A 288358-nucleotide genomic window follows, 5' to 3' on the forward strand; every position below is an offset into this window, starting at 1 on the left:
AACTTGCGGCGCCTCGCCCCCTGCAAGCCCAGAAAAAGTCTCTGCCAAGTAAGACAGAACTAGCTGAGGCCCACTTAAGCCTAATTGGTGGAGGCAAGACACTGAAATTGCTAATATGTTAGAGAGGGAAGGGAACATCACCGAGGGGAACGCGAAAGTTAGACGATATAGACTCAGTGGGGCTGGTAAAATTCCTCGGCCCAAACTCACGGCCTTATGTTACATTTGGAATTCGAATTTGCCAACGCGTTTGTTTACCCTGTATAGAAACATAAATAACTATTGAGACTGAAAGCTTTTTCCTCTCTTTGGGATTTTAATGTCTTTCCAAAAAGCCTCCAAATTAGATTTTAAAATTATTCAAACAAGTTATTTCCCTCTCCTCCTTTCATTAGCTGAAGGTGGGGGGGATTTCTGGATTTTTCTCAAGTGCTACATGCCACCCCTTCTCTCATCTGGGGAGGCAATTACGCGATAATTAAGGGACTCACACAGCTCTTTTTATCTTGTCCGCAGTGTGGAGTGGGGCGATCAAAGTAAAGGCTGGCCAAGTTCAAGCCCCGGCGAGGATGGAGTTCATACACAAGGGCTCAGGCAGGCTAGCCTCTGCTTGGACTGGTGTTGTTATTGTTGATGTCAATCCGAACAAGACTTACAAAGAAATAGGTGGACTGGAAAGTGAGCCTACTATCAAAGGAGATTAATGATTTTGTGATCTCAAGCAACTGTAGGGGTGTGAAGTTGCATTTAAAAGCTTCTTAGAAGGCAAACAAATCATCAGCTTTAAGTTCTCAGGAATGGTATTTTTAGAAACAATATTTTTAAAAGTATCTTCACAAGATACAAAATAGCAGCTACCCTGAAATGTCCTGGTGGCACAAAGCTTCCCCTGCAGGAGTAATTTAACTAGATTCCTTGGCCCCTTCCAAAGCTACCAGGATGGTTAAGTTTTGTTTCTTTTTTAATGGGGGGGGGGGGGGTTCAGGATTCTCTGTTGTAGACAACTTAATTTTATCAGCCACATCTGATATTTTATTCTCACTAGAATACTTCTCAGATAAAGGAAAATTAGGCATTAGGGAAGGGGAAATGTAGTTATATTAATGAATTTGATTTCATTGTGGACAGACTCAAAGGAAACAGAGAAGACTTAAGCTCATGTTAAAAAATTAAACACTACTGGGAGGGAATAATTAGTCTTAAAAATCTCAATTCTTAGTATATTAGATCAATTTATCTACCCACTTTTATTGGATTTCTTTGGCTTCTTTTTACTAGCTTCCTGGTCGTTTAATAAACAAAACAATTTTGTTATAGATCATTTTCCTTTCCGTCATTTATATTCGGTGCTGGACTTTGGAAAATATCATTTTCAGAATACTTACTTTGGATTTAATTGAGGAAAGTAACAAATATTTTTGTGTTAACATTTGATTTATTTAAAGTCCTTAACTGCAAATGATCAAGAACATATTCCACGGCTTAAAATTTTCATTTTCGTTATTTAAATCAAAATATTTTAATTACAATCACATTGATAAAATTAACATTTTTAATTTGTAATTTTAACCATCATTTAAAGCAATTTCAACTATAAAGAAAAAAAAAGGAATAAACCATGCAATAAATTAACATTGAGAAAGCAAAGAAGAATAATGAAACCCGTCTGGCTATACTAACACCATGTCCAACTGTGAAAAGTGCATTAACACTGAATGAAACAAGCACACAATGGCAATAATTAAAATGGCCACAATCATTTAGATTTTGGAATTTCGGACCAAATTTTGAAATACCACTCCCTATAACTTATCTCTCCTCCAACATTGTAATATTCCTTTTTTCCTGGAAAAATATTATTTAAATGGTACGGATACATAAAAGCTAATTTTATACATGTTATGTGACCTCAGAATGACATGACAATGGCACTCTGCAAAGCAAGGAGCAGAGTTACTGAAGATGGCAATTCTTCTCAGGGTTGGCTATATGTGGGTGGAGAAGACAAGGGAGGAGGGTGTCTTTGTAACTTCTTGGTCAGGCAACTCTTGAAAATGTCCCATGTATATCACTAACCTATTATTTCTACGTGTTATGCAAATATATGGAGGATGTCTACATAGTTGAGCATGTGCATAAATAAGTTCGTACATAATATATATGTATTTCATTTTAAGACATCTGCTATCTGAATGTATCAGAAATGGAAGCTGAATAACAAATGGCTCTGATGTTTATAATCAGTTTATGTTTTGCTGCATAACAGCAGTGTTGTCCTTCAAATACTTTTAATAGCCCCTAGTGTCAACTTGTTTCTTCACCCTTTCAGTTCTTATGGTTAAGAGTATTGCCATAGACCTGTAAACTTGTGGAGGGTCAGGTGATGGGGGGGAGCACAAACAAATATTTTACAAGTCTGACCATCTTTCTTTCTTTTTCTTTCTTTAAATAAACCCTGCACAGACTAGAACGTGTCTGGAGGGAAAGAGGGAAGACAGGGAAAGGAATAAGGAAGTAGGAGGATTTTATATATACATTTGTAGATTGTTAAACTTTGCAGGAAAAAAATTTTGTTGGTTTGGGATTGGTTTTCTCTGTAATAATATACACAAGGCATTTCAAATACAATAACAAAGTAACAGTCCTTTGCACTGGGGAAAAGATTGTGCACACACACAAAAAATGAAATAAAAATAGCTGGGATTTTATTATGCTGTTGTCGGCTTGGTATGTGTGGTTTTGTTTGCTGTTGATTTTTCTCTTTCCCTCTGTCTGTCTGTCTGTCTCTCTCTATCTCTCTCTCTTGCTACCAGCATGGCCATGCCAGACAAACCCCCAGTCCCAGGGAGCTAGGAAGTGTTTAGGACGGGTCTGGAATACACACCTTGGTAGTAGGCCGGCTCCAGGGCTGAGGGCTCGATGGGGCTCCTGGTGGCCACCGACGCGCTGCCGAGGGGCAGGCTGGCGGGCAATGCAGCACCATAGGGCGAGTACTGTAGTGCTTGCTCATATGCCTTGAAGTCCAGCTTGTGCTGCTGCTCCGAGGAGGACATGAGGTTGTTGATGGAGAAAGGGTGGTTGAAAGAGTAATGGGGGTCCCCTTTCAGGTGCAGCTGGGACTCGTGGGGAGCCAGGCCGTGCGCCGGGTGGGAGGGGGGCACAGATACCAGCGCCCCGGGCCCCGAGCTGATCGGGGGCGCAGCCGAGGAGGATGGCGTCTTCAACTCCGAGGCGCCCCCTGTCGCCGTCGCCCCGCTGTGGTCCAGAGTCTGGGGGCTGGCAGCCGGCCCGGGGGCCGGCGCGCCCTCTAGCTGGCCTGCCTTCCCGTGCACGCCCCGATGAAGGGGCGAGTTGGCACTGGGGTTGGCGGCGCTCGAGGGGTCCTTGCGGCTCTCAGGACCGCCCTTGGCGCCGCCGCCGCCACCCCCGCTCCCGCTGCCGCCCCCGGCCCCCGGCTGCTTCTCACACTTGAAGCGCTTCTGGCGGCGCAAGTAACAACCGTTCTCAAACATGTTGCCGGAGTCCGGGTGCAGCGTCCAGTAGGAGCCCTTGCCCGGCTTGTCCGGGGAGCGCGCCACTTTGACGAAGCAGTCGTTGAAGGAGAGCGAGTGCCGGATGGAGTTCTGCCAGCGCTGCTGATTCTGCCGGTAATAGGGGAAGAGGTCCATGATCCACTGGTAGATCTCGCTTAGCGTGAGCATCTTGCTGGGCGCCTGCTGGATGGCCATGGTGATGAGCGAGATGTAGGAATAGGGCGGCTTAGCGTGCGGGTAGCTGCGCTTGAAAGTCTTGGCGTCGCCGCCGCCCCCCGCGCGGCTGCGGCCTAGGTTGGACGGCGCGTACGCCATGGGGCTCATGCACGGGTTCATGGCAGCCGCGTAGGGTCCCAGGCCGTTCATGGAGGCCGCAGGCTGCGCGCCCATGGCGCCCATGCCTCCCGGGCTCAGCGTCGTTCCCATGGCCGTCACGCCCGCCGCCGTCATGCTGTTCATGGCGCCCGCGGAGCCGCCCGGCATGCCAGCCACGGCGCCCGGACTCAGGCCGGCGCCCAGGCCCGGGTTTGCGTAGGACATGTTGAACGAAGCTGGGGTCATGTTGCCGCTCGTGGTCATGGTGTTCATGGTCATGTAGGTGTTCATGGAGTTCATAGAGCCCAGGCCCGAGTTCATGTTGCTGACGGGGACGGAGGAGTAGGCCTGGAGCGGAGACAGCGAGGAAAGAGGCCCCGGAGGGCGGGGTTAGTAGTGGGAGCGGGCGGCCTACCGCCGGGGGCAAAGCCGGAGACGTGCGGGGAGCATTTCTGCAAAGCGCAGGACCCCCCACCCCGGGCAAACCGTCAGGCGCCCTCCCCAGAAAGAGTAAAGAAATGTCTTGCACAGCAGGGAAAAACTCTTATCGCGGCAGGCCTGAAAGACAAGCGCTCACAGAAAATATGTCCCCAGGAAGATGTGTAATCGCCTTACATGCCAGGCTCAGGGGCCGACTTCTAGGGCCCCTCCATCGCCTTCTGCCTCCACGCCAGTTGGTATTCCAGTCTCCACCCCAGACTACCCTCAGCAAAGTCATTTTAGTTAAAGGAGTTAAACTCCGAAAATAGAATTATTCTCTGACTTTGCTTATTCACCCCACCTTACGGGGTGCGGTGGTGTAGTCCCCCGGGGCGGGCAACAGAACACTAGCTCTGTGCCTAGCTCACCTAAGCCTGCCAGGCCGGGCTGACCACATAGTAGCCTCGGCTATGCAGGGTGGCTGTTAATTAAACTTTTCCTGATAGAACTAATCATTCGTGGCCACATGACCATCCGTTTCTCAACAACTGGCTTTACCGCCTTAGTTTTCCCCCAAATGGTGACTTTTCGTTATTATGTTTGGAACGAGTGTTTTCCATCTACTTGTAGTAACTGTAATATTAAAAGCAACAGAAACTCAGAAGTTTAGTAAGTCTTGGAAAAAAACCCTAAAAATAGATCTACAAGAGGGGGAGTAGGAGGGAGTGCATAATAATATCAATGCACTACACTTAACTTTAACTTGACTTTACATGTACATCTCTTTAAACCATTCAGGAAGTTGCACTTAATTTCGTTATTATTTCCAGCCCCATAACATTTGAAAATTTTGGTGACCCAATTTGTCAAAATGATCTATTTTGTTTTCCCATACTGATATGTTGCCATGATTATTTCAAAGCTTTGCTTTAAAATCCCCCTTTAAATTTTCAAAATCAAAGTCTACTTATTTTCTCCCAATGCTATTTGTTTCCCAATTCTCAGCTTCAACCTGTAAGAAAGTTCTTTCTATAGGGGACTTCATTAACTAGTGGGTTGAGATGTCTGCATCCGAATTAAGCCTGAGGAAGAGTTCTGAGCTCACTTTTAAATTATCAGAAGAAAACCCTTATCAATAGCAATTTGGGAATGCCATATGCATGTTAAAAACATAGAGTCTGGAAAAATAAAAACGTTTCTGATAGTTTAACAAAAATAATGTCTGATTATTTTCAGCAGTAGGTACAATTTCATTTGAAAAATTAAAAGGTGTACAAATTTAACTAGGCACACTCTGCTATGGTATGCAAATAAATTCAAGCTAAGTTTGTGAATATATAAATACATAAATCTAAAGAAATTAATTACCATCCAAATATTTCCAGATTCTATATTTTTCTGTTCATGTCTTAAAGTATTTCTTTCTTTCTCTCTCCCCCCGCTTTTTTTTGTCGTCCTCTCTCCAAGAATATAGATAATTGTTTTTAGTAATGGTGAACTTTTGGAGGCTAATTGCCAGCTGTTTCAAGAGAAATACTTTTAGTAGGTGGTGGTCCCGCCTGTACCTGGTTTTCCTCACAATCCCTTTGTGCACATTGTAAAATAAACCACACGAACGTGCCACCAAGGGGACAATGAAGAGAAACAGGTTCTCTGTTCGGGGTGCTGGAGGAAAAGTCAGTTCGCACCAGCGCCACCCAGCGGTTTTAGAGTAAAATGAGCCGACTTCTCCCCAAACAGGGCTTTTAAAGAAGTTTTCTAAAATTTCGGAATCGATTCATTATTAAGACGCTCAACTCAACGGCAGCGCGCTTTCATCTGAAGACATCTGCGAATTCATCCGTGGGAGGAAGAGGCCGCCCTGCTGGAGAACTCTGCCTTTACCCTAGAGTTACCTCCAACTCTTGCCGGCGCCCGCCCGCCAACCCGCGGCACCCCGGGCCTGGTTCCGTCTCCCGCTCTCCGCAGAGAAGAGGCAAGCGCTTTCCAGAGCGGGTGCCTTCAAAGGCCAGAGTTTCCTAAAACCCTCTGGCCCTCTCCAAGCGCCGAACGCCGGGACCCAGCCTCCCCCGCGGGGCAGCGGATCCGTCTCCAAGGCCCGGCCAAGGCCTGTCCGGGAAAACCTCGGGTGGACCCGCAGCGATGGCACCGAGGAGGCGCCCCCAGCCCGCCAGCCGCCCACCCGGCCGGGCGCCCGCCTCTCCAGGCCTTCCCCGGCAGGGGCTCCGGGAGGGTCCCGCCTGCTGCCCACTTCTCACCTCCTGTGTGTCCGCGTAGTAGCTGTTCCAGTCGCTGCTCTCATGCCCTTCCATCTTCACAGTCCCTAACATCCTGGAGCAACCCTGCCCGATGCAACCATCCAGCCCTGTGCTAAGCGACGGGCGGCCGCGCGGCGCAGGGCTGGGGGGCGGGGAGCCGAGCAGCTGCAGTCACCCGAGCGCCCGCGCCAGCCCAACACCACCCTAGCGAGGAGGAAGCCAGGCGCTGCGGGGCGCGGCGTGCGCGGCGGAGGCGGCGCGGCGGGCGGGGGCAGGCGGCGGCCGCGGAGCGCGGCGCCCGGGAGCGCCTCCGCGGGAAGTGAGCTGGCGGCCTCTGCGAGACGAGTGCAGTTGAGCTGATGTGGATCTTACGTCGCTCGAGTGCCCACCTCCTCGTCCTCTCCCCATTTGTCGGCCGCACAAAGACGCTCGCACCTACAAAGCCCGAGGTGCACCTGCGAGGCGGCCGCCCGCCAGTCCAGCCGCCGCGCCTCCCGCCCAGCCGCGCTGCCGCCGCGCGCCCCCTGCGCCCCCTCCCGCCGAGCCCCCTCCCTCAAACCCGGCCCTCACTTTGTTTGCAAAGCAGCGTAATTGGTTTAAGCCCGGAGCCTGGGGGAAGAGGGAAATGGGATGGGGGGGGGGTAACCCCTTTGGAAGAGGAAAAAAAGAAAAATAGGCGGGGCCGGGCAAGCTAACGAGAGTTCTGGATAGGAACGGCTCAGCCGGAGAAGGGCTGGGGGCGGTGGCGTTGGATGCCGGCTCGCGGGGCCGTGCCAGCTAAATAACTCCAGAGTCCCTTCCCAGGGGGACCCACCGTCTTCCGGGGGCCGCCGGCCGCAGTCCCATCCCCTGCCTCTCCTGCTCTTCTGCCCGCTTCCAGCTCCCACAGTACTATTACTGACCCAAAGTTCAACCCCGGGAGACTGAAGAATACAGATGATCCCCCTCCCCCGACTTAAGACTTGAAAAAAGGAGAAAGCCCCAATTTTGCCCCTTCACTAGAAACTCGGCCATCTGAGTCAACCTAGCCGAGTGACGTTAGGCCTATCTGGGCTCCTGGCTAGCAGACTGGAGACGCTGCCACGAAACCCGTACCTGCGGCTAAGAGCAGGTGAGTCACAGCACCGTTTTATATCTTTATGACATAACTTTTTCTTTTTTTTTTTTCCGCCTCGGTCCGCTCTACTTCCCTTGTCATCTGTAGCGATCATAAAGAGGAAGAGGCTGAGAACAGATGTCTGTGTGATAGGGCAGGCGCACCCGAGTCGGGCCGTCCTCCTCTATCCAGCTCCTCCTCCTGCCCCCCTTCCGCAGCCCCGGGGACTGAGCTGGAGGCGACCGTCTGGTTTCTGATAGGGAAAGGTCAGGGGGAGGGGACATCTCCCTAAATGCGCGCGTTAACTGGGAGAGCATGAACACAGGCGCGGGAATGCGTCTGCTCGGCTAGAGAGGTGCCAGGCTGAAGCCAGGGATGGTCTGTGGCGGGGCTTGATCCCATCTCTCACCTGGAGGGGCCAAGCTAGCACCGCAGGCGCTTTCTTGGTTCCTAATGGATCCTGGGCATTGGTGGGAAGTTCTCCCCAAAGCAAAGCCTCTTGGCTTCTGTGAGGTCCTGGGTAGTGAGTGCCCAAAATCACTTTTGTTGGAGAAGGACCAACTAAAGTGATTGATAAGCGCTGAGCTGGTGATAGGTTGTGGGGTGGTGTGAGTTTTCTAAGTATATTTCTGAGTGTATGAATGTGTGTGAGCTTCTAAATGAGTGTGGCCATGTCTGTTTCTAAGTGTGTGGGTGACCATGTGTGTGTCCTACCCTAGGTAGAATCCACTAGTTTTCCTGAAGCAATAACAAAATAAAATCTTTCTAAAATGACTAAAAATCTGCCAAATATTCTTGTTTGGCAAAGTTTTAAGCATGTTATTAATCTCATATTAAGCAATGTGTTTTAACTTGTCTTTAAGATACCTTTTTCCCTCTGTACTTTGTTCTTTTAAATCTTTCTTCCTTGAAATCTGGCAACAGAATCACGTAAAATCCTCGAACCAAACAAATCTCTTAAATCAGGAGAGCCCAAAAGGGTGAAGATGTGCAGTTAAGGAAATAAAAAAGATAAAAGCGTTGGATTACAATTCCTTTTTTTTTTTTAACAAAAGGAGGGGAGAGAAATGTCATATTGTAAGGAATGGAATGAGAGTGAAATTAAATCCACCTGGAACTCAGCAGGCGCCCTCCCCAACTGCAGCCTGCCCCTAGGACTGCAAGTCCCATCAATTTGTGTAAATGTATCTGTAAATGTGTGGATCTGCACAGATTTCTCAGAGCATCCGTCAGAAACTCATTCTTTTGTGCAAAGTTCCCAGCAGCAGCAGGACCCTGGTTCCATTCGTAAAGAACACGGATGCTTAGTTTCCTTGGCCTGTTCAGGGGGACTTTCAGTGCTAATGAGCTTCCTTGTTCCTTCCCGCAGTGATTCTCCAACGCCCTCTTGGCTCTTCAGAAACATGGAGCATGACTAGGGTATTATCCATGGGTAGTGACAACTTAGTAAAAGCTTTTATGGTACACAAAAAGCCGGCGCCTAAAGGGGGGGCGCTGTCATTTTATAGGGGGGTCAATTAAAACATCAAATATTCTTTCACTTTTAGCCCACTTCCTAAATCTACTAGAGCTCATCTTTAAAAAAAAAAAAAAAAAAAAAAGTCAGCTGAAGAAGAAGGGGGAAAAAAAAAACCTACAGAGGGATGTCCAAAGTAAAGTTTTTCCAGGGCTTCTTCAAAGCCCAAGACTGGTGGTGAAGAGTGGACTCTGCCAACTTTAGAACCTTGATCCAGCATGGGATTTCGCCGCCCCGCCCGGAATGACTGGGTTCACAGCACCTCCCGTGATGTGTGTGGGGAGGAAGGGAGGGCGCCGAATCCTCCCGCAAGCGCCCCCCGGCGAGCACCGTCGGGGGAGTCTGGAACTCCGCACGCCGCCCTTTCCTGAGACTTTAGTTCCCGGAGCTGACTGCCTGAGGGGGAGGAAAGGGGGCAGCTGGTTTAGCTCCCAGCCTTTCTTCATCTCAGTGGCGATGTTCCAAGACCCCCAACACATTTAGGAAGGCAAGCTCTAGGGTACTCAGATGTCAGCCAGTCATTTCGCAGAGCTTTAAAAGCGAATCATCAGGGTCGTGCCGGGTCTTTGATTTGGAAAATAAACAAGCAAATGAATGACACAAAGCTGCTGTCTCCGGGCTGCTGGCCAGTAGGTAGCCAGGTGACAGGCCTGGCTGTAGCAGTCGACTCGTTGGTTACAAACCTCTTCTCCCAAATAGGCCCTGTCTACGCCTCTCAGAGGGCTGTGCCCTGCCTTCCGGGGAACTGGACCTGTCTCCGGGAGGTTGGGTGGACTCGAGGCTATAGGGGCCACGAGGGCAGCCACGTGGCGTCTCCGGGGGCGTCCCGGGCCAAACTCTCCTGGCTAGGACCGGTCTGCGCGAGCCTAGGGCGGCCCAGGTAGAGGGGAGGGCAGGCTCCCCAGGCGGAGGAAGCCGGAGCGGTCAGGGAGGTGATGCGCGCGGGTCGTCCAGGTGGCCTTGGGCGGAGGAAGCGGCTCCGCCCTTCCCGGAAGCTGCGCCTTCTCCGCCTTTGGAGACTTTCGCTCCAGGCGCAGTCTGGCTGTGGCGGCCGCCGGTACAACCTTCGCCGGCCAAACGAGGCCACCTCCTCTTCCCTTTTCCAGTATTACCTGGCTGGGACCCCTTCCGCAGATCTTCGCCGGCGCAAGGGAGAAGCAGAGGGGGACGATGGCTAGAGACAGGTCGCTCCTCAGGCCTCGGGCCCAGCCAGCTGTCTGTGGCGGCGCCGGGGCCTTTGCCGTTTAGCAGGACCGCGGGGTGTGCAGAGAGCAGGACCCGGGGCGTCGGGCCTCTGTGGTGCCCTCTGGAGCCTCCCGAGGACTTCCCTCTGTGGTTCTCCCTAGTCCATCCCCTGTCTCCGCCGGCCTCCCTCCTTCCAGGGGGCTGTGACCAGGTCTCGACTGTCGCGGGCCCAGCCACTCGGGACAGGGTGGTCCGCGCTCTCCGGTCCCCACCTGCCACCCAGATGAGAAGCTTAAATCCGTCCGCGGGCGAGAATCAGATGCTAGGAAACTAAGACCTGTTGTCTTCCACGGGGCTCAAAGCGGACCGGGACTGGGACCCAGGTCGGTTTAGGACTGAGGAAGGCCTGGGACGCTGAAAGCAGCTGTTTGCAATTCCGAGCGACTGGCCTCCGCTGCCCGAGGTGTGTCCGAGCCCGGGAAGAGGCCCAGGCGCCGCGAGAGGGCGGACCCCGGCGCCCGCCTTCAGCCTCCCAACCGCTACGCGGGAGGCGCGGCAGCCCAAGACTCGGGGGCGCACCGCTGCCTGTCGAGGGCCAAGAGAGCAGAAACACCGAGCTCCTGTTCCTTCACGGCCTCTCTTTCTTTCCTTTCCTTTTTTTGTTTTCTCATACCTTCCTTTCTCTACCCTTCCTTTTATCATTATGTTACTCATCAAGAAATTAATTCAAAACTCACAAGGCATCCGACCCGCAGTAGGTAGGGGCCCTGGCCCTGGGACCACCTAATCGGCCTCGTCCAGCAGTTTCGTGCGGAGAAATCTCAGGATCCCGGCCGAAGCCTGGTCGGGTGTTTGTACTGCGGGGGGGGGGGGGGGGGGGGGGATCTATTGAAACATTTTAATCCCAATTCTTTATCTCTGGGTTTGTCCTTTCCCTCACTGCTCCCGGAGCCGCCGCGGGGCTTCTGAGCGGCCTGGGGCGCAGGCCTGACTGGCCCGCAGCCGGATGTCGGAGCCGGAGCTGCTCCCTACCCAGCCTTGCCCGTGGGCGACAAAACCGTCTCCCTGGCCCTGAGCTAGCATTGCCCTGCCAAAATCAGCTCGCATTTTCATGTATTCAAATGAGAAAGATTGGGAAGGGCGACCTGCCCTCTTGGGCAATCACCAGCCTTGAAGAGAATAAGGGTCCCATGGGTACCCGCAAAGAATGGGAACCTCCCTTCCTCAAGGCCTGGGTGGCAGACGTGGCGCCCCTGCCCAGGCCTGGGTTCCCAGGCCGTCGCGCATCTCTAGGCAGCCTGTTCTCCGATTTACGGACTGCTTTATTATTCACTGCTATCACTGCCAGCTCGAAGAAAGTGCCTAGTCCGAGCTAGTCTCTCCTCACCCCTGTGCATCGCTTCAGCGCTGTATCTGCTCAGTGTTGCCCACACTTTCCTCTAGCCGCTTAAGAAGTGCTAGGGTTGGTGTCCTAGAAGACAGACTGGAAATGATGTTCCAAATAAAGAGTTGGAAAATTAGGGAGGAGCATAACAAATTTTCGTTCTGAGAGTGGAGAGGGACTAGAGTGACTGAGGCCCCACTGTTTGCTACAGACTAGATAGGTGCTTTGAGATCCCAGCATTTTCTCCACCCGTTGTTCCAGGATGCAAGAGCTGGGAGCCTGAAAGCCTGGGAATTTGACTCTACCCCACTGGCAGAAGCTGGGGCTAATAGGGAGCCAGTGATGGAAACCCAGAGCCTCAGAGAACTCTATAGATATCATCTCTCTTCTGGAGGCTGCCATCTTAAACCTAAAAATCCTTCCCCAATGGTGAATGAGTATTTAGTTTCTTAGTCCCTGAACTCCAGCTCCCCAATCCACCCATCTCTCCCTCCCTACACACACACACACACACACACACACACACACACACACGACCAGGAGCTTTCCCACGGCCCCGCACTTGGCCCTGGTGGTTTAACTTTAGCTATTCAAATGTGATTACCCTCAAATTTACATAGTTTTATTTAACGGATGCATTTGTAACAACAATATAAATCATATTCTACATATGGGGGGGGGCAAGGATGCATTCTAGCTAAGCTTTTTTCATTGTATTGTCTTCCTGATTTTCCCCCTGAAATTTAAAACTGTTCATTGGACTGACAAAAAGACCGATTTATTGGCATGGCTAGAGAGAGGTTACATTCATTATTTAAAATTAAAATTCGATTGGAAAACACTGGTGAGTGGCTGCTTCTGGACGTCCAGCAGCTATTACAGAGCTAGCATCAGATGAAAGTTTTGTTTTAAAAATAGTGCATTTGTTTGGAGTTGTTTGATTTTCTTGGTCCTATAGGCCACAGAGTAAAACTCACATTGTAGTGAGTTTGCTTCTAAACAGAAACACTAAGAAGAGGTCTCCTTTTTGCATTCCTTTTTGCTGGGATACCAGCAAAATTTGCAGGAGCCTTAACAACTTTCTGAATGCAGTAATCGTGGACGCCTACTGTAAATGTATCAAAGTAAGGAAATTCAGCTGCCAACATTAGGCTTTACCTGTGGTGTCCAGCGCAGCTTCCCTAGGTCTTGGTGAGAACATCGCAGGCATCCACCATCAACTGAGCTCTGCTCTTTCCTTAGGTCCATGTCTTAAATTTACATTCCTACCAGGGTTGTGTTGTTCTGAACAGCATATTCTATTTGTGTCATTTTCTTTTTCTTTCTTTGTTTGTCTCCCCCACTGGACTAGAAGATCTTTGAGGGTGGGGCCCACAGTCCCCACTGCGAGAGCAGAGCACAGTAGACTTTCAATAAAGATTTGTTGACTCAATCAATAAACTAACTGCCCCAATCCAGATGCTGGCCAAGCTGGTATCAGGTGGAAAAAGATGCTGGAGCCTAGAAACCTTATCCACTTGACTCCAAAGTCTCCAAGTGAGAGGACCCTAGGGACCGGTCTTAGGCCAGGGAGCTGTTTAATGAATGGACCAACAGAGGAAAGCGTGAATGGATGGACAGATTCTTCTGTCAGAAAGGCCAGGGTCTCGAAGCCCTATAATCCCTAAGCTTCCAGGCCCACTGGGCATGACTCTTATCCTAACAGTGACGCTTGATTTTAACCAAAATCATCCAGGCGACGTGACTAAGTCAGAGTGCACTCACCTCATGGATTTCTGGACTTAGGCAGAATCAGCAGCAAACCCCCGCCCCCAGCCCCACCACCATTTGCCTATCTAGGGCGGTCAACGTGTGACCAAAGGCAAATATTTCACTTTTGCTGCCTTGTGAAAAGGCAGCAGCAGAGTCTTTCAATAGCAGATATTGATTAAAAAGTTAAAGAACCCCATCAACTTTCCATCAAGCAGAATGTTTCACTAGGAGCTGTAAAGGAAACGTCCGTGTTTGAATAATATGTTTAAATTGGCAAGCAAATGAAGCCGAGCCCACGCAGTGAGAAAGAAAAGCCTTGCAGCCGAGCTGTTAGTCCGGGGTTGTGTGCCTGGGCTAACAAGCACGTGGCGCGCGGCGTTCCCACCCCAGCGCTGGAGGGCGCCTAGGAAGCGGGCTACCGGTCTGTCCGGGTTTGCGAAGTGAGAGTCCGTCCCATGGGATCCTCCCAGGTGCCAGGCACTCAGCGCGCCTGAGTGGGGGCAGTGCGCTCGAAATTATTAGCCATTTACCTTAATTGCCTCCCTGTCTTTAGGATCTAAACCATTTTATTCCACAGGCTTTCCCTGTGTGATGTATGATTTCCTTAAAGGTCCACTCAACCTCTCAAAACCTGCCGTGTTGTTGCAAGGTATTAACTGGAGACCTCTCGTGTCAACTTCTCCTCCCGAAGTTTTTATTTGCCATGAAAGCATGCGTGGCAGTCCTTGAGAGAGGGAGCCGGTCTGCCGCCTTTTCTGGGCTGCTGTCACTGGGGAAACTACCTGGCAGCTCAAACCGCAGCTGCATCTGGGACTTTGATGTCGGGTCCCCCTCCCCCCAACCCGCCCTGGGTGGTGTGGGGCTCAGCCGCGGCTGGGAGGCTGCCCTCGGGGGCTGTGCCACAGACTCCTTTCAGACCATGCTCTCTGCCCTTGGCCGCTCCCCACCTGCACCTGGGTCACCGCCTGCAGGGGAGAGGGCCTCAGAAGTCAGGTCGAGCCCCACTCGCCTTGGAGACTTAGGGTACTAGCAGATCCAATGTAGGTTTTTCTTTCAATGCTTTCCATGATGAAGTTGGTGGCATGGATCCCACTCTCCTCACCCCACTGGCCTCCTCCCCGCCAAAATACCTTCTATTGTGAATCTCTAGACTCCTCTGACCTCTTCGTGACCCTCCTCTCACACCCCACCAAGAGAAGTGGTTTCAATAAATAAAGCACAGTGCTCGGGTTGAAGGTCAGTTTACACTGGGCAGAAGCTTCTAAAACTGCTGCAGGTGCTGGAATGGGAATAAACCAGACCATCATCCGAAGAGACGAGAGGCTACGAGGAGATGGGAACCGGGGCTTGCAGTGGGCAGCGGTAGGGGGTCAGGAGCCTGGTGGCGATCCAGTCACAAACTCGTGGTCCAAACATTCGACCTCAAATTCCCTGGGAAACCCAGGCAGATCCTTCGTGCCTCAGTTTCCTCCTTTTCCAAAAGAGCTTGAACTCAATCTGGTTCCAGCAGCGGTCGACTGTAGGAAGGAAGCCTGGAGGGGCTGGAGTCACAGTCAGGCCTGATCACCCCCAACCCCGTCCCTCCCTCCCCCATCAGCTCCTCCACCCCCCCTGCCGTGGGGGGTGGAATCCAGAAGGGGTGTGAACTTAGGAAGGTAACTGCTAGGGTGATGGGCGTGAGGGGGTGGCTCTGCTCTGGGAGCGGCAAAGCGACTTTTCCTGAGGGGCCCAGGGCGCTGAGAGAACAAGCCCCAGGAAGAGTTCCCTCCCTTTTGCTCTGGTTTTGTGTTCTAGGTGTTTCAGGGTAACTTTTGGGCAAAAACCTTACCGTTTTTCACTTTGCAGCGTCTCCAAAAACAGCAATCCATAGGAGAGAGCAGAGAGCAATTCCTAAGCCCAGGCAAAGCCACCTAGGCTAGGAGGCTGTACAGTGTTCTGCTCACACCTCTGGGCAGGGCTGCTGCCTCAGAGGCTAAGGGTCTCTGAGATTGTCTCTCTTTTTACCCAAATAAGCTCGCTCCAGCCTGGCTTGTTTGTTGACAGGGACTGTAGTGTTTGTGCTTAGGAGCAAGGGATTTGGAATGAGATCTGGATTTCATTCTGTTCTCTGCGGGAGACTTGTTCTTTCTGAGCCTCCATTGTCTCAACTGTAAAATGGGCTTATTAGTACCTATCTCATACTATTTGAGTACAGAGTAAGTGTACTGACTTGTAACAAATACAAAGAGCCTTCGCAGAGCTCTGGGAGCCCAGGCGGTGCTGGGTGCTGAACACTTAGTGGCAAGTAATGCGACCCTTAGATCTAGGCGCCCTCGCCCCTTCCCCTTAGAGGTCTTTTGCTGGTGATCACCTGCCTAGCTCCCTAGACCTTGTAGTCCCTCCCGCTACAGTTGAGAGAAGAGGGGGGAGCTTCTTTGGAGAGACTGAATGCCTGGCAGTTCTCAAGGGCTGCTTCTCATCTTCCATGGGGACCCTGCCTAGAATCCCCTCCTAATCTCCTCGACCTGGAGGGCCGCTTTCTAGGGAGTGGCTGATGGTAGAGGCCGGGCCTCAGAAGCTAGTGTGTGATTCTCAAGGGTCCCCGAGATGGTAGACTTGCACACTGCCCTGGCTATGGCAACCTCAGTCAAGACCCAAGACCCGGGCCTGGATCCAGCAGGCAGCTCAGTTGGAAGATGAAGGGAGTGAGTCTGGCCTTCTGGGAGGCCATTCTGTCCTCAGCATCTGAACTTGGGGGGCATGGAGAGAAGACAGGACACTTGATTCACTTAGATATTTTCTTCCTTCTCCCTTGGACCTCCTTTGCCACTTCCTCTCTCATGGACAGAGTTAGAAGAAGAAACCACTTAGGGTCAGTTGGAGGATTATCACTTAGGACATTTCCTAAAATACTCAAAACCCAAGATAACATTACAGCAAGGAAAGTTCCATCCATTTTTTAAAGAACTATTTGACATAGATGCCCTTAAAAAAGGGGGAATTCCTGGGAATCCAACTAAAATCAACCAAACATGCTGGGCTTACCATGGGTCCTTCAAATATTAAAGACTCTGAATATTACCTTGCATGTGCAAGAAAACTTGGCGGGGTGCCAAGTCTTCATTAAGAAAAAAAAGAACAGTATTGTATATGAAAAGACCAAATCACAAAAGACTTTTGCCAGATACAGGCCCATTTGCTGAAGTGAAGATTCATGAATTGCTTAATTTCTTCTGCTAAGGGGGCTTAGAAGAACTGGAGTTTCAGGGTGGATCCCTGGGACTCACATGAACAACAACCCACATTTCAGACAGGGCTTGGATGGGTTAAGAAGGTCCTGAGGACAAGGCTCTAATAAATTTATTTTTTTTTAAGATTTATTTATTTGACAGACAGAGATTACAAGTAGGCAGAGAGGCAGGCAGAGAGAGAGGAGGAAGCAAGCTCCCTGCTGAGCAGAGAGCCCGATGTGGGGCTCGATCCCAGGACCCTGAAATCATGACCTGAGCTGAAGGCAGCGGCTTTAACCCACTGAGCCACCCAGGCGCCCCAAGGCTCTAATAAATTTTTGAATTCCGTTTCATTTAGTAATCAGAACCGGGTGGATAGAATAAAATATTTCCTTTACGGGAGAACAGAAAAATCACACATCTTCAAAGCTGATTAATTTTTTTTTGGATTGGTCCGGGGGAGATGCATTCAGGGGAAGTGGGCTGGTACACAGAAATCTCAGGCTGCGAGCAGTTTCTGGCTAAATGCAGCTTCTGTTTTTACAGCTTACTCAGGGAGAGCTGTTAGTTTTTCTAAGCTTAAACCAGGCATTGGTTCTCTAAGCTCAATGTTTAGGCTACAAAGCACATCCAGCAGTCTTACATACCTACCTTTAGAAAAGGAATGGTTTTGACCTCAAACTCAGCAAAGTCTCTAGTGCATTACCATACTTGGAGAACACCTAAGCAAAGCCCTTTGGAAGTGTAAAGGGTAACTGGAATGCTAAATACCAGCCACCGTGTCCTAGAAAAATAAATCCTTAATTCTCAGCCAGGTCCACCTGCTTTGGACTAGGCTTATTAGTGTTATTTGTATCTTCTTTTCAAATGGATAGTTTTACTCACAGAGTTTTCTTTCTGCTCAGTGCTTGCTATTTTTATCTTACCTTAAAAACCCTGAGATCAGGTCTGGCTTTTTGAGGCACCCCAGGGAAGGGTGATGGGTGGCTTCCCACAGGTCCCTTTCTGAACTCCATAAGCTCAGATGTTAGAATCAAGTCAGAGTTTAGGGTCAGGAGGGAGGCCCTGAGGTATGTTAAGTAGATCACCTAGGGGTAAGATGGGTGAGCAGGGTGTTAGGAGAAGGCTGAGGGTAAGCAATGCTGGGGGGGGGGGGGACCTTAAGGCAGGAGAAGCTGTTTTAGGACGTTAGTGTCTATGGATTCAAGCAGTACAGGCAACTTTGGTAATAGACTTTTCTGGTTATTCTCTGTTTTTCTCTCTAGCCCCTTCTTCTTTCTACTCAATTCTCTGCCTCTGTTCTCTGCACATATCGTCCAGCTTTCCTTGCCTTTGGGCTTCCAGTTGGGTTTGGGCAATGTCCGTGCAATGGTGCTGCAGGAATGAAGGATATCCAGCAAATGACATCTAGCAAAATGGCAGCAGAAATCTATGAGTGGGGGTGCCTGCGTGGTTCGTCATTAAGCATCTGCCTTCAGCTCAGGTCATGATCCCAGGGTCCTGGGTTCGAGCCCTGCATCAGGCTGCCTGCTAGGCCTCCTCTCTCGCTGTGTTTCTCTCTGTCAAATAAATAATATCTTTAAAAATAAACAAATAAACAAAGACATCTATGAGTGATCTTATTTCTTCAGTACCATGCAGGAACTCTATTACTAACCTTGTAATTTGATTGGCAAAAAATATATAGCATTATTTTAATTTGCATTTCTGAGATTACTACTGAAGTTGAATGTTTTTATATTTCTACTGGCCATAAATATTTCTTCTTCTGGGAACTAACTAAACTAAACTAAAACTAACTAACAAACTAAAAATTTTGAGTGTTTCTCTGTTTTTCATCTAAAGAATATTAATCCCATGTTTGTCATAAATATTGCGAGTTTTCCACCAGGTTTTCATTTGCATTATAATTCTGCTTATTTTTCAACACATAGACACTTTTAAAAAACCATCAATATTTTAACCAGAGTTTCTGCCTTTTATGGTTTAATGTTTATAAGTCTTATCTATAACTGCTACTCTTATGTATAACAAAATCTTACATCCAGTTGGAATTTATTTTGGTGCATAATATAAAGTCAAGTTATACATTTAATTATTATTTTCCAAAAAGACCTTTGGAAGGGTCCTAATTATGAAGAGGCTTGCGTTCTCTTTGGAGAACTTTGGAATTTGTTCTATGAGGGTATTTTGACGGTGTGGAAGTTGAATTTTTGGGTCTTCCTTTACTTGCTATGCAGTGAACCCAATAGAAGGCTCCAAAATTAGAGGACAAGAGGACTAGTAGGTGGTGGTTTAAGAGTGACAAAAACATAAGAGAAATCTTACGTTTCAATGATTGAGTAATTTTATGCTGTTCTTTGAGTCTAATGCCCTTTTCTATAAAACAGAACCTAGAGTATTAACATTTTCATACAGAAGGATTACAATATCAACAATGAATTTTAAAATGTCTTTAGATCACTAAGTATTCTTTCTCTTCTTCCTTTTTCTTTCTCTCTTTCCTTCTCCCCCTCTCCTCCCCCTCCTCCCTTTCCCTCTTCCCTCCTCCACCCTCCCTCTTTCTCTTCTTCTCCCCCTTCCTCCCTTCTTCCTTCTCTTTCTCTGTTTTTCTCTCTCTTTCTTTCATTTAGACCTACAGTTCCTAATGTTTATAAGTGTTATCTATACCTGCTACTGGCCATAAATATTACCTCAGAACTGATTATTAGCTAGGAGATCAAAGGTAAATCCTTGATCTCTTTGAACATCAGTAAGTTACCTATAAAATGAAGCTAATAGTATCTGTCTCATGGATGGTATTATCCTATGGTATCAATATCTAAATACTTGTTACCATTTTGTATTATAAAAGCATTAATGAACAATGTTTATTTACCATATAAATTGCTTCCTGACCATAACATGTTTCAGGGCTACGTTAGTTTAAAAATTTTTCTATTTTAGGAATATGGCCTATATATTATTTTTATGCAGCATCCAGGATGGTCCAAGAACAATTCACACTAAGCATTTTAGTTATTTGCTCATTATTTTAATTAGCAAAGGAAAGGGATGCACTTATTGTCTGGAGGGGTTACTTCCACACTTAGGGCAAAGCTGCCCTCAAGGAGTAGCCACAAGGCCTTGGTACATGATGTGGGTGTAGTGAAACCTCAGGGACAGCAGATCTTTCTCTGTCAAATGCTGCTCGTCTTGTGGACACTCAGCAACCATTTAAAACTCATTATGTTGGGGAGTAAAGCAACAAACCTTTGAGGTAAGATTATTATCTCCATTTTACAGAAGAGGTTGCAGAATCCCAGGGAGCAAAGCGACTGGCACAGTTGGCAAAACTCGGTATCCTTACTGGGCTCTGTGTCTGGAGAGTGGGAGCTGCCTGAGGGAGGCCTGAGAATTTCTGAGTGCATCCTTCTGCACAACTGGGCTGCTTTGAGGCCCAGCACCAGGGAATTGTGTTGCAGAGCATGCTTCTATTTTGAATTTCTGGGAAGCATCAGTCTCAGGGATGACTTCCAGAAGATTTAACCTGCCACTTCCGTGATCTCATCTATTAGTTGCCTGAGTATTTGGAAAGGGAGAGATTGGTAGAAAGTAGAGCAATATAAAATCAACACTTGGGGGCCATTGAATGCCAGGCACTGAGCAAAACACCTTCATTTACATGATGGCATTTAATTGGATTTTCTTTTGGTTTTTAAAATAATAGTGAAATATAACACAGAAAAATAAACAAAATAGAAAACAGGGGTTTATCACAAAAAGAAAAGTCAAACAACCATCACCAAGGTTAAAATGCAGAATAGTGCTACTATCCCAGGATTCCTCCTTGCTGTGTCCACCAATCACCGTCACCTTTTCCACTCCCAAAATGACCACTATTTTGACTCTTACTGTTATTACTTTTTTTTTTTTTTTTTTTTTTTTTTTGTAATACAGCAGCTGAGCATGCATCCACAAGTGCCATAGTTTTTGCTGTCTTGGTTTTTAAACCTTATATGATGATTTCATTCATATGTGGAATTTAAGAAACAAAACAGATGAACATAGGGGAAGGGAAGGAAAAAATAAAATAAGATAAAAACAGAGAGGGAGGGTGCCTGGGTGGCTCAGTGGGTTAAGCTTCTGCATGCTGCTCAGGTCATGATCTCCTGGTCCTGGGATCAAGTCCTATATAGGGCTCTCTGCTCAGCCGGGAGCCTGCTTCCCCAGCCCACCGCCTGCCTTTCTGCCTATTTGTGATTTCTCTCTGTGTGTCAGATAAATAAATAAAATCTCAAAAAAAAAAAAAAAAGAACTGAGAGGGAGGAAAAGCTTATCAATAGGAGACTCTTAAGGGACTCTTAACTATAGGAAAGGAACTGAAAGTTGTTGGGAGGAGTGGGGGGATGGGGTAACTGGGTGATGGACATTAAGAAGGACAGTTGATATAATTAGCACTGGGTGTTATATGCAACTGATAAGTCACTAAATTCTACCCCTGAAACTAATAATGCATTAGATGTTAACTAGATTGAATTTAAATAAAAAATTAATAAAATAAACCTTACATGAATGGACTCATATAGTGTATACTCCTTATGTTTGGCATATTAGCTCATAGAGATTCATTTATGTTGTTTTACACAGATGAAGGTTGTTCACATCCTTTATTGCATTTTATGAATATACCACAATTAATTTATGCACCCTACTTTTGATGGGCATTTGGTTATTTACCAGTTTTTAGCTATCATGAATGAAACTGCTATGAATATTGATGCACATGTTTCTTAGTGCATGTTTACATGCATTCCTATTGGGAGTGGAATTGCTGGGTCATAGAGTATGTGTGTATTCAACTTTAACAGAGAATGCCAGTTATTGCTTCTTATAACATCAGAAACTCTGGACATCAGAAACTCTGACGATGCTGAACCTAGGAGTATAATAGGAACTCTCCAGAAGTCTGAATCTCATGCCTCTAGCACAATTCGTTTAAATGCATAAAGAACGTGAGTGCCAAGTAAGCAGTTGGTTTAAAGGAGGCATAAACGGCCGATCTAGGAGACTCCAGGCCAGGAAGCTCTTTGCGACTAGCAAGAGTCCCAGCAAAAGCCCAGAAAGCAGAGGTCAGCTTAAGTTTTGGCTTGTGGTCTCCAAAGGCGCCCCTTGGAGCGGCTTCCGCCGGCTTGGGACCCACAGCGCGGAGGGATCCACAAGAGTCAGAGCGCGGGCGCGAGGCGGCGGAGGACGCGCTGCTTGTTGCCGAGCAACGGAGCGCGTTCTTCCTTCCAGTAGAGCCTGTCCGAGCCCACCCGGCTGCTCGGCCCCCCGGAAGGCGGGCGGGATATAACGCCGGGCCGAGGCACTGTCAACCTTCTCGCCGTCTGAATGGGAGCAGAGGCGTCCCGGCAGGCGGGTGAGAGACCGGCTGGGGACGCTGGGGACTTCGTCTGGGAGGCTGTGGGAAGAGGCTGCGGTATTGGCGCGGAGCAATCGTCGTCTCCCGTTCTGCCTCTTTCATCCACACTAATCGCCGAGAAAATCAGCGTAGAAAACAGGGCTGGGGTTGGAGAGGGTCTCGGGTCTAGAGCAGGCTGCGATGCCCTCGGAAAGAGGGAAAACCTGGTGGAACGGAAAGATAGGGTGACGACCAGGCTGTGGGGAAAGGAAAAGGAGTCAGGAAGGCGAAAGACAGGAAGGGATCAGAGGGAGTGTGGCAAGGGCGGAAGGTCGCAGTGGAGGGAATTCAGTTTCCAACTGCCTGACCTTTCCTGGTGTCCCTCGACAGGGGCTGATTGTTTGGGGGGCAAGCCTTACACACCATTAGGTGAGTTCCCCCACTAAGGTCAGTGTGTCTAATTTTGGACTAGGAAGCTGTTTTCTGAGTGTGGCCCCCAAACCCTTTGGTGGGCAGTGGGTTACTGCAGGCAACCTGAAAGGATTCTCTAGCATCCCAGACCGCAGATCCACGGTGAAACTATCGCGAACTACCACTGCAAGAGTTTAAAGTTCGATAGTTCTTTTTATTATTCAACGTTCAAATATAAAATTTCAACAATTTTTTTTCTCCTGTTTACAGCTTTATAAAGGTATAATTTATATTCCATAAACGGCAGAGAACATACAGATTAGTAGTTAGTATAATGTATTACAATATAATGTACAGGTGTACAATTTGATAAGTTTTGACGGATGTACACATCTTTGAAACAATTACTACAATCAAGATAACTGACTCATCTTTTCCCTGTTTTTATTTAAAAATTTTTTAAGGTTTTATTTATTTATTTGACAGAGATCACAAGTAGGCAGAGAGGCAGACAGAGAGACAGGGGGAAGCAGGCTCCCCGCTGAGCAGAGAGCCCGATGTGGGGCTGGATCCCAGGACCCTAGGATCATGACCTGAGCCAAAGGCAGAGGCTTCAACCCACTGAGCCACCCAGGAGCCCCTATTTAAATTTCTGATAACTGAACCTTTCCATTCCTCTGTTCCCTTTGGTATCCATCCCTGTTCTCACCTGCTCTAACTGCCCAGTACCAGCTACTGATCTGCTATGTGACACCATAGAATCGGTTGCATATTCTACAATTTCATACAAATGGAAGCATACAATATATACGGTTTTGTATCTGGCTTCCTTTACCCAGCATAATGATTTGCCAGGACCTTTGCCTCCATTACTGTAGCTTTATATTCAGTTTTGAAGTTGGATCGTGTAAGCCCTCTAATTTTTAAAAAAATAATTTTAATGATTTAAAGTTATTTAAACTTGTATATGCATTTTAGAATCAGCTTGTAATTTCTGTTTAAAAAAAAAAAAAAGCCTGGCGGAATTTTGATTGGAATTGCATGGGATCTATAAATCTATATGGGGGTAATTGCTGTTTTAAACAATGTTGAGTCTTCTAGTTAACAAACATGGTTTGGAATTTTATATAGGTCTTTAATTTCTCTTACCAATGTTCTGTAATTTTCAGTGTAGAGATTTTGGGCATCTTTTGTTGGACTTATTCTCAAGAATTTAATGTCTTTTGGGGCATTACTTTCCAGTGGTTTGATGCTAACATATTAAAATATGGTTGATTTTGTATGTTAACTTGTTTCATACAACATTGATAAGTCACTTATAGACAACTAGGGATTGTTTTGTAGATTCCTTGGAACTGTTGACCTAAAAATCATGTTACCACAAATAAGAACACTTTTACTTTTTCCTTTCCAATTTATTCCTTTTATTTCTTTTCCTCACCATATTGCATTGGCTAGGACCTCCAGTACAATGATGAATAGATATGGTAAGAGTTGAGGCACTTTTTAATATTTTGTTAATGGATATAAAGGTCCACCTACTTGCTTTCATTAACAATGTTATAATGAACAATTTAAAAAAAAGAGTTGTTACACTTTTGTCTAGTTTTCAGTTTTAGTGGGAGAGCAAAAATATAATGTTAGCTGTATTTTTTTTGTAAATTCTCTTAATCAGATTGATGTAACCTATAAAACATATTTGCACAATTATTTCTTTATTATTATCATGAGTGGGTATTGGATTTTGTCATATGGTTTTCTACTATCCATTGAAATGATCATATATTTTCTTCTATTTTCTACTCATACAGTGAACTATGTTGATTTTCAAATGTTAAATCGAATTTTCAGCCCTGAAATAAACTCTTTATGATCAGTATATATTATACCTTTAAAAATTTACTTCTGGATTTGATATACTAATATTTTACTTAAGATTTATGGATCTAGGGGCACCTGGTTGGCTCAGTGGGTTAAAGCCTCTGCCTTCAGCTCAGGTCATGATCCCAGGGTCCTGGGATCAAGCCCCGCATTGGGCTCTCTGCTTAGCAGGGAGCCTGTTTCCTTCTCTCTCTCTGCCTGCCTCTCTGCCTACTTGTAATCTCTGTCTGTCAAATAAATAAAATCTTAAAAAAAAAAGATTTCTGGATCTATATTCATGAGGGATCATGAATATAGGGAAAAAGCATTTCCCTTTTAAAAAATGATTTTGTGAGGTTTAGTATTATAGTTATGTACATCTCAAAATGTTACCATATTTTCTGAAAACACTTGTGTAAGTTTGGTGTTCTTTCTTGACTACTTGAGAGAACCACCTGTACCTGGAAGTGTCTTTGTGGTAAGATTTTTGGTAATGAATAAGCTTATTTAATATAGGACTATGAGGATTTTCTGTTTCTTATGTTAATTTTGCTAAATTGAAAATTTCAGAGATTTGACCATTTTATCTAAATTGTTAGATTTGTTGCTATAAAGTTGTTTGTTATATCTTCTTCTCCTTTCATATCTTTAGGACCTGTAGTGAAAAGCACTTTTTTATTCTTGATATTAGTGATTTTTTTCTCTTGTTTATTCTTAAACAGTCTAGGTAGCAGTTTTCTCAAAGAATTTTGTTGATGTTATTGAAAAAACAGTTCTTGGCTTCTTATTTTCTCAATTTTTTTTTCTATTTTCTGTTTGATTGATTTATGTCCTTATATCCTTATATTTATCTTGGGTACACTTTACTCCTCTTTTTTTTAGATTCTTAAAGTAGAACCTTAGGTTATTGATTTTAGACCTTTTTGATTTAAGAATTTAATCTGTACTGTTCCTTTTAGGCACTACTTTAGCTCCATCTCACACATTTGATATGTTGTATTTTCATTATTATTTAGTCTAAAATATTTCCTAAGATTTAATATTTTTGTATTCTATTTTATTGTCTATTGATTTTTTTGTCACACTTCTTTGTATGGCTTTAAAAAACTGTTTCTCTAGGAATTACAATATACATTCTTAACATTTCACAATCTGGAGTTAATGTCAAACTAGTTCACATAAAATGTAGCACTCTTACAACTATAGTGACCTTACTGACCCTATCCTGGTCTTTTTGGTTCTTGTCATATGTGTTGCATCTATTTATACAAACACCCCACAAGACAATTTGGTTTTCATACAACTGAAAAAAAAAAAAAAGACTAAGAAATGGTATTTTAAACTCATTCAGATATTTTCCATCTCTAATCTTCATTCCTTCCTGAAGATTCAGATTTTCCTCTTATATAATCTCTCATCAGTCTGAAGTAAAACCTTTATTATTTCTTATAGTTTTCTAGTCTGCTGGTGAGCAATTCTTTTAGCTTCCTTGTGTCTGAATATGTCTTCATATTGCTTTCATTTTTTAAAAGAATATGCTTGTTAGATACATAATTCTTTGTCAATAGTTATTTGCTTTTTAAGCCTATTACAAATCTTGTTTCACTATCTTTTGGTTTCAGTGGTTTTTAATGGGAAGTTTTTGTCATTTGAATTGCTTCTCTATAAAAAATGTATTGTTTATCTCTCTCTGCTCTCAGTATTTTATCTTTAACTTTGATTTCCAGTAGCTGACATGTGGTTTTCATTGGTTTTATCCTGCTTGGAATGTACTGGGTTTCATTAGGTAATTTATTCAGGCCTGAGAGGTTTTCTCACACTTATTTGTTTACGTATTTTTTCACCCCATCTTCCTCTCCTTTCAGGATACTGCTTACCCATATATTAGAACTTATGATACTGCTTCACTGGGTTCTGATGGTGTTCCCTGTACTGCCCTCCCCCCAGATCTCTTCTTTCTCTTTTAAATATTGAATAATTCCTGTTGATTTATCTTCCAATTCACTGACTCTTTTCTTTGACTTCTCCATTCTGTTAGTCCAATTTTTATTGAAAGTATTATATTTTTCAGATATAAAATTTCTATTTTTTCACTTTTATGTCTATCCTAAGACTTTCTTTTTATTCCTCATTAGCCTATCTCCCTTTACTTCATTAAACATAGTTATAATAGTTTCCTTAAAGGCCTTGTTTAATAATTTCAACTTTTGTGTCGTCTCTGGACTGGTGTCTGTTCATTATGTTTGTCCTTGAGAATGAATCACATTTTCCTGGATCTTTTTATGCTGAGTAATTATTTTTCTTATTATATCCTGGATGTTGTTAATGTTTTGTTGTGTAGACTGTGGATTCTGCTATATGCCTCTGAAGAATGTTGATGTTTTTCATTTGGCAGGCAATTCACCAGGTTACACTCACTGTAAACTCCATCTGACTCTCTATATTTGGAAGTTAAGTTCAACTAAATCTCGCTTTAGCTTTTTAAGCCATTATTGTGCTGCTTTGAGTTTGTCCTACATATGCACAGTTCAGAGGTCAGTCTAAACTTGTATGGGGTTTAGATACAGAATTGGGGGATTACCTTCTCTGGCTCTCTCTCCTTTGGGACTTTTTTCTCACTCCTCAGTAGTGGTTGTTGCCAGAGGTCTTTTCTCTGATTTGTCTGGCCAGAATGATGAAGGGCTTTCTATCAAAGTTTTTGCCACGTGCACTATGCCATTCTACAGTATGGATGGTATTTAGGGAAAGGCCACGATAGATCTGGAAACTCACTTCCAGAAGGTGTTTCCACAAGTGTCTATTCTCTTCCACAGTCTGCCTGCTTTTGTTTACTTTGAAGAATCCTGAGGTATTTGTTTTTTATATTTTTCCCAGAGTTTATCAACTGTTATTAGTAGGGGATTTTCTATGGATGTAGAAGTGGAACTCCAACAAATTACTTTTGAAATTGAGAGCATGCAACATTTAACATGTCACAACCATGGTGATAATAATAATAAAATTCTTTTATTTAACTGTTTTGGCTATCTGAACAAATTAGATGAAGGAAGTTCAAGAAGGAAAGACAGAACATGGGGAGAAGAAAAAGGCAGGGAGATATTTCATTGTTCCATTACCTGTTATGTATTTATGTTTGTATGTATATATATCACAAAGGCTATGGGCATATTCTGGGTACTGGTTTTAACAGGAGAATGTTTTTAGAGTCTTGAAATTTCTATCGGCTTCTGAATAATTTTTAACCAACACAATGTAAGTGTGAGTTACTATTATTGATATGCTTAAGATTAAAGACAGCAAAACAAATATTATAGAAAGTATCAAAAAATAGAAAAAAATACAATTATCTTATTCTTTTAGCAAAGTTGTTAAAATGATCATAATTATTTATTAAGCTTTTTCATAAATTACAATCAGTGCAAAAACAGGTCTCACTTCTACCACTGCTATTGCAAAAATAAGTAGTTGTTTTCAGAATATTTTTATTTTCCTTGCAATGTGAAGATTTTACTAGATGTGATAGACTTTCTTTGGACTTAGATATTTCTTTTGGAACTTATGTGTGTATTGGAAGTTGATGTTGATGTGAAATTTAGGAAGCAAATTGAGTTGATATTTGGCCCTGGACCCAAGAGAACCTAAATCTTGTTCTTAATGTGTCATCCTTCCCTCTCAGGCACCCATTACTATACATAGACAAAGTCAAGGCCTCCATCTAACCAGATGGTACTTTGGCTCTATTCTCAATATAATAATCTGAGGAAACAGGCCCAACATATAAAGGATTTCTTTCCCTAGGTGAGGTGGTTCCATGTTGCTTAGAACCAAGTTTTCTGGTGGTCTGCTCTGTTCATGTCTACCTTAGTTGAAGTCTAGAGCAGAGTATGGGTATTCTCTTCCAGTAGGAGGAATGGCCACATCTGCAAGAACCAGAGAGCAACCTGCTCCAGAATCTAGAGAATCCACTAGTCTGCTCTCTTTGGGTTCTAGCCATTTATGGTTGGAGAGCTTGATTCTCATGTCTGATCACACCGTGGAGGAGAGGAAAGAATGCTGGTTCTTGGCTTTTCTGACTACCTCACTGTTCAGGCACTGAACCTCCTGGGAGAGGAAAAAGGAAAAGGTTCGGAGTTCCAATAATTGGGGAAGAAGCAGAAAGTGAAATTACTGAAATTACTATTCAGGTTGTAAAGATTTCAAGCACATCTGTCCCATTTTAAGGTATAAAGTAAACTTAGCCTGAATTGTGAGCAGCAGGCTTGACACCTTAATACTTTTGGTGATAGTTACATTATTTTTCCTTAAGAATCTCCAAATCAGGGTTGCCTGGGTGGCTCAGGGGTTAAAGCCTCTGCCTCCGGCTCAGGTCATAATCTCAGAGTCCTGAGATCCAGCCCCCCATCGGGTTCTCTGCTCAGCAGGGAGTCTGCTCCCCCCCCCCATCCCCTGCCTGCCTCTCTGCCTACTTGTGATCTCTGTCTGTCAAATGAATAAATGAACTCTTAAAAAAAAAAAAAAGACTCTCCAAACCAGAACTGGTCTCTTTCTTTTAATAAATTACTACCCAAAAAAGGGAACATGTTATTTTCCCATGAGACTGGATGTTTAAAAGTCGTTTTACATATTTTGTAGTGTTGAGGGTTGGGTGGGGGAAGGAAAGTCACTAAGCTTTGTGGACTGCCCCATTTAGCATTGAGATATCACCTACCTTGAAAACACAATAGAAGTTCTTGTCAAAGGTAGAAGTTCTTATATCTCACATCTCATATGGATGTGAAGAGCAACTTTCCTATGAAGAGCTCAAGGGCGTGTACTGAGAAATGTTAGACAATGAACACTTGATAAACTTCAATAGCAAACCAAAAGCCTGAGAGAAGTTGGGATGGGAATACAAAGCAGGAACTAAGAAACAAAAGGGAAGTGCAGTTGGGAGAGTCAAGTCAGATTCTCATCAAGGATTAATGTGCCTCTGTTCCGTGCTCTCTTCCAGTTACAGCCTTTTGTAGGAAGAAATGCAGATGGTGTCAGTGTGAGCATATTACCACCTGTGCAAACAGTAATAGCCAAAACACTATGAGGAGGATTATACAGCATGTTTTATAAAAAGGGAAACTTCCTTAAGGGTTTTGGAAGTAATTTCTAGGGGTGCCTGGGTGCCCAGGTGGCTCAGTGGGTTAAGCCTCTGCCTTCAGCTCGGGTCATGAACTCAGGGTCCTGGGATCGAGCCCCGCATCGGGCTCTCTGCTCAGCAGGGACCCTGCTTCCCTCTCTCTCTCTGCCTGCCTCTTTGTCCACTTGTGATCTCTCTCTCTGTTAAATAAATAAATAATATCTTTAAAAAAGAAAATCATTTCTAATATTCATATACTATTGTGTAAAAAAAGAGCAAACAGTATATTATTTTCACTTTTTAAAATGAAATCTGGTTATGGATAGAACTGAACTCTTCAAGGTCTGGGCATTGGTGGAGATGGGTACAGAAAGAGCACCTCTTGATTCCCAGATGAGAGCTCTGCCATGTAGCAGGGTCTTCTGTTTGAGAATTGCCAGCAAATAGTAGATATTAAAAGCAATATGACTATATTTAGAGGCTAAATAAGATGTTTTGTTCATATTGCCCATAATGTATGATAAATGAATAAATCTAATTGTAAAGAAATTTTTTTATGAATTAATGTACGTCCAATCAAGAATGTGGGTAAGAGGGGTGCCTGGGTGGCTCAGTGGGTTAAGCCTCTGCCTTCGGCTCAGGTCAGGATCTCAGGGTCCTGGGATTGAGCCCCACATCGGGCTCTCTGCTCAGCAGTGAGCCTGCTTCCCCCTCTCTCTGCCTGCCTCTCTGCCTGCTTGTGGTCTCTCTCTCTCTGTGTCAAATAAATAAATAAAATCTTTAAAAAAAAAAGAATGTGGATAAGATGATAAGCAAAGAAATGCAAAGCAAAATAAATTTTTTTCCACATTTAAGTGTTAAATCTGTCTTTTTTGGTATATGGCATAAAATGAAGTCTAATTTTCCCCTCCCCTGTCCTATAATCTACCAATTGCCTCAGCACAACTTATTGAATAATTCTTATTGACAGTTTAACACTGTTTTTACAATATAACTCATAGTGTTCTTAATTCTTTTGCTCAGTCTATGTGATGATTCTAACAATAGTATATCCAGTTTAATTCTTAGATCTGTGTAAGTTTTAATTATCTTGTTAGATTACTGCTCCCTCATTTCCCTTTTACAAATTTTGCCTAATCTATCCTGTTTTTTATTTCAAATGAATCCAGAATTACTTTTGAGAGTCTAAAAATAGAATTTGTAGATTTTGATTATGATGGCATTAAACCAACACAGTATTTTGGAAAGCCCTTATGTAATTACAATATTTGATTTTTTTTCACCAAGGGACATTAACTATTTAGTCACATCTTTTATGTCTTTTGGTAAAATTATAAACATTTATTTAGTTTAAATATGTTTCTCATTGTGTTTATTGCTAGATACTTTTAAAAAATTATAATAGAATTTTATCACTGTGTTTTTGAATGGGTCATTTTGGTCAAATGGAAGTTATTGATTTTGGTATAAAATTTTAAAAAATTTAAGTGTCTTGCAGAAATCTATTATAATTCTAAGTAGTTCTTTGGTTTAGAGCTTCTAGGTAGATAATAATATTTGCAAATAATGGTGATATTCCATAGATGCTTCTGCTTTATTTTTTTTAAAGATTTTATTTATTTATTTGATAGAAAGAGAGATCACAAGTAGGCAGAGCAGCAGGCAGAGAGAGAGACAGGGAAGCAGGCTCCCTGCTGAGCAGAGAGCCCGATGCGGGGCTCGATCCCAGGACCCTGGGATCATGACCTGAGCTGAAGGCAGAGGCTTTAACCCACTGAGCCACCCAGGCGCCCCTGTTTCTGCTTTATAATTTTTTTTCAAAGAACCTTGGCGTTGGGTTTCCTAAAAATACACAAATTAGTTTTTCTAATTCATTATTTTCTGGTTTTATTTTCATCGTTTTACCCTTATTTCTCAAAATTCCCCTCTTCTTGGCTTCTGTGGAACTCTTCCCGTTTTCCTCTCTTTTGCTCCTACTCATCCCACTTCCCAGAGATGAATCCCAACTACCAAAGAATCTGTAATTGGGCCCTTCTCTATTTATATTTCCTGTTAGCCTGGCTTTTGTTAATGACCTCAGATCTCTCAGGATCTAAAAATCTACTTCAGGATCATAGATGAACTGGCCCTGCTGAATACCAGGTTAATAAATACACATAACATAAAAATTTACCATTTTAACCATTTTTAAGTGTACAAGTCACTGAATAGCAGAGGTTTTATTGTGCACTTGGCTATGAAGAAGACTTCATCAAGATGATTTGAAGTTCCTATTTTATGAAGGATCTTTAATCACTTTCATTTACTCCTTCTCTGTGGCCAGATCCTGTCAGTTCTACCTGTTAATGTCTCAGTTTTCACTCTGCTCCATTACCAATGCCAGCCAGGCCTTATGCTCAAGCTGTGGAGATTCTTCTTTGCCTCTCTCCCTTTATTCTTTGTCCCCCTCAATATCCTCCAAGCTCCAGATCCTATCAAGCCATATTCTGTTAAAAGTTTTTGAATGGTTTTCAGTAGCCAAGAGAAAAAGTACGAATATTTGGCATGCGAGGCCTCATGATCTGGCTGCAGCCTACCTTGTTGCTGATCACCTTGCCCCTGTCATACAGTCTGCTCTAGCTCTGGAGGCATATTGAGGGAAGTGGGCTGGGTGAGAGATGGAGGAACCCACCACCAGTTGGAGAAGGAAGAGGAAACTGCCATCTTGGCCCAAGAGTAGGGATTTGGCCCTTACGTTGCCAGAGCCTTCATTTTTTTTTTTCCCCTCCCCAGAGAACCTGTTTATCTGGAATTTTATGTGAAAATGTCTCATTTTAAAATTGTTGGTACAAATTTGTATCTTTGAAAATTTTGGAGCAATTGTAAAATCTGTTCATGGGCTAGCTTCCCATCAGTTGATTGTCTCTATTCTCTCTTAGGGTTTCTTTAGATTCTCTCTGCCTGTCTCTCTTGTCTGGAATTGGGACATTGCATTATAGTCAAAAGAAATGTTAAAACCAATCGGAGTTTCAGGAATTCCTACTGTAAAAAAGATTACTGCTTTGAAGGTTTTCCATGGTTCCTGTGAAAAGGCCAATGGCTGGATTTAAAATGACATAAACTACTACTACCCACTTGGGCCTCTGGGAGCACACCGAGCATTGTACCTTAAGAGGTTTTTTTCAGTTCGACTTGTATTTATCGACATGAGTTTTGTTATAGATATGTAATATATTGTCCTTATTTCACAGGACAAATTAGCCAAGATGTCCGCAGTTTCGAAGCATTTTGGACTGAAATACAAAGAAGAATCCTACATCTTTAAAGAGCTTGAGAGGATTCGACAGGAAACTAAAAAGGATCTTCTCCAATTCCAGCAGAAGTTGGCCCCCAAGCCGGCTGTGGATGAAGCTTCAGTGTGCGGCCTCCAGGCCCCGGGCCCTGCCCCTCCTGGGGAGAAGGGCAGCGCCGCCTACGAAGGACCCCAAAAGCCATCAGGGTCCCCTCGAGCTAAAGGCCCTACGACCCTCACTGCGGCCCTCCTGCAGCAGGCGCCCCGAGGCGCAGCGCGGCCTCCGGCCCCGAGCGAGGAGGCCGCTCCTGGAAAGACCCGGCGGTTTCGCCCCCAGGACTTCTACGTGCGGAGCTCTGCGTTCCTCCGGCACCCGCTCCCGAAAAAGCCGCCGGTCATTGCCTCCAGGGCTGGCACGTCCAGACCGTTAGTCCCGATGCCGCCCCCAGCGGCAAGGGAGAGCCCCGGGGCGCGCCTGGGCGGGAGGAGCCCGCGGCCCACGGGCCTCAAGCCGGTCCCGCGTCCCGACCGGGAGCGCGGCGTGAAAGAGGGCACGGCTACGCCCGCAGCGGACCGCCAGGCCAAACCGAGGACGCGCAGCTCCATTTCCAGCCGGGAGGGCGACGTGGAGGCGGGCGGCCAGCGGAGGAGAGCCAGGGCTCACACCCCCTCCTTGAGCCGGGCCTTAGCCAGCCGACCGCTCGGGTCAGTTTCCGAAAGCCAGCGGGGGAGCATCCGGCTGGGCCGCTCGCGGGAGGCCGCTCAGCCGGTGCGAGTGATCCCGACTTCCATAGAGGAGATCATCGCCTCCTTGCAGTCGGAGGCCCAGCTGGCCTCCGACCAGACCATCAAAGAGCTCATCCAGAGTGTCCTCGGCGAGAACTACGACCTTAAAATGGAAGTAGGTGAACCAGAAGGAGAATTAATATTTTTCCTGGATAAATACAACTTAAGGAAACATTCATAGCATATTTAAGTGCATCGGGTGTGTTACAAGCTAGATAAGCTAGACAAACCACCGGGGGCTTATTCAAGGGCTTAGAATTTGGAATTCGAATTTTAAAATATTCCATCCAGGGGAGCGTATACTCTTTCAGTGAAAGAAATTGAGAGATTATCTCAAAAATTAACTCAAAGTACATTGGTTGTAGACTCGAGTTATAAATACATCACTGGTAACTTTTCGTTTCAAAGTCGTTGTGACTATTGAGTTTCAAAATAACAGATGTTTTCTATAGAAAACTCAGTCATTTTCTGTTACAGCTTGGGATTGGCAGTAAATTTTTACACTAAGCACATCACTATATTACTGTTAAGAAGTTGAATTTGTAGTTCTTTGATATTTTTAGGGAAAAATCACTCTTAATATGTACGTTTTTAAAGATTTTATTTATTTATTTGACAGAGAGAGAAGTGAGAGAGAGCAGGAGGCAGGGAGGAGGGGGCAGAGGAAAAAGGAGAGATAGAAGGAGAGAGGGGGTAGAGGGAGAGGAAGGGGTCGAGGAAGAGGTCGAGGAAGAGGGAGAAGCAGGCTCCCGGCTGAGCGAGGAGCCCCTTGAAGTGGGGCTCCATCCCAGGACCCCAGGATCATGACCTGAGCCTAAGGCAGATGCTTAACCAACTGAGCCACTCAGGCACCTCTCTCTTAAAATTTTTTTTTTTAATTTACTTCCTAGGCCTTCCCCGTTATAGAGATGCTAAGTGATTCTTTTGTGCCAAGCAAAATGAGATATTGTATGCATTTGTCCCAAAAACCTCATCAGGTGGATACCTATAAAAGCCCCATTTTATACAGGATGTTTCCTAGCTTTAGTGTTGTTAAAGGATTGGCTCAATGTCCCGAACTAAGAAATGGCAGAGCTGATTCTACCCCAGGTGGTCACACCCCAGAGACTGTACCGGAAACATTCCAAAACTGTCCATTCCTTGATTGTGATATGTACCCAGCAGGGAGCAAAGCTAGATAGGCTAAGTTAAGATATATATTTTTAAAGATTTTATTTACTTATTTATTTGACAGACAGAGATCACAAGTAGGCAGAGAGGCATGCAGAGAGAGAGAGGAGGAAGCAGGTTCCCGCAAGAGCAGAGAGCCCAATGTGGGGCTCAATCCCAGCACCTGGGGATCATGACCTGAGCCAAAGGCAGAAGCTTTGTTGTTGTTGTTGTTTTAAAATTTAATTTATTTCTTAATTAATTAATTAATTAACTTTTAAATATTTTATTTATTTATTTGACAGACAAATTATAAGTAGGCAGAGAGGCAGGCAGAGAGAGAGGAGGAAGCAGGCTCCTTGCTGAGCAGAGAGCCCGATGTGGGGCTCAATCCCAGGACCCTGGAATCATGACCTGAGCCGAAGGCAGAGGCTTTAACCCACTTAGCCACCCAGGCGCCCCATAATTCTTTATTTTTTATTAACACATAATATATTATTAGCCCCAGGGGTACAGGTCTGTGAATCACCAGGTTTACACACTTCACAGCACTGACTATGGGGAGCGCTCACCTTGGAGAGGGGCACATACCCTCCCCAATGTCCATAACCCAACCATCCTCTCCCTCCTCCACTCCCCCCCCAGGAACCCTCAGTTGGTTTTGTGAGACAGTGTTTTTCATTTTTTTCTTTCCCTACTCCCCAAGCCCCCCATTACTTATTTATTTGACAGAATCACAAGTAGGCAGAGAGGCAGGCAGAGAGAGAGGAGGAAGCAGGCTCCCCACTGAGCATAGAGCCTGATGTGGGAATTGATTCCAGGACCCTGGGATCATAACCTGAGCTTAAGGCAGAGGCTTTAACCCATTGAGGCACCCAGGCACCCCTGACAAATTCTTCATATCAGGGAGATATATGATAATTGTCTTTCTCTGATTGACTTACTTTGCTCAGCATAATATCCTCTAGTTCCATCTACATTGTTGCAAGTGGCAAGATTGCATTTCTTTTGATGGCTGCATAGTATTCCATTGTATATATATACCACTTCTTCTTTATCCATTTATCTGTTGATGGACATCTAAGTTCTTTCCATAGTTTGGCTATTGTGGACATTGCTGCTATAAACATTCGGGTGCACGTGCCCCTTTGGATCAATACATTTGTATCTTTAGGATAAATGGCCAGTAGTGCAATTGCTGGGTCGTAGGGTAGCTCTATTTTCAACTTTTTGAGGAACCTCCATGCTGCTTTCCAGAGTGGCTGCACCAGCTTGCATTCCCACCAACAGTGTAGGAGGGTTCCCCTTTCTCCACATCCTCGCCAGCATCTGTCATTTCTTGACTTGTTAATTTTAGCCATTCTGACAGGTGTGAGGTGGTATCTCATTGTGGTTTTGATTTGTATTTCCCTGATGCCGAGTGATGTGGAGCACTTTTTCATGTGTTTGTTGGCCATCTGGAAGTCTTCTTTGCAGAAATATTTGTTCATGTCCTCTGCCCCTTTCTTTATTGGATTATTTGTTCTTTGGGTGTTGAGTTTGATAAGTTCTTTATAGATTTTGGATACTAGCCCTTTATCTGATATGTCATTTGCAAATATCTTCTTTCATTCTGTCAGTTGTCTTTTGGTTTTGTTAACTGTTTCCTTTGCTGTGCAAAAGCTTTTGATCTTGATGAAGTCCCACTAATCCATTTTTCCCTTGCTTCCCTTGCCTTTGGCGATGTATGTAGGAAGAAGTTGTTGCGGCTGAGGTGGAAGAGGTTGCTGCCTGTGTTCTCTTCAAGGATTTTGATGGATTTCTTTCTCATATTGAGGTTTTTCAACCATTTTGAGTCTGTTTTCATGTGTGGTGTAAGGAAATGGTCCAATTTCATTTTTCTGCATGTTGCTGTCCAACACCAATTATTGAAGAGGCTGTCTTTTTTCCATTGGACATTCTTTCCTGCTTTGCTGAAGATTAGTTGACCATAGAGTGGAGGATCTATGTCTGGGCTCTCTATTCTGTTCCATTGATCTATGTGTCTGTTTTTGTGCCAGTACCATACTATCTTGATGATGACAGCTTTGTAATAGAGCTTGAAGTCTGGAATTGTGATGCCACCAACTTTGGCTTTCTTTTTCAACATTCCTTTGGCTATTTGAGGTCTTTTCTTGTTCCATATAAATTTTAGGATTATTTGTTCCATTTCTTTGAAAAAAATTAATAATATTTTGGGGCACCTGGGTGGCTCAGTGGGTTAAAGCCACTGCTTTTGGCTCAGGTCATGATTTCAGGGTCCTGGGATCGAGCCCCGCATCGGGCTCTCTGCTCAGCAGGAGGCCTGCTTCTCTTCCTCTCTCTCTCTGCCTGCCTCTCTGCCTACTTGTGATCCCTGTCTGTCAAATGAATAAATAAAATCTTTTAAAAAATTAATTGTATTTTGATAGGGATTGTATTAAATGTGTAGATAGCTTTAGGTAGCATAGACATTTTCACAGTATTTTTTCTTCCAATCCATGAGCCATGTTTTTCCATTTCTTTATGTCTTCCTCAATTTCTTTCATGAGTACTTTATAGTTTTCTGAGTACAGTTTCTTTGTTTCTTTGATAAGGTTTATTCCTAGGTATCTTATGGTTTTGGGTGCAATTGTAAAGTATCATATCATCTGTAAAGAGTGATATTTGACTTCTTCTTTGCCAATTTGGATGCCTTTAATTTCTTTTTTGTTGTCTGATTGCTGAGGCTAGGACTCTAGTATTATGTTGAATAGCAGTGGTGATAATGGATATCCCTGACATGTTCCTGACCTTAGTGAAATAGCTCTCAGTTTTTCCTCATTGAGAATGATATTTGCTGTGGGTTTTTCATAGATGGCTTTGATGATATTGAGGTATGTACCCTCTATACCTACACTTTGAAGGTTTTGATCAAGAAAGGATGCTGTACTTTGTCAAATGCTTTTTTTTTAGCATCTATTGAGAGTATCATGTGGTTCTTATTCTTTCTTTTATTAATGAATTATATCACATTGATTGATTGTGGATGTTGAACCAACCTTCAGCCCAGGAATAAATCCCATTTGGTTGTGGCGAATAATTCTTTTAATGTACTGTTGGATCCTATTGGCTAGTATTTTGGTGAGAATTTTCACATCTGTGTTGATCAAGGATATTGGTCTGTAATTCTCTTTTTTGATGGGGTCTTTGTCTGTTTTGGGGATCAAGGTGATGCTGGCCTCATAAAATGAGTTTGGAAGTTTTCCTTCCATTTCTATTTTTTGGAACAGTTCCAGGAGAATAGGTATTAATTCTTCATTAAATGCTTATTAGAATTCCCCTGGGAAGCCATTTGGCTCTGGGCTCTTGTTTGTTTGGAGATTTTTGATGACTGCTTCAATCTCCTTACTGGTTGTGGGTCTGTTCAGGTTTTCTATTTCTTTCTGGTTCAGTTTTGTTAGTTTATTCAACTCTAGGAATGTATCCATTTCTTCCAGATTGTCAAATTTGCTGGCATATAGTTGCTCATAGTATGTTCTTATAATTGTTTGTATTTCTTTGGTGTTGGTTGTGATCTCTCCTCTTTAATTCATGGTCTTATTTATTTGGGTCCCTTTCTTTTTTCCTTTTTGATAAGTCTGGCCAGGGGTTTATCAGTCTTATTAATTCTTTCAAGGAACCAGCTCCTAGTTTCATTGATCTGTTCTACTGTTCTTTGGTTTCTATTTCATTGATTTCTGCTCTGATCTTTATGATTTCTCTTCTCCTGCTGGGTTTAGGCTTTCTTTGTTGTTTTTTCTCCAGCTCCTTTAGGTGTAGGGTTATGTTGTGTATTTAAGACCTTTCTTGTTTCTTGAGAAAGGCTTCTATTGCTATATATTTTCCTCTCAGGGTTGCCTTTGCTGTGTCCCATAGATTTGGAACAGTTGCGTTTCATTATCATTAGTTTCCATGAATTTTTTCAATTTTTCTTAATTTCGTGGTTGGCCCATTCATTCTTTAGTAGGATGCTTTTTAGCCTCCATATATTTGGGTTCTTTCCAAATTTCCTCTTGTGATTGAGTTCTAGCTTCAGAGCATTGTGGTCTGAAAATATGCAGGAAATGATCCCAATCTTTTGGTACCAGTTGAGCTAGCACCTTGACAGTCATCATTCAATACTCTAGATCTATTATATTACCCATGTCGGTATTGATTAGGTCCCCATCCATTGGTACTGCCTATTTTTTCTTTTTTTTTTGTGGTGGGTTTTTCCACCTTGTCATTTTATCCAGATAAGAGTATATGGATGAGAGAATAAAATATTAAAAGAATGGCAAAGACCCCATAAAAATGTGTGTTTTATAATCAGAAGAGACCCCAAATCTTGGGGAGAGGAAAGGGGGTAAAAAGAAGTTAAAAAAAATTTAAAAAAATATATTAGACTGGTGAATAGAACAGAGCCACCCACTTGATTTTGGGTGTATTTTGGTCTCTTAGAAGAAACTACCTTCCAAAATTTTAAAGAAAGAAATATACACACACGCGCACGCTCGTGCACACACACACACACACACACACACACAGTTAAACACGATGAAGGGATGGAATATGAGTAAAGATGAAAATTTAAAAAAAATTCTGAAAAAGGAGTTAATAAGATAAGTTGTTTGGGAAAAGAGAGAAAAAGAAAGTGGAGAGAATTTGCTCAGGCTGGAGACGAGAACAAAGCCCTGTGCTAGATTGCTAAATTTAGGGTATATTTTGATCTATTATAAGAAGTTGTATCCCAATGTTTTTTTAGAAGAAAAAACCCTATTTGTACACAAAAAACAAAGTTAGATACAATAAAGGATAAAATATGACTATAATAATGAAGGTTCAAAAAGATTTTTTTAAAAAATAAAGGTATTTTTAAGATAAACTAGTTAAAAAACGTTAAAAGAGGAAAGGGCATAAGTTAATAAAATTGAAATAAGAACAAAAATAAAATTTAAAAAATTTAATTAACTTTGTAAGATTAAACAGTCATGGAGAGAAAGCCATGAATTCCATGCTTTGCTTTCCTTCCTCTGGAATTCCGCTGTTCTCCTTGATCAGTGAGCTTGGTCCTGGCTGGATTTCTTGCTGTTCTTCTGGGGGAGGGGCTTGTTGCAGTGATTCTCAAGTGTCTTTGCCTGAGGTGGAATTGCACTGCCCTTGCCAGCGGCCCATCTAAGTAATCTGCTTGGGTTCGCTCTCGGGAGTTTTTGTTCCCTGAACGCTTTCCATAGAGCTCTGGAGGATGGGAATGAAAATAGTGGCCTCCCAATCTCTGGCCCACAGGAGCCGAGAGCTCAGGCCCCACTCCTTAGTATACCTTTGGAGAAAAGTGCTCAATCATTCCCATCTCCCATTCTCTGGCCACACTCTGAGCTCACCTGGCCTATGATGGAGTGTTTCTATTTCTGGCGCACAGCCCCGTTTGGAGTCTCCAAACCCAGCAGATTCCTGCTGCTCCCCGAATCTGCCACTTGTGTGTTCCCTGCTCAAAGAGCAGTGGCCTGATGGTGCCACGGATCACAATTTAAGGTAACCCCCATCTGAGAGCTCACTCCTTGTCTTTGTCTCTGTAGCCGGCTTAATACCTGTGAGCTTTGCTACACTCAGACACCCCTGATCCTTCTGTGACCCCATAGGACCTGAAACCATTCTGTCCCTGTGAGGGCTCCATCCCCTCTTATCTTCTGGAGCAATGTCCCTCAGTGGAGCAGACTTTTAAAAGTTCTGATTTTGTGCTCTCTTGCTCTCCTGCTTGCTGGGAGCTGGTCCCTCCCCCAGCAGTATATCTCCCTGTTGCTTCAGATTCACTTCTCCGCAGGTCCTACCTTTCAGAAAGTGGTCAATTTTCTGTTCCTAGAATTGCTGCTCTTCTCTTTGACCTCCTGTTGGATTTTTAGGTGTTCAGAATGGGTTGATAATTACCTAACTGAACTCCTGTGACCTGATGTTATCTCAGCCTGCTACTTCTCTGCCATCTTGACTCCTCCTTCTCCTGTTAAGTTTTAAAAACCTTAAAGGCAGGGACGCCTGGGTGGCTCACTTGGTTATGCTGCTGTCTTCTGCTCAGGTCGTGATGCCAGCGTCCTGGGATTGAGTCCCACATTGGGCTCCTTGCTTGGCAGGATGCCTGCTTGGCAGAAGCCCTGCTTCTCCATCTGCCTCTGCCTGCCACTCTGTCTGCCTGTGCTCACTCTGACAAATAAATAAATAAAAACTTAAAAAAAAATAAATAAAAAAACTTAAAGGCAGAGGCTTTAACCCACTGAGCCACCCAGGCACCCCAGAAGTTAAGATAGTTTGTCCATTTATCTAGACTTTGTTTTGACAGGGACATTCAAAGAAAAAATAGTAACAAGGGAATCTGGGTCTTACAGAAAGACAGAGGGAGGAGGGGAGAAGAAGGGAAGGGGGGAGAGTGGAGCGAAAGGCAGAAAAGAAGAAAAAAGAGACCTAGTTTTTTGAGAATGGCATTGAGGATGACTGTAAGAGGGAAGAAGATTCTGTTACTGTTCTTAGCTGTGGCACCAAACCTCTTGTTAGTATACAGAATACTGCTGCCACATTATGTCTTTTAAAAAGTTTCAGCCCCAAAATACACTCTAGGCTGTAAGGAATGTGATCATAAAGCCCATTAGGGAACAAAAACATGTAAGGACAAGAGTCCCCAGTGTTGTCTTTGACCTAATGTTTGTCAGCAGAATAGGACAAATGTTTTTACTTAAAACCCACACCTCCTCATACTTACTCAACAGATGAGTGTGGCTGTTTTAGGGCCCTTTCAAAATGGGGATTTCTTTTCTTTTTCTTTCTTTTTTTTTTTAAGATTTTATTTATTTCTATGATAGAGAGAAATCACAGGTAGGCAGAGAGGCAGGCAGAGAGAGAGAGAGAGAGGAGGAGGAAGGCTCCCTGCTGAGCAGAGAGCCCGATGTGGGACTCGATCCCAGGACCCTGAGATCATAACCTGAGCTGAAGGCAGTGGCTTAACCCACTGAGCCACCCAGGCGCCCTCTTTTTTCTTTTTTTATTATGTTAATTTAGCCACTGTATGGTACATCATTAGTTTTTGATGTATTGTTCAATGACTCATTAGTTGTACATAACACCCAGTGCTGTGCCTGGGTGGCTCAGTTGGTTAAGAATCATTCTCTGGCTCATGTCATGATCCCGGGGTCCTGGGATTAAGCCCTATGTCAGACTCCCTGCTCAGCAGGGGAGTCTGCTTCTCCCTCTCTCTCAGTCCTTCCCCCTGCTTATACTCTCTCTTCCTCTCACTCTTAAATAAATAAATAAAATCTTAAAAAAAAAAAAAACCAACCCAAAACACTCAGTGCTCATCACAACACGTGCCCTCTTCAATTCCCACTTCCCTCCCCTCTAAAACCCTCAGTTTGTTTCTCAAAGTCCATAGTCTTTCATGGTTTGTCTCCCTCTCTGATTTTTGCCCCTTCAGTTTTTCTCCCCTTCCCCTATGGTCCTCTGTGCTATTCCTTATGTTCCATGTATGAGTGAAAGCATACAATAATTGTCTTTCTCTGCTTGACTTATTTTATTTAACATAATCCCCTCCATTTCCATTCATGTCAATGCAAGTGGTGGGTAGTTATCCTTTCTGCTGGCTGAGTAGTATTACATTCTGTATATGGACCACATCTTCTTTAACCATTTGTCTGTTGAAGGGCATCTCATCTCCTTCTGCAGTTTGGCTATTGTGGACATTGAGATGCATGTGCCTTTTCTTGTCACTACATCTGTATCTTTGGGATAACTACCTGGTAGTCCATTGCTGGGTCATAGGGTAGTTCTATTTTTAACTTCTTGAGGAACCTCCATACTGTTTTCCAGAGTGGCTGCACCCGCTTACATTCCCATCAACAGTTTAAGAGGGTTCCTTTTCTCCACATCCTCACCAACATTTGTGGTTTGCTGTCTTATTAATTTTTGCCATAATAACTGATGTTAAAGGTGGTATCTCTTTGTGGTTTTGATTTGTATTTCCCTGATAGCTAGTGATAATGAGCATTTTTTCTTGTGTCTGTTAGTCATCTGTGTGTCTTCTTTGGAGAAGTGTCTGTTCATGTCTTCTCATTTTTTGACTGGATTATTTGTTTTTGAGTGTTGAGCTTGAGAAATTCTTTATAGATCCTGGATACCAATCTTTTATCTTTAATGTCATTAGCAAGTATCTTCTCCCATTCTGTGGGTTGCCTCTTAGTTTTATTGACTGTTTCCTTTGCTGTGCAAAACATTTTTTTATTTTGATGAAGGTTCAGTATGGGGATTTCTAGTTAGGTTTTGTGTGGGTCTCACAGAAAAAATAATCAAGAATGTGCACTGACAAGCTTTAATAGAGAGAACGAAGGTCTCAGTGCCTGCTCCTGTAGGAAGTAACTCTGTGACATAGTCAAGGTACTTGAAAAAAAAGAGGGGCCCATATTAGAAACTGGCTCAGAGTCCTGCACAGTTGGGAAAAGTTACATTTTCAGAGCAAGGGCCAGAAGAGGAATGCCTTTGCTCTGAAACCCATTTTGAGGAGCTCAAATAGAATAAAATATAAGAAGAAAAAGTGTCAAATGAGGAATGGATAGCAGGACAGTGAATTTTGTTCTTTCTGACATTTTATTTGTCTGTGTTTCCTTTCGTGGTGCTTCAGCTACCTGAATTATTGAATGTAGAAGAGGGGTCAGGAGCCAGGGACAGTAATGCTGTGTTATAGGACTTAGCCTGTATCAAATGCCTTAGTCCATCCCTGCTTTCCATTATACTGATTTTGTGCTTTCATGATTTTTAGTGCTTTAGTGATTTCGTTTTTCCTTTTTAAATTTTGCTTTCTCCACCCCAAGGATTTCAGAAGACAAACCTCTGTATTATTTTGAATAAAAGTGCTTTCAGAAGTTTTATTAGGGTAAGAAATGACTGTGGCTGGCTAGGTAGGTGATAGATTGTAATAAAAAATGCAGTTGTTAAAGTAGTATCTAAATTATGGTTTTAAGAATTCCTAAGATGATGATGATTAGATTTTATTTATTTGACAGAGAGACAGTGAGAGAGGGAACACAAGCAGAGGGAGTGGGAGAGGGCGGAAACAGGCTGAGCAGGTAGTCTGATATGGGACTTGATCCCCAAACTCTGGGATCATGACCTGAGCCAAAGGCAGATGCTTAACAAATGGGCCACCCAGGCACCCCAGAAATTCCCAAGATAGAATAAGTCATTTGTTTGAAACATTTATAATTTTTATAAGCAACATCCTTTCCAAGATAAGGAATATGGTTCTTCACTTTAGGTATTTTACCTTACAGTCACACAGCAAATCTCAGAGGGAAAGCTGGAGGAAAAGACAATCTTGGCAGGATGTGTTGTCTCTGTTTAGAGCTTGAGCAAGGCCATTCTCGACCTAGCATTCAGAGTTTCACAAACAATAGGCCAAAAGTTGCTTAGAATGCCTGAGGATTAAATTTAGCTGTCAAATGTAGGTCAAACATACGAACCAAGTTTTCTCATCCATAACACTACTGACATTTTGGGTTAAAAAATTCTTTGTCATTGGTGGCTGATCTGTGAATTGTAGGTTGTGAATGACAGTAGCACAGTCCTCTTACTTCCTTACCCCTGCCCAAGTCATGACAATCAGAATATATGTATGTTGCCAAATGAGATCCTGGAGAGTAGGGCACCCTCCCTCCACACATTAAAAGAATCACTGGCCTAAACAATATGAATAAACCATGGCAGGAAGAATAGAAATGTTATATGGTCCTATGTTTGCTTTACTGAGGAATCAATTATTCTCAAAATACATTCTAATTATATGAGACTAAAATTCAGAGACTACCTTCCAGATATTAATTGAGGATGAAGGAACCAGCCCAATCTTGCTCCTTTCATGTGTAGTTGCTTTTTGCCACAGACCTCAAAAGAAAAATGGCTTAACATGACCTAGGTAAGAAAGAATTTATGTTCTAAGACCTCCCATGAACAAATAATGTATAGCTCACAAATGTTGTAACATAAAATTTATACCTACTTAAACTTCAGGGAAAATGAAATAGATGTACTTTCCCCTACTTCTTCCCCACAGCTAAGTTCATTGTATATAAGACAAATATGAGAATACTCCAAAAGGTGGAGAGAAGAAGACAGACTGTTTAGGGACTTTGGGTTCCAAGGAATCACATACTGATGCTTCCTTGGGCTTTCTTTTTTCCTCCTATCCTTTAGACTTGGAGATAAAGAAGCTGGCAAGCTAGGAATGCCAATGGATACAGAAAAAGCTCCAGTGAAGGGCAGCTCTCTTTAGCCAAGTGATCAAGAAAGGGACAGACTATAAAGACAAAACTTTTAGTCAATAACTGCTATTCAAGCCAGAAAAAGCAGGAAAAAAAAAATCTATGGCCCCATCTCCACCCCACCAGCCAAGGCTGAATGGGGATCCTGGACTGTTAGTCTCACCAGACTGTAACAGGTTACCCCAGACTTCTCCCCACTGAGGTGATGTCAGTGGAAAGTTAAGACTTTCAACACTGCTAAACAGTAAAGAGGCTACCCTCTTCACTCTCCCTGTGTCACTGGAGCCTGTGTGGGGAACAGTAGGAGATAACCCTATCCCTTACAACTAGGATGGTGGCAGTAGAGGCCTAGTGGGAGCCAAGAACTCCTACTCCCACTCAGTAATAACAAGGAAGCCCCGACTCCTGGTGTCAAGAGAGACCAAGTTAGAACCTGTACTGCTACCTCTACCTGGTAGTAATCTCCTCTCCCAACTACCCCTATTAGAATAATGCCATAGGAAGCCACCTAAAATAGGAAGTTTAAAAGAGATCCAGACTCTCATGATACCCAAATGTCTAGGTTTCAGTAGAAAATCACTTGTCAATGCTAAGAACCAGGAATATCTTGACTTGAAAGAAAAAAAGATACTTAATAGATGCCAACATTGAAATGAGAGAGATGTTAGAATTATCTGACAAAGATTTTAAAATGACCTTCAAAGAGAATGCTTCATTAAGCAATATGAGCACATTTGAAACAGGGAAAAAATAGAAAAGAGTTAACAGGGAAATGGAAAGTCTCAGTAAAGAAATCAAAGATACAAAGAGGAACCAAAGAAATTTTTAAAGATTTTCTCTATCTATCTATCTATCTATCTATCTATCTATCTATCTATTTGAGAGAGAGAGAGTGTGAGCATGTTCATGTGAGCAGGAGAAGGGGCAAAAGGGGAGGGAGAAGAAGAAGAAAAGAATCCCAAACAGACTCTGCTCTGAGCATGGATCCCAACACAGGGCTTAATCCCACAACGTGGAGATCATGACCTAAGCTGAAACCAAGAGTCAGACTGAGTTACCCAGGTGCCCAATTAAAGGAAATTATTAGAACTGAAAATACAATAAATGAAATAAAATCCCAGTTGATGGCTAAACAGCTGAATGGAGAGGCCAGAGGAAAGAAACAGTGAATTTGAAGATGGAACAATATAACCCAGTCAATCTGAACAACAAAGACAGTAGACTAAGTAAAAAAAAAATGTATAAAACCTGAGAGACTTATGGGGCTATCACAAAAGATTTAACTTTATGTCATCAAGGGCCTGGAAACTGAGTCCCCAAACCAAAGAAACCCAAAAGAATCCACACCAAAATAGAAAAGTCAAACTTCTGAAAATTAAAGAAAACAATAAAGCCTTTAAAGCAGTGAGATACAGTGTGTTACCTATGGAGGAAAACAACTTGAGTGAAAATGGATTTCTCATTAGAAACTCTGGAGGCCGGAAGGAATAAGCACAATATCTTTTAAGTGCTGAAAGAAAAGCACTGTATATCCAGAATTCTGTATCCAGTGAAATTATTTTTCAAGAATTGAAGGGGTAAATCAAGACATTCTCAGAGAATTTGCCAATAGCAGTTATACCTTAATGGCTAAAATTAATTATCTAAAAAGAAAGGAAATTATTAGAAAAAAGGACACCAGGAAGGAATAACACAATAAACAAAAACTATGGCTAAATGCAACAGATTTTCCGTCTCCTCTTGAGCTTTCTAATTTGTGTTTGATGGTTGATGCTAAAATTATAACACTGTCTGATGTGGTTCTAAATGTACGTAGAGGAAATTTAAGACAATTATAAACAGGGGAGGGTAAACAGAAATAAAGGAAGATAGCATTTCTATGCTTCACTCTAACTAGAAAATGACAATACCAGTAGACTGTGATTAAGTTATGAATACATATAATATAATGCCTAGAGCAGTGACTTAAAAAAAACTATACAGCTTCACTAAAAAACCACTATAGATAAGTCAAAATAGAATCATAAAAACCGTTAACTCATAGGAAGGCAGGTAAAAACCAGAGAAATGAAAAACAGAAAAAAGAAAACAAAAAATAAAGTGACCACTTTAAATTCTAGCATATTGATAATTACAGTAAATATAAGTTGTTTAAATATACCAATTGAAAGACAAAAATTGACAAGCAATTAAATACATAACCCAACTATATATTGTCTACAAGAAACTTACTTCCAATATAATGATATAGGCAGGTTGAAAAGAAAAGATGAAAAGAAATATATCATGCACACATTAGTTGAAAGTAAGCAGCATTGGCTATATTAAGTTCAGATAAAGTGGACTTCAGAACAAAGAAAATTACCAGAGACAAAGAGGGGATTATAATACAGTAAAAGTGTCAATACATCAAGAAAACAAAGCAATCCTAACTATGTATGCACCAAATAATAAAGCTGAGGCATATATGAAATAAAAACTGAAAGGAGAAATAGGAAAATCTATGATTGTGGTTGAAGACTTCAACATCCTTCTTTTAACGATTGGTAGAAAAACTAGATAGAAATTCCCCCAAGAGGGCGCCTGGGTGGCTCAATGGGTTAAGCCGCTGCCTTCGGCTCAGGTCATGATCTCAGGGTCCTGGGATCGAGGCCTGCATTGGGCTCTCTGCTCAGCAGGGAGCCTGCTTTCCTCTCTCTCTCTCTCTGCCTGCCTCTCTCTCTACTTGTGATCTCTCTCTGTCAAATAAATAAATAAAATCTTTAAAAAAAAAAAAAGAAATTCCCCCAAGAATATAGAAGAATTCAACAATACTAGTACCATCAGGATCTACTCAATATTTATAGAACACTGCACCCAACAAAAATAGATTACACATTCTTGTCAACTGTCCATGGAACATATAATAAGACTGTATGTATCTGGAGCATAGAAATGAGCTTAAATACACTTAAAAGAACTGAAATCATACAGAGTGTCTTCTTTGACCATAATGGAACAAAACTGGAAATTAATACCAGAATAATAATGGGAAAATCTCCACACACTTGGAAACTAAACAATACAGTTTTAAATGACCCATAGATCAACAAGGAAGTCTTAGCAAAAAAAAAAAAAAAAGACATTGAACCAAGTGAAAATAAAAATGCAACATGTCAGAATTTGTGGGACACAAAGCAGTGCATTTATCTACTGAAATGAAAACTTATATTCAAATAAAAATCCAAGATGAGTGTTCATAGCAGATTTTATTATTTAATAACCAAAACCAAGGAACAAACCAGATGTCTTTCATGGAGTAAATGGATATATTAATTAGCCATAAAAAGAAATGAAGTATTGATACCTGCTACAACTTGGATGAATCTCCAGCAAATTATGCTGAGGCAACAAACCAACAAAAAATTAACAAGAACAACAAAACTACCACCACCACCACAACAACGAAAAATCTCTAAACATTAGATACTGTAAAATTCCATTTATATAACATTCTTAGAAGGACAAAATTATGGGAATGGAGAACAGATTTGTGGTTGCCAGGGGATAAGAAAAGGCTTGGGGTAGGGGAAGGTAGGAAGTAAGTGTTTGTGGTTTGAGAAAATTAAGATGAGAAATTCTTGTGGTAATGGAAATGTGTGTGTCGTGACTGTATCATTGTCAGTGTTCTGATTGTGATATTGTATTATAGTTTTGCAACATATTACCATGTAGGCAAGGCAGGCGAAGAGTACTTAGGGTATTTCTATATTATTTGCAACAGTGAATATGAGCCTAAAGTTATCTCAAAATAAAAACTTTAAAATGTTATCAGATTCTTTATAAAAATGTGTTTCTTTTTATAAGGTATAAGAAGAAACACCAGGAAGCAATATATTCCCTTCTAAGCCCTCTTTAGCTCCCCATAGTAACCAATGCTTATTGTTGTTTATCCTTCTACACTTATCTTAATAGTTTAGTACAAATGTATACATACATGCACACTGATTTTTTCTTTTCTTTTCTTTTTGTTAAAAGATTTTATTCATTTTATTTGACAGAGATCACAAGTAGGCAGAGAGGCAGGCAGAGAGAGAGAGAGAGGAGGAAGCAGGTTCCCCACCGAGCAGAGTGCCCAATGTGGGGCTTGATCCCAGGACCCTGGGATCATGACTCGAGCCAAAGGCAGAGGCTTTAACCCACTGAGCCACCCAGGCGCCCCCTGAGTTTTTTCTTTACGAAGATAAGGACATATGGTATACATTATTCTGCCACATACTCTGTGACACATATTAATATGTATAGCTTCTAAGTTGTTCCTATAAAGAGCTGCTTATTATTTCCTAATATTTAAACATTTTCTTGGCTCTTTGCTTTTCAAATTCGATTTTTCTTTATCCTAGGAATAAATTTTTGTTCATTGGAGGTATAAATTAAGGAACCTACCAGGATCTGGGCCAAGAAAAGCAATTTATATTGTTTGAATGACATAATACAATTGGGAGGGACTAGTTTGGACAAATCTTTTCTATTCAAAATGACAGACACATTTATTACATTTTTCTCTTACACATGCCCTTTGTGCAGTACTTTCTGTCCTCATAGACATAACAGCTTAAGCTAGTACAAATGAAATAATGATCAAGAGGTTTCTTGATTTACACCTTTTTTTCTGTAAAGTTTTAAAATCTCAGATAACACTTGGGTAGTTTTAATAAATACCAAATGCTTAGGTATTTAATTTACATTCAGTTTTAGAAGATGGAAAATACTAAATTAGTTTTTGAAGGAAAATTCCTATTCCTTTAGTCAGTTTGATTATGGTAATAATTTTGAACCAACTTAGAAGTTATTCTTTTGAAATAAACTTATTCTTTCTGGATATAAGTGAAGTTTATTTTCCATGAGGATTTTCTTTCAAGATTGAAATATGAAGTTTTTTGAAAATGAAATGCTAATTTATTGTAGAATTCAGATGTTATTTTCTGATTCTTAGCACAGATGCCTCTCAGCAATATTTTTTTCTTTTGACTGTTTATATAATAATGTCCCTTACTTTAGACCGTACAGGACAAATGCATTTGAGTCTTGAAAGTGATCCATTTTCACATATACCAGGGTTTAAGGACGTGTGAGGAAAATTGAAGAAATAGTAAATAAGTTGGCAAAATAATTGCCTTTTCTTGCTATTTCATGTATAATTATTTGGATATTTAGGATAAAAGTATTTCCCCTCTGTAGATTGTTATTTCAATACAAAACTCGATTTAAAATTTTGATTTCCTAATGTAGGCCTTTTTAATGTTTTAAAATTTTAAGGACTGGTTCAAGGGCTTAGACTCTCTTTCAGAAGGAAGTGAGGTGGACACTCTCTGATAAATTGCACATTTAAAATCAAGCACTAATTGCCCCCTTAATATTGTAGAATTCTAGTTCACTTTAAGGGTAATTCTTGTGATATCTTCAAGTCATGATTTTCATGTATTTTGTGTAAAATGAGAGGAAAGAGTTTATATAATTTTAAATAGTTTTTTTGAAATTTAATGTTGATATCAGGGCTTAGCATAATATGGCTGCCTTGACAGAAAACTGAGCCAACTGAATAGCTCAGTTAAGATATATTGACTTATCACACATGGAAGCCATTTATTTTTTATTACTGAGAAGTATAGTATTTTGTTGTGATTTAAGCCCATTATTCTGTATTTATAAACAGCCTCAACCTAGGCAGCTATATTCTTTACAATCCTTGTTTTAAAGCACAAACATTTGGGTTTTAAGGATGGGTAGATAATAGTTTTGACAGTAAAATCGAAACCTTGAGAACTGGCAAACCACAATCATGTCTGAACATCTCTCATCCCAAATCAAGGCAGCCTAATAGACTGTGTAGCACATTATCCAGTTGTACTGAATATATATATATATATATGTATATATATACATATATATATATAGTACTGAATAAATAAATATATATTTAATTTCAGAGGGATATTATTTTATAAGCACCTGGTTTTAAATATATTTATATATTCAAATATATATATTTCATTTCAGAGAGATATTATCCTCTAAGTACCTGGTTTCCCTAGTCCCCTGCAAAATGCACTGAATCTTGGTCCCACCATAGTGGAAAAGGATGGCTTGACAAAATCTGTCATATTTATTATCTTTATTTATTAGTTCTTATGAGCACAACAGAAAAAGGTTAAATTTTAGTTTATTGCATTGCAACTGAAAATAATATATTCTCATTTAATAGATTTTCTCTGACATGTTTTACTTTGTGTTTTTATTTTATGGAAAAGAACTTTTTTTTTAAAGATTTTATTTATTTATTTATCAGAGAGAGAGAGAGAGAGCGTGCAAGAGCGAGCACAGGCAGACAGAGTGGCAGGCAGAGACAGAGAGAGAAGCAGGCTCCCTGACGAGCAAGGAGCCCAATGTGGGACTGGATGCCAGGATGTTGGGATTATGACCTGAGCCAAAGGCAGCTGCTTAACCAACTGAGCCACCCAGGCATCCCTGGAAAAGAACTTTTAGAGTCTTGGTGATAAACTTTTCCATAGTGTTTCCTTACTCTCATTTTTCAGTAAAATAGTGTTTGGAGCTCGAAGACAACCTAATTAACTATGTATTTTAGATAGCAAAACTGAGACCCAATGAGAGCAAGTGACTGTTGCAAGGCCATATAGCTAATTAGCATAGTTGAAACTGGATTCCTTAGTTCTGCCAGGCGGACAAGAATTGTTTTTATTCTTACTATGTCATGTTGATAGCACTTCCTTTCTCTCTTTCCCCCATTGGTCCCTTCTTTTTTTCCTTCACTATTATAAGACCTAGACCCCAGGTATCCAGAATCTTTTTTCACCACGACTTCTCCCTTCTCAGATTTCTGTGATGAATACATCAGTGGGAGGACCATCACACTCTCATTTTCAGGAATGGTCACCCTCATCACCTCTGAGCATAGCACATTTAGATCAAGAAGCAAGGATTTGCTGCTCACAGAACCCTGTGGTGATGGTAGAGATGGTGACTGTGGGATGGGGCTCAGAATGTACACCCATGATTCATACTGAGTCATAACATTAAAGGATAGAGGGGGGATAAATTACAGGACACACACACACACACACACACACACACACACACACACACGTTGAACCACTTCTCCTTCATCTTATTAGCTGTATTTTATTTTTAACTCTGAGCTATTCTCAAAGTGAAAAATACCTTCAGATACTTTCTCTTCTTAGCCCGGTGGGCATAGGTGGAGTCCCATCCTTTTGGGGAACGTTTTACATATTTGATATTTTATTATCGGTGGTGGTTTGGCATTCTTGTTGAGAACCCTTGACTTGAGAGAATGAAGTGTGTCAGTTGCCTTACCAGGAATTCCCTTGAAAGCCAGGACAGAGAGCCGATGTTTTGGATATTATCTACGTAAGGATGTAGGATTGCCATGATCACTTGATTAAGTATTAATTGGCATACTGGTCATCAAATTTGACTAGTCTTGATAATAAGTAAAATACCCTTGCACCCTCCACCCGTTCTGCATCTTTTAAATTTGTAGTCTGTCTTTTCTGTAGATCTCATAGATAATGCAGTAAATAAAATTCCTATTCTTTGCTTGACTTACTGCAAATTTATTAGGCATACAAGAGAAGATTATAATAAAGCTAGACCTCATCATTTCAGCCGGATTTCCCCTCAAGAACATCTCCAGTTTCAAGCTCTTCATCTCTTAATCATTTGAAATAAGGTTCTGAAGAAATGAAAGATTGAGACAGCTGAGACAATTTTCATCATTCTGATTTCGTTATGCTGTTGAGACCTGCCTAGATGTACAGTCTTTGACAATCAATTATTACTTTGGAAAGTGATTATTAAACAGTTCACTAAATTATGGCTTTTTATGCATGACTATTATGTTGCTCTTTAGGGTTAAGTGAAAAAGCTTATTAAATATCCATTTACAATGGAATCTTTGAAAGTGCTAAATGGAATGCATAATTCATATAGGCTGTCACCAGTACAATGCCGAATTAGTTTAGCCAAATATCAAGTAACAAGGAAATGGGAATAAGTAGCAGTCCTAATAGAACTTATTCTGGGAAACTAATGGGTAAAGATAATCAGAAAACCCCAAATAATAGTGACGTAGATAAGATGGAAGTTTATTTCTCCCTTATAAAATGTCATGTAAAAGGTAACATAGGACTGATATGGTGTTCTGCACAGTCAGGAATCCTACTGCCATCTTATAGCTTCACTGACTGTAACCCTCATTACCAAGGTCATCTCAGGGTCCAATGTGGCATCTGTGGCCATCACATCTACATTCCAGTCAGCAGAAAGGTGTAAATAAAATAAGAACATAGCCACAGAACCACAACTAGCTACCAAAAAAAAAAAATAATAAAAAAAGAGAAATGAAGTCACTATTCTGGGCAGCTGTGTACCAAGATTCACATACTACTACTAGGGAAGAGAGTAAGGGAGGTATTGGGGCAGTTTCTGCCATAGTCTGCATGTGTGATGTGACTTTTATGGAGACTTTATCTTTCAAACAAAGTTCTATTGAGCACCTGCAGTGTTTAGCATTGTAGTAGGCACTAAGAATTTGAAGTTTTTATTTGTGACCCAATTTTTAGCTTTAAGCAGTTAGGTAACATAACAAGAGAACTAGCTGACAATGAAAAATGGTGGAGAAAGCCTTAGGATTGCAGTTTGATGACCTTGATAGGGATTCTTGGTTTGTAATTTATTTGTTTCTTAAAATTATTGGCATGTGAGTTTTCTCATCCCTGAACTTAGAGTTTATGCTTGCCTTATAATACTGTGGAAGTAAAATTACCTTAAATAAGACAACACATGTTAAATATGCTGCATTTTTAAAAAAGATTTTATTTATTTATTTGACAGAGATCACAAGTAGGCAGAGAGGCAGGCAGAAAGAGAGAGGAGGAAGCAGGCTCCCTGCTGAGGAGAGAGCCCGATGCGGGGCTTTATCCCAGGACCCTGGAATCATGACCTGAGCTGAAGGAAGAGGCTTTAACCCAATGAGCTGAAGGAAGAGGCTTTAACCCAATGAGCCACCTAGGCACCCCAATATGCTGCATTTTAAAAAGGCTTTTAATGTATACTTTCACATTGCCTTTCAGTAAGGTTGAACCACCTAAATCCCCACCTGTTTCCCTACAGCCCACAGCCGCCTATGTTTTTGAGTCTATATTAATTTGAAAGACCAGTGCCTTCCCAATACTTTTCAGTTGTGGGACACTTTCTTTAAATGAAATATTCAATGAATGTTAAATATCCCAAGCATTTAATATCGTGGCAGCAGCATCTCCGTGGAGAATGAGGGACCTGGAACCTACCTGCTTGATCCCGGCTCACATCAGCTCACTCTTTGTCCATGAAGACATCTGTCTTTCCATTATTCCTGGATTTAAAGCAAAGGCTTGGTGGGGCGCCTGCGTGGCTCAGTGGGTTAAAACATCTGCCTTCGGCTCAGGTCATGATCCCAGGGTCCTGGGATCGAGCCTTGCATCGGGCTCTCTGCTCAGTGGGGAGCCTGCTTCCCCCACTCTCTCTGCCTACTTGTGATCTCTGTCTGTCAAATAAATAAATAAAATCTTTGAAAAAATAAAAAAAAACAACAAAGGCTTGATTCTTAATTTCACCACTAAGTATGATGTTTATTATAGCTTTTTGATAGATTTCTTTACTGGGTTCACTTCCTTTCTCAGTTTGCTAAGAATTTTTAAGTCATGAATGAGTGTTGAATTTCACTGAATTCTTCTGCTTCTTAAATCTATTGTCATAATTTTGATCTGTCTGAACTGTCCCTGCAATCTGAGAGAAGTATTTTTGGTTATGTTAACCTATGTTTTTATATATTGAGGATTTCTAGTTGGGTTTTGTGTTTGTGTCTATACATGAGATCATGAGATTGGTGTATACTATTTTTTTCTTCAAATGTGCTTGTCCATTTTTTTTTTTTTTTGGTGGTTGTTCATTTTTGGTATCAAGGTTGTGCCAGCCACTAAAACTGGATTATTTCTTTTTCTGTTCCCTAAAAACAGTTTGTATAAACTTGTTTTGCGCCTTGAAAGTTTGGTAATTTTCATCTGTTATGTTGGTAGGCTGGTTACTTGGATAAAGAGAGATTTTAAAAAATTATCTCAGTTTCTTTAATGATTATTAATTTTTTCAGGCTTTTGATCCCCTCTTACCCCAGGTCAATTTTGTGACATGTATTTCCAGACAATAACTCTTTTTATTCAAGTTTTCCCACATTTATTGGCATGATGTTATTCATAGATTATTTCTTCTTATTCTTTGCTTAATTTTTTGATTTCATAGCTGTGGAGTCTGTCTCAGTGGGTAATAGGCATGAATCTCAGTCTCCAAACACTGATGTGCAAGAAATATGTTTATTTCTCTAGAACTCAATTTAGTCTTTATTTGGAGTTTCCATTCCATCAGGACCACAGAAATTTGGTCTTAGGCAATTTGGGGATTCCCCTCTCTATCCCTGGGATATTTAAAGAGTTCCTTAAGGTCATGTGCCATGCTGACCTCTGTTGAATTATCCATACTTCCATCTGGAAGTCCACTTAGGTCTTGTTGGGAAAGGAAGTCTCGTGCATACAGTCTTTTGATCCTCACTTGGCCCATAAAAATGGGCCTTAGGCATGGAACACTTTTAAAAAAAAAATTCATTTAATTTTTTCAGTGTTCCAAGATTCATTGTTTATGTACCACACCCAGTGCTCCACTGGAACACTTCTTTACCAAGAGATAAAGAGTACCTATAGCTAGTGCTGGGCTGGTAGCCTTTTGTGGAAATATGCTTTCCTGTTTCAGATTCAATGTGTGCTTCTTTGTTTTGCTTAGTATGAGTGTCATATGGCATCTGGCCAGTCCCTTTACTATATCTGTCTCCTAAAGGGAGAGGATGAGGCCCTTAGTTCTGGATTACAGGAGGGGAGTGTGAAGGCCAGTGGGTTGGAAGTCTTGCATTGGCTGTTGGGAGGGACCTGCTGGCCAGGATGGACTGATGGCTACTTCTAAAGCTGATCTTGCTCTGTGTCTTCTTTATATAACATTGTTCCATCCTGAGCTGGACTGTGTTGTTTTCCAGTGTCTTTAATACCAAGACACAGCATTAAATTTACTTAGACTTCTATTCCTGGTGACAGGCAACAGATGCCAGTTGCTCCATAGGTATCCACTCCATTGTCAGTCCACACAGGTCCCTGCTAAGTTGCTTCTTGTTCCCATCTCTAGGGTTCCTTCAGTTCCCCCAGCTGTCCCACATGCATTTGCCACTCTTGGACATACAGAAATCATTTTGCTAGTCTCAAGATTTGCTGGGGCCTGGTAAACTCTGCAAGGTTATGCAATGCTCCATCTGCCTCAGCACTCCCACAGGGCCACTTCTTCTCTGGGATCTTGCTGCTTCTTGGAATCTCCATGGTAAATGGTCCCCCATTTTTTTTTTTTCTCTCCATTTCCAAAACACTGCCCTTTTGCTTTCTAGGGGCTTAGCCGTAGAGAGCTGAGTATGAGACATCACATAGCCACCCAGCAGCATCTATGTTTTCATGACCTCCCTACCAGCTTTCTCTGGCCCAGGAATTCAATTCATTTCTAGCTTCAGAGTGAGGCTATATCACTCAAATAAACTCTTCTTATTTTTTACCAGATCAATTGTCATTGCTCAGTGTTCTTTGGTTCCAAAAGATTCTCAGGCTTTTGAAACCTGAAAGCCAGAAAAGGATTCTTGTTTTATCATTTTATGTTCTGGGATGGCACTTTTTACCCAAAACCATGGGCCCAGAATGGCCAAGCTGAGTAAAGGGAGAATATTGGGAGTGCGGGTTGGAAGGAAACATCAGTGAATACTTCAAAACTATCTCTCCAGACCCTTAGTTTGACAGAAGAAGAGACAGTCTCAGAGAAATAACTGATTTGCCAAGGTCCCATACAGTTTGTGGTAGAGCAGAGAGACCAAACTCCAGATACACTAACTACTACTCTACTGTTCTTTTTTCTTTTTTAAAAAAGACTTTATTTACTTATTTGGGAGAGCAGGAGAGAGAGAGAGTGAGCATGAGTAGGGGAGGGGCAGAGGGAGAGGGAGAAGCAGACTCCCAGCTGAGTGAGGATCCCAAAGCAGGGCTTGATTCTACCAACCTGAGATCATGATCTGAGCTGAAACCAAGAGTCCGATGCTTATCACCTGGGCCACAAAGATGCCCCTGAGCCATGCAAGTACCCCATTCTTGTGTTCTTTGATGTTTTAAGTTGTATAACAGTTATTTGAAACACGTATGGAGTTTAAATTCTGCAACCCAATATATATTTCACCTAGATTTTTTTAAAATTTGGGTATGGTTGACACAGAATGTTACATTAATTTTAGATATACAACATAGCAATTTGACAATTTTATATATTATATTATGTTCACAAGTATGGGTATCATGTGCTATACAGTGTGCTATACAATGCTATTACAATACCATTGACTCTAGTTTTTATGCTGTGCCTTTTATTCCATGACTTACTCATTCTGTAACTGGAAACCTGCATCTACTGTTTTGCCCAGTGCCCTTCTCTCCTCCCCTGCAGTACCTGTCAGTTTGTTCTCTATATCTAAAGGTCAAGTTCTGCTTTTTGCTTATTTATTCATGTTTTATTTTGTTTTGATCCCATATATGAGTGAAATCCTGTGGTATTTGCTTTTCTTAGTCTGACTTATTTCACTTAACATAATACCCTCTAGATCATGCTGAATCAAATGGCATGATCTCATCCTTTTTATTGCTGTATAATATTCCATTGTACACACATGTGCACATACATGTGCGTGGACATGCATGTGCGCACACACACACACATAGGCACACACCCCCACATCTTTCTTATCCATTTGCCTATTGATGAATACTTAGGTTGCTTCCATATCTTGGCTTATTGTCAATAATGCTGCAATAAACATAGCATACATGTATCTTTAGAAATTAATGCTTTCATTTTCTTTGGGGAAATACTCAATAGTTATTTCACTTAGATTTTTAAATATGTTATAATTGCCATCATAAGTGTCCCTTAGCAAATGAGTCATTTTCTTAATAACTATGTGTTTGATCCTTTAAGGACAAATATGCCCTTGTTAATTTTTACTCTCTCAGAAGAAACCCTTTTATACTGTTTCCTTTTGTAAAAGCAGGAGTGACTTGTTCCTCCTTTCCTTCCAGTTACCTAGCTCAGGTGCTAAGCTGATTCTTTTTCTTGAGGACAAAGGACCCCATTTTGGATGTCAGTTCCTTTCACTAGCCTATGATACAGTGATGCCCAAGGTCCTACCGGGTGAGTGAAGCGTTTGCCCTACACCTTATTTTCAGCTGTGCTTTGAGTTCTTTTGTTTTCTTTTTGTGATTTTTGTTTCCTCCTTCCCATTAGGCTGACAGCTGTCTCTGTTTTGCAGTCAGTATTTCAGTGTGTTGTGGTAGCCCCTCTCCCACAGCTCTCTTCCTAATATCTTATTTCTATTCTGCCCTAGGCTTTGAAACTAGATAAATAAGCCTGGTAATATTGTTTGTAAAGTGAGAGTAAATAGCCTCCAAGGTAGGGCCTCAAAAGCTTTCCTATGGGAAAGTGTGTGAGCTTCCTCTGTGTGGGCCTTTGCTGACATCCCTTTTGCCTGCTCTAAGGCCTTTTTTGCTTATATCCTGCTTCCTGTCTGCTAGATCCGTGAGGTTGCAGGATGTCTGCAAGGTGAACAGGTGAGGAATAACTGCTTTTTTTTCTTTATTGATTCAGAGATAATGTAAAAATATTTTACATTTGAATGAACCATATTCGTGGAAGAGAGCTATTAACTAGATTCTTTGCAAATCAGAATAAAAAATAACCACCACAGAACCACAGAATTCCTTTGGGCAATTTGATTATTTAAGATGCAAACTATATCCTGACCTTAGGGGCTTTTTGAACCACAGCTGTCAGTTTAAACAAAACTCCAGCCTAATTAAACTTTTGTTGGATGGGCTGCTAGTTTGAGAACTGGTTGGACAGCTTTTAAAACTTAATGATGCAATTCTTTCACCAGAAAACACATAGAAGTGCTAATACTTAGTGTATACGTTCTTTATATCTAACCATAGGGCCCTGGTTATATCACTTTTTGGAAAATGAAGATCAATTTTCTGCATACAGATTAATTGTGATATTTATGAATTTTCTTCTTGTAGTAGTTACATTGTAAAATTGAGGTAACATTTATTTTTTTTCCAGATTCCTGTCTTCCCCTCCCTTTCCTTCCCTTTCTTTCTTTCTTCCTCTTTCCGTCCTTCCTTTCCTCCTTCCTTCCTTTCTTCTATCCTCTCTCTTCCTCAATTTGATACAATTTATAAGTTGTTCTTAGTTTCTTGTCGCTATGCATTTGAATGTTTAGGAAAACATCATCAGCCTTTTATTTTTTTATTAAAATATATTTTCAAAGATTGTATTTATTTATGTGACAGACAGAGATCACAAGTAGTCAGAGAGGCGGGCAGAGAGAGAGGAAGGGAAGCAGGCTCCCTGACAAGCAGAGAGAGAGCCCCGATGTTGGGCTTGATCCCAGGACCCTGGGATCATGACCTGAGCCGAAGGCAGAAGCTTTAACCCACTGAGCCACCCAGGCACCCCAATATTTTTGTTTTAATTCCATATATAGTTAATATACAATGTTATGTTAGTTTCAGGTGTGCAATATATTGATTTAATTATTCTTTACATTACTCAGTGCTCATCACAGTAAGTGTGCTCTTAATCCCCTTCACCTATTTCGCCCATCTGCCTACCTGTCTCCCCTCCCTCTGGTCATCACCAGACTTTTCAGTACTCACTTAGCCCTTAGAAAAAATTGAATGTTTATATATTTTTCACCTATGATTAATTTTTGGATCAATAAGAAGACACTGAATTTTTCTTTCATATTTATCAAATGCTTTTGAAGTGCTAAATATTAGTGATATGTAATCATATATATTTAAAAATATAAAGATCAAAGGAACATTTCTGCATATAAGTTGTATAATGTGACTCACGTAGAGAGTTGGGGTGAATTCTACATTAAGGTGAAGGTCAAGGTTGGGGTCAAGGAATTGTGGATGTAGAAACTAGAAATAGATAAGCTTGGGAGGCAGGTAGTGGTCAGCTTGTGGCCACTGGAAAGAGTTTAGGTTTCATTTTGATGACATTGGGATGGCCCTGAAGAATTGTAAGCAGGAGAGTGACATGATACAATAAATGTTTTAGAAAGACCGTTCTGGCAAAGGTGCCAGTGTAGACTGATGGGAGGTAAGAGTTATGGGGCTGAAGCCTTAACTCAGAAAGAAATGAAGAGTGAATTAAGGCAGGATGGCAGGGGATAAATGAAATAAACAGCAATACATATTGAGGTGACAGACTCAGAATTTGGTGGAGGCGATGACAGTAAACCACTAGGTTGAACCATATTAGATGCTCTTTTCATAGGTTAAAAAAAATGGCTAAATCAGTCTTTCATATGGTTCAATTTAGTCTGTTGCAGCAGATTGAGGAGTGATGGTGAGGACCCGATTAGGAATAATTTGTAGTGCTATTGGCTGTGATGGAAAGAAAAGAAATTGGACTATATTGGAAGAAGTTATATAAAGATTCTCTTTGAAAAGATGTTTATGTGCTGAGGGGAAAGACCTAGGGGAGAGAAGGATCGAAGGTAGAAGAAATGGGTTTAATGTTGTTTTGTTTCATTTTTAACTTAATTTTGGTCAAAGTGAGACATAAATATACTTTAGAAGGTCATATAGCATGACTAGGCTTCTAACAGCATTCCCTTTGCAAACCTTCCCATAACTCCCATTCTGACTCCCCACAGAAAATTACGATCTAACTTTTTCACAGTCTCACTTTCACTGCCTCACTTTATATATATCTCTCTCTCTATAGATATATATCTCTATATATCTTTATATTTCTAGATCATATTTAAATTCTTCTATTTTGGATTTCTCTTCATACTAGATAGCATTTATCGATTTCCTTTATGGAACATGACAGTTAGTGCTTTTGCTACTACTAACGCCCTATACCCCCACCATGGTATATACAGTTAAGTATCTTCTCAATAATTTTTCATATTTACAGTATTATATCTAGGAAGACATCACAAATAATAATTCCTTTATTGAGTAACTGCTTCTGCCTAGAGCTGCTGATTGCAAAGGTTTTCTTTTTTCATTTTTAAAGTTAGTTTTCTATGTATACATTATGAATGAATCCCTAGGCTCCTTTTTTTTTTTTAAGAGAAAGAGAGAGAGAGACAGAGAGAGAGAGAGCACAAATACAGGGGCAGAAGTAGAGGAAGAGAATCTTTTTTTTTTTTAAGATTTTATTTATTGACAGAGAGAGACACAGCAAGAGAGGGAACACAAGCATGGGGCATGGGGGAGGGAGAAGCAGGCTTCCCGACAAGCAGGGAGTCCAATTTGGGGACTGATCCAGGGACCCTGGGATCACGACCTGAGCCAAAGGAAGATGCTTAACCGACTGAGCCACCCTAGAGGGAGAGAATCTTAAGCAGGCTCCATGCCTATTGCAGAGCCAGATGCCCAGCTCAACTGTAAAACTCTGAGATTAGGACCTGAGTTGAAACCAAGAGACTAGCAGTTAACTGACTGAGCCACCCAGGTGCTCCAATCCCTAAACCTTGATACAAGCATAAATGTCCTTTTACTCGTTTACACACATCAAATAATCTCTCTCTCTCTTTTTTTAAAGTAGGCCCCCACACCCAATGTGGGGCTTTGAATTCATGACCCTGAGATCAAGAGTCACATGTTCTACCAATTGAGCCAGCCAGGTGCCCCTCATATTCTTTTACTGAGACATTCCTTTTGGAGCTCTTTGATTTCCTGTTGTAGTCAAGATTAATTGCCCCCTGGGCCACTACTTAACTATGGCCCTTTCATTTCCTTTCATTGTGACTGATGGCATCCTTTATTTTCCTCTTTCTTGATTTACTATCAAGAGAGGATAGATGGGAAGTACTTTTTTTTTTTCTTAAGATCTCACTTCTGAAAATTTTATTATTTTAATTTAACTTAAAATAATAGTTTGGCTGGTCACAGGATGCCAGGTTGGAAATCATTTTACTCAAAACTTTGGAAATACTGTTTCATCTTCTAACATCTAGCTGCAGAAATCCAGTGATGTTCTCATTTCTGTTCCTTTTCAGTCGCCTTCCCCTACCCCGTAAGTTTTTACCTCAAGGTTTCTGGAATTTCACAATGAAGTGGTGTGATTCTTTCATAACTCACTTGTGGTGAGCCCTCAGTAGCCTTTTCAACTCCAGTGATTCATTTCTGTCTGTTCTGGGAAATTTCTTTTTATTATTATTATTATTATTATTATTATTATTATTTAAGATTTTGTTTATTTATTTGACAGACAGAGATCACAAGTAGGCAGAGAGGCAGGCAGAGAGAGAAGGGGAAGCAGGCTCCCTGCTGAGCAGAGAGCCCGTTGCGGGGCTTGATCCCAGGACCCCCAGATCATGACCTGAGTGGAAGGCAGCAGAGGCTCAACCCACTGAGCCACCCAGGCGCCCCTCTTTTTGTTATTTTTTAAAAAATTTCTTCCCTTCTGATTTCTTAATTCTCTCCTTCTGAAACTTCTATTTGAATGTTGGTCCTGTGGAGTAATTCTCTCAATTTTTTTTTTTTAATATTTCTCTCTTATTTTTCTCCTTACTGTCTCCTCTTTCTTCTGGGAGAATTTTTTCAATTTTTACTTCTTTGTGTTTGAAGTAAACATTCCTATTCATATATTTTGCTTTCAGTCCTTTTTGCCTTCTGCTCTGGTGTGGGAGAGAGATTTGGCTGTATGGAGTTGGATCTAAGGAGGCATTTTCAGCCCCATTTGCACCCTCACTTTTGGAGGTTGTTGCCTCCAACTCCTAAATCATTCTGAGATTCTACAGTATGATGTCTTGTTTCACTTCCAGGCTTTTATTTTTGTAAAATGTCGTTGCATTTCATTGAGAGTTTGTGATGAAAAAATAATATATTTATAAGACATTCTTGTGTCAGTTTATCATTGTTACTGTTTTTAATAGCACATTTATATACTAGCAATTAAACTATATGCATTATAATAGTGAGACATAATAATAAATGTCTTATAGAATATATTTTGAGGTTCTTATGGTCTATCAAATCATATCCAAAGTAAACTTCCTCTACTGGATTTGTTCCCAACTAGAAACACTTTATTTAAAAGCAGTGTATTTTTATAGTTAAGCTTGTCTTAGATAACTTTTAACTTTTTCTACATATACTTTTTAGAAATCCTCTTTTGATTAAGAAGATAGTGAAAATAATTTTAAGAAAATGAAGCTGGAACTGAAAGAACTGTCAGGGAATAAAGCAGCTCAGGGATAGTTTTTCTCCTGTTTTATTTAGTCTGGAAGAAGATCTATAACAATTTTCTTTGAAAGGCTGGTTGATACCTAGACAAAAGTTAAATTGGAATAATAGTGCTTCCAGAAATAGGGATAAGTCAGGTACTTGGGTCATTGAAAAATTTTGTTTTCTAATCCACAGAGAATGATGCTAGACATTATATTTGACTGTAATCTGTTAATGTTAATTGGAAATTATACTTTTTCATTAATCAACTAGTTCCTAAATAACTTTTGAATCATATACTGAGTATATGATTCAGCTTCATCTTGTGGGTGGGTTTGTGAACTCTATGAGTGAACTGTTTGGGCTGTTTTTAGGGTCTGCATTACCTTTAATTACCTTTACTGACACTGCCCCCCCTATATTGTGCCCATCCCCCTACCCCCAGCTGTTAAACCACTTCTTGTCTAGTGCAGCAGTCCTAGAGATTTTGACATAAAGGTTGGAAAAGCAAGAACTATGGCCAAACACCACCGATGAATTCTGATACTGTTAAAGGAGAATATTTGTGGTAAAACAAACTGACAAATGTTTATCTAAATAGAAAACCTGAATGATACCCAGAGGAGCAAAGACTAGAAAACAGGAAAAATCTTAGAATGCATAATTTCTCATATTAATTCTATTTTCACTTTAATTTTTGTATTTTTATAATATTTCCAGAAGTTTAAAAAAAAACCTCCAGTTTTAATTTCTATATTGCTACTTTGCGACCATGCTATTTGTATGAGACATGATATCTTGAATTTATAGAACATGAATAAACAACCAGGATTTGTCTTTCCTTCCAGAACCACCTTAGTGTCAATTTCTGAAGTCAGTTTTTTCCCTTGAACTATTTACTATATCTATAATGAAGATATGTGATATGCCTGTCCTAGGTTTTTCTTTTTCTAACAGTTCTTCTCAGGCTTATTCAGTATGACTCAGCATCATGAAGGACCCCAAATACTTTGAAGAGAGACCAACAAGAGATAAGGAAGTAAGACTATGGATTCCCGGGAAATGCAAAGACAGACATTAATCTGAGATAAAACCACCATTCAATATTTTATTTATGGGCATTTATTTTTTATTTTTTTTAAAGATCTTATTTATTTATTTGACAGACAGAGAGCTCACAAGTAGGCAGAGAGGCAGGCAGAGAGAGAGGGAGAAGCAGGCCCCCTGCTGAGCAGAGAGCCTGATGTGGGGCTCGATCCCAGGACCCTGGGATCATGACCTGAGCTGAAGGCAGAGGCTTAAACCTCTGAGCCACCCAGGCGCCCATTTATGGACATTTATAAGGGACTTTAGTATAACATCGTCCTGCTTTGGAGTCCAAAGCTGAAGGCTGCCTGTCTTCAGACTCTGAACCGTCTCTCTGAACTCCAGTTTTTTTTTTTTTTTTTTTTTTTTTTTTAATTGAAGTAGAGTTGACACACAATGTTGCTTTATTTTCAAGTTTACAACATAGTGATTCAACAGGTCTACTGTTATGCTGTCTATGCTCACCTTAGGTGTAGCTACCAACTGCCACCACACAAAACCATTACAATACTATTGACTATATTCCCTATTCTGTGCCTTTTATTCCAATGACTTATTCATTCCATAACTGGAAGTCTGTATCTCCTACTCCCCTTCACCATTTTGTCCATTCACTCTTGCTACCCCACCCCTCTGGCAGCCATCAGTTTGTCCTCTATTTATAGGTCTCTTTCTTTTTTATTGTTTTGTTATTTAGATTCCACACATATGTGAACTCATTTGTCTTTAGTATTAGTATTAGTATACCAATGTCTTAGTATAATATATAATATATAATATAAAATATAATACTACTGTTTTAGTATAACACCCTCTAAGCCCATTTATACTGTTGCAAGTGGCAAGAGCTCATTCTTTTTTTTTTTAATGACTGTGTAATATTCTATTGTATATATATAAACCACATCTTTCTTATCTACTCATCTAATGATGGACACTTAGGTTGCTTCTGTATCTTGGCTATTGTAAATAATGTTGCAAAAAACCTAGGGGTGCATGTATCTATTATATTCCTATGGACAGTGTACAATAGTTCATTTTTCTCTATACCCTCATCAACATTTGTTATTTCTTACCTTTTTTATTCTAGCCATCCTGACAGGTGTAAAATAATAACTCATTGTGGTTTTCATTTGCATTTCCCTAATTATTAGTGATGTTGAGCATATTTTCATGTCTGTTGGCCATCTTTATGTTTTTGGAGAAATGTCTATTCACGTCTTCTCCCATTTTTTGGTTGTTTTTTCTTTTTTCTTTGATGTTGAGCTGTATAAATTGTTTATGTATTTTGAATATTAACTCCTTATCAGATATATCACTTGCAAATATCTTCTCCAATTCAGTTGGTCACTTTGTTTTTTTTAAAGATTTTATTCATTTGACAGAGAGAGATCACAAGTAGGCAGAGAGACAGTCAGAGAGAGAGGGAGAAGCAGGCTCCCCGCTGAGCCGAGAGCCCAATGTGGGAGATTTTTTTTTTTTTTTTTTTTTTTAAAGATTTTATTTATTTATTTGACAGAGAGAGATCCCAAGTAGGCAGAGAGGCAGGCAGAGAGAGAGGAGGAAGCAGGCTCCCCGCTGAGCAGAGAGCCCGATGCGGGACTCGATCCCAGGACCCCGAGATCATGACCTGAGCCGAAGGCAGCGGCTTAACCCACTGAGCCACCCAGGCGCCCCCCAATGTGGGACTTGATTCTAGGACCCCGAGATCATGACCCGAGCCAGAGGCAGAGGCTTAATCCATTGAGCTACCCAGATGCCCTATAGGTCGCTTTTTATTTGTTGTTGATCTCCTTTACTGTGCAAAAGCTTTTTATTTTGATGTAGTCCCAGTAGTTTATTTTTGCTTTAGTTTTCTGTTGCCTTAGAAAACATACTTAGAAAAATGTTGTTATGGCCAATGTCAGAGAGATTATTGCCTGTGCTCTCTTCTGGGATTTTTTTTTTTTTAAAGATTTTATTTATTTATTTGTCAGAGAGAGAGAACGAGCGAGAGCGAGCATAGGCAGACAGAGTGGAAGGCAGAGTCAGAGGGAGAAGCAGGCTCCCCGCAGAGCAAGGAGCCCGATGTGGGACTCGATCCCAGGATGCTGGGATCATGACCTGAGCCGAAGGCAGCTGCTTAACCAACTGAGCCACCCAGGCGTCCCTCTTCCGGGATTTTTATGGTCTCAGGGTTCACACTTAGGTCTTTAATGCATTTTGAGTTGATTATTGTGTATGGTGTTAGGAGGTGTTCCAATTCCCTTCTTTTGCATGTAATTAGCTGTCCAGCTTTCCAGTTTCCCCAGCATCATTTATTAAAGAGACTGTCTTTCCCCCACTATATATTCTTGCCTCATTTGTCATAGAATAATTGACCATAAAAGTGTGGGTGTATTTCTGAGCTCTCTATTCCGCTCCATTGTGTCTATTTCTGTGCCAGTACCATACTGTTTTGATTACTCCAGCTTTGTAGTATATCTCTGCAGTACATCTCTCCAGCTTTGTTCTTCTTTCTCAGAATTGCTTTGGCTATTTGGGGTCTTTTGTGGTTCCATACAAATTTTAGTTTACTTGTTCTAGTTCTGTGAAAAAAAATTTTTTTTGTAGTCCATTTACATTCAAAGTAATTAACAATAGAAATATACTTATTGCATTTTGTCACTTGTTTTGTAGTTTCTTTCTTTTTTAAAATTATGTTATGTTAGTCACCATACAGTAGTTTATTTCTGATCTTTTCTTCTCTTGCTCTTTCATGGTTTTTTGACTTTCTTTGGTGATACACTTGGATTCTTTTCTCTTTATTCTTTGCATAACTGTTGCTGGTTTTTTATTTGTGGTTAACATTGGATTTGTATATCACATCTGCATATAGCGGTCTACATTAAGCTGATGGTCACTTAAGTTTGAACACTTTCTTCACTCTTCTCCCCCACCCCCATGTTTTAGGCATAGAGTGTCATATTTTGCATCCTTTTATTTTATGAATCCCTTGACAGATTTTTACAGAAATACTTATTTTTACTGCTTTTATGTTTACTCTTATACTCTCACTTATGGTCTTTCTTTCCATTCAAAAAACTTAATATTTCTTGTAGAGGTTGTTTAGTGTTCATGAACTCTTTTAGTTTTTGTTTGTCTGTGAAACTCTTTATCTCTCCTATTCTGAATGATAACCTGATATTCTTGGCTACAGATTTTTCCCTTTCAGCACTTTTAGTGTGTCATGCCACTCTCTTCTGGCCTACAAAGTTTCTGCTGAAAAATCCACTGATAACCTTATGGAGTTTTTCTTGTACATAACTATCTTTTCTCTTGTTCCTTTTTAAAATTTGTTCTTTATTAGTACTTTTTGCCATTTTAATTACTATGTGTCTTGGTGTGGACCTCTTTGGGCTGATTTATTTTTTGGATCTCTGTGCCTTCCAGATCAGGATATCTGTTTTTTTTCCCCAGATTAAGGAAGTTTTCAGCTATTATTTCCTCAAATAAATTTTCTGCTGCCCCTTTCCCCTCTTCTGGGATCCCTTTAATGTAAATGTTATTATGCTTGATGGAGTCACTGAATTCCCTAAGACTATTCTCAATTTACGTAATTTTTTCCCTCTCATTTGCTCAAGTTGGTTACTTTCCATTACTTTGTCAAAGACAGAATCATTAATTTGTTCCTCTGTTTCATCTGGCCTACTATTTATTCCATGAAGTTATCTAGTTGTATACTTGGGATGAGATGAATTTAGTGTCCTTCTACTCCATGATCTTCCCAGCACCTGATCTCATAGGGATGTACAAATATTTTAACAATATTAATTCTTCCAATCCATGAGCATGGAATGTCTTTCTGTTTGTTTGTGTTGTTTTCAATTTTGTCATCATTGTTTTCAGAGTACAGGTCTTTTACCTTTTTGGTTAAGTTTATTCCTGGGTATTTTATTATTTTTGGAGCAATTGTAAATGGAGTTGTTTTTATTTGTCTGTTTGTTTTAAAGATTTTATTTGTTTGCACGGGAGAGTGAGCAGAAGCAGGGGGAGTGGGAGAGGGAGAAGCAAGTTCCCCTGTTGAGCAAGGAGCTCAACACAGGATTCGATCCCAGGACCCTGGGATGATGACGTGTGCTGAAGAAAGATGCCCGACCAACTGAGCCACCCAGGTGTCTCTGGAATTGTTTTCTTAACTTCTCGTTCTGCTGCCTCATTATTGGTTATTACTAACCAACCAATTTCTGTGTATTAATTTTATATTTTGCAACTTTATTGAATTTATTTATTACTTCTAATGGTTTTTTTGATGGTGTTTTTAGAGTTTTTTTTATGTTTAGCATCATGTCATCCACAAACAGTGACAGTTTTACATCTTCCTTAACAATATGGATGTCTTTTTTTTTTTTTCCTTCTCTGATTGCTGTAGCTAGAACTTCCAATACTACATTAAATGAAAGTGGCAAGGGTGGACATCTTTGTTCTTGATATTAGAAGAGAAGCTCTCAGTTTTTATCCATTGCATATGATCTTAGTTGTGGGTTTTTCATTAAGATCTCTCTTATGTTGAGGTATGTTCTCTCTAAATCTACTTTGTTGATATTCTTTTTATCATGAATGGATACTGAATTTTGTCAAATGTTTTTCCTGCATCTATTGAGATTATCATATGATTTTCATCCTTCATTTTGTTAATATCTTGTATCATGGTGATTGATTTGAGAATGTTAAATCATCCTTGCATCCCTGGAATAAGTGGTCTTTTTAATGTGTTGTTGAATTCACTTTGCTAATATTTTGTTGAGGGTTTTTGTTTCTATGTTCACCAGAGATATTGGCTTATAGTTTTCTTTTTTTGTAGTATCTTTATCTGGTTTTGGAATCAGGATAATATTGGCCATATAGAGTGTGCTTGAAAGCTTTCCTTGGGGCACCTGGATGGCTCAGTTGTTAAGCACCTGCCTTCAGCTTGTGTCACCATCTCAAGGTTCTGGGATCAAGCCCTGCTTTGGGCTCCCTGCTCGACAGGAAGCCTGCTTTTCCCTCTCCCACTTCCCCTGCTTGTGTTCCCTCTCTTATTATGTCTCTCTCTGTCAAATAAAAAAATCTTAAAGATTTCCTTTCTCTATTTTTTAGAATAATCTAGGAGAATAGCTTTTAACTGTTTATTGAATGTTTGGTACAGCTTATGTTTTTGTTTTTTAATTTGTAAAGTTGGAATGATAGTAACTATTATCATATGGTTTTTTGGGTAAGAACTAAGTGAAATAATGTTTGTAAAATATTTACCAATGCCTGGCATACTGTAAGCATTCAGTGATTATTAGCATTCACTCTCTATAGAACATTAATTTGTTTATCTTTTGTTACCTATCTGGCCTTCAGGGATGGGTTGGATCTTTTGAAACAACCAAATGTCAAGCAGTGTTTTTTGAGTAAATGTGGTGAACACTTTGGAGTAAAACCACTCTTTGTCAAAGATCTAGGTGTAGCAATGAAGAAGAAAGATAGTTTTTCTTTTGTGGATGGTATATTGTCTCTAAAGGCAATTCTAAAAGATATTCCAAAAATCATAGAATTAAGTGGTAGAACTTCCAAAATGGACCCCTGTAAAGTAGCTGGCAACCTGGAGCATACAAAGAATAAAAAGATGTTGTGCAGCATTAATTAAATCATGAAACATCTTTGAGCAGCTACTGTATACACATTATACACTTATGATCCACTTATGGTGGGAGTGCAGGCTTCAAACTCTAATATAATTTTGTAAGCCACATGGGGCTATGATTGCTTGGACCATGATTAAATGAACAAATCAGGGATAACAGGATATGTGTATATCTATGACAGTTGATTTGAGAGGATTTTCTGACTGTTCTGTGGGGAAGAAACAGCTATAGTGGGTGGTGTTTAGATTGGTTGTGGTTTATAATAGTTAAGAGGCTACAGTGGGGGTTCCACAAATATTCGGGTAGCAATTTAAGGATTTGATGATGGGAGGTGAGGGAAGGGAGAAGTGTCAAAGATGCCTCCTCCTATCTGGCATTTGCTCCTTGACAGTGCCATTCCAGAGATGAGGAACACCAGAAGATAACCAGCTTCTTGAAATCTGTAAAAAACTAGATGGTTGATTCAAAAATCACATTCCAGTTGGATAGAATGGCATAAATAATAAATAGAAATATAAATAATGTATTGTGGGGACAATGAATCCTGAGTAAGTATTCAAGGAGGAGAGGTATTTCAGTAAAAAATAATTTTCAAAAGGTTTAGAAAGTTTGGAAGCTATCAAATTAGAAAAAAAAAGACCCCTCGCCTTTCCCCCCACAAACTCCAAAATATCTTGCTCATCTACCTATGCTACCAAGAGAAAGCTACTGCAGGAGAGTATTTGGAAAGAGAATTCCTGATGGAGGAACAAGCATAAGTAAGGATGCTGAGGCAAGAAAGGGCATGGTATATTTGGGAAACTATTCCAGTATGAATGATTTGAACAACTTATAAAGAAAAATACAAAGTTTATTGGTATGCTTTATGAATTGAAAATTATTTGATATATTACCTGCCAGTAAGTAGAGTTTTCACAGATACTAATTTTGCAAAATAGTATTTTCATTAATAAAAATCTTATTAAGTTAAAGTGGAAGGATAAAATAGAGTGGTTACTGAATTCTTAGGCTTAAACTTTCTTTCTTCTTTTTTTTTTTTTAAGATTTATTTATTTATTCATTTATTTGACAGAGAGACAGCCAGAGAGGGAACACAAGCAGGGGTTGGGAGGAAAGGGAGAAACAGGCTTCCTGCTGAGCCGGGAGCCTGATTTGGGGCTTGATCCTTGGACCCTGGGATCATGACCTGATCTGAAGGCAGACACTTAACCACTGAGCCACCTAGGCACCTCCAGGCTTAAATTTTCAATGAACTAATTTTGAGAGGATATCCCACTTTATCTTGCTTTTCAGACAATATGGTATATAATGAGGTGATAAAATCAGTGTAACCCATGTAACTCTACATAAGGAAATAGTTTGATTTCTTTTTGTGATATGTACCAACTCTTAACAGTATTTACTTTGTCTGAAATTCCAGAGTGAAAAATTCATTTTTTTGGTCTTCTTTAGCAATGCATTTTTCCCACAGAATGGTGACTTCTTCTTACTTATCAGTCCTTTACATCAGGGTTTACCAAACTTTTCTGTAAGGACTAGATAGTAAATAGTTAAGCTTTGCAAGCCAAGAGGCAAAAATCAAGGATAGTATGTAGGTACTTATATAATGAGAGAAGACAAATTTCCACAAATATTTATTGATGAAATTCAGAATGATATTAATAAATGCTGAAATTTGAATTTCATATAATTTTCACTTGTTATGAAATATTATTCTTTTGATCTTAAAAAAAAATTGAAAAATCTAAAAACCTTTCTTAGTTCATGGGCCAAACAAAAACAAGTAGCTGGCCAGATATAGTTGGCAAGCCATCGTTTTTTTATATCATGTTGTGAAAGTGTGTCAGTCATTTTATGTGATCATATTTTCCTCTTCGAAATAAAAGAGAGAACATGAAGACCTTGGGCATTGTTATTTGAAAGTGTATGTGAGATGGTGGAGCCTCTGGTGGAGCTAATTTTGGTTTGGTTAGTCTTGGCTTTCTGTTCTTACAAAAGTCCTAGATAAATAAAATGTCCAAAAAGTCCTTACTTTAGCTCTACTTTTGAAATGTAGGTAAAATGAAATGATTGTGGAAACTCATGAAATTTTTGAGAATATATCTCTGTTTCCTCTCTAAAATTTAGATATTAGTCTCATAAAGCTGTAATCATTGTGTTGTGCAGTTTGTTTTTCTTTGAAATATAAATTATATGATGATTTAATTACCAAGATTTACAAGTTGATTTCAAATGTTAATCCAAATTCTTAATTCTCTTACTTGTATCATCAAATCAAAACCATTTTACTTTATTATTTATGTTAATTAGTTCAGGCATGATTACCATGGTATTAACATAGATAAAGGCTTGAGACAACAGTGGCATTTGTACCACTCTTGACCATCTGAAAATCAGAGAATTGCAGGATGAAAGTTAATGTGAAGTTTTATCTTATGAGGTATGATATATATATATATATGTATATATAGATATACATATATATATATATATATGTATACATACATATATATACCACTTCTTTTTTATCCATTAATCTGTTGATAGATATCTAGGTCCTTTCCATAGTTTGGCTGTTGTGGACATTGCTGCTATAAACATTCGGATGCATGTGCTTCTTTGGATAACTACATTTGTGTCTTTAGGGTAAATACCTTGTAGTGTGATTGCTGGGTTGTAGGGTAGCTCTATTTTCAACTTTTTGAGGAACCTCCATGCTGCTTTCCAGAGTGGCTGCACCAGCTTGCATTCCTACCGAGAATATAGGAGGGTTCCCCTTTCTCCGCATCCCCGCCAGCATCTGTAGTTTCCTGACTTGTTCATTTTAGCCATTCTGACTGGTGTGAGGTGGTAACTCATTGTGGTTTTGATTTGTATTTCCGTGATGCTGAGTGATGTTGAATACTTTTTCATGTCTGTTGGCCATCTGGATGTCTTCTTTGCAGAAATGTCTGTTCATGTCTTCTGCCCATTTCTTGATTGGATTATTTGTTCTTTGGGTGTAGAGTTTGATAAGTTCTTTATAGATTTTTGGATACTAGCCCTATGTCATTTGCAAATATCTTTTCCCATTCTGTCAGTTGTCTTTTGGTTTTGTTGGCTGTTTCCTTTGCTATGCAAAAGCTTTTGATCTTAATGAAGTCCCAATAGTTCATTTTTGTCCTTGCTTCCCTTGCCTTTGATGATGTTCCTAGGAAGGAGTTGCTGTGGCTGAGGTCGAAGAGGTTGCTGCCCGTCTTCTCCTCAAGGATTTTCATAGATTCCTTTCCCACATTGAGGTCCTTCATCCATTTTGAGCCTATTTTTGTGTGTGGTATAAGGAAATGGTCCAGTTTCATTCTTCTGCATGTGGACATCCAATGTTCCCAACACACTTGGTTGAAGAGACTGTCTTTTTTTCCATTGGACATTTTTTCCTGCTTTGTCAAAGATTAGTTGACCATAGAGTTGAGGGTCTATTTCTGGGCTCTCTATTCTGTTCCATTGATCTATGTGTCTGTTTTTGTGCCAGTACCATACTATCTTGATGATGACAGCTTTGTAATAGAGCTTGAAGTCTGGAATTGTGATGCCACCAACTTTGGCTTTCTTTTTAACATTTCTCTGGCTATTCGAGATCTTTTCTGGTTCCATATAAATTTTAGGATTATTTGTTCCATTACTTTGAAAAAAATTGATTGTATTTTGATAGGGATTGCATTAAATGTGTAGATTGCTCTGGTAGCATAGACATTTTCACAAAATATTTTCTTCCAATCCATGAGCATGGAATGTTTGTGTCTTCCTCAATTTCTTTCATGAGTACTTAATAGTTTTCTGAGTATAGAGTCTTTGTCTCTTTGGTTAGGTTTATTCCTAGGTATCTTATGGTTTTGGGTGCAATTGTAAATAGGATCGACTCCTTAATTTCTCTTTTTTCTGTCTTGCTGTTGGTGTATAGAAATACAATTGATTTCTGTGCATTGATTTTATATCCTGACACTTTACTGACTTCCTGTATGATTTATAGCAGTTTTGGAGTGGAGTTTTTTGGGTTTTCCACATATAGTATCATATCATCTGCAAAGAGTGAGAATTCGAATTCTTCTTTGCTGATTCAGATGCCTTTAATTTCTTTTTGTTGTCTGATTGCTGAGGCTAGGACTTCTAGTACTGTCTTGAATATCAGTGGTGATAATGGACATTCCTGCTGTGTTCCTGACCTTAGCAGAAAAGCTCTCAGTTTTTCTCCATTGAGAATGATATTCGCTGTGGATTTTTCATAGATGGCTTTGAGGATACTGAGGTATGTATCCTCTATCCCTACACTTTGAAGGTTTTGATCAAGAAAGGATGCTGTACTTTGTCAAATGCTTTTTCAGTATCTATTGAGAGTATCATATGGTTCTTGTTCTTTCTTTTATTAATGTATTGTATCACATTGATTGATTTGTGGATGTTGAATTGACCTTGGAGCGCATCCCACTTGGTCATGGTGAATAATCTTTTTAATGTACTTTTGGGTCCTAATGTTTAATATTTTGGTGAGAATTTTCATATCTGTGTTGATCAAGAATATTGGTCTGTAATTCTCCTTTTTGAGGTGTTTGTCTGGTTTTGGGATCAAGGTAATGCTGGCCTCATAAAATAAGTTTGGCTGTTTTGTTACATTTCTATTTTTTTGGAAGTTTCAGGAGAATAGGTATTAATTATTTTTTAAACATTTGGTGGAATTTCCCTGGGAAGCTGTCTGGCCCTGTGCTCTTGTTTGTTGGGAGATTTTTGATGACTGCTTCAATCTCCTTACTGATTATGGGTCCTTTCAGGTTTTCTATTTCTTCCTGGTTTAGTGTTGGTAGTTTATACATCTCTAGGAATGCATCCATTTCTTTCAGATTGTCAAATTTGCTGGTGTATAGTTACTCATAATATGTTCTTATGAATGTTTTTATTTCTTTGGTGTTAGTTGTGGTCTCTCTTCTTTCATTCATGATTTTATTTATTTGGGTCCTTTCTCATTTATTTTTGATAAATCCGGGCAGGGGTTCATCAATCTTATGAATTCTTTCAAAGAACCAGCTCCTAGTTTTGTTGATCTGTTCTACTGTTCTTTCGGTTTCTATTTCATTGATTTCTGCTCTGATCTTTATTATTTATCTTCTGCTGGTTTTAGGCTTTCTTTGCTGTCCTTTCTCCAACTCCTTTAGGTGTAGAGTTAGGTTGTGTACTTGAGACCTTTCTTGTTTCTTGAGAAAGACTTGTATTGCTGTATACTTTCCTCTCAAGACTGCCTTTGCTATGTCCCACAGATTTTGAACAATTGTGCTTTCATTATCATTTGTTTCCATGAATTTTTTCATTTCTTCTTAATTTCCTGGTTGACCCATTCATTCTTCAGTAGGATGTTCTTTAGCCTCCATGTATTTGAGTTCTTTCCAACTTTCTTCTTGTGATTGAGTTCTAGCTTCAGAGCATTGTGGTCTGAAAATATACAGGGAATGATCCCAATCTTTTGGTACTGGTTGAGACCTGATTTGTGATCCAGGATGTGATCTATTCTGGAGAATGTTCCATGTGTACTAGAGAAGAATGTGTATTCTGTTGCTTTGGGATGGAATGTTCTGAATATATCTGTGATGTCCATCTGGTCCAGTGTGTCATTTAAGGCCTTTCTTTCCTTGTTGATCTTTTGCTGGGATGATCTGTCCACTTCAGTGAGGGGAGTGTTAAATTCCCCTACAATTATTGTATTATTCTTGATGTGTTACTTTGATTTTGTTGTTAATTGGTTTATATAGTTGGCTGCCCCCATGTTAGGGGCATAGATATTTATAATTGTTAGATCTTCTTGTTTGGACAGACCCTTTGAGTATGATATAGTGTCCTTCCTCATCTCTTATTATAGTCTGTGGCTTAAAATCCAATTGATCTGATATAAGGATTGCCACCCCAGCTTTCTTTTGATGTCCATGAGCATGGTAAATGGTTTTCTACCCCTTCACTTTAAATCTGGAGGTGTCTTTGGTTTTAAAGTGAGTTTCTTCTAGAGAGCATATTAATAGGTCTTGTTCTTTTTTTTTTTTTTAATCCATTCTGATATCCTGTGTTTTTTGATTGGGGCATTTATCCCATTTCCATTCAGGGTACCTATTGAAAGATATGAATTTAGTGCCATTGTATTGCCTGTAAGGTGACTGTTATTGGATATTGTCTCTGTTCTTTTCTGGTCTACTAATTTTAGGCTCTCTCTTTGCTTAGAGGACCCCTTTCAATATTTCCTGGTTTGGTGTTTGCAAATTCTTTCAGTTTTTGTTTGTTCTAGAAGCTTTTTATTTCTCCTTCTATTTTCAGTGATAGCCTAGCTGGATACAGTATTCTTGGCTGCATGTTCTTCTCATTTAATGCAGTGAATATATCATGGCAGTTCTTTCTGGCCTGCCAGGTCTCTGTGGATAAGTCCACTGCCAATCTACTATTTCTACCATTGTAGGTTATAGACTTCTCATTGCGAGCTGCTTTCAGGATTTTCTCTTTGTCACTAAGACTTGTAAGTTTTACTATTAGATGATGGTATGTGGACCTATTTTTATTGATTTTGGGGTTCTCTGTGTCCTGAATTTTGATGCTTGTTCCATTTGCCATATTAAGGAAATTTTCTACAATAATTTGCTCCAATATACCTTCTGCACACCCCTCTTTCTTCTTCTTCTGGAATCCCAATTATTCTAATATTCTTCTCATGGTATCACTTATCTCTTGAATTCTCCCCTCATGGTCCAGTAGTGTTTGTGTCTGTTTTGCTCAGCTTCTTTATTCTCCATCATTTGATCTTCTATATGACTAATTCTGTCTTCTTCCTCATTTATCCTAGCATTAAGAGCCTCCATTTTTTTTTGGTATGTATGTATGTATGTATGTATGTATGTATGTATTTATTTTTTATTTCTTTTCAGTGTAGCAGTATTCATTGTTTTTGCACCACACCCAGTGCTCCATGCAATACGTGCCCTACCTAATACACACAGCTTGTTCCCCCAGCCTCCCACCCCTCGCCCCTTCAAGACCCTCAGGTTGTTTTTCAGAGTCCATAGTCTCTCATGGTTCACCTCCCTTTCCAGTTTCCCTCAACTCCCTTCTCCTCTCCATCTCCTCCATGTTATTTGTTATGCTCCACAAAGAGACTTCATTTTTTATTGTACTTCATTAGTACCTTTTTTGATTTCAACTTGGTTAGGTTATTGTTCTTTTATTTCTCCAGAAACGGTTTCTCTAATATCTTCCATGTCTTTTGCAAGCTCAGCTAGCACTTTGAGAATCATCATTCTGAACTCTGGATCTAATATATTACCAATGTCCATATTGAGTAGGTCCTATCCGTTGGTACTGCCTCTTGTTCTTTTTTTTGTGGTGAGTTTTTCCCTCCCTGTCATTTTATCCAGATAAGAATATATGATCGGGCGCCTGGGTGGCTCAGTGGGTTAAGCCGCTGCCTTCGGCTCAGGTCATGATCTCAGGGTCCTGGGATCGAGTCCCACATGGGGCTCTCTGCTCAGCAGGGAGCCTGCTTTTCTCTCTCTCTCTCTCTGTCTCTCTCTCTCTCTGCCTCTCCATCTACTTGTGATCTCTGTCAAAAAAAAAAAAAGAATATATGATCAAGAGAATAAGATACTAAAGGTATGACAAAGACCCCAGGAAAATGTACGCTAACCAAATCAGAAGAGACCCAAAACCAGAGGAAGAACAAAGGGGTAAGAAAGACATAAAAATAAAAACATTTATCTATATCTATATCATCTATATCTATATCTATATCTATATCTATATCTGTATCTATTAGATTGATGAGTAGAACATAGCCACACCCAGGTGATTCTGGATGTATTCTGGTCTTTTAGAAGCAACTACCTCCCAAAATTTTAAAGAAAGAAAAAGTTATATACATACAAAAATAAGGGTGGGCATAATGAAGTGATACAATATGAATGTAAAGATGAAAAATTTAAAAAAAATCTAAAAAGGATTTGATAAGATAAGTTGGTTGTGAAAATAAAAGAAAAAAAAGGAGGGGAGAATTTGTTTAGGCTGGAGACTAGAACAAAGCCATGTGCTAGATTTAGGGTATATTTTGATCTATTAGAAGAAATGATATCCCAAAATTTTAAAGGAAAAAAAAAACCCCTGTATGTATACAAAAAATAAAGTTAAATACAATGAAGGGATAAAATATGACTATAACAATGAAGGTTTAAAATGATTTTTTTCAGAAAGGTATTATTGAGATAATCTACTTAAAAAATGTTAAAAGAGGGAAGTTTAAAAAATAGAATAAGGAAAAAATAAAATAACAAAAAAGTTAACTTTGCAAGACTAAAGGATCATGGAGAAAAAGTTATGAACTCTATGTATGCTTTCACCTAGCTCTGGAGTTCCGCTGTTCTCTTTGATCAGTGAGCTTGGTCTTGGCTGGATGTTCTTGCTGATCTTCTGGGGGAGAGGCCTGTTGCAGTGAGTCTGAAATGTGTTTGCCTGAGTCAGAATTTCACCATCCTTTCCAGGGGCCAGGCTAACTAATCTACTCAGGTTTGCTCTCAGGAGCTTTTGTTCCCTGACCACTTTCTATAGAGCTCTGGAGGACAGGTATGAAAATGTCATCCTCCCAATCTCCGGCTTGGAGAAGCTGAGAACTTGGGGCCACACTCCTCAGTGCACCCTCAGAGAAAAGCCATCAATCACTCCCATCTCACTGGTCTCTGGCCATGCTCTGTGCTCACCTGGCCTATGACGAGTGTTTCTATCTCTGGCACACAGACTTGTTTGGAGTCTCCAAACCCAGCAGATTTCTGCCACTCATTCCTGTGCTATTCCTTCTGAAGGAGGAAGGAGGGGGTCTCTCCAGCTCTGCCACTTGTGGGGTCCCTACTTGAAAAGCAGTGGTCTGATTGTGCCTTGGATCATGATTTAAGGTAACCCTCGTCTGAAAGCTCACTCTGCAGCTTTGTCTCTGTAGTTGGCTTCCCTGTTCCAATACCTCGGCACTCTGACACACTCAGAACCCCCGATCTTTCTGTGACACTGTGGGACCTGAGACCATACTGTCCCTGTGAGGGCTCCACCCCTGCTTAGCCTCTGGAGTGACTGTCCCTCAGTGGAGCAGACTTCTAAAAGTTCTGATTTTGTGCTCCACTGTTCCACTGCTTTCCAAGAGCTGGTCCCTCCCCCTGCAGTCTATCCTCTTGTCGCTTTTGATTCACTTTTCTGCATGTCCTACCTTTCAGAAAGTGGTTGATCTTCTGTTCCTAGAATTGCTGCTCTTCTCCTCTTCTATCTCCTGTTGAGTTTGTTGGTGTTCAGAATGGTTTCATAACTATCCAGTTGAACTCCTGGGACCTGATATTATTTCAGTCTTCTACTCCTCCTCCATCTTGGCCCCCTCCCCCAGAGCCTTGGTTTAAATAGATTATTTATTTTTCTTCCCCTTTTCCCCATGTAACTAGTTGACTTTTGGGGAGCTAAATGAGCATATGATTACAAAGTGATTTACAAATGAAATGAGTTCCAGATGTAAATTTGTTCTTAGATGAGCCTGTCTATATTATTAACTTAGTACAAGCAACAATTTCTGGAGTTCCAGAGAATCTTGAGGTCCTGTGGAGAGGGGTAAAGGTCTGAGTGGGCAGGATACTGGTCCTCTCATCAGCACTTACCCTACTGCAACATTTTCTATTGATCTACTTTATAGGCTGAAGCTTTAAGTATTGAGTTTGTTAAACAAATTGACAAAAGAATTCTGCTTTTAAAAAGTTGAAAACCACTAATTTAAAGATTATTTCTGATAGTCTTAATTCTCTTGTGCCTATCACAACACAGCCTTTTCTTAAGCAGTGCACGTGGAGTGCCTGTTCAAGCTACTTGATTTCTTGCTTCTCTCAGGTGGTGGCTTTCTTTTTCTTTTTTTAAATATTTTATTTATTTATTTGACAGGCAGATCACAAGTAGGTGCGGGGCTTGATTCCAGGACTCTGGGATCATGACCTGAGCCGAAGGCAGAGGCTTTAACCCACTGAGCCACCCAGGCGCCCCAGGTGGTGGCTTTCTTGTCATAACCACTAATGGGATGCCTTCTTGTGGGGCAGGGTCTTCCTTAGGACAGATAGGGAGAGGAATTAAGAAAAGATACCCCAACTTCTTAGTTTTCAATCTGCTAAATTTCCTGTCCAACTCTTGCTTTGTAATTCACTACTCATGTCTCCTGTGAGGGTAGGTGGGGGGAAGGACAATTATCCAACCCCCATCCTGGTAATCTCTACCATAGTTCAGGGCTCTCAGGGTTCCAGAGTTACATAGTGGTGGCACCAGAGCTGCATTATGACTTTTGTATGCCCTATGTCCTTTGGCCTTTGGATACTTATGCTATAGAAAACATTAAAGGCTGAGTTCATTATCACATGTTCACCACTATTATATTTATTTTTTCTTCTGATTTTAGAAGAATTAAAGTGAAAACATCTTTGTAGGTCCTTCAAATATCATGCCTGGCTCCCCCCAGCACTGAGTCTAATGGATAAGTCAGCCCTGATTAGGGCAAGAAGATTTGGTTGGGGGAGGAGTACCCTTCTTTGTCCCTTAGTGGGATGTGTTAAGTTAGTTAATTCTTCTATTGTTTACTTATAGCATCCATCCCCATTTTCTGGTGTGCCTTCCAACCCCCCATCACATAACTACTATGCATCAGAAATGAGTTCCACTGGGTTGGACCAGAAGACAAATTTGAGAGGCAGAATTGTCACCTCTCTCAGAAGACCAAGTCTTTCTTATGGGGTTCTATGTATCATGCCTGGCTCTCCATTTCCTAGGGTTTTTTTTTTCTTCATTCCCCAAGTAACTCTTCATTTATGCAAATGAGATTTTGGGAAGTCTATCCCATTAAACTTTGCCAAACATGTTCAAATATATCCGAATCCCATTTAGATTCAAGATGTGACTACCTATATATCAAACACTTGAGGGTTATTTTTATTACTCTTTTCCTTTGAACTGTAATAATAGCTTTAAGGAATATGCTTTTTTTTTTTAAAGAAAGAGAGAGAGAGAGAGAGAGAGAGAACAAGCACAAACACATGAGCAGGGACAGGGGAAGAGAGAGAATCCCAAGCAGGTTCCATGACTATCATGGAGCGTGATGTGGAGCTCAGTCCCATGACCCTGAGATGATGCCCTGAGCTAAAATCAAGAGTATCAAGAGTCAGATGCTCCACTGACTGAGCCATTTTGGAACCCCAATAAGGAATATTTTTTAAAACCTTCTCCTTGCTTGCATATGTGTCTCTGGGTCGGTTGGCTTGTTTATGTGTCATTGGCTCAGCTGGAGACTTTAGGTAGGGCAGCTTTATTTCATGTGTCTCCCCTCTGGAACCAATATATGGACCAGGTACTTCCATGTGTGTTTTTACCATTGGAGCCATTGGTTTGACAAGGGCATACTTTTTTTTTTTTTAAAGGATTTATTTATTTGAGGGAGAGAGAGTGAGAGCACATGAATGAGGGGAGAAGCTGAGGGAGAGAGTCTCAAGCAGATTCCTGACTGAGCACAGAGCCTGACAAGGTGCTTGATCCCAGGACCCATGAGATCATGACTTGAGCCAAAATAGTCAGTCACTCAACTGACTGAGTCACCAGGTGCCCCCAGGCATACCTTCCTTATAGTGACAACAGAAGCTCAAGAGAACAACATGCAAGAGCTCTTGAGTTCTAAATTCAGAATTGGCATATCGTTACTTCTGCCTCATTTTATTGGCCAAAGTAAATCACACAGATGAATTTAGTCGAGAGATAGGAAAATATGCTTTGCTTCTTTATAAGAAAACTGAAAGTTTACATGGAAAAGAGTGAGAGGTGAAGAATTGAGGCCATTAGTATGATTTGACACACCAGCCATCAAGTACACTTTTAAAACTTCCTGAACATACCATGTCTGCTTGAGAAAGGGATTGTAAAGTTTCATTCTGAGCCCTGTGTCATGAAGAAGGCTGGCAAGTCTATTCTTGCTATAACATTATTATGATGCTTCCTGCTTCTTAATCCTGTGACTCCTTTGGTTTCTCTCCCACTGGCTCTATGAGTCTTGCCAGCCTTTCAAAGCCACCTACATGAGAAGAGTCTTTTTCTGATGCTCCCAACTGAGAACATTGGTCAAATCACTTGAAGACCTGGATAAGCTCTTTGCTTCCACCCAGAGATGAACTTTGTTGCTTTAAAAAGTGAGAGGAGGGAAATTAAGGACATAGGCAATGTGGTACAAGTTATCACAACTTCACAGAAATCAAATGAATAGAATGATTTTCCCCTTTAAATTGGAATCATCAGTACAGCTATTTGAGAGAAGCAAGTATGCACAGATGTAGGGTTCATCACCACCCTTTGGAAGCAGACCTAGGTGTAGAGAGTGAAGGGACAAATAGGAAGATACCTTCCATCCTCACCTTACCTATCTGCAGTAAGGGGCATGTGTGTACTTCCCCTGAGGGAAGAGAAAGGACTTGAAAATATGACCACGGAGTCTTTTTCCACATGAAATGCCTTTTGCATCACTGGGCAATTTTAACTGCTACCTTTCTTTTAAGGCCTATTTTTATGGCAGTACTGCCTTCTATTTTAAATCTATTTAATCTGCCCTCTTCTCCAACTCCATGGGGCAAATTTACTTTTTGTGTCTTTTATGTCATATTATTGTTATTTATGTACACACCAATATATATGTTTGTCCAGGCTGTGAATACCTAAGTGATCAGAATCAAGTCCTACTTGTCTTTCTATTTTTAGTAGGATGGATCAAGTGAATGCTGAATCTGTCCTATCAGATCATAAACAACCTGGAGGCAAGATTATTTATCTTGTGCCTTTTTATTCCTCACATTATCCTGCATAATTCTTTGGACTTAGTAGTCATTCCTTAAATAAATATTTGTTGAATGATACAAATTAAAATAATGCTTATTCTTGGAGACCTGAATATTATTATTGAAGTACTTATTTGTTATTAAATCATGTGTGAGATTAGGAGGGTTCAAGAATATTCTTATGGGTTCTCCTGAAAATTTATCATTTCTATTCCCTGACTATACAAGAAAATTTTGGAGGAGCTGGAATTTAGTGTGGAGAAAGGATAACTGAAGGCTGATAATTAATGCTCCTTTATTGGTGATGTTAGTTATTCTTCATCTTAACCAATGAAAGTGTTTGTGTGTATTGCCTAGAATATAAGCATAGATTAGATATTATTATTCATAGACTTGTGTTAGGGTAATTACAGAATTTCCTTCATTGGCTTTGAACAAAAACCCCTTTTTTGGTGTAGGCTTATGACACCTGCTTCTAGTAAGTTCTTCAGTTCTCTGTGATTCAGTAGTTTTTACAATGACTGTAGCAATGGTTCATGGGATGTGTTTTTTTAAGAAGTTTTTATTTTAATTTCAGTTAGTTAACCTATGGTGTTATATTGGTTTCAGGGGTACAATATAGTGATTCAGCACTCCCATACATCATCTGGTGCTCATCACAAGTGCCCTCCTTAATCCCCATCATCTATTTCACCCATCCCCCACCCATCTCTTCTCTGATAACCATAGATTATTCTCTATAACTGAGGGTCTGTTTCTTGGTTTCTCTCTCTCTCAATTTTTCCCCTTGTTTTGTTTCTTAAATTCATGTATGAGTGAAATCATTATGATATTTGCCTTTTTTTTTTACTTATTTCACATAGTACTATACTCTTGAGCTCAATCTACATTGCAAATGACAAGATTTCATTCTTTTTTATTGCTGGATAATATTCCACGTTATATATACTACATCTTCTTTATCCATTCATCAGTTGATGGATTCATTCATCATTCATCAGTTGATGGCCACTTCTATATCTTGGCTATTATAAAGAATGCAACTATAAACATAGGGGTGTGTGTATCCCTTTGAATTAATGTTTCTGTATTCTTTACCCAGTAGTGAGATTGCTGGATCTTAGGGTAGTTCCCTTTTTAAGTTTCTGAGGAACCTCCATACTGTTTTTCAGAGTGTCTGCACCAGTTTGCATTTCCACCAAGAGTGCACAAGTGTTCCTTTTTCTCCACATCCTTGCCAACACTTGTTTTTTTCTTGTGTTGTTGATTTTAGCTATTTTGACAGGCATGAGGTGAAATGGCATATGTCTTTTAAAGTTGTTGACATATGTAATGAAATATTAGATGATAATATTACATAGTGTATGTGGAATAATTATGTGGGACAAACAAGGGTATATTAAGTATCTCCCAGTATATATTGTTAATGCACATATTTTTGTTTTGATTAAAAATCCAGCACAAAATATTTCACTTTTTAATGGACTTTCTTAAGCAAAATAGCTAACAAAAATTATGTAATAAAGGTAATAATGAAGAAAACACGTACTTGCCTAAATAAATGGTAATTAGTATGTGATTTTAAAATTTTACGTTCTCCAGGAAATGTCATGAAATACCTGAAGAGCTAGAGTTTTACCTTTAGAAAATTTTTCAGTTATTTATTTTTTTGCAACAAATTACCCCAAACCTTAGCAGCTCAAAATAAGGAACATTTGTTATTTTATATAGTTTCTGTGGTTCTGGCATCCAGGAGCCGCTTCACTGTGATTCTGGCTTGAGGTTCCTCATGGGGCTGTCATCAAGATCTTGTTGTGGCTGCCATTATATGAAGACTTGACTTGAGCTGAAGGATCTCAATCACAAGACTGACAGTTTGGTGCTGGTAGTTGGCAGGAGATCTCAATTTCTTATCATGTGGCCTCTTCATTGGCCTGCTTGAGTGTTAACACAACAGTTGGTTTCTCCTAGAGAGAATGATCTACAAGAGAGCAAGGTAGAAGTTGCAGTATCTTTTGTGACATAGCCATAGACTATCATTTCTGCTATATATTACTGATTACACAGGTTAGCCCTATTCACTGAGGAGGGGACTACTCAGGGGCATGAATACAAGGAGGTGGAAACCACCGGGGACCATCTTGGACACTGGCTACCTGAGCTTTTTTGTAATAAGATCTGCAGCTATTACTGCAAATGTTTTTGTTGAATATTAGGATAGGTTAGTTTATGTTAACTTGTTGAGTTTTAAATTTTCTGAATAATTTTATGGTAGAAGATATTTAAGAAAATTAATTGAACTTATTATTTTATTTAGAGATAGTAAAAACTAGTAAGAGTTTCTTAGATTTAGTGTCATTTGAGAAGGCATAAGAAAAATATTTTAATCTTTCTTTAGATTGTGTCTTGGAAGTTTTAGTATTACAAATTCCTGTTGAGGTATAAGAATTTCAAAGTCAACTGACACAGGCACATAATTATTCAGGGAGTCTTATGTTAAGATATGAAATGAGAACCACTGTTCTTCTTTCCCTCTTTCTCTGCCCCTAGCCCAAAAAATCAATTGATCTCTTGCCCAAATTTGTTTTTCAGTGGCATAATCGGAACTGGTGCCTATTCTGGTATTTATGCTTTTATCCTCATCTCTCTTTATAAACTGAATGAATCCCTGTTGAACTTGGATCCTAGACATAATAATTATGCTTGCTTGAATACATTGCTTGGGATTAAAGACATATTATTTCTAGGCTGTTATTTTAATTTCCCTAATTAAATAGTAAACTTCTTGAGGAAAAGAACCTTGCTTCATATTTCTCTTGGATTCCTGGCCCTAAAGCACTGTAGCAAAATGGTGATCACTTAGCTCATCCTAATTCACCAAATAGTCAGTGCTTAATTCGAAGGAATGTCATATCTAATGTGGTAGATACCATAACCTAGAAGCAGGCATAGTCACTAAAGTTTATCTATAGGTTTCTGAAAGAAAAAGCCCAGATTAGTGTTGCCTTCCTTGGTATAAATATCGAGGAGTAAAGGATAGTGCATTGTTTGACTGCAGGCTTGATCATATTCTGGAAATATTTTTGGATTACATTTGACCTGAATTTAACAAGCTTTTCATGAATGATTCAACAACTTTTTTCTAAAAGTTCTATATGGTTTTGTATCATGGGGCACCTATCAGAAAAGTGATATAAAAAGTATACATCTACTTGAAACACAGTGATTCTGGAAATATTTGTAGTTTTTTTTTTTTTTTTAATAGGCTTAAGGATTTTACTATATTCTGTTTGGACATTGTGGAAAAGATACCAACACATTCAGTTATAGATAGTGTCTGTAGCAATTTTGAAATTTAAATTTATATGGCAGCCATTCAGATTCCTGTTTTTTTTAATCATGTTTTTCAGAACTGACAGTTTACTGAATACAGGGACCAGCCATTCAGAGCAATCATATAAAATGTTAAAAAGAAAAAGTCAAGTGTGGTTGAGAATGATTGCAAAGCAGCCTTGACACATTCTTGGGCCTGTAAGCAGGATTCTACAGGCCAATGCCGGCAGGGTTTTGCCTGCAGGAAGCAAGAAAAAGTCAATGCAAATCAGGGCAGTTTCTCAGGAGAATAACCTGTGTGGACAAGTATTTGTTTAGGGCCATAAAAATGTGTTTTCTTTCCTTCTTTCTGAAACTTGAACTTCATAGTAAGTTATTTAAAGGCAGGGCACCTTGAATAAGTGCTGATGAAATCATGAAAGGGTATATGTTAAAAACACTGTTTTGGTCCACATCTTTGCAGCCAGCGTCCTTTGGGAAGAACCTGAATCGCATGAGGGAGAGTTGGGGGTGGGGGTGGGAAGTTGCTGTCCCTACCTCTCTTCTTTTGAAGATGATTGAAAAAATACTGAGCCTGCCTAACTAACAGGCCAGAGAGACACTGCTGCTTCTGTTGCTGGTCCATCTGCTTGAAGCAGTTTAGGGGAAAGACCATGGACTCTGTTTGTTTTGAATACTACACAGTGCACTTTGGGGCTCAGAGCTCTGGTTTCAGTGGCTGAAATTCGGGCTTCCTTCAGACTTCACTGATCTTTCAAGTTCCTTCCAGCTCTAGCATTCTGGGTTCTAAGTGAGACACCAAGGTAGAAACTGCTCTGTGAAACACATGAAAAATGTATCCAGGATCATCAAGTTGTTTCTGGCTTTTAAAAATTTGCTCAACACCATGATAGACGATGTGAGTGATGGAGAAATATGTTACACATTGTCGTTTCTGACCCAGGGAGACAAGATAGAATTAATCGTACATGTTAGGCAAAAGACAATAGTAATTCTTTATCTCTGGGGCTGCTTTCTGCAGTTCCAATTACCCACAGTCAACCACAGTCCAGAAGCAGATCATCCTCCTGACATATTGTCAGAAGGACAGTAGTAGCCTAATGCTGGATCTCAGTGTGTATGTCGTTCACCTCACTTCACCTTATCACATAGATCTTTTATCATCTCATCACAAGAAGGTGAGTGCAGTATAGTAATATTTTTTGACAGAGACAGGGACCATATACACATGACTTTTATTACAGTATATTGTTATAATTGCTCTATTTTATGATTAGTTACTGCTGATAATCTCTTACTGTCCCTACTTTATAAATTAAACTTTATCATAGGTATATCTGTATAAGAAAAACATATATATCTAGGTACTATCCATGGTTTAGGCATCTTGGATCATATCCCCTATGGATAAGTAGGGACTACTATAATTATATTTCTTTTAAAAATTTTCTGTGCTTTTTTCCTTAGTCCCAAATCCAAGATTTCTGATTCAAGTCCACTTTTGTATCTTGGTAAAGTTATTTTTAGTTTTTCTCACATTTCTTTCTTTCTTTTTTTTTTTTAAGATCTTATTTATTTATTTGACAGACAGAGATCACAGGTAGGCAGAGAGGCAGGCAGAGAGAGAGGAGGAAGCAGGGTCCCCGCTGAGCAGAGAGCCCGATGTGGGGCTCGATCCCAGGACCCTGGGATCATGACCAGAGCCAAAGGCAGAGGCTTTAACCCACTGAGCCACCCAGGTGCTCCTTTTCTCACATTTCTTAAGGCACTGTTTTGGTAGTTTATAATTTTTTGCTGCTTTTGTGATTTTGTTCCTTTTCTCATTTTTATTTTTTTAAAGTAGGCTCCATGCCCAATGTGGGACTTAACTCACAGCCCTAAGATTAAGAGTCACGTGCTTTACTGACTCAGCCAGCCAGGCACCTTCCACTGCCTTTCTCAATTCCTAAATTAGGTTTTTTGTAATGGATTTACTGCTAAATAACATTTTTTCTAATACTTTTGCAATAGATTCTTTTGGGGCTAAAGTAACAGAGTCAAGACTTGAATCCAGTCAATTGGACTATAGAGCATGTACACTCAACCACCTTATCATGCTGCCTTCCATGTGATTTTTCACTGGAGACTACCATGGATATGATTATATGTTTCTCTTTTTTTTACTTATAAATTGATAAATTTCCTATGGTTAACTGAAGCAACTATTTTACTATATATTTTTTTCATTTGACTTATGAAATCATGTTTTTCCTAAAGTTAAATGAAGCATTTTTTTTTTTTACTCTTACTTGTTACCCCCACATCCATTTATTATATTTATAAGGAAACTGGTCTATCATTTTCTTTTCTTGCAGTGTCTTTATCTGGCTTTGATATTAGACTTATACAGTCTTCATAGAATTACTTAGGAAGTGTTCCCTCTTCTTTCATATCCTGCATAAGTTTAAGAAGGATTGATATTAAATATTTGGTAGAATTCACCAGGGAAGCCATCTGGTCCTGGACTTTTCTTTGTAAGGAGGTTTTTGATTACTGATTCAATTCTCTACTTGTTACAGGTCTGATCAAATATTCTACTTTTTCATGGATCAGGTTTAATAGTTTACTTGTCTTTTTAAACAGAATTCCTGACATTCACACTCAATTTTGTGACTCATTTTAAAATTATTTAGATTATTACTTATGTTTAAACAGTGTCATTGCATAGCCTCTCTACTTATTTATTTTTTATACTTTAACTTTCCACTTTGGAGCTGTTAATTGCATCATCAAATAATTTTTCCAGAACATAAATATATGTGTGGTATGTTTTCTGTGGGTTATGTATGTGATCCCCACTGCAAAGGAGATATACAGAGTTCTTTGGGAAGTTTTCTGCCGTTATTCCTACTGGCATCTTTTCTGTACTTCCCTCTTCCTCTGGGACTGCCATTTTGTTTGATGATGTTCCACAGGTCTCTAAGGCTCTGTTGAGGTTTCTTCTTTCTTCTTTCTTCTTTTTGTTCTTCAATTTAGATAACATGGTTGATCTGTTTCCAAGCTCACTATTTTTTTCTTCCATATCTGTTACCACTGAGCACCTCTGTGGAATTTTTCATTTCAGTTAATGAACTTTTCAACTCTAGAATTTTTATTTTGTTCATTTCATAACTTCTAATTCTTTATTGATATTATATATTTGATGAGACATTACTGTCATACTTTCCTTCATTTGTTTTGACATGATTTCTTTTAGCTCTCTTAACATATTTAAAAAAGTGATTTAAAGTGTTTGTGTAATAGGGCCAATCTCTGGGCTTTCTAAAAGATGGTTTCTTTTCTTCTTTTTTTTTTAATAATTTTTTTATTTTTTAATAAACATTTAATGTATTTTTAGCCCCAGGGGTACAGGTCTGTGAATCTCCAGGTTTACACACTTCACAGCACTCACCATAGCACATACCCTCCCCAATGTCCATAAGCCCACCACCCTCTCCCGACGCCCCTCTCCCCAGCAACCCTCAGTTTGTTTTGTGAGATTAAGAGTCTCTTATGGTTTGTCTCCCTCCCGATCCCATCTTATTTCATTTATTCTTTTCCTACCCCCCAAACCCCCCACATTGCATCTCCACTTTTTCATATCAGGAAGATCATATGATAGTTGTAAAAGATGGTTTCTATTGATTGTCTTGTTTCCTATGTTGAGCTATGCTTTTTTATTTTTTTGCATGTGTCATATTTTTTTGGTTGTTGTTATAAACTGAACATTAATTTATTTATTAAAAGATTTTGTTGGGGGACACCTGAGAGGCTCCATTGTTATGTGTCTGCCTTCAGCTTGGGTCATGATCCCAGGGTCCTGGGATCGAGGCCTGCATCGGGCTTCCTTTCAGTGGGGACCCAGCTTCTCCCTCTCATTTCCCCTGCTTGTGTTCTCTCTCTTGGTGTCTCTCTGTCAAATAAATAAAATCTTAAAAAAAATTTTTTTTATTTGTGGTGCCTGGGTGGCTCAATCATTTCAGTGGCTGCCTTTAGCTGCCTTTAGCTCAGGTCATGATCCTAGGGTCCTGGGATCAAGCCTCACATTGGGCTCCCTGATCAGCAGAGAGCCTGCTTTTCCCTCTCCCTCTGCCTACTGCTCTGCCTACTTGTGCTCTCTCTCTCTCTCTCTCTAAAATAAATAAATAAATAAATAAAATCTTTAAAGAAAAAGGTTTTATTTATTTATTAATAAATAAATAAATAAAATCTTTAAAGAAAAGGGTTTTATTTATTTATTTGAGAGAGAGCATGAGCCTGGCGGGGAGGGGCAGAAGGAGAGGGAGAGGCAGACTCCTTGCTGATTAGGGAGGCCGGTGTGGGGCTCAATCCCAGGACCGTGGGATCATGACCTGAGCCAAAGGCAGAGACTTAACTGACTGAGCCTCCCAGGTACCCCTAAACTGGACATTTAAAATTATGTAATATGATAATTGGGAAGATAGATCCTTCTTTTCCCCCAGGGTTTGTTATTATTGCTGTTTTCTGTTCTTATTTTTATTGTTGTCATTTAAAGAATTAGTGACTTTCTTGAACTAATTTTGTAAAGTCTCTTCTTTATTGCGTGTGGCTGCTGAAGTCTCTGCTTGGTTAGCTTAATAGTCAGGTAATAATTGAATATAGATTTTCTTGAATGCCTGGAACGAGTGTCTCTCAGATTTTGCTAAGGGATTCTTTTGTGTGTTGGGACATACCCTAGTACTCATGCAGACAATTTACAATACTGCATTAGTCCTAACTTCCAGCTTGCCTGGAACCTCAGTGTTGTCAGAGGTGAAAACTTAAAGCTTCTAGTCTCCTCTGAGAATGTGTACAGCCTGTGGTATTCATATCAGTGTAGAATAGGCACTTGACAATTGGCTTTTTTTGATTGTAATGTAAGTACCTGATGTTAAGTTTTTGATTGCTGAGGAATCCATTTCAAAGACATCCCTTGAATAAACACATTGCCAACCACATAACTAAATAAAGAAGGATACCCTTCTCATGAAGTTCTTTTTTTTTTTTTGGAAAGTTCTGGTTATCTAGTTAATCATTTGATTGCTGCTTGCGTTTTCCTTCCTTTGCTTTAATTGCCACACTTACATTTTAAATTCACTGATGAGGAGTGAACCTGCTAAACCCTGGGCATCCCACCCTCAATTCCAATGAAGTCAGAACCAGGTCCATACACTTACTCTTTATCCCTCTCTCTATCCTTACAAACTCGCTGTGGGGTCATGGGCATGCCATGTACCCTTTAGAACTCATAAGGTAGTAAACCTTATTGTTTCAAAGTTCCCTGATAGTTGTTGCTGAGGTACATTTTATATTCATAATAAGAACTATAGGACTGGTCCAGCCGTAATATTTGCTGTGGCTTGGGAAATTCTGTGGGGACCTACCACAAATAGTGTGGGCCCAGGTGGTTCCCCACAGGCATTTCCAGTTGATAACATCACTATTGATAGGTTGAGACTGACTCTAAACAACCAATACACATTCACATAGCTGAAAGTTACTAAAATATTTATTTTATTGTTATCTTTATTTTTCGAGGTTACTGGTTAGCTGGACAACAGATTATGGGAAGAGGGCAAGTTCTGAGGCATACAAATAAAGGAAGGAAGTATGACCCATAGAAAAGAAAAAAAACTATTCTTGAAAAAGCCTAGGCATTGGACTTTAACTAGACAAATACTTTAAGTTTTCATCTATTTTTATCTTTATATTTACTTTATTGGGTGGTTTGGAGATGCTGTTTTGGCTATTCTGATGCCATTTTAACCTGGCTTTTCCTGCTTAGCATAATGTTCCTGAGATTTGCATTTTGTATATTAGTACCTCATTTTTATTTTAAGAATGCAATCTTAACTGGTTATTCTCAGTATGAAATTTTATTTGTTGAATTGTTAGATATGCTTTGGCCTGCTAGTTTTTTTTCAGTTAACTTTCTTTTTTTCACCAATTATATGGTTACATAATCTATTAATAGTAATATTTTGGTTTTCTCCCTTGTGTTATTTATACATGTACTCTTTCTTTTCATGTTGCATTGGGTCTCATCTGCCTAATGTTTTATTATGAAATATATTTGGTGCAGGAATCTGCAAAAACCTCTTGTGGAGCTTTTTTTCTGTTTCTGTTTACTCTTTACTCAGATATGGGTGTTGAATTTTATTGAAGATTATCCTTAGCAGTTACTGAGTTGATAACATGAATTTCTGTGGTAATCTGTTAATGTTAGAAACTAGTAATGAATTATCCATGAAGTTATGGGAAAAATTTCCTTGGTCAAGTTTTATTGTTTCTAAATATGCTCATTAATTTCCTTTGTAAATATTTTAATTGGGATTTTTGTGTTTATGTTCACAAGTGAGGTAAACTATAGGTTTATTAAGCTATTTTTAGCCTGTCTTTGATATTGGTACATTACCTATATGAAATGTGTTGAGAAATTTCTTTATTATGAAATACTGTGTTCATTGCTCAGATTTTTCAAAATTTAATATTTTTGTCATATTCACTTCAGATTGGGTAGAGATACCCTTTGTACTTCTTTCCAATCAATCTCTCCCTCCTCAGATGTGAACAATATCCTGAATTTTGTGTTCATTATTGTCAGGTTTTTATACTTGAATGGTATATTTATAACCTAAAAGGTTGTAAAGATTTTTTTTTTTTTTTGCAGGATTTCACATTTGCTATTTAGTTAGCTATTTTATTTATTTATTTTTTAAAGAATTATTTATTTATTTGAGTGGGGGCCAGGGAGAGCACAAGTGGAAGGGGCAGAGGGAGAGGAAGAGAGAATCTCAGACAGACTCCATGTGAAGTGTGGAGCTCAGTTGAGGGCCCAGTCCCAGGACCCTGAGATCATGACCTGAGCCAAAACCAAGAGTCAGACACTTAACTGACTGCGCTGCCCAGGCACCCTTAGTTAGTATATTTATGAAGAGCTGAGTTTCAGGAGCCAGTTAGTCTTGGTTTGAAATTCCTAACTATAATAATGAAATTTTCTATTTCTCTTTTCAGTTTTGTTAGTTTTTAAAAAAATGTCCTTTGAAGCATTGACTTTAGTGCCTATTTCTATCTCTTCTGACAAACTTTACTCTTGTATTATTATGAAATGACTTTCTTTTGCTAATATTTCTTGTTTGAAGTGAAGTCTGCCTTTTTTTTTTTTTTAAAGATTTTATTAATTTGACAGAGAGAGATCACAAGTAGGCAGAGAGGCAAGCAGAGAGAGAGAGAGGAGGAAGCAGGCTCCCTGTTGAGCAGAAAGCCCAATGTGGGACTTGATCCCAGGACCCTGGGATCATGACCTGAGCTGAAGGCAGAGGCTTTACCCACTGGCTCACCCAGGCACCCGGAAGTCTGCCTTTTCTGATATTAATATAGCCACTCCAGTTTTCTTATGATTAATGTTTGTATAACTCCCTTCATCCTTTTACTTTTAACCTATTTGTGTCTTTATACTTTAAGCAGGTTTCTTTCCTATAGCAATCACATTGCAGGATCTTGTCTTTTTCTGCAGTGACAGTCTTTGTCTTTTAACTGGAGTGCCATTTACATGTAATTATCGATAAGGTTGAATTTATATTTACTATCTTGGTATTTGGTTTCTATTTGTCACATTTGTTTATGTTTTTTTCTCTTCTTTACCTGCCTTCTTTTAATTATATTTTCTAGCATGTTATTCTGTTTTGGACTAATAGCTTATTTATCTCTTTATTGTTTTAGTAGGAGTTATGGAGTTTACATTGTGCTTATTTAACTTATATCCCTATAAATAATATGCCATTTCACATATGATATAAGAACTTTTACAGAAGTATATTTCCTTTCCTTTCTACCATCATTGTGTCATTATTAATGCATACATCATATCTATGTATAAAACAAAAATTATTAATTTTATTTAAACCATCCATTATATTTTTAAAAAATCTTTAAAAAGAGAAAATGTCTTTTTTATTTATGCACATTTTAAATCATTCTATTACTTATTTCCATTGTGTGCATTCAAGTTTTGATCTGATACCATTTTGCTTCTGCTCAAAGAATTTCCTTTAATATTTCTTGTAGGTTTGATGACAATGAACTTTTACACATTTTGTTTGCTGAAAAAGTAGTTCACTGTCAGTTTTGAAAAATATTTTTGCTGGATATAGAATTTTATGTGGACAGTATTTTTTTTCATTATGGGTACTCTAAATACATTTCTTCCTTGTCTTCTGGACTAATAATTATGATAGGAAGCCTGCAATGTTAGTTTGTGGTAATTAGCTGTTGGTAATTATTAGTTTCTTCATAGTTAATGTTTTTCTGGATGCTTATAAGATTTTTTCCTTTATTATTAGGTTTTATTAATTTTGATTATAATGTGGTTGGCATCATGTTCTTTATGTGTTTCTGTTTGGCATTCATGAAAATTTTTGCATCAGTGGGTTTATAGTTGTCATCAAATTTGGAAAAATTTGGCCATTTTTTGTACAGATATTTTCTGCTCCCTTCATACTACCCTTTCTGGGACTCTAATTAAATATTATGTTAGGCTGAGTATTAATTTTCTTTCAGTTTTTATTTCTCTCTGTGATTCATTTTGTGTTGTTTCTATTGCTGTGTCTTCAAGTTGACAAATATTTTCCTCTATAATTTTACTCTGTTATTAATGCCACTCAGTGAAATATTTATTTCAGATAATGTTTTATCTAGATATTCCATTTGATTCTGTTTTTATATCTTACATTTGTTTCTTATTATATTTACATCTTTGAACATTTTAATATTTAAATTAGAAAATTTAAGATCCTTATCTGCTAATTCCAACATATCTATCATATCTAGGTCTTTTTCTAGTGATTTTTCTCCTGGTTGTGTGCTACATAATTATGCTTCTCCATGTGACTAGTAAAATTTGATTGAGTGCTGAACTTTGTGAATTTTACATTGTGGAATATAAGATTTTGTTGTCTTCCTCTAAAAGTGTTGGAGTTTGTTCAAATAGTCTGTTAAACTACCTGAAGATCAGCTTGATATTTTCAAGTATTATTTTAAAAATGTTGTTAAAGTCCTAAGAAGCATTTGCTCTAGAGCTAATTTAGAACTACTATTAATGTCTGCCTCTTCTGAGGTTTTTAATGAATGTACCACGTATTCAGCATGTCCAGTGGGAGAACTGATGATTCCTAGTCTTGTGTGAGCTTTGGGAATTGTGGTTAGAGCTCTTTGGTAATTGTTCTCCCCGCCCTGGGGAGGGTTAGTTTATCTTTGTCTGCCCTCATGGGTTTCACTACTGTGGTAACAGATTGGTATTCAGTCAATAACCCGAATACCTGATTCAGATTCCTGGAGCTATTTTTCTATGCTGTTCCTTCCTTTCCATACTATGCCTTAGCAAATTCTACCCTCTTTGTCTTCCCCTTACTCCAATTTCTCTTTCTTCAACTTAGTGAGATACCTGGATTCTGTGTTGTTTTCCTCTATTTTGTGTTGTGGTCTGGAAACTGTGAAAGGCAGAAATATGGATTGATTTGCTTCTTAACCTATTTTGGTTTCCATTGTCTTAGTCAGTATAGTTGTGCACTGCTTATTGCCCAGTCCTAAAAGAGTTGCTCTTATATTTTGTCCAATTTTATAGTTATTTGTGATAGAAAGGCTGAAGTAGAAGCCAATGGCCTAAGTTGTATCTTTTTGATGAAGCAAAGAAAAGGTAATGTTTTAAAGCACAGTGAATGTTTTTTTTATTGCTATTGATGTCATTAAAGTCTAGAGGAGAAATGGGCTGTCAAAAGTCATGTAATTGAATTGAATCCCCATTTTAAAGATGATAGAACTGAGGTGAGAAGGAGCATAGTAACTTGCCTGTTGATACCTGGTCTGTGACTTTGCAGTTTGGGCAGGAGCTGGGTTTCTTTATTTCTCTTTGTTGTTAGATGTTGTAGTGTGCTATCTTCTTACCACTTCAGCTGAATGAGAGTTTATCATAGCAATTAGCATTAGTAATGATAAAAATGATGTTAACAGTTATACTCATTAAAATTTAAAGTATACTCATATTCCTTCTTGCTTTGAGTTAGATTAAATTTTAGTTTTTAATATATCTTCCTTGTACAGCCGTTGAATAGCAGTGTTTTACAAAATCTGTACCTATACCTAATTGTCTGATTAAATCTGATGTTATATCTATTGATATCAATAACTTAAAAAGCCATGAAATTGGAATAATAGATAAAATATTTTCATTGTAGCTTTTGTTTTATGTTTCCTATTTACTGCATAATATTTAGCTTAAATTTCTTTTATATATTCTTCTCTGATTAAATGACTGGAATTTTACTGCATTGAATAATATACCTCTATGATGTTAAAAACTGGCATTATTTTTATTGTTTTTTTTTTTTTCTTCTTCAAGGATATATCTTTAATGGGGAAAGTGTACTGGCACAAGCCATCTCAAGAGCAAGCAGAGCAAGGATTACAGATAAATCTTGAGGAACCTCAAATGGTAAAGTTTTTAATAAAAAATCCTCTTTGCCTATACTGAAGTAGTGGTTTGTCTCTTGTTGCTTGAATGCTTGCTTAGACAGTTAAAAAAACAAACAAACAACCTCCCTTCATTCATTTTAGAGGTGTGTTTAACCGTATGAACATCTAATCCAATATCACATTGGAAGTCTTGGCTATTTTGGCTCACCGTTGCTGCCTATCATAGACCTTCTGAGCTAAGGCCCAAAACTCTTTCCAGAAGGGAAATATTTTAACAATTCCTCTGGCCTAGGCATTTATATTCAGAAAGTTGTTGAGAGTTAATTAAAGGTTGTTAGCTTCTAAGAAGCATCATCATATATTTTATTTAGCTAGAAAATTTTTTTTATAGCATTGATGAGGGAAAGGTTTGGTAGAGAAATAATGGATTGTTGGTGACAGAAATTTGTTTCAGAAGTAAAGATTCCTTTTCTTCTATCACTGGCAAAGTATTTATAGGATTCAAAGCAATTTGGAATACATTCCCTATGGATAGGACATGTCTCCCTGTGTATAGAAATCTACAGTTACATAAAAACAAACCATTGCACCATGATCATTTCCTTTATAAAGGATTTGTAAAATATTGTTACATAGCAAGCTCCTTTAGTTCCTGAAAATGAGTCCACATACATAAAAGATTCAGATTACATTTCATTTTTATCATAATATGTTATCATTAGAAAATATATGGAATCTTTCCACAAATGTCATGGATCTTATAATGTTAGAGTTTCTACAACTGATTGAACTTCCAGGGTCTGAAATGCTTCTGGATTGAGACGATGCCTTCTTCTGCTTTGTATTCTTATCTCTTATCCCAGGACCCCACATGTGTAAGGCTAATATGTAGATATATCAATTTTGAAACCTTCCCACATAGTTTTGAACTTAAAACTGATATTTAGGGTAGCTTTCTCTAGGGAACACCATTTATAGGTAGATATCGAAACCACTGATATATAAGCTTCCAGTGGGTATAATAAACTGAAAATACAAGATTAGTCAGGTGTGGAAAAATAGAAATTCTTCATTAATACCATTTGACTTAAAACCATTTGCTGCATTCATGTAAAGTATAACAAAAGATACCATTTTTCAGGAAAATATGAAAAGGGCCCAATATCAGGTACTTGACTTAGACATCATTTTGACTCTTTAAAATAAAGATTTAAACAAAAATATTGATTTCTTTGTAATTCTGTGGGAATCATTCTCTCAGTTTTGACATTTACAAGCAATCACTGGACTTTTTCTGGCCACTGGCTTTTTTTTTTCTCATGAGATTTATTTATTTATTTTAGAGGGAGAAGGAGAAAGAGAGCGCATGTGTGCACGCATGGAGGGATGGGCAGAGGGAGGGAGAGGGTGTCTTAAGCAGACTCCAAACAGAGCATGGAGCCTGATGTGGGACTTGATCTCATGACTCTGACATCATGACCTGAGCGGAGACCAAGAATCAGATGCTTAACTGACTGAATCACCCTGGCACTCCTGGCCACTGACTTTTTAAGTTAGAAAATACCTTTTAACTTGATACCTGGTCATGGTAAAAAGGCTCCTCTGTGATATCTTTCATTTCAGACACTCTGCCAGAGAGCAGAACTCTATCTGTCCATCCTACCTGTCCCTTAGGCTTCTAGAAGTTTACTGGGCTGATATTTATCTGGGGAACATTGGCTAACATGCTGTCATCTGGTCATCCTACACTCAGAGCATGGCGGCCTCACTTGTGAACATCTCAGTGCCACAGGTCAGAGATCTCTTAGTTCTTTGATGCAACTTATTTTCTTTAAGTACCTACCATTTCAAATACAATAGTTTTTGAATCATCATGGAGAATAATTTCCTCACATACTTATTTAAAAAAATCAAAGAGTTTATTTATTCATCCCTTTTCTTACAACATGGTAGGCTTTGTTTTAGACATGGTTAATATAAAGATAGAAAAGACAGTTCTTGACCTTGAGGAACTCATTTTATGGAGTAGACCAATATATAAAGAGACAAAGTACAATACTGCTTAATGAATATTCTAAATAAAGACTACATAGCAGAGGAAAAAATTGATATAATTTTCTTTCATTTACTCATTTACTTGTTCACAAATAATTGGAGATGGTATAAATGCACTAAGTTCTTGAGATATAGAGATAGGTAAGATATGATTTTTTTGTTTTCTTAGATTTTAAGTTTTAAAGTACTTAAACTTTCTGGTCTCAGGATGACTTTAAACTCTTTTTTTTTTACAGTTTAAATATTCTTTTTTAAAAATTTTAAATTTAATTAATTAACATATAATGAATTATTTGTTCTATAGGTACAGCTCTGATACATCAGTCTTTATAATATCCAGTGCTTATTACATCACATGCTCTCCTTAATGTCCATCACCCAGTTGCTGGAGGATGCCTTTAAACTCTTGAAAAATATTTTAAGGATCCAAAGAAGTTTTTGTTTATATGGATTGTATCAATCAATGTTTACCATAATAGAAATTAAAACTGAGAAAAATATATTTATCCATTCATTTAAAATAATAATAAGCCAATTACATATGAACATCGAACATACCATTTTAGAAAAAAAATCTCAAAAAATTTTAGCAAGAGCATTTTTTTGCGTATCTGTATAATACCTAGTTTAATAGAGAGCTAGAGTCTCATATCTGTTTTGTATGTTTTTTGGTTGAAATATATTAGGTAAGCCTAGTCTCATACAGATTAAAAAAGGAATAATATTTTAACAACTTCTTAACAAAATTATGGCCACTATTCTTTATTAATATACCAAAACTCTACAAGTGGTAGTGTCTTAAAGATGAGTTGCAATGAGGCATCTGAAACAAGATAAAGTAACGTATTGTATATCCTTACATTAACATCCATTGGTCTGTCTTGTTCTTTGAATGGCTCTTCAACCCCTGCATGCTTTTGTAAACTCACATGTTAATCATATGAAAAGTATTGGTTCACTGTTTTACCCACTACTGCTTTTCCATCATGAGTGCAAGCATCAACACAGTGAAAAAGGCAAGTAAGACTTGGTATTATTATGAAAATAGCTTTGAAATTGCAGATCCCCTGAAAGGGTCTCAAAGATTGTCAGGAGTCTGTGGACCACACTTTGAGTGCTTGTCTATTGGGAGTAGGAGAAAGAGGGTAAGAGAGTGAAGATTGGATTCAGGTTGTCTAGGTTCAAACAGAGCACTGCTACTTACTCTCACTGTGACCTTGGGTAGATTTCTTAACGTTTGAAAGTCTCAGTTTCTTCATCCACAAAATGGGGTTACAAACAGTTCTTGCTTCGTGGAGTTGTGGTGAAGATTAAGCTTAAATGAGATAATGCTCATGTATGTTGATGATTATGATTATGACAATGATTACTTAGACAACTACAATACAGTGTAATGCAGGCTGAAACAGAAGGAGGGCACAGGATACAGACACGATCTGTAAAGGTTTGGTGGCAAAGGGAAGGCTCGACAGAGTCCTGAAGAGGGTCAGTTGCAGCTACAGGATTGTCACTGCCCTCTCCTCAAGCTTCTCTTTCTTTATTTTCTGTTTTGACGGGTGGTACCTTCATCTGTTCAGTCTCCCAAATCAGAATCGGGAGTATGTGTTGAAGCCAGGAGAAGAGAAATTGAAAAGAAAGGGAGTGATTCACATGCCAAATCTATGGAGGATGGAATGAATGAGCTTATCATAGAAAGCACAAGGCCCATAATACACATCACCTGAGCATATCTGTTCTGCCATTTTATGAAAAAGATTTTATTAAGCCCCCTTTTTACAATGAGGAGAATGAGGCTAAAAAGAATTAAGTAACGACCAAAATCACCCATCTATTAATTGACAGATCCAGGATTTGAATAATGTCCCATCTAGTTATAAAATTTTACTCTTTTCATTGCACCATCCAATAAATAGTTTTATAGAAATATGAACTCCAGATTAAAGTTTCATTTTACAAACAAATTTCTTGGTTTAGCCATCCTTTTTGTATAATAAAGATAAATAGTATTTGATGCTGTATGACATCTTTATCCTTTATTTCACTTATTAGCAAATGAAAATGTATTGAAGAACAAAGTGATGCAATTGCATTTTCAAGTCATTCTCTAGAATTCAGGCTTTTGTATAAATCAGACTGGTTTTATCCATCTGTTAATTTGAGGCAATGAAGCTTTAATTGCCAGTATTCCATAATCCCACATAGTTTTGGTTTAAAATTGGGTAATATCAAAATATGGTTATAAAGATACTTTACCTAAGACTTGGTGAAATATAGATTAAATCAATGAGATATTTTTAAGGAACACAAAATAGTTTTAAGAGTGATATTTTGTGAGGGCTTTTCACTAGGGCTTACAATGGAGTGGGGATGTGTGGGTAGTCTTCTCGAGGCCTCTGGGCCTCTGGGTCAGCTCTTCTTTGAGTACCTGAAGTCAGGCTTCTGGAAGAGCATCTAGTTAGCAGAAATCCCATTTCTCAGGACCGATGAGCCTCAGAGGTGAGATGTTTCAGTGGGCCTTGATTCTGCATGATTTTGCGGTGAAGTCAGGGTCAGATTGGTGTCTCATGGTTTCCTTAGAGTTGGTGCATAGTTACTGTGGGGTAGCTATATTTTTCTGAGACAAGAACCAGAGAAAATAATTTGCTAGGCTTTACATTGTTCTTAAATCAATTTGAATTTCTCTTTTTAAATCTTCAGAAGAAATTTACCACCTTTGGTTAATTTTAATCATGCATTTTTATTATCATTTTGTGGTTAGAAAAAAGCACTGTGTGACTTAAAACTTTGGGAGGACCAATAAGAAGAACATTCTTGTACATTTATGTTTTCCCACAGAATATGCTTGAAGAACTTCCTAAAGCTATCTCAAGTATTTTCCAGCTTGAGCAAGAAGATATGTTAGAGTGGGGAGTCTCAGAAGCAGGAAGCACAGTATGTAAATCTCAGGAAACTCTGGAAGTTCGGCCAGCAGATGAATCGTCTTCGTTGAAAGACGAACAGCCCACAGGTGATTCCAAAGCAGCCAAACAGGCATCTTCAAAGGTAAAATACTATTTGTGTTTGAAACAGTTATGATTTGTGTGGATGTGCAAGTGTGAAGAAATGGATCAGGCAAGGGCCATGGCGTGGAGGTTGATTCGCCCTGAAAAAGGGCCTTCTACTTGTAAATTGCTCATTTGGGAAAAGGAGATATCTGTATATTGAGGGCTTTTTGTCTCAACCCTAATCACAATTCTGGGGAGAGAAGACATTTTTTTTTTTAAAAAGATTTTTAAGTTATTTATGACAGAGGGAGATAGCAAGAGACAGAACACTGCTGAACAGGGAGCCCAATATGGGGCCTCAATCCCAGGACTCCCAGGATGCTGGGATCATGACCTGAGCGGAAGGCACACTCTTAATAACTGAGCCACCCAGGAAGAAGACACATTTTTAAGGAGGGAAGGAAACTCAGGGCTTTCAGAAACTGACCCAAAGTCCTCTCATTACCATCTTGAGGGAGTCAGAAACTGGAACCCAGGGAACAGAACTGGGTGAATTTTGTATGTTTTATAACTTTGCCCTGTTTGGGTTTATCCTAACCCTAAGTCTTTTCCTGTTGTGAGAATGTTTCTCAGATTTATTTTATCTATGTATAATTTAAATAACTTTTTACCATATCTGTATATTACTTTACTACTATTCACTTGGTACTTTTCTTTAATTTGAGTTACTTTTTGACTTTAATGAATATATTTAAAATGGGTACATTTTATTAGGATACGGGGTGCCTGGGTGGCTCAGTGGGTTAAAGCCTCTGCCTTCAGCTTGGGTCATGATCCCAGCGTCCTGGGATCGAGTCCCGCATCGGGCTCTCTGCTCAGCAGGGAGTCTGGTTTCTCCTCTCTCTCTCCCTGCCTCTCTGCCTACTTGTGATCTCTGTCAAATAAATAAATAAAATATTAAAAAAAAAGCCACTTTTCCCTGAACCACAAAATATTATCTTATTATCACCATGGATCCTCTCTCTAGCTGATTGAAATGGGAAGGTAAACAACCTTCCCTCTCCTTTTGGGTACCCTCTCCTATTAAAGACAGTATTCCTGCTATTTTTTCACCCACGTCAACTGGCCATTCTTTAACTTGGATCCAAAATTCCCAACTCTGAAACCTTGGATTTATCTGTGACCTCCCCTCCCCTTGCCTTTAGCCCACAGTGAGCCTCCAAGATCTAGATTATTCCTAACATTGTTGTTTGTAAGGTTTTCTTTCTCTTTTCTAGTTGCGTTCATCCACTTTGTTAAGTGTTTTGCATATATTATCCTACTTCTAAAAATAGATTTCTTAACAAGACTGTATTTGAATAAACTGTCATAAAGAATATAAAGAACTGGGGGGAGGAGTCAAGATGGTGGAGAAGTAGCAGGCTGAGACTACATCAGGTAGCAGGAGATCGCCTAGATAGCTTATCAAACCATTGCAAACACCTACAAATCCAGCAGGAGATCAAAGAGAAGAGGAACAGCAATTCTAGAAATAGAAAATTGACCACTTTCTGAAAGGTAGGACCGGCGGAGAAGTGAATCCAAAGCAACCGGAAGATAGACTGCAGGGGGGAGGGGCCAGTTCCCTGCAAACAGCGGAACAATGGAGCACAAAATAAGGACTTTTTAAAGTCTGCTCCACTGAGGGACATAGCTCTAGAGGCTAAACCAGGGTGAAGCCCATGTGGGGCCAGTGTGGCCCTAGGTCCCGCACCAAGGATCGGGGGTGTCTGAGTGTCGCAGAGCTTGCAGGTATTAGACTGGGAAAGCTGGCTACAGAGACAGAGCTGAGAGTGAGCTCTCAGCTCGGGGTTACCTTGAACTGGTTGCAGGTTGGGTGAGCTTGGAACGCAGGCAGAGGCCAGGGAGATGGGAGTGATTGGGCTCTTTTCTCTGAGGGTGCACTGAGGAGTGGAGCCCCCGAGCTCTTGGCTCCTCTGGGCTGGAGACTGGGAGGCTGCCATTTTCATTCCCATCCTCCGGAACTCTACGGAAAGCATTCAGGGGACAAAAGCTCCTGAAAGCGAACCTGAGCAGATTACTTAGCCCGGCCCTTGGTAAGGGCAGTGCAATTCTGCCTGCGGCAAAGACACTTGAGAATCACTGCAACAGGCCCCTCCCCCAGAAGATCAACAAGAAATCCAGCCAAGACAAAGGAGAGCAGCAGAATTCCAGTGGAGGAGAAAGCAAAGCATGGAACACATGCCTTTCTTCCTATGATTCTTTAGTCTTGCAGTTAATTTAATTTTTTTTTTTGATTTTTTTTCTTCTGCTAAATTTTTTTTAACTTTTACCCTTTTCTTTTTTAACGTTTTTAAACTAGTTTATCTATCTATCTATCTATATTGCTATACATATTTTTCTTTTTTATATTTTTTCTTTATTTTCTTTTTTAAAAAATAATTTATTTTATTTTATTGTATTTTTTTCTGAACATCTTTTTATCCCCTTCTCCCCTCCCACGATTTGGGGTCTCTTCTGATTTGGTTAAAATGATTTTCTTGGGGTCTTTGCCACCCTTTCAGTATTTTATTTGCTTCTTCATATACTCTTATCTGGACAAAATGACAAGGTGGAAAAGCTCACCACAAAAAAAGAACAAGAGGCAGTACCAAAGGCTAGGGACCTAATCCATACAGACATTGGTAATATGTCAGATCTAGAGTTCAGAATGACAATTCTCAAGGTTCTAGCCAGGCTCGAAAAAGGCATGGAAGATACTAGAGAAACCCTCTCTGGAGAGATAAAGGCCCTTTCTGGAGACATAAAAGAACTAAAATCTAACCAAGTTGAAATCAAAAAAGCTATTAATGAGGTGGAATAAAAAATGGACGGTCACTGCTAGGATAAATGAAGCAGAAGAAAGAAATAGCGATATAGAAGACCAAATGACAGAAAATAAAGAAGCTGAGCAAAAGAGGGTCAAACAGCTACTGGACCACAAGGGGAGAATTCGAGAGATAAGTGACACCATAAGACGAAACAACATTAGAATAATTGGGATTCCAGAAGAAGAAGAAAGAGAGAGGGGAGCAGAAAGTATATTGGAGAGAATTATTGTAGAGAATTTCCCTAATATGGCAAAGGGAACAAGCATCAAAATCCAGAAGGTGCAGAGAACCCCCGTCAAAATCAACAAGAATAGGCCCACACCCCGTCACCTGATAGTAAAATTCACAAGTCTTAGCGACAAAGAGAAAATCCTGAAAGCAGCCCAGGAAAAGAAGCCTGTAACATACAATGGTAAAAATATTAGATTGGCAGTGGACTTATCCACAGAGACCTGGCAGGCCAGAAAGAACTGCCATGATATATTCACTGCACTAAATGAGAATAACATGCAACCAAGAACACTATATCCATCTAGGCTATCATTGAAAATAGAAGGAGAGATAAAAAGCTTCCAGGACAAACAAAAACTGAAAGAATTTGCAAACACCAAACCAGCTCTACAGGAAATATTGAAAGGGGTCCTCTAAGCAAAGAGAGAGCCTACAAGTAGTAGATCAGAAAGGAACAGAGACAATACAGTAACAGTCACCTTACAGGCAATACAATGGCACTAAATTCATATCTCTCAATAGTTACCCTGAATGTTAAAGGGCTCAATGCCCCAATCAAGAGACACAGGGTATCAGAATGGATAAAAAACCAAAACCCATCAATATGCTGCCTACAAGAAACTCATTTTAGACCCAAAGACACCTCCAGATTTAAAGTGAGGGGGTGGAAAACAACACATCATGCTAATGGACATTAGAAGAAAGCTGGGGTGGCAATCCTTATATCAGATCAATTGGATTTTAAGCCAAAGACTATAATAAGAGATGAGGAAGGACTCTATATCATACTCAAAGGGTCTGTCCAACAAGAAGATCTAACAGTTTTAAATATCTATGCCTCTAATGTGGGAGCAGCCAGCTATATAAACCAATTATTAACAAAATCAAAGAAACACATCGACAATAATACAATACAATACAATAATATAATAATAGTACACAAAAATACAATAATAATACAATAATACAATAATAGTAACACTCCCCTCACTGAAATGGACAGATCATCCAAACAAAGATCAACAAGGAAATAAAGGACACACTGGACCAGACGGACATCACAGATATATTCAGAACATTTCATCCCAAAGCAGCAGAATACACATTCTTCTCTAATGCACATGGAACATTCTCCAGAATAGGTCACATCCTGGGTCATAAATCAGGTCTCAACTGGTATCGAAAGATTGGGATCATTCCCTGCATATTTTCAGACCACAATGCTCTGAAGCTAGAACTCAATCTCAAGAAGAAATTTGGAAAGAACACAAATATATGGAGACTAAACAGCATCCTTCTAAAGAATTAATGGGTCAATCAGGAAATTAAAGAACTGAAAAGAATCGTGGAAACAAATGATAATGAAAACATAACGGTTCAAAATCTGTGGGACACAGCAAAGGAAGTCCTGAGACGAAAATCTATAGTGGTACAAACCTTTCTCAAGAAACCAGAAAGGTCTCAAATACACAACCTAACCCAACACCTAAAGGAGCTGGAGAAAGAACAAGAAAGAAAGCCTAAACCTAGCAGGAGAAGAGAAATCATAAAGATCAGAGCAGAAATCAATGAAATAGAAACAAACAAACAAACAAAAAAACAATAGAACAAATCAACAAAACTCGGAGCTGGTTCTTTGAAAGAATTCATAAGATTGCTAAACCCCTGGCCAGACTTATCAAAAAGAAAAGAGAAAGGACCCAAATAAATAAAATCATGAATGAAAGAGGAGAGATCACAACCAACACCAAAGAAATACAAACAATTATAAGAACATACTATGAGCAACTTTACGCCAACAAATTTGACAATCTGGAAAAAATGGATGCATTCCTAGAGACATATCAACTACCACAACTGAACCAGGAAGAAATAGAAAACCTGAACAGACCCATAACCAGTAAGGAGATTGAAACAGTCATTAAAAATCTCCAAACAAACAAAAGTCCAGGGCCAGACGGCTTCCCAGGGGAATTCTACCAAACATTTAAAGAGGAACTAATTCCTATTCTCCTGAAACTGTTCCAAAAAATAGAAATGGAAGGAACACTTCCAAACTCATTTTATGAGGCCAGCATCACCTTGATCCCAAAACCAGACAAGGATCCCATCACAAAAGAGAATTACAGACCAATATCCTTGGTGAACACGGATGTGAAAATTCTCACCAATATACTAGCCAATAGGATTCAACAGTACATTAAAGGGATTATTCACCACGACCAAGTGGGATTTATTCCAGGGCTGCAAGTTTGGTCCAACATCCACAAAACAATCAGTGTGATACAATACATTAATAAAAGAAAGAACAAGAACCATATGATACTCTCAATAGATGCTGAAAAAGCATTTGACAAATTACAACATCCCTTCTTGATCAAAACTCTTCAAAGTGTAGGGATAGAGGGCACATACATCAATATTATCCAAGCCATCTATGAAAATCCCACTGCAAATATCATTATCAATGGAGAAAAACTGAAAGCTTTTCCGCTAAGGTCAGGAACACGGCAGGGATGTCCGTTATCACCACTGCTATTCAACACAGTACTAGAAGTCCTAGGCTCAGCAATCAGACAACAAAAAGAAATTAAAGGAATCCAAATCGGCAAAGAAGAAGTCAAACTATCACTCTTTGCAGATGATATGATACTATATGTGGAAAACCCAAAAGGCTCCACTCCAAAACTGCTAGAACTTGTACAGGAATTCAGTAAAGTGTCAGGATATAAAGTCAATGCACAGAAATCAGTTGCATTTCTCTACACCAACAAGACAGAAGAAAGAGAAATTAAGGACTCAATCCCATCTACAATTGCACCCAAAACCATAAGATGCCTAGGAATAAACCTAACCAAAGAGGCAAAGAATCTATACTCAGAAAACTATAAAGTGCTCATGAAAGAAATTGAGGAAGACACAAAGAAATGGAAAAATGTTCCATGCTCCTGGATGGGAAGAACAAATATTGTGAAAATGTCTATGCTACCTAAAGCTATTTACACATTTAATGCAATCCCTATCAAAATCCCACCCATTTTTTTTTCGAAGAAATGGAACAAATAATCCTAAAATTTATATGGAACCAGAAAAGACCTCGAATAGCCAAAGGAATATTGAAAAAGAAAGCCAAAGTTGTTGGCATCACAATTCCAGACTTCAAGCTCTATTACAAAGCTGTCATCATCAAGACAGTATGGTACTGGCACAAAAATAGACACACAGATCAATGGAACAGAATAGAGAGCCCAGAAATAGACCCTCAACTCTATGGTCAACTAATATTTGACAAAGCAGGAAGGAATGTCCAATGGAAAAAAGACAGTGTCTTCAATAAATGGTGCTGGGAAAATTGGACAGCCACATGCAGAAAAATGAAATTGGACCATTTCCTTAAACCACATACAAAAATAGACACAAAATGGATGAAGGACCTCAATGTGAGAAAGGAATCCATCAAAATCCTTGAGGAGAACACAGGCAGCAACCTCTTTGACCTCAGCTGCAGCAACTTCTTCCTACATACATCGCCAAAGGCAAGGGAAGCAAGGGCAAAAATGAGCTATTGGGATTTCATCAAGATCCAAAGCTTTTGCGCAACAGAGGAAACAGTTAACAAAACCAAAAGACTACTGACAGAATGGGAGAAGATATTTGCAAATGACATATCAGATAAAGGGCTAAAATCTATAAAGAGCTTAGCAAACTCAACACCCAAAGAACAAATAATCCAATTAAGAAATGGGCAGAGGACATGAACAGACATTTCTGCAAAGAAGACATCCAGATGGCCAACAGACACATGAAAAAGTGCTCCACATCACTCGGCATCAGGGAAATACAAATCAAAACCACAATGAGATACCACCTCACACCAGTCAGTATGGTTAAAATTAACAAGTCAGGAAATGACAGATGCTGGTGAGGATGCAGAGAAAGGGAACCCTCCAACACTGTTGGTGGGAATGGAAGCTGGTGCAACCACTCTGGAAAACAGCATGGAGGTTCCTCAAAAAGTTGAAAATAGAACTACCCTATGAACCAGCAATCGTGCTACTGGGTATTTACCCTAAAGATATAAATGTAGTGATCCGAAGGGGAATGTGCACCCGAATGTTTATAGCAGCAATGTCCACAATAGCCAAATTATGGAAAGACCCTAGATGTCTATCAACAGATGAATGGATAAAGAAGAGGTGGTATATATATACAATGGAATTGTATATACTATGTATATACTATGCAGCCATCAAAAGTAATGAAATCTTGCCATTTGCGACGACGTGGATGGAACTAGAGGGTATCATACTCTAAAACAGACAACTATCGGAGAAAGACAACTATCATATGATCTCCCTGATATGAGGAAGTGGACATGCAATGTGGGGGGATTGGGGGTAGGAGAAGAATAAATGAAACAAGATGGGATCAGGAGGGAGACAAACCATAAGTGACTCTTAATCTCACAAAACAAACTGAGGGTTGCTGGGGGGAGGGGGGTTGGGAAAGAGGGGTGGGGTTATGGACATTGGGGAGGGAATGTGCTATGGTGAGTGCTGTGAAGTGTGTAAACCTGGCAATTCACAGACCTGTACCCTTGGGGATAAAAATACATTATATGTTTATAAAAAATTTTTTTAAATAAAAAAAAGTTAAAAAAAAAAGAACATAAAGAACTTGTCCAAGTACAAATATCTAGTTAGGTTTTAAAAGCAAGACTTGAACTGAGATGGTCTAATTCTGGAACCTTTACTCTTTACCTCTTTGCAACAGTGCTCTTTCATAACAATAATTAACAGATGTCTGGCTAAGTTCAAATGGAAATTCTCCATTACAATAATGACTCAGGATAGAGTGGTCCTCATGAAACTAGAAGGAATGGTTGGACAAGAAAGACTTGGGAGAATGGATTAAGAGAGCTCTAAACTAGAACCAGAAATGTTTCAAGAGGGCAAGAAGAGAAAACCATCAAAGACTTGATGGTGTATTTTTTTGGCATAGTGTGAGACATGTTAGTAATGCCATAGAAAGGCAGTAGTCCTGTGACTTGTCCCACCAAGTATCTTGTATTTATTTGCGTTGACATGTTGAGATCAGTTATAAACCATGAACTTTACTTTGGATCTCTGAAGGCATAAAATTAGACTCTAGCATCTCTGGTACAAGAATGAGGAATAATATACTCCAGCAAGCCAACCCGACTGGGGGGACAAGAAGACCTGTTTTGACACAGCAAATGGAACTAGCACAGAGGTGTGTTAAAGGAGTAGTGCAGGACTTCCACTGCTCAGATATATGCCAGAAGGTCTCATTCAGCAGAAAAGCAGATAATTTGATTAGTTTTTATGACCATTTCTATTCTAAGAAGCTCATTAGTATAATAATTGTTAGGACTCTCTCCTTAGTCATGAGCAACATGACTTAGATAAATTAAATAAGAAAGAGAAATGAGGTAATGGTGTCCATGAAGAAATGACTGACACTAGGGCCTGCAAGAGGATTGCTGAACATTTTAAGAGGGAAACGGGTAAAAGTCTGTAAAAATATAGATATTACATGTCTTGGGATTCTAAATGGAAGGAAGTTTAAGAGATGCAGGATGCCCTAAATCTCCTCAGATTCTCACAAAAATAGGATGCCTGGGTGGCTCAGTTGGTTAAGCAACTGCCTTTGGCTCAGGTCATGATCTTGGAGTCCCAGGATCATTGGGCTCCCTACTCAGTGGGAAATCTGCTTCTCCTTCTCCTTCTCCCTCTGCTTGCCTCTCCTCCTGCTCTCTCTCTTTCTCTCTCTCTGTCAAGTAAATAAACAAAATCTTAAAAAAAATTCTCACAAAAACAGTTATAAATGATCTACTGCATTCAGAGTTTTAAAGATACATAAAGATGAAAGAAGAAATAGACATTTATAGATAAACATGAAAGTTTCAAGTGGCTATAATAATTATATCAAAATGCCTAAGATCCAGAATGGGTTGAGACCTGTGAATCATGCTAAGAATAAAAAATTATTTTTTTTTCAAATTAGTTTAAGAGCAAAGAGAGAAAAAAGGAAGGATAACCCCATCATTATGGATGAATGGTGTGATGACAACATATGACAAAGCTGCCTTAATTTAATTTTGAAAAAAGGTTGAGGTTTTAAGTAAACAGAAATATGACAAAGAGAAAAGGAAGCTGATAAACTTGTACTTTGCTTCTCATAAACCTGACAAGGAGAATAATCTTTAGTTTAGAAAGAAGGGGAAAAGAAGTGATAAAAGAAACTTGAAGCCCAAGATTGGTAAAAGATTTTAAGAGTAACTTAGGTACCTGAGCCTAAGACAGATGGGTTGAAGCCTGTTGCGCCCCTGTCTGCAGCAGTTTTGAAGACAGGCTGTAGTGGGAGGGGAGCTCAAAGCCTGGGGTCTGGCAACTGCAAATCTGAGATTGATCTTTTTAAGGATAAGGGTTATGGTTTCTGTAATGTATGCATTGATCAGATGACAGAATTCTGGAATGATAAAATGACTCATTAAAAGAGCTGTGAGAGCTTTAGAAGAACCCCTTAGAAACAGCTTATAAGAGGAAGCAGTCTCGCTTGGAGCAGCATGGGTTTCTTAAGGACAAACCACAGAAGACCAACCTTATTTCTTTTTTAGACTTACTGGACTGAGTGTCAGAAAAGTATCAGGCCTGGAGTTCAATGAAAGACTATCAAGGTAAAGAGCTTTGCCTACAAGGAAGCTCATTAAACATTAGTTATTGTTATTAGCTTTTGGATTTCAGCAATCCATTTATACAAGCCTCCCAATGATGGTTTCATAGACTAGACTGAAATCAGGTGAACTGCTAGACAGATTTGTAATTAGTTCTGCAAATGATGCACAGCTAGCCATGAAAGTCCCTGGTGGACTGTGAGAGGGCTGTGTCCATTGTAGCATATTTCCTAATAATTTGAATGAGAATATGGAAGATTACTGATTGTATTGGTAGATAACATCCAAATGTCATTGATAAGGTTTGGTTGTCAAACCTCAGATGAAACTTAATTGGAATAAATATGTCTATGGTTCTGCCCTTGGGTCCACAAGCTAATTACATAGATATGGGATGACATGACTCAGAGCAAATGTGAAAGACTTCAGAGTTTTGTTTAGGCCATGATTTTGTTTTGTGAGAGGAAGACAAGTGTAATTATCGTAGTTTGCGCTGATTGATGAATACTATAAAAGACGATCATCTTTCTCCTGGCTGATCAGATCCCATCACACCTCACATGTCGTGTTCAGATCTGGGTTTACAATCCTAGGAGCAAAAAAGACAAAATGGAGACCATTTGGAAGAGAGTATTCAAGATGACAAAGCACAGTACTTCAGAAACACATCATATAGGGTAGAGTTGAAGGGACTGCATGGTTTATTTGGGGGAAAAGTAGGCCCAGGAGAGTCAGCTGTATTCAAATATTTGATTGCCAGTCAGATGGAAGAAGCTAGACTGTACCTGTATGATCCTGAGGTTTGAATTGAGACTGGTGGATGAAAGTTGTTAGGCTCTATAACAAACAAACAACTGGAGGACTTTCAGAGAGAAAGTGGCTGCCTTTGGATATATCGAAGTCCTCCATTCCCCACCATGTTCAAACCAGGATGAATGACCATTTGGTGGAGAAACTGTAAGGGAAATTCAAACATTAATGGGGTGGTGAGATAGAATGGTCTGGACTCTGAGCTTTCCTTACTCATCATCACTTCTTCACCTAAGAAATCACAATAGCTCTCTCCTTTCTACTGCTGGGAGCCTAAACCCTCTACCTAATTTATGAAAACCTCCCTTTATCTGGCCTTCTCCAATTTCTCAACCATATCTCTGCATTTCCCAAGGAAAGCCTCCCTGCTTTCTTCCTTAAATCTAGTCTTAAAAAAAAACAACCAAAAACCAAAAACCAAACCAAACCAAAACAAAAACCCAGAACATCCCACAGAGAAAATATATTTTGATGACCTCATACCATGAATTCTGCAAATTTTCTAGGAAATCTAGGAAAATGATACTCTTAATACCTGTAATGATTAAAAGACAATTATTTAAGAGACAGAAATGCATTTGATTTTCCCCAAGCAGTAAAAATAGAATAACAGTACAACTGTAAGAAGTACAAATTGGTAAACTTTGCTCAAAACAGTTATATAAAGCATTAAAGTTCATTTTGGCTTCTGCTTGCAACCAGTCATGCCAAACTTTTAAGAGACTAAGGGAAAATTCTATTAAAAATACCATTGAAGGGGAGCCTGGATGGCTCAGTTGGTGGAGTGTGTGACTCTTGATCTAAAGGTTTTATGTTTGAGCCTCATGTTGGGTGTAGAGATTACTTAAAAAAAATCTTAGGAAAAAAAAAGCAATCAAGAAGAGTAGGCCATGGAGGGGAAAATCTTGTATTTCTTCTAATAGTATTAAGGCAATAAATAAAATATGTTTTTAAAAGATTTTATTTATTTGAGAGAGAGAGAGTGTTTGGGGGGTGGGGTAGAGGCGGCAGAGGGAGAGGGAGAAGCAGATGACCCACTGAGCAGAAAGCCAGATGTGTGACTCGATCCTAGGATCCTGAGATCATGACCTGAGCCTAAGGCAGAAACTTAACTGAATGAGCCACGCAGGCGCCCCAGGCAATAAATAAAATATTATAGATAAATATGATACTAATATTTTTATTGCTATGAAGGTGTATATTTAAAAATTTAGAAAAGGATTTAGAGGAAAATATCGATTCACCTTTAGGATTTATATTATGTTATAAAATACACATAGAAATTAGGAATTTAAATATAAGACCATTAAATATGAGAGAAAGATCTAATTCTCATGTTACAACTTTCCTTAATAGCCTCCTTTATATTTTCTTGAAGGTGAAATCATCAGAATTTTTGCAAATTAGAGGAAAAGAAGTTAAGCGAACACAAAAAAGTAAATTAGGAATTCCAGAACAGAGACAAAGAAGGTGTTCAAAACCCTCGTGGGATCAAAAACTACCGAAAAAAAAGTAACTTCCTTAAGTTTACAAATTTTACTGCCTGAAGAGAAGTTATTTAATAGCATTGATACCTGAAAATGAATTTTTAAAGGAAAATTTAATGTTTTAGAAATTCATATATATGAGATCTAAGTTAAACTTTCCCACAGGAAGAACTGGTGTCAGATATTATGGTTAGGATATATGTGCTCTACTTCACACTTCTTTCCATAACTGTTTTGGCCAATGTACTTAGTTTAATGATTTAACAATGATATAATTGATTAAAAATAGCTCTTTGTGAGACTAAGGAAAATTAAATGTTAACCTGTTAGCTCTGATATTTTTGGTCACAAAAATGACTAATTTGGATTAACTGCTAAGTATGTTGGTTTATTTTGTTATGATGAAATAAAATAAAATTCAACCCAACACAAAATATTTATAGGCCAATCAACTTAGTAATTTAGATGACCTTATTTTTCTCTACTTTCATTTCATGTTTTATCCTCCCTCCCCCAAGTTTTAATGGAGGGTCTTATTATGCAAGGGTACCACAATTTTGAATAATATGTGTAAATGCAATTTAGATTTATGGGTTTCTCTTTTGCCAATCACCTTGTTGAAACTGGTTTTCTCCTTATTTTACCACTAGGCTTTTATGAGTTGGTTTATTCTAGATTCTTCTTCATTTGACTCTTTATTGGGGCTTAAAGAAGCTTTAATTATTAGCTTTTGTTGTTGCTTAGGGCACTGAAAGGTGTGCTGGACATGGAAGACAACCTTTTTATGGCCAGCCTAGACTTTGTAAATGGATATTACTCACAATTTAGTAGCCGAGAATAGACTCATGGGAAAAGAATTCCAAAGTTTATGAAAGAGTCGAATTGGTATTTAAGTGACCCTGTACATGCCTTTGCTTATCTGCATTGCTTTTAAGCTCATTTAGTTAGCAAGATTATGTATTAAAACAAATAGTGACAGCAGACAACAAGTATTTTACCTTCAATAAATAGTTACTGTCAGATTATCAATGAAGCAGAAACTTCGTGATTTTTTTTCCCTAAAAAACCTTGCATTTAGTGCATTAAGCAAAGTAGTATGGCCACACACAGAGTCAGAGTCTTTTCTTTTTTATGTCTTAGTGTTTCAAAGAATGACAAATAGTCCCGTTTAAGGAGAGTGTGCTATAAAAACATACAGCCTTTCTCGAGCATGCCAAAAATATTTGTAGATCTTTTTGATATATTTAGTACTGTGTTAATTCATTAAAATTGAAATGAGAAGTTTCCATTAGAGGGAATTAAGAATAAGATGGTGAGGAATGAAAAGCTGATAGTTAAGAAATTTGCATAATGAAAGACAATTTTAGAAAAAATGTTTCTGAAAATCTTTTATTCACGACTCCTTTTTCTTTAAACACTTTTTTTTTTTTTAACCTAACTTTTCTCACCAGTGACTAGCCCCCAAATTAAATCATTTTCTTGGAAATTCAGCCATTTCTTGGAAACATAATGTTAGTTAGCTCAATGACCTAGGGAGATTCACTTGCAAATCTGTTATTAGAGTATAATGGGAGCATAGGAATTCAGATTGGTTGTAGCGCTTTTTCAAGGAAAAGAAATTCGTAATGTAATCTCAAGTACATTCCACTAGCCAGGACCTGTTCTAGACAGAATGATGATGTAGATGAGCTTGACTTCAAGAGCTCACCTTTTTTTCTCCTCTTTTTTAATTTTTCTTTTCCCCTGTCCCAAGTTCTCTCTTTGGATCCCTGGCTTCCTGGACACCCATTTTCACTCCTCTAGTTAGGTTTCTTTGTCTCAGGCATTTTTAAATGCTTTGGTTTTACCACCCCCAACCCCTGCCCTACTCAAACATGTATAGATTTTATGCCCTGTTCTTGTTGAGTCCTATGGTGTTTTGGAAATGATATAAACTGCTCTCTATTAGTGATTCAGTAATGTTCATATTGTGCCTAGTGATGGGTTAAGTGCTGTCCAATACAAATTAATAACAATAGCAAAAAAAAGTAAAACAGGCATTTCTTGAAACTCCCACAGGCCAGGAACTGTTTATTATCATCAATTATACAAATACAGTAGTTAGGGATTTCTTTTAATAGTTAGAGATTTTATTTTCATCTTACGGAAGACCTTCAGAGAACCTAGTGACATAGCTTACAAGTGCTGGAACTAAGATTCTGATCCAGGCCCAGCCAACTCTAAAGTCTAAATTCTTTATAGTTTGCTCCTATCTAGACTACATGGAGCAGTAGGTAGACAGCTCAGCATTAATCCATTAGATAAAGGGTCAGAAGGGTTGGCACAAGAAGAAGGCAATGTATGAAAAGAGGTATTTGTCAAAAAGAAAAAAGAACAGTAAATTTTGCGGAGAAGTTTGTCTTCAGGCATTGTTTGAAGGATATTTAAACATGGACAAAATGATAGGCGCACTTGATTTGTAACTGAAGGAACTGACCGGCGTTTCTGTCCCCCATGAATTGTCGAGACAGATAATAATAGCTTATATCTGCCTCATGAGTGAAACTATTTTAAATGCATTCAATCCTTTCTTTTTTTTGTATTGCGGTAGAGTTGACATGCAATGTTACATTAATTTCAGGTGTACAACCCAATGATTCAACAATTCTGTTATGCTAGGCTCCCCGCAAGTGTAGCTAACACCTGGCACCATACGATGCTATCACAATACTACTGACTATATCCCCTCTCCTGTGCCCTTCATGCCCATGACTTGTTCCTTCCTGAGTTGGAAACTTATATCTACCACTCCTCTTCCCCACTTTGCCCATTCCTCCACTGCCTCCCCTCTGGCAAACACCAGTTTGTTCTCATCTCCTTTCTTTCTTCAAGTAGCTTTATCCAGGAGGTGCTAATGTTGTTATTTCCAATTTTCCAGGGGATAAATAAATGAATTGACTTGCTTATGACCTAGTGATAATTTTAAACAGGATTTGAACAGAGTCAGCCTGACTCTGACCCCTGTGTTAGAAGTGCAGTCAGACTTTAAGAGCCTTGAAACTTAGAGAGAGGAAGGTAGATGAATGCAGCAAGAGACAGAAAACTGTGGTGCTGGGCAAAGGAGTATTTACAGACAGTGTGATAGAATTTTGCAGGAAGAATAGAAGAGAGGAAGAGACAGAGGCTGCGGTGCTCAGTCCAGCTCTCAGGCTGGAGTGATGAGGACCTGTACTGGAGTGTTTTGGAAGTGAGGGGGGAGAAGGAGCAGCTCCGAGCTGCAGAAAGCCCCAATTTTTCATAGGATGTGCAAGTGAAAGAAAGAGGAGTCAAAGATGGCTCAGTGTTTCATATCTTAGAGGCCAGGAATCTAGGTGAGATAGTGATACTGGAGATGAAATTCGGGAGGTCTCAGCACAAGAGCAAATAGAAACACTGACACTTACTTTTCCAACATACAAAGGGGAGTTCAGCTTTGGAAGTCATCCTCCGTTTGGAAGATGGAGAAAGAAAACAGTGACTAAATCAAATCATGATGAATTTGAGAGAGAGATGGAGAGCTGGGACAGCACAGGTTTAAAAAAGCTTGCAGTTTCAGGAAGGTCATCGATATTGTCCACTGTGTCTTAGAGGTCCTAGAGAACATGATCTAAAGTTCATTTCATTTGGTTTGGTGAAAAGGGCATCATGTGATTAATGTAAGAGTATAATTTTATTTATTTTTAAAAACATTTTAGAAGAGATTTATCTATTTATTATGACAGAGAGATAGCAGCACACAAGCAGGGATGTTGGTGGTCAGAGGCAGAGGGAGAGGGAGAAGCAGGCTCCCCATTGAGCAGGGAACCCGATGCGGTGCTTGATCCCAGGACCCTGGGATCATGACCTGAGCTGAAGGCAGATGCTTAACCTACTGGTGTAGTTATAGTAGGGAGGCGGAGATGGAATCATACTGGATAAGATCCACTTCCACCTCAGGGGTCATTAACAGGCAGTACTACGAAAAAAAAAAAAAATTGGATTATAGCCAGCAGCATTGTATGTAGATCCTAGTAGTTACCAATTTTATTGACCTCTCCAAAATAAGCCTGCTCTAAAATGATAATAATATCTCCCATATAATAAGTTCCTTGTGGGAGTTAATGAAAATGTATAAAATAGCCTAGTACAGATCAGTAGTAGTAGTACATGGTAGGTGTTCTACACATATTTGTTGATTGGATGGTGAGTGACAATGGGAATTAAGAAAGATTTTCATGTCTTGTCTACTTTGGAAAGGCAGGAGAGAGGCAAGTTCTAGCAGAGTGGGAAGGAAGATGCTGCATAAACTTTAGAGACCTGGGTTCCATTGATGTTAGTTAATGGATAATATGCTACATTGTTCTATTTCTTCAGGGACATTAACATTTGAGCAGAGTGGCAAAGACATAATGCATGATGGTTGGATATGGTATCCCCAACTGAGTTACAGAAATCAGCAGAAGAGGTTTGGGGTGAGGTAACAATGAGTTTGCTTTTTGACCTGTTGTTTCTGAGCTATCTGTAGGTCACATAGATTGAGATCTTCAGCAGAAAGCTGGATATATAACTTTGAAGATCTGGTCAATGGTGGTATTAAATTTGTTATAAACCAGTATTATAGTTTTAAATCTTATACATTTAGACACCCTCTTTAGAGCCTAAATTGTTAATATCAACGTATTTTATATTGAAAAGACTGCAAATGATCAAAGAAGTCCACTTTCTTTTCTTCGTTGCAGAATTCTGCAAGACTACCACTTTCCAACCCTTCATGATCTGTGCACCACTGTCCCAGCCCAGGAGCTGCCTGTTAACTTGCACTTGGCTTCTCGAGTGTACCATACAGCTGACAAGAAAGGTCACAATACTTTGCTTACGATATTGGGAACCTCTTTCTTAGATAATCACTTAACAGATGAAGAGCGAAGAGACAGGTAAGAGTTCCTCTGGTAATTTTCTTTTAAACCAGATTTAAACTGTCAAAGAAATCCTGTCTTTGAGGTTGAGATTTTGAAGACTCAATTCTGTTTTTAGACACTAGAGAGGAGCAGTTTGTGTCCTTTTCCATTCCTTCCCAGTACATACACAGTCTAGGACAACATCTTCATTTCCTGCTATTAACAGCATGAACCATGGCTTATTTGGTAACTTTAGTTTAGTGGTGTCTAGTGTCACCAAAGAGTGTCACATACATTAGCGTATTTGTTCTTTGTAATAATTCTGTGGAGAAGAGATGTGAAAATTGAGGTTCATAAAAATCAAGCCACATTGTTAGGCTTATACAATTAAGAAAATCACAGATTTGAGATTCCAAGTCAGTCTTGTAGATTTCACACCTCCTTTGGGCACACTGAGTCCAGGGATCATGTATAAAATTCATTTTATACATGCCTCTGGAGTTTCTTCCATTTCTCTTCATGTCTCATTCCCCTTTGGCATCTGAGCATTCTTTACTGGAGAGTCTGTAATTTATAGCATCCTCAAAAGAGAGGAGAAAAGGGAATGGAGGTCACATTTATTTAGCAGAAACTATAATCCTAGCACTGTGTAGTGTGCTTTGCATCTTTTCTTTTTAAATCCTCAACTACAAGAAGTCATAATTTCCATTTTAGTCTTGAAGAAGCTTAGGCTCCATAATATTGGGTTGCTTGCCCAAGTTCTCACCTTGGATAGTGATAAAAATTCAGATGTGTCTGACACAGTTTTTCCTCAAACTTCTTTTCACCATCACCCCTTTAAGGAAGGCTTTTAAAAGGCTTTTCCTCCTAATTGCCCTTCCCCATTAAATTTTAATATCCTGGATATATGTTGTATCTCTTTATGGTGCTGTATCTATTTACACATACATATATACATATACATAAGTGTATGTATACATATACATATATGTGTGTGTGTTCATATATATGCCATATACATAAAGAGTAAGCTCTCATCACCCTCCTCCCCAGGCACCAACTTTCAGCCCTTTGGGGGTGAAATCACCTGCTCATTGAGAATGTATATTCATAAGTCTCCTGTCTTTCAGAAGAGCTGATAGGAATCCTGAAACATTACCTACGACACATTTGAAAATATTAAGAATATTGAATATTTAGTTAGATTTAAATAGAAACATTTTAAGTATTATGTTTCAAGTATTTCATTAAAATATGACAGTATTTTAAAGGACCACTTTTAATTACATGAACTGTCACAGAATTATAAGTAACTTACCCATTCTTTTCATGGTATATGCTGAGCTCATTTTCTCAAACTTGACTTTTAATAAAAACTGTAACACTTCACTGCATTCTTTCAGGATTTGAAATCATCCAATTTCCCTGCATTTAGTAACCACAATGAAATTCAATTTGAATTCCTAAAAGAGGGTCATTCTCATGTTTATTTTCTGTTTAGGCAAAAATATTTTTCAAGGATTTATTTGCTATTCATAATCTTATACACCTAAGTCTCTTAGTTTTGATTTATAAGGTGAATGTTCTGAAATTTTTGAAATAAATTGTATGTGAAGAATTTTGGAAATTTCAAAACTTCCTGCTTCTCTGGTAGAAAGTAACAGTTCTACATGACATTTTAGGCATATCTTTTAAAAGCTAAAGCTGAAAGTGGAAAATAAAGTTATAAACATAATCTAGTAATCATGAAACTACCATTTTGAGTAATTTCCATTAGCACTGTAAGCTAAGCAACATTCTGAAGAGTTATAGCTTCTGTTAGTCATGCAAAGTGTTAAAAATACTGGTTTCCTTCCAATTCTAAAATTCTTTTTCTTCAAGTAGATCATTCTTTTTCCAAGAGAGTCAATAAATGTTCTATTTGATGATGATAATTCTTGGCAATTTGTTCCTAAGTACCAAATAAGAAGTTAATTTAAGTACTGAATATTTAATTCTCTGGCATCCATCTCTTGAGGATTACCTTGCTAAACATAGCTTAACCTTTTCAAAATATATCTGTCTGCTGAGCCTACAAGTTCAGAGAAATGTATGATTTTTTTTCTGCACTAATAAGTGTTCTCAAGAAAGGTAATTGTAAACACAAAATGAATACCCTTTCATTTGGTGGTTTTTGTTTTTTCTGTAAGATGAACAGTTACAATGTTTGTGCTTGTATATTTTAATGCTCTCCTAATTCTGCATATAGTAATTGTTATTTGTAGCAAACACCAAGGATATTTTGGACTAGCGTTGGTACATACTTAAGTTTATTTAAAATAACAATAACAATATATTGTTCAAACTTATATTTAACCTGCTAGATAGCAATTTTGATTAGAACCATAAAAATGTTTCATATTGATTATAATTTTGCTTTTAAATTTTCTGTATTCTAAGGAGAAGTTTATAGTTGTTCAGCATTAGCATGGAATTTGAGATTTGGGGTTTTAAAATAAGGTAAATCATTAAAAGTGTTTAAACACTTAGATTAAGCTCACATTTTGGTGAATATTCTTCTGACATCTCTTGGATGTGTAGGTGTTTAAACCATGTATACATTCTATAGATGGATTTTTCACCCAAGATTATGTGTGAACATTTAAATATTTTCATATTATTCACTAATTTAACCAAGCTGCAGTGTAAGAACACCTCAAATGTGGAATAATTTATTAAACTTTTGCTTTGAAGTTTTTGATGCATATTACCAGACTTCTCTCCAGAAAAATTATATGGACGTACACTGCTTTCAATAATTTATGATGCTCTTCATTTCCTTTCACTCTTATCAGACAACAAATTATCAATCTTCTTGATTTTTTCCTAATCTGATGAGGAAACATATCTCTTTATTATTATATTTTTATTGATTTCTAGTGAGGGTGAGCACATTTTTAGATGTCTTTGGCTATTTTTCTCCTTTTGAGAATTATCAATTCATGTTCTCTTGTGTCATCATTCATTTCTTCCTTATTGATTTATAAATGATCTTGTTTACAAATATTTTATTTATTTGACAGACAGAGATCACAAGTAGGCAGAGAGGCAGGCAGAGAGAGAGAGAGGGGGAAGCAGGCTCTCCACTGAGCAACGAGCCCAATGTGGGGCTCCATCCCAGGACCCTGAAATCATGACCTGAGCCGAAGGCAGAGGCTTAACCCACTGAGCCATCCCGGTGCTCCTAAGTGATCTTTTATATTAAAGATTTTAACCATTTTTCTTAGATAGTAGACTTTTCCTTTTAATTTGTTGTTTGCTTTTTTCTAGTTTTGTTTATGGTGTTTTATGCTATCCAGAGGCCTTAATTTTTATGTAGTAAAAACTAGAGTAATCATTCTCCATGTGTCCTGGTCTTGGTATCGTTCTTAGAAAGGGCTTTTCTACACTTAAATTTAAATGTATTTTCTCATATTTTCTTCTAGTAATTTCATAGCTTTCCTTGATCCATCTGTAATTAATTTGATAGATAAGCATTATTTTTTCCCAAGTGACTAGTCAGTTGCTTATCATTTATTCAATAAATCCTCTTTCCTCACTAATTTGAAATGCCAACTTCTCATACCTTAAATTCCACTGTGTTACTTAGTCTATTTATGGACTTACGTTCTATTTTACTGACTTCTCTATGTAAAATTGCTTGTTTATTTTGTTGATCCACCACCAATAAAGAGAGAGCTGGCAAAAAATGCTGTCTTACAAACATTGGCTGACCTTCTCAAGTCAGGTTCACCTTATAGCCAGCTTCCTCGTGGTAAGCCGTGCTTAGGCTAGAGATCCGAGACCTAACACTCCACTTGGCTTCAAATTACAAGAGAAATTCTTAGTCACATTTTGAAAAAAATGTGGACAGACTGTTAGTTCTAAACATTAAAACAGTGGCAACTGCAGCAATTGGAAAACCAAAGGCTAACTGTCAGAATTTAATGTTTAGTTTCATTTATTATTTTGTTACAAAGTAATAATAAAAACAACACTTTAGCAAATATGCAAGAAAAGGCAAAACCCCTCAATTATTCAAAATATTGCCATCAAGAAATAGTATTGTTTACATTCTTAAATATATGATTCCAGAATTTTCTGTATGCAAATAAATAGCATAGAACAAAACTGGGATAATGCTATGTACCTAATGTTTTATAACCTGATTTCTTAAACTGTGTTGTAATTATCTTTTCATGTCAAGGAAAAAAGATCTGAATAATCACTTAAATCAATCAGTAAATATTTTTTATGTACCTACTGTGTGACAGGCATAGAGTTAGGCACTAGGGAAACATCTGCTAACATAATCCCTGCCCTCAGGGAATGTGGAGATTAGCAGAAAGGAACAGTGGTAATTTACTTATCAGAAATGCAACCATTAATATGCAGATATGCAGAGTGCTGTGGAAACTTGGAAGATTTCCTGATTATCTCCAGAGGTTTGAGGAAATGTTACTTATATTGTGACCTGAAGAGTGAATTAATATCACTAGGGAATTGTTAGAAATGCAGAAGATTTGAATGCATATTGAAGCTTTGTTTTGTTTTTTAAATTTTATTTATTTAACAGAGAGAGAGAGAGATCACAAGTAGGCAGAGAGACAGGCAGAGTGGGGCGGGGGAGCAGGCTCCCTGCTGTGCAGAGAGCCCGATGCGGAACTCGATCCCAGGACCCCGAGATCATTACCTGAGCTGAAGGCAGAGGCTTCACCCACTGAGCCACCCAGGCGTCCCAAATGCATATTGAAGTTTGAGAGTCCTTGCTGTGGACAGTCGGTGCTCTTGTAAGAACTGGAAAGAAGTCTAACATTGGAGAATAGGAGCAGTGGTGCAATGGAGGCTGAGGGGAGGCATGAATAAGACCATGTAAGATTTCACAGATACCCTGTATGTGTGTGTGAGGGTATGTGTATGGAGCCTTGGGAGAGAAATTCTTATTCACAGTGTATGAGAAGGCATTGATAGAGTTTGTTTGAGGAAGAAAGACATCATCAGATTTGCTGTAAGACAGACAGTTCTCAACTTGACTTTTTAGTAGCATTTTGCGCAGTTGCATTAACTTTGCCTTAAAACATTTTAATCTCTTGACTGTTGGAACTGTACTCGTTTATGGTTCTCTTTCTGTCTTCCTGACTATGTCTTCTCAAGTCTTTCTTGCTGATGTCTCCTCATCTCTTGACTTCAAAACACTGGACTACTCAAATATACTGGGATCTCTTTTCTCCCCTACTTCCAAGGTGTGATCATGGCTGTAAATACCATCTATATGCTGATGCTGTCATTTACTAAGGTACATGCAAAAGGATGTTCACTTTTGTTACAGTAATTAAAAACTGGAAACTACTTGGGTGTTTTATCAATGGAAGATTTTTTTATGACACATTCAATGATGGGATGCATTGCAAACTTGATTAAGAATAAGGTAGTGCTCTGTATTCTGAAAGGAGATAGAACTAAATATATAGGAGGTAGAACTAAATATATAAACAGATATATGATTGTATACAAATTTTTGTGTGTGTAGAAGGAAGAAACTGTTAACTGTGGTCCTTTTGTTTTCATTATAGATTGTACACTAATTCCGTTAAAAATAATACATTTGTATTTTTTGTGTGCTTTATATGGTATATGTTTGCCCTTAGATTTTTAACTTTTGTTTAGTTTTGTCCCTTGTAGATTGCTTAGACTAGAATTTTTTTAAGCCAATCAAAATTTTTCTTATAATGGGTTGGATCACCCCTTATTCATTTAATAATTGTTATTTTAGATATATTTGATATTATTCTTGTCATCTTACTTTATATTCTTTTCTTGCTCTTTCTTATAATCTAGCATGTTAGCCAATATTTGTACATGTGTTTTTTTTTGTTTGTATCATTATCTAATATCTACCATTATGAGATAGAAATCTGAAGCCAGCCTGTTTTTATTTTATTTGCAAGTAATCTATTTCCTCACCACTCCTCCTAGATGCTTCTAGGACTTTAAATTTTGCCTTAAATAATGTCACTAGCACATGTTTGGGAGTGGATTGCTTTTTAATTAATTTTTCCTGATACACAAAAACGCTTTAATTTACTACCATCCAGAGATAGTACTGTTTACATTCTTAAATATATGATTCCAGGCTTCTTCAGTTTAGGACTTTTTCTATTTTATTTTCAGTAGTACTTCCATTCTATTTATCTAATGACTTTCTTCAGGTATATCAATTAGCTATATGTTGGACCTTTATTATCTATCCTCTACATTTATCATTATTTTGCTTACATTCATGTCTCAAACCTTTGTTCCAAATCAATTGTTTCATTTTCTATGGTATAAATTTTAAAAATTTCTTCTACCATTTTATTTATTTTTGTATTTATTTAAAGATTTTATCTACTTAGTTGAGACAAAGAGATATAGTGAGTAAGAGAGAGAGAGAGCACGCCTTCACTAGAACGTGCCATGGTCCCAAGCCAGAACTTTCTGATGCCACTTCTAGTGCACTACACCTGTGGTCTGTCATACTACGTTTGGAATATTGTTTTCTATCTTCTGGTCTATATTTCCTTACAACGTGGGTATCTGGACCTGACTTTCCCTCACTATGCCTCATTTCCTGCATTGTCTTCCATTCCACAATGGTTAAGTCTAATCCTGGCCCCACCCCCATCCCTTAATTGGCCTTGTTCCTTGCTGTGTAATCCAGGCAATGACCCAAGATATACAAAGCACATAAGACTTAATTCCTGTCTGAAGTCTAGCTGGGGATATGTCACAGAAGCACATGTTTTAGAGCCGTAAGAGATCTTACCTTTCTCCTAGTCTAACTTTCTCATATTTATAGATGAGGAAACAGGGTAAATTTCACACTCCAAATCACGGCTGGTAGCAGAGTTAGAAGTAGAAACAACAGTAACTTCAATTAGACTTCTATTATATCCATTTTAAATAAATAACCCTTATACCTAAGTAAGGCTTAAGCATATTTAAAAAATACAGATTGAGATTATAGAAGTCATTTTATTATGCACTATCAATGTTTGATGATATATTAGATTAGTGTATTTTTGATTTTATGTGGAAGTATAAAAATGAATTATTTGGACATTTATCTGATCTCATAACTCAGTATGTGAAAGCTGAATTTTTTTTAAAGCAAAGCAATGTCATTCCACCAGATGTCACTGTTTGCATGTAACAATGAAGTTAAACTGATTAAAAATAAAATCCCCCACTTCCCTAATCATATTTTGTAAAAATATGAAAATCTATATAGTTATACTCTTATTCTTCTTTAGATTTATTATTTTATTAAGCTTACATTCCCTGAATTTTTAAAAAGTTTCAGTGTTCATTACCTCTACTACAAATTTTGAAGACTAAAGAAAATTGTCTGTAATCTTCAAGAAGACAAACTCTTAAAGTCTTTTCTAGATCTAGGAGTTTGCTTCTCAAGCAATATTCTTTGTAAGTTATTATTTCCTAAATTGTAGATTGTGACTGAATAAGGGACTGTGAAATCAATTTAGTGGCTTGCTACAAGGACTTGAAAAAACTGTTGTGTTGAATAGAATACTCTATTGCATATAAGTATTATTTTGGCAAAACTTTTATACATGAGCACTCTTAAAATATCCCCATATACATCTTCTTTGAGTTGTATAAAAACAACTGTGAGCTCTATCCTGTGAAGCCTCTTCCAGGTTTTGTCCCCCAGGAAGCAAGATAAATTCACTAAGGAAGGGATAGCAAAGATGTGGTAGGCCTTCTCTGTTAGGGTAGTACCAAGGAGGGGAGAAGGGTGTTGCAGGGAGAACCTTTCTGTATGCTTCATCGGATGGAGCTCATGTTCACTTTTATATAACTCATAGAGTATGTATGCAGAGATTTTAAATGAGTACTCCCAGCTTAGAGCAAATGTTTTCAAAGCTTCTTTGAAACAATCTACAGCAAAAAACACACTTTATATCCCTGGCCCATGAGAGACAAGGAAAGAGGTTTAACTCACTCTGAGAGAGGTGGGCATGTTTTCTTCATTCAATACCCTCAATAAAAGCAATAATAATTGTAATAGCTACCACTTCCTGAGTGTGCACTATGTGCAAACTCTCACGTGTATTATTTCTAAGCATTAGAAGACCTGAAAGACCTGATCACTGTTGCTATAGATAGATGAAGACACAGACCTTGGAAGCAAAAGTGACCTATTCCACATAGAACAGCAAGAGACCAAAGTGGGGCTAAAATCCTGGTTTCTAGCCTCATTCCAAAAGCTAGCTCTTCTCACTGTATCAGTGAATTTTAAGCTTCCCCCTGGAAAAGGACCATCTAGAGTCTATGGTAAGTGTATCAGTTCCTCAGCTCTATTCCCACTGAATTAGAATCTCTAGAGAAGGAATCTGTGAAGCTATAGATTTGACAAAATCCCACAATATTCTTATGATCAGGCAGTTTTAGGAAAGATTGCAGTACATCAGTGCTTTTCAAACTTCAGTGTACATCAGAATCATCTGCAGGGCTGCTTAAAATAGAGATGACCCGGTCTACCCTGAGATTCTGATTCATTAAGTATGATGGGGGTCAAGAATTTGCATTTTCTAGCAAGTTCCTATGTGATGTTGATGAACTGGTTTGGGAACACACTTTGAGAACCATTGCTCTACCTGTGATTCTCAGTTCCCCAGGACAGAGTGTAGGACTGGCTTTGGTTGTGAGACTTTTCTTGATGAGCCGAAATACCATACTTATTCAATATCTACTGCATTTACATCCACAGAAGAAAGAAAATGAGTAAGAATCACTTTTCTCTTCAGACCAGTCTATGTCTACTGTGAAAAAGATACACGGAATCTAAAATAGCATATCGGGGCACCTGGGTGGCTCAGTGGGTTAAAGCCTCTGCCTTCGGCTCAGGTCATGATCCCAGGGCCCTGGGATCGAGCCCTGCATCAGGCTTTCTGCTCAGCAGGGAGCCTGCTTTCCCCTCTCTCTCTGCCTGTTTCTCTGCCTAATTGTGATCTCTGTCTGCCAAGTAAATAAATAAAATCTTTTATAAAAAGAAGTAGCATATCCTACAATGAAAGATCAGATCAAATGCAGCAGGAAAACTAGGGAAGGAAAGGTGAATTTTGACTGGGTAGGGGGGAATTTATAAAGGTGTGATGAGGGAGTTGCAATCTGAAGCCTACATTTTCATGATTTTTATAGCCACACTGTTACTGTCATTTGGTTCTCCTGTCTTCCCTGCAGCTCCTTAGTAATCTTGGCACCTTGAGCACCTTTCACATAGTGAATGTAGGTTCAGTCAGGAGTTAGGGAAGGAAAGTGGGATCGGCAAGTAGATGGTGCTCAGACTGTGGAGGACCCTGAATGTGGTGGGGCTCAGGAGCTTGGGTTTATACAATGTGTATAGTCATTAAAGTATTTGGAAAGGGGGTGACTGATGGCAACTCTGGCAGGGGATAGAGCATGGATTGGAGGAGGGAGAGTCTAAGGTAAGGGGCCAGTAAAGATGATATCATAGGACTCAGATGAGAGAAAATGTGATGGGCAGGATAGACACCAGGGAAGGAGAAGGAGCAGAACGAGTGATTACTGCTGGACTTGAGGGAAAGGTTGGTTATGAAGAGATTTTCAGCCTGAAATGGTGTCTTCCAAAGGGGAGAACTCTAGAAAGAATTAAGTTCTTCTCTCTGGAAATAAAGGAGGAAGTAGGGAAAGTCTGGAGAAAAATTTCTAAGTAAATGATTCATCTTTGTCATACCTAAACAGTGGCTAATCTTGCGTAGGCTTTCAGTAGGGTCCTCCATACATGTCTGCCGGAGCTATGCACTCTAAGATGTCCAATGACTTCTTTCACTTCTCTTCCTGTCAACTACTAGGCCTATTTCTTTAGTGCACATTTGGAATGTGACAAGACAATAAGATGGGAATGACTCTTACTGCCTTGTTTTTGGTATAGAGCTTGATAAAAACACAGCAGTGTCTCAAGATGGCTTCTTAAAGTCGCACCTCTCCTTCCTGATCTTGGAAGTACTTTACTGATCTTGATGTGTGTTTTCTCTTGGCTCACTGTTGCAGCCAATAGTGCAACTTTGCCCTGTTTTTTTCTGTATGTATCAGTCAGGATTCAGTTTCAGAAAACAGAAATACTTTCAGCTATTTTATTTTTTTTAATTATTTTTTTTAAAAGATTTTATTTATTTATTTGACAGAGAGAGATCACAAGCAGGCAGAGAGGCAGGCAGAGAGAGAGGAGGAAGCAGGCTCCCTGCTGAGCAGAGAGCCCGATGCGGGCCTCGATCCCAGGACCCTGAGATCATGACCTGAGCCGAAGGCTTAACCCACTGAGCCACCCAGGCTCCCACTTTCAGCTATTTTAAGCAAAAAAGGAGTTAGTAATGAGAATTTGATGCTTATAAAATCAGGGGAAAGATTGGGAAAATGGACTTTAGGCAGGAGGATTTCCAGAGATGACTCACACAGCACACTTAACTGGCTGTCAAGGGAGCTGCTCTTTCTAGCATAGTCAGGAAGGTAGTAAATCTGGAAGTCAGTACTGGCAACACACCACCTTAGTTGTGATTCAGGGATATAGTAACCTCTATTGTCACAGCTTTTGACTCTGGAACCACAGTATTTCTGTTTGATATGCTCACTGCCACCTCCCTCCTCCACTACCAAAAGAAGAAAAACAACCTAAAAACAAAGTACTATTAACTGAAACGCTGCTACAGTAGAGCTCAATGTTGCCATGACTATTTGCCAATAAAAACATGGGAAACTTCTGCCCTCTAGATTGTTAAGTGAGTGCATTTGGCACCTGGGTGGCTCAGTGGGTTAAGCCGCTGCCTTCGGCTCAGGTCATGATCTCGGGGTCTTGGGATCAAGTCCCGCACTGGGCTCTCTGCTCAGTGGGGAGCCTGCTTCCCTCTATCTCCCTCTCTGCCTGCCTCTCCATCTGCTTGTGATCTCTCTCTGTCAAATAAATAAATAAAATCTTTAAAAAAAAAAAAAAGAGGATCCTAAATCACATCTAAGATACTAGCTGCAGGACAGTTTTACCTCAGTAGCTCAGGAAAGCACATTAAAAGGAGTATAATTTGGGAGTTGAGGGGCAGTCTACTATACTCACCATAATGGCAGTTGAACTTTATCTTCTCTTTGAATTTAAATATTTTGACTAGTTGAGATAGGAGGCTGTTCTCTGTGACTCTACTTTGGCAAACCCTATTTCCACGAGCCTAACTTTGGGTGGGCCTGTTTTTTTAAGAGCTGGTATGACAGGATTTGAGGTTTCAGCATATTATTAAGTTAAGTATAATACTTACTTACTTACTTTGCATACTTTAGTCTTCACATTTGATGGCTCATAAAGTGATTGTCTGTTCATCTAATGGTATATCCAAAAGAAGGAAGGAACATTGGCTCTAAATACTTCCATGTGAAATTGATACAGCCGTAGTCTGTGCAGGCCCATTTTGTACTCATTTTATAGTTCTTTTATAGCAAGTGCAAAAATTAGTATAAATTAATAAAATATTTAATACATAATTAATGTTATTTTAAAGCAGTTTGTAAGTCATAAATAACACATTTTGCCTTCAGATTTTCATTTAGCTTATCTCTTTAGCTTGATTAAGACTTTTATTTATAAGTTTTGTATCTCACAGATATCCTAATATACATATGTAGCCTAGAAGGGAAAACTTAATGCTATAGTGTTTTGCTTCATCCTGGCAAGATATGATTCAAGAAGAGAAAACTTTACCATGAGAAGGCAGTTCTGCTTGGGCTGACACTTCACCTCACTCTAAAACATGACACCATTTCCTGTGGGCTTGGAGTGGGAACAGGTTAGTGATCAGAAAGTAGAGACCTTTTTACTTCTTTTGTAATTAGGCTTTCACAGTGTGAATTTATTATTCCAATATAATAAAACCATCCTAAAGGTTACTACTAAAATATATACAGAACCAGAGATAAATTATTTTGAATCATTTCCTATTTCTGATCATCTGACTTCTGCACAATTTCTGCCTAGTATAGACATCACAGGTTAATGTGTTTGTTTCAGCAGAGATATGGAATGAGACTCATCAGTGATCTAAAAAACAAATTTATTGTTTTTATTATATTATAGAATACTGCAAGGAATTCCTGTTGTGGATCACAATCAAGACTATGTTCCAGTCCTCCCACCACCACCAGTGGTATTACCTCAGCTGACACAAGGAACTAGGCAACTTGCTCCCAAACCATACCTACAACTCTTGGGAGAAGAAGTAAGAACATCCTTTAAATATTACTTCTCTCTACTGTATGGTTCTCAAACTTTTTTGTTTCAGGACCCTTTTTATAATCTTAAGAATCACTGAGGATCTCAACAATGATTTATGTGGGTTGTATCTTTTTTTTTTTTTTCAAGATTTTGTTTGTCTATTTGAAAGAGGGAGAGAGAGCATGTGCGTGAGTTGGGGGGAGGGGCAGAGGGAGAGGGAGAAGCAGACTCCCCACTGAGCAGGGAGCCTGACATGTGGTCTTGATCCCAGGCCCCTGGGACCATGACCCAAGCCAAAGGCAGATGCTCAACCAACAGAGCCACCCAGGTGCCCCCATAGGAGTTATATCTATTGACATTTACAAATATTGGGAATTAAAACTGAGAAGACACTAAGTGTTTATTTACTAAAAATAACAGTAACAAAATAATATGTTAACATAAAATGTGTTTTTGAGAAAATTAGGGTTATTTTACATGTTTTGCAATCACTTTAATATGTGGCTTAGTAGAAGATGGCTGAATTCTCATGTCTGCTTCTGCATTCAATTTTGTGGTAATTTGTTTTGGTTGAAATATATAATAATAATATTTTTAATATAATTATGGATATTTTCTTTTGATAATATGCCAAAACTTAACATGTAATAGTTTCTTGAAAGTTGTACTTTCAAGAAGTACAAGTCTTGTACTTCTAGGGAAGATGGAGAAAAAGTACTTTTATTGCTCCCTCTTCTGCCCGCTAAGTACAACTAAAAATGCTGGATGTTACAAACATAAAAACTCTTGAAAAGTGGAGAACAAAACACTTTGACACCCAAGAAATGACAGGGCAGTGAGTTAGTTCCTTGTGTTTTCTTTTTTTACTATACATATACTAGACTTGGAGCTGAGAAAGCTATTAATCTGGAAACAAATAAGCAAAGGAAGAAAAGCTCCAACAAAAGCCTGTTCTGTTTAGCCAAAGAGCCAGGAAAGGGCAGCCTAGCAAGACAGAAAAATTTTTAGACTGTAACTGCTCCATTCCAGCTAAATACCACAGAAAAAATTGGCCCCACCCCACCATCAAAAGCCTAGTGGGAAATTGAAACTTTACTCTTGCCAGAAGGTAATGAGGTACTCTTATACCCCTGCCAGGGTGGAATCAAAAAAGACTGAATGTGAATTAATCATCTTAACAGAGTATTAATGAGATCCCCCCTCCATATTGTCAGTGCCAACTATATGGGGATCTTGGACTTCTATCCTCAAGTAGTAGTAATGACCACAGCTCCGCTTCCCCACTGTGATAGTATCAGAGGAAGCCTTGTGGAGCATCAGCTAAACAGAAGCATTAAATAAGATGAAGAGTCAATGACATTTTTCACATGAGTAGAACAAACAGTCCTGAAATATGTATGGAGCGACAAAAGATACTGAATAACCAAAGCAGTCTTGAGAAAGAGAACACAGCTAGAGGTATCATGCTCCCTGATTTCAAACTATATTATAAATTTCTAGTAATCAAAACAGTATGTTATTGCCATAAAAACTGCCACATAGATCCATGGAACAGAATAGAGAGCCAAGAAATAAACCCGTGCATACATTGTCAGTTAATTGATGATAGAGGAATGAAGAATATACAGTGGGGAAAGGACATGCTCTTCAATAAATGGTGTTAAGGAAACCGGACAGTGACATGGAAAAAAATGCAACTGTACCATTATCTTACACCATCCCAAAAATTAACTCAAAGTGGATTAAAGATTTGAGTGTAAAATCTGAAACCATAGAACTTCTAGAAGAAAACAGATGCTAAGCTCCTCGACATTGGTCTTGACAATGATTTTTTTGGATTTAACACCAAAAGCAAAGGCAACAGAAGCAAAAGTGAACAAGCAGGAGTATATCGAACCCAAAAGCTTCTGTACAGCAAAGGAAACTATCAACAAAATGACGAGGCAACTGGGGTGCCTGGGTGGCACAGTTGGTTAAGCATCTGCCTTTGACTCAGGTCATGATCCCAGGGTCAGGTCATGATCCCAAGGTCCCACTCATGCTTCTGCCTCTCTATCTGTCTCAAATGAATAAATAAAATCTTTAAAAAAGTGAAAAGGCAACCTACTGATTTGGAGAAAGTATTTACAAATCATATATCTGATAAGGTGTTAATATCCAAAATACATAAAGAACTTATGCAACTCAGTAGCAAAAACAAACAAAAAAACACCAAAAAACATGCAAAAAAAAAAAAAAAAACAATCGAATTAAAAAATGGGAAGATCTAAGTAGAATTTTTCCAGAAAAGATACAGATGGCCAAAGGTTACATGAAAGGATGCTCAACATCAGTAATTGTCAGGGAAATGCAATTGAAACCACAAGGAAATTTCATCTCACACCTGTTAGAATGGCTATCATCAAAAAGATAAGAAATAACAAGTGTTGATGAGGATGTGGAGAATAGGGAATCCTCATGCTCTTTTGATGGGAATGTAAATTGGTAGAGCCACTATGGAAAACAGGTCCCTTAAAAAAGTTAAAAATAGAACTACCACATGATTCAACAATCCCACTTCTGGATATTTGCCCAAAGGAAATGAGAACACTAACTTGAAAGGATATATGCAACCCACTCACGTTCATTGCAACATTATTTACAATAACCAAGATATGGAAACATCTTAAATGTCCATTGATGGATGAATGGATAAAGAAAATGCAACAGCACATACATGCACACACACATGCACACACACACACACAGAAATATTCAGCCACAAGAAAAGGATGAAATCTTGCCATTTGTTACAACATGGGTGGACCTTGAAGACATTATGCTAAGTGAAATAAGCAATACAGAGAAAGACAAGTGATCTCACTTACATGCAGAATCTAAAAACACCCCCAATGGCCCCCCCACAAAAAAAAACCAAGCTCAGAGATACAGAGAACAGAGTGGTGGTTGTCAGAAATGAGGGGCAGGGAGGTGGGAGATATGGTGAAGGGAGTCAAAGGTACAAACTTCTGGTTATAAAAAAGTTGGGGATGTAATGCACAGCATGGAGACTATAGTTAACAATACTACATTGCGTATTTGAAAGTTGCTTAGAGAGTGGATTTTAAAAGTTTCTTTTCACAAGAAAAGAAATTCTGTAACTATATATGGTGATGAATATTTTGTTTGTTTTTTATTTTTTAAATTATTTTTATTAACATTGTATTTTATTAACATGTATTATTTGCCCCAGCAATACAGGAAATGGTGATAAATATTAACTAGTTAATATTAACTAGACTTATTGTGGTGATCATATTGCAACATATAGAAATATTAAATCATTGTATTGAAACCAGTATAATGTTATATATATGTCAGTTATACTTCAATAGCAAAAATAAACAGAAAGGAAATAGAAAATCTTAGGAAAGAAATAAAAAATATTGGGAAGAAACACAAACATTTTAGGATTAAAAATATAATAACTGATATAAAAAACCCAGTAGACCGGCTCAAAAGTAGAATGGAGGAGATAGGAATCAGTGAACTTGAAGATAGAACAATAGAATTTATCCAGTTTGAACAACAAAGAGAAATAGATTGAAATTTACAGACTTGTGGGGGCAGGTACCTTAAGGACTTGTGGGCATATAGTAAAAGATCTAACATTTGTGTTATTGCATTCCTGTAAGGAGAGGAAAAAGAAGAGGTGGTGGTGACTGAAAATGTATAGGAGAAAAAAAAAATTTTTCAAATTTACCAAATTTGGAAAAAGACATATTTAGGAAGCTGAATAAACCCCAAGAAGAAAAAATCTAAATAAATTTGTAGTAAGCCATATAATAGTCAAATTTCTGAGAAATAATGATAGAAAAAACCTTGAAAGCACCAAGAGAGAAACTATATGTTATCTATAGGAGAAAAACATTTGAGTAGCAGTGCATTCTCATCAGACACTAGGGAGGTCAGAAATTAGTCCTATATCTAGAGAAAATATCCTTTGGGAATGAAGGGGAATCAAGACACTTTCAGATGAAAAGGAAACCAGGACAATTTGTTGCTGGCAGATTTTACTTAAAAGAATGACCAGAGGAAGTTCTCTAAATAGGAAGAAAATAATAAAAAAAAGGAATCTTGGAGTATCTAGAGTATCTAGAAGGAACAAAAATAAGTAAAACAAAAATATGATTAAAGCAAAAGTTTCCTTCTCCTTTTGAATGTTCTAAATTATGTTTGTCAGTTGAAGTAAGAAATTAACATGTTATTAACTGTATATAGAGGAAATGTTTAAAATAGTTATAAATGAGGAAAGGTATAAAGGGAAGTGAGGTTTCATATTACTTGAACTGGTAAAATGATGACATTTGTAGGCTTTGATAAATTATCTTTATAGAATATAATTCCTAGATTAAAACTAAAAAGCTATACAAAGAGACACCCTGAAAAACACCATAGATAAACAAAAGTAGAATTTAAAAATATTCCAGATAACAGGAAGGCAAGAAAATGAAAACAAAGAAACAAAAGATACCAGAGAGAACAAACAAAACAAAAAATGAAATGGCAGAGCAAATCCCCAAGATAAATGTAAATTGTCTAGGTACACCAATTAAGCGATGGAGATTGTAGAGTAGATTAAAAAACATGGCCCAAGTAACTGGCTTCAAATATAATGACATAGGAGATTGAAAACAAAAAGGTAGGGGGAGGAGTCAAGATGGCGGAGAAGTAGCAGGCTGAGATGACATCAGGTAGCAGGAGATCAGCTAGATAGCTTATCTAATCATTGCGAACACCTACAAATCCATTGGGAAATTGAAGAGAAGAAGAGCAACAATTCTGGAAACAGAAAATTGATTACTTTCTGAAAGGTAGGACTGGCGGAGAAGTGAATCACTACAACAGGCCCTTCCCCCAGAAGATCAACAAGAAATCCAGCCAAGACCAACTTCACTCACCAAGGAGAACTGTGGAATTCCGGAGGAGGAGAAAGCAAATCTTATCTGGACAAAATGACAAGGTGGAAAAACTCACCACAAAAAAAGAACAAGAGGCAGTACCGAAGGCTGGGGACCTAATCAATATGGACATTAGTAATATGACAGATCTAGAGTTCAGAATGATGATTCTCAAGGTTCTAGCCAGGCTTGAAAAAGGTATGGAAGATACTAGAGAAACCCTCTCCTGAGAGATAAAAGCCCTTTTTGGAGAAATAAAAGAACTGAAATCTAACCAAGTTGAAATAAAAAAAGCTATTAATGAGGTGCAATAAAAAATGGAAGCTCTTACTGCTAGGATAAATGAGACAGAAGAAAGAATTAGTGACATAGAAGACCAAATGACAGAGAATAAAGAAGCTGAGCAAAAGAGGGACAAACAGCTACTGGACCATGAGGGGAGAATTCGAGAGATAAGTGACACCATAAGATGACACATTAGAATATTTGAGATTCCAGAAGAAAAAGACAGAGAGAGGGGAGCAGAAGGTATATTGGAGAGAATTATTGTAGAGAATTTCCCTAATATGTCAAAGGGAACAAACATCAAAATCCAGGAGATGCAAAGAATGCCCCACAAAATCAATAAAAATAGGTCCACACCCTGTCACCTGATAGTGAAATTTACAAGTCTTAGTGACAAAGAGAAAATCCTGAAAGCAGCCCAGGAAAAGAAGTCTGTAACATACAAGGGTAAAAACATTAGATTGGCAGCAGACTTATCCACAGAGACCTGGCAGGCTAGAAAGAACTGGCATGATACATTCAGAGCACTAAACGAGAAAAACATGCAGCCAAGAATACTATATCCAGCAAGGCAATCACTGAAAATAGAAGGAGAGATAAAAAGCTTCCAGGACAAACAAAAACTGAAAGAATTTGCAAACACCAAACGAGCTCTACAGGAAACATTGAAAGGGGTCCTCTAAGTAAAGAGAGAGCCCAAAAGTTGTAATCAGAAAGGAACAGAGACAATATATAGTAACAGTCACCTTATAGGCAAAACAATGGCACTAAATTCATATCTCTCAATAGTTACCCTGAATGTTAAAGGGCTCAATGCCCCAATCAAAAGACACAGGGTATCAGAATGGATAAAAAACCAAAACCCATCAATATGCTGCCTACAAGAAACTCATTTTAGACCCAAAGACACCTCCAGATTTAAAGTGAGGGGGAGGAAAACAGTGTACCATGCTAATGGACATCAGAAGAAAGCTGGGGTGGCAATCCTCACATCAGATCAATTCGATTTTAAGCCAAAGACTATAATAAGAGATGAGGAAGGACTCTATATCACACTCAAAGAGTCTGTCCAACAAGATGATCTAACAATTTTAAATATCTTTGCCCCTAACATGGGAGCAGCCAACTATATAAACCAATTAGTAACAAACATCAAAGAAATACATTGATAATAATACAATAATAGTAGGGGACTTTAACATTCCCCTCACTGAAATGGACAGATCATCTAAACAAAAGGTCAACAAGGAAATAAAGGCCTTAAATGAAACACTGGACCAGATGGACACCACAGATATATTCAGGACATTCCATCCCAAAATAACAGAATACACATTCTTCTCTCATGCACATGGAACATTCTCCAGAATAGACCACATCCTGGTTATAAATCAGGTTTCAACCAGTATCAAAAGATTGGGATCATTCCCTGCATATTTTCAGACCACAATGCTCTGGAGCTAGAACTCAGTCTCAAGAGGAGATTTGGAAAGAACACAAATACATGGAGACTAAACAGCATCCTTCTAAGGAATTAATGGGTCAACCAGGAAATTAAAGAACTGAAAAAATTCGTGGAAACAAATGATAATGAAAACACAACGGTTCAAAATCTGTGAGACACAGCAAAGGAAGTCCTGAGAGGAAAATATATAGTGGTACAAACCTTTCTCAAGGAAGCAGAAAGGTCTCAAATACACAACCTAACCCTATACCTAAAGGAGCTGGAGAAAGAACAAGAAAGAAAGCCTAAACCCAGCAGGAGAAGAGAAATCATAAAGATCAGAGCAGAAATCAATGAAATAGAAACAAACAAACAAACAAAAAAACAATAGAACAAATCAACAAAACTAGGAGCTGGTTCTTTGAAAGAATTCATAAAATTGATAAACCCCTGGCCAGACTTATCAAAAAGAAAAGAGAAAGGACCCAAATAAATAAAATCATGAATGAAAGAGGAGAGATCCCAACCAACACCAAAGAAATACAAACAATTATAAGAACATACTATGAGCAACTTTACGCCAACAAATTTGACAATCTGGAATAAATGGATGCATTCCTAGAGACATATAAACTACTACAACTGAGCCAGGAAGAAATAGAAAACCTGAACAGACCCATAACCAGTAAGGAGGTTGAAACAGTCATCAAAAATCTCCAAACAAAAGTCCAGGGCCAGACGGCTTCCCAGAGGAATTCTACCAAACATTTAAAGAAGAATTAATTCCTATTCTCCTGAAACTGTTCCAAAAAATAGAAATGGAAGGAACACTTCCAAACTCATTTTATGAGGCCAGCATCACCTTGATCCCAAAACCAGACAAGGATCCCATCAAAAAAGAGAATTACAGGCCAATATCCTTGATGAACACAGATGTAAAAATTTTCACCAAAATACTGGCCAGTCGGATCCAACAGTACATTAAAGGGATTATTCACCACGACCAAGTGGGATTTATTCCAGGGCTGCAAGTTTGGTCCAACATCCACAAATCAATCAGTGTGATACAATACATTAATAAAAGAAAGAACAAGAACCATATGATACTCTCAATAGATGCTGAAAAAGCATTTGACAAAGTACAACATCCCTTCTTGATCAAAACTCTTCAAAGTGTAGGGATAGAGGGCACATACATCAATATTATCCAAGCCATCTATGAAAAACCCACTGCAAATATCATTCAGACATAGACATATCAAATTTCTATGCTACCTAAAGCAATCTACATATTTAATGCATATTCAGACATAGACATATCAAATGTCTATGCTACCTAAAGCAATCTACATATTTAATGCAATCCCTATCAAAATCCCTCCCATTTTTTTCAAACAAAGGAGCAAATAATCCTAAAATTTATATGGAACCAGAAGAGACCTTGAATAGCCAAAGGAATATTGAAAAAGAAAGCCAAAGTTGTTGGCATCACAATTCCAGACTTCAAGCTCTATTACAAAGCTGTCATCATCAAGACAGTATGGTACTGGCACAAAAATAGACACATAGATCAATGGAACAGAATAGAGAGCCCAGAAATAGACCCTCAACTCTATAGTCAACTAATATTTGACAAAGCAGGAAGGAATGTCCAATGGAAAAAAGACAGTGTCTTCAATAAATGGTGCTGGGAAAATTGGACAGCCACATGCAGAAAAATGAAATTGGACCATTTCCTTAAACCACATACAAAAATAGACACAAAATGGATGAAGGACCTCAATGTGAGAAAGGAATCCATCAAAATCCTTGAGGAGAACACAGGCAGCAACCTCTTTGACCTCAGCTGCAGCAACTTCTTCCTACATACATCGCCAAAGGCAAGGGAAGCAAGGGCAAAAATGAGCTATTGGGATTTCATCAAGATCCAAAGCTTTTGCGCAACAGAGGAAACAGTTAACAAAACCAAAAGACTACTGACAGAATGGGAGAAGATATTTGCAAATGACATATCAGATAAAGGGCTAGTGTCCAAAATCTATAAAGAGCTTAGCAAACTCAACACCCAAAGAACAAATAATCCAATTAAGAAATGGGCAGAGGACATGAACAGACATTTCTGCAAAGAAGACATCCAGATGGCCAACAGACACATGAAAAAGTGCTCCACATCACTTGGCATTAGGGAAGTACAAATCAAAACCACAATGAGATACCACCTCACACCAGTCAGAATGGCTAAAATTAACAAGTCAAGAAATGACGGATACTGGCGAGGCTGCAGAGAGAGGGGAACACTCCTACACTGTTGGTAGGAATGCAAGCTGGTGCAACCACTCTGGAAAACAGTGTGGAGGTTCCTCAAAAAGTTGAAAATAGAGCTACCTCATGACCCAGTGATTGCACTAATGGGTATATATCCTAAAGATACAAACGTGGTGCTCCAAAGGAGCACGTGCACCCGAATGTTTATAGCAGCAATGTCCACAATAGCCAAACTATGGAAAGAACCTAGATGTCCATCAACAGATGAATGGATAAAGAAGAGGTGGTATATATACACAATGGAATACTATGCAGCCATCAAAAGAAATGAAATCTTGCCATTTGCGATGACGTGGATAGAACTAGAGGGTATTATGCTTAAAGAAATAAATCAATCAGAGAAAGACAACTATCATATGATCTCCCTGATATGAGGAAGTGGAAATGCAATGTGGCGGGCTTGGGGGGTAGGAAAAGAATAAATGAAACAAGATGGGATCGGGAGGGAGACAAACCATAAAAGACTCAATCTCAAAAAACAGACTGAGGGTTGCTGGGGGGAGGGGGGATGGGAGAGGGTGGTGGGGATATGGACATTGGAGATGGTATGTGCTATGATGAGTGCTGTGAAATGTGTAAGCCTGGCGATTCATAGACTTGTACCCCTGGGGATAAAAATACATTATATGTTTATTAAAAAATTTTAAAAATTTTAAAAAAGATAAAATAAGTATATCATGCAAACATAAAGAAACACAGATTATTAGTTAATATTAATATCATTAATACCAGATAAAGCAAACTTTGAAGCAAATAAAATTATCAGAGACAGAGGGGCATTGTATTATGATAAAAAGTGTCAACCAACCAGGAAGGCATAGCAATCTGGAGAAGTTTGTCCACCAAAGAACAGACCTACAAACTATATGAAGCCAAAACTGGAATGAGAAATAAGCAATTCCACAATTGCTTTTGGAGATGTCACCACCTCTCTAAATAATTGATAAAAACACTTAGAAAATCAGCAAAGTTATATGAGAACTCAAAATTCCATTAACCAATCTAGTTGAAACTATAGAGCCTTTTATCCCCAAAAAACAGAATAAATATTCTTTTCAAGTTCCCATAGGACATACACAAAGATAGAACATATTTGTAATGGGCTCAAATTAGAGATCAATAACAAAGATAAAAAAAATCTCCAAATATTTGGAAGCTAAACAATAAAGTTAGAAGTATCTGTGCATTGTCCACAAAGTCTCAAGATTAAAAAATACATATATATATTTATATATTAAATATATAAATACATATATTATATATAATATATATATTTAAGATTTCATTTTTTTTAGAGAAAGCAAGCATGAGCAGTGGGAGGAGTGGAGGGACAAGCATACTCCCCACTGAGTGTAGAGCTGAATGGACACAGGCTCAATCCCGGGACCCCGAGATCATGATCTTAGGCAAAGGCAGACACTTAACTGACTGAGCCACCCAGGTGCTCTCCCCACTTTTCTTTAAACTGAAAATGCAATTGTCACTCAGCAATAAAAAGGAAGGAATTCTTGATATATGCAGCTGTAAGGATGAATCTTCAGAGAATTACACTGAAAAAGCCAGTTTTAAAAGATTACATACTGTATGGTTTCCTTATATAACATTCTTAAAGTAATGAAATTATAGAAATGGAAGACACATTGGTGGTTTCTAGGGTTTTAGGATGGGAGGACATTGGATGAGTGTGCCTATAAAAGGACAACATGAGGGACCCTTGTGGTGATGAAAATGTCTTGTATTTTGACTGTTAATGTTAACATATGCTTGTTATATTGTATTATAGTTTTGAAGGATGTTACCTTTGAGGGAACCTGGGTAAAGGATAGTGGGATCTCTCTTACTATTTCTTAAAACTGCATGTGAATCTACAATTATCTCAAAATAAAAAAATTTATTAAAAATTATGATCATTAGAGCGAAAAAAAAGCAGCTGAACTTAGTTATAAAGGTAATCTTGAGTGATAATTTGTGTAGCTAAAAGAGAATATATTAAGTGATAATTCCCACAGCTAAAACCGCATCAATGACTTTCATGCCTTGATACATTAAAAATCTATTGTTGTTCACCAAAGGCAAGGGAAGCAAGGGCAAAAATGAACTATTGGGAGTTCATCAAGATAAAAAGCTTTTGCACAGCGAAGGAAACAGTCAATAAAACCAAAAGACAACTGACAGAATGGAAGACGGTATTTGCAAATGACATATCAGATAAAGGGCTAGTATCCAAAATCTACAAAAAAGTTATCAAATTCAACACACAAAGAACAAATAATCCAATCAAGAAATGAGCAGAGGACATGAATAGACATTTCTGCAAAGAAGACATCCAAATGGCCAAAGTCACATGAAAAAGCCCACAACATCATCTGGCATCAGGGAAATACAAATCAAAACTGAAATGAGATACTGCCTCAGACCAGTCAGAATGGCTAAAATTAACAAGTCAGAAAATGACAGGTGTTGGTGAGAATGTGTAGAAAGGGGAACCTCCCACACTGCTGGTGGGAATGCAAGCTGGTGCAGCCACACTGGAAAACAGCATGGAGGTTCCTCAAAAAGAAGAAAATAGAGCTGCTCTATGACCGCAGTTGCATGACTAGGTATTTACCCTAAAGATACAAGTGTAGAGATCCGAAGGGGCACGTGCACCCCAATGTTTATAGCAGCAATGTCCACAATAACCAAACTATGGAAGGAGCCTAGATGTGCATCAACAGACAAATGGATAAAGAAGAAGTAGTATATATATACAATGGATTATGCAACCATCAAAAAACCTGAAATCTTGCCATTTGCAATGACGTAGATGGAACTAGAAGGTATTATGCTCAGCGAAGTAAGTCAATCAGAGAAAGACAATTATCATATGATCGTCCTGATATGAGGAATTAGAGAAACAAGACAGAGGATCATAGGAGAAGGGAGGGAAAAATTAAACAAGACGAAACCAGAGAGGGAGACCAGCTATAAGTGACTCTTAATCTCAGGAAACAAACTGACGGTTGTTGGAGGGAAGTGGGAGTGGGATGGATGGGGTGCCTGGGTGATGGATGTTGGGGAGGGTATGTGCTATGGTAAGTGCTGTGAATTGTGTAAGAGTGATGAGTCACAGACCTGAACCCCTGAAGTAAATAATACTTTATATATCAATAGAAAAAAAATTATGGTTTTGTATTTTGAGTGGATTTTTTCAATCCATTTATGATTTGTAACATTGTACATCAGTTTTTTATTCAAGTTACGTAGTTCTTAAGTATTGATACATTTCACTATACAATATCAAAATATCTATTTTTAATATTACTAGAAAAAGGTTTTAGCATTGTGTTAGAAGGTAGAGGAGGGACAGTAAAATATCCTCCAGACTTAGGAGGCACTTTGAGACTGAAAATGAAGCAAACCACCCCATACTATTCACACAGTTTATTGAGGGTAACTTACTGACAAGGGGGGGTTGGGCACACAAATGATTCAGGTATGATGCAGGTAATCTCTGTCCAATCTGGACCTTAATCCTTAACTTTTATAGAGTGAGGCACATGGAGGTGAGTTCAAAGGGTAGTCATCTCAAGTGACGCCATTTGGCACCAGTCATCTCAACCAGTCATTGAAAGTGGAGCCTCTGTGCGCTGAGGTCAGAATAAGCCCTCTCACCTTCCTGTCAGGGTATACATTAACCTCCATGGGTCCTGGAACACGTGGCACTGAGGGAGGTCTTTGCATGGGCATGAACAAGATGGAGAGCCAAAAATGGAGTCAGTCAACACTCCTACACACTGGGAAGTGAGACTCATGGTGAGAGACTCCTTCTATGTGATGAGAGACACACATCTCCCAGAATTTTCATTTTTGCTAAAAACTTAAATTTTTTCATTGGCACACTCACTCTCAATGGTTTTATTTGAAATGACACAATTGCTTCATTCATTTTCAAGAAAATGTTTGCCGAGTACTCAAATCTGAATGAATAGTTCGATGTTTTTCCTTCAGATGAAAATGGTGGCTAGTTCAGTTCACAACTCTAACAATAGCACATGTGTTTTTCCTCACAACCAGTATCCTACTTCACTGTGGCCGTAGGAGCACTCCATGTGTATTTCTCATTCATTTGCATTGATGTGTACTTTAAAAAAAAGATGTGTTTAAAAGTTGAGATATGAACCCCTGGGTGGCTCAGTGGGTTAAGCCCCTGCCTTAGGCTTGGGTCATGATCTCAGGGTCCTGGGATAAAGCCCCACATCAGGCTCTCTGCTCAGCAAGGAGCCTGCTTCTTCCTCTGTCTCTTTCTCTGCCTGACTCTCTGCCTACTTGTGATCTCTGTGAAATAAATAAATAAAAATCTTAAAAAAAAGTTGAGATATAATAAAATTAATATTTTTTCCTCCTTTCTGGTGGACAATTTTAAGGTGCAGCTGCCTTGATTCACGCTGAGCTGCCATCAGTTTTGTCCCCCCCCCTTTTTTTTTGCGTTATCACTGCAAATTTCAATGTAGAGGAGAGGCAAGTAGCCTCTAAATATTATTGAGTGAATAGTTTTCAGGTGTGGAAAGGTATTGAAAAAGTTTGGAAGGACCCTTGAAAAGGTCTTCAGCTCTTTAGAGTCTCAGACCACATTTTGAAAAGTCTTGTTCATCCTTTTGTTTCCTTTATATGAAGCTTAATTTACCCCTAGGAACTAATTTGCACGTCTCTCTCCCTTCGTGAATGGAATTTCCCGACTTTGGAAAAGTCAGGAAAATACAATTTTATTGTATTGGCTTGTAATATACATAGTACCCTTAGGGGTTGTGCAGGTGCTATTATACTAAGTCAAGCTGGTTGCTTAATAGTAATTCAGTTTGCTCTGTAGTATCTATCCTCCTGTTAAGTACTGGCAGCTACCAACCCATCATTTCTAACCATTTTCCTAGTTCTTCTCTTAGAAAGTTCTGAGCATTGCAAAAGAAATCAGTTTACCACTATGAGTGTTTTTTCACTGGTTTAATTTGATAAATTCTCTCCTGAAGGTGCACCTATGCTTTTCCTTGAAAACAAAGTTGCTGTTTACGTAGTGAGACATTTTCCTCTCTTCTCACTTGGAGGGTTGTATATTGCTTACTTTAGGGGAATCATTTTCTTCTGGAGGCTTATGCTGCTGGACGTCTATCTACCACATGGAAGGTGTTACTGTATTGTGTATGTCCTATCATTTGAATGCCTGAAATCTTTTTAATTTCTAGGTGATCTTTGGAAGAAGAGCTGACAGCTGATTTTGGAAGGTTTTATTAATCTTTTTAGCAATGGCTTCGTGGCTCTAGGTCTATACAGCATAAAGTGATGCAGCATGCCTAGCAAAACAGAGGACAAATGAGATACAAACTTAATTTTGAATTCGTATGGTGGACAAATTAACCGGACAACTGCAAAATCTGCTTTTCTCTAAATACTCTGTCAGTAGATAGAAAACGTGATGAAGTGAATGGAATGGTTGACGTATATCTGACTAGAAATAAAAGAGGTCAAGGCTCAATGTCACCTTATAATTGTGGATCTTTATTTACTGTGTTTAGGTCTTTGTATATTACTCTAAAAAGTCTGTAACATCCATACTCTGGGAGATGTCCCTCTTAAGGTTTCATAGTTAATGCTGCAGTGATGCTTACATATTGATGCTTTAAAATTATTTGAGGTCATTTTTCTCTTGAAAAATATTTTTAGGGAAGATGAATAGCCCAATTAAGTGTTAAAGTCAGTGGAAATGTTATTACCAATAATACCATGCATTCAAGCAGCTATTATTTTTAAAATCTTACCACATTTTCTTGAACATTTTGCCATGAACGCCTGATTATTTTTCTGTCTCCATTTAAAATTTTTTAATTTTTATAAATTTTTTATTATGTTGCTAGTCACCATACAGCACACCTTAGATTTTGATGTCAACTATTTTTAAAACAAGATTTATCTATTCATTTGAGAGAGAAAGAGAGTGCATGCATGTGTGTGCAGGGGGAGGAGAAGAGGAAAAGGGAGAGAATCTCCAACAGATTCCCCACCAAGTGCACAGCCCAACATGGGGCTTAAACCCATGACCCTGAGCTCACGACCTGAACCAAAATCAAGAGTTGTACACTCAGCTGACTGAGCCATCCAGGCACCACAATGCCTCTGACCATTTTTAAAAATAATTTTGTCTTTTACTGTTCGCTTTATTATTATTTATTGATAATAAACTTAATTTTGTAGAATTATTTTAGAGTACAGAAAAGTTACAGAGGTATAGAGGTTTCCCATATATTACACATTCTGTTTCCTCTGTTATTAACATGACAATATTGGATTGTATAGTGACCCCAAAGAGCTATATTTAAGTCCTAACCCACAGTACCTGTGCATGTAACCTTATTTGAAAATAGGGATTTTGCACATGAACAGACACTTCTCCAAAGAAGACATACAAATGGCTAACAGACATATGAAAAAATGTTCATCATCATTAGCCATCAGGGAGATTCAAATCAAAACCACATTTAGATTAAAAAAAAAAAAAAGAAAATAGGGTCTCTGCAGATATAATTCAGGATTTTGGGATGAATCCTGGATTTAGAGTGGGCCCTAAATCCAATAGGACAGGGTCCTTATAAGAGGAAAATGCCACTTGACAAGCACAGGGAAGAACATGTGACAGCAGAGGCAGAGATTAGAGTGACGCAGCTGCAAGCTAAGGAATGCCAAGGACAACCACTTCAAGCTCGAAAGAGGGAAGAAAAGATCATTTCCTAGAGCTTTCAGAGGAGCATGGACCTTCCTAAAACATGACTTAGGACTTCTAGTCTCCAGAGCAGTGACAGAGTACATTTCTGTTAGTTTAAACCACCCAGTGGTAATTTGTTATGGCAGCCTTAGGAAACTAATACAATTGACAGTATCATGACCCTGTATTTATACATTATTAATAACTAAGGTCCATACTTCATTCGGATTTCTTTAGTTTTTATATAATGTCCGTTTTCTGTTCCAGGATCACATCCAGTTGTCATGTTTAGTTGCCTTAGGTTTCTCTCGGCTGTGACAGTTTGGGGGAGTAGTGGTCAGATATTTTGTAGAATGTCCTCCAGTTGGGATTTGCCCGATGTGATTTTGAAATTAAGACAACCAAGGTAAAGTGCCATTTTGATCACATGATATGAAAGGTACAAATTATCAACCTGTGTTATTACTTCTGATGTTAATGATCTAAGGTAGTGTTTGCCAAGTTTCTTCTTCATGTAGTCTCCCTTTCTCTCCGTTTCCATATTGCAGTCTTTGGAATATGGAGTTGTGCTCTACCTTCCTGAGGGTAGAGTATAACAAAAAATTTAATCTGTATTTGTACAGATTTGTCTATTCTTATATTCATTCAATTATTTGTATCAGTATGACTCATGGATGGTTATATTGTACTTCAAGTTATATTCTAATAATACTTTATTACTACTATTATTATTATTGTTTTGCTAACATATTTTGAGCTTTGGTTATTAAGAGTTCCTTCAGTTGGCTCCTATGTCTCTTCTTTTTTTTTTTTCTTTGAGATTTTATTTACTTGACAGACAGAGATCATAAGTAGGCAGAGAGGAAGGCAGAGAGAGAGGAGGAAGCAGGCTCCCTGCTGAGCAGAGAGCCCGATGTGGGATCGATCCCAGGACCCTGGGAATATGACCTGAGCCAAAAGCAGAGGCTTTAACCCACTGAGCCACCCAGGCGCCCCCCTATGTCTCTTCTAACATATCCCATTATTGTGGGATTTTAAAATTTATTTTTATTTTTAATACTTTTTAATACTTTTTTTCAAAAACAGGCTCAGAGAAAGTCAATTATTGTATGGTTTCACTTACTTGTGGAACATAAGGAATAGCATGGAGGACGTTAGGAGAAGGGAAAAATGAAGGGGGAGAAATCATGGGAGATGAACCATGAGAGACTATGGACTCTGGGAAACAAACTGAGGGTTTTAGAAGGAAGGGGGTCGGGGATAGGTGAGCCTGGTGATGGGTATTAAAGAGGACACAGATTTCATGGAGCAGTAGGTGTTATATGCAAACATGAATTATACACTACATCAAAAATTAATGATGTACTGAATGGCAACTAACATAACACAATTAAAAAAAAACCCAAAACAAAAATAAACAACAAAAAAAAGCAGGCTCTTCTTATGTATTTCCTGCCCTAGTCCATAGACTCAGCCAGTTATATAAGAAACCCTAGTTGCCTTTACTGGAGAATGTGATTAGAAAGTAAGATCTAGGCATTAGGTGTGCTTGTTGGTACCAGGCCTCCTCAGCTGACACAGCAAGGAAATATGTTTGGTATACTAACTCCTGTAAATATTTCTATATGTAACCATCTGTGTCTAAATTAAGCTAAGTAAGAGTTTGTACTGATGTCTTCAACTCTAATCCATTACCACATGATCATTCCAACCTCCTCCCTTGCTTTTCTCTAACCTCCAATCCAATAGCGATAACCCTGGCTTCTACCGTCTTCCATCTAATTTACTTAACTGTTCCATTCCAGTAGAGAAGTATCAGAATTATTAACCCACATTTCTGCGAGATACAATTTCACAACTAAATTCAGTGTTATGTACAATTTCTTTTGCCTTTACTCTTATAAACTATATTCTTTTCCAAAGCTACTAAGGTCAACAACTCTCCCCCCAACCCCTTCAGTGAGGTTGTTTCATACATTTCTAATACAGTTAGATTGTGTTGTTACATTCTGCATTCTACCCTGGGATTTCTCTTGATTTCCTAAATGATTTTTTAAAATTTACATACATAGGGGCGCCTGGGTGGCTCAGTGGGTTAAAGCCTCTGCCTTCGGCTCAGGTCATGATCCCGGGGTCCTGGGATCAAGCCCCGCATCGGGCTCTCTGCTCATCGGGAAGCCTGCTTCCTCCTTTCTCTCTGCCTGCTTCTCTGCCTACTTGTGATCTCTGTCTCTCAAATAAATAAATAAAATCTTCAAAAAAAAATTTACATACATAAAGTTTCTCTCTTTGAGCTCTAAAGTTCAGTAAGTTTTGATAAATGCATGTTATATAGCCACAATTCCAGTATCAAATAGAATTTTTTAACCTCCCATGGGGTGCCTGGGTGGCTCAGTGGGTTAAGCCGCTGCCTTTGGCTCAGGTCATGATCCCAGGGTCCTGGGATCGAGTCCCGCATCGGGCTCTCTGCTCAGCAGGGAGCCTGCTTCCCCCTCTCTCTCTGCCTGCCTCTCTGTCTACTTGTGAACTCTGTCTGTCAAATAAACAAATAAAATCTTAAAAAAAAAAGAATAACTTCACCTCCCTAAAAATTCACCTATGCCTGACTAAGTTTTATTTTGAAAAAGTTTGAATAAACAAACAATTATAGAAACCAAACTAACGTACACTTGGGGACACTTCATCAAGAACTGATGCTTTTTGTCATACTTGTTTTAGATTTTTAAAGTAAACCTGAAAAATAAGTCCTTTTGTACTTTTTTCTAATTCTTTTTCTCTTCTTCCCTACTTAAGAGCAGTTACTGTTATAATTCCAGTCTTCTTCGTCCATGATTTTATACTTTAATAGATATATTTGTGACACTAAACAATAAATACTGTAGTTCTGTGTGTTCTAGAGATATTTATATAAGGGACACTATTTTGTTTCCATCTTTCTAAAACTTCCTTATTATGCTGTCAATATTAGGCTTCTAAGATCCTTCTATGGTTTGTAATTTTGGGGCTTGAATAGCCCTATAGTATTAGTTATATGACTATGTCATATTTTATTCATCTGTTTTTCTATTAATGGACATTTAGATTGAGCTTTGTTTTTTGCTGTTTCATAGCTATATTAATTTTTTAAAAGATTTTATTTATTCATTTTACAGACAGATATCACAAGTAGGCAGAGAGGCAGGCAGAGAGAGAGGGGGAAGCAGCCTCCCTGCTGAGCAAAGAACCCGATGTGGGGCTTGATCCCAGGACCCTGAGATCACGACCTGAGCCAAAGGCAGAGGCTTAATCCACTGAGCCACCAAGGCGCCCCTATATTAATATTTTTGTACATGTCTCTTCATGAAAATGTATACAAATTTTCTTAGAATATATAACTGGAAGTGAAGTTACTGGTTCATATGGCATGCACATTTTCTATTTTCCTAGGAATGGCCAGCTTGCCTCCCGTGTGGTTCTAGTAGTTTCCCCACATTCTCAGCATAAATTGGAATTGCCAACTTGACATTTCATACCCATCGCTAATCCGATGGGTATGAAAAGTTGTCTTTCCCAGAATTTCAGAGGCTGTGGAACCAATCAATTCACTATCTGGGCCACTAGAAATACTTTTGATAGGAGTTTGGGTTTTTAAACTACAGATCGTTTGTTAGTTTCTAATAGACTTATTTTATTTTCAAAGGTGTCTGCTTATCCAGGATGTACGAAGTTGTTTTGGAGTCTAACTTCACCCAAATTCTCTGCCCCAGTATCTGTTATGAAGGAAACTCTATATCCAGAATACGAGGTAACCTGCAGAATGACTTTTCTTTGTTGTTGTTTAATAATTAAATGGTGTAATTGATCATGACATTAAATTTTACTGGATAGTTTTATGGAAATTGTCAGACAACTATTGGCATAATTAAGAATGACTAGATGGTACTATAGTATTATACTTAATCTGTATTACTTTAGCCAGTCAAGAAAATTGTTCTGTTTTCTTTTTGAAAAAATATTTTACTTGACTGAAGTTCCAAGATATGTAAGATCTTCATGTCATTGGTTTTTAAAGTGAACTTTTAGTTAATTTAATGTTAAAAAAAGCTCAACATCACCCAATATGATTATCACTGTTTTTTTCTTCCTTCCTTAAGCAGTGTTTTCTCTCAGTTTATGTTATAGTGATTATTTTAAAACTTAGAAAAATCAAGAGACGAAAACCAAGTTCACCTATTATTGGTGAAGAATTTCTGCAAGGCGATTATGGCCTACTTTTGGGGCCATTTTCTTTTATGGCTAAAATTTTTTCTTCCTCTTCCTTCTTTTCTCTCCCCTCTTTCTTTTTCCTTTTTATTTTTTTTCCTCTTAAAACAGTTCTGTGATGAACATTATTGTGCATAATCTTTTAATGGTACTTAGGGTTATTTTATATGCATGGGATTTAAGGCAGCTTACTAAAACTCATATTAGAAAACAATAAAACAAGTAGTTGAGGAAGTCATAGGCAGAATATGAGAAAGTTAATAGTGTAATAGAGTCAAAGGCAAAATTAAATTAAAAATTTCTGTCCATATATGCTGTTGCTTGAAATGGAAAATCAATTTACCTCTTGCCTTCCTTGCAACCAAGGCATGGATGGAATCACATTCATATTTGACCTATTCTGAATGTTAATATTGAAGCATCTTTACATTTTTTAGATTACCTGGTCATGGTGTATTATGCTTAAATATTATGTTGAATTCTTTTCGGCAATATTTTATTTTTAATATATATTCATGGTAAAATATGTATGTAATATCATTTATTTCCTTCACTGGATCTTCCTATTAGGCTTATTCTTGCTTCAAAAAGTTAATTGGGTAGCATTTCATTTTTTAAAAATATTCTGAAATTAATATAACATAGAAATAATCTAGAAAATTTGGAACAACTCAGTGGAACATTTGGACCATTTGCGAAGGTAATTGGTTGACAATTAGAATTTTTTCTTTTCTATAATATTACATTGTATGTCAACTAACTAGAATTTAAATAAAAACTTAAAAGAAAAAAAAAAGAATCCTGTGCTTAGCTTATTGAAACTACACTGAGTATAATATGCTTTCAAGTATATCTTCATTATGATGTAAATGTTTGCAAACGTATGTACAGAAGAATATTGGAATAATTTATGCTTAACTCATTGAAAAAAGCATTTTTTCTTTTCTAATTTTTGGGTGGTTCAGTGTTTTTTATTTGTTTTATTTTTTATTCTTATTTTATTTCTTATATTTATTTTATTTCAGTATAGTTAACATACAATGTTATATTGGTTTCAATTGTACAATACAGTGATTTAACAATTCTATACATTACTCAGTGTCATCATAATAAATAATATATATATTATTTAATATATATATTATATATAATTTATATATAGATAGATAGATATAATAAACATACTCTTTAATCCCCATCACCTGTTTCACCCTCCTCCAAAGAGCAGGGACCCGACTGTGCCTTGGATCACAGTTTAAGGTAACCCCAAACTGAAAGCTCATGCCTCGGCTCTGTCTCTTCAGTCAGCTTCCCTGCTCCGATACCTGACAGCTCTGCCACACTCAGACTCCCCCAATCTTTCTGTGACCCTGCGGGATGTGAGACCACAATGTCCCCGCGAGGGCTCCACCCCCATTTAGCCTCTGGAGTAATGTCCTTCACTGGAGCAAATTTCTAAAGTTCTGATTTTGTGCTCCATTGCTCTGCTGCTTGCCGGGAGTCGCTGCCCACTCCCCCACCCAGTTTATCTTCCCATGGCTTCAAATTCACTTCTCTGCATGTCCTACCTTTCAGGAAGTGGTCGATTTTTTATTCCTAGAATTGCTGCTCTTCTTCTCTTCTATCTCCTGTTGCGTTTGTAGGTGTTCAGAATGGTTTGATAACTATCTAGCTGAACTCCTGGGATCTGATGTCATTTCAGTCTGCTACTCCTCCGCCATCTTGCTCTCTTCATCTTTTGTTTGATCTATAAAACACTGTGTATGTAGAGACGCCTGGCTGGCTCAGTTGGAAGAGGATGCAACTCTTGCTCTTGGAGTTATGCATTTAAGCTCCGTTGGATGTAGAGATTACTAAAAAATAAATAAACTTAAAAAAATAAATAAAAAACACTGTTGGGGATTTTTAGCAATTGAGTCTTACCTATTTCTTCACGTGTTACCAGTAGTTCTTCTTTGTGATTAGAAGCTGTTTTATCCTTATTATGAATTTAGTAATGTTTTACCGTTTTTATGAATTCCGTCTCATCAATTTTAAATGACCAACTTTGGCTCTTTTAATGCTGGAATTCTATTGTAATATGGCTAGCCTTGTGTTCTTTTCTGTTTGTATTCAGGAATATTTCCATTATAATCCTTTGCTGTTTTTCTTTGTTTTTATTTGGTTTCAGAGGAGCTGTGTAAGTGGTATATGGTTAATTTGGTCTACTACTACTACTATTTACTACTACTGCTACTACTACTACTAATTATTATTATTATTAATTTGTGGTTTCTATCTTTTAAAAATTTTATTTATTTATTCTCCCTCTTGTTAAACCACTACTAATTTCTTTAACAATATTATTGCTTTTGCTGTTCCGAGTAACAAGGCCAATTAAAATTACTTAAGAACTTGCACAAGTAATATATGAATACTTAAGTGGAGAAAAAATTCAAATGATACAGCTGTACATGACATAGAGAGCACTCCCTACCTTGAATGCTGTCCCTTCCCAGTTCTCTTCTCTCTGAAGTTTACTAATATTAAGTGCAGTGTGTATATCCTTTCAGACATTTTTTTTTCATTTATGTAATGCAAGTGTGGGGAAATTAATGTACATGTGTGGAATAATATAATATATATTATTCTGCATCTTGAGTTTTTTTGCTTAAAACATACTTCGATTCTCATTTATTATTTACTATGAGCCAGCCACTGTGCCAGCCACTTCACGTGTATTATCTCATTTGACTCTCCTACGAACCCAGAGAGGTACTAATTATGTCCCCATTCAGAAAAAGTCCCCTTTTTCCCATTTGTTCTGTTACCCGTTTTCTTTACTTCTTCTTGGTGCTAAAAGCCACTAACCCAGTTTTAAAGGGTATATTAATTATTCATTGCTGCAAATCAAATTATCCCCAAATTTAGCAGTTTAAAACAGCAAACTATTATTATCACAAAACAGTTTCCGAGGATCTGGAATCCACAGTTTCTAGACTAACTGGGAGGTTCTGGCTCAATCTCTCTACGTGGTTTTAGTTAGGATCTCAGCTGAGGCTGCATCATAAAGAACAAACAAAAAACAAAAGAAAGACAACCTTCCCACAAACCATATGTGCACATATATCTTTGTATACATATGTATATTTTTCTATTTAGAATTCTTGGTCAAAGTACATGTGTAATTTAAGTCTTGAACAGTTTTGTGTATATTTGCATTTCCTTTACTTAAGTATAGCTTAAACCTTTTATTTATTTGAGAAGATAATGTTTTTTGGGGAAAAATATGTAGTGGGCTAAAATGAAAAGGTTCATAATGTAAAGTATATAAAAGATTGCCTTAGTGTAAGATTGGTGAATACTAATTTGCAGAAGTAGGTATGGCATCCATGCAAATGTGATGCTCCCATCTCCTTCAAGAATCTGTTGACATAAGCATACTTGACTGCCAGCCTCCAGCTGCTGTCTTGTAGATCTATCAAGGCATTCACTCTAAGGTCATTTTCCCTCTGGGCTTCTCCTAGTCAATGAGTGAGCACAAGGGGTTTGCTAGAGGTGACCCATACCTCCTTGATGTGGGATTGTTTCAACAGGAGGCTTTGGCTCAGGAACTTTTCCATCTGTCTGGCTGAATCTCAGAACTGCTTTGTGATCTGAAGCTCTTCCTTCTCACTCCTTCCTCTATCTTCCCCTTTCACAGGTGTCAGACTACATCATGGTCTGAAGGTTTCCTACAACTTCCTCTCTCTGTAGCCTCCACTGGTTGTATCTTCTTCTAATGGAAATGGCCCAGCTTGGGGGCAATACAAGTAATATGAAATATTATTCATTATACTGTAAATAAAGAGTGCAATATTTTCCAAACCCTATGTTTATAAAGTAGAAGCATGTATTTTTCTCTGTTTGTATTTAGAAAATGTGAGTACAGGGAATTTAGAGTAGACAGAAGTTTCTGAACAGAAATAAGAATCGTAGCAGGACTAAAATTGGTTTATAATTGGGAGTGGTTACAGCTGGTGGTGATGGAGTAACCCATTAGAAAGATGGTCCAAAAGTAAGTCCCTGCTGGTGGTTATTCATACCTAAGGTCTAGAGGAAAAAAGATCCAAAAGGACTTTCTGGCATAAAAAGATGGCCCAGGACACTTTTCATGCATCCCAACTGGAACCAGACTTTTGTTCAAAGAATCCTTTGTTCAAAATTTCCTTTGAATGGGAAATGGTATGTAGATACAAAGGTTTGTGTGCCCTGTGTTCTAAAGGTAAATTTACCATGTTTATATATATTGTGATTACTGGTGTTTTTAATTTTATCTTGACATATTATTCATGTTTTTTATTGACACTGCCTTTGTTTGTTTTATTCTTTTATTATTTTTCTTAATTTAACTTTTGTTGTTCCTTTTTTTAAAAAAATCAGTGGTCTAAATACAATATACTCTGGTTTTATTTTTACTTTTTCAACTATTTTGATAAATTTTGTTTTATTATCCCTATTTTGGAAGTATATATACTATTTCTTATTCTTATGGTGGTTTCCCTAAATAGACATCTTTAACTTACAATCTTATGTTCATCAGTACCTTTGTAGTCTTCCAGGAAAATACAATGACTTTAAAACCTTTCAATTCCATTTACCCCTTCTTGACTTGATATGTTTTTATTTCATTATATTTTTAGATCTTTATCTTTAAAAACACTCAATACATTGTTGTTATAATTTTATACAATATTTCTTGTATTTTTATCCATAAGCTTATCCCTTTCTTTTTTTCTTTTCTTTTTTTCCCCCTAGCATTTCAGAACATTGTCTGAAGTCATTTTATTTTTTGCCTAAAACATATACTTTAGAATTTGTTTTAAGAGAAGTGGGAAGTCTGCAATTAGTGAAAATATTGATTTTTCTGTTTCAAATGTCTTTAATTAACTCATTCTTGAGAGAGATTATACCTCTCTCAAGATGTATGTATGTATGATGTATCTTACATATGGATGTATGATGTGTCTTGAAGATAGTTTATCTTAGCACACTAATGATATTCTAATATTCTTTACCACCCACTGTTGCTGTTGGGAAATAAGTCTTTTTTTTTAATTTTAAAAAAAAGATTTTATTTATTTATTTGACAGAGATCACAAGTAGACGGAAAGGCAGGCGGGGGGGTGGAGTAGGCTCCCCACTGAGCAGAGAGCCTGATGCGGGGCTCAATCTCAGGACTGGGATCATGACCTGAGCTGAAGGCAAAAGCTTTAAACCCACTGAACCACCCAGGTGCCCCTGGGAAGTAAGTCTTAAATATGAATATTTTTCAAGGAGAGTAGATTCCTTTCTTCCTCCCAAACTGGCTACTTTTAAATTTTTCTCTTTTCTTCCCTATTTTCATTATGATGTGGCTAGCTGAAGATTATTTTTTTTTTAATTTATGCTTTGGAATCATTGGGATTTTTGAATATGTGATTGGATGTCTTTCATCAACTATGGAGAATTTTTAATCACTATCTCTTCAAATGTTGCCTCTGCTCATTCTCTCTGTCAATTTTTGGGACTTTAATCTATAAGTATTAGGTACCTTTTTCCTCTTGATGCTGGATACAGGATAATTTTCCTTCTGATCTATCTTATAGTTCAAGTCAATTAGTTCTTTCTTCAGGTGTGTCTAAGCTACTGTTAAACTTGTTTACTCTATTTTTTAATTTACTTTTGTGTTTTTCTTTTTAGAATACTTATTTTTTTTCCAAATATATTTTGTTCTGGCATTTTATTTCTTTATGTACCTGTCTGTCTTTAAATTTTTATTATTATATTTAAAACATTACTTTTAGGAGAGATTTGAGACCAAGAATGACAATTTCTTTCTTCAGAGAAATTTTTTGTTAGAACCTGGGATTCTTAGGATTCAGAAATAGTCTTAGTCAAAGGTTGAAACTTGAGTTTCTTTGGCCACCCTTGTGATGGAACTCAGGTTGAAAGTCTACACAAAGGTTGGTTTACTTCCACTGATTCTTTTTTTTTTAGAGATTTGCTCCACATCCAACATGGATCTTGAGCTCAGGACTTGATCTCTTGAGGTCACAAGTCACATGCTCTACTGACTAAGCCAGCAAGGCATGCCTACTTCTATTCACTCTTAATCTGGGGGTGTAGCATCCCTGTAGCCTTGGATACTTGCATATTTTTTATATGTACAATATTATACAATATATTACATATATGTAAATATATATAAGTAAATCAGTCTCCACACCTTAGGTAGGTTCTGGGCTTCAATTTCTCTCACCTTTGCCCCAAGAAGTCAGTTTGCAGCTCAGACTTGCAGTTGCTTTGGTAAATATGAGAACAAAAGCATCTTGAATATTGGGCTTACTTTTCCAGGTTCTTGAATTTTCTTAGATTTTGGCTTACTATTTCTTCATCATCATGTTAACTTTTTGATGCTTTGAAGATTGTATTTTTTTGTAGTATAAGTAGATTTCTTAGTTTTCTTCAGTAGAATTACTTAGTCTGCCATAATTAGAAGCAGAGTCATAATAGACTTTTAAAGTAGCAAAACTGGTTCCATTTCTACCTGCATCCCAACTTTTATTGAGTGAATACCAGTTTTTGCAATATCTATGGAGTAGAGCAGGAGGATTTTTACATCAGATATCATATAAACAATAGTTTCTCTCTCAAGACACATTAGTTTGGCCAATATCTTGGTAGGTTCCAAGAACCTACCATATGAACCATGTTCTCTTTTAAAAAAGCAACCATTGGGGCACCTGGGTGGCTCAGTCAGTTAAGTATTTGATTCTTTAAATAATTTTTTAAAATATTTTACTTATTTATTTGATAGAGAGAGGGATCACAAGTAGGCGGAGAGGCAGGCAGAGAGAGAAGGGGAAGCAGGTTCCTTGCTGAGCAGAGAGCCTGATGTGGGGCTCAATCCCAGGACATTGAGATCATGACCTGAGCTGAAGGCAGTGGCTTAACCCACTGGGCCACCCAGGTGCCCCTAACCATTTGATTCTTGATTTCAGCTCAGGTTATGATCTCAGGGTTGTGAGATTGAGACTCAACGATGGGCTCTGCCCTGGGCATGAAGTCTGCTTGAGACTCTCTCTCCCTCTCTCTCCGCCACTCTCTATCTCTCCATCTCTCTCTTAAAAAAAAAAAAAAAAAAGAAAGAAAAAAAAAAGAAACTAAAAGAGAAAAAAGTGACCACTGATTATTAGTATGTTTTACTATTTTGATATCTGCAAAATACAGTATTAAGGCTTTTGTCCTTCTTATTGTTAAAAGCATTTCCTTAAATATACAATAGTTGTTATTCTGTCATATTTGAATATTTTGTATAAACATATGACAAAATAGTTCCAAAATCTCATGTGAGTCACGTAGTTTATCTTTGAAGAATAACAGTGACCAAGTATCCTTCTGCTTTAATAGTTGTCTTACCTTACACTGCGCTATAGCTACATTATAAAAATATAATGGAACATGAATAAAAATCAATGCTGGTGATTCCTAAATTACCCACAGACTTTTCCATATCTGTTCCATTCTCAGTGATAATTTCATGGTATTTTTTAAAAGCTAATTTTTCTACTGAATAAATATTTTTTAAATTTGAAATGTTATTTGTTTGAGACCTAAACATTTAAGCAAGTTTGAGACCTAAACATTTAAGCAAGGTAGCAGCATGATTTAATTCATCATAAATACACCAGATGTCAAACTTAGATCTTCTAGTTGTTTCTATGTAGCCAAATCACTGATTATAAGATAGAAGGATAACACATTTAATAATAATTGTAATGATTGCAGCAGTTTACCCTTACAACAATAAATATACATATATAACTTAATTGGTGGAGTTTGAATTATAAACATTTAGTGAGATTTTCACTCCAATAAAAATTTAGAATGATTACCTGTATTTGACAGTAAATAGTTCTATATTGACAATGAATGCAAATAAGTCTTATTCATAATTCTGATATTGATATACTAAATAGATTCAATGCCAAGCTATGAGATCATGGTATAATTGATTGCTTCTAAGATTAGTGATACCAGAAGTAAGGTAGAAGTATCTATTTGGCTAATGGCCAACATGAAAGCCAAATTGTGGGTTTAGGCTAAATACTAAGCCTATTATAGCTGAACTTTTGATGTATCTCTGGTAAGTGTTGTCTATAATTCTACTTTTTCCATACGTTTCTCTTTTGGTAATAAAGGCACTATGAAGTAACAATGATCATAAGCTTTTTAAAGTATAATTTAAAACTGTTATCTTTTTATTACAGAGTATTCAAACAAGCAGAATTTTAACTGAGAGATTTTCAGCTGAAAGCAAGGAAAGTGTCGTTATTTTAAATCAGCATAGCAGAAGTACTAGGGTATGTACAATTTTTATTCTAAATTGTGGGTTGATTGCTTTATCTGCCAATAGCTCAGATATATTATTTCTAGTACTTCTGAAAATTATTTCTTGGTGCTTCCTTAGGGAAATGCCTCAGAACATTCACTACTGGTATCTTTGCTGAGGACATATATCCTCTTTTTCAAGTATGTTTGTTGTCTTTGTGACGCTTAGAAGAAGTTATTTACTAAGTAATAGCAGAATATATGATTTTCTTAAAATTTTGAAAATTTCTGGTCTTGTACTTTGCCTAGGTCTTATATGATTCAAGAAACATGTCTGTGAATGTTTAGACCCAATTGATTGGTTTTGGCCATGAAAAAGTAAAACTGGATTTTCTACGTGGTGATTAGACTCATGCTCATGGCTTTGTTATCTTTGTAGTGTAATCAAGTAAGCTAATTAAGTAATAAACATAATTGGAGAGAAAAGAGATAGTGATTGAGAGAAGAAGTAAAGTATAAAGTATATATAACTGGTTTAATATGTGTCTTGAACTTTATGGGAGACAAATAAGAAACAGTTTTATTTTTCTTTCATTAGTGCCTTCAGACCCCTTCTCCCCTTGGTGATATCTTGGGATGCTGAATGGCACAGTCTCAGTGCCATGGGACAAATCAAATCCTATTCTAGTCAGTTAATTAGGTTATAAAGATGTCTATGCCCCTACTTTATCCCCCATACAGTTAGGTGATACTTTTTTGGGGGAGGAGATAATGTTTCTAATTAATATAGATCACTTTTTTACTTACTAAGTATTCATTCTTAAGTGTGTTTCACTTTTTTTATTCCTCACCAGCCTGGCATCATAGCAGTCTTCATCACTGTTTTATCCATATCACCGAAAGCAGTAACCATTGTATAAAAAAAATTACTGAACCAATGAATGTCCCTTTCTAGTTTGGAATGCCATTTATACTTTCTGGACTATTGTAGTAACACTACTCACACCTACCTGTCACATATTCTCATTTCTAGTAGCTGCTTCTTCCAGTTCTTCCAATCCTATGTCACTCATGTCTCAAACTGAGTAACTCCACCTCCCAAATAAAGTCAGGTGCTTCACTGAGCCTTATAGCCTGGCCTCAACTATGCTTTCTGTCTTACCTCCCATTATTTTCTGCTTTTGTGGCACCTCCACATGCTCTCTACTCTGCCTGCACCCAAGTCTTTGGAGACTAAAATCCCTTGCCTTTTAACGTTTCTCTGGGCTTGTTTAGGCTGTTTCCTTGGCCTGGAATATTCTCAGCTCTTTCTCAGTCTACAGAAATGTTGCTACCATTCACAGGCAAGCCTCGTGCTACCTCTTCCTGCCAGTCTATTGAGGTCCCATCCCATTGAGAATTGATTTCTCCCTCCCCTATGTTCTCTTCACACCGGATCCATTCATGCCATCTTCAGTCAGTGTCACAGCTGCTTTGGATTACAGTTATTTCTATTCTTTCTGTTTCCACCATTATATTGGTTGAGGACATGGGACATGTCAATTTTTTCCCCTGTACTTTCTACACTATCTAGTAAAGTAGTATTTCCTAGCTCTTTCAGCATAATACCTCCCATGACAAGTGATGTTATTTGTATGGTCTGGTGGAGTAAAATGTTGAGGTTGCTCATAATTAGAGCTGACTGTTCAGAGGACAGTAGCTGCTTCATGTCCCACTAGTGTAGCCTCAGTACTAAGGAGATTCATGGGTCAGGATATTCATGGCAGATTTATACATACCTGTGCTACTTGCACCAACCAGAACACTTCGGTGAGTTTTGTTGTATCAAGTTGAATTTTAAAAAATAAAATAATTTCTATTATTATACAGTTTTCTAATTAATAGATGGATTTTCAGTTCTGCTCCTCTCTGTGAAGTCAGTGACTTCAATATCAATTAGAATGTATATTTTAATTAGCATTCTGCATTTCATTAATTTAACTAAGCAGTTATCATTAATCAATTGTCATATTTTACTTTACCAAATAGTATCTATAGTCAATGAATTTTTATCATTTGATTATTTCAGTTTTTTTCCCTAAGAAAATCTGCATCCTTTGAAAATATTCAAAAATGTTTCAGTACACCATTGCCACAGTTAAAGGTATGATAATTCTTAGTTTTTATTATTCAAGAGAAATGTTTATATTTCCAGTAATAGTCACTATTGATGGTTTCTTTGTTTGTTTGTTTGCTTTCCTGAAATAATCTAGTCAGTTGATTCATTGAGAATTGATGAAAAGTTTGGGTTCAAGTGTGTATTTGGTAGCTCCTGTTAAACTGGTTTGGTGGTGCCAACTTGAGATTGTTGGCAGCTTTTGGTATCTTATGTTCATAGTTTGACTTAACCTGGTATAAGTCAAGTCATTATAATATTGACCTACATTTGTATTGGGCTCACAATTTCAAAGCACTTTATGGACACTATTCCAGTCTGGCCTTGAGCTTCACTACATTCTGAGAGAAGGAAGGCAAGACAGATATTATCCTTGTTTTATGTGTGAAAAAACAAAGGTCAGAAAGTGATAAGTGGCAGGACTAGAACTTCAACCCACACCCCCCTTACTAAATGCAATGTACTTTCCTCTGCACCAATAATCCACAGGCTTTTTGAAGAAGCTGGTTCTTACCTTCCATGGCATTGACAACTAGCTTCCGGCTTTTTTTTCTCTCTGAAATCTTATAAATCTTTTAATTCTTTTTTACTTGCTTGTAACTTGCTTTTAACCTGCTTCACGTTAGCCTGCTTCCTATGTCATTTCTGACATTCTATTTTCTTACTGACCTTTTGATTCCTCTGTTTTATATCCCTGTACAATCACACTATCCTTAAGATATTTTTATTGGCCCATAATTGACATATAGCATTTTATTAGTTTCAAGTGTACAACATAATGATTCAGTATTTGTATGTATTGCAATATGACCACTGATGTAAGTTTAGTTAACATCTATCACCACACACAGTTACACATTTTTTTTTCTTTTGATGAGAACCTTCTACTCTCTTAGCAAGTTTCAAATATACAATACAATATTTTAAGTATAGTCACACCTGCAGGACTTATTTATTTTATAATGGAATTTTGTACCTTTTGGCCATTATTACCCATTTAATCCATCATCTACTCCTGGCCTTTGGCAAGCACCAGTCTATTTTCTGTACCTACAAGTTGTTGTTTTTGTTTTTAAGATGCCACATATAAGTGAGATCATGTAGTATTTGTCTTTCACAGTCTGACTTATTTAACTTATTTATTTTACTTAATGTGATATCCTCAGGGTCCATCTATGTTATTGCAAAAGGCAGAATATCATTTTTTTAAATGGCTGAATAATATTCTAGTGTGTGTGTGTGCATATGTATATATATATATATATATACACACACACACATACACATATGTATATATATATATATGTATATATATATATATATATATATATATATATATAACATTTTATTTATCCATTCATTCATTGATGAGCACTTAGGTTGTTTCTTTATCTTAACTATTGTGACTAATGCTATAAGAAATAAGAGCGTGAAGATATCTCTTTAAGATCCTGACTTTGTTTCCTTTGCTATATTCTGGGTATGTACCTAGAAGTGGGATTGGATTTGGGTAGTTCTAGTTTTAAGTCTTTGAGGAACCTCCATACTGTTTTCTGCTGTGGCTATACCAATTTACATTTCCATCAATAGTGTACAATTTTCCCTTTTCCCCATAGCTTTGCCAGCACTTGGTATCCCTTGTCTTTTTTATACTAGCTATTCTACTTCTTTGTTTTTTGTGTATCTGTTACAGGTTTTGGGTTTGTGGTTACCATTAGGTTCATATATAATACCCAAAGTAAGTAGCAATTTGATGGCCATTTAATTTCAAGCACATTCTGGAAAAGTGACAACAACAACAACAACAAAAATCCAAACAAACAAAAAACAGAAAAAGAAAATAACATCTTTCTTTTCCCCTTTTACTCCCTCCTGTACATTTTATGCATAAGTTGCTATATATTTTTTTAAAGATTTTATTTATTTATTTGTCAGAGAGAGAGCGAGCGAGAGCAAGCACAGGCAGAGTGGAAGGCAGAGTCAGAGGGAGAAGCAGGCTCCCTGCGGAGCAAGGAGCCCGATGTGGGACTCGATCCCAGGATGCTGGGATCATGACCTGAACTGAAGGCAGCTGCCCAACCAACTGAGCCACCCAGGCATCCCATAAGTTGCTATATTTTACATCTTTTTATTCGTAATATTCTTATGTCTTTTTTTTTTTTTTTAAAGATTTTACTTATTTATTTGACAGAGAGAGACACAGCAAATGGGAACACAAGCAGGAGGAGTGGGAGAGGGAGAAGCAGGCTTCCCGCTGAGCAGGGAGCCTGATGCAGGGCTCTATCCCAGGATGCTGGGATCATGACCTGAACTGAAGGCAGAGGCATAACAACTGGGACACTCAGGTGCCCCAGGATCATTTCTTTAAATTCTTCATCAGGCATATTGCTTATCTCTGTTTCATTTATTTATTTTTCAGAGGTTTTTTTTTTTTGGTTGTTGTTGTTCTTTCTTTTGGAGCATATTCCTCTGTCTCCCCATTTTGCTTGACTTTCTGCCTTTGTTTCTATGGACTAGGTGGAACAGCTACTTCTAAACTTGAAGGAGTGGTCTTGTGTACAGTGTTCCCTGTGTTGACTCTGTATGGTTGGTGGCTTTTGCTGGCTGCCTGTATCTGTGACTATATATGCCAGTTGTTCTTTTAAACCATGGCTCTTTACAGAAAGAAGAAAATAATAATAAAATAACAAAAGAAAATAACAAAAGAAAAAAGAAGAGAGAAGAAAAAAAGAAGGAAAAAAACCCCAAAAGGACAAAAATAAAGGCAAAACGAGACAAATAAAAAATGATAAAAAGATAAAAATTAATGAAAAAAAAAAACTAAAACAAACAAAAATCCTGGTTTATTTTTTGTTCCCTAGCACCACAGGAGCTGGTGTGGACTTGTGGACCTTGGGCTTACTGAGATAATAAGCTCACTGTAATGACGGGACTCATCAGTTATGGTATCCAGACTCTGCTCCTGGATTGGCTTTTAAGGTGGAGGATGGATGGAAACTGTGTTGTTCTCTAGTTCCTCTGACGTGGAGAACTTGCCAAATCTCCTCCTCCATTTGGTAGAGTTCCAGTGTTGTCTTATATGTTAGTTGCTCTTTTAAACCATGGCTTTTGGGGAGCCTGGATGGCTCAATGGGTTAAAGCCTCTGCCTTCAGCTCAGGTCATGATCTCAGAGTCCTGGGATTGAGCCCCACATCAGGCTGTCTGCTCAGTGGGGAGCCTGCTCCCCGCCCCCCTCTCTCTGCCTGTCTCTCTGCCTACTTGTCATCTCTATCAAATAAATAATTAAAATCTTAAAAAAAAAAAACCATGGCTTTTTTTTTTTTTTTCCCCTGTGTCCAAGGACAGTTGAATCTGTTTCCAGTTCCTCAGTATTATCCCTCTTCACTGCTGTTTGCAGGATCAGGGGTGGAGGGTCCCTCTGTTACCATGTCTCTATCTCTCTTGCTATTCTTTTTTTGTTATTCTGTCTTTGATTACTCAGAAGCTGTTCAGATGACCTTCAGTTCTTCAGGAGAAATTATTCTGTAAAAAGGTATAATTAGGTGTGTTCTGTGGAGAAAATTAGTTCAGGGTTTTGCTGTGTTGTCGTCTTGGATGGGAACCCCTCCCTATAATAGCCATCCTAACAGGTTTGAGGTGATTTCTCACTGTGTGTGTGTGTTATTTTTTTAAATTTTATTTATTTGAGAGAGAGAGAGGGAAAGAGAGAGACAGAGACAGAGATAGCAAGAGAGAGCGAGAGCAGAGAGCAGAGGGAGAAGCTGCTGAGCAGGGAGCCTGATGCAGGGCTCTATCACAGGACCCTGGGATCATGACTTGACACTTAACTGATTGAGACACCCAGGTGCTCCCCCCCCCCCCCTGCCTGTCTCTCTGCCTACTTGTGATCTCTATCAAATAAATAATTAAAATCTTAAAAAAAAAAACCATGGCTTTTTTTTTTTTTTCCCTGTGTCCAAGGACAGTTGAATCTGTTTCCAGTTAAGTGCAGACACTTAACTGATTGAGACACCCAGGTGCCCCCTCATTGTGATTTTGAGTTGCATTTCCCTGATGATTAGTGATGTTGAACATCTTTTTATGAACACCCATTGAACATTTGTATGTCTTTTGAAAACAAATCCCTATTCAGTTTCCCTGACCATTTTTTGGTTGGATTTTTAAATTTTTTTCCTATTGAGTTATAAGAATTCCTTATGTATTTTGGATATTAATCCCTTATCAAATAAATGGTTTGCAAATATTTTTCCCATTTTATAGGTTGCCTTTTCATTTTGCTGATTGTTTATTTTGCTGTGCGGAAGCTTTTTAACTTGATGTAGTCCCACTTGCTTATTTTTGCTTTTGCTGTTTGTACTTTTGGTGTTGTAGCAAAAAAAGCATCACCATGGCCAATATCAAAGAGCTTTTCCCTGTGTCTTCTTATAGTAGTTTTATTGTTTAAGAATTAAAATTTAAATCTTTATTTTGAATTAATTTTTGTGAATATTGTGAAATAGGAAATTTCATTCTTTTGCATTTGAATATCCAGTTTTCTCAACATAATTTATTGGGGACTGTCATTTCCTCATTGAGTGTTTTGGCTTCTTTGTCAAATATTAGTTGACCATATATGCATGGGGTATTTCTAGACTCTTGATTCTGTTCTGCTAGTCTATGTGTTTGTTTTTATGCCAGTATCATACTGTTTTGATTACTATAGTTTTGTAATAAAATTCGAATTTTGGAATTGTGAAACCTCCACCTTTGTTCTTTCTCAGGAATGCTTTGACTATTCAGTGTCTTTTGTGGTTCCATATGAATTTTAGGATTATTTTTGTTATTTCTGTGAAAAGTGACATTGGAATTTTGTTAGGGATTGTATTGAATCTATTAATGGCTTTGGTAGTGTGGACATTTTAAAAGACTAATCTTTCTGATTAATAAGGATGAAATATCTTTCATTTATTTGTGTCTTCCTCACTTTCATCATTGTATTCTAATTTTCAGTATACAAATCCTTCACCTCTTTGAGTAAATTTATTCCTAACTAATTTTATTATTTTAGATGCTATTATAAATGGAGTTTCTTCATTTCTTTTTCAGATAATTCACTGTTAGTGTAGAGAAATGCAACTGACTTGTATGTTGATTTTGTAACCTACAAGTTTACCGAATTCATTGATTAGTTCTAATAGAGTAGAGAGTCTTTGGAGTTCTGTCTATATAAGATTATGTCATTTGTAAGTAAAATTGAGACAGTTTTTACTACTTTCTTTCTAATTTGGGTGCCTGTTTTCCAGATTGCTTTGGCTAAGACTTCCAATACTAAGTAGCAAGAGTGAGTATTTTTGTTCCTGATCTTAGCAGGAAAGTTTTCAGTCTTTTACTGCTGATCCTAATTTTAGCTGTGGGTTTGTCATATACGGACCTTATTATGTTGAGGTATATTCCTTCTATACCAAATCTGTTAAGAGTTTTTATCATGTGAGAATGTTGAATTTTGTCAAATGCTTTATCTATATCTATTAAAACAATCATACATGGTCTCTATCTTTCATTCTGTTGATATGATATGTCACATTTATTCGTTTGTGATGTTTGCATCTGAGGGATAAATCCCATATGACCAATGTTGTATGATCCTTTTAATGTGCTGTTGAATTACATTTGCTAGTATTTTCCAGTTTTACTAATCAGGGATATTGGGCTACAGTTCTCTTTTCTTGTAGTGCCTGTGTGTGTGTGTGTGTGTGTGTGTTAAATACACATATATAAATAATGGAATATAACTATAAAAAAGAAGGAAATTTTACCTTTTGTTAGTACATGGCTGGACCCTAGGACACTATGCAACATGACAGAGAAATACAAATACTTTCTGTTCTCATTTATATGAGAGATCTAAAAAAGCTGAACTTACAGAAACATAGAATGGGCAGTGGGGCTACAGTGGAAAGGAGAGGATTGAGATGTTGGTCAGAGGGTACAAACTTTCAGTTATAGGACACATAAATTATGGGGTTCTAATGTACAGCATGGTGACTATAACAACACTGTATATACTTGAAAGTTGTAAAGAGAATAGATCTTAAGTGTTATCTCCACACAAAAACAATAGTAATTATGTGAGGGGATGGAGGTGTTAACTAACCTTATTGTAGTAACCATTTCATAATATATACATGTATCATATCATCACATTGTATACCTTAAACTTACATATGTTTTTTGTAATATTTTTATTATATAATATTATGTAATATAATATAATATTATGTAATATTTACATAATATTTCCGTAAAGGTGGGAAAGAACCCCAAACCCAAATATTACATAGTATTATGAAATATAACATAACATTATATAATATTTTACATAATATTTTAGTAAAGGTGGGAAAGAACCCCAAACCCACTCTGCTCTGCTTTATAATTATAGATTCTGTCAGTGGTTCCTTCCTGAGTGTTTGACAGAGCTGCATATGGCCTCTCTGTGTAATTCATATATAGTCAGCAAGGGGAAATATGAGTATCTTATGTTCTACTTCTTTTTCAGGCACATGCTTTCCACAGATTGATTATATATAATCACACTTTCATACACATGTGTCTGTATTTCTTGATATATACCTATATTATACATACATATATTCTATAGTCTATGTATAACCCTATTCTCTATTTTAATTACGTAGTGAGTTACATATAGTTTCTTGAGATGGGGGAAGTATGGTAAGTTATAGAGGGTCAATATTTCTATTATACTTTAGGGTATCTTAAAGAATACAACTAGCTTGTGTGAAATTGTTATGTTTGGAATTTGGGCCTAACTTCACAATAAAGAAAAACATTTGTATAGCAAATTATTATTTATTAACAAACTTAAATGCAGTTAAGTTACTGATAGTGGCTCAATAAGCTGGAAATGCTATATCAAAGGATTAGAACTAATCTCTTATTAATAATGAGTTTTTAGAATTTCAAGTACTAATACATAGTTATTGCAAATTATTTATAATTGTTGGTATATTATTATATTGATATTAAAAGTAAAGTTGATTCTTTGATGATTAGATAAAAGAAATATTAGGCTGGAATTCTGTTCTTAAGCTTATAAGTATCGAAAATTATTTTAGAAGATACTTGAATACTGTTGTATAGAAATTCAGTGTTGTTAAAATGCTTTTGAAAATAGGCCCACAAATTGGTTTTATAGGATAAAGCACTTTAATATTTTTTACCCATTCTACCAATTTTTTAGTTAAAAGAGTATGTACTTTATTTGAATATGTAAAGAGCATTCTCTTTTAATTAAGAATATATAAAATAACAGTTTATATAAAAAACAGTTAATGTATATCTACTTTATAGTGTTATTTTTATGTAGCTAACAAAATGGCACATAACCAAACTATTGTACTTTGCTTTAACCAACCTATTATTAACTTTATAAGCTGACTTTGAAAAACATCAAGAATACAATTTAAAATTTTCAGTAAGTGACCAAACTACATGAATAATAATTGTAACTGAATTAGTTTAAAGCATCTAGCAACTAAATTGATTTTAAGTTTTTCTATCTTTGTTTCCTTGCTAATAAGAGAGTAAAATCTGCAGTTGAATTGAAGAAGGAGGAGGAGGCCACAACGCCAATAGAGATTAAGGATGACATGCAAAGCAATATAAAAGACATTGTATTTCAGAAAGCAAAGCAGTTGGAGGATTGGACGGCTCAGCAAAATCAAACTGAAGAACCCTCTGAGAAAGAAAATATAGATACCATCTTAGATAACATTCAAGACAGAAGCAGTTTGAGAGATCTGTCTCTCTCTCTCATTGAAGCATCTAAAAAAGCTGGCATTAGTTACATCGTTTATCCCAAGAAAAAGAAGACGAGACTGAAGAAAAGATTGAAGCACAGTAAACTTACAGCTGTGTATGATGAATTATCCAAGCCTCCAAAAGTGCTTAAAAGGTCTTGTTTAATCAATACTTGTTAAAGTTTATGAAATGTATTCTGGTTTTGGCCTTAATCTTGTAATTTCACTAACTGAAGTTGTTATTTTATTCACCATTGAAAATATGTTAAAGTCTTAGCTAAAGGAGAATTCCCTACATTTTAGTATATGGGTATTCAATAGTGTAAATATATGACTGGTTTAAACTATATATATATATATATATTTTTTTTTTTAAAAGTTGAGGCTGACTTAAGGACATAAGTAAAACTAAGTCAATTTGATAGTTAAATGAAATCTTTCAATGGAAAGAAATAAAATCTGCTAAGTTATTTTTTGGAAGTGATTTAACACCAAAAAACCACCTCTGCTCAAAACAAATATCACTCATTCAAAAGTTCAATTAAATTGCTGAAATTCAACTGTTTTCAAATTTGAACTTAATGAATTGAATAATCTAAATCAACTTTTTTATGCTGTGTGAGCCCTTATTCAGGGATCAACACATAGAAGTAATTAATTTTTCTCCTTATTTAAAAGTGATAGTATCTAGCATGTTTAAAAATGTGCTAGGACATGGGACACCTGGGTGGCTCAGTGGTTGAGCATTCAGCTCCTGATTTCTGCTCAGGTCATGATCTCAGGGGTGCAAGATGGAGCCCAATGCTGGGCTCCCCACTTAGCAGGGAGTCTGCCTAAGATTTTCCCTCACCCCCTGTTTTTGTGCAATCTCTCTCTCTCTATCTAAAGTAAATAAATAACTCTTTAAACCAAGGTGCATGGACCTAAGATGACAGCAATGGAAGTTCCAGGTATGCTCATATTTAAGTGTTCAGAGCGCAACTTTCTTATAACTGAAGGGTTGTGCAAAATAGTTTGCAAAAAGCTCTGGGCTTTATTTCTCTTTAGATATCCTCAGATGACAAAATTCATTAAATTTATTCCCTTTGAAAAGTAAAGACTTTCCTTTCATGAGAGAGTCATAAGTGTTTTGTTTACTTCATTATTATAAAAACTTGCTGGTTCTGAAAAAGGGTTAAATTAATGATGTTTTGGTGTGGTGACTTACTGTCCCTGGAAAGCCTTGGGAACAGCCTATGTAAGCATCAGTGAGAGAGTGGAACAGAGACTAACCCTGGGGGAAGATATGCCATTTAATCCTGAGTTCCTACATGCTACTTATGCTTGAGTTTTCCCTGCAAAAAAATGTGGAGCTGTTTTTGTTAGCTCATCTTTAGAAGACTTCAGATAGGTGTTTCCTAAGTTGACAAATGTTTTGACAAGAACCAGACATTTGCTTATGCATTTTTGAAACATTTGCTGATTTCAAAGCACATGAATCTTCACAACAGAGTATACAACAGAGTATACAGCACTGCACCATTTTGGCCATGACCTAAGTGACTTCTATCTCTAGAAAGGATATAAGCAGGTGAAACACTATTTTGGTATAGTATTTTACTGCATACTGATTATCACTTTAATTATAAAGTTTCACCATTTAAAGAGACTTATTTGCCTTTTAACAACTGGATTTGAAATTTGTATGTATTGCCAACAGAGGTAATAGGATGCGCCTTTTGGTGGAGGCAGTAAAACCAACTATGGGAGTATTTGTCTAGGATAATAGATTAGGATAGCTTGCCTAACTTCTTTTTAGAAAAATCTTAATCTACACTAATTTAGTGCAAAATTGTAGCCATGAAATAATTGTTATTTTAAAACAAGTTTATGGAGAAAACTTTAAAAAATAATCTTATTCCTATAGTTTGAGATCTTTTCCCACTAATCTTAATGTGCTTAACACAGAATTATCCTTACCATTTTATATCTGACCTTTAAGCTTATTTAATTATACTCATTCTTTTTTTTTTTTTTTTTAAAGATTTTATTTATTTATTTGTCAGAGAGAGAGAGAGAGCAAGCGAGCACAGGCAGACAGAATGGTAGGCAGAGGCAGAGAGAGAAGCAGGCTCCCTGCCGAGCAAGGAGCCCGATGTGGGACTCGATCCCAGGATGCCGGGATCATGACCTGAGCTGAAGGCAGCTGCGCAACCAACTGAGCCACCCAGGCGTCCCAATTATACTCATTCTTGCTGGCTCCCTTGAATGGTTAGAAGAAGACTGTGTGTATACACTCATATATCAAGCCAAAGCTTGACTGTGAAAAATAACTCATGCCAAAGTGTATTTGAGCTGATTGAAAACCCAGACCCATGTGTTTTCCATCAGTCCCTTTACTATAGGTTACCCCTATTGCTTTCCCCTTCATCTAGGTCATGGAAGGATGCCATGTGTCCGCAGAAACTTTGCTCCTTCACCATTTCTCTGGAAATTTCCCTCTGCTTTGGTTTCTGAGTCCAATATTGGTGGACCAGCCAGTGAGCAACTGGCTGAGTTTTAGCTCACGGATACAGCAGGAATCTGTGTTTGTTGATGGCTCCTGGCCCACATTGTCTCCCTTGTATTCATTTCTTCTATCTGACCTGGACTTCTGTAAACTGTTAGCTTCTCAGATCTCTGCCAGTGTTCTCTCTTCCAGGACTGAGTAACATACTTGATCTGAGATCCAGGCCAGCCTTTTTCCTATTGGCTCTCTGATTTCTGTGAATGCATTACCTTCTTCACTTTCTAGAATAACTGGCCATGGTCCTGACTTCCACTATCAAAACTTCCAAACTTGAGTAGCTGCTGAAAGTGAATCGGTAGCCTCAGGTCTGATTTTCTTGGCCCATCTTGCTGCTGTTATTGCCACCCCCTCCCCCCAAAGAGGCAGAATTTATTTCCCTCACAAGCAGGAGATGACATATTTTTCTTGTGCTGTTAATCTGTAATTTCCCTTATGGTCTGGTATTGCTTTTGATATACTAGCTTGGTGGATGGTGATATAGGATGGAATTGGGGCAGTTATAGAGATTTCCACTTGATCCTTACTACTATTATCTTCTTCAGTGTATAGTCTATGCAGTTATTAAGTTGATTCATTCCTACTACACATTCTGGAACTAAGGAAATTATCTCAGGATGAGTCCATGTCTCACTAGATTTCATTAGATGGTTTTAGGCCAAGATCTTTTATATCACTTTATCTTCATAATTTCCTAATTTGGCTCTGGACTTCAGTGGCATTTACAATGGGTATCTGGATCAGCATAAGTTTAGGGTATCTAATAATTCCCAGGAGGCTTGGGTGTTTCCTTTTTTCTAGAACTTTTGAAACTTTTGGGAACAAATCATTAAAAACATCAAGACCACATTGCAAGATCCTTCCTCAACAGGACCCGGTCTGGCTTGCCTGTCAGGTGAGAGATTTTAGGTATGAGTTGGCTAGGGTCTGAGAGCTGCATAAGAGGTTGTAAAACCCCATTATGGCTGGTTAGGCTTATTCCCAGAAGACCTAATGGTTTTTCATACATTTAAGTCAAAAAACACCTTAGCTGGGTGCCCATCTACCTTACTTTCTGAGGACCTGCAGTCATTTAGTTATTGCCACAGATCCCTGTAACTTCAAGTTTTGTCTGGGGCACCTGGGTGGCTCAGTTGGTTAGCATGGCACGCTTGGTTGTGGCTCAGGCCCTGTCTCAAGGGTCTTGAGATCAAACCCCACACTGGGCTCTATACTCAGACGGAGCGTGATTGGATATTCTCTCCCTCTGCCTCTTCTCCTCCTCTCTCTCTCTTTTTAAAATAAATAATTCTTGAAAAAAAATGTCTATCTACCAAATCTGGCTAGAAATCTACATCAGAAATCTGTATTTAACAAGTTTTCCAGGTGACTGATGCTAAAGTTTGGGGATCACTCAGAGTATGTTAGGATGTTCTAACAAGGCTGCATTGGCTAGAGCTAACAACTACGGATCCAAGACCACCTATGTGGAGGAGGTATGTAGGAGGCTGATGGGTAGTAGCTGTAGCTCCATGAGAGGGTTCAGGAGGTCCCAGCTGCGTGATTTTGGGGTGTGCCTAAGTATATTTGATAGAGCGTATGAACCAATGTCTCAGTGTAGTCATCGAAATATTTATATGGGAGAGGTTTGAGTTTCTCAGATGAGGGAATCTGACTGTCCCTCAACTAATCTCTTCTATCAAGAGAAGATGAATGGAATTTGGAGATTCAAAACTGTCAGCCTCATTCATGCTTGCTCAAATATTCACATCCTATATTTCAGTTCCCTACTCCTTTCTTTTTTTTTTTTTTTAAATTTTATTTATTTATTTGACAGAGAGAGATGACAAGCAGGCAAAGAGGCAGGCAGAGAGAGAGGGAGAAGCAGACTCCCTGCTGAGCAGAAAGCCCGATGCGGGGCTCGATCCCAGGACCCTGAGATCATGACCTGAGCCGAAGGCAGCGGCTTAACCCACTGAGCCACCCAGGTGCCCCCTTAGAAGTTTCATTACCTTGGTATACAATGTTTAGGGAATTTGAGTATTTAATAGGTACTGCTCTTCTCTTTTGGTCCGAAGTAAAATGATTCCACAGTTTTTGTAATCATTACTGTTGTCCCTGTGAGTATTGGTAGCTACTTGATTTCCTAATTCCTTGCCTTCCACCTGAACACCATCCCTGCTAACACTGGTGATAATTTGAGGAGCTTTGATAGCACCACCTACCATGGATTATTTGTGTCCTATTTTATCCTGGCAGGAAGTTTATCCTAGGATCCTTCTGAGTGTGTATTTCCCGAGTCTACCTCTGGTGCTAATTATTTTATCAGCCAGGTACAAATTATACCATGATATTGTAGTATCCTAGGGTCAAAAACAACAGAGCCATTTTCTATCCCTAAGACTGAGAGGACAAAAAGTAGGAGTGATTACTAGAACCTTCAAGAGGAATTGTGTAGAAAGTGTTTCCCTAAAAAAAGTAGTGATCTTTGGTCAAAGATTACAGCCAGTTTGAGGTGACCCTTCAGGAGGGAGCCAGAGGAATAAATACCTTGACTTCGCTCTCCTCTTTTCCTCTTCAGGATTTCTATTTGGACATACCCAGTTAGAAGACAGAGAACAAAGGATCTCATGGATGTAGTCTTTACAGACTAGTCTCTTGGGCAGAGGGCAAAGTAGAGGAGGGTAGAGATGACTGTAGAGGTGGCAATGTCTATTGAAAGCAAAGTATCATAGTCTACATAACAAAGGTGAAGACTGGGATGTTAATTTGGTAGTTTACTGTCTAGTCAAATCTTTTCTTCTTCCCATTTCCTCAAGTTCCTCTGCTCTCCAACCTCTTGGATGGCATTTCCTATATTACATCAGTTTACCTTCTCAATTCCTCATTGAATTTCTGTTGTGGGGGGGACAGGGGTAAAATTAAATCTGAAAGGAGCATCAACACCTTATTTCAGTACTGTAAGAAGGCCACATCTTTAGATAACAATCTTCTGCTTTCATAAATAAATTCTTCATATGGTGTTACAATTTTGATGAAAGAACAGGAGGACTTGGTTTGCATAAAAATATTGTATAATTTTATTTTAATAATAGAAAAAAGTAATTTCATGTGTGGCTGAATTGATTTATTGATTATAAAAATAATTATATTTGTATGATTTAAAAATCACTCTTTTAATAACTAGATCAACATCTCACGGAATCCTTCCTGGACAGAAGAAATATTTAATCAAAGTTCCATTATATGAACGTAAACTTCCTTGTCCCAGTCTACCTATGTGTTTAAATTTTGATGAATTTGTCCAAAGTAAGGGAGGAATTCCAGAAAATTGTGACCCTCGAATGTGGGCTCTTGATATGTTCTCTCATCATAAAAATCAGAAGACGACCACAAAAAAGAAAGTTGTTAAAATATCTATCCAGAAAGCCTCATCTGAAAGAATAAAAGAACCACCAAAAATAGAATTGAGTGATTCTTTGAAGTCTAGTCTTTCTCCAGAACTTATTAAACATTACGAATCCGAAGTGGAGATCCTGACTAAAGAAATAAATGCTAAGAAAAAATACCCTGCATTTGCATATTGTAGGCGTGGAGCTATTTATAGGAAACTAGGAAAGTTACAGAGTGCCATGAAAGATCTGCAGGAAGTAAGTCTTATTTAATTGAAATAACAATATTAACAATTTACACTTATATTGATCATTATAATGCTCTATGTAATTTATATAACCCTCTATGTAAATTATATGATAATTTCTACTAAATTTTGAAACAAATATTTTAGTATACATGTGGGATTATGAAATTATAAATATTGGCATTTTCAATAATTGATATTAAAACCACTATATTTTGTCAGATTGGGAGGTATCATTTTATACTATATACATAGAAAGACACTGGGAAAAATAAATTTGCAAAATTTATTTGATAGTATGTCTTCCTTTAATAAAACAACTTTAATTGAATTTATACATATATTTTCTAGGCTATATTTTTGGAGCCATTGTTTCTCAATGCCTACTGGCACCGACATTTCATTTATCTTTTTCAAGACAAAATTAATGAAGCTTTGGATGATTTGAATTATATAAATAAATACAATAAAAATAATGGAGGTGGGTTGTCTAGGCAGTTGTATTATTTATATCTTTACCTAAGTTTTGGTCATTTAATGTTATTATAAATATATATGAGTTAACAGATAAAAGTCTCCAAAAATGATTGTAGCTTTTAAAAGTTAAATTTACTCTTGATATTGTATATATTGGACTTATATGATCCTATACTGTTTTCAAAATACATGCTTTGAAATGTTAATGTCCTTGTGTATATTACAATAAATTTGTTCCTTACTGTTCATCCCACAAGAAGGATATGAACTTAAAAATTTTAGTTATAGAAGTGATTCATAAAGCCTTTCTTTTTTTAATTTTTAATTTTAATTTTTTTAAAAGATTTTATTTATTTATTTGACAGAGAGAGAGCACAAGTAGGCAGAGAGGTAGGCAGAGAGAGAGGGGGAAGTAGTCTCTCTGCTGAGCAGGGAAGCCCAATGGGGGCTTGATCCCAGGATCCTGAGATCATGACCTGAGCCAAAGGCAGAGGCTTAACCCATTGAGCCACCCAGGTGCCCCTTCGTAAAGCCTTTCTTGACCACAAATCTCTGAAGCCTTGCAGTATTCCACGACTTCTTAGTTGGATGGAATCTGTACAATTGCCTTTATGTACCATCCTCTAGCCAGCTTGAATGGAATGAGGAAACAGAATTTTTTGGGAATGAGAAAATGTCACATTCATCTTTGTATTCCCAGCATGCATAACATGCCCCTAGAATATAAGTTGAACTTTCTAAATATTGTTTGATCTATGCCTATTTTTGCCAAAGTCCATAAATTTTTGTTTTACTCAAAACATTGAAAGAGTACAGAACACTTTAGATATACAAAAAGGTAAAAGGTAATTTTTGGTACTTAAAATTGAAATTTGAATGAAATGACTTTGACCAATGAAACAATTAAACCTTGATTTTACTAAGTGTAAAAAAAAAAGAGAAAGAAAATGCTTTTAACTATAGTGAGCATTTATCAGCTTTTGAGGGCATGTTCCGCATTGTTGAAATAGAAAAAAAAAAAAACCTTAAATGAAATAGTTAAGGAAGTAATAGAGAAAAATTATTTTGAGACTACATTTTTAGAGGGAGAGGGATTAAAATTTTCATAGGTAATAAAAGGACTGTATCACTAAACTTTATCTTTTTAATTTTCTTTAGAGGCATATTTGTCAAAGGCAGAAATTTTCAGGAGAAGAAACAACATTACTTTAGCAATTCTAAACTATACCCAGGCAATTAAATGCAAGCCCACAGATGCCGATATATATTTCAGGAGGGGTGAGATGCATGAAATAGGAAACAAAGTACTGGCCATTGATGACTTCTCTAGAGTAAGCTCTATTACATAGAATGCTGACATTTATATATTTTAGATCATGATATCCTCATTCTGATATTATAGCAAATCATTGAAATTGTTTCATATATGTTATATAATCCAAACTAATTTTTTATATGTTAGGACCCAGAGTGCTCAGTACTGGAATTGATATTAACACTATGTCAATTAAAATTATTAGTGAATGAATGAATTTATGTCAAAGAGTTGTGTGTGGGAGCATTGAGACAACTCTGGGAGGGAGGGTGCGTGACTTTTCTAGCTCTCTCCTCTTGAAACATGAAACAGTGGTTAGAGAAACTTTTGAAAATTGCTTCCTCCCTTCAAGCAAAAGAGAAAATGATTTTCCCCTTCTTACTCTTGAGACATGGCTGATTCTCTTCTGCAGCAAATCTCTCTGATCTTAAGGAAGCTGTGCTCATTGGCTCATTCATTCATTCACTCAAATATTTATTGACTAAGGTGCTGTACAATGTAGTAGACAAATGTTGGTGAATAAAACAATTATGTTTCTTGCCAACATGGAGCCTATAGTTTAAAGGACAGATATTAAAGACATAAATACATACATAAATGCATAGTTATAATTTATGATGAGTGCCATGAAGGAAATACAGATGATGGGGGGTGGGTAAATGGATATTTAATTATATATTTATATTGGGGAATATCAGGGAATTCCCTTCAAGAAGTAAACTTTCAGTCGAACTATACTTTGAGGCTAGAGTCAGGCAAAATATTCCCCTGATTGCAACAGAATTGTACTCATCTCCTTACCTCACTTTAAATTCTAGTTTGTAGTACAATTGAGAATTTAGAAGTTATTGAAATAATTTAGCTTTCTATTTTCCCAACTGCCCTGTTTCTTAATCCATGATAACCACATACATGATATTCTTTTGCTTCAAGAGAACGTTTTAATTTATTAATATTTAACTTCTACTTTAGAAGTGACCAAAAGTTTAGAAGTGACCAAAAGTCTCTTTTGAAAATATTGAAATTATTAAATACCTACTCCTATTCATTTACTCCTTGCATTGACTAATATAGGTACTTGAGGTCAAGCCAGCTTCAAAATTTTTTGGGTTTTTTTTTTTCCCCTCTGTTTTTAAAATACTTAGTAGTCCTTCTGCTTTACTTCTCCCCCCCTACCTCCATATCACTATATAGGCAATGAGTTTATAATAGAGTATACAATGATTTTGTCTCTTTGCTCTTGCCTTGTATGTCAATGTGAAATAAATAAACCAAGACCAATTTATTTCTTTTCACCATTTTAGGGACTAGATTAATACATATTTGATTTGATTGAGTCAACCTTGATGCGGTCTAATACATAACATCTTTAATTGGGATAAATGCTGTGCTCTATTATCAAAAAGATTTTATTTATTTGAGAGAGAGAAGGAAAGCAAGAGAGCAGGGGGAGGGGCAGAGGGAGAGGGGAGAGAGAGAGTGTTAAGCAGACTCTGTACAGAGTGTGGAGCCTGGTCTAGGGCTTGGTCTCAGACTGAGATCATGACCTGAGCCGAAATCAGAAGTTGGACACTTAACTGACTGAGCCACCCAGGCACCCCAAAGAAGTTTTATCAGTTAAAATTTCAGCAGGCAAAAAATCCTTGGCTTCTTATATATGCTGGTTTTTTTTCCTCCCTCAGAAAACCTCCCGTTTTTAGAATTTGATGATAAATGCTCTTCCTAAAGACATCGTCTTTAAAAATTTATTTATTTGAAAGGGAGAGAGACAGAGAGAGTGCCCCACTTGGAACTGGATCTCACAGCCCTGAGATCATGACCTGAGCAACAACAAGAGTCAGATGCTAAATGGACTGTGTCACCTGGGCACCCCTAAAGACGTTGTCTTTAAATGGAAATTTGAAAGTTTAGGCATCTTAAAGTAGTTCGCTTTTATGTAATCTCAAGTTGAAAAACATGTAGTTGTAGTCCATTTAATTTACTATGAGATTATATACTTGTGTTTTTTGTTTTTTCATTATGTGATATGTTTTGTGCATCCTCTCTATCCACCATGTAGTGTATTTTTTATGATCCCAAAAGAACAGATGCGTTATTAAAACGTGGGATGTTTTACTATGAAAATGAAAACTGGATTTCAGCCATACAAGATTTTACAGCTCTATTAAATATAGATCCCCAAAATTCTCAAGCCAGGTAAGAATTATTTTAGATGTGATTTTTGAAATTATCATTTTTTAGAAATACATTCCTAGAAAAGAAAATTGCTTGAAATACATCAGACAGTTCTTTAGAAATAGTGAAGTCCATTTTCATGGTTACCAGTGAATGAAAATCTTTACCTATATCCTAACCGTAGTGTGTAATTTCATTTAATAGGCATAAAATTTAGAATTGTTTCATTTGTATTTTCTAAATGCTAGTTACATTACCAATTTTTTTAAAGATTTTATTTATTTATTAGACAGACAGAGATCCCAAGTAGGCAGAGAGGCAGGCAGAGAGAGAGGAGGAAGCAGGATCCCCGCTGAGCAGAGAGGCCCGATACGGGGCTCTATCCCAGGACTCTACATTATCAATTTTTAAAATATTGACCCATGTTTTTTCTTTAGATTTCTTTATTATAACTTGAATAATAAACTGTTTTTCCAGACTTGTGGTACATAATACAGTTCTTGTTTTGTTGCTTTTCTTTCAATCTAAGTTTTGTTTTGAAGAGATTTAAAATGTGTAAAAAGTCATACTTTCTCATTTTTTCACTCACAATTTGTTCAATATTGAAATTTTTTAGAGTAGCATGAAACGTGCACCCAGAAAAGTATACAAATATACAGCTTAATGACTTATCACTATGTAAATAGCTGCATAGCTGTTACCTGGTCCAGAAACATTTCCAGCACCTGAGAGACCTCTTTGTGCCTTTCCTCCCCCAGAGGGTAACCACTGTCCTGGATTCCATTTTAATCACTTTCTTGTAGTTCTTTATAGTTTCATCACATAAGTATATGTTCCTAAACACTCTTAGTTTAATTTTGCAATTTAAAAAATTTTTATGTAAGTAGAAGCATGTGGTGATATTCTTTTTGTGTCCAGCACTTGCTGCTTCATCTTGAGCTTTGATGTTATGAAGATGGCTTCTTTCCTTAAACCTCATGAGCTGACCTCTGCTAGCATCAAATTTTTTTCCTGCAGTTTCCCACCTTTCTCAGCCTTCACAGAATTGAAGAGAGTGAGGGCCTTGCCCTGGATTAGTTTTAGCTTAGGGGAATGTTGTGGCTGGTTTTGCTTCCTATCCAGACCACTCAAACTTTCTCCATATCAACAATAGGGAGTTTCACTTTCTTATCATTCCTGTGTTCACTGGAGGAGCACTTTTTTTTTTTTTTTTTTAAGTTGGAGGAGCACTTTTAATTTCCTTCAAGAACTTTGCCTTTGTACTCACAACTTAGCTGTTTGGTGCTAGAACTCTTGTACCAAACAGCATCAAATTAGTTGGAGAAGAACAAGATTAGTTCAAGGCATTGTAAGGTGGTGCTATCTTATGGAAGACCTTATATGTCATTTTGAAGAATTTGGCCTCCTTCCATTGCCAATAGGGGTTTGCTGAAAGTTTTTGAGAAAAGACATTTTTATTACCTGATGATAAATCTTATTACTCTGGAGCTAGGAATGGAGTAAAATCGTAGCATAGGTGTGAGCGGATGAGGAGGATCTGAAGTATGAGGCAATGGAAGCAAAATAAGGAAAGGATGTAAAAGTCATTGTGTTTGAAGAATTGATGTGACTTAATGATATCTTACAAAAATATTACTGAAGGTTTATTCTGTAAATTTTAAGTTCAGAATTATGTATATGATGAAAAATATTAGGATTATTCTTAGGAAACAGGAGTAATTAAAAATAAATATAACATTCTTGTAGTCATTAGAAAATATACAAGACATGTCTTAAAGATGGGACAAAAAATGTTTTACTGCAGGATAAAATATCCTGGGTTTCAGGATGTTTAGTGCCTTTTTTATTTTTAATATATTTTTAGTTTTTTTTAAATTTTTTTTTATTTGAGAGAGAGAGAGAGAGAGCATGAACAGGGGAAGGGGGAGATGAAGGGAGACACACAGACTCCCTGCTGAGCTGAGGCCTCTTGAAGCTCGATGGGAGATCAGGACCTGAGCCAAAGTCAGATTTTTTTTTTTAATTTTTTAAAGATTTTATTTATTTATTTGACAGACAGAGATCACAAGTAGGCAGAGAGGCAGGCAGAGAGAGGGAGGAAGGGAAGCAGGCTCCCCGCTGAGCAAAGAGCCCGATGTGGGGCTCAATCCCAGGACCCTGAGATCATGACCCGAGCCGAAGGCAGCGGCTTAACCCACTGAGCCACCCAGGCGCCCCCAAAGTCGGATGTTTAACTGACTGAGCCATGCGGGTGCCCCTCTGGATGCTTAGTGCTTTTGAAAGACCTTTGTTACCAGTCTGCCGACATACTGGCTGCACTCTTTTCTCCAAATTATCATTGATTTTATAACTCTTAAACATCTCTTTATCCCCCCTATACTGGATTTAACTTCTTCATAGCATAACTTCATTATTCCTATTTTTCCTTATTGTCTATTTTATTTCTAAAAGCTGATTTGCTTTACATTAGTAAATGACTGAAAATGGAATTTTCATGATAATTTCAAAATTGGAGTCATAAATTAAAAGAGATAAAATCCAATCACACAAATGATGAAATTTCATCCATGTAAAACAGACTCCCATTTATTTGGGCGTATCTACAATGCCAGAGAAAAATCTAACAACTCCACTCACTGAGACCCATTTCCTTCAAAATGAATTATTTGTTTTTTCTAGAGAATAATGTTGTATAAATTAGTCAAACATTTTGGGTACTCACATAATTAAAATAAATCTCACATTTATTTTATTGACACATCTCTCTGATAAGTGCAAAAAATATTATAGAGTTACTAAGCATATAATTAGCATATAGCATATTATTTCTAAGCATGTAATTATATATACAATAAAGTACAATTGATTATTTGTAAGAAGTTTTCTTTTTTTTGCTATTAGCATCATCACTAAACTTTTTTGGGAAGCAAGTGGAAATAATCACAAATTATTATTCAAATACAAAATTAGTTGTGTTTACAAAAACAGAAAAATGTGTATTTTACAATACATATTAAAATGATATTTTTATTTTTTTCTAGGACATACAGAGGAAGAGCATATTTTAAACGGCAATATTATAAACAAGCAACTCAAGATTTTTCTGTGGCAATTCACTTAGATCCTAATAACTGGTTAGCTTTGTATTACAGAGCCTGCTTATTTAGAAAGAGTAGCCCCTTTAGAGCACTGCAGGATTATAGTGTTTCAGGTACTACACCTTCAACTACACATATATAGGAATTTGATCTGAAGTTCACCAGTTCACTTTCAGAAAATGTAACACTAATATGGGAGGATTAATGTACTATGTATATTTTTACGTAGTTATAGTTATATATTAATATATATTTATGTAATATGTATTTTTATATATATTTACAAGCTACAATGGTTTAGCTGAAGTGTTCCTAGTATGCCCTGTTAGTGAACGTGAATGTGTTTGTACTTACATGGGTGTGTAACTTTGGCAATGGGAGAATATCATTTCAAAGAAATTTCTTTTTATATATTAAACTCTGAGGTTATTTCTGGAAATCCAGGCCTATTTCTAGTCAGCTTGCTGCGAATTTTCCTGGTGGGCTGTGTCCTACTCCATAGGTCCAGCCCAGCCCATTGATTAGTCAAATTCAGAGTTTTTTAACCCTTACATAAAAATGACCTTTGAGAATCCTTAGTGATAGGATGCCAATAGCTAAAGATAACCATTTCCACTTTCCCCTGTATCACTGTCTTCTTGGTCTATCAATAGGCCCAGCACAATTCTGGGCATAGAGTAAACACTCAGTAAACATCCCCAGCTGAATAAATTAACCCATTTTGTAGGATAATTATAGCCAGAGACCAACATTCCAAACGTGGCTGTGTTCCCCTGGGTGCAAAGTGCTAGAACCCTATCATTTTAGACAAGGCAGTATCTAGTGATTAAGAGACAATTAGACTCATAAAGAGAATTGCACAGCTCTGAGGCCACCCTTCCCATGAATATTCACATAAAACAACACAAAAGTCCATTTTATGTGCTGAAAGGACTCTGGTGTTCTCCCTTCTAAGGACTTTTGGAAAGGAAGACTAAGTTAAGGTCTTATTTAATTCTCTTATAATCTTTGCATATAATTTCTGCTCTCTGATTGATTCTCCATTTTTGTTCATCCACACAATTCTTGTGGTTACTGTTCATGAACATTTTGGGGTTCAAAGGACAAATTTAACAGAAACAATTTAAATTTGAAGGTCAGGCGCACCCCTTTCTATTCAAGTTTATTTCTCTCTGTCAGCCCTGTCCATCTGCCACCTGGCCAGACTCCTTTCTAGCCTCTTTCTCATAATTCTCTCTTTTCCAAGTTGTGGAATCTTCACTCCCTCTTTTCTAGACTATCACAATAATACAAAATCCCTGTCATTTAATTATTCAGAGCAGACCAGCTTAATTTTGGCTTTAATCCTTGTCTGCAGCCTAGCCTAAAGAGTTTTATCTTCTACATTCAAAAAGGACCCTTAAGATTGTTTTCCAAGTAGTAATAACATCTAACATATATTCGGCATTTGACTACTTGACAAATGCTATTCTAAATGCTATATATGGTGTTTCAATCAATATGCAGAATAATGCTATGAGGTAGGTGTTAATTTCATCCATGATGAAGAAGTGGAGGCCCAGAGAAGTGAAGTAATTCTAATGTTTTTTTCCCTTCATAGGGCAACCCTGAAACTGCAGCTGAGTTGCTTTTTGTCAGCCAGTCATACCGTGAATGGAGCAGTCAGACTGCCTTCATGGGATTATTTATTTAATCTGTATGATCGTTGCTTACACTAGATATACTTCCCAAAATCTAGTACTGTGAGATTGTGTTCCAGACTAAGCACTATGCACATTTTTGGCAAAACTTTCCCTTCTTGGCCAGAATGGGCTTGAGAAGCTTAGAAGACATGGATCAAATATTGTGGAAAACCCATATAATTCACCAACCTGAAGGGAAAATTAGTAAGTGAAGAGATGTGAGATGTCCTCTAGACCAGTTACAGATGAGAGACACACACCTGGAGAACTGAGAGAAGATTCTTTTCGCCCCACACTCCTGTTATTTGACACATGCATAGTCAAGTTGCCTGCCTTAACTCCAAGCTCTGCTGGCCTTGGAGTAGCCTCTTTGAGTTGCCCTTCTGTGTTGTTGAGTAGTAACCTGATCTCTACCATTTACTCCAGTCTGGGGTTGTACCAGAGCCTTTTTTTATGGCCAATAGCAATGCCCTCCTGATAATGAACAGGTCATCAAGGGCAAGGGTGCTCTTCTATCTGCCATCCACTAATGTGACTCAGAGGTTCCATCTTTGCCATTGACTTGCAACATGACTGTGGTTAATGAACCTAGCTCCTTTGCACTTAATCTCTTCATCTATGAAGTGAGTGGACTATCCTGGATTACCATCAGGATTTCTTCCAGTTTTAATGAGTTTTTGAACCTTGATAGTCACATTTTTACTTATAAACACATACATTTTTATGTGAATGTTACTTCTTACTCACCAAATATATTCATCACAGACCCGTTTTATAAAATGTTAAAGTGTAAGAATAAGCAATAAGTAGGGTGAAGACTAAAATATAATTCAGATATTTTTGTTCAGAACCTGAATAAGCTATATATTTTTATTTTTAAGCTCTCATAAATGATGGCTATGAGAATCTTGGTTGTTTTCTACATCGGGGCATACTCTATGCAGATCTAAAACTTTGGTTGCTGGCAATCTGTGACTTTGAAACTGTTATTTCTCTAGAAAGGTATGTTTACCTTTTATTCTTATTGATTTCACATTTGTATAAAATTAAGAAAAGAATGAAAGAAAAAAAGCCCTTTGCCCTCATCATTAATAACCTTGTAAAATGCGATATTTATAAAGCCATCTTAGAAACAGAATACTACTTCTGAAAATAAGACGGCTTCTAAAATAAGACCTGTTCCCAACATTGGTTTGCCTCAAATACTTTTGCAAATTTTAGAGATTGCATGCATGTGAGAGGAGTCCAATTCACAGATAACAATACAAAGTTATTAACAGCAGTGTGGGGATACCCATGTTAGGGGTTTTTGAAGTTAACTTCGTGAAAAGCTGTCACCAACTTTTAAAATAACGAGAGGGGCGCCTGGGTGACTCAGTGGTTTAAAGCCTCTGCCTTCGGCTCAGGTCATGATCCCAGGGTCCTGGGATCGAGCCCCGCATTGGGAATCTCTGCTCAGCAGGGAGCCTGCTTCCCGCCTTTCTCTGTCTATCTCTCTGCCTACTTGTGATCTCTGTCTGTCAAATAAATAAATAAAATCTTAAAAAAAATAATGAGAAAATATTCTGCTTGATACTGCTATGCACAACATATGACTCAATCGGAAGAAACTCTCTATTTAGAACTTCTGACTTCATTTTGCGTAGCAAAGCAAAAAGAAAAAACCCAATTCCACTAGAACGTAGGTTCAGGAAGAAACAAAGACTGAGAATTGCACACACTAGTCAGAAGCCTCAGCTCTAAATCACAGAATTAATTACTTTCCTTTCTTTTCAATGAAGCATTCATTAAAATGAAAGGTGTCCAAAAAAAGTAACAGAGCATGCCAACTGCCAACCAGCAGAATGTTTACCTAGCTTATAGAAGGTAAATTTTAAGTTTGACTCAGAAAAGGTAGAAAATGGCTCCATAATGGCCCCGGTAGTTTTCTTTTGGATATTTTTGAGCCAGGAAGGGAAGGAAAAGAGTTTAGGTTGAAAAAAGGCCAAAAAACGGGCAATACAAACTCTGATATCTTTTAGGCAAAAGGTCTAGGCTTCTAATGAAGCTGGGCTATAGAATATGTAGTTTTCCTCATTTTGAAATAAAGGCATTGGATCAAGTAATTTCTAAGACCATTTATATATTAAAAATTTTTGGATTCTAAGAGAGAAAAAAATACATTTAGTTGATATAGAAAAGAAGCTGGGTTATACCTATATGGAGAGGATTTTTAACCCCAGGCTTTGGAAATATTACTGTTTCTGTTACTCAGGGCAAATACAATATAGCCTGAAGTGAAAATTTTAAATTGAGAAAAACTAAACTTGTAATTCAAGATAAGACAAGATTAAGTCAAGAGTAAAGTATTGCCTGAGGACTTCAGGAATTCTGTTCCTAGCATACTCTCTACAAATGTTGATTCTCTACTAAGGATTTTTATAGAAGTGTTTATAATTTTTAATAGAGAATAGTTAATTGATTTACTTTGCTTTAGTAAAACATTAAAAAAAGCCCTGTTATATATTGATGTATGTATTTCACTAGGTTCTTTCAAAACTGAAAAACATTTGTAATAATTAAAATGTCTAACAAGGTTTTGCTTTCTCATTTTTTTTTTAGAACCCTTATTTTGGCTTACATAAATATTGGCCTCATACATCTGCTATACTTGGATAACTACTTTGAAGCCACTTTGCATTTTTCTGAGGCTATTAGACTTGATCCTTTATATATTCAAAGCTATATTTGTCAAGCAGAAACCTATCAGAAGGTATTTAGGTTTTGAAAACCTCGATTTAAATTTTTTTTTTAATTTTCTGGATATCTACCTGTTCAATACAATTTTAGCCATTAATGTACTTGTTCTCAGGTAATTATAGAGACTAATGCATTTTCAAGCAATAAATATTACATAGAAGTAGTTAACTATAATTACCTATGCATAAAGACTCTACTTATGAGGCATGAATTTTAAAAAATAACTTTTTCCTTATTCCAAAAATAATATATATTTATTTCATGTAATATATGTATGTAAATAAGTTAAAAATCATCCATAATTTTATTCTCTAGAGACAACTGCTGTTTTTCAGTCTGTTGTTTGGACTCTGTGTGTATGTGTGTGTGTGTGTGTGTGTGTGTGTGTGTGTGTATGTGTATAGTGAGCAGGTGGGTTTGTAGAATGGGATCCATGCATATAATGAGATCGTACTCGTTCATGCTTACCTTTAATATTGTTTAAATTTTAGAAGTTACTTAAATTAAAAAGTGTAATTTATCTTTAGTGTTATGAAGTCAAACAATGCAATGAATAGTAAAAAGTCCTCTCTGATTCCAATGAAATCGGACTTTCCAGTGATAAACACTACTAACTGCTGTTTCTGCCTTTCAAGATAGATATCCCTGTCTACCACTCCACCACTAACCATCCCGTCCAAAACACTGTCATTCCTCACCAAGATAACTGCAGGGACCTCTTGGTCTTCTAGCTTCTGTTCTTTACTACTTCTTGATGGATTTTTCAACATAGCAGCTATAATGATCCTATTAAAACATAAGTCAGATTATTTCACTTTGCCCAAAACCCTTTAATAGTTTCCCTTGTACTCAGAATAAAAGCCAAATCCTGCAAAAGCCAAAGGCTTGCAAGAGCCACAGGAATTGGCTCCTTATTACATTTCTACCCCTGTCTTCTAGAAGTCCTCTAATCACACGGATTTCAGTCAGGATAGCCTAGTTTGTGCTGTGGTTAAACACATACACACACTAACACATATAAACACACACACCAAAAAAATCTCCAAAACACAAAAAATCACTGTAATAAAATAGCAAATGTTTATTTCTTGCTCATACTGCTTGTCCACTGAGAGTTGGCTAGAGGGTCTTCTCCACTGTCCACATCTCAGGACCCACTGTGACTGGAGTCCCACGCAAAGTCCTTCTCTTCCTGATGATGGAGGTAGAAGAACCAGGGCAGACTTAGTATTGCCTCAGGGAAAGTTTGCTCTTCACTATTGCTAGGGAAGGGATGGACATATTTGCTTAACTCCATGTTAATGGAGCTAAAGGCTTCTGGAGAAGTTGGAATTCCTTCTGGGCACACTTACATACCAAAGCACCAGCAGGATATCAGGGTATAAAGACATATATTCAAAGTGTCATTATTCTTAGGAGGAAAAAGTCTATGTGGTAATGGTTGAATAAATTGTGTTGAGTCATACCATAGAATACTATGTAGTCAATAAAAACAGTAATTAGAATGACACCAGTATTGTCAAATAAGAAAAGCAAGATTCAGAAAAGAGTGTTAAGTGTGCCCAGCATGATCTCATGTAAATAAAACAATTGCAAATCAAACCCTGTGTTTGTACATAGAAGAATGCGTATGTCTACTATGTGTGTTCAGCCTACAAAGAGAATCTAATCTAAGGCTGCCTGGAGAAGTCCTACCCCAGGACAGCTTATAAAGATCAGACCGTGAGCCTCCATCTTTCCCAAACAGGGTTTCTTCAATGCATAGATAATGGAACAGGTGGAACAATGCAGACATGATGAAGCTAGATGGTTTATTAATTATACAAAGTGGAGCAGGATCAGCTTGAGAAGCACGGAAGTTCTATGGAAATTCTCAAATTTATTTAAACACATTTCCTACTCCCTACTTCTGGATTCCTTCTTTTGACTCCACCCACTATTTCTTCCAGACAGTTTGTATATTTCAACAGATGCTGCTTACTTCTGTGCACAAATTAGTTTTGTGCGTTCTCCTCTTTCTATCACTATGTCAGCGTTGTAGGAGGAGTTTTTGATGTCCCAGGTTCATTTTGCTGGGGTCTCTAGAGTCCTCCTACTCCCAGTGATAGTAGGTTTTTTCCCCCCACATTTGTACAAACCTAGATTATGCTCCTGTGACCTGTATTAAGGAAATAATCAATGTTTACATTATATATTGATTTTAAACATATAATTTCCATTGTTCTTGTATTTTGTTTTATTCATTCACTTACTTATTAAGTGCAAACTTGTTATTCCTCCCTTATTTTTTTTTAAAGATTTTATTTATTTATTCAGAGAGAAAGAGAGTGCACATGTGCAAGCAAGGGGAGGAGCAGAGGGAGAGGGAGAGAGAGAATCTCAAGTGGACTCCATGTACTGAGTATGGAGCCTGGTGCTGGGCTTGATCTCATGACCCTGAGATCATAATCTGAACTGAAATAAAGAGTTGCTCACTAACCAACTAAGGCAACCAGGCACTGCTTTCCTCCCCTATTTTTAAGTAGAATTTACTAGTAGTTTTTATTTTACCATCCTTTGCATGCTAGTTTATTAACTAGCGTGGAAAAGGTATTCTGGTTAAAGGAAAAAAACCAAAAAGCTAAGTGAAAAGGGAAAACAAACTATAAATTGTGATATAACCACATTTATGTGGTTTTAAGGAACTAAAGACTTTGTATCATAAACTTTAAAAAAAATTTTCTTGTATCTTATTTGCTTTGATGATTCTTAAAAAATGTGTACTAGGAGATTTTCTTGCAAAATTTCCATACTGATTGGTGGGAGAGAAACATCAGAAGGGAAGCAATCAGTATTATAAGGAAAGTTTCTGTTTATCACTCAACAGTTACATAAACCGAAAGAGGCAGTAAGAGAGTTATCGCGTGCTATCCACCTTCAGCCAGATGGAATCCAATTATATATAATAAGGTATGAACATAGATATGGAGTTCTTCTTTGGATAACTTGGCACATGAGATAGCTGTTGAGATCTTTACTTCCCCCTCGATCCTTCTAGCTCCTCTTTTTGCATTCAATCTCCCAGCAATGGCCTTCTTCTAATTAACAGGTCAGATATAGCTATTGTATTTATTGTATTAATTTTATGATAATTTATATTATGAAATAATCAGATTTCCCCTTTGCTCTATCCTTGCATCAAAATACAACTATTTAAGCTATGCTATGATCCAGTAATCTCACTACTGGGTATTTCTTTATAGAACACAAATCACTAATTTGAAGATATATATACATCTCTATGTTTATTGCAGCAATATTTACAATAACCAAACTATGGAAACAGCCCAAGTGTTCATTGGTAGATAAATAGATAAAGAAGATGTGTATATATACAGTGGAATATACTCAACCACAAAAAGAATGAAATCTTGCCATTTGCAAAAACATGGATGGATCTGGAGGGTATAATGCTAAGCAAAATAAACCAGTCACTCAGAGAAAGACAAATACCATGTGATTTCAGTCATTTGTGGAATTTAAGAAACAAAACAAGATGGGGGACAGCAAAGAGACAAACCAAAAAACAGACTCTTAATAAGAGAACAAACAGAGGGTTACCAGAGGGGAGGCTGGTGGAGGGGATGGGTGAACTTTTTATGGCTGAGCAATATTTTGTTGCATATATATACCATATCTTCTTAAAAACTGAAATGTTGTTGACACACAATGCTACATTAGTTTCAGGTGTGCAACATAGTGATTCAGTAACTCTTTACCTTGTTTTTTATGCTTACCATAAGTATAGTTACCAACTAAATAATACTATTACAATACTATTGACTCTCCTTCCTATGTTGAATCTTTCATTCCCATGATTTATTCATTTCATCACTGGAAGCCTATACCTCCCATTCTCCTGCACTGATTTTACTCCCCCCCGGCCCCGGCAACTATTCTCTTTATTTATGGGTGTTTCTGCTTTTGTAGTCTGTTCATTTGGTTTAGATCATTTAGATCCAAGAACTGCTTTTGTTATTTGTTCATTTGGCTTTCGGATCCTACATGTGAAATCATTCAGTATTTGTCTTTTCAGACAATGATACAGTATTTGTATATGATACAAATCATATAGTATTTGTCTTTTCAGACACTTAGATTTCTTCCATATCTTAGGTGTGGCAAATAATGTTGCAATGAGATAGTGGTGCATATACTGTTTTGAATTAGTGTTTCACTTTCTTTGGATAAATACTCAAAAGTAGAATTGTTGGAGCATATGGTATTTCTATTTTTAGTTTTCTGAGGAACTTCCATACTGTTTTCCATAGTGGCTGTACCAATTTGCATTCTTATCAACAGTGTACAAGGGTTCCCTTTTCTTCACATCAATACTTGTTATTTCTTGTCTTTTTGATAATAGCCATTCTGACAGGTGTAAGGTAATATCTCATTGTGCTTTTGATTTGCATTTCCCTGATGATATTGAACATCTTTTGGCCATCCATGTGTCTTCTTTGGAAAAATATTCAAGTGCTTTGCCCATTTTTAATCAGATTATTTGCTTTTTTCTGGTATTGAGTTGTATGAGTTCTTTATATATTTTGGATACAAGTCCCTTATCAGATATAACATTTGCAAATATCTTCTTCCAGTCAGTAAGTTGACTTTTCATTTTGTTAATGGTTTCCTTTGCTGTGCAAGACTTATTATTTTTTCATTCAGTGTAGTCCCATTGCTTTATTTTTGCTCTTGTTTCCTTTGTCTGAGGAGACAGATCCCCCCCAAAAATATTGCTAAGACCAATAACAGAGTTTTTGGTCTATGTTTTCTCTTAGGAGTTCTATAGTTTCAGGTTTTACATAAAATAAAGTCTTAGATCCATTTTGAGTTTATTTTTGGGTATGGTGTAAGAAAATGATCCAATTCATTCTTTTGCATATAGCTGTCTATTTTCCCCCAGAACCACTTATTAAAGAGACTCTATCTTTTATTTGCATAGTCTTGCTTCCTTTTTCATAGATTGACTGACCATACCAGTGTGTGTTTATTTCTGTGCTTTCTATTCTCTTCCATTGTCTGTTTTCTGTTTTCTGTCAGTTCCATACTGCTTTGATTACTATAATTTTTTAGAATAATTTGAAATCAGGGAGTATGAAACTTCTAGCTTTGTTCTTCTTTTCAAATTGCTTAGGACATTTGGGTTCTTTTGTGGTTTCATACAAATTTTAGGATTATTTGTTCGAGTTTTATGAAAAAAGCCATTGGTATTTTGATATGGATTGCCCTGAATCTCTAGATTGCTTTGGATAGCGTGGACATTTTAATAATAATAGTTTTTCATCTATAAGCACTGAATATCTTTTCACTGACTTGTGTCAACTTCAGTTTCTTCCATCAATGCCTTATAATTTTTAGAGTATATATCTTTCACCTCCTTGTTTAAATTTATTCCTAGGAATTTGTTTCTTTTAGAAGCAATTATAAATGAGATTTTTAAAAAATTTCTCTTTCAGATCTTTCCTTATTTAGTGCATAGAAACAAAAGATTTTTCTATATTCATTTTGTATCCTGCAACTCTACTGAATTCTTTTATTAGTTCTAATAGTTTTTTTTTTTTTTTTTTTTTGGTATTCAGAGTTTTCTCTATATAGTATCATGTCATCTGCAAATAGTGAGAGTTTTACCTCTTCCTTTCTAATTTGGATGCCTTTTATTGTTTTTTCTCGTCTGATTGCTGTGGCTGGGAACTTTATGTTAAACAAAAGTGGCAAGAATGGGCATTCTTGTCTTATTTCTGATCTTAGTGGATAACTTAGTTTTTCACCACTGAGTATGATGTTAGCTGTGGGTTTAGAGTACAAAATTTAAAATATAAATCATTGAAAAAAATTGAGTATTTTTCTTTCAGCTTCACTTTTCCTAAATTGTTTTTCATCACATCTGCATGGTAATTGGTCTATTTAGACTATATAAAATATTTATAATTTTTTCATTGTTTTTATCATACATATGTAAGTATGAATAAAAGTATTATAATAACAAAAATGTAAGTGACTTATTATAAGTCGTTTTGTTTTAGAAAAATTATTTTTTACTGCTTAGAATTAAAAAGGTATTATTTCTTCCAGAGGACAATATCTTCTTATGATGAAATGTTATGATCTTGCAAAGTTTACTATTTATCAAGTAGCAGAAATGAACAAAGGTAAATATAATCAATGCAAAATTAAAATTGTCTTAATTTAAAAATAAATACCTCCTAAAAATGTTTATACTATTTGCAATAGTTATATATAGATAACATGAAAGGTTTATTTCTAATCAAAGATAGATTTTGAAACTTTATATCTTCAGTTTCATATGTACATAGTCAACTATTAAATGCTTCATAATGAAATGAATCTTGTGAGAGATTATTATAGGAGATGCCAGGGTTATACTTTTATTTTTTTGGTTTTGTTGTTGTTTGTAATTGGAATGTCTTATTTTTGTTGGTGGTAAACAGATTTTAGTATTGTTGATGTATTGATTTATTGATTTATTAATCAATATTTCAAATATAAATTATTGAATTGCTTGACTTCTTTAAACTAATTTAATCCTAGATACTTGGTAAAGGTATTGATAAACTTTCTTTTCCTTTTAGGTCTCATTGAGTTGAGTCCTATACAGCAAGCACTCATTTATTCATTTTGTGAAAACCATGACAAGGCCATCCAGGTCTTGGATAGTGTCACTTTGAACAGGCCTGAGCTCACCATGTATATTCTACTAGCAAAAGCCCAAATGAAGGCCAAGAGAAACAAGGTGAAAAGTCTTGGATAACACTTACTAACCTATTAACAGGGATTTTATATTGTGCTTATTAGAATGAAGGCTCACATACTTTTTAAAAATATAACTAAATTATAACATTTATTTATTGATTCTTGTGTTAACATTTCGGTTACTTCTTCTCCTCTTAAGGATAGGGCTGCTATAAATATTCTTTTTCATGTGTTCTGTTAACATGTGGAGTAGTTTTCTAGGATATATTCCTAGAGAGTGGAATTGCTGGTGTGCAGAGAATGTGAATATCTAATTTTCAAGAAAGTGACACATTATTACATAGGGTTGTACCAGTTTATTCTCCTGTCATGTACGTGTGTGACTGTTCATTTCCATCCTCTACTGTAACTAGTTATGACTTTATTTTTGTCAACTTAGTAGATAAAAACTGATGTCTCATTGTGATCTTAATTCCCATTTTTCTGTTTGAGCACAGATTGAATATTTTATATGTTTTGTAACCTCTCATATTTCCTGTCTCATCAATATCCTAAACTTATTTTTTGTTTGTTTATCTTGTTCTTATTGATTTTAGGCATTAAAAAATAAATTCTGTATATTAATCCTTGGTTAGTTATGTGTGCCATGTTTCTTCTTGAATGTGTGCCTGGTCTTATATAGATTAATTTTAATGTAGTAGAATTAATATATTTTTTATTTTATTGTCATGGCTTTAAAAAAAATCTTGTTTTAAGAAATTTTTCCCTACCCCAAGGTCATATGGGTATTCTTCCATATTTTCTCCTAAATGCTTAAAAGTTTTGTATTTTCCATTTAAGACTTTAACTTAAATGATTTCTTTGAGTGTGAGATAAGTGATAAAATATCAGTTTTCCCCATATGGATATTCAGGTGTGCTAGTATCATTTATTGAAATGTTCTCTCAAACCAAAGATCTGAAGAGGTACATCTAGTTTTCATGTATATGCAGATCTGAATTTGGGCTCTTTATTCTGTTCTTTTGGTCAGTTTTTTATTTATCCCTGGCCCAATAGTATAGTCTTTTTTTTTTTTTAAGTTTTATGTGTTTATTTTTAGAGAGGGGGAGAGAGAGAGAGAGCAGGGGGAGGAGAGGCAGAAAGAGAGAGAAAGAATCTCAAGAAGACTCCCTGCTGAGCACAGAGCCCAGTGCAGGCTCATGACCCCGAGATTATGACCTGAGCTGAAATCAAGAGTAGGATGCTCAACTGACTGAGCCACCCAGGTGCCCCTACAATGTCCAAATTATTATGATAGTTAATTATTATAGTTTTATTATAGTTCTTGATATCTGGTAGAGCTAGTCCCTACATCATATTTTTATCTAGGAAACTTCTGGTTATTCTCTTCTATATACATTTTAAATTCAGCTTGTCAAGATCCATTAAAAATTCTGTCAACTCTAGGTTATTGTAAGGAGAATTGACATTTTATGATATCGAATTTCTTTTTGGAATACTCTTCTGTTTACTTTAAATTTCTCTGCCCCTACCCATTGTTCTGTAGAAACTCGGGGTTACCTTTGCCCTCTTCTATCCAATCAATAGTGATGTTCACCTGGTTCTTTCTAAATATCTTTCAATTCTACTTCCTTTCTCTATTTCTGTGGTCATTATCCTAGTCCAAAGCACATATTTGTTTTGCTAGAATGATAGCAACCTTGTTGCTCTCTTCCAAGCTTTTATCCACACAACAGACATAGTATACTCTTTAGAATGTAAATATGCTTTACCTACAAGCCCCACCAGAGCTTCCCTAGGAGACTTTTTTAGAGTCGTGAAGAAGTGACAGGTAGGACATCAATGATGAGAAGAAGCAGGAGGAAGTGAAGATGTGTTCACTTTAATTTTAAATGGGATGGAAGACTCAATGGACTCAAAGAGATAGTGAAGGGGCAGTAATCCAGAAGAGGCAGGAAATAACTTGTGTTCCAGTGGGGCAGAAGGAGTTGGGGTCAAGGATACAGCTTGAGGTATTAGCTCTGGAAAGGAGAAGAAAGGAAACCACTCAAAGACAGGAGAGAAAAAAGATGGAGATGAAGGAAGATAAAGATACACTGAAAACTAAAAAGGAGGGAAGTGGAGAAAGAAAGTGATATCTTTTTTTTCTACAGCAAGGTCACATCTGAGAGTGAGGGTGGAAAGATGGACATTAAGGTGGGCTGTAAATATATGAAGTAAAAGTTAAGTGGGGGGCACAGAGGACACTTAGCATATCCAAGCTAAATCTCATGGTGTCTTTAGTAATCTAATATAATTTAAAAAATGGGCTAAAGAGTCATAAATATTTGTATTTCCATATAGATAAATGTACCTATTAGTTTGTTATAAAAAGTCGTTTCTGTCTGAGAAATTGAATTTTTTTCATTAATGAATTTCAACTATTTTGACTAAATAGTTTAAATGGGTGATTTTTGATGTTAGTTCATTTCCTGGTGCCAGCAGAATCCCATAAGAGGACAGTAGGACAAAATACAGGTTGATTAAAACCACATCAGATATTATCATTGGAAATCCTTTACTATCTAATAGCTGTCTAGTATTTCTTCCAGGAACATTTCTAAAGAATTGGCCATAAACTAGTCTATAAATTTAAGTTGATTTTAGGCTATGAGAAAATAACCTTTAGAACTTAGAAAGTATAGCTTCAAAGTGCACATGTATAAGCCTGCTTAAGTAGTGGATTGTAGGAGAGGCACCTTGGTGGGATTCCCTGCCATCAGATTCCCTGCCTGCGTCCTTGTCTGGCAGTGCACTGACAAGGCCTGTGTCATTACCAGGCCTGTGTGCCTAGGGTGAAATGTGAGTCAGGCTGTGCACTCAGGATTCCCTTTAATGTTTAAGCTGTCTTGTTCATCACGTTAAATAAATACCAGAAAGAAACATTCTCGTCTGTCTGTTTTTTTTTTTTTTTTTTTTTTAATCGCTCTAGGAAGCTGTGAGAATGTTTAAAAAGGCGTTGGATATCTTTTCTCATTCTGATAAAGGACCAAATGCGGTAGCAGCTTCAGCAGACTGTCTGTATAACTTGGGTCTTTGTTACATGGAAGAAGGCAACATACAAATGGTATTTTGTATGTTTAGGAGCATAGATTATTTGTGATTATAGAAAATCATTCTTTGCATTCAATTCCTTTTCTGACCTATACAGTGAGTGACTAGACCAAATTTCTTTCTTTCTTTTTTTTTTTTTTAAGATTTTATTTATTTATTTATTTGACAGACAGAGATCACAAGTAGGCAGAGAGGCAGGCAGAGAGAGAGAGAGAGAGAGAGAGAGAGGCGGGGGGGGGGCGGGAGCAGGCTCCCTGCTGAGCAGAGCCTGATGCAGGGCTCAATCCCAGGACCATGGGATCATGACCTGGGCCGAAGGCAGAGGCTTAACCCACTGAGCCACCCAGGCACCCCTAGACCAAATTTCTTTCTTTCTTTTTTTTTTTTTAAAGATTTTATTTATTTATTTGACATACAGAAATCACAAGTAGGCAGAGAGGCAGGCAGAGAGAGAGGAAGGGAAGCAGGCTCCCCGATGAGCAGAGAGCCCGACGCGGGGCTCGATCCCAGGACCCTGGGATCATGACCTGGGCCGAAGGCAGAGGCTTAACCCACTGAGCCACCCAGGCGCCCCTAGACCAAATTTCTTATAACGGTTGGCTTATTACAATCAGTGTACACTCTGCAATGCCTACTATATTGTTTTACTTATTCAACACATTTTATTTGAGACTTGTTTGTTCACAGTATTCCAAAGACTAATGTCTGACTCCTACCAAAACAGTAAATCTAACTGTAAGAAATTATTATAGCATAATATTTTTATCACAATATGAATTTATTTATTAAATTATAAGTACTTTATTTAAAAAAACATTTTATTTATTTATTTAGAGAGAGAGGGAACGTGAGCAGGGGAGGGGCAGAGGGACAGGAAGAGCGAGAATCTCAAGCAGACTCCATTTTAAAATTGTTAATGATGTGACAAAATAATTGTTATTTTATAATGGCTAACATGGGGTATTTCATAATTTAATTTCTCTACACACAGACATATAGACACAGACACACATAGTCATGCACACACACCCACACACCATTCTGGTCTCTGTATTCATAGGGTCTTGCAACTCCATAAACTTGAAAAAGAGTTGTACTTGATTAGTAGTTCCATTAGGAAATCCCCTAAAATGTAAGATTAATTATAAATCTTTTCTGTGTTTTTATCCATTTTGGACAACCAGAGCAAACCTATCTTTGCTTTACAATGTTGGGAAAAATTTTAGAGTTCCACTATTAAGAAATTTCATAACTATATATCTGCTATGGTTCTTGGAACCTCATGAAAAATAAATGTACAAGTTGTACTTTGAATAAACACAATATGAAGAATAGCAATTAAAATTGTACTTCCAGAAGTACTGTCATCTAACAATATGGGTTATATTGACATTACTCCGGGAGTAAAGGGACCTATAAATTACAGTAATAAACCTGGCCTGTTTATATTAATTTTATTTTCTTAACAAAGTTCACTGGGAAAAATGAATTTAAAGTGACCAAAGATAAGTGAAAACTTTTCTACGATTGTTACACACTATAATTTATTAACATTTTAAATTAATATATTCTACTCATTCATTTATCTTCACTAATATATTCTACTCACTCTGTTCTACTCACTACTTAACAAAATACTCTTCTAGGCTTTTGATTGTTTTACAAAAGCTGTGAAAGCAAATCCTGATTTTGCAGAAGGCTTTTATCAACGTGGGCTTTGTAAAGTAAAACTCCAAAAGGATAGCTCGGTCCTGGATTTTAATCGTGCAATTACCCTCAATCCAAAACATTACCAGGTATTTAAATGAATAATTTCAATGATTTGGAGAATGTGTCAAATTTGTTAAAACTACTAAATCTTCATATGTCATTGTTACTAATTAGCAAGATTTGGTTACTTATACCTACTTTTTGGCTGTGTTTTGATAATTCCTGTATCTGTATTTCCCCCTGAACTAAAAATTTTGTTTACAATAGTAATACTTTACGTAAAAGTGCTTCATGAATTGTGATGTTTATAAATACTGTTAATATTTTATTGTACCTATTATGATTCATATACTGTTATTAATTTTTTTACTTCATCTTTTGCTATCACATTTATTCCTGCCTTTTAAGAGGCTGTACAGACAGCACAAAATTCAATAGGTGAAGCTTGACTATGAAATTTGAATATGCTAAATATTAGATGATTTTAGAGAATACTGTTAATTTTCTCAGATATATAATGATAGTGTGCTTATATAGGAGAATGTTTGCATAATGGAAAGCCTGGAGGTCGCCAGGTATTATGTATTAAGTATAGTGATGTCTACAACTTATTTTCAAATAGTTCAGAAAAATAGATATAATAAATATTGTGAAATAATAATCATTGAATCCACATGGTAGTTATATGGATGTTCATTGTACTATTTTTTAAATTATTCTCTATGTTCAAAATACTTTCTTACTTTAAAAAAAGAGTTATTTAGGGGCACCTGGGTGGCTCAGTGGGTTAAAGCCTCTGCCTTTGGCTCAGGTCATGATCTCAGGGTCCTGGAATCGAGCCCCGCATAAGGCTCTCTGCTCGGCAGGAAGCCTGCTTCCCTTCCTGTCTCTGCCTGCCTCTCTGTCCGCTTGAGATCTCTGTCTGTCAAATAAATAAATAAAAATCTTTAAAAAAAGTTATTTATTTGAGAGTAAGTGTGTGCATGAGTGGGGGAGGGGCAAAGAGACTGGGAGAGAGAATCTCAAGCAAACTCCCCACTGAGCTCGGAATCTACACGGGGCTGGGTCTCACAGCCCTCACCGAGATCATGACCCGAGCTGAAACTGAGAGTCAGATGCTCAAGGACTGAGCCACCCAGGTGCCTGTTTGAAATATTTTCTAATAAAAGAGAGTCGGGGGAAAAAAGACTATATTTTATACCGTTTTTGGATGGCATGGATTTGTTCAAACTCTATCTTTTGGGAGAATTGATGCGTTACTAAAATATTCATTCCTGCTTTCCTCTGCTCTTTTCCTGAAAAGGCATACTTAAGCCGAGTAGCCTTCTATGGTTTGAAAGGTAGATACTCCAAAGCAATCTTGAATTGTAATGAGGCCATTAAAATTTATCCTCAGAGTGTGCGTGCCTATATCTACAGAGGAGTTCTGAAATACTACAACAAGGTAGGGCTGTTTCCTGTCTTGTTAAGTGAGATTTTAGAGTGCGTGGATGCTCAGATTTGTTAAGTTGTGACTAGCTTCCTTTTTCCTTCTGTGGGGGAGAATCCCCATGGTATAAAGGGCACAACTGCATAGAACCCTTTATGCTTTCACAGTACATCAAAGGGATTTCAATTCATAATTTTGCACAAAATAGTGATATTTACTTTTTATATTTATATTTTAAGTAGCACTTACTACTTATTAAGAAAGTAGCTATATTCATTGCAAAGGGTTTGGAAATTACATAGGGGAATAAAGAAGATTAAAATCACCTATTACCCCCATCATCAAGTGAAAATTCCTGAGAGCATTTTGGTTTATTTACATTTAGTCTTTTTATTTTCCTGAAAATATGATATGTATTTTCCAAAACTGGGATTATGTTACTTAAAAATTTGTTGTGCCTTGCTTCTCACAATTTTTGAAGATACCATTCTAAAAGACTGAATAATATTCTACCATAGTTTATTTTTATTGTTGGGCATTTTACTGTTTTACCATTTTGCTGTCTTAAATAATACATACACTGAGAACAAAGCCATTGCTGGAATTTATGATTGACTCCTAAATGGAATTTACTGGATCAAATGGTGTGAGCAGCCCCATTGATATCTGATACTTCATGGAATACTTTGTTTCTCCCTACTTTTCTTTTCTGACCTTTCTTTGTAACTATTTCATATGAAATATTTTGCAAATAATACCTTAAGACAAAGGTAAGACCTTGTATTACATGTTAAGTCCATGAAAATTACTATCTACAGAAATGAATGATCTAAGTTATCAGAGAAGCATCAAAGAGGAAGTGAAAGAGACCATGGGTAGAAAACATGACCATTATGTTACATAACAGTATGAGTGACAGAAGCAAGCAAGGTTTGGTGAATGTTTGCTGGATGAATGTGGCTTCTCTTTTACTAATAAGAAGTATAATCTTTTTGCTTTATAGCAATATTGGCAATAAGATAATAATCTAAATTAAATTATATATTGAATTTTATTTGTGGGTAGGAGAAACATTATTATAAATAATTCCTACCAAGAGATCTTAATTAACTCTGTGAAAGACTAGCTTAATTGTCTTAATTTCACAGATGATGCACAGAATGGGTAAATGAATGTTCCAAAAAATTTTATAGAATCGAGAATTTATTTTGCAATTAAATTTCAGTCCATTATGATTGATCCTTCTTATCTAGTTACTTTTTTCTTTGCAGACTTATAAGCTAGCGATTACAGATTTAACTACAGCTATCAATATGGACAAAAACAGTTATGTAGCATTTTATAACAGAGCATTATGCTACACCAAGATAAACGAACTTCAAATGGTAAGTGACCATTTTTTAACTACACATTTGTAAACACATTTAAAGCAAGTGTAAAGCAATTTCTTCTGTTATAGTTTTGAAAAGTATTTCCTCTGGAAATACGCATACACACACATAAACACACACACAAACTTGAGAAACCAAAGAACAGTTTCAAAGAATATTTAAGGTTTTATTGGTCCTCACCAAATATATTTATACAATCTTTGCAATGTCACATGAGAATTAATTTTACAATGCTCATAAGCATTTAAAGGTATTTACAAATTAAAATATATTTCACAATTCTCATTTGAGTGAATGTTTCTACTGATATACTGCTTGCAGAATTTTTTTTTCCAATATGCTATTTTTTAATTTTTAATTTTTTATAAACATATAATATATTTTTATCCCCAGGGGTACAGGTCTGTGAATCGCCAGGTTTACACACTTCACAGCACTCACCAAAGCACATTGCTTGCAGAATTTTTAAGCAGTGATCATTAACAATATCTTTGCTTCAAAATCTCAACATTAGCTAGAAAAGTTTGTTTAGGGATTTTTTTTTTTTTTTTTTGTACAGTACTCAGACCACAGACACAGCAGGAGTTTTCCACTATGGTTTCCAGGTCTGGGACCAGCGACGAGCATTGCCTGTGTATTTTGAAGCCCCAAATGATGGCTGCAGTAAAACTTTTTCCTCTATTTGTCCTGATCCACCTTCTACCCGGGCAGAATGTCTTTTCTGTTTTCTAATCTTACCCTTCTCTTCCCTACCCCTGCAGGACTGGTCCTTTCCAAGTCAAGATTTCTCGCTGGCCAGCTGGTCTTGGCCTCTCATTGCCCTGCCCGCCCTCTCGCTTCTCTCCTCTGTTGTCTGCTTGTCTTCCCTTCTCATTTCTCTCTACTTCCACAGTTAGTGAAGCTTTCTTCTAAGAGACTACCTCGCATTCCCACTGTTCTCCTCCAACCTCCTTGAAATTTGGACAGTGAAATCTGTTTAAGATGTTCGGAGATTTAGAGAGGTATTTGCTATGGAAAGGAAGAAGTTGAGAACCATTGTTCCTACCTAAGAGACTGTAGAATTCCTGGCAGCCCGTCTGTCAGGTTTCCTCCAGAAATCTTGACTAACGAATAACTAATTTTTAACGAAGGAGTTGTTAAGATTCTAAGGGCTAATTAAAGGATCATTTATCAAGTAACCTGCACAGCAGGCGTCTTTGACCGGCTCCCTCCCCGCCCCATTCCTGCCTTTTCTGGGTAACTCTGAAGCCACAAACAATGGACTGGGTGGGGGCAGGGAACTCCCATTTTTGTTATCTCTGATATCTAGCAGAATCAGTGTTCTAATTCAGTGTTCTAAAATGAGAAACTACCTGGAGATCTAACTAGAATAATGACATATTGGTTATCTTAGAGCTGCTAGCCAGCTCACACATTTCCTCCAACGGAGACACTTTACAGAGGAGGAAATGGAAGCAGGGAGAAGTTAGGAACATATCCAAGTCACACAGAGTAGAAACCTGGATTGGCGTTCACAGGTTTGTTTGCTTCTGGCTAACAGTCTTTAGGTGGCTTTGTAAAACCAGCTGACCTCCAGCGTGTGGACCGGATGTCATTTAACAGTGTCTGCCCCTCCCTGTTTGTCTCTCTCCACCTGTTTCTCAGCATTCTTGCCGTGACTAGAGTGAGAAAACCCAAGTACCTTTCTGCAGAAAATGCACTTAGGCATTCTTCTAAGATATGCTATCATAAAAAATTAAGAAGAGGGGAATTCTGCTTCCTACCACCTCATTTCAATATAAATAACTGTTACCACTTACTTAGGGCTTATTGGGTGACAAGCACTGAGCTATATGCTTTACCAACATACAATCAAAATATTTTTAAGTGAACTTTTACAACAATATGATGTTATTAATATTCCAATTTTATATGTGACTAGAGTGAGGCTTAGTGTTAAGTAATTTCCCCAAGACTGAAGATCTAGTAATAATAGCAGAGGCATGATCCAAATCCTGCTCACTGACCTTCATGACATCTCATTTCCCACCTTTTGTTTCCTCCTGTGTCACCTATTCAGCTGCTTAGTGGATCTCTAAGGCATCTTACAGGTTTTACATTCTGGGATTCCATGACAGGAAAACTGCAAACATTCTAGTTTTGTTTTGTTTTATGCATATTATGAATTATTTTTACAGCTCTGCCAGAGGTTTGCTTATAATTTTGTCACAACACAGATATCAGGATTTTTAATTGTACAGTTCTTTTAGACACTTGAGTGTTTGGTAATGAAATACTGGAGAAGGACCAATGAGCAAATAGTAAAATGCTTATTTGTATTTTCAGTTAGCATGAGCTACAGGCATAGAAAATTTGACCCTTTTCTGATGAAACAGTAGAGGCTACTTTCAGGCAAACAGGTTTGAGCGATGATAGGTAGTAACGGCCCACAGCCACCCCCTGGCTGAATAGAAAGCCCAGTCAGGTGACCCACCTTAAAATATCTGTAGGCCTTAACTAACTAAAGGACTTTTTACAACCTGACACAATTACTAAAAAAGGAGGAGATTCCAAACTTGGCATACCTCTTCACCCTCCCTCTTTAAAAACAGCGTCCACCCACTACCTCCTTGTAGGCTTTCTTCTGCTGGCCTGCCTGCCCACTCACTTGCTGTGTATTTGATTAACTTCTACCTCCTTTGTTTTGCTTCAGGTGAAATCTATCACTGCCCATGCCACCCCATCAGCACCCTATATCTGAGAACCCCCATCCAGTTGAGAGACACCCCATTTAAACATCATAGAAATCCATATGGCACTTTTGGACAAAATGTTCAGTAGGAAAATAAGAGATTAAGTTCCAACCCAGATTTATGCTATTCTTAGTACCTGGTATAGAGTCACTGGAAAAAATAAAAAAAAGATTAAAGTAATGGAGAAAGGTCCTATGCATTAATAATTCTTAGTTTGGATTAGTGTCTTTCAAAATACAAGTATGCTTATCAAAATATTTTGAAGTAATTTTCCAATGAGTGCTTATTTGTTAGTGTATTAAAATCGATTTTCATTGATTCGTGATTTATTCATTCAACAAAAATTTATCTACTGCCATTAGAGGCAGGCACTGAGTTAGTTATTGGCTTTACAATGGTAAACAAAATAGATAAACTCTGCCTCCATAAAGATTAGGTTTCAGTGGGAAAAACAATAAAACACTAAAAAGGAATTAAATTTTAAAAGGTAACAAGCGCTGTGCTTTCATGTCAAAAGTCATTTGGTGAAACTACTGAGAGGGGGAAGGGTATTGTGTCTCCCACCCTCAACCATTCCAAACCATATACAATAAAAATCCTTAGGATGATCCAGAGATTACATGTGAAAGGCGAGCACAGTGTGGATCATTTATTAAAAACATAGCAGTGTCTGTAATATTTAGTTAACAGGACCCTTTAAATCTGAGTGATTATTTTTGGCCATAAAAGTAAGTCACATTAAATGTTAGGTCCTAGTTTGGGCATAAACACATTTGTTCATAGCCAATGTGGCAAGGCCCTAAAGAGTTAAATCTATGTTGTAAGTGATTATTTTATTTTTAGGCATTAATAGATTATGGAATTGTGCTTCTTCTTGATGCTGGAGAAACTGTGACTTTAAATACTTTCATTAATCGTGGACTCATCTACGTAGAGTTACAGCAGTATAGTTTCGCATTGGAGGTAAACCTTCCTTCCTGTTTACTTGTAAAAATGAACCCACTTGATTTTGCACATTCTCTTCTGAAAACTAGTGAACAAATTTTTCTTGGTATCAAATGGCAATATTAACAAGCAATAAAAACTTAGCAAGAACTATATTGAAGTACTTTGAATGAATAATACCATCTTTGCTCAAAAATGTGTATTTTTACTTTGTTTTGATTACAGGTAAACAGTTAATATATAAAAAAGTGTTTCTGATTTGATGAACTATCAATAAACTCACCTTCTCTCACGGAGTATCTTGGCTACAAATAAAACTCAATTATTTGGCAAATAAAATGATTTATGTATCAGTTTATTTTGCAGCTCGGTGCTAATTCTTCCTCATTCAGAATTTTCCTCATTCCCCACTGAAAATATATAAAAATAAATCTGTTTGTTTAGCATAGGGCAGAAAATGGCTGCTCAAAATAGGCTACTGGGAATAGACTTTTAAGTTACTGGAAACAGGCACTCAGAATTGCAATAAAAGAGCATCTGCAGTGTATCAAAAGAGAAATAGGTTGTTTAAAATGTATTTTAGTAATTAATTGTTATTAATTATAATTAAACAAAATTCATCATTTTCATTTTTATCTTATTTGTATTGTCTATTTTAAATTAACTTTGGAATTAAGATTAAGAGATATGAGGCAAAAATCAAATAGTAATTTGAAGTTGGCGGTTAAATAATGGTAGTTTTGCTTTTGTGTTTCTGAGGAATGACAACAGAATAACAATGAGAATAAGAATAACAATAAGAATGTAATGAGTGTTCCCTAATTTTTTCACCTTTAGAGATGGCTTGTATTATTTTTCTGTGTCCTAGAGTTAAATTTAGAGATTCTACTCCCACAGAAATACTTATTATTAAGGAGGTGTCTGAAAAATCTTGTTCTAGGGAATTTATACTATGAAGAAATGTAATTTTAAGAGTTGAACTCCTTTAGGTTTTGGTTTTGAGATATACCATTTAGAATTCCCTCAGGTAGAAGAGGCTAAAGAACTTTTTTGGGATAGGCAAGTGAGCTATGGAACTCTGGGTCACAGTATTTGAGCGGAACAAGTGAGGAAAATGGGGGTTGAGAGGGAAAGACTTCAGCTCTTGGGGAATAAATTCAGGCCCTGTGTTATCTAACAAGTATATACCATTTAGTACTTAATAAAATCTTTCAACTAGGAAGGGCAAGATTTGAACTCAGATCTTTCTTAATTCCAAATCTTATGTTCTTTCTCACAAGGCAAGTAACTGGCATTGGTGGTAAAATCACAGAGATCATTAAGACAGAGTTCCAGTCCTTGAGGAGCTCATGGTCTAGTGGCAATCATTATTAACCCTTTCTTTTCTTTACCCCACATCAACTCATGAGTCAGTCCAGTTAGCTCTCCCATCAAAACACATTTTGAATTCATCACTTCTCATTTTTGCCACTGCTGTCCTCCTAATTCAGGCCACAATCATCTCTCCTTTGTGGACTTTGTAGTAGCTTCTTAACTGGCCTCTCTGATTTTGTTCTTGTTCCCCAGCATGCTGTTTCTTACACAACAGCCAGAGAGACCTCTTAAAAACATAAAGAAGGTCGAATTATTCCTTGGCTCAAAACATTCCATTGCTTCCTATAACATTTAGAATGCAATCTGGATTCTTTTCTTTTCTTTTTCTTTTGCAATCAGAATTCTTGACTATGGCCAGCCAAGACCCTACATGATCTGATTGTTGTTTACTCATCTGACTTCATTGTCATATGTTCCTCCTTTCTTACTACGGCCACTCCACTCTGGCCCTTTGCTATTCCTTGGAAATGCCACGCTCCCTTCCTGCCTCAGAATCATCTTACAAGCTATTCCTTAAACATAGAATGCTCTTCCCACTGATCTGTTTGTGGTTCATACCTTCCTTTCCTTTCAGATTTCTGCCTAAATGTGGCCTCCTTAGTCAAAAAGACCAGAGATTGATTAAAATGGAATTAAAAAAAATTAAAATAAACTCAAAATGAGTCTGGAAAGGGAAAGCAAAGGAACAGAAAACAGAGGAAACCAGAAGAAAACAAAAAATAAAATTTAGACCTAAATGTAACCATATCAGTGTTACATTAAATAGAAACAGTCAAATATACCTACTAAAATAATGAGAATATCAGATTGGAATTTTTAAAAAACCTTAACTATAGGGGCACCTGAGTGGCACAATTAAGTATCTGACTTGGCTTCAGCTCAGGTCTTGATCTCAGGGTTGAGAAATTGAGCCCCAAGTCAGCCTCCATGGTCAGTGTGGAGTCTACTTAAGACTCTCTCTCCCTCTCCTTTTGCTCCTCCCCACCTCTCTATCTCAAATAAATAAATATGTCTTAAAAAAAAAAAAAAAAAGCCCTAGCTATATTTTGACTCTAGGAAACATACTTTAAATATAATGAAAAAGTCTGGAAAAAAAAGCATGCCAGGCAAACACTAATTAAAAGTTTAAAAAAAGATGTTTTTCTCAAAGTAAAGTGAAAAATATTAATTTGAAACTATTAATTTGAAACATTAAATTAAGAAAAAAATGCAGGTTGAGGAAGAACCAGTGAAAGAATATAAGACCTAATATTAAGAGGGCTAGATAAAAAAAAAAAGAGAAAGCAGTCTTAAAACCTGCATACGGAAAAATTTTTAGTGGGAGTGATTGATAAATAGTGTGGTTAAGTAGGACAAACACTGAAAACCTTTTAGTTAATTGAAAGTTGTATGTCCTACCTTCATAGGAACACACTGACCAGGAAGTAGAATGCAGCATTTAGACTGGCATTGTTTAGGAAGTTAATGGTTAAGCTGGTTGGCTTGAGAACATTTGTTTATCTCTTTGTCCTCTTGAAAACCTATCAGGAAAACAGTAAACGAATAAAAGGATATAATTCCACAAAGTTAAAGATAGTGGAGAAGAGCTCTTTGGGGCAACCAAAACTACCACTGAAGATTTTAATACCTCAAACTTAAAAATGAATGGGTAGCCAAGGAGCCTACACTTGAGGGAAGTGAAACAGAGACTAAAACAAACAAATGCATTGCCATAGGTATATGGGATAGTGGCAGAAGGGGAGGTGTATGAAATGATGGTGTAAGATAGCTAAATATTATCCTATGTCAGAAGTTAAACATGATACAATACTCATGTTATTAGAAATTTGAAGGTAAATAGCAGAACAAAACCTAGCAAGTTGTGAGAGCAATTGTCTTTGTGCAGTAGACTTGGGTACAGGGAGGAGGAGCAAGAGGGGGAGTGGGGCTCCTTATAAGCTTTGGACATTTTCGAGTTTTATTAGACCTCATGCATTGTATATAAAGCTTACTTTGATAAGAATAAAAATAAATAAAGAACCAATACCTTTAGAGACAGTTTACCAATTACAAAATAAAGTTGGCCTTATGGAACAAGAACAATCAGTTGAGGGGATATGGGGACATGGCTGCTGTGTGTTGACCATGCCTTCAAGGGGATTGATAGTGACAAGAGTTAGAATGACAAGGCCAAGTGCAGTTTTGGGGGAGGGAGGATTGAAGGAAGGCACATTAGGGCAGGGCAGTGAGCCAATGATTAAAGATAGAGAAAGCCCCAGGACTATGGAGGAGCAAGTTTCTAGAGGAGACAGGGAGGAATAAAGTCAAGAGTCCACCTTCTGACACAGAAAGTGAGACAGTGTGGGTAAAGGTCTTTACAAATAAACTCATCAGTGGAGGGAATAGGAGTTGGGATTTCGCTTTGTATGTGAGTGACTTCATGTGGTTTGTTTTTTATGATCTCCATATTAGAGAAAAGATTCATGCAGACAAGAAAAACCATAAAAATTCTGTTAGCTTTATTCTAAGTAATGCTAACAGTGATCATTTATGTCTATTGCTGATAATTAATGCCTAATTTCCATATAGCATAATAACAGTTATGTATGTAAAGTCAAGTTGCCATTTGTAAATTATATCTGATTACAAAATAAAACTTGGTATTCTCCATCTTTTAAGTTAGTGGTCACTCCACACAGCCCTCAAATTAATAAGAATGTTTGTAACGAATCTCACCCTTGTAAATTTGCCTCCATTTTAGCAAAATCAATCTTTGTAGGGCAGCTAGCCGGCAGGATATCTGATTAGATTATATTTGAGTAGACAATAACTTAATTGTTTTTTTCCCAAATATTTCCATTTAATATCAAAATATACTTGAGGAATCTAAATGGGGAGTCTGCAGTCACAGATTGGTCGATGTGACTCATACCCTCCTAGAGTCCTAGGAAGTGCTCGTAGAGTGTTAATTTGACCCTATTGCTCCCTCTTTCACACCAGTATTTGCAGAAATCTCATTCTACCCGCACCAGACAGCCAGCTTCCTCCCTGTGGCACAGCCTGGGAAGGTTGGTGGATGAAAGAGGAGCAAAGAGAAGGAAAGCGGAAGGGAGAAGGAGAAGGAGAGGGAGACCACCTATTAAGGTTAGCTCCTCTTCAGTGCCTAAGAGAGGACAGTGAGTGTTAGGGCCACAAAGTCAGGACCTTTTGTGGGCTTAGCACTTTCTATTCTCTTAACCTCCTCCTCCCCCAGGGCCATTCAGGTCTATCCTAGCTGACTTCTCTAACTCAAAATCTTGGGGTTAGAGTTTACATTGCTTCCTCTCAAGAGCTTCTAGGATCTCTGGACAAAACAACGTACTTCTTCCCAGAAGTGTGGATTCCAAAGTAGGAGCAGCGTTAGTCAATCCACACAAACCACCCAGTTACACACTTTCCTGGGCCTAGGTGCCTGTTTGTCCTCTAAACATACACTGCCAAAACTTATCTCCAAGTGAATTTCCATTTCTATCTAGAAGGGGAAGTCTCTGGTGAGTGCACTGGGAAAAAACAATAAAAAGAAAGGAGATGAAATAACTCATTACACAGAGCAGGGCAAAGCCACAGGGAAAGTGGAAACCAGTAGCATAAGATTCTGAGTGACTTTTCAGTTATGGGTTTCCTCTGTTCCATCCATTCTCATCAGCTGTGATACTAAAATGAAAAATAAAGTTTGAGGAAGATGTATATTTTAATGTTTGTGTTAAGTATATTCATGGTAGAATCAAAGTTAGAAGGAAGTTTAAGAAAGCACAAAAGATAATGTTACAAAATTAACAGCTTATAAAACTATTTCAGGATTTTAAACAAGCTGCCCTGATAAGCAAGACTAATGTGAGCCTTTGTCAAGCAACTGCCATGTGCTATCACAGGTATGGAGTGCAATTTATGTTGATGTGAAAGCAGGTAGAACCATCATATTTATAATGATAGAAAAATAAAAGAAACAGGAAAATGTTGTGGAACTAAGAGTATAAAAATGGGGAGAGACACAAAGATTCCCTGTAGAGAAGTGGGGAGCCCCCCTGAATGTGTCATTATAATAAATGATTTAGCCAAGTCTTCCAAGAAATACCTGCATCATGGCATTGGGGAACCCATCTGATACAACCCCATTACTGGAAAGGACCTTGGTAATATACAGAATAAAATCATGCATAGCTTGAAATAGCTAAGAACAAAATAAAATTAATTAATTTTGTTCATAAAATGGAACTAACTTTTATAAAGCCTGTTTCCTGGAAGAGAGAATGATTTCAAAACATAGTCTCAAGAAAATTTTGCATTTAGAAAACGTAGTCGTAAATCTAAAACTAATTACAACAATACCAGTAAATGTCCCCAAAATATAAGAAAATCTATAAAAAACTCATTACTTAAAACATTATTACCTGTTTCTGGGGTTATTATAAAAATAAGTAATGAGGCACCTGGGTGGCTCAGTCAGTTAAGCATCCTGACTCTTGATCTCAGCTTAGGTCTTGATCTCAGGTTTATGAGTTTGAGCCCTGTGTTAGGGGCTGTATTGGGGGCTACTTAAAAAAAAAAAAAAAAGTTAGTTAGAGAAGGGGAGAAAAGAATAGGCTCAAATATAGATGACAATCGGTTTAAAAGTTACTCAGATAATATGAGAGTAGGTAGATTTTGTTAACAGTAGTGTTTATGTTTCTACATATACATTTGGCATCTAAAACTTAGTTTCTGGTCATTTTGCTTTAAAAAGCATAGAGATTTAGCCATGAAGATTTTTTGGTAGGATGAGATATATTCGATTAAGTGATAGTTTACAGTACTATTTTTCATGAAACAACAGCAATTAATTGGAGGAGAAACTTGGATATTCACAAATTATGTAAGCTAGGCTGTGTAAATATCCAGTTTAGAGAATAGAACATAGTTTGAATTATTTAGGAAATCAGCATTCTTTTTTTCCCCCCTTTAGGACACAGATAGTACAGCTACATTTTTCTTTGAGAGTCAGACTTTTAATTTTATGAACATAGTAATATAATAATTGCTACTTGTAAAAGGTGTCATTGAGGTAAAAAGCCTAAACGGGTCTCAGACATTTAATTTTATATAGAAAGCAAAACATAGTCACACCATTGTCTATGTTAATCCAGGAACCTTTGTACAATTCATCTCTTTAGGTAATTGTCATTCTTAAAAAGAGTTGGAATAATGATGACTGATGTGTTTGTTTTGGTGGGTGAGTGCAGACCAAAAATGTCTGAGGTCATTGTATTCTCTTAAAATTAAAAAAAAAAAAAAGACTCCAAAATTTCTCTCAGCCTCATTCTTATGTTTAGCAACTATTAGAGACAGTAAAGTTCTCTCTGTGTCAGTTCCTGAGCTCTTTTATGAAATGTAATCACTGGGTCTATATGGCAGAGCCTCCTTAAGCTGATACTGCTTTGCAATTCCAAATAACCCAACTTTCATCAGCCGACTGGAATCTCTATTGTCCTTTAATAAAAGTAGAATTTAAATCAACAGTAAAGCCCTGATAACTCACAGTCCCAATTCCATGTGTTTTAAGTTTTACTGAATTTAGCAATAAGGAATGTTTAGTGATTGGTTATATTTATTCCAGGAAAAGTATTTTTTTTTTTCAAGGTAAGCTATAATATGCTTATACCACAGCAGGTTGGTTTCTAAGTACTGAGATTCATTATTGATGTCTTATAGTGAGGAAAGTAAAAGTTTTCCCATTTGGAAAATTCAAAAAAAGGAATAAATCTTTAAATTTTAGGACTTTGATCTTTGAACTCATGGGGTTGCAGACTTTTGAAGTATGCCTTTGTATATATCTGGCTCTCACTCTTGTGGTTGCTAGGAGACAACATTCCTTAGGCTGAATATCCTACTTGTTGTCCAATTTGGTTACTAAGAGTGTTATGGTAGAGTTAATTTTTAGATCTCTTTGAGAAAGGCACTTTCAGATTTAAAAAAAAAAAAAAATGCCACAGAGGGAAAGCCTGATTTACTCAGTTACACGTCCTAGCCACTTTTTATCCCAGAATGTCTATTTAATGTCTATTTTGTTCTTTTTAATATTTGCATAAAGTAATTTTGAACCTTTGACTCTGCAAGCCACATTCTTTAGTATTGGGAGGTATTTATGATTTATTTGTACAACTCAGTAGGGCACATCTGGTCACGTATGTGATTAATTTGGAAAATGCAGTGGGCTTTTATGTCTGTGGCCTTGCCTGCACACTCAGCACATGGTCCATAGTTATGGACACTCTAATGATAATCATGCACCTTTCTCAGTGATCATATTATTTTATATTTATCAAAACACATTTTATTAAAAAAAGCTAATTTTAAATTTTTTATATTTGTAATTGATGCTTAATAATTTATGTCTTGGCTGAATATATATCCTGTTCTAGATACTTGACCACGTCCTCTGTTCTTTAACTGCCATGTGATTGTTTAACAAAGGCTTCAATCTAGGATTTTGTGTGATATCTACATATTCAAAAAAATGAGACTGCTTTTTCTAAGTTGCCTTTCTGTTTGTCTTTCTTTCTTTCTATTTGTACAGGGGGCTGGGAAGTCTCTGGTTTTGGCAATGTCACCTCCTCTGGACTTGATTTTTGTCATTGTCATCTTTGAAGAGGTTGCTATGTGTCTTTCAAGGTCTCTTTCTAACTTTAGGGTTTAATAATTATTTACTTAGTCTGAATAGATTAGATGCTCATTAAACTTTAGTGCTTATAGAGGAGTTAAGATAGCAGAGTAGTAGAGTGACCCGAAGCTTCTCTCATCCCTTGAACACAGCTAGATAGTTATCAAGTCATTCTGAACACCCAAGAAATCAATCAGACGTCTGTGAAAACAAAAACTGCAAGTCCATAAGTAGCAAAGTGACCACCTTTGGACAGTAAGAGATGTGGAGTTGACTTAGGGGAGATATGGCTGTGGATATATTTGTGGGGAGGGAGACTACTTACAGAGGCTGCCACAAAGTATTAGAAGCCGTGGAGTGCAAAATCTGGATGTTTAGTAGTCCACTGCCATGGAGGACATGCCTGGCTTAAAGGTGTTCAGGTGACAAAGTCAGGTAGAATCCCAGGACTGAAAGCATAGTCCGAAGATTCCCTGGGTTGAAAGAATGGGTGGCTCCAACACGCTGCACTGTTCCCAGGCATAGAAGTGGGGAAGTTTGGACACAGGCAGAATGAATACAGGGTTCTGAGAGAAATTGGGGACATGAGAGGGGTGATTGATTGCTCTTCCATGAGGGTGCACTGAAAAGTAGGGGCACAGACTTTCAGCTTGGAGGCTAAAGATCAGGGCACCACCATACTCATCTTGCCCAACAGCACCATTAGCCTTCAGGAAGCAAACCAATGCCGCCCAGAGGAGGCTGGAGCTCCTTACACCAAGCCCCCCCTTCCTCCCACCCCCATGCCCTGGAGGCACATTTCCACTGAAACAATTCAGCCAGAGAATCAGCACAACAGACCTCTCTCCTAGAGGACCAGCACAAACAACTAGCTGACACCATGTCTACTGATAATGACCAACACCAAGGAAATTCAATTTTAAGGACATATTATGAACAACTATATGCCAATAAATTAGTCAATCTGGAAGAAATGGATGCATTCTTGGAAATTTATGAACTACCAAAACCGAAACAGGAAGAAATAGAAACTCTGAACAAACCCATAACCACCAAAGAAATTGTAGCAGTAATCAAAAGCTCCCAAAAAACAAGAGTCCAGGGAGAGATGGCTTCCCTGGGGAATTCTACCAAATATTTAAAGAAGAGTTAATAGGACTCTTCTGAAGCTGTTTCAAAAATAGAAATGGAAAGAAAACTTCCAAATTCATTCTATGAGGTCAGCATTACCTTGATCCCAAAACCAGACAAAGATCCCAGCAAAAAGGAGAATTACAGACCAATATCCCTGATGAACATGGATACCAAAATTACTCCCCAGAATACTAATCAATAGGATCCAGTAGGACATGAAAAGGATTATTCACCATGACCAAGTGGGATTTATCCCTGGACAGCAAGGGTAGTTCAACATTTGCAAATCAATCGACGTGGTATATCACATTAATAAAGCAAAGGACAAGAGCCATATGATCTTCTCTGGACAAGAGCCATATGATCTTCTCAATTGATGCAGAAAAATCATTTAACAAAATACAGCATCCTCTCAATTAAAACTCTCTCCACAGTGTAGGGATAGAGGGAATATACCTCAGTATCATAAGAGCCATCTACAAAAAAACCACAGCAAATATCATTCTCATTAGGGAAAAACTGACAACTTTCCACCTAAGATCAGGAACATGACAGAGATGCCCACTCTTACCATTATTGCTCAATATAGACTAGAAGTACTAGCCTCAGCAATCAGACAACAAAAGGAAATACAAAGCATTTAAATTGGCAAAGAAGTAGTCAAATTCTCACTCTTCAGTGATGGCATGATACTTTGTGTGGAAACCCAGATGAATCTACCCCCAAATTGCTGGAACTCAAACATGAATTCAGCAGTTACAGGATATAAAATCAATGCACAGAAATCAGTTGCATTTCTATACACCAATAATAAAGCAGCAGAAAAAAGAATCAAGGAATCAGTCCCATTTGCGATTGCACCAAAAAACATTAAAATACCTAGGAATAAGCCTAACTAAAGAGGTAAAAAATCTGTACCCTGAAAACTACAAAGCACATATGAAGGAAATTGAAGAGGACAAAAAGGAATGAACAAGCATTCCATGTTCATGGATCGGAAGAACAGATATTGTTAAAATGCCTATACTACCCAAAACAATCTACACATTCAAAGTAATCTCTATCAAAATGCCACCAGCATTTTTCACAAAGCTGGAACAAACAATCCTAAAATTTGTATGGAACCACAAGATGCTGAATAGCCAAAGCAATTTTGAAAAAGAAAAACAAAACTGGAATCATCACAATTCTTGATTTTAAGTTATATTACAAAGCTGTAATCATCAAGACAGTAAAGTACTGGCACAAAAACAGACACATAGATCAACAGAACAGAATCGATAACCCAGAAATTGTCCCACAACTATATGGTCAACTAATCTTGGACAAAACAGGTAAGACTATCCAATGGAAAAAGGACAGTCTCTTCAACAAATGGTATTGGGAAAACTGGACAGCAACATGCAGAAGAATCAAACTAGACCAGTTAGTTACACCATATACAAAAATTAATTCAAAATGGAGGAAAGACCAAAATATGAGACAAGAATCCATCAAAATCCTAGAGAAGAACATAGGCAGAAATCTTTCTGACCTTGGCTGTAGCAACTTCTTACTAGACATGTTGCTGGTGGCAAGGGAAACAAAAAAGCAAAAATGAACTACTGGGACTTCATCAAGATTAAAATCTTCTGCACAGCAAAGGAAACAATCAACAAAACTAAAAGTCAGCCTATGGAATGGGAGAAGATGTTTTCAAATGACATACCTGATAAAGGATTAGTATCCAAAATCTGTAAAGAACTTACTGAACTCAACACCCAAAAACCAAATAATCCAGTTAAGAATTGGGTGGAAGACATGAATAGACACTTTTCAAAGCAGACATCCAGATAGTTAACAGACACATGAGAAGACACTCAACATTACTCATCATCAGGGAAATACAAATAAAAACCATGATAAGATACCACCTCACATCAGTGAGGCTAAAATTAACGACACAAGAAACAACAGGTTTTTGCAAGGATGTGGAGAAAGGGGAACAATCTTGAACTGTTGGTGGGAATGCAAACTGGTGCAGCCACTCTGGAGAACAGTATGAAGGTTCCTCAAAAAGCTAAAATAGAACTACCCTATGATCCAGTAATTGCACTAATAGATATTACCCAAAGGATACACAAATTCAGACTCAAAGGGGTACATACATCCTGATTTTTAAAGCAGCATTGTCAGCAATAGCTAAACTATGGAGAGTCCATTTGTCCATCAACTGATGAATGGATAAAGAAGAGGTGGTGTACACACACACACACACACACACAGGAGTATTACTCAGTCATAAAAAAGATGGAATCTTGCCACTTGCACAACATGTATGGTTCTAGAGTATATTAAGCTAAGCAAAATAAGTCAGAGAAAGACAAATACCATATGCTTTCATTCATATGTGGAATTTAAGAAACAAAACAGATAAAACAGATGAGCATATGGAAAAAAAGTGAGAGGGAAACAAACGATAAGAGACTCTTAATGATAAAGAACAGGCTTGATGGAGGGGTGTGGGTGGCGGATGGTCTAGATGGGTGATGGGTATTAAAGAGGGCACTCAGTATGATGAGCCCTGGGTGTTGTATGTAAGTGAGGAACTACTGAACTATACTCCAGAAAACAATACTGCCCTGTAGGTTAACTAAAATAAACAACAACAACAACAACAACAACTATAGGCATGATAACTAGATAGGTATAGAAAAATAGCTTCAATTATTGTCTTATTTTTTCTTTTAAAATTGATTAGTTTATACAAAAAGTGATACTGTATTTTATAAACCATATATTGGTATATGTACTCACAAAGATTTTTAATTTCCACCTGGGTATGAGTGGGGAAGTGTGTTTGATGCAGTTGGATGTCAATATACTAGAAGCATTTCAATGATATATAAGAAAACGATGAGAGAACTGAGATTGCTGTGGAAATTTCAGTTTGCTTAATCACCATAGGTATGCATGATAAGTAAATAATTTGCTGCTACACATAGATGGAAATACTGAGCACAACAACCTATCAGCCAAATGCATTTTATACAGAATCACTGCTGTCTAATTATTCTTGATAAAGAATTTGTTATCCAAAGTAATCTTGAGAAAGAGGAACAAAGCTGGAGGTATCACCATCCCAGATTTCAAACTATACTACAAAACTGTAGTAATAAAAATAGTATGGTACTATCACAGAAGTAGACACATAGATCAATGGAACAGGATAGAGAACCCAGAAAGAAATTCATGTTTGTATAATCAATTAATCTACGCAAAAGAGGCAAGAATATACAATGGGGGAAAAGGCAGTCTGTTTTTGAGACAGATTCTCATAAATGCTGTTGGAAAAACTAGACAGCTACATGCAGAAGAATGAAACTGGACTACTTTATTACACATACACAAAAAGGAACTCAAAATAGATTAAAACCTAAATGTGAGACGTGAAACCATGAAAGTCCCAAAAGAAAACATAGCCATAATCTCCTGGACACCAGCCTTGTGACTTCTTTTTTTTTTTTTTTTTGAAATGTCTCCTCAGGCAAGGGAAACAAAGGCAGAAACAAACTATGGAGAATACACCAAAATAAAAAGTTTTGCACAGCAAAAGAAACTATGAACAAAAAGAAAAGGCAACCTATTGAATGGGAGAAGGTATTTGCAAATGATATATTGACAAGGGGTTAATATCTGAAATATGTAAAGACTTTATTCAACTCAACACCAACCCCCCAATAACTGGATTAAAATGGGCAGAGAACTGGTATAGATATTTTTCCAAAGAAAACATACAGATGGCATCAGGTACATGAAAAGATGCTCAACATCACTGATCATCAAGGAAATGTAAATTAAAACCACAAGGAGAAATGACCTCATACCAGTCATCTTAGTTGGTACCCCAAAAACAAGAAGTAACAAGTGTTGGTGAAGATGTGGAGAAAAGGGAACCTTCTAGTGCACTGTTGGAATGTAAACTGGTACAACCAGTGTGGAAAACATTAAGGAGTTTCCTTAAAAAAAGAAATACTGTATGATCCAGTAATTCCATTATTTTACCCAAGGAAAATGAAAGCACTAATTTGAAAAGATCTATGCAACCATGTATTTATTGTGGCATTATTTATAATAGTCAATATATGGAAGTAACACAAGTGCCCTTGGATAGATGAATGGGTAAAGATACAATACACACACCCAGACACACGCAGACACAAACACACAAGCATGAACACAATGGAATTACTCAGCTATTAAAAAAAGAAAAGATCTTGCCATTTGCAACAACATAAATGGACCTAGAGGATATTATGCTACGTCCAATAGATCAGACAGAGAAAGGCAAATAGGGTATGATTTCACTTAAATGTGGAAATTGAAAAAACAAGACAAATGAGCAAACAAAAACAGAAACATCCTCATGTTCTGAGGATACAGAGAACAGATTGGTGGTTACCAGTGAGGACAGGGGTGGATAATGAGAGAAATAGGTGAAGGGGATTGAGAGGTACAGAGGAAAAGATCTCTGTAAACAGAACACAACCTCAGGCATTGTTACTCTTATTTAGTGAACTTTCACCTCTCCACTAGTGCCAGTTATCAGGAGAGAAGCACAATTTCACTCTAAGCTACTGAGGGAAATAAACCTATGTTTTCTTAGTAACAATCCACAGAGAACTTAACAGATACAATTGGCTCATATACATGAGTGTTCACTTTCTGCCTGTCTGAATTATCAGAGGCCAAGTTTTTCTGGTATTTCACTGCTGTTTCTTGTACAGTTTTCTGGCAGAACACTTGATGCCCCACCTTTGGGTAGTGTTTGCCAAAACATGGAATAAATATCGTAAGTACCTCAATTATTCTTCATGGCTTAGACAGGCATTAAAAATATTCAATCACATTGTGAGATATTGGAGTGCTTTTCAATTTCAAAATGAGTTCTTTCTCAAACCTTCTGAATATGTCAAGGAGAAAGTCTCAGCTAAAAGCTAGTCTTTCTGTCTTTCCTACATTTTCTACGAGATGGTCCAGCCCTCAGGTTCAGTTTTCTACAGACTACTGTAGTATCCAACACCAATACTTGTTTATTTTTATGGTTGCTTTCTGTTTATGGTATTAAATAAATAATTTTATAGTTATGGGATTGAAATTGTTTTTTGAAATAAGTAAAATGGTGATTTGACTTAAAGAAAAATATTCAGTAAATGATAGTATAGGTAGAACATAGGGCAACTGTCACCAAGAAGGGGCTGAAGTTTGGGAAACAGTAATTTAAGGAATATTCCTGAATAATATCTAGGAGATGACAGTCTCTAGAACAGTTTCCCTTGGTTCCATGTATTTTATAAAGGAAAAATTTGTAAAGTAGTGATGCATCTTGTTAAATTTTGAAGCCTTTTTGAGAAAGTAATGAAGGGAGTGGGAGAAAGATGATAATCTTTATTGAGCATTTCTTTACTAAATGGTTTTCACACATGCACATTTGTTTCTCATAATAGCTTTGAAGAATTAGGATTAATTTGCACATTCAGGTTTAGCTCTGAGCGTCACACCTTCCTTCTGACTACACTATTGAGATATAAAATCTTGCGCACCAACTGCAGGCATGTCAAAGGTGAAGAATGTGAGGTAGAGATGACTGTGTGGAAAAACGTGAAGTTTGGAGTTGTTGACCCGAGTCTGAATCTTAGATACGTGCACTGCTGAACCTCACTACGCCGTTTACCGTGTTATTTTCTATGTGCGAACTTTCTGAGCCATTGTCTTTCAATATATAAAATGTAGAAAAGTATGACTAGCTTAGGAATTGGTGGAGGGATTGAGTGAAAGAGCATAGTTACCGTATAGCATTTAGCACAGTACCTGGTAAGTTAGCAGTTACTCAGTGTTAGCTCCCTTGTTCTAGTTTTTAAAAAAGATCCTAGATGTTCTCTGTGCCAGTTGAGACTGAATGTAATTATTAGATACACATACAAGATGGAAAAGTGACTCTTTCTGGCCATGAGAAAATGACTGATTTGTTCTCTAGCCCTCACTCCCCAAGAGAATAATAAGGATGAGAGAGAGAGAGTTATCATTTAGTCACATCTATTCGTAACTTAATAAATCAAATGCATTTTCCTTTTTTTCTTTTCTCCTTTCCTGGTGTCCACAAAAAGTGTTTGCCTTTATAAAAGATCTGAAGTAAGGCCTCCTATATGATAAAAATTTGGTTCCTTTCATTGTATGAGAAAATATTAAATACATAAATGCACTTATTTTATTCTGATTTAAATAGTATATTTCATCAATCAAATAAGTTCATGAATGCTATTCAGACATTTATAGTTCTGAAAAAAGAACTCTAAAATATCATCCCAACACATTCTGTTGTAAAAATGACTCTTACCTCCCTCTTTCCTGTCACCAAAATCTTCAAAGACCCTGTCAGACTTTCTTAGGTTATATGAACTTACTTCCTATGATAGATAATAAAAAAAAGTGAAAGTTTTTTTTTATAAGGGTCAAAGCAAATCTTCATGAATAAATTATGCATAGAAAAGTACTTAGAAAATTCACTAGAAAGGATCAATATTTTCATTTATTTTCAGAAATAAAGAGTTTGAAGAAGCTGTTGATTTCTTCACTTGGGCTCTTAAAATTAATCCATGTTTTCTGGATGCTTATGTTGGACGGGGAAATTCTTACATGGAATATGGTCATGAGAAAGCCACCAAACAAGCACAGAAGGACTTTCTGAAAGCATTGCACATTAATCCAACATATATAAACGCCAGAATTAGCCTGGGTTATAATTTGCAGGTAACGTTATATAACAATATATTAGCCCATAAAACACCTTTTGGACAAGAGAAAGACTATATTTAGCCCTTTAGTGGTGATAGGGATATATATTCTTTCTTTGGTTGTGTACATTTTACCTTTCCCTTACTATCAGTATCCAGATCAGAGCTTCCAAAAGGGTTTATTAGTTAGAGGGAGCCTGCCTGGGGACCATATCCAGGAACCTGAACTACTAGTGAAGTGTGGACCCTCTGAACCCGAGTTTTCTTAATGCTTTACCTGGCCCCCACACTTACAGACAACTTTTGAAATTTGCCTGATGAGTTTCACATATGAGAATGTGGCTAACATTTGTTTCACTAACTTATACTTGGGCCCCATCGGTATTGTCCTGTTGAATTAATGAGAAGCTAGAGAGAATAAACACTGTACAAAAGTTCTGAAGTGGATTTTAGCCATGCACTGGGTCAGACAACCACTGTACAGGGATTTAGGTCATCTTCCAGATGGCAGGGAGCCTATTCTGGGAAGGCAAGAGACCAGGTGTTTGTCCTTTCAGCAAGACGGGAGAGCATTACTCTGTTACCAAGTAGGTCTCTGAGTGATTTCTGGAACACTCTGACCTGACACATGCACTCACCAACCTATTTGCATTAATAAAATTTGTAGTGACATTCTTTGAATAAAGTGCTAAGTGTGTTATATTTTCCATGAGGAGGAACTGAGTAATTTTAAATCTTCTTCTTTTTTTAATATTTAAAATTTTAGACAATGGGCAAAAAATGTGCTCAAATTATCATAATCTGCAGAAATTTTTGTTAATAATCTGCAATTAAAGTTGATTTTTTTAAAATTTGAAAATGAGTTTGGCTGATCCAATAATACTGAAGGTGATTTTTAGAATTGGTGGTTATAGTGAGGTATGCCCAAAGACTCATTAATAAGGGAAACAATTTGTTCACCCTCTGAGACTTAAGCATAAAATTAGTCATTATTAGATCACAGTAGAAATTTATAAAGTCAATTGGAAGAGACAGGATGACTCCCAAAGCTGTAAGAGCTAACTGCAATCCAATGAAATGTGTCAACATCATCATTCATTGCATTCAGTAGGCATTTTACTGAGCCCCTAAGATAGGGGCCTAGGGATACAGCAGTGAACCAAATATACTTGGTTCTTAAAGAGTTTACTACTTAGTAGAGAGATGAGTATCAAGCAATCATATGAAGTTATTTAATTATACTCGTGATACAAAGGAAAAGGATGGGTTTTAGAACAACTTGTAACAAGGAAACTCAGATTTGTTTAAGGGGAAGAGAGAACTTTTTGAGAAATTAACATTTAAATTGAGTGTGACAGACTGGTAATCAGTCAGACTTAAGAGTTGGGGCTAAGACCCAGTGAACAACCCATTCGAATGTCTTATGAAAGAGAGGATCCAAATGTTGGAGTGTTATGGACAAGAAGAGAGTGTTGTAGGACAGGATAGAAAGTAGAAAATGACTGGAGGTGAAGGCTTTGCAGGCCAGTTAGAAATGTCAGTATAGGGGCACCTGGGTGGCTCAGTGGGTTAAGCTTCTGCCTTCGGCTCAGGTCATGATCTCAGGGTCCTGGGATCGAGCCCCACATTGGGCTCTCTGCTTGGCAGGGAGCCTGCTTCCTCCCCTCTCTGTCTGCTGCTCTGCCTACTTGTAATCTCTCTCTCTCTCTTTCTCTGTTAAATAAATAAATTAACACTTAAAAAAATAAAAGAAATCCAGTATAATTAACCAAAGCAATGACATCAGATTTTTGTTTTATGAAGATGTCAGTTGGTATGTATCAACCTGAAAGAAGACTGAGAAACACTCAGTAGGAAGAAGGATTGAATCAGGAAAGAAAGGACTGAGAAAAAAGAGAGAGCGTTTCATCCAAGATCTGCCCAAGGGAAAGACTAACCATTTGTTCAACAAATTCTTACAGATTTCCCTACTATGTGCCTCATACTAGCGATATCGAGGTTAGCCAAAAAGGATTTCAGGAACAGATGACAGATATCCCATTGTGAGGCTGTTTGCAGCTTAATATTCTTATATTCCTTGTTTCTCCACTGAATTTCTTATGGCAGTGTTAATTTTCATGTAATTCGCCCAGAGGGAGAAGATTTGCTGGTTAAAGAACAGTGTGTAGTTATCTTACTAGTTTTATGCAAGAGTCACTGGGCTCTGTTTGGTTAATGTGACTCAGCTTCTCAGCTTCTGAGATTCTGGTAAGGTGGATTTTTAGCCTATGCATACAAAGGACAGACTCTGGACTCAGTGCATTTATCAACTCACTACCTTACACTGATGAGGTGTTTAGTTGCTACCTGGTCTTCTCTAGGAAATACTCAGATACCTTTCAGTTAACAGTGCCCCTCTCCTAACTTTTTTCTTGTTTTCCAGTTGGTGCTAAAGTTTGTATATACAGAAACTTGGCAGATTTAAATGCATTTTCCATGGACTATGTATAGGTACCCTAAAATTCCAGATGCCGGTACAGTTTATCAAAATAGGTTTTACACCATTATTTTTTCTCTTATTTATTAAACACATTTATTTTATTATATTCAATATATATATAAACATTATATATGTATATAAAATGTTTAACTGGAGATTCAATGCCAGGCAATAAATACAATCTCTACCTATTGTGCATGGAGTTCAGTGTAAATTTTGTGGTTGTGATTGTCAGAAACATCGGTGTTTCATATAGTGGCCATGACTTTATGGTGGCCATGATTTTATGTTGTCCAAGACTGGCATAAGAGATGACTCTGACAATTAGATTTATTTTGATTAATTAAAATGTTAGCATAAATACTCAGAGGTAATTTAGTCAATTGAATGCACTCAGAGTACAGTCTACTTCCTTGTTTAAAATAGGTTAGATTTAGCACAATGTAAATTTACCCTTACTAAAGGCTTTATTTGATTAGGTTAGAACCATAAACAGTTGTCATGTTATGGACAATTTCCTACTTTATGTAAATGAAAAATTTTCTAGGCCCAAGGAAAATTCCAGAAAGCTTGGAATCACTTTACCATTGCCATAGAAGTTGATCCAAAATGCTATTTAGCCTATGAAGGAAGAGCCGTGGTCTGTCTTCAGATGGGTAATAATTTTGCTGCAATTCAAGACATTAATGCTGCCATAAAGGTAAAAATCCCCTTAGATGATATTATCATTAGCATCAATTAATACCATTAATGAATAGCATCATTCATAAGTTCTCTGTAACTTTTTAAAGTAACTTGTAGGGAAAATAATATTTGTATTTTTTCCAGGAGATTCCCAGAATAAATAATTTTTATGGCTTGCCAATTTTATAACTTAAGTACATTTAAAATCTGAAATACAAACTCATGATAAATGTTGATTCCTCTCAGTAAATGTAATTTATAGTTTCATGGGACATCAATATTATTTTGTCATAAAAATGAATGCAAAACACCAAAGCCTCAGGTTTTGTATACAGTGACAGAAAACATTTTCTTCTAGCTTTTGGATTCTGTTTCTGTATAAATAGGCAGATTTTGTAATTTTTACTTGCCAAAAAAAGAAAAGAATGGAAAGATGATTGCTGCTACCTAGGACAAATAAGCATGTTAACTATTTAATTTATTCTCTAATATCACTGAGTCAAACAGATAAGCTTCCTGCCAACCGCATCTATCCTTTCGAAAGGAACTGAGTATAGCAGTAAGATTATTTGTTTTATTGCAACCAGATCAACAAAGGGTTGACACTGAATCAACTTCACACCAAGCCCTTTCTCAAAATATTTGCTCTAATGGGGTTTCACCAGCACTATAAAATTACTGGTTTCCTACAAGTAGATTTCATAACATTCATTTTTACAGACATGAAATTGGGGATAAATACTGTTCCTAGATGCTAAATACTCATACTATTATATTGCAGATCAATACGACAGCAGAATTCTTAACAAATCGTGGTGTGATTCATGAGTTTATGGGTCAAAAACAGAATGCAATGAGAGACTATCAAGCAGCAATTTCTCTAAACCCCACATATTCACTGGCTTACTTTAATGCAGGAAATATCTATTTTCACCACAGGCAGTTTTCCCAGGTAATGTGTTTTCCTTAACATTTTCTTTTTGACACTAAATGCTTTTTTTGTTATATATAATTTCCAAAGAGCAATCCTTATGTCACAGGCTAATCATTTATTAGCTCTTTTTAACAAAGTTCTTTTTCCTAAGAGTGTTTATAATTATTTATTACATGTTCACATTTCTATGGATTTATTCTCCTCATTATCATCAACCATTCAACACCTGTCCAGTAAACATTGTTCTGGACTTTCCCCAAGTGTGGGCCATTGCCTTGTTGTCCATTATTGTCAGCTTCTGGCCTAAAATTCTTTCTCTCTGTGCCCCCACTTAGACAAATCTCAGACTTCCTTCAAGACTCTTTTTCACTGATGTGATTATCAAACTCATCTTAATTGCTAACATTTCTCAATTTCAGTCACATGAGCGGGAAGCCTGCTTCTCCCTCTCCCACTCCCCCTGCTTGTGTTCCCTCTCTTGCTGTCTCTCTCTGTCTCTCTGGGAGTGAGGAGGTAAGGATATCAGTTCTGATTATATAACATCTTAATCTTTTCAGAATGTCTGAAATGAAACTATTGGGTTATTAGATGATATTTTTTATATTTTGAATTTATTTTATTTGAGCTGTAATGCACTTATATAATTCAAACTCAACTTCAACTTTTTATTTATATTCACTCTTTTGTTCTTTATCTGCAACTTACCTTGCTCTTTGTCTATCCTTGAGTCAGAAGTTTAAATCTTTTTTTTTTTTTTTTAAAGATTTATTTATTTATTTATTTGATCAACACAGAGAGATCACAAGTAGGCAAAAAGGCAGGCGGGGGGTGGGGGGAAGCAGGCTTGCCGCTGAGCGGAGAGCCCTATGTGGGGCTCAATCCCAGGACCCTGGGATCATGACCTGAGCTGAAGGTATAGTCTTTAATCCACTGAGCCACCCCGGCGCCCGAGTCAGAAGTTTAATTCATTTATTGTCACCCTTTAATTTGTACTGTGATGAGTGTTAAGTTTAGGCCATTTCCCTAACTACTGCTTCTAGCAGTATCCTATGTATTTCGGTCTGTAATGTTTTTTATTTTTGTTTTCCTAAAATGTTACATATGAAATGTTATTTCCCCTTTGAATAAATTAACGGGACACTTAAAATGTTCAGGTAGAAAGGCTTTACATTTTCTAATTTTGGAGTTTATTGAGTTTTAATGTGTTCTTGTACATGCCAACTTAAAAAAAAAGTACTCCAGGGGACTTTTCAAAAAAAGAATTTCTGCTATAAGGATATAGAGTTAAAAATATCCATATAAGACTTACCTTATAAATTATGTTTTTAATTTAGCCTGTATTCATGCTTGTTTTCCATTTGGTTTATTTTGGAGTGGGAAAGGTTTAAATTAGTGTGCCTTCTATAATTTTCTTTACATCTCTTGTAATTTCTGCTTTATGGACAGTGCTGCCACATTATTATTTTATGTACGGATATTCAAATACATTACATGTGCATTGTGAATGCATTTCAAATGCCCTCTGTTTCTTTAAAATGCTCTTGGGTATAAATTCACTTTCATCTGATACAAAGATCATAACCTCTGATTTCAAATGGTTTGCTTTTGCCTGGTATTCCTTTGCCCTTCCCTTTATTTTTAATGTTCAGAATACTTTATTTCCAGCTCGTGTCTCTTTTATACAGCATACAGTTACATTTTGCTTTAGATGGCAATTTGAAAATACTTAGCTTTTAATACTACTACTACTACTACTAATAATAATAATAAAATAATTTTGGCATGGTTGATTTAGTTCTGTTATTTAATGTCACAGTATATTTATATTTGATGTATTTTAGTCTGTGGTTTACTTTATTTAATTATTTTTAAAGGATTTCTGATATTTAGGAAGGTTTATAGCTTTGTTTTAATGATTACCTTTATAAATGTAATCTTTATACTCTTAGTTCCTTATTTCTTTAGTTTTTCTATTACAAACAACAACAAAATAATCATTTAATCTTTTCTTCCCTTATTCCTCCCTTTCATCTGTTTGTTGATTTTAGTTAATAGTATTCTCTTTTCTAAAAAATACTTATCTTTTTTTAGGGGCTCCTGGGTGGCTCAGTTGTTAAGCATCTACCTTTGGCCAGGTCATGGTCCCAGGGAGAGCCCTGTGTCAGGCTCCCTGCTCAGCGGGAAGCCTGCTTCTCCCTCTCCCACTCCCCCTGCTTGTGTTCCCTCTCTTGCTGTCTCTCTCTGTCAAATAAATATATAAAATCTTAAAAAATTAATATTTATATTTTTATTCTTAAATGTGTTACAGTGTCAGTTGGTGCCAGCCGTCTGTTCTGTCTCTACTCTCCCGTTTTGTTGTGAGTTTCATTATTCCTCTACCACCAAAGGACTTAATATTTGCATACCATTTTGTTACCCTTATTTCACATGTTAGTCTTAGTTCTCCAGTTAAGTATATTCAGTTCTCATCTCCAGGCTTTTTGCCAAAGTTTCCCTCCTGACCACTCATTTCTCAGTTGCCTGATACTGATCTTCTAGCAGAGTCCTGAGAAAGGGCTCATGAGAACAATATTCCTTGAATTTTTTTTTATGTTCATAGCTGTTTGCCTGCAGTGTTTACAACTTAAGGCAGCTTGTCTGGGTTTAAAATTCTGACTCACTTTTTCTTTCCTTGAGTGTCTTAAGTATTGTTTCACTATATTCTGGTGTATGTTGGTGTCAAAATATGATCTTTTTGTTGCAAACCTGACTTTCAATTCTTTTATCCGTGACTTCTTTTTGTCAAGATCATCAAAGATTTTTTTTTAAGTAAAAAGTTTTGCCAGAGTACATCATAGTACACAGTGTGCATTTTCAATATGTATATTTCAGAAAAGTTGTGTTGAATTCAGTATAAAATGTTTTTTGTTTCATTTTTCTCTTCATTGGGAATGAATGCCAATTATTATATCTAAGATGTCCTTTGACTTCTATATACCAATTATTTTTTCTAATGTTTTCTATCTCTTAGTTTTTGTTTCTTTTTTTTTTTTTTTTTTTTTTTGCCTTTTTCACATCTCTCTTCTAAATCTCTCCTGTGTTCTCTGAAATCTCCATTATCCCTTGTGGACTTTATAGATCAGGTTTCTTAAAAAAATTTTTTTCCCCTAGTTTCATCTCATTCCCATGTCAAACCTTCCTGGCCGCCTCATTTCTGACAAGATCCTTCATTACTGATTTACTTTCTCTCAAATGCAATTGTTCCTTTAACAATTTTTTTCTAGTTCATTTGGAAATGTTATATTATAATTTTTATCTATGTTGTAGCAATACGTTTTTAAATCCGGTGAGTTTTTATTTTCTTTCCAAAAATTAAGCTATGATTTTTCATCCTTGTTTTTGCAGTGAAGGCAGGCAGATTACTTTTCTGTTACATTTGGATGAGATAAATTTTGTTCCTTGTCAAATAGCAGATATTTTTATGAGAAGCAGGGTGATGAGCTATGGTAACTCCAACCTGTGCTCCGTTTGATGCTATGGCAAAGGACTTTACAAAATGTCCTCTCTAGCCTAGCTAGTCTGGGAAGGCTTCTACCACAAGCTCTGTGTTTTTCAGAACTTTCCACAATCCTTGCCTTCAAAGATAATGTATTCATTTTATCTTATTTTTATTTTTTAAGGATTTTATTTATTTATCTGACAGAGAAGGAGTGAGAGAGCACAAAGGTGGTGGGAGCAGCAGAGGGAGAGGGAGAAGCAGTCTCCCTGCTGAGCAGAGAGCACAATGGAGGGCTTGATCTCAGGACCCTGGGTTCTGACCTGAGTTGACTGACTGAGCCACCCAAGCACCACCCCTGATGTACACATTTTAAAAAGGCTTGGGTTTTTTGTTTTTGTTTTTTGGGTTTTTTTTTTTTTTTTTTGCTTGCATTTTCTGAGACCTGTAACCTCTGTGTTCTCTTGTGCCACCAATACTGCCACCAGATCCCTTAATAAAATGATCCATTGAGTCATCTTTATGTACCAAGAGGCTATGGTTCTTGTCTTTATTTTGCTGGAAAAGTTTAGCAAATATTTCCTTATACCACTTAGCTCTTCATTCCTTCAATCTCCGTATATTTATAACGTACCTGCCATGTATGAGGCATTAATAATACCCTGAGAGTATGGAGTTAAACAAGATAGACTTTTTTTTTCTGATGGAACTTACTTCTTATTGGAGGAACACATAGAAAACAAACAAGAAAATAGTAGTAGTGACGAAGATCGAAGTCAGTCTCACAGAAGCATGATTCTATCAGTGCGAGCATATGTGCGGGACTGAGACTATTGCCTGGATAGGTAAGTATAGGTGGAGAGAAGCGGTTTAAGGAGCAAGCTCTGGGGATAACACCAATGTTTGAGAGTGAAACAGAGAGGAGATGCCAGAGAGTAGACTGAGAAGAGAGCATCCAGCCAGGCTGATGGGAAGAAAAGCAGGACAGTATGATAATACCTTGAGAATAATGTGCTTGAAGAAGGGAAAAGTGTCCTGTGTCGAGCGCGGCTGGGAAAAAAGGAAAGTCAAGGAAGAGGGCGTTGGAGGAAGTCACTGATGATTTTGGCAAGAACATTGTTGCGGCCGTGGTGAATCAGAGACTTAGATAGGTAAAGGTTGTGGAGGAAATATGAGGTGAAGAATTAAGCAGTTCAGCTGGTCAGGAGGTCCTGTGAAGAGAAGTCATGAAATGAGAAGTAGTGAAATGAGGTAGAGTGTGGTAAGAAGTTCTCTTAATTTTGTAAATATGAAGGATAGTGATTCATGCTCCGTGTTAATAAAAAATGTAATAGAAAAGAAGAAATTGTCGGGACAGAAGGAAAGTGGCAGGGATGATTAGAATCAAAATCTTAGAGAATTGAGGTTAAAGTTTGGAAGTTTCTGGTGGTCTTTGAAGGGAGCAGGACACGTTATCGATTACGCCATGGGGGAAGGCAGAGACTTGGGGCACAGTTGAATGCAGACAGAACATTTTTTTTGGAGAAAATGGCTCTGTCCCCTGCTCCCCACCTCCCCAACCTTTGTTTCTAACTGTTCTGGAAGGAAGATTTAGGGGCAGGAAGAAGGGTCCCTCAATACATCAAATAATCTCTAGAGGGTTCAAACCTAGATATGTTCTGGCTTCTTTCAGCATTAGTTAGTGACTTAATAATTTTAAATCACTTTTGGATGAGTCACATGCATGCATCATGAACTATGAGTGACATTACAAAGATAACTGGATCTGCTTTTTAATTAATTACAGATATTAGGGCATTAGACCAATTGTTAAAAAATCAAGACCATCATTGTGGTAGATGTTTTTGGACTTGAACTGCATCACAACCATTACTCCTATACTTCAAATTACTTCATGAAATGGATAGGCTTTTATTTTCTCAGCAATATATTTTGGAAGCTATAAGAAAAACTTACATTTTTCACAGGCACATTATTGTGCGTTACTGAATTTTATCTTAGCTGAGGTAGGCACTTACTCCTACCTGATTGAAGTCCTGGTTTTGTGATGTAGAATAGCGTGGCCTTTATTGATCATTTACTGGTTAATTAAAATGAAGCCTAGCATGGAGCACTGGGTGTGGTGAAAAAATAATTAATACTGTTATGCTGAAAATAAATTAATTAATAAAAAAAAATGAAGCCTAAATTACTTTTTAGTCTTGGCCCTGCTTGGAGTCATTTCCTTGCTTCATTTCTGATGATTCTGAGTCCAGTCTTCTGTCTGCGAGTGCATTCTCTTTAAGACCTTCACAGGAGGATGTCAGTTCTGCCATCCCCTTAACAGATCCTTGTACCGCACTTCGCTGGCGCGTTGAATAGTTCCATCCAAAAATGAGATGGGTTACACAATCTTGAACGAATTGCCTCTTAAAAGTCAGAGGCAGCAAAATTCATGGAGAATTGCCTTAGGATAGATGGATATTTTGTATATATTTCATATACTAACCTCACTTAATCCTAAAAGCAAAACTGGAAGTAGAGTTCTAGTTGTTATTTCCATTTTACAGACAGGAAAACTGGGGACAAAAGAGCTTTATCTACTCACCCAAGACATAGAGATGACAAGTGGTAGAGCCAGGATTTGAACCTAGAAATCTAGCTCCGTGGTTTGAGCTCTTGGCCACCATGCTACCAGTGTTCCATTTCACTCATGATGGAAGTGAATTGAAGTCAGATCCCTGGGAAACATAGAGAAAAATAGTTCAGTGATGGAGACAGAGAAAGTGATATATAGGTAAGAGAAAACCAGAGAGATGCTCTGTCCCAAGGACAGAGAATTTTACAAAGGAAGGAGAGATCAAGAGCATCCATGCCACAGAAATGTCCTGAAAGTAAAGAACTAGAAAATGTCCATTGGGCTTGAGGACATCTGTAGCCTTAGCAAGAGTGGAACTCACAAAATAGGGGAAGATAGATAGAAGCAAGACTATGGTGTGTTGGGAAAAGCTGAATGGTAAAAAATTAGAGAGCAATCTGTATTGTAAAAAATGACTTTTCCTTTAAGTGAAGTAAATTTTAAAGTAGGAACCAAATTTTTACCCTCATGGAATTAGAGAAGAGATGTCTAGTTGGATGTCTAAGCAGCATCTGAAGCTATTTGTGGTGAAAGACCATTTAAAAATTTCTAACTTATTATTCATCAATAATTTGCTAAAACACAATATAAACAAGTTATTAGAATTATGTTCATGTCCTGGAATGTCATAATTATGTTGAAGTGCTATAAAAGTTACTAATGGTTTACTCGTAGTTTCTGTATTTAATCTCTTTACAGAGTTGTAGGAAATGATTTCTCAGACTAAGACCCCAAAACCAATCTACAGACCACACTTGAAAGGGTTCTTTGCTTCTTGATGATGAACAGAGAATAATCTAGAGTCTTCGATCTTCTTGACAAGTTGATTTTTTCCCTCACTCTTCCTTCTTCATAACTTTCATAGCATCACTAAATTTTTATCCCATTTTGGTATGGGTTAGAATCTTTTAAAAAAATTTTATTGCGTTATATTAGTCACCATAAAATACATCATTAGTTTTTGATGCAGTGTTCCAACTTTCATTGTTTACGTACAACACCCAGTGCTCCATGGGGGGTGGGGCAGTGGGTGAGCCTGGTGGTATGGTTTAGAATCTTATTTGGAGAATTCATTTACCTTTTTAGCTCTTGGATACTCTGCTTGTATATGAAAAATGTTAATTTTCTAACATATATTTATCATGTTATGACCTTTTCTGATTTATATTTTACCTTTTTCTGGTACTGTGTAAAGGTGTGGGACTTGAGGGGTAAGTAGAGGAACATTTTTATCACTGACATTATTGAGATTTGCCAATACAGGTGATAACAAAAAGCAAACTGACTTTTGGCTGGACACATTTTAGATGAAATATTTGCGCAGCTAATATGTCCCCAGTTCCAGGGAAATAGAACCACAGGCATATAAAGAAAAAGAAAGAAAAAGAAAGAAAGAAAGAAAGAAAGAAAAAAGTTCAAATACACTTTAACCAGTTTTATACATGAATCAAAAGTGCTTCAGATCGCTATATAGCTGCCAATTAAAATATATTCAACTTATCATCATCTTCACATTTTATAGGCCAGTGACTACTTCTCAAAAGCTTTAAGGTTTGATCCAGAAAATGAATATGCTACCATGAATCGAGCTATTGCAAATACAATATTAGAGAGATACAAAGAAGCCAAAGAAGATTTTGCACATGTGGTTGAAAGCTGTCCCTTCTGGGCCGCAGTATATTTTAATAGAGCACACTTCTACTGTTGTTTAAAGCAATACGAACTAGCTGAGGAAGACCTAAGTCAAGGTATTTTGTTTTATAATTTTGGGGGGAAATCACAGTGGTTGATATATTTGTTTTTAGACAATAAAAGAAGAAAATCACCAGGTCTGTCTTGGTAAGTTTACATAAGAATTAATGCTTTTATTTATCTTATCTTTAATGCCATCAATATAGATTCCTTTATGTAATAACTTAAAGTGTGAATAAGCTGAGAAACGGAAAATCATCAGGGAAACCGGACATAAACAATGCCAGTCATCCAAGGAAAGACATTGTACTGTGTTCCTCAAGTTAGTTTTCTTAGAAAGGTTTAATATTTAATTTTACTAAATAAAATTCATTTACATGCAATGTAGATTCATTTACATTTACATTTGAAGAAAAATGCTTTCAAGTAAGCAGTGCTAAAGTTCTTAGAAAATTTTTATTTTTAAAATAGGGGACTATTTTCCAGTGTCATTATAAAACATATCTTGAAATGTTTTCCTTTTACAGCCCTGTCTTTGACGCCTGACGATGCTCTAGTGTATAAACTTAGAGCTGAGGTTCGTGGTAAAATAGGTCTGACTGAGGAAGCTGTGGCTGACTATATTCAAGCACTCAACCTTCAAGAATATGCCTCAGGGATATGATTACAGGGACCATGGTTTCTGTAGCAATCTACACAGCTCTTCTTCCCGAAATTGAAACTTATTTGTTGTTTCAAAGGTTTCACTATTTTCATTATTGCATTCATTATGTTTTATTACCTGTATAACCCTTTAATTCATTTTAACAATATATTTACATATTAATTCTAAGAACTCTAGATCATTTTCTGCACATTTGAAAAAACTAATAATAACTGAATTTCTTCATGAGATGCAGACTTCAAATGGGAATGTTTCTTTGGGAATACTAACATTTAAAATGTTTTCTTTAAAGTAAAATAATTTCTTTTGAAACACTATAATCTGCATGATTATAGAAAAAGTATCATTGATCTTTTCATCAATACCTGCTCATGATGTAGTTGACCATATCCAGGTTTAAAAAAAATAAATGCAGATCTTATGGCTATAAAGAAATTAAATACATTTTTTCTCTCTTCCTGTAAACAATGTCTACACAGGTCCCTATTTTTCCTGGTACTTGTGTTATTCCACCAGATAAACACGTTTCTCTTTTACATGTTTCCTCCGTTCCAACACAGCACCTAAAAAATTTTGACCTTCCCGTTTCCTCGATATAGTTCTTTTTACCCCTTTGATGAAAGTTTCATAAACATATGTAAAAACTTTGTATACATTTATAATGAGTGCTTCAAAGAAGTTAATGAGTAAAAATTAAAGACCGCTAAAAATTCTGTATAGAATGTCTATAAAGGATCCTTGGGTGAACCAGAGAACCCCTTTTCTTTATTTTACTGCTAAAAACAAAATTTCATCCACATTTGCTTCACTCATTTATGTTCGTTCTTCGTTTCATTCTTCCAGTACATCTCTAGTTCCTCAGAGACTTGTTTTCCCAGAGATCAGACATTTTGGAAAGAATACTTCTATCCACTCAGTTTCCTTTTTTAAAAATTTTGATGTACCAGATTTTCACAGTAGAAGGTTGATTTTCATTTGTAAGCCTCGGTGGGGATGCTTCACACTATTTGAAGATAATCTTCTAGGCATGATGTGTGGGGCCCACATGAGGATTGGGTCACCCCTAGTGAGCTGTTTCTGTTGGTGAGTCAGACACATTTAATAAGCCACTTCGGATCTCTTGCCTTTACTTGTCTCCAGACAGTTTTGGCCCACCCCGGGCCACAGATGAGACTCAGACCAAGCGCATGTCCCCACAGACAGCCCCTTGCCTCATGCTTCACGTGGCCCCTGCCCCAGGGCATCTGTGTTGGTGCTGGGGTGTTGGATTGCTGCGGGATGCTGCCAGCACTTCCCCAACTGTACTGTGGACGTGCAGGGACCTAAATCCCTGTCAAATGAACCTCTCATGATGGGAGAAAGGAACTGGTGGGTAGAATCTTCTCCCTCCCCCCTCTTGGTGGGGTGTCCTGAGACAATCAGCATATATACCTTCCCTGAGGATGCTCCCAGCCGCCACCTTCAAAACATACCTTGTGTCCCCGCTTCTGCCTTCCCTGCCTCACTCCCTCGTCACTGCTCCTCCTTTCCCCAGTTTGCATTTCTTGATAAAGTCATAGCACAGAAGCATTTGCCTCTGGTTTTGCTTTTTGGGATAAACCAGGCTAAGACAATGAGTAATTTAATGTTTGTTTTTTTTTTTTTTTTTCTGGTCACACACAAACACTTATAACATGAGGCAGGACTGATATAAACCAAAGGCTATAATAGTATAGTGGCCCAAATCATGTCCAACTGGTCAAAATGCTACACGTCCCCCCTGTCCACATCCCCTTGGCCCCCAGTTTCTGTGCACGCTGGCAGTGTCCTCCTGCACGCACCTGCACTTTCCGCCTGAGGCATTTCTCTCAGTCCACTCACAGGCCAAGTCTGAATGACTGGCGAGTTCACGTCCCTAGGAGCCACCTTCAGCAATCACCGATGGAAGGTGGGGGATAAGCACTTCAGCTTTTGGCGTGAACACTGCCCCCCGCCCCCAGCCATTCTGTTGCTGACCATACAGGCTCCTCAAAACATACTCTTTGTTGGTTTTCCTCCTTCTTGCCTCACTCTCTCCTCCTCAACACCAACTTGCTGGAACCCCCTTCCTAATAAACCTCTGTCCTCGAATCCTGGTCTCAAGGTCAGCTTCTGCGGGAACGAATCTAAGGCGGCATCATGGAGGAAGAGGCACTGAAGCCAGAACCTTAGCAGAGGTCAGTGCGCATGGGCAGAAGTAGTGGATTGAAGGCCGTCCATACAGACTGAATGTCAGGACAGAGACAGAAATGGGAAAATAAGGCATGTTTGGAGAGTGGCTGGAGCAGGGTCTTTGTCAGGAAATGGTGACAGGAAACCATGCTCACATAGAGTCAGACATGAAGAATTTTTCGTGCTAGACAAAGGAGACAGAGCGAGGAGTTAAGACTTAACTATGGGTGGGGTATAAGGTGGGGGTGGGGTGGGAGAGTGACAGGTTTCTATTCCCTTCATTCCCTTCATCTCCGTCTATCCTCACATTAATGTATGGGGGACATTTGCTCATCTCCAGATGAAAACTGGACGTATGAAAATTGATCAGATCTCTACAGAGAGAGGTTTACCCTGTGTTGTATGTGCTCCCCTCTGACTCCAAGTGAGTCCGTCTTTTCTGAGAAGATCCAAGGCAGGTAAAGGAGACCCAGCAGGATAGAGGCAAAATGGAGAGAGGATGAAGACGAAGGGAGAAAGTGATTTCCAGAAAACTACTGGAGCTAAATCGGGCACAGAAGACCCCAAGGCAGGAAGAAGGAGATTCCTGGATTCTGTCTTTTTTGTAATAGCTTGAGTAATGTTGAGCTTTTCAGCAGATGAACTGAGGTATATCCTTCCCACCCTCATGGGACTTAGTAATCATGTTTAACTTATTTATAATAAACATGCAAGCACACACATACAACTACTGATGATAAACTCTGGGAAATAAAATTGGAGGGAGAAAAGAGTAAGGAGATTTTTTTTTAACCTTTGCTGTTACATAAAGCTCGAAGAAGACTAGTAGGATTACAAGTGGCTTTTACTTTCAGTTTTATTTTCAATTTCTGTAATTTAGTGTTTTTGTTGTTGTTGTTGTTGTTAATCTATTTTGTTTTCTCCACTAGAATCTAAGCTTTATGAGGACAGGGACTTTTATTTTATTTATTTATTTTATTTATTTAGTTAGTTTGTTTGTTTTGTTTAGTGCCATATCCTTAATACTTATACTGACCCAAAAAGAAGAGATGTTCAACATATGTCTGTCAAAATAAAACAAATTACAAATGCAATGAATCAATATTACTGTGCAGCTATTCCAGTGAATTGTTGGCTTGTCACATGCCCCTTCACACTTCTCCCATGCCTGCCATAATACAGAGGCTGAAAAGCTAAGACTTATGTCTCCCAAATGTCCTTGCAGCCAGAGTTCCTGATGTGATTTAGTTTCTGCCAATCTAACACAATCGCATGAGACTGAATTGAAGCTGCATCATGCAAGACCTCCTTCTACTGGTCTTGGGTGTCTCTAGAGCAGAACTTGAGATTTAGCAAATATACAGAGAGGACACCTGGTTGAATTTTAATTTCAAATAAAGAAGGGGTAATTCAGGATTCCTACTTAAACGCATGACACCCGGTTAAATTTCAATTTCAGGTCAACACATTTTTGAGTCTAATATGTCCTGATTATTGCATGGGACACACACTAAAAATGTTTTGCTGTTGATCCGAAATTCAAATTTAACTGGGTGTCCTTTGACTTATCTAGCAACGTTGCTCTGCAGCCAACCCTCATGGCCATGGCTTTCTGATCCTGGGTGAATTGTACATTTTTCTGAAGCCAATAGCTGCTGTGCCTATTTCTTGATTTTCTACCTTTCTCTTTATGGCAGAGCAGATTCCCCAAGTTTGGACAATTTTGTGTTGCTCTTCTGATGGCTCAAACTAGAAGCCGCTTCATTAGACATTCTAACAGTGATGTTAGCACCCCTCTCTTTGTATGAAAACTCTTTCTGCTTAAAATTTCAAGAATGGCTTCTTTTATGTTTGGCTTAACTCTGATACAGTTTTGAAGATTTAGAAAAAATGGAGAGGTTTTCTTTTCTCACGAATGGATCAGAGTAATAGAATCTTTTCCGCAATGAGGTATTTATGTAGTTTGGCCATGGGTCAAAATGGATCAAAGTTGAAAACATTATAATAATCACGATTTTTAGCACTTACTTCAAGCAAGGTATATACTTCGCCTCTATCTTCTTAACAGTTTTACAAGATAGTAGTCTTCATTAGATGAGGAAACTGAGGTACAAAAATATCAGATTACATGATCAAGGTCACATAGGTGTAAACAGTGGGGCTGAGAGTCCCTCCCTATTCTATGTTTTTTCTTTTTATTAACATATAATATATTATTTGTTTCAGGGGTACAGGTCTGTGATTCATCAGTCTTACACAATTCACAGCACTCATCATAGCACAGACCCTCCCCAGTGTCCCTCACCTACCCTATCCCACCCTCCTCCCCTCTCGTAACCCTCGGTTTCTTTCCTGAGATTAAGAGTCTCTTATGGTTTGTATCCCTCTGGTTTCATCTTGTTTCATTTTTCCCTCCCTCTCCCTATGATCCTCTGCCTTATTTCTCAAATTGCTCATATCAGTGAGAACATATAATTGTCTTTCTCTAATTGACTTATTTCATTTAGCATAATACCCTCTAGTTCCATCCACATTGTTTCAAATGGCAAGATCTTGTGTTTTTTTGTTGTTGTTGTTTTGTTTTGGTGTCTGCATAATTATCCTTTCTCCACATCCTTACCAACATCTGTCATGTCCTGACTTGTTAATTTTAGCAATTCTGACTGATGTCAGGTGGTACTCACTGTGGTTTTGATTTGTATTTCCTTGATGCCAAGTGGTGTGGAGCATTTTTTCATGTGTCTGTTGGCCATTTGGATGTCTTCTTTGCAGAAATGTCTGTTCATGTCTTCTGCCCTTTTCGTGATTGAATTATTTGTTGTTTGGGTGTTGAATTTGATAAGTTCTTTAAAGACTTTGGATACTAGCCCTTTATCTGATATGTCATTTGCAAATATCTTCTCCCATTCTGTTGGTTGTCTTTTGGTTTTGTTAACTGTTTCCTTTGCTGTGCAAAAGCTTTTGATCTTGATCAAGTCCCAATAGTTCATATTTGTCCTTGCTTCCCTCACCTTGGCGATGTTTCTAGGAAGAAGTTGCTGTGGCTGAGGTTGAAGAGGTTGCTGCCTGTGTTCTCCTCAAGGATTTGGATGGATTCCTGTCTCAGTGAGCTCTGTCATCCATTTTGAGTCTGTTCTTGTGTGTGGTGTAAGGAAACGGTCTAGTTTCATTCTTCTGCAAGTGGCTGTCCAATTTTCCCAACACCAGTTGTTGAAGAGGGGACATTCTTTCCTGTTTTGTCAAAGATTAGTTGGCCATTGAGTTGAGGGTCTATTTCTGGGCTCTCTATTCTGTTCCATTGATCTATGTGTCAGTTTTTGTTTTTTTGTGTCTGTTTTTGTGCCAGTACCATACTGTCTTGATGATGACAGCTTTGTAATAGAGCTTGAAGTCTGGAATTGTGATGCCACGAACTTTGGCTTTCTTTTTCAACATTCCTCTGGCTATTTGAGGTCTGTTCTCATTCCATATAAATTTTAGGATTATTTGTTCCATTTCTTTGAAAAAAAAAAAGGATAGTATTTTGATAGGGATTGCATTAAACATGTAGATTGCTTAAGGTAGCATAGACATTTTTACAATATTTGTTCTTCCAATCCATGAGCATGGAACATTTTTCCCGTTCTCTTTGTCTTCCTCAATTTCTTTTGTGAGTACTTTATAGTTTTCTGAGTATAGATTCTTTGCCTCTTTGGTTAGGTATATTCCTAGGTATCTTATGGTTTTGGGTGCAATTGTAAATGGGATTGACTCCTTAATTTCTCTTTCTTCTATGCTATTCTTGTTGTATAGAAATACAACTGATTTCTGCTGTGGGTTTTTCATAGATGGCTTTTATGATACTGACCTATGTACTCTCTCTCCCTAAACTGTGAGGAGTTTTGATCAAAAAGAGATGCTGTACTTTGTCAAATGTTTTTTTCAGCATGTACTGAGAGTATCATATGGTTCTTGTTTCTTTTATTAATGTATTATATTGATTTGCTGATGTAGAACCAAACTTGCAGCCCAGGAATAAATCCCACTTGGTCGTGGTGCATAATCCTTTTAATGTACTGTTGATCTTACTGGCTAGTATTTTGGTGAGAACTTTCACATCTGTGTTCATCAAGGATATTGGTCTGTAGTTCTCCTTCTTAATGGGATCTTCATCTGGTTTTGGGATCAAGGTAATGCTGGCCTCATAAAATGAATTTGGAAGTTTTCCTTCCATTTCTGTTTTTTGGAATAGTTTCAGGGGAATAGGTATTAATTTTTCTTTAAATGTTTAGTTGAATTTCCCTGGGAAGTTGTCTGGCCCTGGATCCTTGTTTGTTGGGAGATTTTTGATGACTGCTCCATTCTCTTTACTGGATATGGGTCCATTCAGGTTTTCTATTTCTTCCTGGTTCAGTTTTGGTAGTTTATACATCTCTAGGAATGCATCCATTTCTTCCAGATTGTCAAATTTGGTGGTGTACAGTTGCTTATAATATGTTCTTATAATTATTTGTATTTCTTTGGTGTTGGTTGTGATCTCTCCTCTTTCATTCATGATTTTATTTATTTGGGTGCTTTCTCTTTTCTTTTTGAGAAGTCTGGTGAGGGGTTTATCAATCTTATGAATTCTTTCATAGAACCAGCTCATAGTTTTGTTGATCTGTTCTACTGCTCTTTTGGTTTCTATTTCATTGATTTCTGCTCTGATCTTTATTATTTATCTTCTCTGCTGGGTTTAGGCTTTCTTTGTTGTTCTTTCTCCAGCTCTTTTAGGTGTAGGGTTAGGTTGTGTACTGGAGACCTTTCTTGTTTCTTGAGAAAGTCTTGTATTGCTGTATACTTTCCTCTCAAGACTGCCTTTGCTGTGTCTCACAGATTTTGAACAGCTGTGCTTTCATTATCAATTGTTTCCATGAATTTTTTCATTTCTTCTTAATTTCCTGGTTGACCCATTCATTCTTTAGTAGGATGCTCTTTAGCCTCCATGTATTTGGTTTCTTTCCAACTTTCCTTTCGTGATTGAGTTCTAGCTTCAGAGCATTGTGGTCTGAAAATATACAGGGAATGATCCCAATCTTTTGGTACTGGTTGAGATCTGATTTGTGACCCCGGATGTGATCTATTCTGGAGAACGTTCCGTGTGCACTAGAGAAGAATGTGTATTCTGTTGCTTCAGGATGGAATGTTTTGAATGTATCTGTGATATCCATCTGGTCCAGTGTGTCATTTAAGGCCTTTATTTTCTTGTTGATCTTTTGCTTGGATTATCTGTCCATTTCAGTGTTAAATTCCCCTACAATTATTGTATTATTCTTGATGTGTTTCTTTGATTTTATTATTAATTGGTTTATATAGTTGGCTACTCCCATGTTAGGGGCATAGATATTTAAAGTTGTTAGATCTTCATGCTGGACTGACCTTTTAAGTATGATATAGTGTCCTTTCTCATCTCTTATTGCAGTCTTTGGTTAAAATCTAATTTCTCTGATATAAGGATTACCACCCCAGCTTTCTTTTGATGTCCATTAGCATGGTAAATGGCTTCCTGCCCCCTCACTTTAAACCTGCAGGTGTCTTTAGGTCTAAAATGAGTTTCTTGAAGATAACATATTGATGGGTCTTTTCTTTTTCTTTCTTTCTTTCTTTTTTTTTTTTTTTTTAAAGATTTTACTTATTTATTTGAAAGACAGAGATCACAAGTGGGCAGATGACAGGCGGAGAGAGAGGGAGAGAGAGGAAAGCAGGCTCCCTGCCGAGCAGAAAACCTGATGTGGGGCTGATCCCAGAACCCTGAGATCATGACCTGAGCTGAAGGCAGAGGTTTAACTCACTGAGCCACCCAGGCACCCCTGGGCCTTGTTTTTTATCCATTCTGATACCCTGTATCTTTTGACTGGGGCATTTAGCTCATTGACATTCAGAGTCATTATTGAAAGATATAAATTTAGTGCCACTGTATTGACTGTAAGGTGACCGTTACTGTATGTTGTCTTTTTCTTTTCTGGTTCATGTTACTTTTAGGCTCTCACTTTGTTTAGAGGACCCCTTTCAATATTTCCTGTAGGGCTGGTTTGATGTTTACAGATTCTTTTAGTTTTTATTTGTCCTGGAAGCTTTTTTCTCTCCTTTTATCTTCAATGACAGACTAGTTGGATATAGTATTCTTGGCTGCATATTTTTCTTGTGTAGTGCTCTGAATGTATCATGCCAGTCCTTTCTGGCCTGCCAGGTCTCTGTGGATATGTCTGCTCCAAATCTAGTATTTATACCATTGTATGTTAGAGAGTTCTTATCCCGAGCTGCTTTCAGGATTTTCTCGTTGTCACTAAGACTTGTAAGTTTTATTATTAGATGACAGTGTGTGGACCTATTTTTATTGATTTTGAGGGCGGTTCCCTATCCCTCCTGGATTTGATGCTTGTTTCCCTCCCCAAATTAGGGAAGTCTCTGCTATAATTTACTCCAGGATAACTTCTTCCCCTCTCTCTCTTTCTTCTTCTGGGATCCCAATTATTCTAATATTGTTTCATCTTATGGTATCACTTATCTCTCAAATTCTCCCCTTGTGATCCAGTAGTTGTTTATCTCTCTTTTTCTCAGTGTCTTTATTCTCCATTATTTGGTCTATATCACTAATTCTCTCTTCTGCCTCATTTATCCTGGCAGTAAGAGCCTACATTTTTGGCTGCACCTCATTAATAGCTTGTGTTCAAATTGTTAGATTTTTTGTTCTATTATTTCTCCAGAAAAGGGTGTTATTTCTCCTGAAAGGAATTCTCTAGTATCTTCTATGATTTTTTTCAAACCCAGCTAGCATCTTTATAATCATCATTCCAAACTCTAGTTCTGACATTTTACTAATGTTCATATTGATGAGGTCCCCAGCAGTTGGTACTGCCTCTTGTTCTTTTTTGGGGGGTGAGGTTTTCCACCTTGTCATTTTGTCCAGAGAATAGATGAATGAGAGAATAAAATGCTAAAAGGGTAACAATGACCCCAGAAAAATATACACTAATCAAATCAGAAGAAACCCAAAGCCAGGGGGAGAAGAAAGGAAAAAGAAAAAAAAATATGATTAGGCTGGTGAATAGAAGAGAGCCACACACTTGGTTTTGGGTGTATTTTGGTCTGTTAGAAGAAACTGCCTCCCAAAATTTTAAAGAAAAAAAATATATATATATATATACACACACATATATATATGTAAACAAGATAAAGGGATGTAATATGACTGTGAAGATGAAAATTTAAAAAGATTTTAAAAAAGGAATTGGTAAGCTAAGGAACTGGCGTAAAAAAAAAAAAGGTGAGAATGTGATCAGGCTGGAGACTAGAACACTAGATTTAGGTATATTTTGGTCTCTTAGAAGAAACTGTATCTCAAAATTTTAAAGAAAGAAACACTTACATGTATATAAAAGATAAGGTTAAATACAGAGAAGGACTAGAATGTGAGTATAAAAATGAAAATTAGAAAAGATTCTTAAAAAGATATTGATAAAGAATCCTGGAACACTGAAAAAATAAAGTTTAAATTAAAAAAAGATATTTGATTTCTGGAGCATTTTTGTTAATAAATATCAAAATGTGAAAAAAAAATATTTGATGAGATAAAAATAGTTAAAGTAGGTTAAAATAGGAAAGAGGAAACATTTAAAAAAAGAGAAAAAAATAATGAAAATTTAAAAAAATTAACTTTGAAAGACTAAAGAATCATGGGGAAAAAAAGCCATGAATTCTATGTGCTGTATTTCCCTGCAAAACACCAGTTCTCATCGATCAGGTCAAACATATTGGAGGGATGTTCTTACTGACCTTTTTTTTTTTTTTTTTTAAAGATTTTATTTATTTACCTGACAGAAATCACAAGTAGGCAGAGACACAGGCAGAGAGAGAAGAGGGGAAGCAGGCTCCCTCCTGAGTAGAGAGCCCGATGTGAGACATGATCCCAGGATCCCGGCACTATGGCCTGAGCTGAAGGCAGAGGCTTTAACCCACTGAGCCACCCAGGTGCCCCATTTGCTGATCTTTTTGGGGAGGAGCCTGTTGCCATGATTCTCAAATGTCTTTGCTGGAGGTGGAATTGCACCGCCCTTGTCAGGGGCGGGGCTAAGTAATCTGCTCCAGTTCACTTTCCGAAGCTTTTGTTCCCTGAACACCTTCCACTTTCTGTACAACTTTGGAGGAGGAGAATGAAGATGGTGGCCTCCCAATCTCTGGCTGGAGGAGCTGAGAGCTTGGGCCCCACTCCTCAGTGCGCCCTCTGAGAAAAGCAGTCAATCCCTCCCATCTCCCTGGTCTCTGGCTGTGCTCTGTGCTCACCCAGCCTGTGACCTAGCATTTCTGTCTCTGGCGCACAGCCCCGTTTGGAGTCTCCAAACCCAGCCGATTCCCATAGCACTCTCCTGTGCCACTGCTCCCAGTGGAGGAAGGATCTGCCCAGATCCCCGAATCTGCCGCTTGTGAGGTCACTGCTTGAAGAGCAGTGGCCCGACTGTGCCTTGGGTCACAGTTAAGGTAAGCCCAGTCTGAGAGCCCCCTCTCAGAGCCTCCATCTCTACAGCCATCCTCCCCACTCCAGTACATAGGAGATCTGCCACACTCAAGACACCCCTGGTCTTTTTGTGACCTGAGAGTACTGAGACAGGACTGTCGCTGTGAGGGCTACACTCCCCACAGTGGAGCAATGTTTCTCAGTGGAGCAGACTTCTAAAAGTTCCGATTTTGTACTCTGCTGCTGTCTCACTTGCCAGGAGCCAACTCCTTCCCCCACGGTCTATCTTCCAGTAGGTTGCCTTGGATTCACTTCTCCACACATCCTACTTTCCAGAGAATGGTTGCTTTTCTTTTCCTAGAATTGCTGCTCTTCTTCTCTTGGATCTCCTGTTGAGTTTTTAGGTGTTCAGAACGGTTTGAGAACTATCTAGCAGAATTCCTGAGACCAGATGAAATTTAGGTCTCCTACTTCTCTGCCATTTTGTTCCTCCTCCCTCTATTCTACTTTAAGAGCCACTGATCCTTGGGGCACCTGGGTGGCTCAGTTGGTTAAGTGTCAGACTCTTGATTTCAGCTCAGGTCATGATCTCAGGGTCTTGAGATCAAGCCTGGTGTCAGGCTCCAACTGGGCCTGGACCCTGATTGAGATTCTCTCTCTCTCTCCCTCTAGCCAAACTCCACCCTGAAAAAACTCACTGCTCTTCCTTCTTTTCACCACAGAAAAGTCAAACAAGATTAACTCATAGTCTATTAATCTTTATCATACCGGCGTTAAAGCTTTTTGCCTAATGATCATTAGTGCAGAAAAAGGATTTCCAGTCTTTAACATTTCTCTTGTACTGGCATATCTATGGATATATTTATCTAAATATATCTAAATATATATCTAAAGATATATTTATATCTTTGTCAACGTGTCTATGTACTTGTACCCAACTTAGCCTTAGATAAATTATGCATGATAGTGGTGAGGTTAGCTTGAGCTTTTAATTTGAAATATAGTCTAATGGGCAATATTTATTTATCTTTAATATTAATGTATTTAATATTAATAATATCTTTAATATTAACATTTTATCTTTAATATTAAAAGCCAGGTAGGAATGACAGTAGAAAATTCAACATGTAGGCCGTAAGAAAGGGAAGAAACAGACAATTATCATTTGTTAAAAACCTATTAGGTACCAGGAACTCAGGTATGGCTATGGACATTTTTATTTCGCCATTGTCACTGAGGCAGGTCTTGCTATTCCCATTTATAGGAGAAAAATATGAGGTACAGAAAGGTTAAAGAATAATTTAGAGTACCTCTAGTGTAATGATGTTGCTCAAACTTGGTTTCATTTTTGTTTACTCTATATTTCTTTAAATAGACTTACTAGTATTAACTGAATTTACCTAAAAAGAAGAAATTTGTAAAAAATAAATGTGTAACTAATGAGAAGTTTGTCTTTGTTCTACCTAAAAGAATCTCCTTTTATGCTGATATTACACATATTACAATTTGGGAAATACCGTATTCCACAGTACTGGTGGTTGATGAGTGCATCTGGAAGAGTGATCAGAGGGAGGGAGGAGAAAACAAATAATATTTGCCTGTTGAGATAGTGGAGGGAAAGAGGAAGAACCAGAAGCAGAAGCTGATTGGTGCCTGGATAGGCAGCATAATCATGTACTTTGAGAGTCTGTCTATATTCTGAGAATTTTGTAATAACAAGGTCTGACTCTGAAAGGTTCTCCAATGGCATAAAATATGTTAGTCAATGTCTTAGAATCATTGGTCTCCCAGAATAACAGGCATGTTATGACTCTCCATGCTGAGCTCCTAATGTCCAACATCTCTTTGTCTCCTCACCCACTTTTGCCTGGCTAATTTATTCTCAGGAAGAGACATTTTCGCCTTCCTGTGGGAGGGGGTGGTAGCTTAGACCTTTTTGCTTTACCCTACCTACTCTTTGGAACATGCTTCGTATATGTCCACTCTTTTTTAGTGGGTGTCTTCTCCACTAGTCAGAAACTGTGCATGGGCCAGGATTATGTCTCCCTTGTTTGCTGCTCTATCCCCAATGTTTACCACAGTTCTTGGCACACAACTGGTGCTTCATACATACTTGATGAGTTTACTTAAATAAAAGGTAGTCCTGAACATTGTCTCCCGCAGGACATTATGACCCAACACACTAAGGCTACATAGGACTATTCATTTCTATGATAAAGCGAGCATCCTGTGAAAGGCTAGGCAAGCTGAGACTCTTCAAAGGTCAAAGCAATGACATCATTGCTCTTCTTACTTCACACTTTCTGTGAGCAGAGAGATCTTCAGCCTCCACAGCTCTTAGAGTGCCTGACTCACACATACACGCACAGCACCCTCAAAACCATGAGATAAGATGAAGAGCTTTAGAACACGAAGTTAGAAAACCTCCAGATGTAATGAATGAGATCAGACTTCAGTAAAAATAACAGGTGAAAAACATCTCGGTCAAGGTGATGAGGGCAAAATGTCTGAAATCATCCTGTGTCAACATCTCAGGCTGATCATTGTCATTTTTATAATTGGGTGATGCTATGATATAATCAAGTTATAACCCAGTCAAGGATAATGAATAAGAGACTATAATAAATTTTAAATTATGATTCTTCTGTGAGGAAGTTTATGCTAATCAAGGGGACATGGTGTGCATTGAACCTAGAATGGGGGAGGGAATGGTCTGGCCGCAAACATTTACGTGTGTGTTCTTAGCTCTATCTGCTGAATGGGTGCTCTAGAGAGTGGACAGGAATGTTCTGATCTTTGACCTTATTTTTTCTTTTAAGATTTTATTTATTTCTTTGAGAGAAAGAGAGAGAGTGCATGAGCAGGAGCAGGGGGAAAGACAGAGGGAGAAAGAGAAGGAGAATCAGACTCTCTGCTGAGCAGGGAGCCCAACCCTGGGATCCTGACCTGGTAAATTCCCATAAAGTAAATGAAGCATACCACTGTTATTACTTTAATCGACTAAGCCACTAAGGCAATTTAACTACTTCTATTCTTTCAGCTTCTGTTCTAGCAAAGAAACCTTCTAGTGATAATTTGGCTTCCCATGTGGACGTGTAGAACATTTATAGTATAATCCCATTTTATTGTAAAATTGTACATATACAAAATATGCCTATTGCATTTTCATAAAAGTTTTAAATGGTTTTTTACACCAGTCTGTAACAGTGAGTACCTGCGGAGAGTAGATTGCTGGTGTGGGCTTTGTTGGTAGAGGGTATGTGGGAGATTTAAGAGAAACTTGATTTTTCACTTTTGATGCTCCTGCATTCTTGGATTTATTTTTTAATTGTTGAGCATGTCTAGATTTTATAGTAGAAAAGATATAAAGTTATGTCCCTGTCCCCTAAGTTAAATAGCTTATTTGAGGCAATACTTAAGACTATGAAAGACACACATTGCCCTTTTTCCCTGGGTGCCCACAGGGGACTCTGAGCTAGAGCTGGCAGGCCGGTCCCCTTTAGAGGTCCATGTGCGTCAGGCAGGTCCTGCTCACGAAGCTTCTCAGTCCGTGTTTGCACCGTGACCATCTCTTCGAAAAAAACAGCCTTAAAAAAAAAATCTTCTAAAATATATAGTGTAGTGATCATAGTCACTTAAATTTCCAAGAAAAACAGAAAATTTGCTTTTTTAACCTATGAGTTGAAATCTTTTATCTTCCCAGCACCACAATTTTATCTGCAAAAGGAGAAGTTATTAGTTTGAATGTACCCATATGGTGATTTTGTTTTACTCGAGATGTTTCTTTGCAAGTAGAAAGCTCTACAAAGCCTCTGATGAAAATAAAAAAACCTTAATCACTGAAAACTTTGCCTCTACATATTTGTGTCAACTTCATGACACAGATTTTAATAGAGAAAGGAATCTAAACTGACTAGTTGTTTATGCTGATGATACTTACAATTTTATAACCACGACGTACAAGGAATAAATCACTAACTGGAAAAAACATCATTTACATTCCAGATAAAAAAATTCTCAATGTTACATCAGTTGGTTACTAGGTTAGACAATTCCATTTATTGCCACTATATATATATTACAATATATATATATAATTTGATATTTAAAGTATGATTTTTATTTATGTAGCTCTAAGGCCTGAGGAATAAATCCCTAATTATATTGCATGAAACATTTCTTTTTTTCTATAACCTTCCCAAAGGAGACCTTTGTAAGTCTATGAATCAACTTAGCTTGACTTCTATTTAAAGAAAGAAAAGGTAATTGGGAATTTAGCTTCATAATTTATGGCATTACGATCATTACACAGTAGTACGTTTTTTAAAAAAAGCTTCTTATAAATCACAATATTCTGAATTTATTAGAGTGGGAGACTGCTATTTAGGTCTGTTTGCTTTATAAGCTAGGAACAAATTTCTCTTTTGAATTTGAAGAGAAAGATAAGAATTTTAGTGTCTCAGTTAAGGTGATTTATTACACAAAAGCTAGAAATGAGGTCTCCTTTCCTTAAAAAATAACAAAACGATGATTTTATTAAAGTCTTGGCACCCCATTCAGAAAATTTGCAAATTCTGTAGTACAACTCTGCCTTTGAAATGTGGGAGACATCTCAACACAATTTTTCTGGATGCAATTGACCCTGAATAATGTATGAGTTGTGTAATAGCTCTGCGGCACACTCTCTTTTCCGAGGAACCCTGGCTTCTCCTGTACCTCATCTCCCGCTTTCAATTCCTAGGCTCTACGTTTACTATACTGGATCTTTAATGGTGAGTCGTCAAGGTGGAGAAAGAATGTCTGAGAACCGAAAATCCTTGGCAATCCAGAAAATACCTTAATAGACTAGACTTCCTGTCAAAGCTTGATTGTGAAAATGTGAGTTTTGAACAGAACTTTCCTCTAGGGTTCTGAACCTGGGATATTTTTACCACGAGGGAAGTAACTGGGTAGCCAAAGAATATCAGTTTTACTTGGAGAGTATTCAAGGGAGAGAGGAGAGAGAGATTACAGTAATTTAACAGGAAAGCAATTTAAGCAGTTTCACATAAAAAGATACCGCTAAATCATGGAATAGAACTTTAAAAATTCACATGAATATTAACCGTAAAACAAAGGACTTTGAAGACATTTCACCCCTTTGAATGGCTGCTTGGAGATGTGCCACAGACTTGTAGAGTTCAGCATTCACCCCGTGCTCCTGGGGACCACAAAAGAGCAGGAGCCACTGCCGCCACAACACAGCAACACTGTTCCTGAGAATCCCTCCGCAGCTCGTGCTCAGGGGCCTATTTTACAGATGGAGAAATTTGGGTCCAGGGGTATTAGGCGGTTCACCAAGGCCCCACATTTAAGGAAGGAGCCTTAATACAAAACCCAGGCAACCTGAGAAATTTGAGGAATGCTATTTCAGGAATATTTTGAATGAAAATACAAGCCAGGAAAAAAAAAAAAAAAAAAGGCTGAAGCCCCTCTCTTTGAGCTGTTTTGTTTTGTTTTTGATTCTGATGGAAAGTATTTTTGATTAGAGTAATTCATTTCTCAAAGAACTTTCAGTGATACCTGTATTTTAATATTATAAGTACTATCTTCATGTCTCCTTAGATCTGTTCTATGCTGTATAAAATATGTGGAATAATAACATTTAAGTGCTTACAAACTGTCAAGACCCTTTCTAAAGGCTGTATATGTATTATCTCTTTAATTATTACAAGTGCTCCATGAAGTTATTGTGATTACCATGTCCATTTTACAGATGAGAAGACTGAAGTAAAAACAGATTAGGTAATTTACTTATGCCACACATCAATTAAGGGGTTGAACAATCTGCCCTCCAGGGCCTTGGCTTTTTAGTGAAGTCTAAGTTGTCTCTCAGAGGACAGACACTGAGGCCCCAACTAATACAGAGAAGTTACCTGGCAGGGGTCTGCAGGTCTTGGGATCTGTGCCCTGGAAACACTGTCTTTTGACACTCCAGAAACTACACAGACCTGTGAGGACTTCAGGAATACCATGCCTGATCTGTTTGCAATAACCCAGGCCCAAAGTGGCAATATAATTTTGCTTTATTTACTTATTTATTTGTTTGTTTATTGGCTCTTTCCATCCCCTTTAAAAATTTAAATTCAATTAATTAACATATAATATAATATAGTATTAATTTCAGAGGTAGAGGTCAGTGACTTACTAGCCTTATATAACACCCAGGGCTCATTATATCACGTGTCTCTCTTAATGTCCATCACCCAGTTACCCCATCCCCCACTCCCTGCCCCTATTCCTGCAGCAGCCCTCAGTTTATTTCCTATGATTAAGAAGAGTCTCTTATGGTTTGTCTCCCTCTCTGATTTCATCCTGTTTATTTTGTTTTAAAATGAGGAAGATTAGAGAGGACAATTCAACCCTAACACTTAGTATCTAACCTCAGTACGCTGTAAGGTTGTAGCCTCTACTGCGCTAGAACTTTTATTTCTAGATACTAAGATAAATCTCTGAGATTTATCCCTGAAAGTTTATGAGAAAAAGAAAGGACGCTCTAAGAAGAAATGGCTAATGCTGACCTAGCTTTCTAAATAGGACAAGGCTTTAAGAATAATTTCTGCCATTCAGCTCTCCTGTGACCCACAAGCAATAAATGACAGTCTTTTAAAAACAGCAATGGCTTATCTTGGGCATCAAGCAGGGAAGAACTCGAGTGATTTCTCTACACTTGTAATGTCAAGAGGCGCCCTACTCAGAGACCTCTGTTATAAAAGAGGAATTGTTTATAGCTATTGAAAAATCCTCACAGAACTGTCCATCAAACTTTATGAAATGTGTGAGTTACTTAGGTATCAGCTTTCTGGATCTAATTTTTTTTTTTTTTTTTCCAGAGCATTCAGAATCAAACCCTTTCCTTACTGGCTGGTTACATACTGATAAACACAGAACTGTTTTACTTTCTTTTCCTTCCTTTTCTCCTTTTGTTTGTTTGTTGACTCTCTTCACACCTTTTTTTTCCTTCCCTTATACCCTGTTGTGAAACTATAACTCTCTGCTTTTCAAAATGGGGCCTGTGGTCCATGTGGGTCAAAATAGGCTAGAATTTTTATTACAAATGTGTGGTTGAGGCCTTACCTCAATTATCCGGATCTCTGGAGTGGAGCTGAGGACTCTGCATTTCAATAAGCTCCTGAGAGATTCCTTTCTATACTGAAGCAGAGGAGATCTAGCCCTGTGGTTTTCCAATTTTGCTGTAGGCTTGTTTCACCAGAATTCCAGGCTCTGATGCAGTACGTCCCAGGAGGGAAGCAAAAACTTGCATTTTTATGGAGTTCCTGGGTATTGCTAATGCTACCGGTTCAGAAATCCTGCTTCATGAACTTTGGAGCTTTGAGAAGTTCTAGTCTAATCTTTGAAGTCCTGAAAAAACCTTTTAAGAAAACATGGTCTAAAATGTCAAATATTTTGGTTGTAGAAAGAAAACTGTTAACAAAAACACCCAAATTTCTCTCTGTGCCTTTGTGGGGGACCATTCCTCACTCTCCCACTCTCTGCATGTTGGGCTCAGCTCATCTTCGGAGGGTGACGCCCACCCCCTTCAGGTATCCTTGATTCACACAATCTTGAGCTCTCTCTCTCCTCAGCCCCTCCGTAACCCACCCTCATCTTTCCACTTGTGGGAGGACAGATTCCTGTCTATGTGGGGGTGCGGTTAACAGTGTTTGAGGAAGATATTAAGATATTTCAGCTTTCCTACCATACTGCAGACTCCTCAAATACAAGGTTTGTGGCTTTTTTAATTCTGCCTTGCCTGGCAGTGGCACTTCATGGATGCTGAACAGATGTTTGATTAATGGATGAATATTTCAGTGGGAGAAGGGTATGTTTAATTCCTTTAAATGAGGGCTAGACTGTTATTACTTTATATTTTCTTTTTTTTAAAGATTTTATTTGTCAGAAAGGAAGAGAGAGAGTGCTTGAACAGATGCAGGGAGAGTGGCAGGCAGGGGGAGAAGCAGGCTCTCCTCCACACAACGAGCCTGGTGCAGGACTCAATCCCAGGACCCAGGGATCATGATCTGAGCCAAAGGCAGGCACTTAGCTGACTGAGCCACCCAGGTGTCCCAGTGCTTTAGATTTTTCCACTTGAAAGATCTATTGTCACAGCAATGAAAGTTGTTCTTTAATTTAGCTAAGAAGGTAGGTAGTGTTTGGGATGAGAGCCTTTATAGGAAAATCCAAAGCAAGCTCCAGTAGCATACCGAGGATTTTTACTGGTATCCTAGAAGTAATTCTCTGTTCCGGCTACATGCAGTGTGGTTTCAGGACTGGTAACCCTGGCCTTACCAGGGAGCGGTTAAAAACTCAGAACTTGGGCCTCACCCCAGGATCAGAATCAGGATCTGTAGGTACTCTGTGTGCACCTTCAAGTTAGAGAAATACTGCATTACTCAGAAGAGTTTCCTTCTGACTGAAAGAGTACTGAAGAACAGTGACAAGTCAGTGCAAGAATCTGTTGTTATTGGTGATTATTAGTTTGTTAAAAAAAATTCCATTTTTTTGGAAGATACTCTTGTGGTAACTGGGAGTTCAGCTGGGGGTTTGTAACTGTCATCAAAGGTCCTTATTATAGGGGCATCATATTGTACTAGACGCTATTAAAGAAATGTAATGAATCTGAGCTTTACCACAGAGCCAGACATGATTGATGTGGGTAAGCAGATATTAAGACGTAATTAAACATATGAAGCATATAGATTCAGCATCAACACAACATGAGTGGATTTATTTTTGAATGCTTTTGTTTTATTCATCCCCTATTATCCACATTTCTTTGATTTGAGAATTTCAAACCAAGGTATTTTTAGCTATTTGCATAGAGAAATTTGGTATTTAACATTAACCCCGGGCAGGTTACATAAAGACTGATACTCCTGAGCACCTCGCCAATCAATCTCATTTTGTCCCAAAGAAGAATAAATATCCTTTGATATGGAAAATTAGTTATGCTATGTGGTGTGCTAATAAGGGCATCTTCTCTTTGTCTTTCATTTATAGTGCAACTTGTATATAAATGGGTCAGGCATCAGAGGCATAATTAACAGTTTTAAATAGATTGTCAAAAATAAGGGAAAGTGTTTATGTGCTTTGCATTCAAATGTTTACTCATAATTTAGGGTTTAGAGTGTGTCATTATTATCCGAATACAAAAAATAACGTTTTTTTAAGCTTATCTAAGATCATCGTATTTAGAATATTGATCTTTACTGCTCCCTAGTGAAAGGATTATGCAATATTTAATGTGTGAGGCTTACATGGAACATGAACTCTCTTGGTTAATAAGATCTCTTTTCTTTTATGACAGTTGTGATTCTCAGAAGATACTCATTAGAAAGGTCAGAATGGCTGCTTTGAAAGCATGCTCGGTAATGGGCAAGGTATCAGCAAGGCTATGGAAGGAATTTGGGAACTTTATATGTCTTGTTCATTGCTGTGGTTTTCTTTCTTTATTCCTTTTTTTTTTTTTTCCATTTCTCTGGGAGGTTTTATGTGACATAATTTAACCAAAGAAGAACAGTGTCATTAAAAAGCTATTTAGGATATGAATGTTAATACCAGCTGTAAACATTCTGCTCTCCTAGGCCCCAGAGTACTGGAACAGGGGAATACAGCAGTTAATTATAGGACTATCTTTTCCCTTTTCCATAGTGTTATAGTATTTTGACGATTATTTCTTTATCATTGAAGACTTTAAGGGTCTACCTACTAGTTAATATTGTTGCTGCTAAACTTCTGGCACATAATAATTAATATATTATTCATGACAAATTTGTTTCACTGATGTTGTTCTTATTTGAGACTGTGGGATTGGAAACAACCAATACCATTTCAAAATACAATAAGACGACAATATTCATTATGAGTGGAAACAAAACTCTACCTATCTCATCTTAATGGAAGTCTTAAAACCTTTCCAAATTCAATATGTACTTTTTCTAAGTTGCATGAAGATTAGCATTGTGAACAATCAGGTCTCAAAGCTATTTCCCCACGGGGAACTTCATTTTCTTTCTCTCCTTCCTTGCTGCGACATAAAAATGAAGACTTGAATTCAGTAATGACTTACACAGCAAAAAGTAGGTATTTGATGTGTGTTTGTTGAAATAAGTAAAACAACATGCGGGGGGGAGGGGTGTGTGTGGATTTGACCTCTCAGAAAAGAAACAATTTAACATGTGAACATGGATTTCAGTAATTTGCAACAAAAAGGCAATGCTCACTCCCAGGATATAGAAGGTATTCATGCATGTTTTGTATCAGCAGTAATCGACTGACATGCATTTCAGCCTTGTACTAACGTGCTTTAATACTCAGAATAATAAGCTTCTACATAAATGCATATAAGATCCTTGATTTCATTCTATGTCAATTTTCTGAATCAAAGGAAATAGAAAGTAAAATAAGGTCGTTCCCAGGGATGTAATAGTTTAAAAGACTAGGGCATTTTTTTTTTTTTTCTAAAGTGCGTATCTGGACTTAAGGTTTAGAATTGCATGTCTGGAAAAAGTTTTCATAATCTGCTTTTCTCCCCTTTTCTTTTCTTTTCGCACGTATTTATTTTGGCCAGCTGGCGAGACAGATCTTTTTCAGGGGCTCAGCCTTCCAGTCTGAGTGTGGTTGTCCAAAACCAATCTTTGGATCAAATTCCTGTCTTACTTGCTCCAGTGTCTGAACAGTGTTGATGTCACAGGGGCATGGTGACCCAGTTGTCTGTTCCAAATGCCTGGTGACTTGCCAAATAAAGAGCTTAGCTAGGCGGCCACACATTACCCTGCCTCACAAGGGGCAAGGAGGTTGCGATACAATCCTTGGGCAACCTGTCTCACCTTGCGTCTCCCTTGTCAGCTGTTGAATATGAAGGTATAGATACAGGGGTCTCCTTGTAAAATAAATGGCCCCTTTCCCCCTTCCCAGCTTGGTTGTCACCTTGTCTAGTCTTGTCAGTACATCTATGGGCTAACCCAAGGGTTAGTCCGAGGAGAGGGGCTAGACAGTTGTCCTTGCTTTGGAGCTTTTCTGTGGCTTTGATTGTGGGGAGAAACTGTACAATTTGGTTTCTAAGTAGAATTTGTTCTAATGGGATTTCAAGATTGTGGATTAAAGTTGGAGCCTGTGGAGCATAGTTTAAGTTTTAGAGATGACCTTCCTCCTCAGGGATTCTGAAATCTCAGACCTAGATAGATAGAAAGCCAGGTGGGATGCATTGACTAAAAACCAATGTTCCCTTGGGCTGGAGAGGCTAAATGTGGGTTTTTTTGCTGCTTCATCAGCTTTCACACTGGCACATATACCTTCAGAGGTTTAAGAGGTTCTGTACCTCACACTTCCATAACTTTGAATGTGGGGGTCTCAGTTGATGTGGTTATAGAATAGAGACATTCTACTATTTGAAACCCTTGAACACCTTGTTCTTCTGCCTTCCCTTGTGATCATCTGAAGACTAAATCATCCCTTTCAGCTTTGTGTACTTGACATATATGAGAGATCATGATGTAACAGAAAGGCAACGGGTCTGGTGGTCAGAATGAGATTTTTCTAGTCCCATCTCAACCAGTTATGTCAACTTGGCTACTCTGAACAGATTTTCTTATCTTCAGGATAGGTCTTCAAGTCCCTTCTAGCTTTAAGATCCATGTATTTAATGGGAATAATATTACCTGTTCAACCTACTCAACTGGGTTGTTGTGGGAATTAAAGGAGATCATATTTATGAAACTACTTTGTAAATCCTCTACAAAAGATTAAGGAATGTGATACTATTAATTCCCTCTGAAGAACCAAAATAGCTTGCAATTTACTTTTAATCTTCAAGACTGTGTATATATCTTTTGTATTTAGGTCTTTAATGTTGTACACCGTAATGCAAGACAATTGAACAGCCTAATCTCTCTCTCGCTAGATGTTACTCCAAATGTCATTCTTTTTTTTTTCCCCCCCAAGTGTCATTCTAAGGCAATGGGATGGAGGGAGGAACTTTCCCCCCCCCCAACTGAGGTAAAAATTAATCCCAAGTACACAGGGTTCTGGACTTTTTTCCTACCCCTTTCAAAGTTCTCAGAAGCAGGTTAGTTTACTCTTTCATACCAGAGATTGCTTAAACAGCACAAGGGACTCAACATAACATCTTTGGGGAGGAAAGTGCTGTAGTTCAGAACAACCCACAGCTGGAGAGCCAGTGAGTGGTGATAGCAGATGGGATGCACTATGAGCACACAGGGAAATAATGGCATCCTTTGTACCTGGCTATCACTCATGAGACACAGCAGCATGAAAATAGGTCCTCTGTCCAGTTGTGGTGGTGTCCATTGTTCCAATTCACAGAGTAACAGAGAAACTAAAATACCCCAGATATTTTATATTGTCTGTTTATCTATCTATCTATTTATCTCCATTACTGAATACTGCCGAGTGTCCTAGTGAAGAATGGGAGACTCTTTAGAGGTTCTGATCTGTTCTCTAATTCTGTGTGCACAGGAATTCTCTTTCCAGCTGACCTGTATGCCCCTTGAGGATAGGAAATATGCCTCAGGCTCTTTTCCTACTGTCTCCCTTTACCCCAGCAGCTTTGGACCCAGCCCTTGGTGCAGACAGGAGCTTGATAACACCTGATGATAGGGTGGATTCTCACAGAGGTAAGGAAGAGCACTGAAGTAGGAGACCCCCATTTGTACTCCTACCTTCCCCTGTGTCCTTGAGTTTTGAACATAGAGCTAAGGATTAAATATTGTCCTTACAACTGCTAGTGAAACTTGGTAAGATGTTGCAAGATGGTGCAAAGTGCCCTGGTGAGGAGTGTCCCATAGGAATTGCCTACTCTGTGTTCACTCCTTCATGTGATGAATTCTAGATTATTTTGAGGTTACTAGTCTGCTAGGAGGAGGAGTCATTGAAAGTGACTTTTTTTTTTAATAGGGCTTCTGGAGAGTGGGGCATATCAAATGAAGGGGACCAGCAGTGTTTATAATAGTACTGAAGTTTAATTTCAGTGCTGACCTTTTATTTGACATTTTAGATAATGCTATGGATGTGCGCAGCTATTTGTTCTTAACATATTTTCCATCTTTTTGGGGCACTAATCTACTTAAATTCAAAGTCAATATAAGAATAAAATAAATTTTGACTTTAAAAAAACAACTTTTGAAAAAAGTTCATTCACAATAGCAATAAGATATGCAATGCATATGAATTAACTTAAACAATGTTCATGACTATGAAGAAATGCAAAACTTTAGAAAGAGGCAAAAGAAAATACTGGAAAGAAAAATTATATTCTGAGATGGGGAGAGTTTCCATTACATATAGAGGTACTACTTTTTCCAAATAAATATATGAGTTACAAATTCTATTAAAAATCTTATTGAGCTAGGTTTTTTAGAACTCAACAAAACAATTCTAAAGTTCATGTGGAAGAATAAATTGATAGATTGATGAAAATTTAAAAACTTGGAGACACTAAGATCTGGTGAGTCTGTGGAGCAAAGGATACTCTTACACACTAATTGTTACAAAGTAAATATACAGCCATTTTGGAGAGTACCGGGACAATACCCAGAACAAAGCTGAAGAGGTACACATCCCATAACTCCGTGGTTCTACTCCTAGGAGGAGTCTGTACTCCTAGACAAATGCCTACATGAACATACAGAGACATGGACGAGAATGTTCACAGCAAAAGAAAACACATAAAACCTCATTTACAAGGCAATGGATAGATAATTTATACATTTCATTCATACATTGGAATATTATGAAGCAATGAAAATGAAAGAGCTATATATATATGTCAGTTGCATAAACTTCACGAACATATTGAACAACATCAGCAAAAAATGGAGACATAATATTCAAAGCACGATTTTAAACTTTTTAAAAAAATATTTTTATTTATTTGAGAGAGAGAGAGGGAGAAAGTGTGCATGAGCAGAGGGGGTGAGGCAGAAGGAGAGAGGGAGAAGGAGAGTCTCCGCTGAGCAGGGAGCCTGACATGAGGTTTGATTCCAGGATGCTGGGATCATGACCTGAGCTGAAGGCAGCTGCTTAGCTGACTGAGCTACCCAGGCTTCCTCAAAGCATGATTTTAATTAAAAGTTAGAAACAAGTGTATATATCTGCACACATAGGTTGTAAATAGATTCAAAATAATCTCTAGATTCACGGTGCACACATGGGTGTTAATTTTATTATTCTATATGCTTCTTTAAATGCTTGAAAAATTTCATAACATATGAAAAATGTTAAATGATAAATGGGTGAGACTAGCTCAATTTCTATTTGAATAAAACAAAACAAACCACTCATGAGGACCTCACCACACCATAGTAGATATTACAAGGTATTAAAAAGCTAAATTAATAAAGTGCAGAGTATTGGCTGAGGAATGGAATTCTGACTCAAAAAATAGAAAATCCTTAAACTGGCTCATTCATCTATGAAAATTTTGTATGTAATTAAAGGGGGGACACAGTGAAAAGGATCGGATATTTTACCAAATAGTGTTGGGTTAGCTACTTGCAAAATGCAAAGGGACAAACAGCTACTTTACCACTACATGCCAAAATAAATTCCAAATGGATTAAAGAAATTTAAATGTCAAAAATTCATAAGAATAGTATGAAAAGTTTTGATGACTATTTATAGAATCTGGTATGCTAGATTTTTTAAACCCAGAAGCCATAAAAGGGACAAATCCAGAAGCTGTAAAAGGGAAAGGTAGATTTTGACCATGTACAGAGTTTGAACAAAACCAGTAAAAAGTGTTAAACTAAAACATATCAAAGATATTTGCAACATAAATATGAAGAGTTATTAAACATAAGAATTACAAATTCCAAATAGACAAATTTAAAAATGGGCAAATAACATAACTCAAAAAGAAAGAAATCACATGAATAGTATGCATTATAAAATATTTGAACAAACAATACAGTGTAATAGTAATATCCAGTTTTCAAGAAAATAGCCACTTTCATTCTTTTCAAGAAGAAAAATACATTGGCCTAAGATTTCTGGAAGACTTGTCAGTATTTATCAAAACGTTTTAAAATATGCTTATCTTCTGACCAAGAAATTAGACTTATACAAATTTGTTCTAAGGAAATGATTACAAATGTAAGCAAATATTTAGAAAACATGCTTGTAAAAGTTCTGCCTTTAAAGTGGAAAAGCTAGAAACAATCCAAACAAACAAAAACATTTAAGTTAAATGAATTATGGTATAGTTATACAATAAGATGTTATTTCTCTATTAACAAGTACTGTACATCATAACTAAATATTTTTCTTTAGAAAGATATTCATAATATATTGCGCAGTATGTAACTACAAAGTAATGTGCACATATGCTTTTGTTTACATATGTATGTAGGAGAATATACAATATTAAGAGTCATGGTCCTTGGTGGGATTAAAGGATTAAAGATTTTTCTTTATTTTGTTTATATATATATTTTTCTAATTTTGTTAAAACAATAATGTATTTTCTACACTTTTAAAAGGAAACAACTTCATTTAATTTTTAACTTCTTACTTTTATTTCAATTTATTTATATTTTATTTCAATTCTGAAATTAAAAGCAAATATTTATTAACTGCTATAGGAGTTGTGGAGGCATTTTCTATAAATAGACATGATCATGTTGGGTATAACCAACAGGTGTCGGCTAGATCCTATAGAGTGATGACCATTGTTCCCATTTCATATTCTTTTTTTTTTAAAGATATACTAATTTTTTTTGAGAGAGAGAGACAGCATGAGGAGAGGGGAGTGGCAGAGAGGAAGGAGAGAGAGAGTCTCAAGCAGGTTCCACACTGAGCACAGAGCCCCATGGGGGCTGTATCTCATGACGGTGAGATCATGACCTGAGCCAAAACCAAGAGTTGGATGCTTAACTGGGCCACCCAGGTCCCCCACCCACCATTTCTTATTCTTAAAGTGGATGAAATAATGTGTATTGAGTTTATCATATATTTAATGCCTAAAAATAAGACTCCCAATATTTATGTGCTATTACCATTGTTTTTATGTAATTACCAAGGAAAATACCCCTGTAGAAAGAGATATTTTCACCAATTTTCAGAAATGAGGTGGTGGATCAAAAACTTTATAAGTTACCTGAGTAAATTCAGAATACGTACCTGGAAATTTTGGGCTGTGAAAGCAGTCCCCTCAATCCATTTGAGGTGAGGAGAGATTGTAGGGCATTCAGAAAGGCTTCCGGAGATTGTGCCACTTGTTGGTAATTGTGCGTAAGAATCATTTTAAGTATCATCATTAACTCTTCACTGTGTTCTGTCCTGCCCCTCCCTCCAGCAGGCAGATCTTTCTAATTTTAATTGGCACAGACTTGTTTTACATGAGTTTTTACTCCCTAAGCACACAGAAAATTGGGTAGCCTCAAAGAGTACTCTGGGCAGTAGGAGGACACAGTTTGGTGTTAAAAACAGATGATCGCCTTGCTTGTTGATGCTACTAAGTATTACTGTAATAGAAGCTACTACAAAGTTTGATTGTGACCCTGGCCCGATGTACAAGAGTTTTCTTGGCTGTTAAGAAGACACATCTTCTTGAAGTATCCATCTTACCAACTCACTCTTTTGCTAAGGAACCTTTAGTGAGTTCCCATGACTTTATCCTGAAAATCAGACTCCCTGAGCAGGCACACTCCGCCCTCCATTTCCTAACTATCCCGCTTTCCTGACCACTTGTCCAATATTTCCTTTCCTATTCACTATTGCCCAGTCAAGTGGAACAGCTTGCTTTTGTTTTTAAGCGAGTCCACGCTTTCCCTTCTCAGTGCCATCCCTCACACTGCATTTCCTTGAGAATATATTCTGCGTCACCTTCTCATGCACTAATTTTACCTCAACCCTTAGCTCCCGTGTAAAATCTTTCCTAATTCCCCCCATACAGAAATCGTCCCTCTCTGCCACCTGAGACAATGCACACTCTTTCTCTGACTACATGATGACCCACTCTACCCTGTACTATAGCTATTTGTGTATTTACCGTAGCGATTAGTGTAAGCTTTTAGAGGCAAGACCTACGCGTAGTTTATATTTGTTACACAAGTCACTTAACCCAGTGCCTTGAAATATAAACATTTGTTGAATGAATGAATGAATGAATGAGCGAATGAATTAAATGCCTGGCCATGACCACAGCCAGTAAACCTCTGAGCTCACATGCTCCTAATTTGCATGTCCTGGGCTGGTCCTGTGAACAGTATAACGCGAACTTCGTGCCCTTGCTTTTGTGGCTGCTGTGAAGCCTCTTCTAGGTCCCTTCAGGGTCTCACGGTAAGTTCTGGGGGGCTGCGGGCACCACGTCACAGGGCTTTACCACAAAACCGCGGTGGCTCTTAAGTCAGCAGCTGTCATCAGTTTCTCTAAAGCTCTGCCTTGGCTCATTTCTCTGATGGAGGCCTCTGCTGCCGATGACAACCACCTGGGGCACCTCGCCAGTGCTGTGAGTTTCCTTTAACGACTTGGGCCTGACTCCACAGGTGTGGTGTCACGGATACCCCCCGGGAAGTCGGGATGGAGATAAGCCAGGGACTGGACCACTGCTCTTTCCCTACCGTCACCGTGGTATCCCGCCCCCCGGCTTCCTTCAGGTATCTTTTTGGTCTCCATCTATTTCTGTTGGGAGGTCTTTGTGCTTATGAGGCGAGAAGTCCCAAGTAAATTTAAAAATCAAAAACAAAAACAAAACACCGGTCATCCATTTAATTAACCCCTACAGCATTTAGGAAGCAACTGAAGAATTCTGGGATGAGCCGTTCCCGCGGAAGGAGGCCTATTAGAAACCACGCGGAGTGTTGTAGCCTTCTGACTCTCTAAAACCCAGAGCCTCTGGCCTCCAGCCTCCCAGCCGTCTTCCTTGTAGCTTCCCTGCCATGTCGTGTCTTTCCTGGACTGGCTGAGGCCACCCTCAGGCTCATTTGCAAACCGGCTTCAGGGCAGTCCCACCACGACTCCCCCGAGGTGAATACACCACTTCTCGCCACCCTGGCCGGGAAGGGGAGGCCTCCCGCAGGGGCAGAGCAGTACCCCTCCGAGGTGGGGGGCGTGGACCGGGGAAGAGGCCCCTCCTGGGCCGGGCAGCGCCCACAGGCCGCGTGCCCCCGGGCGGAAAGCGCGGACGCCCTGCCGTTTTGTACTTGCTTTCCTCCGAGCCGGGCCCCTTTTCCCACTCTGGCAGGCGCGGGAGTTGGGCAGGGAGGTTGGCAAGCATTTCACAAGACGGTAAAGGTTAAGGTACGGTGGAGGTTGTTTAGCGCAGGATTGTAAATATTTGTGAAAAGGTTTGTGGAGCTGCTTCTTTTGATACCTCTAATCCACCGAGGCAGAAATAACTTCAAAGCCCTGCCTGGTCCGACTTGGTCCTCAACCAAAGGGAAACATCAGCTACTGCTAAAATAGGTGTTCGCTCAGGGCCAGGCAGCCTGCCGTAGCAGGCGTCCCAGAGCATGAATCATAATTTAATTGTCTTTGGGCACTTGCACATCTGCTCGGGAACGTCAACAGGACAGGAGCTGAGCTGCATGAATAAATGTGAAGGAGCCTTTCGTTTACACCGTTCCGTGCTGTCACCAGCGGAACGAGAAGTGAGGCTTGTGTCTCTTCAAAAGGATGGGCTGAGCCCGCTGCTCTGCCCCGAGAACCCGAAGGCTTCACCACGGGGCTGTTCAGAGCTGTGGGGGAGCAGCTGCTCTAGAGATTTCACAGTAGGGAGTTCCAAATGGTCCCGGGAGCTCTGGGCGTCCGAGTTCCCTCCCGGGAGAAGGAGAGGAGAGGGAGTTGGAGGCTATTTTACAATTGCAGGTGGGTTTTTGGAATTCTGGTAATTTTTTTTTTTCATATTTCAAAGTTCTGTAAGCAATTACTGATGAATTCCTTATTTTTCTTCCATCTCTAAATCATACTCTTATCTTCATGTCATAGAGTCTCATTTGTTCCCCCAACCAATGAAGAACAGACAAGGGTGGATAATACACATGTTGCCATCGATTGGGAGAAAACATTATATAAACTTTACTGTCTGACTAATGAACGCTATAAAAAGTAGACAGAAACATTTTTTACATCTTCTATTCTTCCCCACCTTACTTCCTTAAATGTTTAATTACTACTATTTCTATAGCCAATATTACCAACTTCTTACCGTGGATCATTGGCTACCAACAAGTGTAAACTCTATCATGTTTTATGTCTGTGTTGTTAACATCATGCAACTCAACAGCTGAAGAGGTCTTAGATACTTTGGAGGATCTCTGGGCAGGGGTTGGCTTCTTTCCAACCGGAGGTGAGGTCTGAGGCCAGACCACATCCTCCCAGCCTCTTTCACCAGAAGAATGCTGCTTTGGGAGACTCTCAGAGTTATGCAATGGAAAAAAGAACTGAGCCAGCCATAGAGCTCCCCAGGGTCAGGAGAAGGGCCAAAATTATGGACATCAATGTGGGGAGGTGTCTCATCAACATTCCTTGATTCTGACAGATTCATTAAATCTGTCAGAGTCAGATTTAGATGTTTCAGAGAGTTTGAGAAGAAAGAGATCTGATAAATGTCTTTGTGATTTAACAAAAAGGAGGCTAATGACTCAAAAGATAATATAATCAATTTGTGTCAGGAGTTTGAGTTTGGAGAATGAGATCTGCTAGATTGTTCTAAAAGGATTTCATGAATGAAGTGAGGTCTAAACTGGTCATTGGAGGATATACTTGGGGAACACATTCTGGCAACAATTCTCTACTTGTGGATCTGAGGTACTGGCACAGAGTTGCTGGCTGTCTTCCAAATCTGTGTCCTCTTCTTATTGGCATGCCACTGCCCCACATTTGATGCTGTTCTGTGACTCAGCTCTAACCTGAGCCCCTTCCAGGCCTGACCCAGAAGAACCTCTCATGTGCGATTTTCCATGTTTTTTTTCCTTTTGAAGTGACCCTGGAAACCACATGTTAAAGATGGTGGGGCCATAGTTAGAAGGATCCTGAAGATCACTTGGAGGAGACCCACATGCCAAGTGGGAATACCTGTGTTGGATTTTTTTTTTCTTTTTTTAAAGACTTTATCTATTTATTTGACGGAGAGAGATCACAAGCAGGTAGAGAGGCAGGCAGAGAGAGAGGAGGAAGCAGGCTCCCCGCCAAGCAGAGAGCCCGATGCGGGACTCAATCCCAGGACCCTGAGATCATGACCCGAGCTGAAGGCAGCGGCCTAACCACTGAGCCACCCAGGTGCCCCACCTGTGTTGGATTTTAAGTGAGCAAGCAATAAACTGCTCTCATATTAAGGCAATGACATTTTGGTTTATCTGTTCTAGCAACTAGCATTACCTGGAAGTGAAAGAAACATTTGAAGGATGAGAAACAGAGAAAGGAGTCCAGGCAGGAGGGTTGGAAATGCGAGTAATTAGAGAAAAGGTTGGAAAGTGGGTGGTTGCCAGCTTATGGAGGACTTCGGTTCTAAGGGAAGCACTTGAATTTTTTTTTATAACATTATTATTTACATTTGTAGTTCACATTTTTTTAAAAACTTCATATTCATGATTTAACTTTTTTTTTTTTTTTTTTTACAATAGACCTATGAAGCACATACTAATATAACACTTTACAGATGATGAAATTTAAATTTTAAGCATTTAAAGTTATGGAAATTATTCAAGCACAGAAGATTTGTACACAGGGTGATTGATTCCAAGGCCAGCATTCTCTCCACTGTAATGTACCTGATTTGTATGGCCAATTGAAAGTCAGAAACTACAGCAAAAAGTTTATGTGTTTAAGGCGGCATCTGAGGATTATTATTTTAGGAGCAGCTTTTAGGCTGAATTAGCAGAGCAGTGATTCCAGTTAGCAAACTTCTGAGGTAAACCAGGAGCAGAGAGGCGGATGGGGGGGGGGGGGGAGCTTGAATGAAGATGGAGGCAGAGGAGAAGGAAAGCTAAGGAAGCATCAGGGTGAAGACTCATAAAGCAAAAATTTCCAGGACCTGGTGCCTGGGTGTGAGAGACAAGGTAAAGCGGGATGTTAAGGTTCAAATAGATCTCGGCAAGTTTGTAAAATGGGAGGGAAGGCCTCAGGGAATTAGTTTACATGGGTACTTCGATATTTCTGGGAAGGAGGACATGTGGGCGCCTTCGAGTGATGGAAGAGTGGTGTTTATCCATTCCCGGGGTCTCGGTCTCAATCTGAGACAGGTAGAGAGAGAAGCAGAAGGCAGAAGCTGGTGAAGATGTCTTCCTGAAAAATTTTTATGAGATGTGGGGCCTCCATCAGGCTGTTTCAAAGCCCAAGGAACAAAGTGGGACACGGCACTGGAGTGAGAAGCCCTCTCGGTTTTTTGTTGTGGAGCCAGCATGGCATTGCCCAGTGAGGCCTGAAGCTGATGGGCATCTTTAGGCAGTGGTGTGCTTTGCGGATTTGAGAACCTGGGGACACCACCGGGGCAAGAAGGGCGTCCCGAAAGAGGTGCCTACTGTGGGGCTGTCTCTGTGCTCATGGGCGGGCAGCATGAGCAGGCTTCTCCTCTGCACATGTGACACGGGTCCTGGGCATCTCAGCAACACCTGGCTGGGGTGGGGGGAGGATCCTGCCAGTGGGGACAATGGGCCAGCAAACTCTGAATTATAGTCATTGATGTAGGTATTTGTCTCCAAAGGTTGGTGAGCCCTGGGGACTTTCTGGGTCTGAGACCCACACTGAGGATTTAAATGTATAATTTAATGAGGAGACACCTTCCACGCACGAGATAGGATCATTTAAGGATTGAGACCTGAACAACAAAAAAAAAGAGCTTATTCATACAAATGTAACTTAATCCGTACCCCTTTTAAGCTTCTTATTGTGCCTTGTTACTTGATGGGACTTGGTCTGGCAGCGTCCTTGGTGTTTTAAGAGGTTGTATTTTCAGAAAATAAGGGAATTTTTTTTTTTATTTGAATGTTTCAAAATGCTTTCATGGTATGCGAAGAAAGCCACTTGATTAAAGCATTTGTAGTTTACATTAAATCCTTTTCTTCTTTCCAGAGAATTCAAGGTTCTGGCACAAACTAAAAGAATTAACCTACACCTGGCCCTTTCATTGTGTTGTTTCACCAGCAGTGAGTATTGTGGGTAAAGTCCAAAATATGAGTTTTCATGTGAGCATTTGGTAATTGTCCCCCTCTAAGTCCCCCTGCACCCCACCCCCTGTTGCATATACCTCTGGACGTAAATATGGTACTCCTTTGTCAAGTACTGTGTGGTGACGAAGCAAACTTCTGGTGTGTCCCCCCTCCATTAGTAAAGAGGGAGACAACCTGCAGAGACTTAGCTTCTCACCATTAATCTGCTCATTGTGCCCCCTCTCCCTCCTTGCAAAACCCACTGACTAGAAACCACCTGGTGATGGTTCTGCATTTGTCTGCTCCTTCTCTGGAGCATTTGAGATGCAAATGGAAGGGCTAGCTATTTAAACACACAAAACCCATCTATACATCGAGTTAGGGTGAGCCCATCCTAAGCCACACGCCATTATTTTTCTCGCTTTGAGTGTCATTACTGCAGGCTTCTGTCTCGCTCTCATTTGTCATCCCTTGCAAATAAATAGCTCCCAGGGGAGAGGGAAGCGGTGCTGCACCTTCCCATCCCCTCTAAGCAGCCCAGCTTATTTTGACAGATTGCTCCATTAGAGCAAGTCTATTTACTTAAAAACAGACTGCCTGACTTCTCCAAACATCAGCGAGAGAAGGACAATGCTCTTCCTTGTTCTCTGCCCAGCTATTCTCCACATTGTTTCCAATTTTTTTATGTCTTGGACCAGAGGATGGAGGCATGAAGCCAATGCTGCCACGTTTTCAGCAGCAGCTGTTTCTGGCACTCTGGGTGTTGTGGAGTCCCTATGCTACAGCATGGGGAGGGGGTGGTGTGTGTGGGGTGTGGGAGGGGTGGGGGGGTGTTATTTTTAGGCAAGAATGCAAAGCAAACTAAAATGGTGAAGGAAATGGGTTGGCAGAGCATGTTACACAGTCCCAATTCAACAACAGCTGAAGAATAATGTCTTTTTTTGCCCATTTGTTTTATCTCCTGCATGATAGGCTTTCAGGCAAAGTTAGCACAAATGATTAGTTTGTTCATCAAGTATTTATTTATTTTATTCCTTTTTTATTATGTTAAATTAGCCAAACATATAGTACATCATTAGTTTTTGATGTAGTGTTCAGCGATTCATTAGTTGCATATAACACCCAATGCTCATCACAACACGTGCCCTCCTTAATGCCCATCACTTGGTTACCCATCCCTCCACCCCCTCCCTTTTGTAACCTTCAGTATGGTTCCCGAAGTCCAGAGTCTCTCATGGTTTGTCTCCTTCTCTGATTTCTTCCCATTCAGTTTTCCCTCCCTTCCCCTGTGGGGCTCCATGCTATTCCTTATGTTCCACATATGAGTGAAACCATACGATAATTGTCTTTCTCTGCTTGACTTATTTCACTTGGCATAATCCCCTCCAGTTCCCATCCATGTGGTTGCAAATGGTGGGTATTCATCCTTTCTGATGGCTGAGTAATAGTCCATTGAAGTCATGATCCATGTCTTTATCCATTCATCTGTTGAAGGGCATCTTGGCTCCTTCCAATTTGGCTGTTGTGGACATTGCTGCTATGAACATTGGAGTGCATGTGCCCCTTCTTATCACTACATCTGTATCTTTGGAATAAATACCTGTAGTGCAATTGCTGGGTCGTAGGGTAGCTCTATTTTTAATTTCTTGAGGAACCTCTGTACTGTTTTCCAGAGTGGCTGCACCAGCTTGCATTCCTACCACTAGTGTAAGAGGGTTCCCCTTTCTCCACATCCTTGCCAACATTTGTTGTTATACTGTCTTGTTAATTATTGCCATTCTAACTGGTGTTAAGGTGGTATCTGATTGTGGTTTTGATTTGTATTTCCTGATGGCTAGTGATGCGGAGCATTTTTTTACGTGTCGGTTAGCCATTTGAATGTCTCCTTTGGAAAAGTGTCTCTTCATGTCTTCTGCCCTTTATTGACTGGATTACTTGGTTTTTGGTTCTTGAGTTTGAGAAGTTCTTTATAGATCTTGGATACCAGCCATTTTAGTATTTATTGAGTGCTCATGGTGTACCAGGCACTGTATTAGGTAAGTGAACAAAATTTGAAAAAATCTTTGCTCTTATGAAGCTTACATTCTGGTGGGAAAAGACAGGAATATGTAGCATATAAGGTGAAAACAGTGCAGTTAAAACCATAGGTTTTCACATATTTCATAAATCTATTTTGAAATAGCTAGCAATGCAGCATCATTTTACAGTTTATAAATTTTTACATATCAGGTTAAATCACAGGCAATTTCATCTCTTCAAATTCCACATCACCTCATCTTATCATTTCAATAACTCTGTGGCTATTGTTCTTTATACTATTAACAAATGGTTAATAGTGGATTATAGAAGCCCAAGATCACAGACCCCCCTCAAACTCAAGTACTCAGAACAACTAGTATAGAAATCCAAAAACAGTGGATCCAATGAGTTGCTGCATTTTGGAAATAATACTGGTAAGAACCTAAAACTCAAGGGTAATAGTTGCTCTCTCAGGTTTTATGTGGAGATTCATAAATTACCCTCTTGTTTCTTTTCTTTTCAGACTTCCCCTTTAAAAGTGACATATACTTAAGAAACCCCAGGAGTAGAACAGGATACAGAGTAGAATGAGCACCATGCCTTTTTGATTTACAGGGAGGCGTGGTGAAAAGAGTAGTGTTTAGACTTCCCATAGCAGAGTCTGAGCTCCATCTGTGACTTGAGCTGAAGGCTGCAATTAACAGGAGAGCATTTAGTGTAGTCTGGGTTCTACCAAGTCTAGAAACTGAAAACCCAAAGCTCCATTCAGAGGCAAAGTTTTGGATTGAGGAGAAACTAATGAGAGTAGAATCCAAATTGAGAATAGAAAGAATAATCACAAAGGACGGAGAAATTTTGCTGGAAATGGAAGAGGGGCACAGAGGAGGCACATATCAGAAAGCTCAAGGCAGTGCACTTATCGCTTCTAAAACAGCAAAGAAGGAACTCTAAGGCTATGAAACTACAAAAGCTACCAACTCATCCCTGCTTCCTAAAAGTTCAGTAAAACTCATCTGTTTGACAAATGAGCACCAGAAAAATGTTGTGAGTGAAATAATACAAAGTTATTTTAAAAAGGAGACTAAGAAGTAGAATAATGTCCTCATTCAATGAAATATATATACCCACAGAGCAGATGACAATTATAAACCAGTATTTTAAAACAAGATAAAGAAAATTGATAGAAATTATGAAAGAATAACAGCAATCAGAATAAGAAAAACCCATGAGTGAGATAATTGGAGAAACGGAACATTAAATGAGAAATAGCATAACTTACAAAAGAAGTAAAAATAAAAGAAAAATTTCAGAAATGACAAAATTAGGAGGAAAACAAAAGACAAACACAATGGATACTGTTCTAGAGAAACAGAATAAGGAAAAGGAAAAAAATTATGGATCAATCAGAAATGAAGAGAGAGGATTTGAGAGCAAGGGGCAGATATAAGGATAAGTAAAGAAGACCTAATTACGAATGATAGGAATCCTCAAAAAAGGAAACCAAGTAAATGGATACAACAAAAACTAAAATCGGTAACTCAAGAAAACTTTCTTGAAGTAAAAGATGATTTCAAGCCTCAGATTAAAAGGGAAAATATTTGGGAAAACTGACCCAAAAAAGGCCACCATTGATACATAGTCTAATAAATATACTGAATTTGAAAGAACGAAGAAAAGAAAATCCTTTGGGTGTCTGGGCTAGAAGATAATTCCTGTGTTAGGGAAAGGAAATTGGTTTCCATCAGACTGTTCAAGAACAATGTACGATGCCAGTAAACAATGGAAGAAAATAATAAAGATATCCAAGGAAAGAAAATGTAAGCTAAGGAGTTTTTAATCCAGCTAAACTTATCTTCAAATAGAAGAGCTGAGACCTGCTGTCATGACCGTAGTTTAAGAGGCATTGGCCTTGTGAGTTCTTCCTGAGAAAACCACTGGAGAATGTGCCTTAGGCAACCACAATGCACAGAGAGGCACTCTGGCATAGAAACAAAGGTTGGTGGATGTTACCAGAGGATATGCTCCACTAAAATAGGAAAAAAAACCCAAGAGGAAGGATGGAATTCACAAAACAGGATCCAACACAAAAAAGGTGAACCTGAGAATAATCTGACAATTCCCCAACGTGGAAAACTGTCTTTGAAAGAGACATTTTATAGAGCTGTTGGAGAGTGTGGGAAATTTAGTCAGCTGGTCAAAGGAAACGAAGCAAATTAAAAAAAAAAAAAAAGACAATTATTCCAGAAAAAACAGATAGTTTACAAAATATTAAGTATAATCACAGTATTTTACTTGACACAGTAAGTTACTTAAATAATATATAGTCATAATAATGGAAACAGTGAACATAGATATAATCTAAAAAAGTAAGATATACTGTATTTGGAGAATAATGGAAGGGAAGAGATGGTATGATTGAATTAATATCCTAATCCACCATAGGAAAAAGTCAAAAGCTACTGGGTCAATAACAGGATTATATTGTACCTATTATTTGGAAATATGGAGAAGAAAGAGTAAAATAATTAAAAGACATTGCTTCTGGGGAAAAGGATGAGGAGGATAATGTGGACGAGAGACTATTGGTTATAAGCCTTTTTGTCCTATTTGGCTTTTTTAAAAAAAGATTTTATTTACATATTTGAGAGAGAGAGAGAGCATGAGCACAAGTGAACGAGGGTGAGCAGAGGGAGGACCAGAGGGAGAGGGAGAGAATCTCAAGCCAACTTGCACTGAGCACAGAGCACATGTGGGGTTCAATCTCACCACGCTGAGATCATGGCCTGAGCAGAGACCAAGAGTTGGAGGCTTCACTGACTCAGCCACCCAGATGCCTCTTCTTTGGCTTTTTAAAACCAATTTACACATAATCTTTGATTAAAAAAAGAAACAACAACAACAACAACAACAACAAATCTAAAACTGACAATAAATACCCCACAGCCTCAGCAGAGCCCCTTTGACCTTTAGGCCAAACCAATCACTGGCCGTCCATGTGCCCTTTGGGACTTGCCTCCTGGTGACCAGCCATTTCTTCACAGGCTTTGTCCTCCGTCAGACTTCCATCCTTTGCCTATAGGATAGGGACCCTTCCAGTTTCCTCAAAGTCTGAATAAGAAGCACTCATCACAAATGCCCATTAGGGACCATGCTTCACACTCCTTCCTGTTTTACTGACGAAGGAATCCAGCTGATGGTGAGTGACTGCCCCAAAGGGTTTCGGCTTTGTCGGAATTGAATCCTGGGTCTACAGACTCAGTGATGGGTGTTGCTTCCATTGCTACAAAGTGCTCTGTTCTGTGCATTTATTCTGATCCATGTGAACCTCTCTCCATACTGTGGAGTCTTTGGCTGCCCTCTCACCTAAGTCTCTGAGCATTAGTGGAATTGCCCTCAGGGGTGTTTGGCTTGTTGGGGAGTCCTGTGCCACTTACCCTGCCCTCTGCTTCCCTCTGCTGGTAACAGATGGTCTTTGCTCTTCACGGTTCCAAGTGGCCTAGCTAGCCTAGCCTCTAAAATACGTTGTATTTGGCACTTTCTGACACTACCTTTCATTGAGGAGAATCCTCCCTTCGCACTTGCGTCAGAGTGTGATGGTGCCATCTGACCTGTGCCCACCTGTGACCGGTCCTGTCTGTTCTAGCCCTTTGCTTGCTGCTTAAACCCAATCCTTGAGCTAACTGGATAGACATTACCTGGGAGCTTGTTAAAAATACAGAATCTTGGGCCTCACTCCTCATTGACTGAATCAGAATCTGCTGTTTAACCAGATTCCCTTTCTAATGCACATGAAAGTTTGAGAAGTGCTGCTCTTGATGAAACCCAACTACACGTAGGGAAAAGAATCAGGATCAGTTGTATCTACTTTGGTAATTATCTCTGATCACTCTGACACCTGTTCCAGCCCTGTCCCTTGGTCATGATGAATTCTGGCCCAGACAGTTTTTTCTGTTCCATTTCAGCCATGAGTACTGCCTATACTAACAAAGCAGGGAATAGCACACATGAAATTCTAAATTTTAAAAATCCACTAAACTAAAATTGACTTAATCCACTGAATTAAATGGTGGAAAGGCATAGCACATGAATTGTGGGACAGTTATTTGAATCTTTCTACATATTTTTTCTTTTTGCCTTCCATGATTATTAATGGAAGTGTTACATTCTGGCTTCGAAGATAGACTAAAATTATTCTATAAGTTAAGAGATCTATTTTGTTTATAATTTATAACATCTCTCTACAGCGGGTATTTAGGAAACATCAATGTGGGGGTTTTACAGAATGCTAGAAATGCACCATGTTACTAACTTAAGTGTTCTCATGTCCTCCTACACAACTTCATTCATTCTCAGGTGTTCACTCAGCAAAGGTTTACCAAGTGCCCTCTGGGACTCAGGCATTGTCTTAGATGCTGAGAATTCAGGGCAGATCTACTTCCTGTATTCATCTGTTTTCTAGTCTAATGCAGAAGACAGCCGTTAGACAAATTATAATTTAATGGCAAATATATCAAGTGCCTAAAGAGAAGGTATAGGGTGATGAAAGATCAGGTTGGCTTCCAGGAAAAAATGACACAAATGATATTGGAGTTGGGGGGGCTGGGGGGAAATAGGCATTTTAGACAGAGGAGGTCCTGAGAGGAGCAGGAGCTGAGTGGGAATATCAGAAAACTGACTGTGGTTTCAGCACAAAGATGGAGAGGGAGGTCGCCTGAGAGGGAGCCTGTGAGCTATGACAAGACCAAATCTGCAGGTTTAATAGGACTTGGAACATTTTGGTGATTCATCATGAGAACAAAGGGAGCCACTGCAGAGTTGAACACCAGGGAGTAACATGACATCATCTTGTCATTCATGCCAACATGCTGTTGTTCATGCAGGTTGAACCTGACCCAGAATCTCTGGGCCATGGCGCCATTTTGGGGAGTACCCAGTCTTTGACTTAAGTGTAGTCTCTGAGTCTTTGGAATGTCTCATCACTCTCCTTCTCTCTTTCTTCTCATCCGTTGTGACCTCTCACAGGGAGCTAAACAGCTTAGGTCAGGGTTCTAGGATAGACAATATTCCACCACACCCAGTGAGATGGAAAAGGACACCTAGTTCTCCTTCTTCCTCACTTTCCTTGAGCACAGGACTATAGCCTCTGGCTTCCCAGGTTTCATCAAATCCCTGAATTAGGTCCTTTTATCCCCCCCAGCCAGCACCCTGCTCCAAAGTTTGAGTGAATAGGTCCAGTGTAGACCTTCTGAAGTTCTTTCCTCATAATGTATTCTTACTCTATATCCAATGATGCTTATTGTGGGAAAATAAGCCTCTGGTATGTAAAAGTTAAGGATAGTTTTCAATAGGCTTAGAGTAGACACTGGTTCATCCCTGGGTAGAATTCCTGGAAAGGGAAGTTCAAAAGGAGAGCTCTGATTTGAAGAGAAGAATCTCAAAAGTATGATTTTGCTGAAAAAGATTTACTGCAGGAGGAGGTACTTATATCTAGAAGGAACAGGCAGATTGTTTAGAAACCTTAAAAACTGACTAGCAAACTGACTTGCAGGTCGATCTCATTTTAGAACTTTCAGCAGGGTAGAGGAAAGATGACATTAATTTATTATTGGAAATAGGATATACTTTTAAAATAATTACATGGAGATTGTGAGAAAGAGACATCAGAATAAAGTTGGTACATCAGAAAGATTTTACTCTGTTTTGTTTTCTTTGGTTCTGTCTTATTATCACCAAATAATTGTTTATTTAGTGAAATATGTTATTTATGATTTCTTAACAAACACAACTATTTTTTGTAAGTAATACAAACATGTAGTACTTAACATCTGTCTTTGTCATAAGCCCCACTGGACCCCTAAACTGGGTTTGCAATAAGCCAAACTGATTGGTCACTTGAGCTTGTGGCTGTGGTAGCAGATCTGGTCTTCAGAGATGTCCCTAGAAGACTGGGAGAACCAGTCTCAGAACACAAACTAAAGTGGGTATGTGGTTCCTAAAAGAAATTCTTCAAATTCATATTTAGCACTATCCTGATCACCCCAGTACCTATTGCTTTGGGTTGAAGCCAAGAATATGATTTTACAATCTTTGTTTGCTACCAGCATTTATAGCATTTTGAAGGATGCTATAAAATCCTCAGACCTGGCTGACTGTACCCTGATTTATATATTTCTATTTGCACCAATAGAAGCACATGCAATATAACACACTGAAAGATTCTGGAGTGAAATCAGACAATCAGTCAGACAAGGTTATAACTCCAAGAATTCTGAGCAACCAGTGAATGTCCAGGCTCTTTTTAGAACTTTCCGTGTGCCATCAATAGAGCAGGTAGAGTTTGAAGATGATTTATCCTTCAGCTGAAACTTATTCAAGTAGCTTTCTAGAAAAAAAATATGCTGCTTCCCAGGGAGCTGTCATTTCTATCCATATTTCCTTGAACCAATCTTCCTTGAACCAGGCCAACAAACATGCGAGCAAGAGTGCAGAACCACATTCTGAGGACCAGCATTTAACAAGTGAAATTCTGGGGTGGGGGGGCAGTGTTTTGGTTCCATCAAAATCAATAAAGGCTTTGTTAGTGGAACAGAAATGTTTTCCCTACAGGCAGATATCTAAGGGATCTCACACTGTTACTTCTTGGAAAAAATAATAAATACAGTAAGATATGTGATTTTCTTTTGATGTTCCTAATGCTTTTTCCTGTGGGCTTTCTCTTTGTGACTCTTTCTGTGTTTGCTGTTTTGCGCTTCTGTGAGGGGGGAAAAAAAGTGTTTCCATTATGACTAGTAGCTAAAGTCAGCCAGGCTGGAGGTCTGTGCCTTTGCTGTAACTGTCACTTCCTTACAGCAAAGTGCTTGTTATGAAGAGCAGGTGTTTGCAGAATGGATCACATTGGGTGAGGTTAATAAAGAAAACCATGGGCAAAGAAAGTGGTTGTATTGAGAGAATTTAAAATGTCCTATTTTCTGCAGAGGCCCATATGACACATTGACCTTTTGGTGCCATGTTCGCAGACTCATTAAGGCCTGGAGGGGGCAAAAACCTCCAGAATGTATTGTCCTATGTCTCAGTCCATCCTCGCCCTAGTTGGGCTTAGGAACTTAGACTACCCTGGTCAAGAAGAAGAGAAAGGGAAGTGAGGGGGTAGGAATCACAGTTAGAATGACCGCTTTTACTCTAAAGAGACAAAGTCAACTTAATGAAATGGAAATAAAAGTTCAAGAGTTAAAATAACATCAGCTTGGGAAAAATAAAAAGATGTACATTTTTGCATCTCCCAGTCTCAGTACATAATCTATAAAATCTATGTCTGCTTAGTCATCGAATGGGGTATGGGGCATCTGCACCACAGATCTCCCCAAGAACTGTTCTACGTGGGGAACTTCAAAACCATCCTGGTGAGTTTCTTAAAAAAAAAAAATAAAAAATCACCAAAGGTCATCAATATTTACCTTCAGAAATATGAAGGCTATCATGTCCTCACTGGCTGTTCCTTGGCTAAAAACAATTTCTTCATCTGACATTGGTCAGTTTTGAAATGCTTAATTCTGACTTGTTAAGTGCTTATGGCATGCCGGAGATTATGTAACTCTGGAATATAACTATACATAGAAATGTGGTCCAGTCCTGCCCAGGAAGAGCTTACATTTTAGTCAGAGAAGTAAGACACATACATGTTGAATACATAAATAAGGGATGGGAAGTCTCACTGTGGTGCAACTGAGTAATGATAATATTTATTAAAAACCTACCGTCCACCAGCTTCTATAAAAATCACTCTGTGTCTGTTAACTGTTAACTCATTTATCTCAACAACGGGTAGCAGCAGTAATTCTCCCCATTTGCAGAGGACAAAGTGGAGACACAGATGGCTAATACCATCACCAGACTCTATGCAACTGAATTAGCATTCAAAACTGGCTGTCTGGTTCCTGCGCTTGAGTTCTAACCTCTGAGATTTACTATCTACCAGAATTAGAAGGTAGTAAAACATGGGCCAATGTCATCTGGGTGATTTCTTAGAAAAAGCAGATTTTGAGGTAGGTCCAGAAATGTGAGTAGACAGATGTGAAATGCCAGAAACAGAAGCTGGAAGGGCTTTCCAGGTAAAGGAACAGCATGAACATGGTGGGTTCCAGGCAAAATGAGCGGAGGGACTGTAGGGAGACACACAGGCCACTGTGTTCCTGTGGAAAGAAAAGGGCTTCTGGGGTTATATCCAGTTTAGTTCAAGTTCTAGCTCAGTCACTCACTTGATCAAATTCCCTAAGCCTCAGTTTCTTCATTTGTTATTTGAGAGGAAATCATGCTCTCATCACAGGGTAATGAGTATTAGAGATACTATATGTATAGTCTCTAATCAGAAACTGTCACAATGTAGGTGCCCAATAAAAGGAAATTATCGTATTATTTTTGAAGCTGTGTTAGGAGAAGTGGGAACTCATATAAAACAGGGAAATGGGATGAGATTGTGGAAGGCCTTGCATCTTGGGAAGTGCAGTCACAGCTTCTGGGCCAGTGTTTTTCAAACAAGCATATGACCCATTGAAGGGCAGTGTTCAATGTAGTGTGCAGCAACAATTTCATTTTATTTATTTTTTAATGAAATAGAACTGGGATTGAAATTTTGGGGTGTATCAGGGTAAGAAAGTATTGTTTCATGATTCTCTTGATTCAGCTTGTGAATATTTTTGGCTAGTTTACAAATGTGTGTGCAAGGTGAAGATATAAAAATCATTTTGTGCCATGGGTCAAGGTTAAAAAAAAAAAAAAGGTTTAAAAGCCACTGATTTAGATGGTGTCTTCTTCTACTGATTCCAGATGTCCTCATAGATAATAACTTGCCAAAAAGACCCTAGGCAATTTGAAACACATAACATTGTAGTGAGTGTAGATTATAAACACGGCAGAGTGAGATTGCATGGGGAATTTATTTTGGCTTCATCCTGTGGGGCCGCAGAGGCATGAAATGGTGGCCTGTGCCAAACAGCATGAGGAGAGATGAGTTCTTTTGTAAGAGACACACTTTACTGCTTTTGACCTCAAGAAGTCATGTGGTGAAACTAGTTCCAAACCTGGCTAACAACTTTTACAAGTCCTCTGGAAAATTTGTGTCGTTCAAAACTTCCTAAAGAAAAAAAGGACAAAACAGGTGGCAAATAATCAATCTTATAGAAATACTATTTTGATTTTTGCTAAATGGAAGGAATTTTTCCCAAGGTGTCTTTTTTCCCCTCCACCAGCAGTACCTTCTAATCTAACGATTTGATATGTTGGGTCTGTAGAATTTCCTCATTCTTAGGAAGCAAGAGCTGGCGCTTGAATTGTTGTCAGTGGCAACAGGAAAGAAAAAAGCAAGGCGAAGCATGGAGAGCTGGAGACGGGAATGCAACGGGTATCTAACAATTACTAGTGAACGATGTCAGCCTATAAGAATCCTGTCTCAAATAGCTTCATAAGCAAGATTTCTCTTTGCTTTACCACACAGGATGTTGTTCTGCTCTCTCTGCCTTCAGTGTCCATCAGCCCCTCTTTTTCATTTACTTAGGTGGAAGCAGTCAGCCACAGTTCACATTTGACCTCTTCAAGGACTGCAGTGTCTTTGACCCTCCTTCTTCTAGATGCATACCAGGGGTTATGTTTCTGTTCTGAAGAGAGAAACTACTGCCATTTTCTAATTATTCTTGCCTTCCAGGAAAACGTGCTGGTATCTCTCCTCTAGTTTCATATTCTTACCTTCCTGCTCTGCTTGTCCTTTGAAAACTATTCCTTTTTACCCCTGGCAGTGATTTGAGAAATTGCCCTTCTGCACCCTGTGTCTTCATTTCATAACATATATTCTTCCCCAGGCTCTCTAGTAATTATTTTGACCTTAGAGTTTTCTGGAGGACAGTGAATTCCTATATTGTCCAAGCTCCACTTCTACCTACCAAATTGATTCTTTTCTACTTTTGCTTAAGGACAGGAAATTGAATTTGTCTCTTGACAATCTGTTTTTTTTTTTTTTATTAAAATTGACATAAAAAAACCTCTTCACTTCTAGAATAACTCCTAATTCCTGAGTGTCTAACTCATTTCCCCTTCTTCTGAGACAATTTCTAATACTACTTTTGAATAAGTAAAAATGTGCATTGAATTCCCAAGCCCCCAATTACACCCATGATGGACCAAAGACAAAAGGACAATGAAACACGTGAGATGTTAAGTTTAGCAGTGTCGTGGGTCTCAAGAAGACTGAACATTTTCAGGTATTTTATTTAACCATTTGACAATAAACACTGTTGTTTACTTATTTTTATTTTTAAAAAGAATTTATTTATTTATTTGATAGAGAAAGAGACAGAGAGAGAAGCAGGCTCCCCACTGAGCAAGGAGCCTGGTGCGGAGCTCAGTCCCAGGACCCTGAAATCATGATCTGAGCCAAAGGGAGACACTCAACCAATTGAGCCACTCAGGCACCCTAGACACTGTCTTTTAAATTTCTTGATCATGTAATCATTTTGTGTGAGTAATAGTATGAGGTAAAACATTTCTTGGTGAAAGGTATTTATTTTCCAACTTCTCCAAAATATTGTTCTGTGGCACATTCAAAATGTCTTGGCTCTTTGATTTGAAGATGATAATGTTAACAACACATGGATTCCTCCAATCTGTGTATTTTCATCAAAGGAATACCATCTATTGGAATAATATACTTTAAATTTAAGGAAAATTAGGATGAAACACTCCTCTTCTTCTTGTGATTTTTAAACCAGGAAAAATATGAGGCTCTACCTTCCTTTAGAGGGGTTTCTCCCTCTCACTACAGTCAGCATTACAGTCCTTCTCGGTATGTTATCAGTACATTGTCGCTATTGAGTGTCCTCGGGGGGGACTATGGCACACTTGGTACTCTGCATACATTCATCCCAGCAAACTTGAAAGGTAGGGATTATTCATCAACATTTTCCTGATAAGGAGAGGTTCAGCGAGGTTAGAAGGCCTTTCCAGTGCCTAGAGCTCAGTGATAAGCCAAGGAGTAGAAATAAAAGCCAGAAGCTTTGGTCTACAATCGGGACCTTTCCCATTGTTTAGAGGTGCTTAATTCACCACTTTTGTATTTTTGGGACCTAAAGGTTGCACTGTCCAGTATTGTAACCACTGGCCATAGGTGCCTATTGAGTGCTTGAAATGTGGTCAGTCCAAACTAAGATGTGGATCCCAAACACTTGTTATGTAAAATGGATGTAATATCTTACTCATAATATATTACATATTAGATATTGAAATGCTAATAGTTTAGGTATATTGGGTTAAATATAGCTTATTATTATTATTTTCAGCATATTATTAAAATTAGTGTCATCTGTTTCTTTTTCACTTTTTTAATACAACTACTGGAAATTTTAAAATTACTTTTGTAGCCTGAATTACATTTCTCTCAGACAGCACTATACTGATCTCAAGAGAAGAGAGAATTGATCAACTTTATTATTCCCTGTGTCCCCTAAGTAAGTTGACTTTATTAATTACTGCTGTGTCCCAGACTGGTGAACGTGGCATGGGCCACTCTCCTGCACTTGTCTGGGCCATTCAGTTTCTGCTTAGGGAGCCTGAGTCTTTTAATGGTCCTTGCCAGAGGCTCATCCCTTCAGCTCAAGGTCAGTGGGATGTTTTGGCTCACACACAGATGTCCCATTTTCTTGGATGGCTGGGTGCCAGGCTGTCTGTCTGCTGCTGCGTTGCTCTGCCTTGCAGCATAGAATTAACGTTACCTTATTCCCTGGCAGATCCTTGTAAGGCAGTCTGTGGGGAACTTTTGGCCCTGAAACTCTTGGCTAAATGCTCTCAAGTCTTTAGAAATGGTTCCAGAAGCCCCAGGTGAGCAGTGTGGTTGGGGAAAAATGGAAATCCCTTCTAGCACTCATCCAAATCTCTTCTGTCACTCGGACATCTGACTCACTCTACTGGCCATCTCAATACCTACTTGGCTTGACTTAAAATTCACATCATTCGTACTTGTTATCTTACAAATATTGAGTAAACTTTTCAGATGATGAATAAATCAGAAGATGTAAAAATAATGGGTTATTTTACCTTTCAGAATGGCTACTTCTGTTAATTTTTTTTTTAAGATTTTATTTATTTATTTGACAGACAGAGATCACAAGTAGGCAGAGAGACAGGCAGAGATAGAGAGGGAAGTAGGCTCCCTGCTGAGCCAAGAGCCTGATATAGAGCTCGATCCTAGAATTCTGGGATCATGACCTGAGCTGAAGGCTGAGGCTTTAACCCACTGAGCCACTCAGGTGCCCCACTTCTGTCAATTTTTTAAAAAAATTTAAACCAAATGAAATTCTTGTCATATGTACTTTATTATATTACACATAGAATTAATTCATTCATTAAGGTAGCATTTACCACACAGTAGGCTCTTCAGAGTACCCAAAGGATGTGTGTCCCCTCTCTTTAATGTACTCTTGTAAGCCACGTATGCAATATTTGGTTAAGTGTGAATTTCTATTGGGGGATACTACCAGAGTGCTCTTTAGAGCTTAGAGGGGGAAGAATCTCTGCTGATGACCAGGGAAAACCATTAAAAAGAGAGGTGTAAATTCTGGGCTGAGCTGTGAAAGATCAGAGAGTTCAAGAAAAAAGGCCAATGTCTGGGTAATGGAAAGGGGTGAATAGTTGGGTTAGGATATGCTGTTTGTGTCCAGGGTGCAGGGGGGGAGCAGTTGCTGAGTTCAGGTAGGTAGGTAAGGATCAGGTTAAATTCAGTTCCTCAGGGCTAGACTTAGGAGTGTCTATCTCTCCATCTTCCCCCTTTCTCCAAAAATGATATTAGGGAAAGCATAAAGCAAATAAATTTCAAGGAACATATACAATGAAACAATAAAACCTAATGAAAAACTACCACGCAAGGAGAACTATAAATTAAAAAAGGACACGAAAACAGGTGACCTAGCAGAGTAAAAGCTCTGTGGATGAGCTTCCTTGTGGTCAAAGCGAAAAGGAAGGCAAGCTTGATTTTATAGTTATTACTGTCTGCAGGGAAGAAACTACCAGCTCTAAAAGCTTTTCTTAGCATCAAATTTAAAATAAATTTTTGACATGGGCTGAGCCGTGTGTAGAAAATGCTTCACCTCCACGGATTTATTTTAAGGTCCTTATAAAAGCAGAGGAAAAACACTCTGCAGGGTGGGGCTTTTCAGACTGCAGTGTGCGTACAGTCACCGGAGGGACTAATTAAAATGCAGATCCTGAACCAGCGGTGCTGGGCGGGCTTGCCGTCCTGCATTGTTAATAGGCTTCACTGAGGCAGCAGCATGCACTTTGGGTCAGCTACTAGAGAAAGGTATTAAAGCAGGGAATCAGAAAGAGATGCATACGATATTCATTTTATTCTAACTAAAGGTGCCATCATTTAGCTATTTTTGATGTAAAGTCAGGGATTTTTCTTTACAATGCAGTCTGAATTCCGAACTTGGCATTTTTGGAAATTTCCCTATTCTTTCTTTACAGTTGTCTTGTATAAACTAGCATGACAGCAATTATTAGCACCTAGTTTACTGAGCGTATCCGAAGCAATCAACTAAATTTTCCCAGAAACAACTGATTTCTTTTCACCCCCATTTTGATCACTTTATATCATATTTAATCAAATTGTAAATTATAATGATGAAAGTAACTAGTATAAATAGCTTTGATAGAAAACACAACTGAGCCCCAGCAAGCAAATAACCAGGGAGATGGAAATGCCCGGATTTGCTAGCTGCTAGCATTCAGCTGGTTGTGAGCTTTCCTTGGTGCATTTTCAGAAGGAACAGGGGAACATCTGTTAATCAGCAAGCTGGATAAGTGGAGGTCAGCTAGTTTGACTCCAGGAGAGCAGAGGCCAAGAATTCAACTCTCAGATAATTAGGCTGGATAGAATAGATAAAGGCCTGGATGGGCAGCAGTTTCTCCAGCCATATTCCTTAAATATTTTATCTTGACTTGATGAGAGATGGACAGCAGCTAATTCAACTGTGTGAGGCTTTAGAGGAGGCACAATTGGGGAACCTTCCTTATTCAGGGTAGGACTCAGTGAATGGTGGATACCGACTGAATGATTCTGGAAGGTCCAGTTTATCCAGAGCAAGTCAATTTGTGGTGGTGTCAAGTCCTTAGAATTTTGGTCTCCACCTAGAAGTGGGGCTCCCTGGGGAGCCAGCCAAAAGCTTTTGTGCCTAACCAGGGACACATAGGGACAGAACAGGACTAAATGCTTTCAGCACATAAGATACAAAAGATCGATGCCCACATGTATAAAGAGCTCTTCCATGTAAATAAGAAGACATCAAATCTGATTGCTAAAGGAAAAAGGATTTGAACGGGTAGTTTATTCAAGAAGTTCTTGGGAATGTGGAGTAAAATAAACTCGGATTAACAAAAATTAAAAAGTTGTATAATATGCAACATTAGGCGGATCAGTGGACATGCATACACTATTGTGGTTATGTAATCTGATAAAGTCTTTTTGAAGGGTCATCTCATACCATTCATTCAAAAAATACGTCTCGAGTGCTTCCTAGGTACAGTGCTAGTCTATGGGTTGGGGCTATAACTGTGAAAACACAGCATCCTGTTCTCGCAGTGGAGGAAGGTAGAAAATAAACAAAGCAATATACGTCTTGGCTTAACAAAAGCTAAGAAGAAAACAAAGCCAAGTAAGGAATGAGAATGACGGAGGTGAGTGGGTGCTGTTTTATATAGGATAGTGGGGGGTGCCCACCGATAAGGTGACATTTGAGTATTTGCTTCTCTTGGAAGAAGGACATATCTACACACAGAGGAGATAAAAGCACTTCAAGACCTCTTGTTTAGGGACGCCTGGGTGGCTCAGTGGGTTGGGCCGCTGCCTTCGGCTCAGGTCATGATCTCGGGGTCCTGGGATCGAGTCCTGCATTGGGCTCTCTGCTCAGTGGGGAGCCTGCTTCCCTCTCTCTCTCTCTGCCTGCCTCTCCGACTACTTGTGATTTCTCTCTGTCAAATAAATAAATAAAATCTTTAAAAAAAAAAAAAAAAGACCTCTTGTTTACTGAAAATAACAAGTTGCAGAACTGTATCTTGGGTGTAATCCTTTTACCTTAAAAAGGTGTGTATGCGGGTGTGTTTGTGTGTGTGTATTTAAATAAATAAATACAGATGGTACACAGATAGAATACGATAAATACATAGAATCATGCACACCACCTCCTCAAACCTTTAGTCCTGGCTGTCTCTGGGGTTGTCTATCTGCATAGGTTGTGGTAGGAAAGAGGGGGATCCTACAGCATCCTGCGTGAACCTTTTTTTTCTAAGTAAAAAAAAAAAAAAAAAAGTAAAATACTGGAAAGACACGATAACATTTGGGAAAAAGTACAAATTTAGTAGAAGATGACAATGATAAAATATATTAAACCATTTTTTAACCAAGTATTTGGGGCTTTGAGCTTAAAGAAACATCAGCAAGCTTCAGAAAGGAGAGAGAGAGAAGTCAGGCAGACTGTGGCTCGAGCCACAGTCCACACTCAGGCATCCCCCACTTACCTGTGGGGAGGCCTTCAGCCACTTGTCCTCTCTAGGAGTCGGTTTCCTTATCTGTAAAAGGGCTAACCACTTAGAATAGTTGTGCTAAAAGAGCTGATTCACTTGCAGTGTTGAGAGCACTGTTGGCATATAGTGAAGGTGTTTCATCAAGGTTAGCTCTTAAATGGATCCTCAGTTTCCCCAAGTTAGGGATTGCTTCACTCAAGGCAGGGGCAACCCACCAGCCTCCCATCAACAGGAGGAAGGCATGACACCCCGACCCCCAATCTTGGCACTTCTCAAGTGTCTGTGAAGTTTGACAAATGGGGTTCAGTAAGTAATCAGAGGACTGATTGGTGTGTGGCTTAGAGGGCAGGGAACAAGAGTGGAAGCCAAGAGAGTGCCACACAGTGGAGCTCAGATGTGGCCCCTCCATTACGCACCATCGCTTTTGTTGGTTGAAAGCAAACAGGTCTGCAGACTCCTGCTGGGATGTTCTTGGCACTTGAGGTGGTGGGGGCAGAAACAACAGACAGGCCTTCTTTGCTTTGCTCACCTCTGCCTTCATAAGCTTTACTGCTGGTCCTCAGAAAATCAAGGGGGTTACTTGTTTTCCTAGCTTCCTAGGAAATAGAAATTTATATACTTCCAAGTGAGTTACTCACTTGAAAATAAATTATGAGACATTTTTAAGCTTCCAGAAAGCATTTTGCAAATCCTGCCCATGGTATTCTTTTTGATGCAAGTGGCAGGACTATGTGGCACGTTTTATTTTGCTGAGGACACATGTGAAGGGGACACTGCCTGACGTCCTGTTAAAGGAGAGGAAACCCAGCATTTCCCGATATCCTACTGGACACCCCTTTCCATACTGCTTCTCTAATACAGGTTTTCTCTTTTCTTTCCAGAATGTGGCCAGGTAAGCTGAGGTGGAGAAGGACCCTGCCAGGGTCACCACAGGAAGAGCTTTGGGACAAAGCCAGGTACATTCCCAGGACACTCAGTCAGCCCAAGCCCTGACCTAGCAGGTTTCCTCGCGGAGCAGTAAGTGGTCACGTGCCATTCGTCAGGCCGACCTCAGCCGTTTCTCTCCCCCTAAACCTTTCTCTTCATTTCCACCGTCTTTCCGTTCACGAACCTCTCGGCTCGTCTCCACTCTCCGCCTGCGTGTGTCTCCCGTCTTGCTCCATAGAGCACACTCACCAACATTGTGTCCACAATTTTGTGTTTATTTTAATATCCTTATGTGTGCTCAAAGTAGACATATCTACAAATGTTGTCTCAGATGGAAAAAGTTGTCATTTACCAAGTGAGAGCAGGTTTCGTCAGGTCGCCACTTCCCCGTAACATTTTATTGACCGCTCTTTTTATATGCTGCTGAGCATCTTCGAGAAACAGCATCTCTGGGGAATGAGCCATAATTTATTGGCAGAAATTAGCTTCGGTAAATACTTCAGTAGTCTCATGGTAAGGGACCAAGCAAGATTCGTCGCTGTCCCTGAGTGTTGAAGAACTTAAGCTCAAAAGCAGTAGCAAGGTTCCTGGCGGACGGCGGCCCCAGAGTTTAAGGGTTTCTGATGATTCAGGGGAGTTTCTTTGGAGGTTTCTTGGCTAAGGACTGTTGTGACAGATGCTCATCTGTTCTGTTTTTGCTACTTAAATACGCACGTGCGACATAGCGGTCAGGTTATTGAGGGAGCAAAAAAGCGGCGGCTTTATGAAACTCATTTATTCTCCTTATCAGGATGGCTTCATTGTTTGTCAACTCAAAATATTAGGGAGGATTTAGGGAAATCATCTTGCTCTCTAATTAGATGAAATTGGAGGCTGATTGCTGCAGCCTTAAATGGTCTTTGAGGTGTTACTAATTCAACTAAATCTCAGATGCCCGCTTTGTACAGCTAGTTGATGATATTATTCTAGTGGAGGAGGTTGGGGAGATTGGGGATGATTAAGAAAATTGGTTTTGCTCACACCTAATGATAATACTTGAGAGTCATGTAAAAACAATAGCAACTTCTAAAGTCAAGATGGATTGTCTGGCAAGGAACTACTACTACCCTGTTCCCTGCCGAGATTTGGGTCATTGGGTGCTCAGCTGTATGAGGAAGAAATAAATTACTAATTAGTGCTGTTAGGGCTAATTTTCTTGTCTAGCATTGAGGTGGACTTACCAGGCCCTGCCCCGACCTGGGCCCTGCAGGCTGCAAACATGGCAACATTGCCATTGTGGTCCCCTCACAGGACTCTCCAGGGACCAGTGGTAGGAAAAAGGCAAAATAGTCTCCACAGGGTGTCTCCACCTTTCTGGCCTCAAACATGCAAGCTTCAAGGTCTTGCAGAATATTGTCTCCATCCACACTGTGCCGAACTTGGTTTTCTAAAATTTCCAATGAAATTTGCCATCCAAGGAAGTACTGTGAAGGGAAGGAGGCTTTGTATCCTCCAATATTTCCTTTATATAAATTCCTCAGTATTTGTTTTCCCATAGGGATGTTGGCTTCCTTAGACAGGAGGATCATTCTTTATTATCAGGCAATTGAAAGGAACTGGAAAGCACCCCGGTGATTCGTACCTCTATAGAAGGTAATAAAGATCAAGTGCACGGATGCTGCCCGGACCAGACTCCACACTTTCCTCTGATACATCAGGCCTGCTCACTTAGGGCAACTGACACAGGAGTGTGGGCCAGCCCGCTGGGGTCCATTTAATCAGAGCCCAGTCTAAGTGGGTCAGTTCTAGGGTGGTCACAGATTCGAAGGGTCTCTGCCAAGGTCCTGAGAGCCAGAGGGGTCCCTGGCTTTCTAATAGTGGGATGGACAGCATGTCAGCCAATAACCAGGGCTCAGTCCTCAAAATTAATTTCGAAGCCTCCATGTTTATACTTGGCAACTCCAAAATCCTGAGTTTTGACCAATGCCATTATGATACTTTATAGGTGTCTCTGTGATTAAAGAAAAAAAAATGTTTCTCAACAGGGGTGGTGTTTTTAATAAGTTAATTTAAAAAAATGTTGGCCATACTGTGTGATGGATAATAGAAAAACTTCACCTACGTTCTGAGGGGGACCATGAATGATCTTTACACTTAAATAGAAAGGACTCAGGTGCGAACTGCCCGAAGAAAGACAAGAAATCCTAGCAGAAACAAAAGTGGGGCTTAAGAAGACATGTACTGCAGATTGGATCTTGTTCGAATGACCTAAATGTCAAAGGTGACGTGATTATGTACCTGCTCAAAAACGAGGGAGATCCATTTCCAGAATATATTAAGTTAAAAAAAAACAAACAAACAAAACACAACAAGGTGCTAAAATTGTATATACTGTGCTACCTTTTGTGTATAACCAGGGCAGAAAATGAAAATATATATTCAATTTGCTTGTATTTGCACAAAGAAACCCTGGAAGGGTAAACAAGGAACTAATAAAAGTGGCGGGATGGAGTGGGTGGAGGCAGGGTGACACCATGACTTCTCGGGGTGCGCCTTGATATTGCTTTGGTCTCCAAGCCCTGCAGGCATATTAATCAAGAAGAAAAAAAGCTAAAAGCCAAAAACGTGATTAGATGTTTTTTTGGGAAATTTACACCCAAATGGAATATTTGCTGGGAAAATGTAAAGCATGACATTTGGACGTCAGCACAGCACTGTGATGTGGCAGAAAGGTCAGTGGCCTGAGAGACAGGCGACATGGGTTCAGGTCTCGATTTCTGTTCTGCCACAAATTACTTTGACATCATTTAACACTGCATCCACAAATGGGTTTAATGTGTGATGCCAATCATGTTTGTGATTAAATATGAAGAGGCTGCCTGGAGCCTTCTGTTGAGCTCAAGTTTAAGGACACCTCCAGGTTCGGTAGAAACAATTCCTCGAACTGAATGGTGGTTTCTGCCACATGTGTGGGAAGGGAGAGTGGCAGTGTGTGTGCCTTCTCTTTGTCCTTCCTGGGATTCTTTTTCTTCCGCTGTAAGATTAGGGGCTTAGACTAGAAGATCTTTAGTCCCTTGGTAGTTCTAAAATGTTCATAATAAATGGGGCATATTCCAAAAAGTGAAAACAAAAAAAGAGGGTGGGGGGGGGAGGTGCCACAGAGGGCAGAGTTTGGTCCCCTGTGGTTCTGCGGTTAGAGGTGGCAAAGATTACCTTAAGTGGAATGTAAGAAAAGCTAAGTTTCAGAGAAGTTCCAGCCAACTGTGGGTGAATAGGCTTCTGGGACCCAGGCTAAAATGGCCTAGCATTTAGGACTTCCTAGTCATTCGGTGCAGTCATTTGCAAAGTCATTGCCAAGATACAACATTTTCAGAGGATTTGTTGGAGGTGAGTCTTGGAATAGGACAGCTTTGAGAGCTACTCTTCCCATTCTTTATGGAATATTAAAACAACTGAAGGAGGAAACTTAGAAGGCTCCCCAGGACCTACAGTATTGAAGCCTGAGAGAGCTTTTTGGTGCTGTGGAAA

General features: G+C 38.1%; 2 protein-coding genes across 4 annotated transcripts; one reads left to right on the top strand and one right to left on the bottom strand.

Annotated features, from left to right (window-relative positions):
• Positions 1-1415: 1415 nt before the first annotated feature.
• Positions 1416-6620, bottom strand: FOXA1 (forkhead box A1). 2 transcript variants are annotated; one of them, XM_032344068.1, is made up of 2 exons: positions 6527-6620; positions 1416-4196 (listed from the first exon to the last, which is right to left on the bottom strand). In XM_032344068.1, exons 1-2 carry the CDS (start codon positions 6596-6598, stop codon positions 2850-2852), a joined length of 1419 nt encoding a protein of 472 aa, XP_032199959.1. In that variant the 5' UTR covers positions 6599-6620; the 3' UTR covers positions 1416-2849. The 2 variants fall into 2 exon arrangements, with proteins under 2 accessions (XP_032199959.1, XP_032199961.1); XM_032344070.1 differs by lacking the exon at positions 6527-6620 and adding an exon at positions 4464-6014.
• A 15289-nt stretch (positions 6621-21909) lies between these two features.
• Positions 21910-236551, top strand: TTC6 (tetratricopeptide repeat domain 6). Of its 2 annotated transcripts, XM_032344066.1 has the most exons (32): positions 21910-22069; positions 32663-33604; positions 96703-96795; positions 101667-101873; positions 113802-113935; positions 118647-118841; positions 130960-131101; positions 150504-150608; positions 159337-159429; positions 161466-161540; positions 169137-169510; positions 175067-175529; positions 175871-176000; positions 177155-177327; positions 179371-179507; positions 182528-182697; positions 185148-185268; positions 186868-187018; positions 189872-189954; positions 193117-193193; positions 193635-193795; positions 196727-196861; positions 198495-198644; positions 199862-200002; positions 201259-201372; positions 204954-205073; positions 210246-210319; positions 220797-221007; positions 224018-224170; positions 224936-225106; positions 232703-232928; positions 233400-236551. In XM_032344066.1, exons 2-32 carry the CDS (start codon positions 32678-32680, stop codon positions 233534-233536), a joined length of 5643 nt encoding a protein of 1880 aa, XP_032199957.1. In that variant the 5' UTR covers positions 21910-22069; positions 32663-32677; the 3' UTR covers positions 233537-236551. The 2 variants fall into 2 exon arrangements, with proteins under 2 accessions (XP_032199957.1, XP_032199958.1); XM_032344067.1 differs by lacking the exons at positions 21910-22069; positions 32663-33604; positions 96703-96795; ... (8 more) ...; positions 175871-176000; positions 177155-177327 and having other exon boundaries at positions 169427-169510.
• Positions 236552-288358: the final 51807 nt, after the last annotated feature.

This window comes from Mustela erminea, chromosome 5, assembly GCF_009829155.1.
Source record: "Mustela erminea isolate mMusErm1 chromosome 5, mMusErm1.Pri, whole genome shotgun sequence".
Classification (NCBI taxonomy): Eukaryota; Metazoa; Chordata; class Mammalia; order Carnivora; family Mustelidae; genus Mustela; species Mustela erminea.

What these genes read in the sequence shown, in the direction of transcription:
- FOXA1 (XM_032344068.1), bottom strand. Translation starts at nt 6,598, where the DNA reads ATGTTAGGGACTGTGAAGATGGAAGGGCATGAGAGCAGCGACTGGAAC. An exon ending in ACTACGCGGACACACAGGAG is followed by an intron (nt 4,197 to 6,526) that starts GTGAGAAGTGGG and finishes TCTCCGCTCCAG; the next exon opens with GCCTACTCCTCCGTCCCCGT.
- TTC6 (XM_032344066.1), top strand. Translation starts at nt 32,678, where the DNA reads ATGTCCGCAGTTTCGAAGCATTTTGGACTGAAATACAAAGAAGAATCC. An exon ending in ACTACGACCTTAAAATGGAA is followed by an intron (nt 33,605 to 96,702) that starts GTAGGTGAACCA and finishes TTCTTCTTCAAG; the next exon opens with GATATATCTTTAATGGGGAA. An exon ending in AGATAAACGAACTTCAAATG is followed by an intron (nt 201,373 to 204,953) that starts GTAAGTGACCAT and finishes TTTTATTTTTAG; the next exon opens with GCATTAATAGATTATGGAAT.